Genomic DNA, 288,358 nt, shown 5'->3' with positions numbered 1-288,358 from the left:
CTTCTTCTTCTTCTTCTTCAACCATTATTCACCCAATGCTGGGTATAGGTCTTCTCATGGTGTTTCCATGTTGCTCGATCGCTCGCCATTCTTATCCAATGGCGGCCTGCTATTTTGACCAGGTCGTTGGTCCATCGTGCGGGTTGCCTCCCAACATTTCTTTTGCCTCGTTTTGGTCTCCACTCGAGGACTTTTCGGGTCCATCTGCCATCATCCCTCCGGCAGACATGCCCCGCCCATTGCCATTTGCGGTACGCTATGGTTCGCGCTATGTCAGACACTCCTGTCCTTTTTCTGATTTCTGCATTAGGGATACGGTCTCGCAACGTAATGCCTAACATAGCACGTTCCATTTTTCGCTGCGCAACTTGGAATTTGGCAATGTGCTAGCTAGTGAGGGTCCATGTCTCCGCTCCATATGTCATGACAGGAAGGATGCACTGGTCAAAAGCACGACGTTTGAGAGCCATAGGTAGTTTGCTCTTACATACTTCATACATATTGCTGAAAGCACCCCATCCTAACTGGATACGCCGCTGGATTTACTGTGCCTGACCAGACCTGTCGAGAGTTATGATTTGACCGAGGTAAATATAGCTGGTAACTTTCTCTATTGTATTCCCGTCTACCGAAAAATGATCTATGTCGACGTCTTTGCACATAATTTTCGTCTTGTTGGTGTTCATTTTTAGACTAATATTAAGGGAGGCTGTATATAATTCCTGGACCATTACCTCTAACTCTTGTATGTTATCTGCGAATACTACTATGTCGTCCGCAAAGCGGAGGTGGGAAAGGCGTTTGCCGTCGATGTTTATGCCTTTGTCAGACCAGTCAAGGAGCTATCTCGACGTACCTTGTATCAACCAAGCTTCTTTGTAGAGAGTGCATAACAGCCCAGTGTTCTACGGTGTCAAATGCTTTCTCGTAGTCAATGAATGCGACTACGAGGGGCTGATTGTATTCTACTATCTGTTTCATTGAATGGACGTGATCTAACGTAGAGAATCCACATCTGAATCCAGCTTGTAGAAGGTTGGGCAAGATCAAATCGGGAATTAAGGCGAAGGGTAATTACTTTGGTGAACAGCTTGTAAATATGGCTGAGAAGAGAGATCGGTCGGTAGTTGATCAGTTAGGTTTATCGCCTTTCTTGTGAAGTAGGGCCACAACCGCCACTTTCCAAGATTTTGGTGTTGTTCCTTCGAAAAGGGTTTTATTAAATAATAGTTGCAGATGCTGCAATACAGGCTTCCCACCATATTTTAGGTGCTCCAATAGAACTCTTATAGAAGATACACATAATAGAAATAAAATTATATAAATCTAAAATTTGGTTTTTGTGGCTAAAAGTATCGTAACACCTCCGTGCTACCGAGGTGTACTCACATATCATATCTCTCATGACATATCTCATTATTTGTCGATTGCTTGGATTTATACTTACTAGTAAGGAGAAATAGAGAGATGCTATATAATCTTTAAAGATGCGGCCATTTACTAAATAATTAACATTTATGTATTTACGTTAATCTCGTTTACAAAATATATCTATGTACAAAAAAATTTAAACAAAAAAATACAACCGACTTCTATGTCACTACAAAGTAAAAAATAATTGAAATAAATGTTGGTTTCTTTTTATTTCTGAAGTCGGCGCTCCATATATTTCATTGGATAACGATGTAAACAGCGTGTCTAATATGAGCGCCGACTTCAGAAATATGTACAAAACCAACATTTATTTTAATTATTTTTTACTTTGTAGTGACATAGAAGTCGGTTGTATTTTTTTGTTATTCTGTATATTTCTGTACATTCTGTATATTTTAGAATAGTTTCTAGACAACTATAAACGACCAATAAAATGTTATTTACTTTAGTAGTGTTACTGTACTTACCATTTCTACTTGCTTTTCTCTTCTGTGGTTCACATATATGTAATTGTTCTGATTATGGGTGTGTTTACTTCGTACAAGTTATATATTTACTAACGACTGAGTTTAAACCTAATTATGCGGAAACAGTAGTAGGCCCAAGGTTGTTTGTACGTATACTGCTTGATACTGCTTCAACATAGAGCCGCGCCTGTCACACCTTACATTAACGGCGCTAATATTTTAAAAATGAAGTACCGGAGCACTTGCACTTTGCCACGCAACTGTTCAGCATTGACAACATGCAACTATAACAGACACACACGCACACACACACACACACACACACACGCACGCGCACACACACACACATACGCACAAACACATACCCATACATACGTACAGGCAAGCATGCGCGCACTTTCTCATTTTTCTGTTATTTACTTTTTTTTAGTTATTTACTGTTGATAATACATTTTGTATAGTGTAATTGGTGTGGCATCGTTGATCAGAGTTGTGCTAGGGTACTTTATTTTTTATAAGCGTGTTTATAATGTGAGGACTTAAAACAGTTAACTTTAGTGTTATACCATCTTATTCTTCAGTACCATCTGTGATCGGTAGGAGCTTGGTTGAACCCAGATCAAACCTAGATAAAATCCAGATATCAAACCCAGATAAGATAGGAGTCCTACCTGAGGTCAGCCACTGATGCGTTGCTACTCCTGTGGACTAAGTTGGAACGCTTTGGATAAATATATTTCTCCTTCATAGCTGCGTTGAACACGGCAGTTATTGGGCAGAAAATGATGTGTCGAACCAGAAAGTGCTCTACCATCTTCAAATTCTAATTCTAATACATACTTCTAATAACAATACTTCTATAAAAAAATAAAAGCAATATGTATCGTATTGTTTATTTTGCGTTCAGTTAGAAATTATTTTCATGGTTACATGAAGCAGAACATGCTTGTTTTTAGTCGAAATATAATATAAATGTAGCATCCCTTCACCTTTCGGGACAGGCAACGGGAAATTCTTCGGCGGTAGCTCCAAGTTATACATTTTGTATCGGCCCTGTAATTGACAATTGTGCAATTGAGACAAAATTGATGTAGTAAGAATTTTTACAAGATTGCAGTAGCAAACGAGGCATAGATGTATGTATTTAGATTTCCGTTCTGGGTATGGGTGCTTGTGGATTTTTTTTGAGTGTGTGACAACCATGACACAAAAGAAATTATAGTGCGGTTTTGAATTTTTTTTATAATACGCAGTAGGAGACGAGAATGCAGTCCACCTGATGGTAAGTGACTGCCCATGGACATCTGTAATCGACTCCAGATACGATCAGATATTCGTACCGAAGGTCGGCCACAGATGCGCCGCTACCCCTGAGGACTAAGCTGGAACGCCTCGGAAAAGTATGTCTCCCTTACCACACCCTTCAAACCAGAACACAGCAGCGCTTAACACTGCTGTTATAAGGCCACACTGTGGCCACAAACCACAAAGGGTTCCATCACCATCAAAGTATGTAGAAAGTGCTATTTACTCATTGAGATTTCTTATTTTTTGCAGTGCTCTCCATCGTGTTCGTTTCGGTTCTTCGAGGAGCGGTACAGTTCAGCTGCGCTAGCTATTAACTTCCACATTAAGTTTTGGTGACCATTTATTATATTTAGTGGTTTGTGTATTTTTGGTAAAGAGTAGAGTGCCAAAGAATTATTTTCTATTCCATTTTTGCAAGCTTCTAACCGCATTGCAATAATGTGCCTCAATGCTCCTCATCGGGTATCAAATTAAAGGATTTTCTAGGACAAAGACGAGAATCACAATGACGTTACTAAAAACGTATGTTTTAAACCTTTATAATATTTACCTTTATTATATTACCTTTTAAATATTTAAGTATATTCACGAATATTTTATAAGGATTTTACGTATAGCTAATGTTACATAATTATGTACTTATAAGATTCGATGTAAATATATATTTCTCTGTAAAGTAGGCACTTACCGGTAGAATGGGGCATTCCGTAATATTAGAGTACCTAAGAGTCATAGTACTGTTTAAACCATGGTATCTTGAAGCTTTCGCAAAACTTGTTTTCAAAAAATATTATGCTTCCCACCGTCTTTACGTCAGCTACGAATTTAATCTGGTTTATAAAAAGTACATTTTAGTAGATAAAAGCAAGAAACGAACATGTATTCCACCTAATAGTAAGTTTTTATTTTATAATATAGGAGGAGGTAATAGGTTAGTATGCTGTCCATCTGATGGTACGTAGCTACTGCCGCTCATGGACATCTGTAATCAAGCCCAGATAGGATTAGATATTCCTTGAGGTTGGCCACAGATGCGCCGCTACCCTTGAGGGCTAAGCTGGAACGCCTCGGAAAAGTATGTTTCTCTTACCTTTAAACCAGAATACAGCAACGTTTAACACTACTGTTATTAGGCAGAAATAGGTGTGGTGGTGCCGCCAGAGTCGAACCACAAATAGAAACTTACAGTCACATTGTTGTTTATCTCCACACGTGTGGCTAATGTAATGTTCGTGAGGTACCGGTCGTTACGGCTGCGTCGACCAGTGAAGGCACGCGCTTCGCTGATGTAGTTCTTGTCAAAATATGCTACCTCCGCGTGATTTTGTAGTATCTCTGCCTATAAAGGACGATTCATCATCATCGTCATTATCAACCCATTACTGTCCCACTGCTGGGTACGAGTCTCCTCCCAGAATGAAAAGGATTAGTCCATGGTCCACGGCGCTGGCCAAGCGCGAATTGGTAGACTGCACATACCTTTGAAAACTTTTTGTTTTCAAGATGTCTCAGGTATTCCGGTTTTTTCACGAGGTTTTCCTTCACCAATTAAGCAAGTGAAAATTAATTTATAATACGCACATAACTTTGAGAAATCAGAGACATCTGTAATCAACCCCAGATAGGAATAGATATCCCTGCCTGAGGTCGGCCACAGATACGCTGCTACCCCTGAGGACTAAGCTGGAACGCCTCGGAAATTTATGTCTCCCTTATCACACCCTTCAAACCAGAACACAGTAGCGCCTACCTGCTGCAGAAAGAGGTGCGGCGGTGATGCCGCCGGAGTTGAACCACAAAGTGTTCTACGACCTTCTAATATTACTTAATTGAAAACGTTTCTACAAAATAAAATTCTAAAAATGTATTTTATATTAATATACAATTCAATCAAATTTAATAAATATTACTTACATAATAAATATATAAACAGGATATTAAAAAAAGTAAGCCGATGTAAGTCCGATTGTCCATTTTTCCGAAAAAAGGTACATTCCGCTCCACAATGATTCATATCATTGCTGTACATATTGTTTACATAGTGCTGTACATAGTGTTTGTCCACTTGATGGTAACTGACAACTGTCGCCCATGGTCACGTATAATGCAGTTTTTTTTCAAAAGGATTCAATTATACCATTCTAAAATTTTAACTATGTACGTTGAATAATGTTAAAGTTACACGCATTAGAACATTCAAATCGCTCTACTGTAAAGTTGTGAAAACGCACTTGAACCAGTTTACGTAGGACCCGTCGATAAGATACTTTATATTAATTACAAGCTAGCCTATGGCGTTACAATGGATATTATATTCTGTACCGCGAACGAAGTCGCAGGCACAGCTCGTATACATAGTATTTACTTCGCTTTTAGTCGAATATACTCGTATCACTGATATTGAATAAAATGTTAAGTTACATGATAACAATTATAGATAACAACTTAATCGTCACACCGGGCATGAACAGTGGATTATTTCTAGGTATAAATCGAATTAAATTTCGTCGGAATATATTAAATTGCACGTTTATTTTGTCCGCATTACAAAAAACAGCTAAATATTTTTGTGTAATAAGCCAAATTCATGTCTATCTAATTTAATGTACCTACAATCTCATATAATATGCACCTATATGTTCAGCCTGAATTTTTTTGTTGAGCGCGGTTGATGAAATTAGAAATTACCTATAGCGACAACTGAAAATGCTGAAAGGAATTATTGTCAATTTATAGAAAAACGAAAACTGGATAATTTTTAAATATTTTATTTACCTAAACATCAATCGATATCTTTAAGAATAGGACAGATTCTTTTTGCAGTCTCTTTTATAATCATGTCATTTTAAAATGATATTGCAAAAAAAAAAAAAAATGAAAAAAATACATCTATTTTGAATCATATGTGGTAATTCGTAATTTATTAGTTAATATTGTTTTAAATTGATATTTTTGTCCAAAAATAGATTCTTTGATCAATCGATATTTCTGGTCAAAAATCAATAATATCATACCATTAAACTAATTGTGAAGAAATGAAACTAAATGATAATTAAAACCATTTAATTAAAGATAATGGGTGTTTTTGATGAGATCAGCAGCTTTCTCGGCCATCGCTATGAGGACGGAGTTCGGGTACAGCGACACGGGGGCGGGTAACACACTCGCATCGACCACACGGAGTCGCCTTACGTGTTTCACCCTGAAAGAGTTTTAAAATGGATCAAAATTAAAAATATTTCTGTTTACAAAAAAATGCTGCGAATGTAATCGGCTTTAGGTAGAACTGGTTTTAAATGAGATCGGGTACAGATGTCCATAGGTGGCAGTGACCACTTATCGTTTGGTACTTCTACTACCTTCTATAAACAGAGATTGAGCTATGATACTATCACCCACTTTACCTCAGCTTGTCATATGACGCATCATCGTCCACCGTATATCATTATCTACCATACCTCCATAACCTTTTAGCTCTTCACCCAGCATACATCAACTCATCATTTACCACCCCTCAGTGCAATCCATCATACCTCAGCTCCTCACTCATCATACCCCAACTCAAAACACCGCACCTCAGCTCATCACCAACACCTTACGACGGACCTAGTGAGATGACTCAAAAAGTCTAAACCATTTGAGTTAGTGCCATGACACAGTGTAGTGTTAGTGAAGTAGTGAAGTGAACATTATAGAACACAAGAACAATGTGTCTACTCCTTTATGTGATAAGACAAAGAAGTGCAGTGTCAGAGGACGCCGCCTTCATTATATGATTATTTAGCAGCATAAGTTAGCGTAAAATTACTCATTAGTCTTATATAAGGCTAGATTTTAATTAATATAAAGTACCTACCTTATTATTCAACATTACTCATTCAGTACTTTATACATGCAAAAATAAAAACCAACACCTTAGCGCCTCACCCACCATACCTCAGCTCACCACCGTACCTCAGCTCATCATCGACCACAGCTCCCCCAGCACAGGTGCCTCCAGCGTGGTGGCCGGTCACCGCCACGTCGCGGATCACACACTCCACATACTCATCTGGTGGACTCGCTACTTTCAACTGCTTCGCTTTTGTGGACTTTGGGGCTGATTTCACTGATGATTTGGACTTTGACCTGCAAAGATTAATGGCCGTTATGAGTACATACTTGTAGGCACCTAGTCGTTAATTGTGAAGGTGGTAGAACCCTTTGTGGTTCGACTCCGGCGGCACCACCGCCACACCTATTTCTACCTAATAACAGCAGTGTGAGGCACTGCTGTGTTCCGGTTTGAAGGGTGTGGTAAGGGAGACAGACTTTTCCGAGGCGTTCCAGCTTAGTCCTCAGGTGTAGCGGCGCATCTGTGGCCGACCTCAGGTAGGAATATGTAATCCTATCTGGGGTTCATTACAGATGTCCATGGGCGGCAGTAGCCACTTACCATCAGGTGGACTGCATGCTCGTCTGCTACTCTAATATTATAAAAAAAAAAAAGTTGTATTAATATAGGTAAATTACTATTTCTAAGTTCATTTTACAAAGAAAGGGTTGGATTCTTCAAATTTTTCGGAAAATTTTTAAACTCTTTACGCCACTTAATTCCAAAGAAAATATTTTTTTTTCTCGTCGAATTTAAAGAGACTAGGTGACCTTTTTCGCGTTAGTCTGCTCACCCTTAACAAAGCTGTACTTGCGCCAATGGTACAACCCTTAATAGTTCCGCTCAGGTTTTCAACTCACATCTCTGTTATACCATTTTCTATCATAAAACAACAGTGTTAAGAGCGGCTATGTTCTATAATACGAGTAAGTAAGAGAGAAACACTTCAACGAGGCGTTTGGAATTGTTTACTGATCTCATTAAAAATATTAATCAAAACGTACTTTTTCTTCTTCTTCTGAACAACTTTTCCGGTCTGATCATCTTTGGAGTACTTCCAGAAAGACAGGCATCGTTCTGATCGTGGCCAGTGGATCTTTGCTCCGATATCCTGGAAAGGCTTTGTGGCTATCAATCGTTCTGCTCGCCTTAACGCTATAAGGTAATGAAAATAATTGTTTATCGTTAGTCCAAAAACTATTTTCTACTCAATAAGTGCATAAGATGTAATGTTTCATCTAACGATAAAATGGAATTTACTGAAGATGAAATTTTAAGCCTAATAAGTATACAAAGTGCCCGTGCTCAGCAGTGGGCCAGTAATGGGTTGATGATGATGATGACAAATGAAATCAGCAAACGAGCCTTCTTAGAGGTCGTTGGTGTACTAATATGGCCTAGTATCAAATGTTGATGACTCTACTAACCTTTCAACACGCACTTAACATCCCAATAGTCGTGTAAGTAGTTCGGATCAACTACAGGTGGGATGGTGGAACTCGAGTCCTTCAGAGTGACGGTACCTCTGCTCCGTGGCTGGATACACGTTGCGAGAAACATAAAGCCTTCCTTGGAAAAATCGTTTGGATACGGAAAGATTTCCTTGAACACCTGATAAAAGGCAATACGTTTATAAGCTGATGAAATGAATTTAGTGTTTTACACCTGAATTATCATTTTTTTAGAAGATGTTAGCCGGTCTTAGGAATTGGTTATTTATATTTTAAAAGATAACTTATAATTTTGTCGAGAAAATTAGAAATTGATTAGAAAAATTGTCTTGCAATTAATACGAGACAAAAAATCGTAAAAAAATCAAAAGCTAGTATCGTTTCTTGGGAAAATTGAACCAAAACTGCGCTCTCTGCGCATTTTGAAAATTAAATTAATAGGATTTTTCAGGAGAAACTAGTATATTTTAAATGTAATTATGATGCCTGGAAGTAAGGAAACAAAACCTCGGTCCTGTAGTTTGACAAATCTCGTAGCAGTCTCTCACTGGTCGAGCCCATCGAGAATAGCATAAGAGCTGATGAGTTCTGATATTCTACTGCGGCCATTGGTGGAAATGCCAGTAATCCTGTAGAAAATAAACTTTAGTAAAACACAGGAATTGGTAATGGTACCTCTACATAAGTACAAATATCAAAAACATTAGGCTCCTAAAAAAACATTAAATACTTGTATATCAAGACTTTTCCTAGTAAGTAGAGAATTTCAATTTCTACAAATTTGCGTTAAGATAAAGTAGATTTCCCAAAGTACGAGAAGAACAAGACAGGTTTTGAAAAAAGATATACATAACTGAAAAAAAAAATAACTAACGATAGTGAATGATAACCTTACCACGTCCTTCCCAAAGGTATTCCCAGGCAGTTTTGACGCTGAAAACTTTAGCCAGCGTGATGCTGATCGGTTTCTGTATGCTCACGTATAGCGGCATGTTCATGTGGTCGTGGAAATTGGCACCGACTTCGTCATTTTCTGCGATGGGACCAATTCTGAGCCTGAAAAGAACGATCAGTATGTGTTTTTTTCTAAAAACTCTTAAACAAGTGCCTACCATGTTACTCTGCAGTCTTGTTGTTCTCATTTACCACATTCTTTATATTTCAATGAAAACATGATTGTCATGTTGTTTTTGAATTTTAGTTATGTGTTTAACGATAACAAGTCGTCAACACCTTAATGTTCATTGATGGGTACTGGTTTCCTCTCAGAATGATGGTTTTAGGCATAATACACCGTGCTGATCAAGTATAGATTAGTAGACTTCACACATCCTTGACATTTTATTATACTTTTAGGCGTTCAGATTTCCTCACGATGTTTCCGTGGCCTTCATTTTACGGCGAGTGACAATTTATGACATGACAATTTGAAAAATTAGAGGTGGATGCATATGATTCGAACCCCGGACCATTCGATAGAGGACGTGGTTCAAAATATCAGGCTATCACTGCTTCTTCAGTACTGTTGCAAAAAATATAGAGAAAATTCAAAATCACACAATACCTTCGCAATAGTTCACGTTGGCCAATACCAGACGAGATCAAAAGCTGTGGAGATTTAATAGTTCCAGCCGATATTATGATTTCCTTGTTTACAAATATGTTGTCAAGATCTCGATGATCTTTCAGTATGTAAAGTGATGTAGCCGTGTTGTTATCAAAGCGTACCTAAAACAAAGTATTCTATAAGAATTTTGGTTTTACCTGACATCTTATGGTTTTGCAACACCCTTGTTTATCTTCACTACCAGCTCTGAAGAAACAAACAACAATATATACTTACTGAAATACCCTGAGTTTGCAACATGACATGCAAATTGGGCCTATTTAAGGCTGGTTTCAGATAAGCGTCTAAAACCTGGAACCTCACTCCGTTTTGCACTGTTGCTGTGGCCTTCCTGAATATTGTGTATTTATCCGCATATCGTTTGGAGGCTTCTCTGAAAACTTTCATCAATTCCTTGTCTTCGTCTATTACCTTTAGTTTCATCGGTGCCTGAAAAAGCCCTTTATTGGAGTAACAGCGCGTAGTAGTGTAGATTTTAACTGATGCATAAAGTTAAGAAAAGTGCGACATGGTCGGGTAACAAATCACTGACTTCTAGTGGCTAGAGTCCATGTTTAGTTATCAGCGTCATCTCATTTGATAGCTGGCGATAGACCTAATTGATCTTGGAAAAATGGGACATAAGTTGGCCACTAACTCATTTCTTACTACCAAGCCTAATAGAAACAGCGTAGTGGACTAGTCATCACATTTCAAAAAAAAAGGATTTTCATGTTTTTTTTTATAATATAGCTGTAGCAGACCGAGCATGCAGTCCACCTGATGGTAAGTGGCTACTGCTGCCCATGGACATCCATAATCAACCCCAGATAGAGATATTCCTACCGGAGGTCGGCCACAGATGCGCCACTACCCCTGAGGACTAAGCTGGAATGCCTCGAAAAAGTCTGTCTCCCTTACCACACCCTTCAAAACGGAACACATCAGGGCCTATCAGTAATGTTATTAGGCAGAAATAGGCGGTGGTGCCGCCGGAGTCGAACCACAAAGGGTTCTACCACCTTCAAAATGGTTCTTAATTTAAGTTCATAATTTGAATTGAATGTAATTTTACCTTTTCTCCCGGACAATATGCTTGCCCAGTGCAATCGACGGTGTCAAATTCGCTAACAACCGTCCCAAACGCTCTACTGAAGTACGGCTTTAAATCATTGTAAGACCAGCCCTTAAAGCCCAGACGTGACCATCTCTCGTAGTCCTCTGGGCGACCGAACCCATGAAGAACGAAGTTAATCTGGCTGGAACCCCCTAAACCTTTGCCTCTGGGGATGAACTGAGTCTGAAAATACGTCAATGGTATGTAAATAATGATAGTAGCATAATGGACACCGACTATTAAATTCTAAAATTTAAATTAAATCCGAAAACAATTAAATTCTAAAGCCGTAATGTCTGGCAACTCTAGTCGCATATCGCTGGCACTCCTAGAAGCACATGGACTTCACTCAAAATATAAATATAGCGCGAATAGCAGGTTTGAAGGCGAAAAATATAATTTTTAGGTAGGTACTTCAATATCTAGGAGTAAGTATTTCCAGAAATTACCTGAGAATAAGTACCAAACGAAGAGTATTTCTGCGGCGAGGTTTGCACAGACCAGTCATAGGGGCTCTGCTGCGCGGCGGTAGACGTTAGAGGTATTCGCGTGAAGTACCCCATGTGGCCTCCTGCTTCGATTAGCAGGACCTTTGTGTTGGGGTCCTCCGTGAGTCTGGAGGCCAGGACACAGCCGGCTGTGCCTGCGCCCACTGAAAGCAATGTTGTTTTTTTTATAATATAGGAGTAGCAGACGAGCATGCAGTCCACATGATGGTAAGTGACTACCGCCGCCCATGGACATCTGTAATCAACCCCAGATAGGATTAGATATCCCTACCTGAGGTCGGCCACAGATGCGCCGCTACCACTGAGGACTAAGCTGGAACGCCTCGGAAAAGTCTGTCTCCCTTACCACACCCTTCAAAACGGAACACAGCAGCGCCTTACACCGCTATTATTAGGTAGAAGTAGATGTGGCGGTGGTGCCGCCGGAGTCGAACCACAAAGGGTTCCTGTTGTTCTAGATAATGCAATAAATGTCACGGAAAATGGAATCTAAAGGTGCGTTTATTGGCTGTGTGAGCAACAGCATGCCGGAAAGTTATACACGTACTTATACACCTTCTTATAATATGCGAGATCAAGCCGGCAACTGCCCCCGACAGGCGCTGACTACCGTCGACGACCATCGCCGGCTGTAGTCGCGCGTCGCCAGCGGTTGTTACTGCTATACTAAAGAAAGAGTTTTCTACAACAGAATTTTCTAGAATAGATAACCGATGAATGATGAATAGATGTGGATGTCGTAGGCACTGGCAGGCTCAAAGGAACTATGTCAAGAAATGTAAAAAGTAATTGTACAATAATCGCAGTTATTTCATCATATGCTGGTCGAAGAGTAAGAAAGAAAATTACATAATAAAGCACTTTATTGTTATTCTCTTCTGTATAAAAACACGTATTGAAAATACTTACCTATAATATAATCATATCTCTTTTCTGGTTTATTCACAATGCTAGTATACATATGTACATAATATTTTTGGTACAACACATATGCGATACACGCTAACACTAATACCAAAATATGTATGTACATTCCCATTATTACGGTATCACATTACTTTTTGATAGAATAAGCTTCCGGTAATACTTTTCAAAAATCAAACGCCGACTGCTTGTACACAGTTTATAATTCACACAAGATAGTACTTGCTAATTGAATTAGTCAGGCGTTGATAACATTTTTGAAAGATTATACATTCATGTACCTGACTACCTGCAATTGTCATATTTTTCTATTCGCAAGCTTCCTCATGCAGGTTTTAGTATTAAAATTAAATATGAAATTTAAAAGTACAATATACTTAATGAGAAAACACTTAGGATTATTTAATATTCAAAGCTAAGCGTTAAATAAGCTAGTAAATAGACTAGTTACTGCAATGCAACTATTTAGTCATGGACTTTTATATTTTTTTTCATGGGCTTTAAACCCTTATTATTGATTTATATACCTAGCACGCATTATGTATTAAGACAAGTCGACTATCAAAACTGTTTTATTCCCCTAAGACCTTAATTGGATTAGTCTAGTTCGCGAGGGAAATCGATACTTTTATTATATTGCGGTGCAATGTTCCAATTCTTTCGTTTTGTTGTAGTCCAAACGATGCTAAAAATTTACTACAAAAAGATATTAAAGCAAAGAAATCTACTATTTACCAAAATACACATCAGTTAGGTACTTTTATATATAAGATTGTTGTCTATATTTCAATTTTTAATCATATTATAGACTATGATTGAATATGTCGTAACATTACGAAATTTTACGACGTAGGTAATAAGTACTATTTTTCCTAAAAATATCTGTTGCGCAATTTATTTCATTGCAACAATACTAGGAATAGGCAGTTTCTGAAAATCATAAACTTTCTATAAGGAAAAAGTAGTAGAAAAAATACAATAAACTTAAATAACCAAGTTTTATTTTCCTTTTACAGATGTACATTATACACACAGGTAAAAAAGATGTTCTTATAAACACAAACATGAGTTTGAATTTTCACTTTTAAATAAGAACTTTAGTAGAACCAAAATAATTGATTCTAAAATAGGGCAATATGCAATTAGTTTGAGAATTAATGATGCAGACTAATTAGGTTTGTTCGAGACCATACAATCTACATTGTACATCCAGGCAACTACAGACTGGTTTCACAAAGTATTAACTCCTCAAATTATTGTTTCCAAATATGTTCTCCGTTTTCATCTCACACATGTCCAGGGTAATAAGTATAAACTATAGTTCAATGTCTCCACAATCCTCGATCATTTGGCCAGTAGCCGGCACCATGATTGGAGCCTCTATGACTTTTTTGCGGCCTTTAGCGTCAACCGCTTCAATGGTTTCTGGTTCCACATCCATTTCCTCTTCTGCTTGTCTTTGTTTCAAACCGGCTGCTGGTGATCTGATGAGTGAAACAAAGTATTAAAATTTGTTATCAAAAAATTCTTTGTAATTACAAATCAGAAAATATTCACTTTAACAATGTTTTAAATTTAAAATAACTTTCGAAGTAGTAGGTAAGTATACAGTCCACCTGATGGTAAGTAATTACTTATTTATTTCAATTACTTCACCGAGGTATACGATCAACAGATGTCCATGTGCCATAACCAATTACCATTGTATGTGTGTCATGACCGACTTATATATTAAGTGGCCGCCTTAGTTCTTGGGAGTCTATAATTGATTCCGCATAGAACTTTATTTATATACTGTATGCGGAGTTGATTCCAGATTTCATATTGTAGGTGGCAACTACGAAGTAATATAGATGGACATCAGCATCTTTCCTCATGACTTTTTCTCTGATTTAAAATTGACTTATGTCCAATAATGAGATTTAATAAGGCATTTGTAATCGGTTAAGCGTATTTAAATATTATAAAATAGTAAAAGTTACCTGATAAGTGATATATCTCGTTGTACTTCTCTGACGTCCCTCTGCCACTCCACTTCGCGTCCCTTCCTCAGCCGCTGCATAATATGGTTGTTCGATCTCCTCTGTCGTATCTCCTCGACCTTCTTCATGGCTTCGATGGTCTTACTCCATAGTTCTCGGTTATATTTCACTGGAACATGACGACGCTTCTCGAACTCGAACGACGGGTCAATAGCCAATTCCTTGCCCGCAGTCTTACGGTATGCCTTCGTCCATTTAGTTTTACGCGGGTTCTTCTTCTTTTTGAACGCGGCGTGGCATTTTGAACGACAAAATCTGAAAATCTGAACAAGGTTTACACTGTAAGGGTGCAATGTTGTGAAACATGACAAAGGTGTTGTGAAACCTGGAATTGATACTTACTTTGCAGTCGTTCCTCACAAATTGGATCCCATGACCAGGATATATCCTGGATGAACAGAAATAACAAGTTTCAATACGCATTTTTACACGTGCTGTTTTGATTGTTTGACAGCACGTCAGAAAAGAATAAACATGGCCGCTGTCACGACTGTCATCTATAATCTATTGCCATCTCGGCAAAGATATTCTTTACAGAATTATTTTATTTTATTACAGATTATCTTTCAATATGTATTATTATTATTACGTAATTATCAACTACACTTTGAATCAAAGTAAAAAAATATATGAATTAAATGACTAATGCACACTACTGCCATCTAGTAAGAAGAGGCGAAAAGTAAGCTTATGATTTATCTTATTTCTGCTACTCTACGCTAGATGTCACTATGCGACACAATTGATGAAACAATAAAGTTAACAAACCTACCAAGTTATGTAGAACTTGTTCTAATGTTCTTTATGCCTGTAAGCCGTAAGCCGTAAGCCGGAATACCGCAAAGCGGATAGGCAATTTAACTTTTCAGTTGACTGCCCGATTTATCGCTTTCCTAAAATACCGGCGTGTTTACTCCGTCGGTTGGATGTTAAGCGTCTAATTACTCGGGAGTAAGTGTACACTTATATTTTGTATGGCTCAAACATACCATTACGAGAACATTTCTCGCCTTATAGAGATAATTGTGTAATACAGTCTAATGTCTTGTATGTCGGCCTTATTAAGGAGAGGGTTTGTTGATTGTTCGAGAAAACTATTCGACAGATGCGGTAGGTGAAATAGACTTTTGTATTGTATTTATTTTATAGTGACATGAAGTTATTAATTCACATAATATAATATTAAACAATTCAGTAGGCTTTAAAAAATAAATAACTCTAAATTAAATTGCTATCACAATTTTCATAATTTCATTTCTTCGATCAAAATGATTTTATTCCTTACAGTTCACATTGTAATAGTAACTATATTATTTAAATTGAGACCAGTCTACAAGAAAATACTTTTACCGCTCTAACAAAATAAGTAAGCCGTCCATTCAAACTTAACCCCAACATTTCCCATCGAAGACTCGGCCGAGACGTCAGTGACTCACTTAACATTACCAGCGGTATTACCATTACCATTGTAACGAGTGTCGCCGGTGGTCCGCCTGGGCGGTAATGACGACGTGATTAGATTCATCATTGCCGCATTATCGGAGCGTACGCCATCGTTTAATAGCAAATTATCTGTTTTGTCTGCGTGAACGGAATTTTCATTGGGTGTCAAGTTTGTCTATGGTATTTAGGTCCTTTAGTAACACGTATAATTACTCAATACTTTTTCTGTGTCTATTAAAGCCATAGATTAGTAAAGATACTTCGCCGCCTTGAAATTGAATGAAACCACAAACGGCTTATTAGTAAGTTCTTTTTTTGAATTCTTGACAAATAAAACATTTTTAGAGAAAAATTACGAATAAATAACTAATACTGCGTAGTTTACATACTAAATAAATAATTATTTCAAATATTTTAGGGACATTTTTGCACGGAGACGTGGCAAAACTTTTTTACGCAACTATTTAAAGTCTCAAAACTGGGTAGATTTTCTTGTTAGGAGTGAGTAATCTTTACTTATCTATGATTAGGTATAGCAGGTATTTTTCAAATTTTCTGTTACACTTTAAATTAACTGCATACATAAGTATGTCCCAATAAAATAATTATTTTATTTTTCATAACTGTACCTGGCGATGAATTCAGCTGACTGTCTTCATAATAGTAATTTGTCACTTATCTATTTGTGAAGCCCAAAGCCGAAGGCTTGAAGGAAAACTTATAGTAATTTGATCAAATCCCTGACATTGAACATGTAATTAGTAACAATAAACCGAGCATGGGGGAAATAGATTTTTCCATGAGTTATTACAAATTGCCATTAAGTCGATCTGAAATATAATGTCGGTTGTCAATCACTCCGATGTGATGGTAGAGTGAAGTGGGGGGGTTAGTGCGGTAAGAATCCCACATAACCCCGTGCCGCTCCTACGGCATAGGTTACCTTTTGAATGGTTCCCCCTCGTAAAATAAAAAAAAAACAAAAAAGAGTGAAGTGAGATTTTTGTTTTGAGAGGAAATGTTTAACTTTATAGTATAGCTTAATTCTAAATAATCTCTTTGAATTTTAAGAACTAAACCTGTCATTGGAGTTACATAAAAAATAGAATCCGGACATTTATATGATGTAAGTACCGGGAACATTCACAAGACAGCACCAGAATTGCAACCCACATCAAATTCCTCGAGTTACACTTTTTGAGTTCTCATGCAGTTATAAATTTGCGATTCCCAATGCGATTTATGCAAATTTGGCGATGCGTGCATTTTTTCCAGTGCGACTTGAAGTGCATTGAAAAAACGCACGTCGCTCTCAGCAGTGACATACGAGGTGACATGACGAGAACAGGTTTTGAATATCAATTTAAAGTATTGAAATAAAGACCTACTGACCAACAAGCATTTAAATGCAATTGACACCTTTATTCGTAATATTTTTAGTGTGATATTTGCGTGATATAATAATGGTACTTGATGTTACTTTTCTTGCCCAGTGTACAGTGAAGAATTTGTTTTCGGTGCATTCATGATTTTGTAGCCGATAAATAGGTGTTTATTTTTATGAAGATGCGTGATTGGCGACAATGCAATATACATTTTTCAAGAATGAAGAATTGGTCTATTGTATAAATGTTAGCATTGTTTGATTTTCTATTGTTTTAAAGTGTTTGTAAATAAATAGTAATGGAACATCTACGAGTACATTGTTCAGAAATATGTCAAGGTGTTAGGTATTTATTTGATTAAGCAGTGATAGCATTTTTGTTTAAATTGAGCCTTACGATAAAGCAGACGTGCTACCTGATGGAAAGTAGTTAATGTCGCCTATGACCATTTGCAACACCAGAGGAGTCGCCTATACATCGCCGGCTTTGAAGGAGAGCTCTTTTTGCACCTTTTTTGAAGAGCCCCATGTCATAGCGCTCCGGGAATACCTCAGGAGGAAGTTAATTCCACATCTTGCACGTTCGTGGCTAGAACGTCCGCGCAAACCGAACCGTGAAGGACCGCCATGAGTCCAGTTGGTGTGCAATAGCAACTAATTCAAATATTCAAATTCCAGGAAATTATTCAGATTTTATTTGTAGTTTTTACATTTGTGAAACAAATGAATCTGACTTAACAAAATTATCGATTGATAATGAACTTATGAACCTGAGAAATTTAGAAATTTAGAGAGCTCACGGACATCTTTGATCAGTTTCATATAGATCAGTGGATCTGAAGCTGATCACAGATATGTTGCTATTCCCGAGGTCTAAGATGGTAGCCTTATACCTACTGAAGTCAGTCGATATTCATATCGAAACGCCAAAACCTTGGTATGTGGACCACCTCGATCGAACTATGCTGGTTCTATCACCTCACATGATTAATTTAAAGTTAATTAATAATAGTGTTAGGCGTTTACGCGGATCGTCGGGACCGCGGACGAGTGACCAGAAAATTAGCGTCCAGAGAAAAACTGTGGGGTTTTCAGCCAGTAGGATTCCGGTATATATTTCCTTCTCTCGTCTCGCGACCGAGTCAAACCCATGCAGTATTTACCCCCGTAAAAAAGTCATATACGCGGAGTCGCGTTAGGAACTAGTGTGAAGTATGTAGCTAACTAATTTAGTAGTCAATCGAACCCCAAAGATTAATGAGATTTCAATTATAATTCGACGTTTTAAGGGCACAGCTTACCTTAGGACAGTTTTACGAGCCCGCCACCTGAGATACGGCGTCTAGACGTTTTGTACGTGATTACCATCTTATTAATACTATCTTAATGTTTTAATCCTGTTTTAAATTCCCGTATGTATTAAAGGACTTCGGTTTAAGTCGGCATGAACGCCTAATTCTGTTTTGTAGCTGGAGCGTGTGGCGCCGTTGTTTTGCAAGACTAGTCTAGTACGTAGTGAGTTTCATTTAGTACTAGTGCAAGTCTAGTCTAAACGTTTAGTATTAGTGCATGACCGCCTAATTCTGTTCTGTAGCTGAAGTGTTTAGGGCCGCTGTTTTGCATGACTAGTCTAGTACATAGTCTAAATTTCATTTAGTACTAGTGAAAGTCTAGTCTAGACATTTAGTACTAGTGCATGACCTGCTTTTTAGCTGGAGTGTGTGGCGCCTATGTTTTGCAAGACTAGTCGAGTACGTAGTCTAAGTTTCATTTAGTACTAGTGAAAGTCTAGTCTAGACATTTAGTACTAGTGCGTGACCGCCCAATTCTGCTTTGTAGCTGGAGTGTGTAGCGCCACTGTTTTGCAAGGCTAGTTTAGTACGAACTAAGTGCAAGTCTCATTTAGTACTGCTTTTTAGCTGGAGTGTGTGGCGCCGCTGTTTTGCAACGCTAATCTAGTACGAACTTAAGTCAAGTCTCATTAAGTAATAATGCAAGTCTAGTCTATTTCTACTCATGAAATCCGGAGTATCGTCGGTCCCTACTTTAGCATATTTACATTTATTCGTTGCAACTGATATTCACTAACAAATAGGTAATTATATAACACCAAATAAGAAGTTGGGCGTCCGCTAAAGCCCGAAAAAATGTATTTGACAAATCGTCCGTTAGAAGGTTGTCTCAATTATTTCAACCATTCCAGTCTCTAGAGGAGTTGGTAGTTTGCGATGGAAGGTTGTTGGAAGGTATCCCAGAATCGTAAAAATATTAGACATATGTTAATATTACGTTTTATTTGTTTTACAAATTAGTATTACCGATTTCATTATCATCATCATCATCAACCCATTACTGTACACTGCTGGCCTAGGGTATCCTCCCAGAATGAAAGGATTATGCCATAGTCCACCGCGCTGGGCAATTGCGTGTTGGAAGACTTCACATATCTTTGAAAACATTTTTGCTAAGATTTATGAAGTGTCCAAGTTTCCTCATGATGTTTTCTTTTACCGAGTTTCTTAACCGCTAGGCTATCACTGCTTTAACCGATTTTACCTACTTCGTTGGTGAAATGTGACCATAAACAGTGGCCCTAAACCTGGTTGACACTGGTTTAATTTTACAGTTTGTGGAATGGCGTCAAATTTGAAATTCTGATAGTCCCAATGATTTGCGGACCTCGTTATTGCTGAAAACGTTACGATAACGAGCCACAGTAGGCGTATTTCAGACTAGTGGTTAGTTGTTTTAGTTTTAGTTAAAGGTGGTAGAACCCTTTGTGGTTCGACTCCGGCGGCACAACCGCCACACCTATTTCTGCCTCATAACAGCAGTGTTAAGCGCTGCTGTGTTCTGGTTTGAGGGGTGTGGTAAGGGAGACATTCTTTTCCGAGGCGTTCCGGCTTAGTCCTTAGGTGTAGCAGCGCATCTGTGGCCGACCTCAGGTAGGAATATCTAATCCTATCTGGGGTTCATTACAGATAACCATTATGGCATGCTGTCCACCTGATGGCAAGTGTCTTCTGCCGCTTTGGACATTTGTAATGACCCCAGATAATATTAGATTTCTATCTGAGGTCGGCCACAGATGCGCCGCTACCCCTACAGACTAAGCTGGAATCTCGGAATATCATGTCTCTGTTACCACACCCTTCAAACTAGAACATACAGAGGGTTTGGTACATTGACTATAGCTGTAAGTCGCCAGTGAAACAAGAGCCTAATCCGAGTCACGTTCTATCGCTATTGCTACTTGTTCGCGGATATTCGATGCAAATTCATACAAATTTGTATGGAAACACAAATATCGTTACAATGCAAATTAAACATGGCTACATGGATGTTTGTCACGACGTCTAACGCTTGTTATATATTATTTATTTTACTTATTTAGATGAGTATGAGTGTTAGAATATTTGGCTATAATCCGATTTACCTATATCCCTCTGCTGGGAATAGCCTGCTTCTCATAAGTGAGGAAGGTCTGGATTACGAGTACCTCATGGATCTTATGTTATTTCATGGGGATTTGGTATGAACCAAATCTCTATCATCACATGAAAATTCCTTAAGAGAAGTTTTCCTTCCAAATAAACAAAACATTATTAAAAAAGTCAAATTTGATCAAGACCACGAATAATTTAAAGTTACATAAAATCTAGTTTTCGAAAATTTCACCGTTTTTTAAATTTTCATAAAATGCCACATTCAAATTAATGTCCCAATATATCATCATTTTTTGCATCAATAAATTGATTATGTACAATCTCACATACATAGCGTTCGAATACTGAACCTCTTTTTTTGAAGAATAAATTATGAGAAATAGAGAACCTCTTCCCTTTGGGAATTTTAGAAGATGTATAGACGTTTATGTATGTTTAGTGATTCCAGTGTACCAGTATGGCCGCGGGTTGCTTTCTAACCCACAACCGTTTCAATATCACGAACGTAGCTATAAATTCTACTAATCAGCTGTAATCAGGTAGTGGTGTGATTTTCAACTGCTTTTGATGGAGATATGGGTTTAATAAGGACATCTTTTTCAAATTCACGAAGTTAGTTTCAATTACCAATTCTTGGCCTAAAAATAATTTATTTACATCGAGATTTTTTCCATGCTTTTAACCCTGAGTAGTGAATCCATTATTAATAAAAAAATAAGAAGATCGCCTGTTGAAATTGTTATCATAAGGTGTTAGGTTTGATTCCTGCTTGGTTAAATAACTTTAAATAGGTATGTATTTATATATCTGATAAAAATCTGCGTATTTTTAGATATAACTTATTAAGTCACATCTACAAGACCCTTGAATAATGCTTCAGAAAATCATATTAAAACGTATCATTAGTTCAATAAGCTACAACCAATCCTTCAAAGGATACATTCGCTATTTCAAGCGCGCAAAGCCGCGTAAGTTAGTGCGCGTAAACTCCGCGGCTACGTAATTTACGATTGTTTACGCGTCATTACGCGAGCTTACCGACTGAGCTGGTTAGCGTTATTAGTAGGGATGTTATCTAACTGTGACCGAAACTATCGGATATCTGAAAATATGTCGGAAAACTTAATCGAATCCGATTTAAGTTTCGAATAAATTCGGACAAGGGCGAAGCTTAAATGAGATACTTACGAAAAGCTCTCGCCCCTCAAAGCCTGTGAAGTTACCTCACAAATCATAACCTGTTTGTACTTCCTTTACTTTTACAATTCCTTAAAAATGTAAATTCCTTAATAAATTCCTTAATATCCGTAACCGAAACTATCGGATAATTCGAAATAAGTCCGTATATCTGTCACCGTATCTGAAACCGGTACAATAATTATAATTTAATAAATTCGTACCTTTCGGATTCGGATTTCCAGATCCGAAGTTCTATATCCAAACATCCCTAGTTATTAGTGTATTATCCAACGCATTAAAGAATAGAACGACAAATGACGCCAAAATAATGCTTTCTTGTTTTCTATATATTGTATAATTTGTGAGTCAAATCTCCGAATTATGTAAAAACTCACAATTTAGACGAATCCAACGAAACTTTATGTTAAAATTCGTCAAGCCGTTTGAGCTGAAGGGGCAAGGAAAGCACGCAATCAAGCATACGCTTGCAAAGATTACTCTCCACGGTAGGGTAAAAACTACCTGTACGCTAAATTCATAATATAAAAAAATCATTTATTTGTTGTTACTATTCAATCAAATTTTTTTATTATCTAATATCGGGAAAAAAGTTCATTTTAATTTTTGTTGTGTTCATTGATTGCTAGGAAACCGATCATTTTTGATTCAGTTCCTTACTGTACCGGATTGTACTTACTTGATCAGTACTAACTAGAGTACGGTCCTAGACTAGAACTTAGGATGAATAGTGATTGTAACTTCCTCGTACGCAGTTATTTACGCCACTTAGTTATATTGCGTGTCTGGTCAACTTTTATAAGACTAAAGGTTTTTAATTTAAATTAAAAAAAATGTTTTTTTTATAATATGGGAGTAGCAGACAAGCTTGCAGTCTATTAGATGGTAGCCACCCATTGACATCTGTAATCAACTCCAGATAGGATTAGAATTACCGGTAGGAATTACCGGAGGACGGCCACAGATACGCCGCTACCCAGGGGTATATCCTGAGGAGGATTAAGCTGGAACGCCTCGTAGAATTATGTCACCCCTACCACACCCTTAAAACCGGAACACAGCAGCGCTTAACACTACTGTTATAAGGCAGAAATAGGTGGCGGTGGTGTCTCCGGAATCGAACCACAAAGGGTTCTACCACTTTCAGATTGTGTATTCACGCATCAGTGCATCAGATAGAACTCTACAAATTTTAATAAACAATTAATAATCTATATGAAGCTGTTTACAAAAGCCCATGGGCGGCAGTGCCCGTTTACCATTAGGTGGACTGTATGATCATACTATACAAATCTTATAAAAAGTTACTAGTTCATAAATGTTAGGGAACATGTGTAAGTTTGGTAGTGTATTTTCATCAATTGTAAAACAATCAATTAAAGCTTAGAGTGATTTGTACCACAGTAGAAATATGGATCCATATTTGTACTGTGTTTGTACGGATTAAGAAAGATGTACATATCGGATTACAATAAGGTTATGTTAGTGCGAAGGTATTGATTTGGAGGTAATAATAATAATGTTTTCTCGTAATGGCATAATCATGTAGTGGATATTCTGGAGTATAGGATATAGTGGAGAAACAGGTGTAAGGTGTAAATAGGTGTATCAATAGCGTTGCTTATCCGTCGTCTTTCTAGACAACCCTAAACGAGTGAAAGCAATGGCGTAGAACTCAAAAAAGCAACAAATTGTCTCTTCTTTGAAGCCGGCCATTTATTGACGATTTCTTACCATATGCCTATCCATATACGGCAGTGGCATCATCATCAGGAAGCTCACTTCTTGATGATGATCCCACTGTTCTGTATCACTTTGCGCAATTTTTGCTTCGCTTCTTATCCATAGTGAAACACCTTCTGAAACGGTGGTAGTTTGTACTTACAAATTGTTCTATAATCCATTTTGGGTTGAATCAATTTTGAATAAATGAGATTTTGAAAATTTCGAATTTGAATTTATTAACACATCGTAAGAACTGACTAATATAGGTATCTGGTTAGGTATCGTGTATACAAATTACGTACACCACGCAAGCAATCTCTTTCCGAATTTCACCTTATTACAAACTTCACTATACCGGTCACCCGGGGGCATATCGCGCTGACCGATGTTTTAACCGATTATGAGCCACTAACTTATATAAAACAAGATTTCGGTAAAAGCAACTCTATATAGTTCCATGTAAAGGTAGTTTATATGCAAACTTATAGTTGCTGTTAACACCACCACAGAGATTTATATGCAAAAATTGCGTTGAGTATAGCTTGGGAGTGGTTTATTTTGTTAAGAATAACAATAGCGTTTTGTACAAATAAGGTAACGTAATCAAAGGATTTTAAAGGACCAAGCAACATTTTACCGGTAAAATTGTTTACGAAATTTTATGTAAGATTCGATATTATATTTATTATTCGATACCCGACACTTACCTGTAACTTTTTTTTAAGCTTTTCTGTATTGTAGAGTTTAGGATACGCGGATTCACGAGTACATAGTACGAGTAAATAGGTCCCCAGATACAGAAGGAAAAAGGAAACTAATAATTCAGCGTTTAGTTGAGATCGAATCTAAAAATAGATAAGGTTTAGAATTATATTCATTTGTAGATGTAGTAAATATACAAAATAAATAAAAAAAGGTATTGAGAATCAAATCTCCACGGAAATGGTCACGGGTTTTATGAATTCATGTAACTGCGTCGCTGTTCATAGAGATATAGATCAATACTTATGAAATGAAGTTTAACGTCGACTATACCATACTGTCCCAGATTGGTATGTAAATTATTAAAAAAAAAAATAAGTTGGCCATATCATGAAGATTCTCTGCTTACTAGATTATCATCTATTTGATTGTACAAAAAACATACGAGTAAGTAACGTACTGGAGCAATACATGTTCCAACTAGTACTGCTCAATTAGCAGGGACGAGATCATAAAGTTTATGCAAATTACCCAAGCTTCATTACTTCATTACACCAAGAATCTACTTTTTTAGTTTTTTGAACGAATGTCTGGGTTGTGGTAAGTGTATTTCTAACCGAAAATATAAAAAAATATTTAGCGAAAGTAATAACTATTGGGAAGTGCTGCTGAGTTTCGGATTGATAGGCTTGATAAGGGACTCTTGTCCGAGGCGTTCTAACTTAGACCTCAGGGGTAGCAAAGCATTCGTGGCCGACCTCAGGAAGGTCTTATTTGGAGTGTTTTTTTTATTATATATGAGTAGCAGTCGAGCAGTCCACCTGATGGTAAGTGGCTACTGCCGGCCATGGACATCTGTAATCAAGTCCAGATAGGATTTGATATTCCTACCCGAGGTCGGCCACAGATGCGCCGCTACCCCTGAGGACTAAGCTGGAACGCCTCGGAAAAGTATGTCTCCCTTACCACACACTTCAAAACGGAACACATCAGCGCCTAACACTGCTGTTATTAGGCAGAAATAGGTGTTGAATACAGATGCCCATGGGCGGCAGCAGTCACTTGTCATCAGGAGGACTGCATGCTCATTTGCTATTTCTATATTAAAACGAAAAATATTAATAATATTAAAAAAGGAATAAATATGAATTCATATGTTTATTTATAAGTCATAAGTCGATTATTGACATAGATTTCAGACCTAAACTGTCAGATTCCCGTCTCAGATCTAAATCATACCAGGAATGAACATAACATAGATATTTTTTCTGCCAGTGTAACAGCGCTGTCCAGTTACGATAGAGTAAGAAAAACCAACAGCATTTAACGCAGAAAAAACGCACATAACCAACCGGGTCCTTAAGGCAATTATCAGAATCTTGAATAGAATTCTAGAAATACCAGTTAAGTAAATATGAGTGAGTTCCTGTTACATTGAAATGTTCACTTTTTGCCGCAATCAAAGATACTAATGTGTGTATTAATTATTTTTTCTAATGTGTTACCAGTAACATAATTCACTAGGCAATGTTCAATGAATCTTGTGAAAAAAGTTGCCGTATGTAATTGGAATTCATGAGATAAATTGAACAAACGTAGGATATAACTGTGTCTGCAATATTTCTAAGAAAGAAAGAAACTTTATATGAAAAAGGATTGCTTTTGTTAATGTGAACAGGAATATATTATCTTTGTATGGCAACGGGATCTTATAGAACATGAACGTCAGATCAAAGATAGGATATAAAGCTATGTTCTATTTCGCAGTTTTTTTTTACGAATAAAAATGCTGCTACGATCATTTGGATGTGGACAAAGGTGCAATTATTTCACATGTCGAAGAGCTTCCTGAAAAAATACTTATATTCTTCTAAAATTACTTTGTCTTTTTCAAACGGACTGCACTTTTTAGTAAGAATGAATACCTATGTTTTCCAAAAGCTTATTGTAAGCGTTGCAATATGGACTAGGCACTACATTGGGAATAAACAAAAGTTCAAAAACTTTACATACTACTAGCTGGCCCCGCAAACGTTGTGTTGCCATATAAATAAAAAAATGTTAAGGGTGAACAACCCTTATCACTTAGGTGTATTAAAAATAGATAGTAGCCTCAGACCTACTGAATATGCATATAAAATTTGGTGAAAATCGGTAAAGCCGTGGAGTACGGTAACTAACATTGTGACACGAGAATTTTATATATAATATGTATGTGATTACTATAATACAATACATGTTACATTTAATACAAGATGGTTTTACATTTTACAAACTGTATTTATGTAAAATAAATAATTGTAACCTATAGCAATAATTTACAATTGTAAGCTTGAATGATAGATTAAATATTTTGATATTACCTATGGTAATGACACGTAATTTTAATGTCAAAACGTAGATACATAGCCTGAATAATCAGTTGTAATTGTTTTTATCTTGTCTGGTTGTGTCGATAAATCAATTTTAATAAACAATTAATAATCAATATTAATGAGGTATTTAGTTATTGGCTGGATTCCGCTTACTTACCTCCGGGCGTCTGGCGACTTATATAAGTCACTGGTCTCACTGGGAAAATGCAAGCGAAAAGCGATAAAAACAGTACGTGTATAAAACAGATCAACGCTCTACACCAATTACCTCAAATTAGCGTTTTTAAATGCATTTCACTAAAATAGTAGTGCAGTCAAATTAGTGTAGCGATAACCTTAATAATAATTATTGTTAGTTTAAGATGTAATTTTATTTTCTCTGGTTTTACATCTTGATGTAACCTTGACATCTGAGATTTCATCCTATTGCTCTTACGAGTGTGAAATTTATCTACTATCTACCCGTCTTCGACAACCAGGACTGACTACATGACCACTGCCTGTATTACGTGGAATCTCTTTAAAGAAAAAGATAAAATTGTTTAATTTCATATGTTTTTGCCGCTATTTCGCCACAAACGAAGTAAATATCCTGTAAGACGGCTTAACTTATTAATGTGTAAAAAAAATATATACACAATCTCGTCCGAATTAAAGTTTAATACTTAAGTTGAATTTATTCATGTGCACCAATAATTATATAAACAATCTTCGACTGAAATCACATACTTTGAATTGTGCTTTTAGGTTGGCCATTGTCTCGTTCAATAGTTTCTCGCTAGCAATAAAACAAGCGCCTTAGATGTTTGTCGTCCAGTTTCACGCATACTGAGTGGACAATAATGATTACATAAACATCGTTACACGGTTAATATAGTTCAAACCAGACATTGAGCTGATTAAGTGTACCTATGTATGAGTTAATCAAAGCTTACTGACTTTTTTTATATAATGTAAGAGTAGCAGACGAGCATGCAGTCCACCTGATGGCTACTGCCGCCCATGGACATCTGTAATCAACCCCAGATAAGATAAGATTTCCTATCTGAGGTCGGCCACAGATGCTCGGAAAAGTTTGTCTCCCTTACCACGCCCTTCAAACCGGAACACAGCAGCTCCTAACACTGCTGTTATTAGGTAGAAATAGGTGTGGCGGTGGTGCCGCCGGAGTCGAACCACAAAGGGTTCTACCTTCAATGTTAATCTTATCCCTTCAAAACGAGTGTAAAGAAAGTTTATCCTATTAAGTTAGTACCTACGACTTAATATAAGATTACATTGTACTTAGATATGATAAGATTTTGTTTGCTTTTCATTTTAATACATCACTGTCACTGTTTCATCGTAAATGCGAGTTTCTAGATCATTTAAAATGTATAGTTATATAAACAATTTAATTTATCTGTACTCAAGCTTTTTTAGACCGATATGTTTAAAGTGTGCTAGATGTCGTTTTTATGAAATACCAGTAAGTTGCAAAATTTCATGCCAGAATATCTTAATATGTAACGAATATTTACATTTTACAATTTTCAGAATCATTCAGAAACAAAAAATACTTTGATTACTTATAGAACATATGTTTCAGATTTGTTCACATTGTTAGATATTAAAGTGTAATAAACGTTAAATAATTGGTTAATGATGAAATTAATGTATCGAATACTTTGATATCCATAACATTTAAAACTATTCAATTTGCCGCCAAATCGTAAAACAAATGACAAATGAATGAAATATATATTATCTAATAATGTTGGTGAAGAGTTCTATTTTCAAAATTTAAACTTATTTTTTTAATAATATAATGTTTATTAGTGGGCAGTTCTAAAAACTTTCAGTTTGGCCTAGTACGTCTGCTTTGAGGAAAGTCTATGAAGCTTTATGCTATTATATATATAGCTTATGAACCACTTAAGAATAAAAGTAGAATTTGTGGCCGATCTTAGGAATTTAATACTATTTTGGGGATGATACCAGTCCATGGGTAGCAGTGACTTACCAGCAGGCGGCCTGCATTCTCATTTTCTACTTCAATATCATAAAGTATTACCACGATGCTTCCGTGACTCCTCCAATTTGTTTTGCGAGCTTTGATTGACAGTTTTGTTATTCTAATCACGATTTATTAATGCTACTGAACATATAATGTAGGAAGCCACATTTGCAAACAAAAAGTCATTCGGCATTTCGTCGTGGCATTCAGAGCTATACAAAAAGGAATAAGATTTTAAAGGTTAAGCCGATCCTAACTGAGGTCCAAACTCTAAAATACCCTCGGATTATGGTGTCAGAACTGACGCGTGAATTAAGAGCTCGGTGGTCTTCAAAGAAAACCGGGCGAAACGTCAATCTCACTTTGCGGATTTTTCGTTCAGTTTCAAAATAAATGAAAAAAGGCATCAGTGGCGCGCCAGTAGCTCAGTGCGAGGTACGGAGCCGAGCGCGCGCCCGCTCCCGCGAATACTATTCTCGGCTAGTTCCAATTTCGAAAATTTCAAAACTTTTTCTTTTCGGTCCCACAGTGCCAGTGACAGTGCAGTGCAGTGCAGATTATAAATTAATATTGTAGTTGAAATTGTAAGTTAAGTGCAAGTGTTTTGTAGTTGGCTTATGAAAGCTCCAGTTTTGCTTACGGGTAAGTAGTAAAGTAATTTTTAATATACTATATAATTTAAGATACCGCTTTGGCTTATTCAATCTACTTCTATCTTTACCAGAAGTCATTTCTTCTACATAGATTTTGTTTAACGGGGTTTTAATATAAATTCAATAATTGCCACTTAAGACAAATTCTTAAATGGGAATATTTAATTTGCTTAGTAATATTAAGTTGGATAAAAATGGGTAATTTAACATTCTTTTCTAGCAGTAAAATGTGTGGATATTGACTTTCTTATTAAAGATATATTTGATATAAATATCGTAGGTATAAATAAATGAGTACTTATTAAAAATAGGGTCAATAGTATATATTTTTTTAAACAATCTTTGTAATCATTGTCATTAAAAAAGTTTATATAAATTGTATATTAATCGCGTTTTTACCAAACTGTTGTTTAACACAAGAATTACGAGTATGTAGGCGGTAATAGTTTTATTCTAAGATTGCGAAAATATTTGCAGTAATCAAATCGAAATAGACGGATTTGCTATGCAGGAGACATTCTCACATTGTTGACGTCGTTTTAACATTTTACAAAATGATTATAACTCTAAAACATGTGTAAACTACGAGAAAGTCATCTAAAGATATTGTAAAAATTCAAGTGGAAAAAAATGTAAATTGTAAGAAACAAGCTTGGCGAAGTGAATCTTTAAAGTTCAAACATTAGGAAGATATTTAATATTATATTTGTAGAGTTCAGGGTTTTGTAAAAGATACATATTTCATATGCGTTATAGAATAATTATTACTTTAACTAACAGTTTTAGCAGTAAGGAAAATCATGAGGAAAGCTACATACTTGAGAAATTCTCAGATTCTTCATTCTCACATTCTCTCAGAAAAAGTTCTCAAGAGTGTGTGAACTACGAATCGAACTCGTGGTTACTGCCGACCTACCTATGGACATCTATAATCAACCCCAGATAAGAGCAGTTTCCTGCCTGAGGTTGGACACAGATGCGGCGCTACCCTGAGGGGTTAAGTTTGATTGCCTCGGAAAATATGTTTCCTTTAAACCAGAACACAGCAGCGATTAACATTGCTGCTATTAGGCAGAAATAGGTTTGGCGGTGGTGCCGCCGGAGTCAAACCACAGGTTTTACAGGGTTCTACCACCTTCAGAAAATGTTAATGCTGATAATGATTAAGACCTACATTTTTATTTAAATAACACGACAAGCCTAAATAAACAAAAACATTTGCAAACTTATTAAAATGAAAAGCTCGGTAGAAAGCAAAAGGAATATTTTTCCACAAGTAAGCGTCGAAGAAAGTCTTCAATATTTACAAAGCTCTTTCTACTAGACAGTGGTTATTGTTTACTCGGTGTATGTAGCCTAACTACTAATTAGTACTCATTTGTAATGAAATCTGGTATAACAGTAAAATATTGTTTTAATACGTTACTGACAACCATTTTTAGGGTTCCGCATCTATAGGGTAAAAACGGAACCCTATTACTAAGAATCCACTGTCTGTCCGTCTATCTGTCTATCACGGGGCTCTATCTGAACCGTAATAGATAGACACTTGGAATTTTCACAGAATATATAGAATGGTGACCTCTATAACAACAAATAAAACAATCTTCAAAATAAATGGGGGTAGCCATACCAGATATCGCTTAGCGTTATTCGCTTCATATTTTCGCCTATTACGGTTTAATAGGAACCGTAATTCGAGTCACATCACATCACATAGAATTAGAGCCACATCTCAGATTGTCCACAGACAAAAGTTACTACACTTGAAGACCAAGTTGGGACGCCTCGGATAATTACGTCTTCATTGCCATACCCTTCAAACAAAAACATAGTAGTGCTTATCACTGCAGTTTCAGGCAGATATAAGTGTAGCGTTGATGCCTCCGTAGTCAAACCACAAAAGGTTCTACCTTCAAACAGTTGAGACGCTTGGTGTTCGTATCACACCCTTAAGGTTGTGGCAAGACATACAGTCTGGTGTGCATCAGAACACAACAGTGCAACTGCTACTAACTTATAACACCAGGATATAAATACTTCAAAATGTTTTCCATGGTTCAAATTACGGCATAACAAACGCTGGGCTAGATTTAGACGGTTTTGTACATGTGCTTATAGGATGTCTTTATACCTTGGTTACACTGCAGTTATAATTTAATCAAAAGATTACATTTAACCAGCTAGATAACAAAGTTTTGTAGAATAACAACACATTGCAGCAAAAACTCACTGAGAATATTTCTAAACTATAGTTACAGAGTAAGTGAAGACTAATTTGGAGAAGGTATACCCACTCAATTAAGCTCGTTAGTACCTAATAATTAATCTTAATCAAGTTTTGACTTAAAATGTTCGAGCTCATTTCGACCGGCGTAACTCCATTTTAAAGAATATCATTGGATATCCATATTCATACTAGTAAACGTTACAGAAACGGGTACTTTATATGTACATACATATATTAACCATCTTGCGCTAAACCCGATTCTACCTACCCCACGTGAATCACGCCTAAACGACAGACAGGTTCCGTCAACGATATTATGATCGGTGTAAACGATCATCGCTTAACACCTACTTGTGTATTCAAATCTGTCGCTATCGTAACCAGCTAACGTTCTCGGTATCACTGTATCTTCGTATCGGTGTATCTCTGTATATCTAGTATCTAAACATTTATCAGTAGGTATATAGGAATATTTCTAAACTATAGTTGTGTTACTTACTACAGTTCAGAGGCAAAACTTCGAGGTAATAATAGATAGTGAAATTTGGAACTTTGGTAAAAATTAGTAAGTTTCATTATTATTAACCGACATAACTCCAGTTTTAAGAATTTCATTAGACATCCATATTATTGCAACTAAACATCTTACAGACACGAGTTCTTTATATGTAGGTATGTATATTAAGGTAAGGTAAGGCAGTGATAGCCTAGTGGTTAAGAAACTTGGCCTCTCGATCGAGGGGTCCGAGGTTCAAATCCCAGGCACGCACCTCTGATTTTTCAAAGTTATGTCCGTATTAGAAATTCATTATCACTTGCTAAGCGGTGAAGGAAAACATCGTAAGGAAACCTGCATACCTGAGAGATTTATAAAAAAAAATCTCAAAGGTATGTGAAGTCTACCAATACGCACTTGGCCAGCGCGGTGGACCATGGCTTAATCCTTCTCATTATGAGAGGAGACCTGTGCCCAGCAGTGGGACACTAATGGGTTGCTGATGATGTATATGAACCATCTTGCGCTAAACCCGATCCCAACTACCCCACGTGAATCACGCTTAAACGACAGACAGGTTCCGTCAACGATATTATGATCATCGCTTAACACCTACTTGTATATTCAAATCTGTCGCTATCGTATCCAACTATCGTTATCGGTATCGCTGCATCTTCGTATCTGGTATCTAAACATTCACCTGCATTGCAATTTAAACTGTGGAATGATAGGCGAAGAATGATCTTGTCATGTTTAGCGAATGCAAAACTATAGATATGCTTGAGTTAATGATCGTATCATTACTATAACTTGTAAATTAACAAGATTACTAAAACTGGTACTGCTATACTGAAATTTGTAAATTTATAAAAAAAACCCGTAAGACTGCCGGCATCCTCCCCCTTCCACCAAAAACAAGAAATGCTTTACACTAGAAATAAGGGTGGCGGCGGTACTCCCTAGTCTGTCCATTTTTTAAGCTGAAACAAATTTAATGATACATCATTATTAAGAAGCGTTTATTACAATTTGATGGAATAAGATGCTGAAATAGATAGACGTAGTTTTATGTCATATAGTAGCAATAATGTAGCAATGACACTTATAGACTATACCACTTAAAAGCGCTTGTTATCTACCGTTACCAAAAAGTCTGCAATGTTTACAATCCAAGCAAGCTGGTCGCGTCAGTTTAGCTTGTAGCCAGAGCTGGAGCTGGCTCCTCGCCAGCTGACCCCAGCTTTGATGCTCGGCTGCTTCTATCTCTGTCTGTACCCCCTGACCTGTCACCCGGATAAATCTAGTCGCTAATAAGGAACTTGGGTCTGAAAGATGAGGCTGAATTATTTCGTCGTTAATTGTCGTGTTATGTGGCTGGGTATGTCTTCTGGTTACTGTTTCATTAGCAGGGTACAGGTAATTGAAATCACCTTCCAGATTTAGGCCGTAATTACTTTTTCCACACACCTTTGAGATATATTTTTTAATAAATCTCAGGCGTCAGGTTTCCCAGCGATATTGTTGTTCTTATTATTAGAAATCTGTTCTGGGTCTGAGTGCTTTTATATAGCTATGAATGCAGAAAATATGTCTGGTATAGTGATTAGTTTAAACCAGCCTTTAATAGAGATGAAATTATCATTTAGTTTTGTGCTTGGTGTTTACTATAAATTAACTATTTAATACGACAATGAGAGCAGTGCTACTTTATAATAATTATGCTGTAAATCGTTAGTAGAAAAACAATGTTTCGTTTTGTAGGTAACAAACATATCCGTGATCGACTTTGAATAGAATTCCAGGGTAATTTGTTGACACAAATTCCAGTTTATTTATTTAGTCGTCAACGCGTCTTTGTTCCACTGTTGTTGTTGGTGACTTCACCCATCTTCAAGAACTCATAGGTGCAGGTTTAGTTTCCATACGTAAGATTTCTTCTTCATCATAGTAAATTATAATTAACTTGCTTCATTCGCACATAACTTGACAAACTATATTGAACGTGGATTCGAATCTCGGACTCCTCATTGAGAGACCGAGTTACTAAAGACTCTTTCACTGTTTTCTTGCTTATTTGTTTAGTTTGTGATAATTAAGTTTAGTTGAGAGTCCGGAATACTTACTACAATTAAAAACATAATAAGTTACAAGGAGAAGAATGTCAGAAATAATTTCTGTTGATTTAGAATTATTTAGTGTTCTTTTAACATCTTATTGATTTGTGCTTTGGAAGGACAGTAAAAGGATACAGGCACAACTACTAAAATCCTCCGATAAATCTAGGAAACTTCGCTTGTTATCTTACGTATAGACAGCTACAGGATAATGCCACAGGGCATACAAAAGTTCAAGAAAAAATCTAATATTCCTGCCCGATCTATTCGAAAACAATGAATAAGGAAGGCATGACTGTGTTACATCTCACAGGGGGAAATAATTGGGGTGTTAAGCTTAACACTATACATCACGGATACACTAATTTCAGTCCTCATTAAAAAGAACGTCCTTTTTAATTTAAGGTTAATAATAATGGTTATTTTCATTGGCTTTAACGAGTGCTTCTTGTTTGTTCAGTTGTTCAATTATTTTTAGATTCTTCACCTTTACAATCAATCGTTTAATTTTCACTTTTAATAATTGTTGAACTCTCGTAATTTTGTTTGTAAAAAATATAGCAATATGTTTTGTAATTTATTGTTTCTATCTTTTTATTATTTCACGGCTTTAAGTCTCTTTATCTCAAAATGGGCTTTGGGATCAAAATAGAAGACAACAAATCTATAATGATACCTATCATTAAATTTTCTAATAACAGCGATTTGAGTAATCCAAAATATATTCTAAATAATTGGCGAAGTACGAGTCACGACATGGAGAGTTCCGTACATTAAAATTACACTATTTTTATTTTTAGTATTTGTTTTCATAGCAGCCATAGAAGTGAATGCATTGTGAAAATTTGAACTGTCTTTCTATTATAGTTCAATAGATAAACAAAAAACGCCGAAAAAACGAGATTATTGTATGGCGACCCCGTTTACTTTCAAGCTTTCTTATTTTTAGTATATATTGTTACAGCGACCACTATTATACATTCTCTATAATAATCAAGTGTCTATGTATTATGAGTAAAGACATAGACTCCTGTGACAGATCACGAAAGCTTAGTAATAAGATTCCGTTTTTATCCTTTGCGTACGGAACCCTAAAAACGAATTATTCGTCTAAATCAAATGTACCAAACTCCAACTTTCTTCGTATATTCGTAAAGCATAAGAGAAATCATATTGCTATGATAGAAGCTAGGACTCAATGTCAAACAAATTTTATCTTTATTGCCATTTTATTGGTATTGCATGCTCCCGTATCAATGGAATACGGAGAAAGTAGCAACATCGAATTCATGGGCTACTAGGAACATAATAAATAACTTTCTATATTGGCGTAATTTGAAGGATGTATTGGCTGAGGTACTTTATGAGTCAGGTCAAAATATATCTCCTGCGTTTGAGTACCTACTGTGTCAAGCTGCTGAATTAAGTTAATTTCATGATGTTATTCATGAATTATGTTCTATTTCATTGGCAAGGAATGGAATCTTGAACTGAAGGTACCTATAATAAGATCAGTTTTTAACGAATAGACTCCTTGAAAATTTTATTGAAATGTATCGTGTTAAGGTTAATTGTATTGAAATTCTCGGGTTGGAGCTTATAGATTGATAAAGATCTTATGATAGCACAAAACTCCTATGACTAGAGATCAGAAGTGAATCCTTCATGGGCCAATTTTTAAATATCTTGTGTTTTATCTATTTTGACTGTAATTAAAAAAACAATTAACGTATGTAGACATGATTGACTGACATACTGGATTACAATTCAATCCAATTTGATTGGTGTCATCCTAATTAATATATTTAATTGTAATTCAAATATATTTAGATTATTAATAAATATACAAGTGAAATATTATAGTGTTTTCTAACGGAACATGTTGTGATGAACATTGAAAGTCATTTCCATGTAAGAATCGGATTATAAAAAAACGTAATGTAACGAACATGCTTATTCTCACACATAAGGATGCCATTTAAATAACAGTAAAACCAATTTTAAATCCCTAGGGATATCCTTACAATGTGGGAGTCTAGTCTACAAAGATAACGTTTCGTATAACAACACTCTTATTTTGAGGTTGTATGAGTTACATTCGCTTGCTTGGATCTTCAACAACTTTGTTTAAGAATTGAGTTTTTATGGGCAAAGTCGATGACATTGTAATATCTTCACATTTGTTGAATACTGTAATTTAATGCTTTTTACTTTGGGATGGGAGAAGAGGTACTATTTTGTGGGTGAAAATGATATTAGATACAAAATTGATATGAATTGATGATTTATAAAATTTAGATGAGTATCATGATATTAACGGTTAGGGAAAGTGCTTGCTGGTCAATATTCAATTTCTGTTATAAAGGTCTTCAAATTAATTTGAGTTGTGGTAGGTTCTATATTAAAGATTTTTAGGTTAGCATTACTATCATGTTTTTGACAACTTTTATCATTTAGAAAAATATTTTGTATACTTTAAACGAATAAAATATTCACATGAACTGCATATATACTTGAGAACAATAACGTGTTTTAAATTTAGTTTTAAACGTTAATTAGAAACTACTATCATACTAATCACGCTGAAGATAATTTAATATCTCTTATTTTTTCCAAAATAAACAATTCTCACATATGTACTTAGCAAAAACAAAATTCGTAATACTGAACTAAACATCCTTTCTATATTTTCATACACAAATCTTATGTTTATATTTCTAGTTTTCAGTTCCAACATTTGTAGAACTTTCTCTCCTTTTAAAATTTCACATACTATTCTCGCATCTGTATTTCTACTTATCAGATAGCAAATTCGCAGTACTACTCCTTTCTCTACAAGTCTCGTCTCTGCACGTCATTAACCGATTGGCACTATTCCATCTCGTCTGCTCAGCCAAATAGCTCCGCGATTTATATCGACAACTTAACAAGGGATCTTCTTAGCCTTTTTGTCCATAACACGATCAATGAGTCAATGTTGAATCAACCGGGCTATTTTTTGCATCAGCTCTGCAACGGGATATTCTATCAGCATTCAGAATCGATTGTGTACTTTAATGACATTTCAAGATTTGTGACTTAGGTATCCTTATTGGTCATGTAAAAGGTGTTATGATTGCTACAATTATAGCATTTTGCTGTCTTGCTTGCGTTTTTGTGTTTGTCTAAGGTATTTGTAATGTGCTTGGATATGATAAAAGAAATCGTTGAATATGTTTAAAAATTGCACCTCCAGCTGTTTCAACCAGGTCAATTTTCGTAAAACTATCTAAATTCAAAATATTACTTTGCTCGTAGAAATAATATATTTCACTTCACTAAAACGTAGAAGTCTTAACCGAATCGTTAAATTTAATTCATAAATTCGTATATTCCTCTACTTTGAGCTCAATGAATCTTAATTTGTAACTGTATCGTAGATCCGTGATTTATACATCCGAATACACTTGCATGTTTCCGAATCGGAAACAATATAAATAGTTTACTTTCCATTGATCTTGCTGACGTCCGTTTTCAATGCCGCATCGATGTAAAAACAGGTATATTAAAAGCTAAGATAAAGTTGGATGCAAATAAAATTGTTTAGAGTATCTTAATTTGTAGTGTAGCAGCATCAGATCGGAGGTTTGAATCGGAATTGCTTTATTACGTTTATTAACCTCTAGTTCATGTCTAAAATTACCGTTGTTATGATCAGAAAAATCCAATGTATATGAGCTTTATCTCTTTTGCATTGCTCTTTTAATTTTATGTAATACTTGATGTTAACATTCCACTCAATCTTGTATCTATTACATTTTGGGATATATTATATCTATCTACCCTTGTATTTCTATATACTATTCGAATATATTAATTAGTATTGGTGTGTAGAAATTAATCTTTTTATAAACGTATTTTTGATTAATTGTCATTTACTACTTTTCATTCTTCATTTTCATATTTTGATTGCTTAATAACACGTACTCGTATAGGTACATTTTGAATAATTTAATGAATAGCTTTAAATTTAATATCTAGTTGATCAGTATTTACGAAAAGTTCCACGCTAAAGTGTTGTACAAAACATATTTTCTGTAAATGCATTTCTGCGAATTTTCTTAAGCATTTCCAGACATATTTTCAGTAGACACTGACCGCTGCTCGTAATATCATTTATTTTTATTTTTGTGTACAATAAAATACTGTACTACGGCCACATTTCTGGGATTAAGTGGTCAGTGTCGTGGTCCACTCGCGGATGTTGAAAGCCTGCCAATAATGTGGTTGGATCTAGCGTCGCTTCACACTTTGTCATGATGCTCGTGAAATAATATTACGATTTTATGGATCATTCCGGGAGCACTTACTGTACGGAGTCAATTAGGAACACACGTTTAAGAACACGTGGAATATTGCATGTTAGATTCTCGACATTATAAGATCTACAGCGTGCTCGCGTAAAAAACTTATTTTAAGAAAACGTTACGTTTTGTACATTTGCCATGTTCTTTTTAATTTTCAATATGAGAAGACCTACAGAAATAATACCTACATAATTTGTCTTAATACAATACGTTAATACGTATTGTATTTTTCAAAGAACGTTAATACAATACGTTAATACGTATTGTATTAACGTTCTTTATCTTCAGATCTACCAATAACAAAACATGTACAGTTATGTTTTATAATTATAATAAAATCAATTGTATCTTACCCTATCCGTGATTTATGGTCTTATTGAATATTGAAAACAAATTAAATCGTATAAATGTACGAATTTCCATCTTCCCTAATAGACTTAGCCGAGCCCGTTCGATCCACACCCGTTTAATCTCATTGCATATTAATTTATTGCCAATTTTAATTACAGTTGCGCTTTAAGTAACACCATTTGTAACGAAGTTGTCTCACTGTGAACGAGTAACGCCCAATATTAATAAACAATCTATCCAATTTTTTAGGAATACGTAATCCTATCTGGGGTTGATTACAGATGCCCATGGGCGGCAGTAGCCACTTACCATCAGGTGGATTGCATGCTCGTTTGCTACTCCTATTTTATAAAAAAATACAATAGATCGAAATTTACAGTGGTCAGGAATTATCAAATGTCAAATGTAGGCAAAACATTAGATATATTGTTTATTAATAACTGGCGTAAATGGGAGTAGGAAGTAGCGATAGAACGTTTATTGAAATACAGCCTCACTTTTTGGTAGTGGTTTGAATCCCAGTTATGGCTAATATTTCTAATTTAATTCGTATTAAAATTTAATTAACCCTTGGTCTAAGGGGGGAGGAAAACATTTTTAAACTTATATAAAAAGTTTTTAACATATGTGTAACATCTACCAAACCGCACTTAGCCAGCGCAGTAAATATGGCCTAAATACCTTTCACTACTTGAAACCCAGCAGTGGGACAGTAATGGGTTGATGACAAACGAGTAACAAAGCAATGAGTAATAAATAAATGTATGTGTTGATATTTTGTTTATATCACTCGGTCATATCGTTGGTGATATGAAATCGTATGCGAGTTGTTAGGAAGGGTGAGTGAAAGATGTGTGTTATCCTTCATCACATATTATTAAACACAATGCTTCTGTCTGTCTGTCTGTTTGTGTGATAAATCAACTAGTAACTGCAGAATTACATTATTCAGCTGGTGAGGTTTAAGCATACATTTGATTAGGAGAAGTAACCGCGTGTGTAGGAAGCTAATGAAGGTTCTTCACTCGAGAAGATTGGGAAGAAATAACATTGGAACTAAGTATGTGATACATCTGAGAGTCGTGGGCATAGCTTCTCTTTCATTAAGTTATTTAAAGTCACTATTTTTATGTTTTTACGTGGTCAGAAATAACTCTAGCTTTAATTTGCCGCTTCTACTCCATAAACAAGACCTTGGCCACTTCGCAACTTAGGTGACTGACGTACAAAATGGATTCCGAAAATAACCTATTTGACCAAATTTTTATTTGTCTACCTTTTTCTAATTTGATTCCTCGTGGCAAAAATTCTAGCCTAATGCTCTATGAGTTACTAGTTCTCCATATTATAAATTCTTTCTCTTATGGTGAAACAAGCGTCTAAGACTCGTTAGTTCGGATGTTGTAAATAATGACTTACCTACAAACGTCGATGCAAAGGTGCTAATGCAGGTCAGTTTATAAATCCTGAAAAGTCAACATCTCGTAAATAATTTCGAAATGCGCTAGTTATTAGATTTTATAAAGTCGAGAATACCTGAATAATACTTGTGATTAGGCTTACTTGTGGTGTAGGAGCGGCAGATTATGATAATACGGTGTTGACAAATGTTTAATGATTTGAAGGATATACGAGGTATAATGTTTGTCGAGTATCATAGTAATGGTTCGAAGAATAACCGAAATACTTAAGGTGGTAGATAGGTCAGGTGATTCTATCACGTAGATTCATGTAGATGTAATAGCACAGAAAATGTAGGACATATTTCTATAGTGTTTGTAGTGTAAAAACAAAACACGCGAGAACCCTCAAAATTAAGGTTTGAGTGGCTAGGTCGTAGGATGCGCCTGCCATTTACTATTGGAATCTCCACAGTCGATATTGATAAATTTATATCAGTTTTTAATAAACTAGAAACCGAGAAAATTAAAATGTAACAAGATAAACTATCCGGTTCAGTGCACTTCATTCAAAAAACGTAAAAAAAAAAATTAGAACTAAATCAATAGATCAATTATTCAATTGTAAAGTCACAACTAGGTGTAACTTTAAGTACAAAAACTCCAACAAGTTCATGTTTCAAACAAGTTTGCGACACGGCAAGTGAAAATAGACCCATTGGATATCGCAAATTACGTCCAATTCGTTATTAATTGGCCCCAAACGGGATTGGTCGGCATGCGAGACCCCGCTGTGTGGAACAAATGTTTGCTTCATAACTCAATACTGGTATTTAGGTTTTCAAACTAGATCAATAATGTTACACAAATTTCTATATTGCCGTATAAGGATGTTGGTGTGACCTTAATTTGTTTATAAAATTTATTTTAATCCAACTAGAATTCTAATCTGAATTACGATTTCCTTTCCATATATTTGTGTTTAATGCGAAATATCTTTCGTATTTACTGTAAATGTTTGACCATTTATGGACTTACATAATTGTCTCGTCAATTTCTCAAATCTTATCCAATTAGAAATGAAAGTCTTTTAAATTTCGATTCGATTTTGTCTCGTTTAAAAAATATCTGCCACATTTGCTGTAAATTTATTGACACTTACGTACACCTACACCATTGTCTCGTCAAATTTAACGCTTTTCATTATCATTATTATCTATAACTAGTAAAATTTTTGTTTCATTTAAATAATCAGCATGACATTCCTTCAAAACATTTTTAAACCGTTCCCATGTAAAGACCATATTTTTATCCTTAACCAGATTTGCAGCAATACCGCTACACAAACAATTAACACGTAATTCAAGGTTGCAGCCGCTTACGCAGCAGCCATCGACACTATCATTTGCAAAGTCGATAAACCAACAGAATGAGGAGATTGACGCGTTTTTAACAAGACAGCGGTTCATGCAATATTCATGAAGTGGACCCCGAAGGATGTTCATAATCACGCCGCGAATAACTAGGGCTGACGTTGATAAAATCGCTATTTCAAGCGAAAACAAAAAGTTGTTGATGAACACTTCTAGTGACAATACTTCTAGTGACGCTAAAAGTGATGATTTTTTTTATCTTATTAAAGGCTTGCGTTTGGCTGCAACCTGATCTTAACACGCTTATGATGTGTGTACAATTTACCCGATATTGTACTTAAGGAAATATTGTCGTCAGGGTTGTACTCATTGGGCGTATAAAAAGCAGATCTGTGTTTCGGTAAGGGTGTAGATGCTGGCTGACTTACACATAAGGCGACCTAATCCTATGGAGTGGCAACGTATTTGTGATCGGCTTTAGGTAGAATCCTCGTTTTATATAGATTTTGTAGCATAAATCCATGGGCATTAACCAGGTCGATTGTTTTCTACTACAATCAAAAACTTTCTTTGATATGACCTCGATAGATATCAAATACGGTCCAGGATGTGACACCTAACTGTACTTAAGTTTCATTAAACTATTATTTATAGACATAACCTTATAACAGTATAATGGTGCAGGTAATATAATATTTAGCGTTATTATTATTACTAAAGTTCTATAAATGGATATAGTATTTACACCAGTCTGTAGTAAAATGCTTATCAAAATACATTTAATACAGATTTCATAGGTGCGATACAGCTAGGTTGATATTCCTTCTTATAGCTTTATTATGAAGTTCTTGTTTATTATCTAGATTTTCCTTGATCCCTAATGACATATAAAATTTATGTATACTAAGTATCTAGTAACACATAAAAATATATCTAATAAGTTTGTTAGTATAAGCAGGTAATTATACTGCAGGTGCAATGACATGTTATGATGTCCTTTTTTTCATTTTATAGTACTTCCTTTAAGAAAATTTCGTTTTCTCCTGAAAACGAGTTAATTTTATTATCATTATATTATGTTCAAATGATGACGTGATTTTTTTTACAACTTTATCCAGTTTTATAGCTTATTTTCAACCTTTTATAAGAGTTTCTTAGTGCTCAAAGATGTTATTGACTCGTATTATGACCAAAACATCAAATCCTTGACTAAGTAGATATTTAATATGGCAGCGATAAATCTTTATCTAGTAGAATTTAACGACATAAGTGTATTCTAGGACGTCAAAAGCGATTAACTAAAAGAAATTTGTGGTTAGTAGCAGATGCATTGTCAAATTGTATCACTGTTTAATATATTATGTGATCTACTAAATTTATGTTACTTGTTATGACTTTTTTACGACTATAGACATGGAGATTAATACTACTTATATTAAGTTATTTTTCTTTATATATTGTCATCTAAATATTATTTCTGTGGCTTATCGTTTGCACATGGTGGCCGTAAATTTTCTTTTCAATTTAAATAATTAGAAGTATGCGTGTCAGATTTATGAAAATCCCAAATTACTGATATTTACGTTCATTGCTTGTCAAAATTACTAACAATATTGCAAAATTTCCTAGAAATCATAAAGAGATAATACTAATTCGATTAAATATATCTTGGCATATTTCTTCAGAGGAAAATCCGTGTTGTGAGCGCCCAGACAAATAAGTTTTGTGTTTTGACATTTGGGTATCGGCGGCGTTCCCTTTTTATCCGACTGCGTTATAATATATGTGAGCAATTTATTGGAGTTGACCGTCGGCGTCTTTCAGGGAGCTATTTTAGGTCCTATAGATTTAGTACCTACTATTATTACATTCTTTAATTACATAATATTAGTTAGTGAAAGTTTGTTTAAAATGTAATGTATGTGTAAACCAGATAATTGACTAAAATGTAAGGTAAAAGTGGAAATTCATGTGGGATACTCTTAGTAACTATCTTATCAAGAGTTGAACTATTAATGGTTTATCTAATTTTAAGTACCCGGCAAGAAAACAAAACTAAAGACACGTTACTTTCCCGATAATTAAGTTGTTTAATAAAATATCAAGTAATACGAGAAATCGGTATACCTCAGTTTACGAAATGACTCATGCTTTCGCTCATAAATATAATTAAATTATTCACTTTTAAAAATAAATACCTACTAAACTCCCTAGTTAGTTTAATGACAAATAACTGACATAATCATTTACACAAGTATTTTGATTTTAATACCTCATATATAACAAAGGATATCTACTGTAGACAAGACAATCTGAATATTGGATATGATCTAACTCCATATCTTTCTCCAAACCTCGTTGTCGAAACAAAACAACTTTTAATAAACTAATTAGTTGCATAGCTTTAAAATCTTGGAAAATAGTATCATCGCGCATGCCATAATAGTACAAATATATTTGCAAAATGAACGAAATCTAATTTATAAAGCACTAAGTTATCACCAATTTGAGTGCTGTTTTCCTGCAATACTTCGTGACGTTTTATCTACTTTTTATTGGCCTGAACATAGTTGATTCAAACAGCCGATGGTACGGACGTAGTATAGGATATCTATAACATTTTAGTTTGCATACCAAAGTCGGTTGAGCCGCTGTGTCGTGTGTGTTAGTCCATAATATTAATGTATCATTTATATAATTGATGGCGGACTACACGCAAGTTTATGTTTTTGTCGGCGGTCGCATGAAAAGATATCTTTATGTGAGCTCCAGGAGAATTTAATTTATGCTCAGATGCTGGTGTAGCGATATATTCCACTTATTTGATGTTCCGAAGTCCAACTTCTTTACACGATGCTGGTATGTTGGTTTAATTTGTGGAATCTTCGCTTCTTTAATTTAGTGGATCATGTCGGCTGCTTTAAGTGGTATCTTGAAGATTGTGTTTATTTGATGTGGTTAAAGCTTTTGTTTTAATTCTTGGTTAGGTGTTAAAACTTTCCAAGTTCTGGATACATAGATATTAATATTACTATTGTTTCCTGGTTTGAAAGATGTGGTAAGAGGTAGACGAGACATTCCAGCTCAGTCGTTGGGATAGCAATTAATTGTTTGGCTTCAGGTTTTCAATCCTATTTGAGCTCGATTACATACTTCTAACTGCTTAACTTCAAGAAAACTACATGCTTGTTAAGTATCAATTTAGACGGAATTCGTATAAAAAATAAAGCCAAAAATAAAATCTTCTTAGGTGAAGGACTCATTGAGAAACAGACAATAAGTTACATACATATTATAACAATACCCAATAGACGTACCTACTTATAGAAAAATGAAATTGTTTCTGAATACACTATCAAAGATTCTACACAGCTTTCTCTTAATACAGTGGACAGCCCTACAGACATTAAACGGCTCGTTACCCATTATCGTGTAATTGCGTGGCGGAGCGCCCGCGCCGAATTGGAGACTGCGGCCGGTGCCAGTTTGTTTAGTATTCGGAGACCAGGTATTAAGTATTAACGTTAATGTATCCATACGATTTTATGATATTGAAGTAAGAAACGTGCAATCAACTGAAAGTAAGATTACGTTCCAGTCTGAAGTTGACCACAGATGTTTTGCTAGTCAGGGTTAGAATGTGTTGTGTGAGTGGTCTACAATTAATCTTTCAAAAGTTCTTTTGAAAGACTGTCTGCTGTAAATATTAGATGAATTAACTTCACACCTTTTATTCTATTGCAAGACTAAATTGTATGCGCTCCCAGACTTTAAATATCTAGATTCATGGACATCCATCTTCCTAAGGAGAAGATCGGGACTGCTTTTTTCACATTCCGGCTTCGTAGCAATCAGATAACACAAACAATTTTTGCGGAACTTTCCTCTTCATTTACTTAGCATATCTATAACATATTCCGTCACTACCTTAGAACCTGATAGTCAGTTAATACTTACGAGTAATACCTGGCGAACCGCACGCCACTACATTCAAACACTAAATGGTTCGTGCTACTGCAATTTTGTTACTTTGTAAATTATAATGACACGTTGAATTTGTTGTCGCGGCAATATTGTATGGTATTGTTCCTACAAAGGTTGTTGATTAATGTCTTGTCTGGATCTATTATTATATCTGAAGGTAATAACCCGAGAAGTTTGATGATTTTACTATTTTGTGTGAACTAAAATAGGAAAGGAATTTTAGTTTAGTTTCTTTGCCTTTTTTGTTATTAAGTTTAGAGCCATACATTTTTATATGATTATTAAATTAATATGTGTTTTCTTTAATAATAATTTCTTTCAATTTAATAAGATCATTTTGAGTCAGAATGTTTTTTTTTGTTTTACTTTAATGTGTTTTATGTACAAAAGTAAATGTAAATAAGATTCCCGTAAAATGTAATTAAGATTTTGTGGTCAGATTTACATATTAATGATTTAAGATAATTCAATAAACCATAAACCTGTACCTAACTATAAAAAACTACAGAAAAATGATGAAGTGTTAATATTTCTCTGATATTGTACACTATTCTACAAGAACAAACAAGGTAGCACTAAACGCCCTTTAACAAAAAGAGCATAAAGCTCTATAAGGAATTACTTAAGATTATCCAGTGGATAAGAAGCGGCCTAACGATATCTACAATAGCGCTGGCGTCGATCCAAATGAGCCCAAGACAACCGCAACGCCACAAAAAATATCAGACGACGTACTTACTGCAAATAAACTCGATTACCGACTTGTCTTATCGCAAGCGGATGAACTGGAAGCGAAGGATAGATAAAAATCTTGTGTAAGGGTAAAAGATAGTAAATTTTTTGTTAGTATGTAGACCAACTCATCGGGAGATTAGTTGTCGACTATGTATCATTATTATCTTTAAGGATTAAGTTAGAATGAACACATCTCTATATTAGCAATCTTTAAAAGACAAAATATTGTATTTTAACTATTGAAGCAGATGTAAGGAGTCATTACAATTGGAGAATGAAGGGTTCTACCACCTATAAATATTTGTTATTGAACACTATGTCATTTATATACTATGGGCAATTTTATTCATCTCAGTGGATTTATGAGAACTATTTGTTATGTATAATGGGATCTATGAAATATTTTCATATGGAGTACACAGCAAATATTTTTTTGGTTGCCTGATAGCAGTATAACAAGTGCCTTATCTGTCAATATAAACTACGGAACCCTCGTTTTCATGGATAATTTCTAGGAAACAGTTGACAAAATAGTTATTTCGTGAGTATTTTTAAATATAACATTAGTCGCTGACAAAAATAACGGCGTCTATTCGAAAATGTCTCGTGACGTCATAATTGCTCGCATTGTTATATTTTCTGTTTTCTCTAATGTCAGATCAAGGTCTAATTCCTGTGGTTGGTAATTAAATAACAATAAAGTTGTGGAAGTTTTCAAGGTAACTGGGTTAAATACATTATGTTTTGCGTAGTTTGCGATACTCCATTGTATGTGATATAGGCAAAATATTGTGTGTGTATGTGTGTGTGTGTATGTTTCCTGATGAGATGTTTGAAGTAAAGAAAATTAGGAGTAACAAAGTGTAATTTTATATACAATTAACATTTAGTAACTGCTTAGTTGTATGATTGACAAAACAGATCTCACAACTCTGCCATACAGCACAAATAGAAGCAGAGATTATCGAGATTCATTACAGCATTAACCATAAACATTCTCACATTTACATAATAAAGCCAAACCTCAATTTATTTGAACTCGGAAGCGGCGTGTAGACAGCGCTTATAATCAAAGGGTTATTGATAGTCTTTAACTGTTAATAAATTTTTATCGGGATTCCAGGAATCGGTCTTCATATGGCATTCCATTAACGTATACCGCGAAAACAATTAAGATCGAAATCTTCATAGTTTTGACAACTTTATGCTCTTGTAATGTTATTTACTTATTGTTTTTATTATCTATTCTTTTGTCTTTAAGTATTTCAGTCAAATGAGCGATTTGCCAGTGCTAACTTTTTTTACGTATGATAACTTTATTATCATATAATTTAGACTGATGCTTTGTCTTTATTTAAATCTTGATTGTCTTTATTTTGCATATGACCAAATGGATTTATGAATTTATTCTTCTTTTATTAGTATTGTTTTTTCTCTCCTTCAGTGACTTCTAAGATAAAATACAAGCGTGGTAAAATCACAAGCATTCTCTCCATCGGAGAGGAAAACACTTTTTGCTCTTATTATATTAAGAAACAGCTACAGAAGAATTCGCCTTAAATAGTAATGCTATTTGTAAAATTTAGTTCAATTGCCCTCTAAGATCATTATGAGACGATCTATGTTTAAACTGTCGTAATAATCAATAAATAATAAGCGATACAAAACCATTCGATTATGCGCATAATAATCCTAATGGGGCCTCAAAACTAAATTCCTCGAACCAATTATTTAAAAGCCCCTAAATTTATGTTTATTGAATTATTGATGTAGTTAATCATTTGATCATTTCAAATATTCGTTCCGGCCTAAAGAACAGTACGAGTTGGTTTTATAGCATTCCATGGGCTTGTTCTTGGTTCGAGTTGAAATTAATTAGGAATTATGGTCTGCGGATACCATGGAGCTAAATCTTTTATAACGATGTGATCGTCGCGGGACATAAAGTTGTATGTTAATTAAATTGATAAAAATAGTTTTGTGTTATCAAAAAGTGTAGTATCGGAGCTAAATTTAACAAATTCCTCTCATGTATTATATATGTAAGGGACTTACTTATTGGCTTTACGGTTTTATTTTTCCGTTTGGTTTGATGTTTGCTGTCGTATAATTTTGTTAAACGTTAAATAATATCATATTTGGACAAAATTCTTCTACAATTTGTTCTAATACTAGTTTTCAATGAAAATTAAGTTCAGTACTTTAGCAGATTGGGATATTTTGATTTGGATTGATTTTGGTATGGAGATCTAAGTAATTTTTAGAATTCTCTTTAAACTTTGATATATGTACTTCTTAATATACCTATTCATTTCTTGAAAACTAGCCAAGGAACTTAAACATTATGTTCTAAACGAAACCAATGTATGAGGACAGTAGTCAACATAAATTAAAATAAGCTGTCTTGTTTCTTACTACTTATAGAAGCAATTAATGATAAGGTAGATGTATTAACCAAAATGTAGTAGGTGTTTTACATTCATAAATTGAGTAAATCACGTCTTTTGTTAATAATTTATGTATTCCTCAGTTCCCGTTAATAAAACCATCAAGCTGGATGTGTTTATGTGGGAGTATTCAGATAAAATAAGCAATAACGTTAGAATCATCATATCAATTACGTAAAAACTGATTTATGTACAGCCTCGGTAATAATTCAAGTCAATTTAATGGATTGCCGTATCGAATTTGATGTAAAATACCATTTAATCCCTATTTATTCAATGAGCCGAAATGTTACTAATGTAGCCTAGAAAGAAAACCTTATTTATTGTGAGATTATCTCATAAATTTAGATTGTGGGTGACAAAGTCTGACAGTTTTCTTGCTTTGCAGAAAATTTTAAGATGCTTGTAGGGTAACCTTACGGCCGTTCGTGTGTTCAAAATGGTTTTAACATGCTTTGACAATATTTAAATCAATCGGGACCACCAAAGCAGTCATTACGAGGTCTTAGATATTGGGCCTCAATACCTGATTATGCAAATGCCGTGCCTATTTTCTGTACACCGTATCTTACTCATATTTTAGTCCATATTTATTGTTGGAACAGTTAACAGATTCTGCGTATTTACTTCTTGCAATTTAAAGGAAGATACTTTATGGTTCTATTGGATTGTACTTAAGTGGTTACAGCATTATCATCATCAACCCATTATTGTCCCACTGCTGGGCACGGGTCTCCTTTCAGAATGAGAAGGATTAGGGAATAGGTTACCAAGTGCGTATTGGTACACTTCACATAACTTTGAGATATTTTTTTTTATAAATCTCTCAGGTATGAAGTTTTCCTCAAGATGTTTCCTTTACCGTTTTAGCAAGTGATAATTAATTTTTAATACGCACAAAATTTCAAAAAATCAGAGGTCCCTCGACCGAGAGGCCGAGTATCTTAACTACTAGGCTTTCACTGACTAACAATATCAAGTGGTTACAGCGATCTATGTAAATATGTGATCAACTTACTTGAATGTTACAGTTTAGAACGCTTCTAGTGAATGTGTTTACCTTAACACACACTCCAAATCCAAACACAGCAGCACTCATTAAACGGATAAGGTTCGGTAATGATACCTTCTACTCAGACCGCTAAAGAGTCTAACACCTTCAAATTCATTTAAGTAAATCTTGAAAATATTCTTGTTAACAATAAGTATAATGGATAATACAATAATAACATACATGAAAATAAATTATAGTATTGAGGTCGTGAAACATACAAACGGATATACGGACGTAAGCGATGAGGCTTCTTTCGGTAAAATATCCATTTCATTCACAGGAGAATAGGCGACAGAAGTCGGGCGATAAACAGTGTACTTTATGAACTTCAGTAGGCGTCGTAATTATGTTTCGGTGAAAGTTCGATTGGATCTAATTCAGAGATATACGTTAATGTGTCCGTTGGAGATAAAGTCGATAGAATTTGGGAACAGGAGAGGTGACTGAACTTCCTGTCATTTTAGATCCAGCGTTTATTTGTACAAGATCGGTTTGTGAATTCGATTTCTGTGCAGCGAACAGCGGGCTGTCAATCTTCCGTGACGCAGACAATAACAGACTAGTCGATATTGTAAAATTAACTGCTAATAATGTTTTGATAATAAGGTGGCCATTAGCGTCTGTTCTTACTAACGCCATGTTAAGATGTAGTATGGATATGTAAAATATTTTTATGATATATACATGCAGAAGATCTGATGCTTAACTGCGTATGGTCACTGCTAACGTTATCTGTAATAAAAATTTTAATCGTACTTGAGGTCTGCCACACATTTTTGCAACGTTGAAAACCGCGTATTTTGAATACCCCTTACATATTTGAACATCTGAATTCCGTGATATAATTAATCTAAAATCATCTAGCCGCCCTTAACTTTGTTCATGTGTTTCATAATTTGTCTTTCTCTTATTTCATACTTTACCTCATCTCACCACATTACTGTTAGGGACAAACAGGTGTGACAGTGGTGCCTTCAGAGTCGAATCGTATAATTTGTTCCATTTAAAAACATTATTGAAGTTTTAATATTCAACCTTTGCTGATGTGTCTATCTCGTATGGTATTAATATTGAACCAGTACGAGTGTGTAATTGGCTATCTCATCAACCAGAATAATGACACAGAATGGCCAATATCACCGATGCTTCCGCGCTCTAACATTGCGGGCACATTGGCCATTACTTAAACTTGACGGATGACACAAAACAACGTAGCCAGTAAGAAACTAAGTTTATTGGACACTCAGTTCAGCAGAGACAGAAAGCAGCCAGCCTAAAGTTATTAGGCAGTGTGTTTTGAAACACGACGATGTAGCAGTCCGTTTGTTTCACAATACCAGTGGTGTGTTTCCGGAAAACGATTGAATTCCAGCCATTGTCTCGACTATTGCGAGTTTGATCGAGGTATTTAAGAATTAAAGTTACCGCGTTCCATACGTTTGCTATCCTAACAGACTTGATGGTTGCTATCCTAACTAATGTTGTTAATGCGAATGTGTTTGTTTTTTATACTTTCAGGCCTTAACTACAAAACCGATTGTCATGAAATTTTGTACACGTAATACTCGTAAGTATCGTTTCGAGGGATAAATAAAAATCTTTGAACGCGGGCAAAGCCGTTAATAAAAGCTTGTTGTATATAAGAAGACCTACTCACCCATTCAAACTTACTAGGACTTTGATATACGTATAGGCAACAAGGCTTCTGATGATGGAGACGTTATTTCAATTGCAATTTATAAGCGTCCTCACTAGAACGTTTGTAAATCACGATTGAAATATTAATAATTAATTAATTATAGGGCTATTTCCATAACTAGATCGACCTGGTAGGTCGGTTATTAATCAATCTATTTAATTCTTGTCTACCAAAGGTCAAAATTTGACATTTTGTAGTAGGCAAACAGTCATTTCATATTTTTCTCTTGTCTGATATGTATTCTGAATACATTATCAGGTACACAAACATCTTAATAATAAGTCTCGATTCTAAGTTTAAATGTTTGTATGTTTTGTGTATTGTGCTCGTCTTTATGTGTCCAATACACCCACAGAAGCCTCCTATATTAAAATACAACACAGTCTAAGTGTTCAATATGCAATAACTATTTTGAAGATTGTCGATATTGGACTACAATATCGCCAAATATGTAAGAATGGGAACTATTTCAATACTGCTTCCCAGACTAGTTTCGTCAGAATAACAAAACACTACGTTAGCAGGTAAACAGCAGATCGTATTATATTAAGCAAAATAAATGATTTGATTTGATTTGATTTGCTCCTTGTTAGGCCGTTAAATCACGAATTTGACGCATATTACCGGTCATTATGATAATGATGGAATTAATTTAATATAATATGAATTATTTTGACGTGTTTTGAGGTGATGACAGATGTAATGAAGCTTAGGCTGCCCAATGGCGACTATTGTTTGAGCAAGGTAACTTTAATAATTATATAGGGGTTGTCGTAACTCGACGATAATTTAGTCAATTTAACGAAATCGTAGGCCGAAACTAAGCTTCTGAAAAAAATCAATAGTCTCTTTTCTCCCTCCAAAATGTTCCTCTCTGACAGTGAGTTGAGTATTGTCATAAAAAAAATACGTCAACGTGTATAGAGGTTTTTGCCTCTTTTTAATACGCTTTTTATCTTAAGCCTAGGCAGACATTGTGCCAGAGATTACCTATAATACTGTTGCCTTGTCGTCTGATTGACTTAACCTATTTATCTCTGAAAGGAGAATACCTAGTAGGTATCGTAGGTAACCGGATGTCGAAATTAGAAATAGCACTCCCGGATCAGAAATATTTATGACAATAGCACCAATCGCGTTGAATTCAACAACATCGTATGGGCGTCATGTGATGTAATAAACAAGATCATGTGGTTTCTACTGGCAAGTATTTATGTCTTCTAGTTCTTAGGGAATTCCGATACCACGCTAAAACCGTCAAAGAGAATGTATTGTAAACATTGGATGCGTTACTTTTTATGTTTAATGAAGTATCGAATCGAAATGCAATTCGCAGATGTTGAGCAATGTTAGTGGGATAGGAGCCATTGCAGATTTGTTTTTTTGAATTTTCGAAGGCACTTTAATTTTCGAACTTACTAGTGGAAACATATAAGGGTCCGGTCACACAGACCGGCTCGGAGAGGAGAGCAGATTTTTATCACGTTGGAAACAGATTTTTTAATAATTGTATTAAGATTTATTTTTGTATGTGCACTTTTTTGTCATTAAGAATGCTCGAACGCGCTTCTTGTGAAATAATAAGAGGAGCCGACCTGCTCTGACTGCGTGGTCATTCTTTCTCGCGCAGCCGATCGGCTCCTATTACGAGCGCATCCGCTTTCAGATATTTACCAGCCGGTCTATGTGAAATAAGTGGCGGCTCCGCTCCGGCCAATTCCAAGCGTATACGATCCGGTCTATGTGAAAAGAAAAATGCGAGCCGATGCTCTCCGAGCCGGTCTGTGTGAACGGACCCTTAGTTTTGGGTTGCTGTAACGGTGAAGGAAACGTCCCGACAAAACTCAACCTAAGAGTTCTGATATTCTCATTGGTACGTCAACAACATCATAATTACTACATCAGCCTATATAATTGCACTACTGTTGGGGGAGATCCAAGGCAAAGAGTAAACTCGAAGACTTTTAACTAGAAGTTTTAAAATGCTGCCCACTTCAATTGTATGCGTCTGTCAACTTCATAAATCAGCAAAAACAACTCCATGTTCTTGCTGATCCTTACAACCTGATCTAACGACCATCTTTACTTGAAGAATAATCCTAATCTAATCCACAAAGAGCTTATTCTTCGCTTTTTATAATCTAACATTAAATTAAATGCAACTTCAAATAAAAATATTTCGATTTTGAATGATATATGAATAAGGATAAAAATTAGCAAACACTCTACTGTAAATTGGCAAAGAACATATGATTGTGGGTATCAAGAAACCAATTTAGTGTAGCTAATATATGATTGCGTAATGGATATCCATACATATGTATGTAGATCCTAATCTCATGATATAAGCGTCAACTCTCTAGATTTGAGACTAAGCTTTAGTTATTTGACGGCTGCCGCTGGATATCGTAATGTCTCTATACGGTGCCGCTATGATATAATTACATTAAATTTCATGTTCGTTGTAGATTGAAAAATGTAACTCAGTCAAGAAATAAACGACTTTTCCTCGATAAATGTTAATATGTGAGAACTTCGTCTTAAATTAGTTTAGTCTGTAAAACTGTTGTTAATGTAAGTGTTAAAGTATTAGAAAATTTGGCAAGGATAATACTCGTATTAAAGAAATGCACAAGCATGAGACTTTAAAAAAAGGGTTTTCAAAAGTGTGTGAAATCTACCAATTCGCACTTGGTCAGCGCGTCTAAGACACTTATTCTGAAAAGAGACCTGTACCCTTACCAGGAGTTTTTACGTTTCGACAAATATGACTGTTCTGGTATTTGTTTACGTATTGGACCATACGATTTCCTAGTTCTGACACAATCCGCTAGGGGCGCTGATTGGAATTTGTATGGGCAAATACGTAAACAAATACCTAATAACAGTCATATTTGTCGAAACGTAAAAACCCCTGGTAAGGGTACTGTGGGGCCAGCCGTGGACAGCAATAGTTCGACGACGAAATTAAATACTACACATCTAAGTATGACATATAGTTCCTTTATATCAGTACCTAAAACGATTCAAACAATAGTGAGCAAACTTGCAGACGGAACTAGTATGCAAATACAGCATATGTCTAGTAGACATTGTAATCTTCTTAAATTTCAATCGCATAATTGTAGGTACTAGTTGTTAATAGTACCTTAAATTAATTGGATATTGCATTAGCATGTGTTTCGCATAAATATATTTCTTTACTAGACTGGAGTAACGACTTTAGGAGATTATGCGTTGCCTAAACTGGTAGTGATCATGTTTGCAATTTGCATATGAGTAGGTATGTGACTGTAAATTCTTGTAGTTGTACTGTACGACTTCTCAGAATTGGGCACAGTGTATGAGATCGAATGGGCTATATAAGTATGAGCTACAGTAATTTGCCTACGTTACTTACATTTATTACTAAGCCCTCTGGTTAGTACATAAGTTACATTTAAAAAATGTCCACAAATTTATGCAACGGAAGATAAGGAGATTGGTTGGGTTAACACCTAGACTTAAACCTGTTAATATAAGCGATATTGATATGATTTTTTTTATAATATAGGATTAGCAGACGACCATGCAGTCCACTTGATGGTAAGTGGCTACTGCCGCTCATGGACATCTGTAATCAACCCCAGATAGGATTAGATTCCTACCTGAGGTCGGCCACAGATGCGCCGCTACCCCTGAGGACTAAGCTGGAACGCCTCGGAAAAGTCTGTCTCCCTTACCACACCCTTCAAACCAGAACACATCAGCGCCTAACACTGCTGTTATTAGGTAGAAATAGGTGTGGCGGTGGTACCGCCGAATTCAAACCACAAGGGTTCTACCACCTTCAGATTATTATGTAATCATTTGCCTGGCAACAGATTTGAAGACTGCTTAGTAGCAATAAGTAAGAAGCCTACGCAACTATAGTTAACACAATAGTAGGCTATGTGCGATTAGTCTTTGGTAGACACTATATTTTATGTTATGGAGTAAGTTAGATACATACATTCTAATAAACATCACGAATAATATGTTTATAGGTTAGCATAATCACGACAAAAGTCATGTAACGTAATTTGATTAAAATTTCGATTTGAAACGAATACAAATGTGCTAAATTTAGTCAATAAAGTGCAAATATCCGAAGCGTGCGTTTCGTGTAGCACGTCAGAGTCGGTTGCCGTGTACCGGTCGCGATCGTATTAGATACGTATCGTAATCAAGGGGATTGAGATAAAGTTTGAACTTACGTAATGATTACAAGAAATAATTTCGGACCCAATAGTAAAATAGTGCTACACCCTTTCTTACCTAAATTTCATTGTAGGAGATAGGTAGTAGCATCTATTTAAAAACTTCTTGTAATTGTAAATTGTGATTTCTTGAATGTGATTAAATCAATTACAAAACCTTTTTTATAAATAACCATGTGAGCATAGTAGGCTTTGAGCTTTTGTGGGCTTTCTTCCTTCATATTCCTTATTTTTAGTTTTATAATTATGTATTCCTATGAGGTACAAGTTTGCTAAAACGCGAATGAATCTTTGAACTTTATAATAGAGGACGGAATATACATTTTTATGTAAGTAATGCAAGGTATATGGTCTACGTGCATAGTTAATTGCGTGTAGTCGTCCATAGACCGATTAAAGACGTGTAACTGGAACTAGATTACATACGCGTTGTAACACTTGATGATTGTGTTAATTCTCCAAAACCAACGAACACAGCATAAATAAGCTGTTACATTTGAAAAGAAGAAGCTACAGTTCTACAGTCTAAATACATAGATTGTAAGACTTCCGAAATTGGTGGCCGGTTGCGTTTGTGTGTTTATAGAACACTCGAAGGCCTTTGATCAATAAAAACCAAATAATCTAAGTACTTGTTCCTTTACACTTTTATCTGTTAAAGAACATTGATTTATCAACAAAAAGATTATTCAAGTCGTATATAAAAATAAAGTGTTCAATTTCAATGAAATATTCTAGATTCCATACAATATTGCGCTATGTTACACGTCAGAGCGAATTGCTGCTAAATTTATATCGATATCTGAATTGAAATCAGATTTGTATCGTAATCAGGAGATCGATTTGAGATAAAATTTAGAGCATTGCGTTCACCGGTAGGAGTACGAATAGATAGCCGTAATACTGGATAAATAATACTAACTTTATTTTAGGTGTTCATTTTCTTACTTATAAATAGAATTAGTTATTTTTACTTATAAACACTAATGGGCAATAAAAATATATATCTGATATCACAGATTTTGATGTTCATAATGCCCCAAATATGTATATACAATTGTACAATAATAAGTAAATACTCGTATAATACTTGAATATGGGTTTATATCAATTTATGGTAAAATAAACAAAAATTTTATAAAAAAAGAAAATTTTACCAAGGCTGGTAAATATCAAGTTAAAGACATAAAAAAGTACAAATAATATGTAATAAAAATATCTGAACTTTATACACTAGTGCATGTTATAATGTTCCAGGAAGTAGTATATGTAATTAATATAAACAAATAAAAATACGACACAGAGATATTAAGTATTGGAATTAAAACATTCCGTCGAGAATTGCAAACTAAGAAACTATTGTAGGTATTTCAACAGCAGTCGCCATTGGATCCACGCGGAATTCCAAGACAATTTTATTCCTTCTGGCAATAAAATTAAAAATCTCGACATGGCCCTACGCTTCCTTAAAAGGCATGATCATGTCATTAACGGGCCTAATGGATTCGAGATATGAGGTGGGGACTCCATAATACTGACGCCATTCATTGCACTATCTACTGATTGGTTGATATTGTTGTCAACTTCAGCTCAGGTCCTTATTACGGATTTAGCACTTCACGAAGACAAACTAGTGATCCTTATGTAAAAGATAGCGAGGTCGTAAATTGAACGGTTATGTATCAGAATAAAATAGTCACAGCGATCCCTTACTTCGCAGTTCATCTCAAGAATACGTTTTAAGTAAACTTTATGGTTCTAGGCATAAGATCAAAAGTTAAATGTCGGTCATGTTGTTGCAAGTCTATGATAATAATAAGGTTTTGAGATTGACGGACGAATCACGACACGGTTATGTTCCGTTGAGTAAATTGGTGAATAGTACAGTTTTTACAATTGTTGATTTATAAAATGCAGAGCCAATAAAAATGCAAAGAAACCTATTTAGTTGGTTTGGGAGGCATTATTTGAAGAAAAATATATTTTTAAGTTCAGAAATCACTGACAATAATCTGACAATAAAATCTACTAAAGTTATGAACATACGAAAATTAATTTATTTAAGGCTCGTATGCTTACAACGAATAGATTATACATTTAGAAATTCCACAAAAGTATTAAAGCTAAGCAAGTTGTGCTAATTTGGAACTGGACTTACTGAGACGAACCTTACTGGTTCTATCACCTTCGATGTTATACTCTCTTATTCTACTATGAAATGGAATATCGCTTTGAATTCAGTATTTCCAAATAAGTTCTTGTTACATAACCATGCAGACTGTTGCAATATTATCTAACACTGACTATGGTATTACTTCTCCAAGGAAGATAGCATTCCCTTATTTATTGTTGGCACCCGAAGCCACATTTTAATTTATGTTGCGTTGGATTTGCATAATTGAGAAACATTTATTTGTTATCGGTAGAGGAGAAAGTTAGTTAATATATGGTTCACAGTGAGGTTGCCTTTAGTGGCTGTTGTCACGGAAGTCACAACAAGATTAGAGTCAAAGAAATTTAATAATATAGTAGTGATAGAATGAAATGGAGAGAAATAGTGTCATTACTAATTTATTAACGATTATTAAAGATTGGTTATAACTTTTCTGAAGTGTGTTAAACTTCAATCTATCTAAGAAGGCGTTAGTATGAAGCGGGGTAATTGGGGTAAAGTATTTGTAGGAAATTTATTCAATGTTCGCCTCATAGCCTTATGGAATAAATTTCTTTCATGACCGTGTTTTTGGATGTCTAGATGAAGAATAGTTTAAGCATGTGTTTTGGCTCGTGTTAGTACTGGAACAGTTTTGGTCGGATCATATTATAGTAGGAATAATGTTTCCTTCACTCATTTCTTCACCTTAAGATTATGAGTGACTTTAGAGCGATATATACGGAGATAAGTACATTAACGCTTAGATTCAGATAAAAAAATATATATTTTGTTTTGTTTTATATGTTTTCTGTGTAATATATGTTTTCAGTCGAACAAATAGTAGACCAGTATGGCGACGAACTAGCAACGGTTATAAAATTAAATAGACAGCGATGGATAGAATTTTATTTCATGGTGATCTGAAATATAATTGAGAATTACAATGTAGTATCCTTCTTCCCACTCGTCGGCATCGCGATTGTTTAGCCTTTAAAAACAAAAAAAGTTTAAAGACCACTGACACTGCGTATGACAGTGACACTATATTGACAGCTACCTCACTTCTTTTTCGCGCTTCCAAGGCATCGTGATACTATTTTTTCAAAGTTTTGTTAAACGTGTATAGTGAAGCAAAGCTAGTGAAAAAATGAAGGAAATGGAAACTAGGAATGAAGAATCACGTCTGCGTAGTTGTAGTCGCAATAGCAGGGATTTACGAAGCAATTCTTCGGATTGGATCACCGGTTCAGAGGTTATGTACAAATTACTTACCAGGTATGTAAGAAAATAATGCATTATTCACCTTTTACAGTATATGTGCACGACTATAAAAATGCCTAAATAACTAACATATTCTCAGAAAGAAACTATATTGTTCGAAAAACTTTCTCGTATCTACAACTTCAAAACTATTCATGCACGTCAATCTCGCTGTTGCACATTACAGACACCAAACAGTGCTCATATTCGCCATTAACCGTAAGATGCTTGCATTTTTATGCATATAATTTAGCAATTAATGGTCCAAATATAAAATGCACCCGAGCCATTGAGTACGAGATACTCGTTGCGTCGCTTTGTCGACACTAAATGTTTCCCATGTTCACCATTAAGCACGAGATGCTGGCCCTAACATTTATATGTGGCAAATGTTCAAATATTCAAAGAGTCACAACCGTCGAGTACGAGATACTCCTAGTGTTACTTTGTTGACACTAAACGGTTCACTCATTCGCCATTGAGTACGAGATACTCGCGCTAACATTTCTATGTGGCAAGTGGTCGAATATACAAAGCATCAGAACCGTCGAGTACGAGATACTCCAAGTGTTACTTTGTTGACACTAAACATTTCACTCATTCGCCATTGAGTATGAGATACCTGCGCTAATACTTATATGTGGCAAATGGCTTGAATGCTTCCATCACTAGCTATTGCACTAACAATACACAGTATAAAGCATGAATGATTTATAAGCACCAAGCTAGAGCTGCTACAACACAAGGTTATGCCAACCCTGTTATACCAACTCTGACAAAATAATTTTCAGAACCAGCTATAATTTCAGGAATCATTCATGGAGTTATTGCAAATAGCAAAACATATTTGTAACTTTATGACAAAACAGTGTCCTAACAGAAATGGAAAATATTATGTCAACATACTGGGACAACGAGTGAATACAATAATATCATCAGAGTTCTCTAAAATTGGGAGGTATGTGTGAAGCAACTGGATGAATAACATATTCCAATGAGAACTGAGGAAATCAACCTGGTACATTTTGATGCTCTTCTCAGAATAACACTTTAACTAGTGCTACCTATAAAGGTCATAATAGGTAATTTATGCTCCACCACAATACACACGATAAAAATATGTGCAATACATGGTGGAGAACAGAAAATAGGAATCATCACATTGCTGGTGCGCTAACCCATAACAAATATAACCCCGTGCATATAAGAATCTTATCAGGATTCACCGCACAGCATGATGCTTATGAGCTCATGTAACGGAATCATACTGAAGACATTGAAACTCACTTAGCTGCATTACAAATGATAGAAGACTAACTATCTTATCAGAAAACAATGTCTAAAATAGACATTTGTGACATAAATGTTTTATGCAGCACCCCGTTGCCAATTTGAAATTGGTTGAGATTGGTCGTTCCACACAAATCAATTGTGTTATATGATATTAAAATTTAATATATGGCGTCAAGATAAAAATCTTACAACATTGATGACAAAATTATCTTTGTATACTAGTTAATCCAATGCTCGATCTCAAATGGTAATAGATGTGCTCCTCACATTATCACATACACACTGGTGTATATACATGACAACTGTTTCATGTTAACCTGAAATAGAACAGAAGGCATGCTCTCTCAAAAGAACCACCTCAGGAGGACAATGATTAAGCAAACAAGACTCCGGCTTATTGATACTGACACATATCTGTCCAATATATTTTTAGTCACATGAAGAAAGAATACTATAAGTATCTCATATATTGGAACCAGCGTCTGAAGTCCTAGCTTTGATAGTAGCATTCTGTGTTAATACCTCAACACAATTGAGCAGAGTTCATTGATTTGTTATGGATACTCTATAGTTCCTACTCAATTTCAGCTGTTTTATAAGCAAATAACAGGTACCTATACATGGCTCAAAGTAAACAATATTACATGGGTTATATTGTAGTACCTCTTACTCACATATATACAAATTATGTATAGTAAAATTTAATCAGTTACCAGCTATATAAAGCTGTTTGATTTGATATCTTGTGGGCTAGGTATATGAATATCCTAACATCCAGATTAGGTGTATTTCAAGATATTGCGGATTTCAGGAAATACTCGTATTATTAAGGTATAACTCTAAGGAGATTTGTATCAAGGAGTACAATCAGAACTATAATGCACCACTTAACTACTGGTACAGAGTACCTACTTAAAGTCATTGAGCTTACATAACATATATAACTCTATTATATAAAGATGTAACTTGAATTGAAGTTTTTAAATTATCTATTTAATACATTGGTTTACAGTGATAATCAATCCAGAAGTCTGGAGTTGTCTTTGGACACAAATACCTTTATGATTTATTCTAAGGCCAGGTACTATAACAATACCTGCAATACTATAACAATACAAATGTGCTAAATAATAAATGTCCATACTTGTAAATAGTTCAAAAACCTTGTTAAGTATTACTTATTTATATGGCATATGTGACATAAATGCAAATATGTGAATGTCAAGAGTGAACTTTATGTACAAATGTGAGAATTTATACAAAATTAACATTTTGGATTTCGTTACACTTATGTTTCAGTGACTCAATAGGAATAAATACAGTAATAATTAAAGGTTTGGAAGTTCAGTCCACAAACATATGGGTAATTATTAAATATCTGCACATATTTTTCACTTTTACATGTACAGTAAAACTGCTTAAAATATGAGGCTGATCATCATGAAAAAATTGACTAAAGATTATTGGTGCCTATGTAATGCTCTACAACAGAAGCCTGGTACTCCCAACATTACAAAAAGCAATCAAATATTAACATACTACTTATATTGTTGCTTAAACATTTCCTTTAGCAACACCAGGTTTATATAGAAACATGCATCATACATTTATACACCAGTCATCAGGTCAAAAAATAACACAGCAGTCCATTAATCCTGGAATAAAGACAAGCATAATATGAGAATTGCTATTGCACTTAAGTCTTCATAATGTCTATGTTAGTTACACTAAAACTGAAATTGTTCTCATTTCATAATGAAGCTTAGGCTAAGGGTAAATAATGTCCACCATGGTAATATGTGACACATTAATGATATAAAAGTAATAACAATATTATTATATCATGTGAATGGCCAGCCATTAATATGATATCTTCTTTGGGTCTTTTATGCCTAGTGTGTATACCTAGATGCTCTTATAAAACATAAAACAAAGAAAGTAAGCTGCATGTCCAATCAATTTTCAAATGTAAATCTAGCATCCCTAGAATTAATAGGAATTCCTTAGGGGTATGTGTGATGAACGTTACTATATAGGACACACATGGCAGACATCTGGCCTGGAACAAAGAAAACTATATTATATATACAAATTATTATTATAATTATTATATATAGAAGATTTATCTACTTTCCTTTTCTTAAAGAATTAAGATGGAGAAAAATGTGGGTAATAACTTTATAATTTATCACTGTCAGAGCTGTAACTAGAACCAGTTGTGTTAGTAATCATTACAGGCTAAGTAAGCCAGAACCCCATGGAAGTTATAAAATATTTGACTTATTAAAACTGAATTAATCCTGGGAATGCTCAGCATAAATACTTTTGAGTCAAGATAAGCTTTTCTGGTCTAGTCATGAATGGGGTTTGAAATAATCATATACATAAATACTGCTATGAAAACTGATATCAACTTTTACATACACATAACTGATAGTTACACACATTTTTAGGAAAAGATGTTAGATGGAAAGTCAGATTGGATTTCAAAAGGAAACACATCATAAGCTTTCCAACCAACCATATAGATATGTAACTTTACAGAGGGCATGCATAAGCATGGTACAGCAAAAAGTATAAGTAACTTTTGCAAATCTGATATATACCTACAAAAACAGGAAGTCATATAAAACTAAAATGTTTCATTGATCTAAGAATGATCATGTCCCTCCTGAACATGCACACTAATATAAAGAAACAAAGTAGGTATAACACCCAATATTATACCGGGTATACCTACAACATAAAATATAAATTTATCTCACATGGGGCATATATCATCCCAAGATCAAATCAAATACCCAATCATAATTTGTCAATAAATAATGGTATTAATTCCTTAATATTCAACATGGGATGGCTTCCTATTTTAATAATATTGGAATACATACGATGTACCTACTGGTACATTTAAGTATAGTATTATATAAAAGTACATTATTATATAATGCACATCACATATGAAACATATTTATACGTATATTGCTATATAGCAAAGGAAATAGTATTATTTGTGTCAATAAAATTGACCAAGTAATTCATTCTACACATAATTATGACATACTATGGAGGGTAGAAAACATATTTTCGACCTTGTATGTATTTATTTTTTGCAAGGTGCAAAAGCTTGAATTGAATAATTATTAATACTGACTAAATTACAATATTACTATTATTATTATTATTATTGGCCAATTTTAGTAATAATATATTTAGAGAAAAATATTGCATTATTATTGCACTGAATATTATTTCATCTAATTCAGAGGGAATCTCACTTAGTACTATGTGTTTCAGAACATTTCATCCATATTATACAGTAAGAATAAATATTCAGTTAGCAATCCTAATAATTATGTATATTTTATAATTATACCTAATTAAGAGAAAAAATTCTTATTAATATCATATTTTCATATTGTATTTATATATATATATATATATTATTATTGAGAATAAATCTCATTAAGCACTATGGATTTCACAACATCTCATCCATATGATGCAGAACAAATAAATATTCAGCAATGTAATTAAATCCATATAATAATATATATGTATGGTAATAAATCTTTAATTTAATTACATGTCCCATTGTTGCAGTTGTCTCTAAACATCTACATTGTAATTCTCAATTATATTTCAGATCACCATGAAATAAAATTGAAAATTAGACGAGCTTACCTGTAAGCGAAGTCTGATTATAATTTTATGAATGGTGATCTGAAATATAATTACCCACCCTCCCAAAATCAAAACCCATACTGCAACAATAAGAACAAAAGAGTCTCCTAGATATAGACAGCATGCATATTATCAAGGAGACTAAGTTGGAAATGATAGACTCTAAATTAAGTGAGGTAGCTGTCAATATAGTGTCACTGTCATACGCAGTGTCAGTGGTCTTTAAACTTTTTTTGTTTTTAAAGGCTAAACAATCGCGATGCCGACGAGTGGGAAGAAGGATACTACATTGTAATTCTCAATTATATTTCAGATCACCATTCATAAAATTATAATCAGACTTCGCTTACAGGTAAGCTCGTCTAATTTTCAATTTTAGTGAGTTAAGAAATAGATACAATTCTGTTCTCGTGTGGTAAGAGGAGATAGAGCGATCGTACATAATATATTCGACAATATAATAAATAGCAGTCTATGTAAAACGCAAGTCGTAAACATTAAGATAACATCATAGGAACCGATAAAGATTTCACGATGTTCTTGAACAAACTAACAATTCCTGACAACTTATTACAGAACAGCGTAAACAATATTGTTACGTAACAACGTACTTGTAGGCTTCGAACGTAATTTATGTAACTAAATTAGTTACACGCGTGGGGTTGGAGTGTTAGTAGGCTGTCATATCTTAACAATATTCTATAAATAAATCAAGATACATAGATGCATATTATTCTGTACTAAGTTTACAAAATTGTATTTTGAATATGATAGCAGTAGGTAAGTAAAAGAGCATGCAATCCACTTGGTTGTAAGTGGGAACTGCCGCCCTTATAATCCACGTCACCAAATACGATTACATTCCTACTTGAGATCTGCCAAACAATAGCGTTCCTACTCCTGAAGACTACAGCAGCGCTAAACACTGTAATCAGCCAGAAATAGGTGTGTGTGGTGGTGGTGCTGCAGACTCAAAACAGACTCTTACTTACTCGAATAGATGAGTTTAGATTATTTTGTAAAAATACCTACTGACCAAAATTGTAGTTCTACTGTTCTATCAGACCATATTTCTATCATGTAGGTATGTATATCGGGCAGAAAGCTGCTGTGTTTTGAATAATATTTATTCATAATTGAATTCCTGTGAATTATATTTGTCCGTCATACATAACTTACAGATTTTAAAACAAAAACATGCTTGTGATTTTAAAACGAAAATTGTATTTTGAATATGATAAAAGTAAGTCAGCAAAAGAGCATGCAAACCTGGTTGTAAATGGAAACTGCTGCCCATATAATCAACATCAGATAGGTTTAGATTCCTACCTGAGTTTGGCCACAAAAGCGTTCCTACTTATATTTGTACGTCATAACTACGTACATAATTTGTAGATTTTAAAAGAAAAACATGCTTACATTACACATTACAGTTCTAATAAATAATTAATAAATCTAAAGCAACATCAATAAACAAATAAATAAACTGCCGTTGATTTAGAAGTGAGCACAGTCGATAAACATCAATCAGAGGCAAATGATGTCCAATCGATGTTTACAGTCAATAAATCGATACCAGCTAATCGGTGTTCAGCGAAGTGGGGAAAAATCGATTCGACGATCCGATTGAGTCGTATCGTATCGCGTTACAAGGTTTAGTGTTGAGCCGTTCTGTTTGCATAATGATGGGATGTTATGAGAACATCTTGATTGAGACTTGATTTAAAACATAAGTAATATCATTATGAATTGTCTGTTCTTAGTTATGATAACGTTATGTGCTCACAATACTTAGTATGTTTAAAAATATTTTTGATTTTTTTCTAAATAATTAGATGATATAATTAATTAAGATGAATTGCATGCGAATGAAAGCTAATTTAAAGGCGATAGAATTACCTATGCAGTTTTTCTTACGACGTTTTCCTTCACCGTTTAAGCAAGTGATCATTAATATCTAATACGCACATAACTTTGAAAAATCAAAGGTACCTGGGATTTGAACCTCGAACCCCTCGATCAAGAGGCCGAGTTTCTTAACCACTAGGCTATCACTGCTTACTTACTATTCCTAAGGGAGTAGTAAGTAAGCAGTAAGGGAATAGTAAGTTTATAAAAATAGTCCTTGACCGACGCTAGGCGCAGTGAACCCGATATACCCAAAGAGAACGCAAAGAGAAAAGCACCACCGGCTAGCAAATTGGTACAAAGGGTAATAGGTTTGTGGGGTTTGTAACGGCTACTGCCTTCATTGTTATATTTAACGAATAACCCATTGTTTTAAGCGAACTGTGGCGATATCGGGCTTTCTTACGTGACAAGTTGAAGTCAAGGAACAGGGAATTAAAGAAAGCGAATTGAAAATATGTGGAGGTATTTATTTTACTTCTTGAAAGATAAATAAACTTATTAAAGTTCGAAAGGTGGTACCTATAACCAGCATGATTTCAGCTATTTCTAGTGTGAACATAGATTAGTAAAGATACTTCGCCGCCTTGAAATTGAATGAAGCCACAAACGGCTTATTAGTAAGTTCTTTTTTTGAATTCTTGACAAATAAAAACATTTTTAGAAAAAAAATACGAATAAATAACTAATACTGCGTAATTTACATAATAAATAAATAATTATTTAAAATATTTTAGGGACATTTTAGCACGGACACGTGGCAAAACGTTTTTACGCAACTATTTCAATTCTCAAAACTGGGTAAATCTTCTTGTTATGAGTGAGTAATCTTTACTAATCTACGAGTGTGATATACTTTGTGTTTCGATTAAAGGTTGTGGGTGTGAAAGACATGTGAGGCCGTAGTGTCCTTAGTGACAACGCATCTGTGATCCGCTTTAGGTAGAATTATATGGATATTCTATATGGAGTTAGTTACTGATATTCATGGGCAGCAGTGATAGCCTAGTGGTTAATAAACTCGGCCTCTTGATCGAGGGGTCCGAGGTTCAAATCCCAGGCACGCATCTCTGATTTTTCAAAGTTATGTTCGTATTAGAAATTAATTATCACTTGCGAAACGGTGAAGGAAAACATCGTGAGGAAACCTGCATACCTGAGAGATATATAAAAAAAATCTCAAAGGTATGTAAAGTCTACCAATACGCACTTGGCCAGCGCGGTGGACTATGGCCTATCCTTCTCATTCTGAGAGGAGACCCGTGCCCAGCAGTGGGACAGTAATGGGTTGATGATGATAGAAGTGGCAAACTAGCATGCAGCTTATAACTACCATCCATAGATCTGTAATCAGTCTTAAATAGAAGGAACTTATACCATAGGTTGGCAAGTACGTAAGCGGGAACGTTTGTAGCGTCTTTCAATTAGTTTTTCTATTTAATTACAAACATGGTTCTACGGTGATACCGCAATAATAGAACGTTAAGGTAGTGGAACCCGCTAGTTCGATTTTGGATCGCCACACCTATTTCAACAACAGTGTAAAGCAGACATTCATACTAACAAATATTTCTACCACCCAACATGCATACTCGTGTTAAGCCAAATATATGGTTGAGTATTTCTGTCCAAAATTACTTTAAACCTAAACATACATAACTATTAAAACCTCATAACGTGTTTGTTTCTAAATGTCTAATTAATTTCCATAAAGTATTCTATATTTTTTGAAACTATGTCATCCGTTACCAATACGCAACGCATACATAAATCAACATTCAGAAGTGAATTTCCATTAATTTGACGCCGAACTCAAACAGATGATAACGAAAAATTAATGATGCCCGTAAATTTATGGTCTCCGCATCATATTTTATAGAGCCCTTAATGGAATAACTTTAAATGTAATTAAAATTAAATAAAACGCATTAAAGTGCTTGTGCAATTAAGTATCTACTGTGATCCATCAGACTAATGGACAGACGTAAAAGATTTCAATACATAGGTACATTTCTTTGTTTAGAGATACTTTAAACAATAGTGGTAGAAGTGTCGACTCGCGTGGTGGATCGGTTACTATAGGTGTTTGACACGCTGTGGGTTTCGAGTTCGATGCCAGGCCAGACAGATGTCTGAATGATTACTTTAGACTTTTGTTCTGGTTTTCCGTGTTTGTATGTTACCATGATGGAGACTTCGGATCGTATTTATTTAGATTTGTGCGTTGTGGAAATAAATTTACTATATTGGAACAATTTTGTGCTTTTAGAAATAAATTTATTATTCTCGAAATATACCCTTTTAAATTCATATTTCCATTTACATACAAGGATAACGTAAATCTTTGTCACATATAAGTAAAAATGTACGAACGCAGGTTGGCAACGATCCCGCGGGTGGTAGCGACAGACGCTTTATATAATATAGGAGTAGCAGACGAGCTTCTTTATGACACCATTGCAGTGTCTGGCGTCGTACAACACTCCAAGAACCGTTTTGTTCACTTACCGCAACTTTCAAAATGATTTGTACAGGGATACAATGCTACTCGTATAAAAGTTTTTTGAAGCCGCAATAAAATAATGTGAAGTTGTGAGAACCCTTTGTTGCTCGTCTCTGGAGATACCACCGCCATACCTATTCCTTATAGAACACTGTTAAGGGCTGCTGATCTTGTTTGAAAGGTCTGGTATTGGAGACAAAGTAATCCGAGGCGTTACGACAGGCGTAGCAGCGCATTTGTGACCGACCTTAAGAAGGAATTCTAATCTTATTTGGTGTTGAATCCAAATGTGCATGGGTGGCACTAGCCATTTACAATTTTGTGGACTACAAGCCAATTTTCTACGTGTTTACTATAACGAAGAACCTTGGCAGTTTAATCATAGTATGAGCGCAGTATATCTATTGAGTTGTATGGTACACTTAACGCTAGTCTTAAAGTATGTAAAAAAGGTGTGCATTGTGCATTTTAGAAACAAATTTACTTTTTCGAATTACTCGAAATACACCTTTTAAATTCATATTTCCATTTACATACAAGGATAACGTACATCTTTGTCACATATAAGTAAAAATGTAGAACGCAGGTTGGCAACGGTCCCGCGGGTGGTCGCGACAGACGCTTTATAATATAGGAGTAGCAGACGAGCTTCTTTATGGCACCATTACAGTGTCTGGCGTCGTACAACACTCCAAGAACCGTTTTGTTCACTTACCGCAACTTTCAAAATGATTTGTACAGGGATACAATGCTATAAAAGTTTTTTGAAGCCGCAATAAAATAATGTGAAGTTGCGAGAACCCTTTGTTGCTCGTCTCTGAAGATACCACCGCCATACCTATTCCTTATAGAACACTGTTAAGGGCTGCTGATCCTGTTTGAAAGGTCTGGTATTGGAGACAAAGTTATCCGAGGCGCTACGGCACTAGCCATTTACAATGTTGTGGACTACAAGCCAATTTTATACGTTTTTACTATAACGAAGAACCTTGGCAGTTTAATCATAGTATGCACACGCACAGTATATCGATTGAGTTGTATGGTACAACTCGACGCTAGTCTTAAAGTATTTAAAAAAGGTGTGCATTGTGCATTTTAGAAACAAATTTACTTTTTCGAATTACTCGAAATACACCTTTTAAATTCATATATCCATTTACATACAAGGATAACGTACATCTTTGTCACATATAAGTAAAAATGTAGGAACGCAGGTTGGCAATCGTCCCGCGGGTGGTCGCGACAGACGCTTTATATAATATAGGAGTAGCAGACGAGCTTCTTTATGGCACCATTACAGTGTCTGGCGTCGTACAACTAAGAACCGCTGCCAATGCATGTTGCATGTTTTTCACTCGTCGCAACTATCAAAATGATTTGTACGGAGATTTAAAGTATGAGTGGATGAAAGTTTTTTGCAAGAAATGTGTTTGGTGCTGTTTTTGGGTTGGTAACTCAGATATTATTTTTCATGTTATAAGTTTGTGATTGTATGGTGATAGAAGTCTTTGTTTTTTTTTAATATCGGAGTAGCTGACGTGCATGCCTGATGGTAAGTGGCTACTGCCGCCCATGGACATCTGTAATCAACCCCAGATAGGATTACATATTCCTACCTGAGGACTGCCACTGATGCGCCGCTATCCCTGAGGACTAAGCTGGAACGCCTCGGAAAAGTATGCCTCCCTTACCACACCCGTCAAAACGGAACACAGCAGCTCCTAACACTGCTGTTATTAGGCAGAAATAGGTGTGGCGGTGGTGCCGCCGGAGTCGAAACACAGAGGGTTCTACCAACTTCAAAGTTCTTTGTAGTGTGACTATTATTACATCAAGGGATTTTGTCTTCTAGTACAAAGTAAATGGTAGTAGGTAGGTAGATACTTGTACGAAACGTTCTAACTTAGGCCTCAAGTGAGAAATAGGTATTTCCGGTTAACCTCAAGTAGAATTTCAATCCTACTTTAGGTTGACTACAGATGTGATGCTGATGACACGCTGATGCTTCTACTGCACCAGAAATTAATTAACCTTGAGGATCTACACCTATATTGATCAATTACCACGACTGTAGTGAGCAATTACCATCAGGCGGACTGAATGTTACTTTGCTTCTCAATATTACAACAAAAATGTGAAAAATGGAAAATTTCTGCTCCAGCGCGGCACTGGATTTACACAGACACTAGTTTAAACCAGTAAAATCCAGTTTTAAAATAATGAGAATTTATTTGAAAACTATTAGATGGATCTCAACAATAAATTATGAATTAGATCATTTATCATTTCTATCATATCTACGTTCGTACGGGTGTACAGGGTAATTTGTCAACAGAGATAAATCATAACAGAGCAATTCATCCAACAGAGGCGATATATCATCATTAAAATTTACAGGAAGAACACAATGATGAACAATGTTAAAACGAGACATTTCTTTTTGGCAATTTGACAAAAGTCGTTTTAGTTTGAAAATAATGGTACTGTCTTCTTTGTCAAGTGGTTTATTGTGTTAATGTATATCTATAACCAGTCTTATTGAATAGAAGTCCTATTTTCAGACGGTGACAAATACTTTGCTACTCCTGAGCTTCTAAGTTGTAGCTCTTTCCTACACAGTTGTGAGTTTTGTGAGTACATCCTTTTATCATATAAGACAGTTGCGTCAAGTGCTCTTTTAAAAGTGAACGACTATAGTAATACTAGCTGACCCGGCAAACGTCGTGTTGCCATATAAATAAAAAAAATGTTAAGGGTGAACAACCCTTATCATTTAGGGGTATGAAAAATAGACCTACCGAATATGCATATAAAATTTGGTGAAAATCGGTAAATTCGTTTTGGAGGAGTACGGTTGTGACACGAGAATTTTATATATAAGATTAGAAGAATGAAGGAAAATTGGAAGAAAGAATTGATGATTCATTATTAATGACGGACAATATAATTGAAGATGGTAGAACCCTTTGTGGTTCGACTCCGCCGGCACCACCGCTACAGCTATTTCTACCTCATAACAGCAATGTTAAGTGCTGCTGTGTTCTTGTTGGAAAGGTGTGGTAAGGGAGACATACTTTGCCGAGGCCTTCCAGCTTAGTCCTCTAGAGTAACAACGCACCTGTGACCGACCTCAAGTAGGAATATCTAATTCTATCTGGGGTTAATTATAGCTGTCCATGGGCGGCAGTAGCCACTTACCATTAGGTGGACTGCATGCTCGTCTGCTACTCCTATATTTAAAAAAAATACACAGTTCTTCCTATCTATGAGATTGGTATGATATATATGTGTACGAATCCACATCTAAAACAGCGCATAAAGGCTTAGGCAGTATTTATCTATAAAGATATTTTATCTATAAAGATGACAAGTCCGGCACCCTTTGTTGTCCAGTAGCTGTAGTAGGCGGACTGAAATAGCCGCTATAAATAAGGTCTAATCCTAATGCGGTCAATCGGGATTTTGATACCTAATCACTTCAAAGGCATTATTTGAATCCTTGAGCTTACAATGTTTTAGTTATTTAGTCTATTTTTAGTCTATTATAGATTATTTGAATGTATATTGAGTTTAGTGATTTTAAATGTAAGCGCCATGTTAATATGGAGTTTGGTCCGCAATGTAGATTAGTAGGTTCACCTTTGAGAACTTTTTCGTTTGCTCACGATATACTTCTTCGCCGTCAATGTTAGTAATTGAATAATTATTTTTTTATATGAGTAGTTCTGGAAACACTTCCTGAAAATGTTTTTTTTTAAGTTTGCCAATTTAGCCGGACTCGTAGATTATAGCCTAAACTCTACTCATAGTGCGATGAGACCGATGCCTATTAAGATAAGTTCTGTGGAATGCTGAATAAGATTCCATTTATATCTTCAGACATTCTTGTTGTATCAGACAAAATTTGCACACATTTGACAAAATTTGGACACATTTGACAAAATTTGCACACATTTGAAAAAATTTGCGCACATTTTTTCATGCAATATTTTGACAGAGTCCGCGTGGTCATGTTGCGGACAATATAAGTATTGTCATACACATTGTATAACGAATATTTTGCCGGACCATGTCTGACACGCAGGATATCTGTATCTCCAGTCGTTTGAAGAAGCATTGTAAAAGAGTTGTCTTACGTGTTGGCGGCGCTCCAGTAGATGATATTTTGATAGTCGTTAAGATTAATCGCTTAATAAATTGACCGCGCAATAATAATAAAATTTTCAACAAATCACTCGGAGTGGCTCGACGACTTTTCACTTCACCGCCTCAGTGGGATGTTTCTGTAGAACGTCTAGAGGACTTTCGGATAGGGATGCCGAATTTTCCGAAAAAGATCGATCTTTGAATCGAGAGACAAAGTGCTCACAAAAAATCGGAACATCGGAACGAATTAATCGATTATAAAGGGAAAACACTCACTGAAATACGCATCCGTTGGCAAAAAGTCTATAAGTAACATATTTGTTAATATTTTATCAACTTCGAAAAAATCGAATCTAGAATGAACTATCGATTCACTGAATCGATCCATTACTGGAAATCGATTAAAATAATGGATTTCTGTTTGGCACAGAAAATCGATTCTTCTATTGCTCGACCTCAGGTCACTATCCCTACTTTCGGATGATAAACTAACTTGTTTATTAGTTTTCCTGGCGCTTACTAACAGACATTGTGATATGTACTAGCGTTTTCGACCTGTTTTGCTTGCCGTTCTGCCTACAAGGTTAGCTTTTGAAGCTAAAATGTAATCTTATACTAGGATCTTATTTCACGTGGCTTCTGTAAGTATTTTATTGTCTGTCTTAGTTTCTACTAAGAACGGGTATGTTGTCTAAGACAGGTTTAGGCTCCAATTTTCCAAGCCGTTTACCTATATACAGGGTGGTGGAGTCTAACACGATTTTTCCTCATTTCGTTCCCTTACGATGTATAGTATTAAAATTAAAGATGTTACGTTTTTTAAATGCGTATGACAAATTGAGAAATTAGTGGCATGTCTAGGATTTGAAAGCGAACTATGATTGATGAAGATTGAAGAGTAATTCAAACAACCGAAGCGTTTGCTCAAAAACTAATGATTTTGACATTCATAGCCCATATTCACAATGTTTACATACAATGTATACAAAGTATACAAAGACAAATAAAACATCTGCCAGACCCTGAAAACAAATTTATATTAATATTCACTTAACTACTTGACCGAGGAATTAATCCGGAATCCTTTCCGTGATAGACAAATTTGGTAACAGTACCCTTAGTATGAGTTTTTACGTTTGCTCGAAAACGTGTCGGAACTAAAATTTCGCATTATGAATTTTAAAAAACTGAATAGTCAATTGTAACGACATTTCATTTGCAAAATATAGATAGAATGCATTTATTTTTACATTTTTAATTTAATTTTGATAGAGTTATAGTTCCGTTTTTAAAACTTTTACTGCGGAATTTTAGTTCCGGTACGGTCCACGGGAGCGCTGTAGGAGCAAATTCGTAAACGTTGAACGTTTTCGAGCAAACGTAAAAACTCGTACTAAGGGTACAGCTATGCAATGCACAACGTCAACTCGTCATCCATACGTATTTGGATAAATTAGTAAAGATCTTACCATGCCTTACCATAACACTATATACAAATAAAATTATAATATTACAAAAAATAACAAACAAACAAAAAGAAAATACGCTTAACAATACAAAATTGGCAAATATTTTTCATTAGGCGGGCAGACGGTTGGCGCTTTCCCGACAATACATCGTAATAAATCGTCTGAGTCTCTTTTAACACGCATTTTTACGGGCTAATTGAAATAAACCGCACTTTGGGCGGAATTTGTCGTCGTAATAAGGTAGGCTACATACTCGTATTTTTATCGAATGATCTATGAAAGAATTTCGAGACGTCTTTCTGCAGAAAAATAGATTGTAGACATGTTAGTCATAAATTGTCTGCTTTTGAGGAGTATTTTAGGCACTGGTTTTAATTAAGTGCATTTGAAGAGTGGTTTAGAGTTAGAGTGACCTACATCATCATCATCAACAACCCGTTACTGTCCCACTGCTGGGCACGGGTCTCCTCTCATAATGAAAAGGATTAGGCCATAGTCCACCGCGCTGGCCAAGTGCGTATTGGTAGACTGCACATACCTTTGAGATTTTTTTTTAATAAATCTCTCAGGTATGCAGGTTTCCTCACGATGTTTTCCTTCACCGTTTAACAAGTGATATTTAATTTCTAACACGCGCATAACTTTGAAAATTCAGAGGCGACCTACGCCCGATATTAATAATCAATCTATTCACTTTTTAACCACCAAAGATTGATTCCCCGTGTGAAAAAATCGATCTGAGGTAGGCTAAACATTGGGTAGATTGATAACGAATAAAGGGCGTTAGATCATAGGCGTAGATATAACTTTGTTAAAGGGACTTGCATTCTTGCCCATGCTAAGGGGGTGTCCAAATCATAATAAATAACGTCTATGACCTAGACGCTAGAATTAGTTATTGTTGTTGTTGTAAAAATAAGAAATTTACATTTTTTTTAAAGTCCAAATTATATTTAAAAACGGTACCATTATAAAACATGCCTTATTTTGTCTCTTATAAGTAATTTCCGTATTCCAAAAGAATTCTTTAAGATAATTGAATTATGACGTATTTATGAGCAATGAATCAAAAATGTTATTTGTGGTCATGTAATGAAGCGTTTTATGTTTTATTTTGTTTTTGAACGAAATCTTATGTTTATATTATGTGGTTTATTTTCTGTCTGAGTAAAGAAATGTAGTGACAAATTTTAGTTGTTGCTTGCTAATTTTCAGTGATGAGTTTAGCCGCGTTTTTCTGGGGTACTCTAAAGCTTAACTACTCCTACATACTATTACGAGAGTATGGATTAGCTTTCGCATTAATCCGAAGTCACGGTAGCGTAGAACCTTCCGAACCTATGTCAATAGCTGGAGTTATTTTTGCCGATTTATACGTGAGGAAACCCTGAGGGATGTTCTCAGCTGCTGAGGCAGTGACGAGGATATGCCGGACTCTTGAAACCCAGCGGTTAAGTTGGAGCTCAACGAACCAATACTAAAAGCCGTCAAGTGTAACCTTCCCATAAGGTTCCCTCGTCAACTAACTTTTCCAGAAGATTACACTTGACAAGGCTACGTAAGGAGTATTGAGCATTTACCTTGAAGCTGTCTTCAGTCTGTTCCATAAAAAGATCCTAGTTCATCATCATCATCATCAACCCATTACTGTCCCACTGCTGGGCACGGGTCTCCTATCAGGATGAGAAGGATTAGGACATAGCGCTGGCCAAGTGCGGATTGGTAGACTCCACATACGTTTAAGATTTTTTGTTATAAAATGCAGGTTTCCTCACGATATTTTCCTTCACCGTTGAAGAAAGTGATAATTAATTTCTAATACACACATAAATTTCAAAATCAGAGGTGCGTGCCTGGGATTTGAACCTCGGTCCCCTCGATCGAGACGCCGCGTTTCTTAATCACCTAACGAGGCTATCACTGCTTTTTAAAAGATCCTAGTTACGCTCATATTTATTGCTTTTTCGCTGACGTATTAATGAATGTATCTTGAATGCATAATCGTATTTTATTTGACGTACACGTGCATACTAAAAAGCATAAAGGTTATACAATTTATGTCGCATTTAGCATAATTATTGGAACTGGAATATATTTGCACGTATGAATGATAATTAGACAATCTAAGTTTATTGTATTAGAGTTTAGCGTGTTTTTATAGTTGTGCTAATTACTTTGGTTTGTATGTACAAGTGTGTCTAGTTAAACCACAAAGGAAATATTATTTAGTCTTCTGTATTACTTATTTCATCCAAAATAATGTATATTTTTTGTTTTTTTTTTTTCAAACCGATTAGCGATGGAGAGCTAAGTTTTGTAATTGACATATTTTTTACTTATGTCAGATTTTTTCAAATTTATAATATCTTATATATTATTATAAAGATTTCGTGTCACGATGTTAGTTACCGTACTCCTCCGAAACGGCTTTACCGATTTTCACCAAATTTTATATGCATATTCAGTAGGTCTGAGAATCGGCTACTATCTATTTTTCATACCCCTGAGTGATAAGGATTGTTCACCCTTAACCTTTTTTTTCATATGGCAACACAACGTTTGCCGGGTCAGCTAGTCAAATTATAACATACTGATTTTTATGACAGTATAAGAAAGTTTAATGATCGAATTTCTCTGAACTATCACTCGTAGAAATAGAAATGGTCAGTCATTAGAGGTCAAAACAGATGCGTTACTTAGAACTAAATTGTACTGCCTTGTCAACTGATACTACCTTAGCCCTTCAAATCAAAACAGTAGCATTTAATTTAAACTCTATCCAAGTTTTATGAATAGGTCCCTATTTACCTAAACCTCATGACTACGGTAGCTCGATTGGTAAAAGCTATGCGTTCCCTTGATTTATATTCCACACACCGAAAGACACTTTTACGCCTTTCCCTGATTTATATACTTACATTCGAGTTAAACTTGCCAATGGATACCGTTATATTTTGCATATTTACATAACATATTAACTGAATGCTTAAACAAATTAGATTTGTAACGCGGGTTTAACGGATTGTTTAGAAAATTTACCGAAATTAATATTAATTCGATAGTTTGTCTGTAAGATATAGTCTTACCTTAACAACAATATAAAATTAATAAGCTTTTTTTTATAATATAAGAGTAACAGTCGAGCATGCAATCCACCTGATGGTAAGTGGCTACTGCCGCCCATGGACATCTGTAATCAACCCCAGATAGGATTAGATATTCCTACCTGAGGTCGGGCACAGATGCGCCGCTACCCCTGAGGACTAAGCTGGAACGCCTCGGAAAAGTCTGTCTCCCTTACCACACCATTCAAACCGGAACACAGCAGCGCCTAACTATGCTGTTATTAGGTAGAAATAGGTGTGGCGGTGGTGCCGCCGGAGTCGAACCACAAAGGGTTCTACCACCTAGATAGTTTGTCTGTTTGATATAGTCTTACCTTAACAACAATATAAAATTACTAAGTCCTCTCGTTACAGAAACAAGATTTGTTTCCAAATATTTCCATCAATTTTACCTGTTTAATTTAAATAAAAATATTACGTGCGTTAAAAGTTGATATCACAGTGAAATAAGAAACCATTTTTTAAGGAATGCGTAAAATCAATTTTGAATAACATAAACATCTTATCTACAACGAAAAGCGACATTTTATGTATAAAAAAATATTTATTTTAAATATACAACAATTTCAAAAAACTACACAGAATAAAAAACACGCAAAAAAATGTAGTTGAATATTTATAAGGACATTTAGGCACCTAAATATTAATATTACAAAATAACATATTTTTATTTACCTATACGACATTTCGCTTGTTTTCTGTAGCCGGTTAAAGTACATCGCGTGCCCAGCTCAAGTGAAGCTCATTATAAACGGCTATCCCGTTTTATGAAGGACCAATCGTAAGGAAGTGCCGAGACGGGCGAAAGTTTTAATTCACCGCTCGTAAACCAACGAGATGACGTCTAACCGCTTGTACTTACTGGGAATCAATAAAATCTACACGTGGTACCGTCGTAAATCTTCCTTCGATAATGTTTGCGTGGAAGTTAGGGGGCTAATACACGAGCGACAACTCACACCGTTGTCGATCGTCTTAAAGGTCCGTCTGCTTAAAGCTCTTCCTCTGCTCCCTTAAAAGTGACTCCAGCGGCACTATCGCCACACCTATTTCTGCCTTATAACTGCAGTTTTAAGCGCTGTTGTGTTCTGGTTTGAAGAGTGTGGTAAGGGGGAATACTTTTCCGAGGCATTTCAGCTTAGTATTCAGGGGTAGTGGCTCATCTGGGGTCGATCTCAGGTGGATTGTATTTTTCTAAGCGTAATATTAAGTATGTATAGGTGTTTTTAGTATTTAATATATTTCGTATGATAATATTCGTCATGATTTGTATTGAATGTGTGTGCAATTCATGAATAGTATGTAATGTAGGTAAAGTTGTATGTTTAGTATATAAAAAAAATATGTTGGTTAAGCTATCTTCATTAGTCTGAGTTTGCCACTTACAGCGGAAGTATACGTCTGAAATAAACTGAACTTATTGAGTCATTGCTTCGTCCCGACCATGTTCTCTGCGTCGTCATATATTAAATCTTAAGTAATACCCGTCAAATTTCAAACTAACATTGGTACGGAATTTGAAGTGTTCGCAGTTTGAGGACGCTTTTCCTGTCGCGCGTGTATATGCCCACGCGTACGTCGCTTACATATATGAATGAACTCGCCGCAGTCTTATCGAGATCTTAGTGCGTTTGGGGCGATTGGATGCACCCAATGTGCATGATAGGACGCGCGTGCGGGCGTAAACACGCGCGACAGGAAAGGCTCTAGTGGGCTGTGTAATCGTAAAAGATATGTCAGCTGGCAAACCGATCGACCGATATTTTCGTAATTATTATTGCTTATTACAATTTGCAGTGTTTTTGTTGTCATTAAGTAATTTTTGTCCAACCTTCTCGATCTTAACTGAGACAGCATGGATTGTCAAACCTTATTTTAACCTTCTTAATCTGTCAAGAAAATTGGAGTAGAAATTTGCTGTGGGATATTTTTCTAACCACGACACGACGCCGAGTCACTACACCATTCGTCTTCTGATCAATACTGATTCTTGTCTTAAATAAAATAAAATGCAATATGAGAATGAGGCGCTTCTTATTTACAAGGAATATGTCACTCCAAATATATTTGATGATTGTAATGATCATTTAATCAAACTTCAAAGTTACTACACTTTAATCAAAACAAAGTCTTTATTAAGTGATGCGGATAAACGCTTGTCTAAAAATAAAATGAACCCAGATTTCCTTATAAGTAAGTTACACGATTGTAGGTTACCATAATAGTTAATAAACAGTGTTTACAAACAGAATTATTACAGGAATTGTCGATATAACCGCAGTTACTTATACAGGAGCGGAGCCAACCTCGTGTTTTCTTCGAACTTCATACATTTGCTTTTTCCTCATAGATTATGTTTGAGTAATAAATTCAGAAACGACATTTTAGACAGATTTAAGTCGTCTAAAAAATCCAAATTTAAACGTAACTTAAAAATCAAATGAGTGATTTAAGATTTTTTTTTAAGAAATTCAATGGCTTATTGATTTTCTTTAAAATGTTCTTAAAAATCTTTTTATAAGCTTTTATTTCGCTTGCCTAACTTGCCTGTGTAACATGTGCAGAAATGTGAGGGTCAATTGAATTTTAAACCAGTTAACCCTTAACAAAGTTAACAGATTGAGCTGAAATATTTATATACACGTCAAGTGTGGATAATGCGTAAAATTACATTATTGGAGTCCCGAGTTGCAGCGGATTCATCTATCTACGAAATCACTGCTGGTTGAGTGTTCTGAATCCAACGGTTTTCCGCACTCCGCAACAGATTAAGATATTACTACTATCTTTCACACAAGTAGCGGTAGGTAGTAATGTGTCAACTTCAATGTGCTTATTAACCTACAATTTGCAGACACGAATAATTAAAAGACTCATACCTAATCCCCATAAATTCTACCAACTGTCACATCTGTGGCATATTAATCTATGACAGGATGGCCAGACATGCCGGATTCGTCCATATATCAATCAGAGGCGATCAGCCGACATTTATTTACAACTTAACGTATTTTACCGAGTCTATTTTGGATAGTGTAATCTTTGCTCCTATTTCGGTGTTGGTTTTGGTTAACGTTAGTTGGTACGGTCTGCGTTGTTTTTGTTTTACTTGTAATATCTTGTATTATCTAGGTAGTTATGGTTGGCGGTTTGGGATTTGTGAGCGGAAATCGTGGCGCTATACGAATAAGAACAATACGAATTAAGATTAAACTTCTATGATCATACGACAAGTAGATATAAAAGTTTGAATAATTGTATAATTTAAAGTTACTTGCTTCTTTAAACAATTTTTATGACTGTTAAGTTAATAAATTCGTTGATTGACATTTAATAAAACGGGGAATTTATCGATTCTACGAGTATTTATAGTTTTCACGCAATTGGCAAATTAGTGAAATATCACGTTCATTTCGTTTCAATGATAAAATAAAATGCATGTTCTGTAATCTTATATATAAAATTCTCGTGTCACAATGTTAGTTACCGTACTCCTCCGAAACGGCTTTAGCGATTTTCACCAAATTTTATATGCAATTTCAGTAGGTCTGAGAATCGGCCACTATCTATTTTTCATACCCCTACGTGATAAGGGTTGTTCACCCTTAACATTTTTTATGTCTATGGCAACAAACTGGCAACTGTCTATAGCAACAAGCTGGGTCACCTAGTATTTATTAAACAAAGATGTTTTTTCTTAAGTTTCAGGCATATTACAGACATAAGTTCCTATAGTTACAATTACAAATGTTATATTAAATGTCAGGGATGTTATAGAGCTCTGTATCCGTCACCGAAACTATCGGATATTCGAAATCCTAATCCCATATAATTTTCCCTTACAAGTAGCCAGTAGCCTTTACCTTCTTCTATTTAATTCTATAAACATTTTAAATCCGTAACTGAAACTATTAGAAAGAACTTATTCGATAATCCCAAATAATTCCATATCCGTATCCGTATCTAAAACCGACATATATTTCATATATATCCGTATCCAGATTCGAAATTAATATCCGTAACATCCCTACACCCTAAAAATGTATAGTATGGCTTACAAACAAACGGACATAACTTTACACTTAGTTACAGAGCATTAGCGATACAACGGGAACGCTCACCGTGCATACTAAGTCCTTGAACGTGGTCTAACTGGGTTACTATTATCATTTCCATGGTCTATTATTTTACATAAATTACTAGATGTGGGTAAAATGTGTGCTTACCGGAAAAGATAAGACAAGAAAAGATATGGGGTGATTACTTTCTTTTTAGGATTCCGTACTTAAGGGTAAATACGGGATCCTATTTTTAAGTCTTCGTTGTCTCTTGGCCTACTCATGTTTCACAGGCAGTGTTACCAGATGACTGTAATTTCAGTAAATTTACTGTAATTTTATTTTCTTTTTACTGCATTTACAGTATAATGTATTAGAATTTTACAGTGTATTTGACTTTATGATCCACTGTATTTTCTTGTCGATCTACTGTAAGTTTTTCATCAGTGCACTATAATATTACAAATCTGAACTGGCAACACTAGTCACATTCTCACTTCGCTCTATCTATTGAAACGTTTGAGCTAAATACTTCGATTTTACAGAGTGTATATCATTATGGTCGCTAAGGGTCGCTATAAGAAGAAATATTAAAAGTAAAACAAGTGCGAGTCGCACTCGCAAACGAAGGGTTCTGTACATGAAGTAAATGATAACTTAAGGTAGATCATTTAATTAAAAATTAGCTTCAACATCATTCAACAAATGCTGATGTACCACATATCAGTTGAACACTATACAGAGCTACCTTTTCAGATGCAATCGTAATAAAGAAGCAATAAAATGTTGTATACAAACTTGACGCAACATGACTTATGTATGTGTTAATTTTATTTATTCTAACATTTAATAAAAGCTTTTCCTGCAACCGTCTGCACCTTTTTTTTTTTTTTTTTTTTTATAATATTGGAGTAGCAGACGAGCTTGCAGTCCACCTGATGGTAAGTGGCTACTGCCGCCCATGGACATCTGTAATCAACCCCAGATAAGATTAGATATTCCTACCTAAGGTCAGCCACAGATGCGCTGCTACCCCTGAGGACTAAGCTGGAACGCCTCGGAAGTCTGTCTCCCTTACCACACCCTTCAAACCGGAACACAGCAGCGCCTAACACTGCTGTTATTAGGTAGAAATAGGTGTGGCGGTGGTGCCGCCGGAGTCGAACCACAAAGGGTTCTACCACCTACTACTTATTTTACGATATTTACAAATTATTGTAAAGGTGGGCGCGCACTAAGCGATGTTACCACCGAAAAAGCCACAAGATTTTTATTGATAGACTCATACAACTTTTTTTAGGTCAGTAGATATTATGTATGGTAATCTTTTATGCTATAAATTTACATGCGTTATTAAAAAATCGCCAGCAAGCTGTTATTTAGTGCCCCTAATTTTAATTAGGTATAGCAGCCCATTGTAGGATGTAAAGCTCATACTACTGTCCAAGACGGTATGAAATATAAATCAGTCTGTTTTGTCACATTTTGATAGGATATCGTTACAATGGTGCTATAATGTTAATCAATTTAGTAGTTCATAACTTCATGGATGAATATAGCGATGAAGATTATCATTGTAAATGTCGGTAGAACATACGAAGAGGTTGTCACCCAATTTCAATGTAGAATGCTTTAGATCTTAGACGCTTTCTCGTGAGGCAACATACATCAGGCCCGTAGGAAAGACAGAGATGATGACCACGACCGCTCTGCCAATAGTGCAAAAGTGTACAAAGAAGTGTACAAAGAAGAGATAATGTTAAGCTTATAGCCAGTTTAGCGTAACATCCCACGATCCGAAATTAAATTTCAAAGCCGCAATCTTAATTTATTCACTCTAAAAGATACTTTGAAGCTCCACCTTAACCTAATAGGCAATGAAGCGTCGGCGCAAAACGGCTTATATAGTTATAAGTGGCCGCGAGCGTCATGCGTCAGATCAAAAGAGAAGCGGATGGGTTTATGCGCGCTTTGTTTGCGCGTGCGCTTCCCTGTTTACGCTTACGTTGGCTTTCGCAACAAACGGGGGTCGGTTGTTTTGGTCGGCTTATCAGGGTTAACGTTTAAGGTGGTAGAACTCTCGCTTACGCTGTCGCTTATTTCTGTCTTATAGGAATCATTTAGCGTTTGTAGTTAATCTGCTTATGGAGGCGCTGTCGCTTATTTATGTCTTATGGTAAGTTTAGCCCTGTTATGTAAGATCTTCACTTCGATCGATAACGAAGTTTCGAATTAAGACTGTAATTTTTCGATTCAATTTAAATTGCACAGGGTAGAAATGTCATTTTTTTAAGGTGGTAGAACCCTTTGTGGTTCGGTTCCGGTTGCACCACCGCCACACCTATTTCTGCCTAATAACAATGTTAAGCTCTGCTGTGCGCTGGTTTGAAGGGTGTGGTAAGGGAGACATACTTTTCCGAGGCGGTCCAGCTTAGTTCTCAGTGGTAGCGGCGCATCTGTGGCCGACCTCAGGTAGAAATATCTAGTCCTATCTTGGGTTGATTACAGATGTCCATGGGCGGCAGTAGCCATTTACCTGTACTGGACTGCACGGTCCTCTGCTACTCCTATATTATTAAAAAAAAGTTATAAATAGTTTAAACAAAATTATTTTATACAACGTATTTCATACAGTCGGTCCCACGACTACAAATGTGTTATGTACTTACCGTTTAGGCATATTAACATTGCAAATACTTGTAAAGTAGTCAATACAGACTACAGTTTGACAACACCTCTATTTATAGTATGGAAACGGATATCGCGGGATAAAGGACTTGTTGAATTAAGAACGAGTGGATATAATAAGCGAGGGAACTATAGCTAGGTACGTGACAATTTTTTTGTATCATGTGGTATTCGTCTGTTTATGCAAGGATAAAAGTTATAGAATTATTTAAGGGGCGTTTCCTGTATGTTTAATGTATTTATTAATGTTTTACTTTACTTTACTTTCGTACAATATAATCATAGGGCTAAAGCTACAGTGAATTTTCATAGTCATTAGTTCGTTAACGATTTTTAGATACGAGTAACAGATATGTATCATTTAAGATTTTTAACCGACTTCCCATATTTACAATTCGTGAAATATCGCAAATTTATTGATATTCTTATCATAGTCTATGCTCGTTTGGTATTAGCTTTCGTTAATAGCTCTCTATCAGGCACGCGGATGGAGAGAAAAGCGCTAATATTAGATACAATAGCATTTTTAACATTCATTACGAAACATTTGCTGAGCAAACGTCTTCATGGAAACCACAAACATGGAGACATGAGAGATGCGAGTTCGAATTGATTAAGACTAAACCAATAGGTATAACGTTTAAGTCTGGTGTTAGCGCAATATATTGATACGAGATATGTAAAGATGACTTTCATTAAAGTAAATGATGCATAATTGAAATGTCAAAATAAAATGTAAAATGTAATCGAATTTAATTTGTAATTTTAATGAAAAACAAATATTTTGTTATGATTTTATTATTTGCGATTAAAAATGCGTTGTTAAGATTAGGTTAGGTTAGGTTATTATTTTTAAAATATTGATCCACAATTTAATGTTAATGTCTTGTAGTAAGTACGAGTAAATATCGCAGAAGGTCAATAAGGCATTTAATTGGGAGAAAGGGAAGCAATTTTTTTGCGCTTGTTATTGTCTGTTTTATTTGCGCGGATTCTTCCTAGAATAAATATACTTACAACATATTCCATCACGCAGGCTGAATATTATGATTGGTAAATTTAAGTGATAAAAATGGGGGGCCAAGTTTTCTTCAGCTTCTTCTAGATAAAGGTCTGTGGTTTATTCACTGTTGAAAGAAGTAGTAGTTCATCTACAATTCGTAAAAATTGTCGAAAATCCACTTTGGGAACCCTGGTCTTTCGGAAGCTGATTCATTCCAGTGGCCGAAAATTACACCACAAAATACCCATGACATTATTAAATCGAAGGTTCATATCATGTTCCTAAGCTGAATTGATGTGACGCAGAATTCGAATCCTAGCGAGCATAACTCCGCAAGCATGTAATTTGTCGGGTGTCCAAAATCCTGACTAATTTTCCGTGTATCTGAGTGTCACAAGTCTACCAGGCTTTGTTCACAATCAGGGCTAGAGTAATCGAACAAAGCGCTCTAACCATTGTTAAATGACTCATTCATTGATATCTCAATAATTCAAAGGTTAACCAAACCGGTACATTATGTTTGTCTTGTCCGCCAATTTATTGCCCCGTGTCCAAATATGCTTGTCTGCAGAAAACATAAACACTGTCAGGGTATGATAAGTTTTTGACAGGGTGATATACGGCTTAAGCAGATTAGCTACTTTCAGAAACAGCGATTCGTTTTTTGGCGTTTCACCGATGCTGCTTTTGAAATCCTCTGGAGTTCAACTTCGTAGACACCGCTATATTACAGCCTAATAACAACAGTGTTAAGCGCTGCTGTGTTCTGATTTGAACGATGTAATAATGGAGACATTCATCCGCGACGCTCAATTTAGTCATGCATCTGTCAGCAGTAAGAAATCTTATCTTATCTGGGGTCGATTACAGATGTCCATGAGCGTCAGTAGCCTTACGTTTGGCAGCTTGCTGCATTTGGTTCCCATATTGGAAATGCACGTTGCTTGCTGCATCGCGCTTATCGCGTTGAATAGCTTGCATTTACTGTTTAAAAGTAGCTGCGACCAGCTTTGAAACGTGTGTATAGTGTAGCCTTTCATCGTTGAATCTAACTTCTGAAATACAAATAGTATAAAGTATATTCGTTTATTTGCATAGAATAAGTACTTAATCAGGTGCTACAGGTCCTCTTATTCTGTTAATAATGCGATAGCGAGCAAATTAAATATTGGTCATAGAAAAACAGGTCATAGAAAAGCAACTATCGTCACTGATGCTAAAAATCGCAAGTCTGCTTCGCCCTTTATTAAGAAAATTTCATTGTCGACTGATGTGATAGAGACCGGTACTTTTGACCGACAAAGGGTTACTTTGCATAATTTATGTTACGGGTTAAGTCTGACCTGCAATCGTTTCTCAATGGGATTAGTAGGAGAATTGCATTATCGTTTATCATTTCGGAGTCTATATTTACATTCGTTCGTCTTTGTTTTCATGGCTATGGACTCTATTTCTTTCGACTATAGATGTTAAGCTTATATCAATTGGTATAACCCGTATGATGCAGAGGGTTAGGACACCGACCTGATATGTCGAAGGTACCGAATTCGATCCCCGATTGGGTAAATTAATCTAAGCGTGTAACAAATTTGACTGGCGTATTGGACTATGTCTCCCTTACCACACCCTTCAAACCACACCAAAGCAGCGCTTAATACTACTGTTATTAGACAGAAGTAGGTATGCCGCCCGAGTCCAACCACAAAGGGTGCTTCAAGAGAGAAGAAGTTATAATTACTGTATTGAAAACACCTATTTAAATAAAAAAAAAATAGGACCAATCATTTCAACTGCACACTTACTATGAGTTTTTACGTTTTGATAAATGTGACTGTTTTAGTATTTTATTTACGTATTTGCCCATACAATTTCCAAGCAGCGCCCCTAGAGGATTGTATCAGAACTATAGTGTCAGTAACGTAACATTAAATGTCAAGATTGACAAAATGGTCCTTTATGTTTTGTCTCTCTTTTTTGCGAATATGTGAGGGAGACAAAGTTTATCGTCACTTGAGCACTTATTGTTACGTTTACTTAGTCTACTGAAACGGAACAGAATAATGAATTGAGTAAACGTAACGTAAAATTGTTGATGTTTTGAAAACTCATGGTAAGGGTACTGACACAGTATCTCGATAGGAAATCGAACTCGGAACACGGAGCCAGCCACTTGGAGGTCCGCGCACGTCGCACAACAATTTGCGAAACGCGCATAACTCGCTCCATCCCGTTGTAAAACACAAAACGACACGGAATGACAAATGGAAAAAGGAAAGGCTCCGTTTAAATCGCCATTTAATGTGCAATTTGTATGAGTGCCGCCTTTGAAATGAGCCAATATTGTGACGGCTTAAGGTGGGTGCAGACTGCGTAACATGCATGTAACACGCAGTGAAAGAATTTACCGACCACATTGTCGCAATGTATCATGCAATGTAACAGAATTCCCATAGTGTAGACGCCTTACGCGCACGAATCGTGCGAAAAGATAATTTCAACTCGTTTGGCAATTGTCATTTGTCGGTTTTTTCGGACATCATCAATCATCGTCGCTAATATTTGGTCGTCACGATTCATTCCTTTCGGTGTTCTCGACAGACTGAGTTGTGTTCGCGCGCACGCTGGAAACAGATGCGAATGGGTATAGACCGCGTAAAACTGCTAATCCGCTCTGAATATAGAAATAAATCGCGTCGCGATAGAATATTGTATGACTACCTGCTCGCAACAACTTCAAAGCTGACTAGTAGTTTGGCGCAGACCAGACATGCTCAAATGCTGCGTCCACACTTATGAAATGTTCCTTTCATGTTACATTGCGTGTTATGTTACAGCAGTCTGTACCCACCTTTAAACACAGTGCGTAGCGTTTGCCACTGCATGCAGTTGCAACAAATTGTCATTGGTCACCGATATCATTCGTATTCGGAATGTATAACGGCTTTCGAACATCGGTTTCCATTATTCGAAATGCAAAAACAAGTTTGCCGGACGGTGGTGGCGCCACGGTCGGTAATACGTTGCGTGACACTAGCGGGCATTCTTCGACGGAGCAACGTTCAATAATTGGCGAAGTGTGAGTCGAACTCGCATACGGACGGTTCCGTAGCTTTTTTATTAACTACCAAAATGAAGCAAATTTTCATTTGCTTAATATTAGTAGTTAATATCTTAGATAGATGTAAATGCAATGTGAAAATTTGAAATTTATACCTCTTACGGTTGAATTCAAAATGTAAAAACACCTCGAAAAATTGTGCTATATTTTTATAAGGCGACACTATTTATTTGTAACCTTTTATAATATTAGTATTTGTTTTTATAGCGACCATTGATATACATACTCTGTAAACATTTCATAGGGTCTGTATAAATTTCTATTAGGATATAAAAGATAGACTCGTGTGACAGACAGACAGCGGTGGCTTAGTAACAGGATTCCATTTTTACTTTTGGTTACGGAACCCTAAATTGGACTTAACGCTACGTTTTACGACATGATATAACAAACGACTCTATCCTTATGGTCAATAGGTATACGGTGATAAATATCATATTATTTCCTATATGTTTATTAGACAGGAGAAGCCTAGTACAGTCTAAGGATAGATTCCATCATGTGACTTTAACATTTACAAAAGCCTAACCAACCGTCAAATCTTTGATCAAAAAATGTATGAGTTGTAGCATTTAGAAGGTGGTAGAACCCTTTGTGGTTCGACTCCGGCGGCACCACCGCCACACCTATTTCTACCTAATAACAGCAGTGTTAGGCGCTGCTGTGTTCCGGTTTGAAGGGTGTGGTAAGGGAGACAGACTTTTCCGAGGCGTTCCAGCTTAGTTCTCAGGTGTAGCGGCGCATCTGTGGCCGACCTCAGGTGGGAATATCTAATCCTATCTGGGGTTGATTACAGATGTCCATGGGCGGCAGTAGCCACTTATCATCAGGTGGACTGCATGCTCGTCTGCTACTCTTATATTATAAAAAAAAAAAAAATTAGTTGAGGTTGGCAATTACGTCATACTAACACATAACATTAACCGCTCCATTTCGAGTTAAAGTTATTGTATTTGTCATCTGCTGTATCTGTCAACGTCGACTAAAAGTTTTTGTGAAAGTGACATAAATGACAAATAAATTGGTGCACCAGCAGTAACAACAGCAGCGGCCGAGTTTCTTAACGACTAGGCTTAGTGGTTAAGAAAGTGAGTCGCTTCATTGAGGGGACCGAGGTTCAAATCCCTCTGATTTTTCAAAATTATGTGCGTATTTAATAATTAATTATCACTTGCTTAAACGGTGAAGGAAAACATAGTGAGGAAACCTGCATACCTGAGAGATTTATAGAAAAAAATCTCAAAGGTATGTGAAGTCTACCAATACACACTTGGTTAGCGCGGTAGACTAAGGCCTAATCCTTCTCATTCTGAGAGGGACCGGGAGAGGGTTGATGATGATGATGATGAAATTGGTGCAACACAGAATGGTCACATTCCACCGCTACCGTCACAGTTATTGTCATATTTAATATTATCGCAAGCTTTAAACGGGCTTTCAAGTTTCGATGCAACCCACCCTAAGTAAGGTACGCTCTATTAGGCGGCCCCTAGCCCTACAATAACATTATACAAAACTTTTTATTGTACAATGATGTTTTCGTGTTCAGTCAGAAAATAGTATTGATTGAGAATAGTAAAAATATTGTGGAATACTGACCCTACACGATGCAATAGATAAATATGGTGCAATAAAAATAAACTTGCTCAAGTTTTAGAAATTATCAATATTAACCCTGAATGGAATGAATAATATTGCACAATTAGCAATATTGCACAATATAATTGACCGTTTAGGAGGCCTCTAAGTAAGGTACGGTCTATTACGAGTTTCATTGAGTGTATGCGCACGTGTTGTTTTTGTTTGAGCTTGAATAGCTGGCTAGTCGTATAAATCTTTAAAAGCTTCCTTATTAGTGGCAGCGGTTGTCAGTTATACTTGCTGTGTAACTTGCTGTGAGCTATTAGTTAAGTTCTAGTCTAGTCTTTAGGCTTCGGTTACTAGTATGAGGAGTTTTTAGAACTTATAACTTATATTACAAAGGTTTAAGCTAATTTTACCGAAATTAATAAACTTAAGATAATTCGATAGCTATTATAAGAGGAAATACATAAATAGCATTGTTATTATGTATATAAGTGTTGTATATAAGTTTAAATACGTGAGACAATATCTGACAATTTAGACTATTTCTAAAAAGAAACTATCAGTGTTAAAAACTTTGATGAATTTAAATTAATATACACTCAGACGTAGATGTTTTCTTTCAAAAGCTTAAAATCCTATTCTTAAGCACATTAAATCCATGTTTCATGTTTTTGAAAAAGTAGATAATATTTTTATTAGACTTATTGAAATAAAATTTCGTATAAGTCTTTAAAAGCTTCCTTATTAGTGGCAGCGGTTGTCAGTTATACTTGCAACGTAGGTATTAGTCAGGTTCTAGTCTGGTCTGTAGGCTTCGGTTAGCGACAAAATCTGGTTGAAATGTTAAGTTTAGAGCAACGTATTTATATTAAGAAAGTTAGAGTTGATTTTAAAGTTGTAGAGCTTAAGTAATCGCTAATATAGCTTTGATAGACATGGATATAATATACATAGTTGACATTAATACTACAAGTATGTACCTACATATTGTTTATACGTAAAAAGAAATAAAATTTGGACTTAAAACAATCTGAATAAAACTATTAATGTTAACAACCTAAATTAATTAGATTAATACCCACAAATTACGTGTGTTTTCTTTTAAACGCTTGAAAAATCTTAAGCACATTAAGATCTATATTATTTATTAAATATTACAAATGTCTTTGAAAATATAGATAACATTTTTATTATACGTATTTAATGTAATTGTATTATAATAGGTTTAATTTGATTTTAAAACCCACCTCTAGAATCCGAAAGGTATCGCCAGACGACAGAATGTATTAAACTATTAAACAGAATAGAATTCGCTTCACCAACAATACCATTCATCCATCGATAGCGAACACGTGCTCGAAATAAAGAACTATGCCAATTGTATGCTGGATAATACTAAAAATTCCATGTTTAAATTACTAAAAGAATTCCTTCCACGCAATCGTCATAAAGCAAGCAGGCGTCGGTGCGGCGTCGGCTACCGACCACCGCGTGCGTGTACGATCAGCACATACACTTCTGACAGCTTTATGTGATGTAGTTACACTCCGCTGGCTGAATTTCGAATGATTGTATGAATAGTGATAATTGTCTTGCAATTTTACTAAGATAATCCGTAGCATGTTCATTTAATCCCTTAATGATCATTAGAATCAAAACTACAAATTACAAATTATTTCCCAAAAATATTAATTTCGTCTTCGTCGCCAATATTTCGTAAATATCTTTAAATACTCTTATTAATAAAATGAAACGGTTTAAGTCACGCGTATTTTTAAAGTTTATTTTTAATTCATGTGAAAAATATTGAGTTCTTTCTTTTAATCTTAACAATGGCAGTGGGCTCGTTCATATTGATTATTTTATTTTATATATTTATTTTAGCTTAATTTTCTTTTGTTTCTATTTTAGATCTTTCTAGAATTGTATTCTATTCTAATAGTAAATTGCTTTACCTTGTTGCAGACCCACACAAGCTGAAATGAAGGAGAGGATATTTTGTAAGTTACAATTAATAGAATAATGATACGGGAAGCTTGAATTGAAACATATTTTCGAACATAAGACAGTGGAAAAACATAAGTGCATATGTTTTTCCTGTTGAAAGGGTTAACGCACGTACGCGTGTCAGATCCATGCATGCGTGCAATTCCCTAACTTATTTACACTAAGATAAGTGATATTAAAGTACCCAAGGGCACGACATAAGCAGAAAAGTAGGAACGATAAACTGCTAAAGCTTCCTTCGTTGGCAGTTTTCGTGTGGTACTCAAATCTGACTTGAGTGAGATTAAAATAAAAGATATAAAAAAATGAAGTAGGATATGAACTTTATTTTTTTTTATCAATACAGCTTCTTACTTATATATTTCTATTAAAAATACAGAAATCATGAATGCTTACATCGCGTTCATTCTCTTCGAAATTCATTCACAAATACAGGTCTGTGATTCATTCCTTGATTTTACACTTATGTCATTTTATGAATACATATTTTACAATCGCATAGTAATTTATATAATATATTACAAGAAGGTTCCAGGGATAAGTCAGTTAATGTGAGAAGCGGTGGGTGGGTGTCATATACTCGTACTTTTTACGATAGTGTAAAGTTTTAGCGCAATTTTAATATACGGCCGACTTAGTCAGGGGCCATAGACTATAATGACTTATAAATAAATCGTTTTTACACTGAAACCTTCAATGAGTAGGGATGTGACGTGTTTAACAAATGTATTTATAAAGAATCGAAGTTTCTTTTTTACATAAATCTATTGGTAATAAATATATTAGAAATATTTTAAACTGAATTTAAATTATTTTAGATTGTTTATTTTTTTAGAATAATAACGTTCGTATCGATATGTCTGCCTAATTAATATAATTATTAATTAGGGATCTTATTTCTAAGGATTCCTATAGGCTACGAGGAGGGTTACGGGCCGCGCTGTATTGGTCGCTTATTTAAAAATCGATTATTAAAAATAATTTTTTCCCATCCCTAACAATAAGTAATATTTTTACCCACTAATGAACCACCTGTCTCCTAACACTTGTGACAAACTGCTTTCTTTGATGTCCGCTTCTAAGTTCATTTACACCTTTCTTCGTCGGAAAAGAGTTCATTTTCATATTGTTTTGTACCAAATGTTTTTCATTATGGAGAGTTTTAAAACAATAAATCTAATGCTACTTAATTTGGTTTAAATAATAGTCCGGAAACTATGCCTATTAACCCACTTGTCTAGTTATTTTAATGGTTTTTGTGAAATTGAATATTGTTCAAATGTCTACAAATTCAAATTTATTAACAAAATTTTACACGGTAAGGAGATAAATGAGACTTCTAATTATTTTTTTCAGGTGATAATAAGATTGAATAGATATATGGACGAACACACGCTTTGATCTTTACACTATTTGAAATTTGTAATATTTGATCTTAATGAACAGAAATTTAAAGTTTGCTCACTGTAAATTTAAAGCTTGCTGACTATAAGTTCGCTTACCAGTCATCCTAATCTTATCATAATGTGATGTGTAAATTTTTATTTAAGTGAAAAAGTAACGTATCGTTAAAAAAGGTACTTAATACCTAATCTAGATAAAATTAAAAGTATCAAATATGTCTCAATAAAAAAAATATTTAATTCAATTTAATATATGCTTACTTACATTTGAAAATATAGTCATTATTTAAATCGATTATACATTATGATTAGAAATAAAGTTATTGTTTAAGTCTTAATAGGGCACATGGAATAGTTCTTCAAAATAGTAGTTTGATAATGACATAATAATAAAAATATTTGTTTTGAAGTAACTTTCCTCTTTTATTTAAACGTTTTGCTCACAGATCCAAATTTATTTTAAAATCGCTTACCTAGAGACACACAAGTTAATTAAAATCTATTAAAATATCATCGGACCGTTCTAGAACTATTAATTCCGCATTAAAATCCAAATTAGCAACAGAATGGGAGTGGGAATGATTTCAGCGCCTCATCGACTCTGAGTTATAACGGCTAAGTATTTCAATAGGATGAATATGTTTTAAAGTTTCAATGGATAAAAATCCTGTTTAATAAGAATTGAGTTGACTGTCAGAGACAGAATGAGAGCAAGATGGAATTACGAAAAGTTCCCATTTTCTAGCTAGTAAATATTGTACAATAATCGATTGAATCAAATAAAAGGATAGGAAATAATATGAGAAGATTAAAAATTCATTCAGCTGGTGTTAAAACTTACTTTGCTAGTCATCAATATATGAAACAATCTGTACTAGTATACAATAAAGTGAACAATATATTAAACATTATTGCTATGAGTAAACGGAACATCAAGAAAACTAAGGTTGATTGGCTAACTAAACTTGACTATAGTGGTCTAAGATCCGAAGCTAAATCGAACTGGACCGAGCTGATAATAGAATGAAACTCATTTTATAATGAAATTAGTACATTGGGTAATACATTAAAAATGGGTTTGCTAAAAAAATCCTGGACAGGATAATTTTAATTATTTTTTGAAAAATTAAAATTTAATTGAAAATTAAATTTTGCAACATCAAGATAATAAGAAAATTCTATTCTGAGTGAATGTTAAAAACATACAGAATGTGCAGGCTTTGGGTTGCCTATTATTTACGTGGACGAACTACTCGGTTGTCAGGTATAAACAGGTATTTCGCTGGCAACTACTTTCACTCATGATGATAATAGATAAAATTTTATATCAGTAGAAGCGCTGTTTTATTGTGAACACGTTGATATAGGGTTGTCTGCAAAATGAAAATTGTTTTTTCAAAAAATAATTAAAATTATCCTGTCCAGGATTTTTTTAGCAAACCCATTTTTAATGTATTACCCAATGTACTAATTTCGTTATAAAATGAGTTTCATTCTATTATCAGCTCGGTCCAGTTCGATTTAGCTTCGGATCTTCTACTATAGTGAAATTGAAGCCATGATAATGTGATCTCATGATTAGTCACGTATATGCAAACTAAATTACACACACACGCATACACACACATTCACACACGCACGCACACCAACAAACACACACACACACACACACATTCACACACACACATTTGCACAAACACACACGTACATACACATACGCGTATTATTAGAAATGTTAATGTAAAATTTAGTATAATAACTAAAAGTAATATTCTGTTTATAAAAGCAAATTGTAATAGTATGTAAGATAAGGAAGAGCGGGGCATCCTGGCACAGGTATTATATTTACTTAAAAGGATGCTCCAACACCAACTCATAAGTATGTACACAATTTGTTAACGTAATAAAGTATTATGAATTTTTTAATTTTTGAACATATGGTATTTTTTACGATACTAATTTTGGGAAAAGATGGAACGTCTTTTATGGTTATCGAAAAAACTACAAATTAGGAATAACATTTGTGTGTGAAGTTGCATTTTTCATCTAGAAACAGTCTAAAGTCCTTTAGTTATTAATTATATTATTATATCTAACCTAGTCACTAACAACCCAGGTAAATGGGATTTACTACTATAAAACCTCTTTTAATTGAGAGATAATTGCAGCTTATAAGTGTTTTAGTTAAAATAAATTAACCATCGCTTCCTTAAACGGTGAAGGAAAACATCGTGAGGAAACCTGCATACCAGAGAGATTTATAAAAAAAAAAGCCTCAAAGCTATATGAAGTCTACCAATTCGCTCTTGGCCAGCGCGGTGGACTATGGCCTAATCTTTTCATTCTGAGAGGAGACCCGTGCCCAGAAGTGGGAAAATAATGAGTTGATGATGAAGTGTTTTAGGAGGACGGATGAATAGAAGGAATGGAATGAATGATCAATTCTTAGTCTTAATAATAAGTTTCTTCTTTGTCCTGTTTTTTTGCACCGACCACGTCGTCCCCTTACCAAATTCCAAAAGAATTTCTAACGCACGGTAACGGACTTATAAAGCTGTCTGAAAGCGAATTTCTAAAATATTTTGAACTTGGGTCGAGTGTTGACAAGGTTTTTAAATTAAGGATTTTATACCGGAAGTATTAAAGGTGTAGATTGTTTAAAGTTGTGGCTTATTTTTAACCGACTACAAAAAAGAGGTAGTTATCAATTCGGCCGGTATCTTTTTTTTATGTATGCACATGAATTACTCCGCCGTTAGTGGACCGATTTTAATAATTCTTTTTTTATTGTATATAGACAAGCTGGAAGTTGGTCCCATTTAAATATGGTTAGGATCCATCGATGGGTTCTGAAGAAAATGAGGGGAACTCATCCACCCATGTAAATATAACAGCCATAACTTCGCCGTTTATGAACCTATTTTAATGCCTTTAATTTCGTGTGTGTACAATTGCTACAAGTTGGTCCGTGAGTGTATTCGATATTCGCCACGATGCTCGCTCTTGTTCCGTGGAATGTAGGTTTTTAAGCACGAATGGATGAATTTATTTATGCGTTTTTACTCGCGCGCGGCATTTACGGACTCGTCATTGTTCGTCAAGTTATTCGGAGGATTGTTTGGAAGTATGGTTTATTTAACGCAATAGAATCAAATGAGGATACAGTTATGATAGAGTTGAGTCATATATAACTGCTGCAAAAAAATATTGATTGTCTATAAATTTTTATTTTAAAGTAAAAAATGTTATAAAAATGTGTTAAGTATTATGATAATGAGAAATTAGAATCTGCTTTAATAACCTCTCAATCCCGTAATTAATAAATACTTAAATAATCAATCTACATATTTTTTGTCATAATTGCCGAATATGGATATTTTGTAACCAAAACGGATAGGTTGATTATTAACGGTCACAAGCTGATCTACGTCATTCAAATTCAAAATCACTTAATATTATTACCAAAGAGGTGTCTACTTAATTACATTAAATTATTTATACAAGATAATACTGAAATACTCATGATATTGATTATGTAAAAGGGCCGAATACCTTCATTTACTCTAAAGAGCCGGTTTTTTAACTTTACTATTTTATCTCGTTCGATATCACATTAAAAGTGATAAGAAATTGATGATCAGATTATCATTTAACCTACTGACTGTGTTTGTAATTTGAAATTTAATGATATGTCTATTTTGTATAAGCCGATGGAGACATTTACAAATTGTTAGTTACAATATTTTTAGTTGTTCTGAATTGTAACATAACCAATTTATTTATAGTCTTGTGCTTGTGACGTGGTTGGCTAGTTTTGATAGGGGAATATTTTAGTTTCGTAGTACCGTTTGTTTTTCTCGAGGATTATAACTTTCTTCATATAAATTTTCATCAAAATCGATTTCGCAGTTTAGTCGTGAAAGCGTACCAAAATACATATTTATAGACAACGCCCAGTGTGATCTAGTAAATCGGTAATCGAAAATACCGATGGTAAACCCATTCAATAAATTTGGACACTGGATGAGACATCTAAACTTCACTTTTCACATTTCTTATTTTATAAAATTGAAGCAGTAAATGAGCTTCAATCAACTCCTCAAAATATTTCTACCTGAAGCCGATCATAGATTTGTTGCCATTCCTGGTGGATCGATCGCCTCATGCGTAAGTCAGCTGACTAGACACTCGAAAGCATTAGTACCTCCACAGTCAAACCATATTGGTCCCGCCTTTCAATTATCCCATCGCTTTCATAGCTTATCCACCAGCAATGAGACAGGTCATTCGGAAAGCACTGCCCCCATAAACCTGCGAACATACAGATGTTCTTACACCCGTATCCTTCGCCCACCACAAACTATTATTCTGACTATCCACTTACCTATCAAAATGGTCACAAGTGGAATAAATATCTATTCCTAATGCCTGGAGTAATGTTTCTTGATCGCCATGATTGTAATTCAGAAAAGTTATAATAATTTAGAGATTAGTTGACTATCTATTCAAAAGGATTGTGTTACGTATCATAGTCTAGAGTTGGATGGATAAGTGCTAGTGGCTAAATTTTATGTACCTTTCCGTACTTTGCAAGGCACGTATGGGGGTTAGTCTTTATTGCTATCATTTCATAGTAGAAGTTATCTTGGGTTAACCCTGAACAAAAATTAAAGTTCAATATTTAAATGTTTCGTATCGGTTGACGACAATTGCATGACGATGATATCTGATGTCTGTAAGAGCAATCACGGTACTTGACCAATGTGTTGTACTATGACATCAAAGGACAATCCAGCAGTGAAACATGAAAAACAAAATAAAAATTTATTTTATTTAGGGTAACCGATATAACTGCCCTTAAATTAACCACCCATTACTGAAATTCGATACCAAGCCCAAATTGGTGTAATTTTCAAAGCTTTACCAATAAACTTTCAATATTCCGTAAAAGATGACGACTTTGATCGATAACCCCGAATCAAGGGTATGTTTAAACAATTTGGCAAAACTGCAAAAACAAAAGAGTAACAGTTAACAAACATCGATACGGACGGTAACATCGTAAATTCGAGAGAATAATTCACCGATTGAGATATCAGTATTTTTGGGATTTTTAGGTACCATTTATGCAATTTCAACTTTAGCTCTAACGGGCCTAAAATCGTTATGGTGTGCATTTGTATTCCTGTATTCGTCCTTTTCAACGCCTTTAGCATTCATCTCTGTTTCAATATCCTTGCCTTTACAAACAAAACGAAACTCATTTCCATTTTGCATAAGCTCATTTTGGATCAGCGTTGGTTATTCAAATTTAGTCCTGGATGTTTCAGGGCGGTCTCACACGTCGTGATCGGCATGGAACTCGGTAATCATAAATTGAGGGTCCAATAGTTAGTTTGCATAGCCCCGGGCTAATGAGGAGTGAATGAACTCTTCGAACTGATTCCTTAAACGTTTTTTTCTTTTGCGATTCCACGCATCCTCGCTTTCTTTTGAAGTTTAAAAGCGAATATTTAATTTAGATGATTTACACCCGGCACTCTCGAGTCGGGATGAAGTTGGCACGTGTTTTAATAAGATCTAATTGATAGGTGTCATTTTTAATTTGGTTTATGTGTGGCATTTTAAATATGGTGCTTCAAAACACGTTTAGAAATTATTATTCGTCAAACCCTTTACTGTCCCACGTCTGGGTACGGGTCTTTTCTCAGAATGAGATGGATTAGTCCACCGTGCTAGCCAAGTGCGTATTGGACATGAGAAATTTTTTAAAGATCGCTCGGGTATACAGAGGTTCACGATGTTTTCTTCTATAGTTTAAGTACGTGATAATTAATTTCTGATACACACACAACTTCGAAAAATCAGAGGTGCGTGCCTGAGATTTGAACCTCATACCACCCGATCGCTGGGCCGAGTTGCAACCACTGCTTAGAAATTATACTAAAGAGATAATGAAAATATTAGACATGATGACTCAGTTAGTCGTGACTGTAGACAACATGCCTACATTCTGCAGCCAATCTTTCGTTTTGAGTGGAAATAAACTTGTTCTTGATTCTGCGCTCAACTAAAGAGATTGAGTTATCTCAGTAGATTGGAAAACATTATTCTTAGTGAGATAACTTAGAAAATATAGTTGTTTGGTTAGTTTATAGAAGTAGAAAATAGTCCGGTAGAAAATAATTTGCAGTTATAAATTTATTTTGTACACACATTGATTATTAAATACTGTTGGTTAAATAGAAATAAGTGCTGATAATGTGCCTTAGTAATATCTGTGACCTTGAAATAGATGCCATATTTTGTATTTCATCTGGTTGAAATTTCTGAGCAGATTTTGAACGCAAAGTTACCATTTGAAATGTGATAAAATTAATATATAACCGGGGAGGTACCACAACCACACCTATTTACACTGTGAAGCGGTTCTTCTGTTTCAATTGAAGTATGCGGAATCTGACTGACATACACATCTGTTATAAGACGATCGTCATAGTCCTTAGCAACGAATCTATGACTCGCCGTAGGTAAAGCCTCTGCTCTATTTGGAGTTGGTTACAAATACCTTTGGCCGTAATTGACCACTTACTTTCAGGTGGATTACTTATGTACTTCAATGTTATAAAAAACATGTTTCGGCCACGTTAGTCCTTAGTATTCCTGAGAAATACTCTATCTATATTTAACATGAAAAAATAATTTGAATTGACTTAACACCTTTGTTCGAAAAACTAGATACCTACGTCACACTAATAGTTAGGACACATTAGAACATTAGGTTCGTTGACTCCATATCAAAGTTCCAATTTGTACAAACACATGGTTAGCTGGGTTTATCGCGGCTGTAAAACTGTCGTAAAATCCGACACTCAGGAAGATACGTGCGAGCGTCGCAATTTAATTTTCAGTGATATACGATTAGTGTTGATAAAATATGACATACTCGTACAAGCTACGAATTCCATTTCAAGTTTCTAGGGAAGTGCTTGAACGGATAAAATTAAATCGGTGTTTAGCTATTCGTAGGTACCTATAGGAAAATATAGATGTAAACGGAAGTGATATAATTATAAATATTTTATACGAAGTGTTGAGAATTATGCAAAATATGAGATTATAATAGTAATAAACGATATAATAATGGATATATAGATACCGTAACATAGTAGTAGAAGTAGAAGTCTTTTTGAAATCAGTTTTAGAATGAAGCGACTCTTTAGAAGGCAAAAAAGAATTAGTAAATTGACTTGGCAAATAGGAAAGTAGACTAAAACACGTAAGTGGTATGTTTAATTCTGCCAGAAAGCGCAAACTTTTCATATTCTAAGACACGTCTAACTGTACAAATTAAAATTTAATCTAAATTTAATTATGCCACTGAAATCAAATTAAAATACTTGATTTTTGAGTTATAAATAGTCAATAACTCCTGAAGATAAGATCTCAAGGTAAACATGACATAAAACCGATCGTAAAATTTGATACCCATAAAACACCATTAAACATTTCCCAAATTTAGTCAACATGCTGCGGTGGCACAATTTCAATTATTTCAGGAATGTTTGGTACATCGTAAATGTGCTGTGAACTCAGGGCAATTCAAAAAAGGCAAAGGGTCATGACCAACGCTTTATTGCATTGAAGCACAACTGCTTTTCTATGATTAACATCGAACTTTGAAACTAGATTTTTTTTTATCCTCATCAACTCATTACTGTATCATTGCTAAGGGTACGTTGGATCTCCGTTCGGAGTGACAGGAGCTTAATCCCAAATGGTGGACCATTTTGCCCAAGAGTGGATACTTAATAAACCCTTGTCAGCCCTTTTTTAACGCAAAAACAGTTATATAAGGAAAATTCTTATATTTATTTTAAGGGGAGAAAGATTAAAGGTTTTCTCAATAATCCATCGCTTGACATCAGCTGTGAGGCACCTCAGTATTTTAAGGGCCTCACTAAACTGTCATAAAATAGACTTAAGTGTGGTGTTGTGATGGTCTTCAGCTTAAAAACGGGTGATTTTCTTCTCTACAAACATAAATCATTCGGTGCAGTCGTTAAATGTGGAGTCGTAAAAAAGATTTGCTTTTAAACACCGTTCAGAAAACACTTGATGAACAAGTAACCAATGATCCTTAAATAGTCGTTACTTTCGGCTCTAATTTTGAACTAATTAAGCAAGTTTTGAAGATATTAGTTAAGACGATTATTAATAAAAAGGATATCATATATTTTAAACGATATAAGTACTTACTATTTGAACAAAATGCAAGTAGAAATATAGATGAAGATTGTATTAATTAGGATTATGATTATTATAATAAGAATAAATTGAACAACCTGTGTAATGTAATAAAAATAAATAACTGAATTAGTTAAGTAAGACTAAGCTATTCAAGAGAGAGAGAAAAAATAATAAAAGTAGCTTTGCTAATGCAAATATTTGCAATCAAATTCATATAGAACAGGAGTATTATCTGAAATTTGTCAAAAATGTAAAAATAAATATTCCAAGGACATAGTTAAACCAGAAAGTGTTCTAGTATCTTATATAATCGCAACAAATACATTATATATCCTTGATAAACATCAAATTGAACAACGTATACACAAACGTAAAATACATACTTAAATCGCACAGCTGATTTGTATACAGGAAGTAACGGAAAAATTCATAGACGAGGAAGGATAGGCGCCACATGTCCCGTACCTCGTAAAACCGCGAGCACTTGATAACTTTTGATACGGTTGGGAAATAAAACGTTTTACGACCTACAAATGAGCTGGGGTGTAAACATGTCGACAGATTAAGTAATAAAACATGCGTTTTATTGTCATACTGATTGTAGTGCTGGATTTTTGAGTGGCATTTTGTAGTCTAGTTGTTGATTTTGACTTCCGAAATCTATTTTTTCGAGCTGACATTTATGACCTTGTTTTTTAACGCCATACGTTACGTCTTAATGAACGAGAGTTTGTCTATTTTTACCAAAGTTCCCAAAGGAAAGATGTTATATATTTGTCTCGTGTATATTTTTCGTACTTGTTTTTTCGAATAAAATCTTTAATTTAAGACATTAAGTAATATTAAAATTGTATAAACTATTCAATGACACAATTGTCTACAAAAATATATAGGTGCTAAATCGGTTAAAATATTGTATGTAGCTATTGCAATAAAATTGAGAATCACGGCAGTTTAAACCAAGACAGTTATACTTGTTTCTTGAATAAGCACGTTTAATATCTTTATCTGGAAGAGATTATGCAAATGGTAATCTGTGATCGGAAGTAGTTAGTGGAGGATTTCGATGATTTTGTGATTGGGATAGATATAATGTTTACTCACGGCAATCTCAGCTAAAGGTGTTTTGATTACATAAACTCTTCGTAGTTCGCGGCGATACTGCAATATCTTTCATATCAAACAGAAATAGGGGTGATAGAGCCATCTAAGCCAAACCATGACGGGATCTATCATATTCATTCTTAACTATAGGAGTAGCAAAGGAGTGTGCAGTCCTCCTGGTGGCAATGGGCTATTGTAACCCAATAATATTAATCACAGATAGGTTAAGAGTCCTATCTGAGGTCACAAGCGTTGCTAATCTGAGGACTAAATTGGAACGCCTTGGATAAGTATGCCACCCTTACAAACAGATACTCTTCAAAACACACCAGCAACACTTTACTCTGTCGAGCCATAACATATTTAAATTAAATGTATCTTTAGTGTATCTTACGATAAACAGAAAATAAAACAATATGGCGCCGGCGCTTTATATATAATTAAATTTCAACTTTATTCTCGTAAATGTCGTAGAAGTTGGAAGTATTCGCCTACCAATATAGACCAATAACGGTATAGGCCAATCCTCTTTGGCGTAAAACAATTTAGATAACTATATAGACTTGATCTAACTGGTCAATAAAATTCTGTTTCAAGTTATCTAAGTGAATGTAACAAAACTTTATTTTCTTGTTCCGATATCTCGTTTTTCTCTAAAAGGTCTGATCTAGTCAATAAAATGGCTAATAAAGACGTCTCCTAGACTAAGCTATTGTTAGATAATGCACTTGTCTGACTGTCGATCGTTAGCGAGTATATGTTTGTAATGAGAGTCTTGAGAGAGCGATATTTTCTATGCCCTACTCAATCACTGTATTGGAAAGATTTTGATATAATACATACAATACAATACATCCATCCATCCATATAATACATACAATACATCCATGCAATATGCAAGCATTTGGAGATCTACAACTGGACACTAATGTGTGCTAATTACGCCAGTTTCTTTTAGGTCTTCAGTATGCTTAATTAGAGGATTTTTTATACTTTTACGCCCAGGCATGGTTGCCACTTGAAGAACTTTTTTTCTCCATCGATTATCCGGTACTTGCGGAAAATATGCTCCAAGTTAGTTCATAAACTTGCCACGTTTGCTATTTGTAATCGGTTATTGATATCTATGAGTTGGCTTCTTAAAAGCATTTATCACTTGTTGAGTGAAGTTAGACTACAATATATCCTGACTTGTAACAGCTCTTTAACAAGTGATTCAGGTCTGGGGTTAGTTTGTTTTCGTAACGATTCATCTACGTATAAAATGAATTCGTTTTAGTATTCATCAAAACCAATTACGGTTTGTTTTGTTCAGTTTTAAAGCGTGGTCAATTCTCTCCGGTTAATTCGTTATGGACTGACCCAGATAGCTCTGATTCAGTTGTCGAGCCTAGCACTTCTATCTGACCGAATATATTTGGTTGGGTTATTTCTTCCTTGGAGATACTTATCCGTTTCCTTCACAAGTTTCGAGAACTTGTTATCGATGATAATATCATTTGCGTTTATTTCAAATTCCTTTTTATACCTTTAACCTCGATTGTACATGTAATTGTCGTATGTTATGGTACCTGATATTGATATGAAAAAGGCAAAAAATATCTTTTAATCAAACATTGCATTGTAAACTATATATCAAGAACTCCTGTGTTGCAAATATCCTTCGCGCCCGTAACTACTTTTTTCCATGTGACCTATACGAAGCTTTAGCTACGAAACACTAGCTTATGAGTGTATTGTGCGTGTGGTACGTCTCACACCAAAACCGGTTGCCATTAAGTTTGCTTGGTATATTTAATTTGAATGCTCTCTTCAAAATTTTAATGTATTAACATTTTGTCACGCTTGTTTTAGAAGGGATATATAACGTCATACGCAATTTAGTATTTTAGGTGGTACGACTATGAAGGCATAGTGAAGTAGAAAACCATGTATGGTTTTCTGCTTCACTGCATGATACAATGTATTGTATCATCATCACCATCATCATCAACGCATTATTGTCCCACTGTTGGGCACGGGTCTCTTCTCAGAATGAGAAGGATTAGGCCACACTCCACCTCGCTGGCTGTGCGTATTAGTAGACTTCACATAACTTTGAGATTTTTTTTTCTATAAATCTCTCAGGTATGCAGGTTTTTGAAAATCAGAGGTGCATGCTGAGATTGGACCTCAGACCTCTCGATCGAGAGGCGAGTTTCTTAACCACTAGGCTATCACTGTTGCTATTAGTAAGTATTGTATATTGAGTAATTATTTTAACTCAAGTAGGCAAGCAAAATGTATAGAAAATATGATGAAAACATTAAAAAGATATACGGAGAACAGCAATGAAATCCAACCGCTAATCTATGCTATATATGCTAATTTAGCTTAAAATAGCTTAGCATTAGATTCCAATTCGAGTGTTAGTATAGACCAAATTGTAATTGTTCATACTGCAAATGAAATTTGGTACCTTTTGCTTGCAAAGCTGCAGTAATCGTAATTCAACAATAGACAATAATCATAATCGTGCATAAAGTGCAGCTACACCATTATAAATAATTTCTAATCAATGAAATATTGAAACTGAGTAAGAAACTTGTCACAATTTGTGAAAGTATGACATAAATGTCGTCGACAAGAGAGAAGTTAATAGAAATAATGCTTTCAGCGGGTTTTATGGCATATCAGATTTACGAGAAACGAAAGTATTCGTAAAGAGTAAATATATTATTTATAATTATTTATTTTTCGTATTTACCCACTTTAGATTGTTCGATTCGTACTATCTGTGTAGGTAAATTATTTTCGAAAAGTAGCAAATATTCGTTCAATTTTACATTACTTACTTATGGATATTATGGATCCAAAATTACGCATGGAACAAAAGTCACACATTCTTGTAATAAACAAATTTCGGAAATAAAATCAAGGAAAGTATTTGCAGTATTTTATATAAGCAAAGTAATTAAAATACATTTATGGATTTCATTGTCGTAGACTATTATAAAATTTATCATAGGAGCTCTTATATGATATCTTTTAAAAGCTAGAAGCTTTATCTTATCTTATCTTTATTATCTACCAAAATAATACAAGTAACTATTTACATGAATATAATAATTTTGCGTCTAAATGATAATCTATTCTAACTGAACAAAGAAACTGGCAATTACGTGTTAGAAATTTGCGTTTACTAATTAAACGTGAGTCACAAAGTCGGCTTTGCGAATAAATCTCAGAAACTCATTAAATGTTCTAAAGAACCAATCCTCGTGCTGTACGTGTTAAAATGTAAGACAGCTTAAAGATATAATTTAACAAATTATCCCCTTGCGACTGCAGACCACACACAGACGGCAGCCGTCCTCCCGCGCAATGATCTATTAGAACATTCAAGGCCTATAGGAGGAATATGCGTGGGCCAGAATACTGCCTTGCGGCACGCCTCTGTAGTAGCGGTATTCTCTACACTAATGAAACGTTCAAAACGTACGCTAATCGACTACATAATAATTACGAGTGAGAAGTTTATTCATATGAAACTGCAGTAGGTATGCAAATCTTTGTCGGAGAAATAAAACGAGCTATTTCAAAAGGATATGCGTCTCGACTTTATTATGTTGAGTATTTCTATTTGTTTGTCGGACGCGTAATTCTAAAGCTACTACGACAATTTACAGACAGTATCGTTAAATACAATCTCGTTACCGATTCATTTTAATGAAGTTACACTCTAAAATATACAAGACTGGCGCGCCTGAAGTATTCTTGTGTCATTGAGTGCTGTTAAATACTAATAAAGTGAATATAAAACCCGATGAGATTTATTTTTATTCCCATAAAGTGACATCAGCTATGCACTCAGTAGATAGACCAAACGAAGTCCTAGAAGCCGTTGACTGCAAACAAACGACCATTAGATTTTATGTCTATCATTTGATATTTTATAGTCCTGAATAAACGTTTCATGTTTTATAGATTGGGCGTAATACCGCTGTGCTCATTGTAATTGCTTCGATATTGACCGCCATGTATCCGGGTGGTAATAATCTTAAACGAATGGTTGCGCTAGAACAATATGAAAATCTTCGTGTCACAGGATCTGGTCTTATCAATGACGATGATGTTGGATACGATAATTCAGACACAACTTGTGAATTAAGTAATGATAAGAAACATTGTCTTTCATAACTATATATAACCATTCATAGGGCTAATGAGCCGCCTGATGTAACTGTTAGGTTTGCTTATGAATATTTGTAACACTAAAAGAATCGCCAATACAGTTTCATTTTTTTAAGAATCTATTATTATAAGCATTCCAGATATAACGGATATTGCATCAGCGAAGCTTTAAGAATTTAAAGATTTTTTAATTCAATTCCATCACATTTACCTACTCACAATGAATTACTACTTTCATGAAATCACGTAGTTCTTTGTTAATCACATTTATTTCGCCACACTATAGTTCATCGCCCATCGTCTACAGTTTTGCAGGTCGTGACGTTAACCTTAACCGTTACAATGGGGTCTTCGCTAAAAGGATCAGTAAATCAAACATAGTTAAGAGCTTAGATTTGAAGTGTGCCGTAAAGCTGAAATCTTATTCTCATTTACAAATAGCAGACGCTCTTATTGTGGTCGTGTCTTTGATAGCCGTTTATTTCTGATTTTAGTGCTCTTTTATCCGTTATTTTTATTTTCGTAGCTATGTTTCAAAATATTTTGAACCAATCAAGACGATTCCGTTGGTGGACGTTTTTAACTTCTGTTTGTATTTATAGATTGACTGAATTGTAAAATTGTTGGAACTGTGTTAAGTATTGTATTACATTGAGATAAGTTTAGGATTTTTTTTTGTTTTTAAGTCAAAAAATTGAGATAAGATTAGGATTTTTGTTTTGTTTTTAAGTCAAAAATTGGATTAATCTCAACTAGAGCTTTTAACTTTAAACTAGAAAAAAATAATGCAGCTGTATTCTATACGCACTTATGTACAAAATGTATTTTGTAGATAGATAATTATTTATTATTTATTATTTACTATATTCTGAAAATCCCTCAGCAATTACTTAAGTTAATTTATATATTTGAATTTACAAATTGAAATATACTCATTTAGATGTTCCTAATTTTGCATATGCCTAGTTTGACATCAGATTTAATCCTTTGTATATCCAACAAGTGTTCCTATCATAATCAAGTCTTCATAAATCAATTGCAAATTAATTCGCTGGCACTTGACTGTTTTGACGCTAAATTCCTCGCTTTACAAATTACTATGCGATTAATTTGTTGGTGCGCATTATCTTTTGAATATTTTGTTAAAGGCAAGCCTAGCTTGCATTAAGCTAAAGATAAAACAATAAAATTGCAAATCATAATAATTAATTTAAAAAAATCAGTCATTTGAATTTATCAAACATTATTATATATTAGAAGTTAAAGTTAAGAAATATATGATATAATGATAACGATTAATTGATTAACCTTCATATATCTTAAACCCACCCTTAAAGTTACAGGTGTTTTGGTGCTCTGGTAAAGGATAATAAGCTCATATTCACATGTGTTTCATATATAGGTAATTCTATTTTCAGTATAAAATATTCCGTGCTCTATCTTTACTAATTTTATTCCACGCTGTAACTTACATTGAATATAAGCCCCTAAAGCTTCACTTATACTGTTATGGTTCCTTCCTATGATACCTTCTATAATATTATACACATATAATCGAGTTACATACAGTGACCCAGTTGTAGTATAAGTACAGGAAAGTGGAGTTGCTCGTACCTGCCCACGCACGTCACAATGGGACTGCCTCATTATATCCGGATGATTGTTCTGTTATGCGTTATATTCCGAGTTAGGAATATGTCATACATTTTTACAATAAATATGTTTCAGGAATTAAGTTGAATTTAAGTTATTCCAACAATAATGCAAGAAGGATTGATTTTTAAGTAAATTACGAAGTTTTACATTACATTAGCTAAGTAGGTAAAATATAATATATATAATTCTAATTGACTACATTCTCAAGTTCACAATTACACTTTAGATGTATAGATCTAGCCAATTTGCAGTTATAATTAGTTTGAAAGTTACTTTATAAAAGGATCTACACCATATTTTACAAACAGTGGCCCAGATGCAGAGAAATGGTGCGAGTTACGACCCACGCTCGCATCACAATGAGGCAGCCTCATTATATCCGGCTGATTGTTCCGTTATACGTCATGATAGTCTAGGGTTTATATCACGTCCTGTTCAAGTGTCAAGTAATTTAAATTGACTGTGTTAAAAAATGTCATTCCGTTGTAAAATGTGTTTATTTTAGTCATTAACCCAATTGCTCAAAGTGAAAAGATTATCAATTTGTCATGTGTATTTATATACCGCGTAAATTGCTAAGTTTCTGAACATTAAAGTAGCTATGCAGAGAAATAAACTAGCTAAAAGTTATACTATTTTGCTGTTGTAATTAGTTTGAGAGTAAATTTATAAATGGATATACACCATATCTTACACACAGTGCCCCAGATGCAGAGAAATGGTGCTAGTTACGACCCACGCCCGCATCACAATGAGGCAGCCTCATTATATCCGGCTGATTGTTCCGTTATGCGTTATGATAGTCTAGGATTTATATCGTATCCTGCTTAGGTGTCAAGTGATTAAAATGGAAATAAGTAACAACATTATGCTAATCTGTTATAGTTTCTGTATCCTAAGTTTCTTATCATTAATCCTTATCTGTTATTATGTGTTTTTCTAACCTAACTTACTTATCAGATACTCCTATAAAAAGAAGTTCGTTTTTCATATACATTCTTAATATTTATTTTAAAAACGCGTTAAATGTTTAAAATTGGTCCATAATGTTAAATTAAATGTTTGACACTAATAGTTTTACACAAGGGTTTAATAGTGTGGATCTGGTCTGGATGAATGTATTACTCGTTGTATATTTTTTATACGGTTTTAAGCTTTAACTTAAGAATCAAAACATATACGACTAGAAAAACTGCTAAACAATTTTGTTCAATAATTATCTAACATTACTGAGTACGTATAGCGAATAACTTAACCCATTGTATTTAATTATCCGCTAATGACCGGCCCTAGAACCTTTCGAACCTTTGTCAAAACATTACTTAACATCGTTCAATGCGAGCCTTGTCGAAATGTCAATGGCAATTAAGTACTTGTTAATTAATCAATTTAATCTCATCTTTAGTTTATTTCAATGGGTTTAAGCACTTGATAAATTCTATACACGCCCACATGGTGGTTTTGTTTAGTTTTAATTGATCGAAACAATGCCTGGTTGGCGCCATTTGGCTTATAATAATGTATTCGCGGCACTGTATTGCTTAATGATGTTTAAATTAGCTATTACATAAGAATAACATTAAGGATATACGTTGATTATTGTAAAATTAATCATTCTGGTATGTTAGAATTTCTTGCAGTTAAACAACGGTGGCGCCACTGTCATACCCACAAGTCATACATATTTCTGTTTTGTACAGTATATCTGGTTGGGATTCAAACTCGTAGTCCTCTGCATGGCGGGCGTAGTGATGGACTGCTGGGCACGGGTCTCCTCGCAGAATGAGAAGGATATAGTCCACCGCGCCAGTCAAGTGCGAATTGGTAGATTTCACATACCTTTGAAATTTTTTTTTTAAGATTTCCCAGGTATGCAGGTTTCCTCGTGATGTTTTTCCTTCACCGTTTAAGCAAGTGATAAATAATTTCTAATCCGTACATAATGTTGAAAAATCAGAGATGCGTGCCTGACCCTTCAATCGAGAGGCCGTGTTTCTTAACCACTAGGCTATCACTGCTGTTATTGAAGATTCTATACTATATACTACGACACGATATAGATATTATACGAAATACGATACTACCTAATTATAATTCAATTTACAAAGTAGTGTAATATGCATTTGTGCATATGCAAACTGTAAGTCAGTTGGCTCGTTAAGCTAAGTCCAATTATGCAACGTTACATAACGCAATAAAACTGAAACGCGTTAGCGCCAAAAGAAACAAGACGTCGAATTAAACGGTTCCTTTATTTAATTTATATACCACGATACGACTACGACACGACTTTTGGAAATTAAAGTGACATGTTGGTTATAACACTAATTTACACCAATAAAATTCAATTCAATTGTTTCAATCACTAGAGCTATCGGGTTTCATTTTGTTGTCTAAGAGTCTTCTTATTCTTTTTCAGTCCAATTATCTTTCTTTTGCCGACTAGTTAACCGTTCCAGGGTCTTTCTTCGCCAACTTATAGAACCCTTTGTGGTTCGACTCCGGCGGCACCACCGCCACACCTATTTCTACCTAATAACAGCAGTGTTAGGCGCTGCTGTGTTCTGGTTTGAAGGGTGTGGTAAGGGCGACCGACTTTTCCGAGGCGTTCCAGCTTAGTCCTCAGGGGTAGCGGCGCATCTGTGGCCGACCTCAGGTAGGAATATCTAATCCTATCTGGGGTTGATGCATGGTGCAGGTGGGCTGCATGCTCGTCTGCTACTCTTATATTATATAAATAAAAAAAAAACAAGGAATGTGCAACATAGGATGCATTGAGCGCTCTCATTACAAGCAACGATCGTACCCGACTTTCGTGCTAGATTTTTTACAAGAAGGGAACGAACGTAGGTACGCAGTTCACCTGATGATAAGTGGTCACTGTCGCCACTGAATATCTGTAACCAACTCCTTATATAGGGTGGCACAAAATTAATCACCCTATTTTATTTTGGAATAACTTTTGCACTTAATAAAAAAAGTGATTTAAAGTAAAAAAAATCTTTATTAAAACCTGTATTTTTTTAGCTAACTCGAAAATATGATATCTGTCAAGTCTCTTCCACCAGCGTTGACACAATTTTGCGTCCATTTTAGAATTCCATTTGCGTAAAATAGGGGTTCTATATGAAGGAAATCTCAGAAACGTTACTACTCCTTAGGACTAAGACGATTGTCGTTTTCCATAGAAACCTAGTCGATCAGTGTAAATGTCCTTGCGTAAATAAATTGCTCAAATCAGGCGTGGACGAACACGGGCCGCTGAGTCTGCCCAGAAATAAACTAGACATAAATAGATCAACTCGAATGCCGTATTGTATCGGTGATTTAGCGCCGTTTGTACTGCGAGTAATTATCTATTTTTTCTAATGACTATACTGGAATTCATAAGATAAGAAATAGAGTTAAGGATTTTGAAGGTGGTAGAATCCTTTTTGGTTCGAATCTGGCTGGAACCTAATTCTATCTAATAACAGTGCAACGTTGCTGTGTTCTGATTTGGGAGGTGTAAGGGAGACATATTTTTCTGAGGAGTTCCAGCTTAGTCAGGTAGGAATCTTAACGTATCTGGGGTTGATTACAGATAGCCATGAATTCTGCCAAATTTTGTTTACACGGACGCAATAAAATATTCCATGTGAGGCAATTATCGCCCAAGGCAACGAGCGAGAAGAGCGAATGTTTAGAACAAAATATTTTATTATCCTTCGATAATCGTATCTTCGAGACGACAAACTCTCTCCATCTAAATGGGCCATAAGAATATAATTTATTTTACTCAAGCAGGAAAATAACACACAATGTATCATCCACAATTGAAAGCGTATAAGTAACAATACATCCCACATTTTGTTTCCATAATGGGAGAACATTTAAAACTCATTTATAAAAGAAAACCTATAAAGTGTTGAAAGAAGTACAATTAATTAAACACGATGTTTTACCGATTGAAGGAATACAAACAAATCGATATTTTACGAAAACTCATTCGAGCTAAAATGTCTTAATGGTGGACATTAATAATAATTTGGATTACGGATAATTCGTTGTCATATTTTACACGATGTTTTACCGATTGAACGAATACAAACAAATCGATATTTTACGAAAACTCATTCGAGCTGTAAAAAGCTGACATTGGAAAAGGTGGACATTGATTATATTTGATTCATTGTCATATTTTGATTGAATCGAGATTGGGTTGTTTTATTGAAATGTCGCACGTTTTGATTTTTATAAATGGCTGCTAATTCTGACAATTGATTATTTATTTTCATGAGACATAACGCCGCGTGAGCACATTTGGCGTAAGTCGCAAATACCAAACCTCTACAAACTTTTGACTTGAACAAAAGCATTTACAGGTGCATATAAAAGTTCACAAACCAAGTCAAATGCTCTATCCACACGTTTGAATTTCTGGTTATTTGGAAAGAGAAGACTGTCAGGAACTAACAGATGAGCAAATGATGGGGTCGATTTTTATATGACGGTTTTTATAAAAAATCACTGAAATTAGATTTTCCGAACGGTTCAAAATTATTAAAACTTCAAAAATGCAAATATATACCTAGGGTACATAGGTATATATTTGCATTTTTGAAGTAGTAGAACCCTTAAGCCTGCGGAGGGACATAGGTTCCCTCTGTGTGTTCTACCGGCTTTACAATGGTGTGTGTTCTGAGGAACTGTTCGATCTGGTGCCTACATCAACCTTCCTTCATCGCACCACTCGCCGAAGGATGAGGTTCCATCCACATCAACTTGACCCGTGGCGGTCCTCCACGGTTCGGCTTCCACGGTCATTTTTACCGCGTACGTGCAAAATGTGGAATGAACTTCCTCCTGAGGTATTCCCTGGGGACTATGACATGGGGCTCTTCAAGAGGGGTGTAAAAAGAACTCTCCTTCAAAGCCGGCGATGCATTGGCGACTCCTCTGGTGTTGCAAATGTCCATAGGCGACGGTGACTGCTTTCCATCAGGTAGCCCGTCTGCCTTATCGTTAGGTTAAATATATAAAAGAAAAAATGTATGATTTTGAAATAATTTATATTTCTACATTGTATCTCTTAATTTATACCAAAATGAGGCTTTACCTATTATGTCTGTCCTAAATAATATTATAGTTTTGTGGGAGCCACGTAAAGGATCATTTGTCACTGTGTTTTCGCACGCAATTTGTTTGGCAGATCCAAATGTCCCATGTCATATTAATGTGAGTGGCCACCGCTGTGCAGTGACCCCATTTATAAGTGAAGATATATAGGGACTAGTTAGTGTTCACGTAATAACGCGATGAATTATTTGTGGCATATAGGTGAGGCATATATCCTGGAACAAGTTCAGGGACTAGGTAGTTTACTGTACTAGGTAGCACCTGTTACAACTTTTCCACCTGTTGCACCTGTTACAACCTAGTCTCATCTTTTATCTATTACGGGCAGCGGTACTTGCGCCCAGTTATACCTAGTCACTTTCGGATCAAACTATCTGTTTGTTCCGACAAACCGAAAAACGAACTAGCTTCCTAGTCCAAGAATTAGTACCTAGTCCAAGACCAGAATGTTCGCGTGTCGCGTACACGAACCATAAATAATGAGACTCTATGAGACTTGCTGGAACAGGTATTTGGATCACGTATTTTTAATTGCTAGGAATAGGTATATGTCGGCGATATCCCACTACCGCACTTTATTAATAAACTGAACGAAACTACTTTAATATGAGAATCACTTTTATTCACTTTTATTTACAATTCGGGCAGAGTAATGGCTTACACGACTGACTAAATGCGAATGAACCACGCTCTACCAGCGCGTGGACTTAAATACTACTCGAGTGACAAACAGCGTAAGAACTACCCTCTCACATCACTTGTTTTGTTATAACAAGTGATCACAATAAATTTAACTATTAATAAAATAACATTATATTTAAAATATTGTTTTAAAAATACGAGAATAAATATTTTAATATTATTATAATTCATATAATTTATTTGGTATGACTAACAAAGTGTTTTGAAGTACTACCGGAAGTCGTCCATATTTTAATCTAAATATTAATTCCACATTGACAATCAAAATTAACATGATAATTAATATTATATATTATAAAAGGTCTCGCCGCCCATACGGCCATACTGACTCAGCGCGCTCTCTGCGCAGATCTGGTGTTACAAAAATAAACCCACAATAAATATAACATAGTTATCAAATGCCTCACCGCCCATAAACATAGTTATCAAATGCCTCGCCGCCCATACGGTCATACTGATTCAAGCGCGCTCTCGGCGCTTATTACAAATGAAATAAAAATAATAAATTTCTTTTGTGAACTTAAAAAAAAGAGAATCAATAACAATAAAACATTTTACATGTAAAACAAAAATATAACATTTCCTTGAACATAAAAAAAAATAAAAAACATTTTAAACTAAAAATAACAATAAAACATTTCTTTGAACATAAATATTTGTAAACTTAAATTAGAGATAAGATAAACAGTATTGCAATATGGTACCAGTAAGCCCCAGGATCCAAATCAAACCAACCATAACAACCATCACCCATATTGGGATCAAGCTGACAATAACCGGCATCACCCATCCCAAGATCTAGCCCCCAAGACCGGGAAAAGGAAACGCATGGTGGCCAGCCAGCGTCAGGGAAAGGAAATGCGGACAAGACAACAACAACACAACACAACACAATAACACACATCGGGCATCACCCATCCTGGGATCTAGCCAACACACAAATCAGGCATCACCCATCCTGGGATCTAGCCTCCAAGACCGGGAAAAGGAAACGCATGGTGATCAGCCAGCGTTATGGGAAAGGAAATGTGGAAACATAGGCATCACCCATCCTGGGATCTAGCCCCCAAGACCGGGAAAAGGAAACGCATGGTGATCGGCCAGCGTTATGGGAAAGGAAATGCGGAAAGGAAATAAATAAAGCGTAGTTACAAATTGTTTCAAAGTTCTCATTTACCCAGTGCCCATACGGCTCCACGTGTGCAAATTTGCATCTTTTTCTTTTATCTTTTTTTTTTTTTTAAAGAAAATAATTTGTTACAAAAATTGAAATGAAGGTTCAGCGGTCCAAATTGTGGCGTTGTGGCACCCAAGGACCACGCGCTCCCCGACCACTCACTTGTAGCAGGTATCGACAAACCGCCCCTATGTCTCTCCAGCTAGTGCCATCTCATACTTAGTGCACTCAAACCAACCCTCCACTGGCCATCAGTGGCATGGCCATCGTGATAAGTCAAACGTCCTCGTGTGATGTTCCTGTAAGACAGAAAAACAAACGGCGAATATTAGAATTTCCGCTCGGCCAATCCTGACTAACTCGTGTTAAGGTTATTCGCCACGCTAAAACTAAAAGACTAATGATGAATAGTTTATTTCAAATCACATGAATCTCTCAACGCACAATACAACCGTACTCAATTTCGACCTCTTTTACATTAAGTACTATCACTTTTCTAATTAAACAAAATTTTACACAAAATCGATCGGTCGCATTGTCTGTATAAGATTCCACATTTTCTACAACACCATTTAAACAAAAGAATTAGTCCCTTAACATTAAACTCAAACGCGTAAAATAAATTCCAACGAACTATTATTATTTTTTTTTGTTTTTTTTTTTTTTTTTTTATAAACTAAGAGCTTAGCTGACCAATTCCTTCTAATTACTAAAATTACTTAGACCAAATACATCAAATAATTAGAGACATTTAACCACTACATGTGATTGATGGATAACCCAGTAACCTCTTGTTACTTTTTATTAACGCAAATCCACTTACATGAATACACATAGTTTCTACTGAAACTAGACCTCCGCCATAGCTGCCTGCCCACCGCATAATACGGCTACACGACAACCTCTGGTACAGTCCGATCAAAGTGCTTACTCAAGTTCTCAAGTCATTATTGTAACTACTTTAAATAAATTTAGTCAGCTTAGCACCAATTACCCCGTTATATACCCTATTTGTATATATAAAAACAAAATGACAGAAGTCTGGAAGTTCATCAAGGACATTAAAACTCAAAATTTAAATGTTCTAACCTAAATCACTTTCATCTTGGTCAATACAACACACCGTTAAATTCAAACATGAGCGCCACTGAACGCTATGGTATCGTATCTTCGCTGAACCCATATCATAAACACATCTTTTGAGCCTTTACACACCAGAGAGACACCATTGAACAACGTGTAGACTATTAAAATTGCATTAATACGACAAACTTCAAAAAAAAAATTTCACAAGAAATAATGAGTACTCGCAAAAATCTTAAAAATTCGTAATTCGTAAGTAAATTCTTTCCCAACAGTGGTCATATTCTTGTAGCCAAATTCTTAACAAACCGTCAAGTATCTCAATTTTTAAAGCATAAAGTCACTTACCGAAAAGGCTCTTACTAACTCACCGCCTTGGTTTTACCAAAGTCAAAAGTATCCTGCCTTATAGCGACCCGTAATATTGACCACCTTCCGGTACGTTTGCGGTCAACACAAGTCCAGTATCGTTGCAATACCACCAATAAGCAGCTATAGTAGATTCTTATCCTGTGAACACTCAAACATTAGGTGAACATTATAAAATTACAAGATAGAAATAAATTGAAACAATAGACCACCCAAGTGATTATAAGTATCAAAATGGCAACGTGTCGCCCGTATGAAATAAACTTGTCATACTACACTAGGGTCCACCCCAAAATTGCACTGTCCCACCGCTGCTGTCGGCGATATCCCACTACCGCACTTTATTAATAAACTGAACGAAACTACTTTAATATGAGAATCACTTTTATTCACTTTTATTTACAATTCGGGCAGAGTAATGGCTTACACGACTGACTAAATGCGAATGAACCACGCTCTACCAGCGCGTGGACTTAAATACTACTCGAGTGACAAACAGCGTAAGAACTACCCTCTCACATCACTTGTTTTGTTATAACAAGTGATCACAATAAATTTAACTATTAATAAAATAACATTATATTTAAAATATTGTTTTAAAAATACGAGAATAAATATTTTAATATTATTATAATTCATATAATTTATTTGGTATGACTAACAAAGTGTTTTGAAGTACTACCGGAAGTCGTCCATATTTTAATCTAAATATTAATTCCACATTGACAATCAAAATTAACATGATAATTAATATTATATATTATAAAAGGTCTCGCCGCCCATATATACCTAGTCCCAAATTTCCCTAGTACAACCCATCTCTAGCATTCAGGTTAAGCAACCCGTCTAAGTCAGAACCTAGGTAAATTTGTTAATTTGTTGTTTAAGTTCATTATCTAAATAGGCACAGTGACCTTCTGTCCCTGTAGTCCTGGGACTAGAATAGTGCTACGGTATCTTCTGCCTGTCGTAAGAGGCGACTAAAAGGGGGCTTCCAGGGTTGCGGACGGCAAGAGTGGGAGGTCGAGCCGTCCAGCAACCAACTCCGGGAAGGACGGCGGTATGTGTGGTCACATACCGTCGTAAACACCAGACAGTGAACTGTAGTACTGAAGCTCACCTAGGAGGAGCCCGAAGGGGCGACGCGTTCAGAGGACTCCGGTTGCGTTCCGTAGGAGATCCCGGAGTCCTCTTGGCAACGCTAAGGACGGCCACCGGGGGGGTTTTCGTGCGGTAAGAATCCCACATAACCCCACGGCACTGGGTACCTTTTGAAGGTTTCCCCCTCGTAAACAAAATAAAGGCACGGTGACCTTTTACAATGAGGCGAACATCACTCTCCCTATTAAAAATAAGTCGAGTAAGATCTAAACTCGGTCACAACAACCCCCGGAAGACTTTGTAACATACGCGACACTCGCGCTGATGACTGTCACCGACGGTCGCGGACTGTCGCTAGCACTAACAACAAGCACTGGCTGACGGGTGACAGTCTGTGACAGTCGGCGACGCTCGACGCGGACTCGTACTTTAGAACCTTCATATCAAGTTCAAATCAGGAAACAACACAGATTATTAATGGTATAAACACTACATTTATTTTTAAATATTCTTTATTTATAGAATTAGCCTGTAAAAATCTTTAATATATTTAATAAGGAATAATTAACTTTCTTTGATCCTATTGACTTACGAGATTCGATAATTTCTTTTAACAAAACGTTTGTACCTATTTAGGAATGGTTTCAGGATGTATATTATATATTTGTCAGGAATAGTTCTTTATATAATCTACTTTGAAAACACGTTCCAGTCAGCATTAGACTAACAAGATAAAATGTCCACAGCATTTATTCCTAATCGAATTCTAGTCCATTCAATTTGAAGTTAATATCAAATTTATTCAAATGGTATTAATGTATAACAATCGTGCAATATATTAGTCGGTTACCAAGTAGCTCGTGACTACAGGTGGTGGTAAAATGTTAGAATGGCGTTACTAATCATGTTATTGAGATGCCTAATGTGTGTTGTAATTATGTATCTATTTACTCATGTCTGAGATACGGCTACAAGTTTTATTTTAAATATCTTAAAATAACTAAAGAGAGGAATACTCTTGTGTTTCGTTGTCTATATAAATATGATATTTAAAAATACGTGGTCAAATACATATTATCGTGCAATGTATTAGTCGGTTACCAAGTAGCTCGTGACTACACGTGCTGCTAAAATGTTAGAATGGCGTTACTAATCATGTTATTGGGATGCCTAATGTGTGTTGTAATTTTGTGTCTATTTACTCATATCTTAAATACGGCTACACGTTTTATTTTAAATATCTTAAAAGAACTAAAGAAAGGAATACTCTTGTGTTTCGTTGTCTATATAAATATGACGGTAAATATTTAAAAATACGTGGTCAAATACACATTATCGTGCAATATATTAGTCGGTTACCAAGTAGCTCGTGACTACAGGTGCTGCTAAAATGTTAGAATGCCGTTACTAATCATGTTATTGAGATGCCTAATGTGTGTTGTAATTATGTATCTATTTACTCATATCTGAGGTACGGCTACACGTTTTATTTTTAATATTTTTCAAAGAATTAAGGAGAGGAATACTTTCTTGTTTCCTTGTCTTAATAAAAATGAGGATAATTACACATTATCGTGCAATATATTAGTCGAATACCAAGTAGCAGAACCCTTTGTGGGTCGACTCCGGCGGCACCACCGCCACACCTATTTCTACCTAATAACAGCAGTGTTAGGCGCCGCTGAGTTCCGGTTTGAAGGGTGTGGTAAGGGAGACAGACTTTTCCGAGGCTTTCCAGCTTAATGCTCAGGGGTAGCGGCGCATCTGTGGCCGAGCTCAGGTAGTAATATCTGGAGTTGATACAGATGTCCATGGGCGGTAGTAGCCACTTACTATCAGGTGTACTGCATGCTCGTCTGCTACTTCGATATTATAAAAAAAAGTAGCTACGTGACTACAGGTTAGGATGGCCTTATTAATCATGTAACTGAAATGCCTAATGTGTGTATAATATTTTGTGTGTATTTATTCGTAGACTAAGATAGACCTATGATTACTAGTCATTTTATTGAGATGCCTAATATGTATTGTAATTTTGTGTGTATTAACGTGTGTATTTACGTATTTATAGTCTGAGATACGGCCATGATTTATTTTAATTTAATAGTCCACCTCGCTGGTTAAATGCGAAATGGTAGACTTTAGATGGTATAATTTTCCCGATGTGTTATTTGAACCGTTCAAGCAAGTGATAATTAATATAGATAATGCATTATATTTAAAAAAATAGAGATAGGTACCTGGGTTTCGAACAACAATCGAGAGTCCGAGTTTATTGAAATATAGAATAGATAGAATATTGGCACAATATTCTTAAACAAGCAGGTAAATCTGATAAGCCGTTAGAACTAGACTTCCTACATTCCCGTACCGTGTCCAGCTGTCCGCACCACGGCATCTGGGCTGCGCTCTCTGGGACACGTGTCCTGTTCGTGTCCGACACTGAATAATGATGCAAAATTTGTGTACGCGACATGCGTTATTTGGGTGACACTAGCCTACGTTTTCTCGTAGTTCCGCTTGTCTAGTTTATTTTTGTCTAGTTGAAGGTGGTAGAACCTTTTGTGGTTCAACTCCGGTGGCACCACCGCCACACCTATTTCTACCTAATAACAGCAGTGATAGGCGCTACTGTGTTCCGTTTTGAAGGGTGTGGTAAGGGAGACAGACTTTTCCGAGGCGTTCCAGCTTAGTCCTCAGGGGTAGTGGCGCATCTGTGGCCGACCTCAGGTAGGAATATCTAATCCTATCTGGGGTTCATTACGGATGTCCATGGGCGGCAGTAGCCACTTACCATCAGGTGGACTGCATGATCGTCTGCTACTCCTATATTATAAAAAAACAATTATGACGTGTGTGCTTAATTTTATAAAAAAGTATAAAGAATGCAATTGAATTTGAATTTGATATTGAATTTGAATTAAAATTATTGTAAAATGTGTGGTGGCGCTACAGTCGAATAACAACGTTCTAATTAACACGCTTTTATTAGCTTCAGACGTATGTATGTTGGTATGTTGGTATGTTAGTATGTAACGGAATCTTTGAACATGATTTTAACCCCCTTCAAAACGTCGGATTAACTCGAAATTTGGCATACTTATTAAGGACCGATGACAATTCAATATTTTAAACATTAATAGTTTTGTACCATTGTCCTTATCAACATCCTCAGGATTAACGATTTTCGAGGCGAGATTTTTCAAGCACCTTCAGCAAAGTTCATCGCAACTTTAGATTGCAAATAATAATTATTGCTATTTAGTTTCAATAGGCGTAATTTATATATCGTGATTTTTAGTTTAGAAAATAATAATGTTATTTCCCTATAACTCAAATGTTCTGAAACATATCTATAATGCCCTCTTGTAGAATGATTTTTAGGATTCCGTACTCAAAGGTTAAAACGAAACCCTCTGCGGTCTGTTCGTCTGTCGTTGGGCTTTATCTCTTAAATCGTAATAGATAGACACTTGATTTTTTTACAAACGATTAATAATGGTGGTCGCTATAACGAGAAATACTAAAAATTAATAAATAATTATAGTTCAAAAAACTAAAAAACACGCTTTTATGATAAAATCAACTAAAAAGTAGAAAATAATTTTCAATCTAAGAATCAATTAAGGAACAGTAAATAGTATAATTGTGGAAAAAGTGTGGGGTGCTCCATTTATCAGGTTCGAAAAGCACCCCACACTTTTTCCACAATTATACTATTTACTGTTCCTTAATTGATTCTTAGATTGAAAATTATTTTCTACTTTTTAGTTGATTTTATCATAAAAGCGTGTTTTTTAGTTTTTTGAACTATAATTATTTTAAATATAGTCTATATCGCTTGCCGTAGTGACAATCATTATGTTTTTTCTTGTGTCGTAGCTGCAATGGCACAAAGACGAAAATACAAACAACCAGACTTATAATGAAAATCAATAATGAATTTATCGTTATTTACATAATTCTTTGACACCGTCAGGCCGGCTTGGTGACCGCTCCGCCTTGACGGTCGGTGAAGGTGGTAGAGCACTTTGTGGTTAAACTCCGGTGGCACCACCGCCGCACCTATTTCTACCTAATAACAGCAGTGATAGGCGCTGCTGTGTGGTAAGGGAGACATACTTTTCCGAGGCGTTCCAGCTAAGTCCTCAGGGGTAGCAGCGCATCTGTGACCGACCTTAGGTAGTATATCTAATCCTATCTCAGGTTGATTAGAGATGTCCATGGGCGGCAGTAGCCACTTACCACCGGTCGACTGCATGCTCGTCTGCTACTCCTATATAATAATAAAAAAAAACTCGTCACGGATAGACAGAAATAAATACCTAACGCACGAAGCGCTTCAATTTAAATTCAAAATATAATTATTTATTTGCCAGAACGCTTAAACTTTAATTCCCTATTTCCAACGATATCCCATTTCTAAACAAACTAAGACATCGGGAAGACTTATCCAGCTTATGCATAGTGTCATGAACCATGATTTCACAAGTATATGTATGTAGGAAGCATGCACTTCCTAAATATCCCGCCGGCGCTCGCCAATAATAGGAGCGCGTATACGTAAATGTGACCTTATAGTTGTTGGATGCAAATATGCGGGGACACACGGACAGAAAGACCGACGGAATTATAAATAAGTCCTTCATAATTTGAAAAAGATTATATTTAAATGTAAATAATTTAAAACATGTGATTATACGTGTTTTATATTATTTTATTTGTGTTGAATAGACGACCTCGTGATCCAGCAATCCCATCATGGTATAATAATATGTATCGTAAATACTATAGACGAACAATGTCACCAACAATCTAACCAGAGCGAAAATATAAATCCTTCCAAAAATCTATATCTTTTGTACTTATTGTGAACGGATTTAGGACTTAGGAAGGGGATCTCGATTTTGCTAAATTTTACGGTTTTTAGCAATGTTCTTAAATGTACCCAAAATACTATCACAAAAGTTCAATGGATTTGTATAATAACAAAAATATAATTTTAAACTATGCGTTGATTTTTTCCATAGTGATGCCGTTTTTTGGGGAGGCATCTTCCACTGATACTCTCCTGGGTCTGTTTGGAAGAGAAATAATATCTAATCGAAAACATAAGCAACTATTTAAATTACTATTTCTTAGTAGTAAAGAAGCCGCTTATATTTTGGCGAATTATTCCCACATCCGTGGCATCCGTGTGTCAGACGGCTCCCATAATAGGGTGCCATTTGTCGCAGCATTAGACCAACTCGATAAAGCCACTTAGCTAATTTAAGAGCGTCGTTTTCACACCTATCGGCCGACTAACGGTGTCTAAGCTGCTTACCGATATCGATACAAGCTTATGCAAAATTATTGAATTCCCACTTAATACGGGATTGAACGAGGTCAGGTGCATTTTGAAAGGTCAGCTTGCGATTCGGTTTAGGAGGATTTATGTGGTGACTAAGGTTTATGCTTCTGTAGATAATGTTGGCATAGGAAGGTAACTTATGTCTCTTATGTAACTTATGTGAGTACATAGACATAGGTACATAACAAACACTAAACCTTTAGAAAAATCAAAAAACTTCTAAAGCAATATATAATAAATAAAGAATGCACGATGTAGAAGAAAATAGAAAAGATACAATAAAAACATACACACATAACAGTAAATTACATGCACATACAAATTAATAGACACACACATACAATACAATTAAATTATATAATATTCACGACACAGTTTTATTTTGTAAAATATTTTAAGTATCTCATTTTAAGTGACCATGTATATCTTATGAGGAAACAAAGACCTATACATTTATCTGTGTTATATATCATGGGAACTTAGCTGTAAATTACGTGAAATAATTTGGAATCATGCAACATAACATATCATGCTAACAGCCAACTATCAAATTGCGTAACCTATAATTAGTGACAGACACGCGAGCAGACAGACAGACGACAGAAACCGCTCCAACGGGCACTTTATATCCCGAGACAATAAACTATCAAAGTTCGCATTAATTACTCAAAGCTTACGTACTGTTTAAAACGTTTCGTGTACGGGTCCGGTTATAAAGACGCTGATTTTATAATTTAAAGAGCAATTAGTTTTAAAGTAAATTATTTAAGACAGTTTTTGATTTTTATGGAAAAATTGATTTTTTTTGGTAGATAGACATATTTTTCTGATGTAGTCAAGTGATTGCTTCAGGAATTTTTTGGTATTAATTTGTCGTAATAAAATGAAAAGGACTATAATATTAATATTATTAAGTCACGGAATAATAACAGACAGGCGTATTTGTGCCACAAATCATACTTAGTTGTGAATTATGTGAAATAATTTGAATCATGCAACATAATCATGTCATGCTAACAGCCAACTATCAAATTGCGTAACCTATCATTAGTAACAGACACGCGAGCAGACAGACAGACGACAGGAACCGCTCCAACGGGCACTTTATATCCCGAGACAATAAACTATCAAAGTTCGCATTAATTACTCAAAGCTTGCGTACTGTTTAAAACGTTTGGTGTTTGGGTGCGGTCATAGAGACGATGGTTTTACAGAGTGTTAAATTTGTAATTGAATTATTTAAGACAGTTTATGTTTTTTGTGAAGGAGTTGAGTATTTTGGATAGGTAGGTCTATGAAATGGTTTATTTAAAATGCTTATAAGAAATTTTGATTTTAACTTGCCATTGAGTGTAGTAAAATAAAAGCGACTTTAACTTTAATAATACTGTGATGATTTTTGTATTAGAAATCCTTTTATTTAATTAATTAATTTTATTTATTCACACATATGACATAATTTTAGTCTTCGTTAATATACTGCAATAATGACTATTGCAATAGGCGGAATATTATTATTTACACAATAACAATATAATATAGGTATGAAATAGGCATTTTTAATAATTTTTAATGTAGAAAAGGCCTTGAATGAAACCTTTTATCCCACATTTTATACTTTTATACTACCCTTTAGATATTTGATACTCAGTAACTCTATAAACGCACCCAATACACAAAAGTGTCGCAACGAAAGCGCTAACTAAGCAGTAATTAGGGCACTTCGCACCTCGGTGTCGCGACAGCGCTATCGCTCGCTGTAAATCTGGCGCTGAGCCTTTGTTTTCATAAATCGAACCAGACTTACAAGTCTATGTCGGTGTCGAATAAGTCTATATCTACTTAATAAAACTCTAGACTAAGAACTTGGTTTAAATCTAGACCGATTTGGAAGCTTACGATTTTGCACAATCCGTTGCATAACGTAGATGAACATCAACAGTAAATATTTGAAAATTCTGTAATAAGGTTTAAAAGGCGAATAACGTTAAAATTGAGGTATGGCTCCGAAACCTTAAAAAAATAATCAGTTTTTTTTTTTTTTTTTTAATTAAAATACGAAAATTCTTGAAAAAGCTCTTAGTTTAGTATAGTAAAGCTAACAGCTATTTGAGCTATTTGATTAGAAGCTAGTTAAAGTAGATTCGATATAGTATAATATAAAATAAATTAAAATTGTTAAATATAGAAAAATATGGGAAAACTTCAAAATATTGAAAAATCCTTTAATTAGAAATTCTATCCCTAACTCTTCAATTTATAGACGAAGTCGAAGTAAAGTATCTTACAAATTAGGTAAATCACACAGATACTAAAATATTCAAAGTCAGTATGTAAGCCATTAGATATTGTCTAAGCCAATACCATCATGCTTACAATATCAAATTATCTGAAAGACCACACAACTCAGTAAATTGCAACACTGTACGCAAATTTATCAGAATGGAGAACAATAATCGCATCAGGAATGGAGCCCAACGGAGCACAATTGAGCTCATGAAGCCCAGTTGAGCTCGTTGAAGCTCGTTGAAGCCCATTCAGCCGAGTAGCCGCGTCACACGAGCGCGCTACACCGAAACCAAATACCTTATGATTTTCCTATTAGATACTACATTTTTAGTGATTCTACCTATTAGTATAGATACCAATATTTTAAAGTGGAAGAATTCTTTATACATTTCCTATAGCAGCACCGATAACCTTTTTTTTTAAATTACTGTCTACGTCCTTATTTAGTTCTCTTTGAAGTTATTAGAGGTACAAGCTCCGTTTCTGCTTCTATATGTTTAGTTTAGTTTATTTTCTTAAAGCGGCATCATTGTCACACTGATTTCTGTAATCCGAAGCTGCTTTACTATTACGCTACTAATATGTATCGGTGGATTGGGAGTCCCAAGGGTGAAGGGTTATTATGCCCCCAACTTAGCTCTCAGGGGCCAAAAATCATAAACTCCATGTAGGGCCGATAATTCAGTCCAAATTGCGGTCGATAACTCCATGGTAACACTTAAAATTAAATCCGCCTATACAAAGTTGTTTATTTAAATTACACACTGCATACAAGCGATAATTCGGCCTAATATTCGAACAAAAGCGTCTTCATAATAATATTATGTAAAGTAATATAATCTTTTGACGTAAGCAGTAATTCTGGAAGCACATCGACCTTTATACAATCACAATAACATCTTTACCCTCAATATTGTAGCTTATAATGTGATATACTAGTCAGATAACAGTTTCAGATAATCTCCTAAAACCTAAGTCCGTGGCATAGATCCAATAACCCGAAATCTCGAAATACTAGCATCAAATTGCTATGATAAGTATCTCTAAATTGTTGTATGGGTATAACCGTTGGCGCCTGGTTTTGCTGCTAGGAATGGTTTTTCAATTTTTACACAGAAACCCTAAGTGTTTTCGGGATAAAAGTATATTTTACTCTTAATGAAGACTATCATGAAGCGAAACTTTCATCAAATTGGTTTAGGTTCAAGTTAAGTTAAGAATGAAAAACTAAAAATTACTGATTCGTGAAAATAAACTTTTGAAGTTACGGTGATATGGCGTCTAAGTACTTTAAGACCCCGGTATATTTTTAAGAGAATTTGTTGATCATTTCACTTTTTGTGAAAACCGCTATCATTGAATACAAGTCTAATTCAAACTGGATCAGAGGTTTCTAAGATAAACAAGTACCAATTGACACGCAAAAAGTAGTATCTTGGTGCTAATATCCTTATGAGCTTAGAAAATAGTAGTCATTTTGAAAATACAGACAGACATTTCAGTTTTATTTATCTGTACAGATATTGCTATAGTAATCCCAGTTTCATATCACGAGGTTAGTAGCACACAAAGTTGTGTTTGTCTAGCTTAACTATTTTTATTTATTGAGGAGTCCTAGAAACTGGTTCAGTGTGGGTAGTAGAACTTAACCAATAATTTGAGTGCGTAAGTACTGTTGTCATTTCTATGCTTTGTGTGTATGGCCACACGCAAATTTACAAGTTAACCCACATCATATTATGTTTCTCTCTAATATCAGCAGATTTAAGGGCTACAGTGGTCTTGTTTGAAGGGTGTGGTACGGGAGATTTACTTTTCCGAGGCATTCCAGTAGTAGCGACGCATCTATGGCCGACCTCAGGTGGGGATCTGGGGTTGATTACGTTGTCCATGGGTCGAAGTAGCTACTTAACGTTAGGTGGACTACATGCTCTTCTGATACTCTTATATAAAATAAAAATAAAACTTTCAAAACCGGAATCCACTGCGTTTTGAAAGGGTATAATAGCGTTCCTCCCAATATTTAAATTTTACATTTTTAATTATTTTTTTTACTTTTCTTCAAATATAAGTCAGACATTTATAACACTTACGCTCATACCATAGATGTGCTATCTGAGAAGTCTACATCGCTCTACATTCGAAAGGCTCTATTGTGTCGGTGTGGTCCGGCGGCGGATCGCGTGCAACACTTTATAATTTGCGGCCCCTAATGGCTCCAATTGTGCCTGTTTAACTTGGCGGCTTTCACTTTTTGTTTAAATCGTTTGGGTTCCGTACGACTCTACATTGTTAAACGACATTATATTAATATGATTTAACATAAATGTTTGTTTGTATTTTTTTCTTTTCTGTAATTATATAGAAGTAGCAAATTAGCATGTTACTTGATGGTAATTGGCTACTGCCGCCCATGGACATCTTTAATCAACCCTCAAAGGATTAGATATTCCTACCTGAGGTCGGCCACGGATGCGCCGCTACCCCTGAGGACTAAGCTGGAACGCCTCGGAAAAGTATGTGTCCCTTACCACACCCTTCAAACCAGAACACAACAGCGTTTAACGCAGCTGTTATGAGGCAGAAAAAGGTGTGACGGTGGTGGCGCCCGAGTCGAATGACAAAGGGTTCCAGCATAGTAATATTAATATGATTTAATATTAATGTTTTCTTTTGTTTTTAATAATTTTGGAAAAGCAAACAAGCATGCAGTCCACCTGATAGTAAGTACCCATGGACATCTTTATAGCAACAATATAACGCTGCTGTGTTCTAGAAGGGTGTCGTAAAGGAGACACTTAGGAAACATATTATACATACATACATATATACACACATACATACATACATACATACATACATAGGAGACTTAATTCCCACCACAGTGAGGCATCAATTCCCAATCCTATTTAAGGTTGATTACGATACCCTTAGTATGAGTTTTTACGTTTGCTCGAAAACGTTCATCGTTGACGAATTCGCTTACACAACGCCGCCGTGGACCTTATTGGAATAAAATTCCGATAAATAAGTTCCAAAAAGGGAACTGTAACGCTACCAAATTTAAATTAAACATATAAAAATAAATGCATTTTATTTATATTTGTAAAATTAAATTTAGTTACAATTTTAAAGCTCATAATGCGAAATTTTAGTCCCGATACGGTCCACGGCGGCGCTGTATGAACGAATTCGTAAACTTTAAACGTTTTTGAGCAAACGTAAAAACTCATACTAAGGGAAGGTACAGATGTCCTTGAAGCAATAACCACTAACATAATTCTAAATTCATGCGCTTTTGCTACTTTTAATAAATAAAAACCATATTTATACGAAAACACTTATTTGCATACCAAACCATTAAACCCCATTTTAGTTCGTAAATTTCTGAAACAGTGACCGAAGAGAATTTCACTTAAGCAGTACTAATTTAAGAACCACTTAATTTGGGCCCTTTGCGTATTTGTAACACTAATTTTACTCTATTTCGAGCACACATAAACTGCACAGTAAGATAAACATCTTATCAACAAAACATCTCGAACATTTCGAGCAAGAATAGCGACTAATCCTCTAGGCAAAGGGCTCTACCACAAAACATTCCGAAGTAATCTCCACCGAAGACATTCTCCTAATTGTGCTTAAATCAATCCAATACAAATCCGACGATAAATAAAAAAGGAAAGTTACACACGCTACAACAGTAAGCTTTGGTCTGTAGTCACGTACGGAAGGCGGGTTACACACGAGAACTTTTACGTATGCAAAAATATCAAGTGGTCGTAGGTACATTTATGGTTTTCATTATAGCTAGGTAAGGTAATAAAAATTTATATTTGTTAATAATTAATTAATTATTAACTTATAATTAATTAATTAATTATTAACTGAATTCAATTAATAATAACTGTAATTTTACAAGGTTACAATCATTGGCGAACTTAATAAAATAAACAATATTCAATCATCTTTACTAACAAAATTGTTAATTTTATGTAAATTTTAATGTATGGTCGGTTACCAGAATTTCGTATTTTGTGTAATGATTTATCTATATACATAGGAGTCATTACCCGTCCTGCATAAATAGCAAATATTTTATCACATTTGACATTTTATCACTATTTCAATAATATTAATGTCATAATAAAAACGTCACATAAATTTATGGAAAGTGTGGAAACGGCCGTAAATCGACGGTTTAACTTTTTTCATTTTAGTTCAAAAGTTCAAAAATACTATAATTTTGGTAAGTAATTGGAACAAATGTATCGTGAAAAAAATAATAAATTGTAACTATTTGAAGGTGGTAGAAGCCTCTGTGGTTCGCTGACAGCACCACCGCCACACATATTTCTGCCTAATACACAATATTTATTCTGGTTTGATGGGTCTGGTAAGGGGGAAATACTTTTTCGAAGCTTTCCAGCTTAGACCTCAGGGGTAGCGGCGCGTGTAATCGACTACAGGCCAGAATCTAATCTTATCTGGGGTTTACCACAGACGTCCATGTGCGGCAGTGGCTACTTACCATTAGATAAACTACGAGCTCGTATGCTACTCCTATATTGTAAATAGAAAAAAAGCACATTTCAGATATCTAATGACGACCCGCGTGGCGGAGCGATCACCAAACCAGTCTGACGCGCAAAGGGTCCCGGGTTCGATCCCCGGCCAGACAAATATCTAAATGATGAATTTAGATTTCTGTTCCTGGGTCTGGGTGTTTGTGTATTTGTCTATGTGTGTGTCCATGGCACCCACGACACAGGGAATCCTAGTGTGGGGCTGTGAGTGTAGAAAGCGTTTATTTCTGTAGAAAGCGTTTATTATTATTTATCTAATTTACAAACAAAAAATTGCGCAACATTCAATCTAAATTGTACCACGTGTGCAAGTAGCCTTACATTATTTTTACCTATTCCCGTATTCAGGGCCCAAATCTTTTGATACCGTTCCCCGAAGGCGGCCACTTTGATCTCACTCGGTGGTCACACATAAATTATTTTGTGACAAATCGTCGAATTTACCGATCGATTCACTTAACAATAGTGTGTTCCGACAAATGAAACTGTGCGTTAAATGTAGTTACTTGTTTTTTGTTTCTTTTAAACTGAAGTAGGTCAGTAAATAGCTCTTAGAGCACGTAGAAAAGGGAAGTACAAATAAAACTGTGCCTTAAATGTAGTTACTTGTTTTTTTTTTGTTTCTTTTAAACTGAAGTAGGTCAGTAAATAGCACGTAGAGCACGTAGAAAAGGGTAGTAAGGATAGTAGTTAAAGGAGTTCTAAATATACCGTTAACCACCATGTTGAAATAATAATAATTGGATTCAGGCAATATCAACAAAGATACAAAAGTATAATTAAATACAGACGTCCATATTATATATACTTTGCAGATTAATATATATTTATTAATGTATACCTATAACTAAACGTATTTACTGTGACGTGAGACGCGGGATTTACAGTGGTCCTCTGGTTTTAGCTTAAGCTTAAAGATCCATGAAGACTGGAATACTATAACTTAGCTGACGTGATTACTACACACTATATACTAACTAGCAAATAAATTCTGTAAATACGTCATTGTTATGGCATGCTGTCCACTGGCCAACAACCTGCTGAACCATTCTATTAATTCGTTGAACTTCAAGAACCTTTTGTTCTGGACAAAAGCTATACAAATCACTTAAAAGTAAGTAAAACCAAGTGAATAATGAACTCACCATAATTAGTTCAACTTCCTCCGATTAACATGCAAATCACGGTTCGTATTTGTGTAAAGAAATGGAACTCACAAAGTCTCACACTCATATGGATACTCCGTTTAAAGGATTTCTTGGAACCACATCTCCTGACTTCATTTGCCTAACACTGTTTCTCAAACTTATAGCTTCATGTACAATTCGACTAATTGTCTATATGTCTAAATGTCTATAATTCAAATAATTGTAGACAATGGCGAAAGTATTTGACAAAACTGTAGACAAAAATAACATTACATACTGTTTTAATTTTCTAAAAAATATAGTGAAGTAAATATAGCTCGCCTATCACATTAATTAGTAATAAATTTGATAGGCGAGCTTGTCCAGAACTTACCCCAAGATTGGACACAAGAGACCCTTAGAATGGATACTTAAATTACGGCACTTATCGAATATTGCCTCGATTCAAATGGCGTGTTGGATTATATCATTTTGTATAAAAACAAATCATTTTAAAAAACTCGTAGCCACCATTGTGTAAACTTTTGTGTTGCTTACTCCGTAAACCTAGCTGGCGTACTCCAAGGGGTACATGTATGTCACTTTGAGAAACACTGACCTAACACACTACACTCATTTTCAGTCCTTAAAAGAGCTCACCTTTTTACTCGTCGCCAATATGGTAATGATTGGTCGAGGCCACGTCCATACGTTTATTTCATTGCCACAGATGAAGAGCGTGACGGAATGCACAGAGCCAAAAATGCATTTGCATACCTAAAGTGAGCATCGAAATCATAAACAGGGACATCTACTGTCACTTGTGTCCGGGATAATTGTGATCATATATGATGTATAAATAAAATATTTGTTATAAAAGAGACACATACCTATAATGTTTAATAATATCCTGATATTTGAGAAAGAACTAATACGAAACTTAGTTAGCTTAATAAAACCGCTTGCTAAAATCCGCTTCGACGCTCGTAACGCCTGCCTATTCTTTATCTTTGCTTGTGTCTTTTAAGATAGCTTTGTTGTATTCTATCATATCTATAACAAACGGGCTACCTGATAGTAAGTAGAAACCATCGCCGATGAACATTTGCAACACCTAAAGTGTCGTCAAATAAAATAAACCATAGCCGACTTTGGAAGAGAGTTCTTGTGGCAACTTTTTTGAGGAGCGCCATTTCATAGCGCTCTGGTAATATCTTGTGAGGAACTTCATTCCATATCTTGCATGTTCGCGGCAAAAATGTCCGTATAAAAACACAGTTCAATGAAGAGGTTCAGAATGAGGTATTACAGGGCAAATTGCATAATTTAACGTACTTAAACATAACGTACTTCGTAAGGTACCTACTGACTTCTTACCTCATCTTAGCACTAAGTTAGTGCTATATACTATATATATAGGTATCTAGCTCTAAAAATAGGCATTACTCTAACGAGTTCCTAGAGCCGGTTATTTATTATAAGTGCCGATTTCCGGCTTCACTCAAGTTCAATATGAAAACATTGGTTAAATTCGCTAGCTGATCTTGCTAGCTAAACACTCAATGTTATTGTAAGAAGGATCGCTTACACAAACAATAGCACATATTACTGGAATAACGACTTCTAAATCAGCCGCGGCGGCACTTCCAGGCGTCGGAAACAATTGGTACGTTTTTATGCGAAGTTTTACTGCCGAGAAATGTTCGCTAATTAACAGTCGCTACTAGGCTAGTGGAGTTTACGCGTGATGTAGATTATGCAAGCTGTAAGTGGGTATGTATATTAAAAAAGCAGTGATAGCTTAGTGGTTGGACCGGCCTGTCGATCGGGGGATCCGAGGTTCAAATCTCAGACTCCTATTTTTTGAAGTTATTACTACTAATCAATTAGACAAGTCAATAGAATGACGAATTTTTGACTTGTATGATTCATTTTAAAAGTGAACAGTAATTGTATGTTGTGCCACATTTATCATGGAAATGTAACGTAATGTAAATTAATGCTGCTACCTCTAGTATTTTGCGACGCCCTCTCAGGGCATCACATATTGCTTATATGTTGTGTGTATATTTTGCAATAAATAAATAAATAAGAAATTAATCACTCGCTTAAATGGAGAAGGAAATATCGTGAGAAAATCTGCATAACTGAGAGATCTTAAAAAAATCTCAAAGAGGTCTACCAATACGCACTTGGCCAGCTTGGTAGACTATGGCCTAATCCTTCTCATTCTGAGAGGAGACCCGTGCTCAGCAGTGGGACAGTAATGGGTTGACGCCGATGACAAGGCTAGTGGAATGTACGCGTGCTATATATTATGTAAGTTTTAAGTAGGTATATAAATGTAACTAGTAAACTTGGAGACTTCCGCACGTATTGCTTACATTGTAGATGTATTTGGAGCAAATATTATTAAGTCATTTCTAATTTTGCATTCCTATATCATAATGGAGCAAATTCTTGTTACTCGTAACACCAAGTTTGGCTTGACAAACAGGTTCAAAATAGGGTATTAATACGTGTACTAATAAGTTAGTGTATAAGTTATATTTGCTAGAAATTTCGCGGTTAAAATTATGACTTAACTACTTCGTCTTCCTTTAGTTCTACGCTCTAAAGCTATAAGTATTTACTTTAGTAATTGCCGAATTAATATTACTATTAAATAAAAATAAAAAAAAAACACAAATAACATTCACTTTTATGTAATTAAAAAAGAGTGTGCATCAATGTGTACATGCGTAAAAAGTGAAACTATAACAAAACAACAAATATTACAAAATTATTGGTATACGAGCACTTATATTATATCGTATCGTATCATATCTATAAATCTATAATAATTATTATTGTAACGTAACCGTGTCCGTAACACACAGTCCCTCTGTTATCGGTCTTAGGTTTAACTACAAAAATGTGTCCATTGCACATAATGTTTCACACCCCTGCATACTTTATTACATATTATATTATTGCGCGCGACGGCACAGTCATTGAACTCAAAATTTCAAAGTTATGAAAACACAACAGCTGTTTATTTTAATCTCGGGATTGGTGTATAAATACGCGAAAACGATGATGAAATTGCAACTGCAACTATGCAACGCAAAGGACAAGTTCACACTACTCGTGTTACGGAATTAATTTATTTCGCTATTATTTGTTTTATACGCGTTGCTTCTATTTTTTATAATATTTTGTACATAATACCACAGATGTGTTGCTACCCTAACGAACTCGAGGACCCCTTGGATCACCTCGGATAAGTATGTCTTACTACAAGAACACGAATGGAACACAGCAGCGTTTAACACTGCTGTTATTAGGCAGAAATAGTTCTAGCGTGGTACTATCGGAGTCGGACCGCGAAGGGTTCGACCACTTTCAGAACTTCTTGGAAACTACTTGATACCATTGATACTTAGGTACGTAGGTTTACTATTGAACTTACTTAACGTCTTATTACCTTGAGGTCTAAGTTGCAGCGCCTTGTTAAGTACATAACCATTACCACACCTGCCAAAACAAAGGCCTACGTCACCCTCCCTCCTTCGCACTCCATCGCTCCAGGATGAGATTAAATATACACCAACTGGCTCGTGGCGGTCCTTTTGCCACGAACATGCGACATGTGGAATGAACTTCTTATTAAAGTATTGCCGGAACGCTCTTATATGGTGCTTTCAAAAAAGCTGCAAAAAATCTCTCTTTCAAAGTCGGCGATGCATTGGCAGTCCCTTACATGATTTTAGACTAAAATTATCGCGGAATTGAGATATTTTATTATGTAACGGGTACTCACGATATGCGTTTTTATTGCCGATATTTCGACCCAGTTGCATGGATCGTGGTCACGGCGAAACTGAGGTGGAGGGGAGAAACCGTTGACAAGTACTAGTGGTAGATTAATCTATCTACCCTACGTCTAGTTCGTTTTTTTCTTCTAGGTTTCATATCACGACACACAACACTGACAATATCCTTACGCACCGTACTTTGCACTATTTGTGACTTGCATAAACTAACCACTGGATTCCACGTTTGGGCTAACTTAAAACCATCTTCTCTATTGAAGTTCCTAGGATGTTTCTTGATCTCTATTGCTTCTCTTACTAAACGAGGAAAGTAATGACGCTCAGTGGAGATCACCTGAGGTTTGTGTAATTCAATCCAGTGGTTACAACCTGAACTGAGGATGTGTTCGGCTACCGCAGATTTCTTAGGGTCATTATTTTTGACTGCGCTGATATGTTCCTTAATGCGTTGTGATATGGCTCGTTTTGTCTGCCCAATACACGAGCTACCACAACTACCCAGTCAGGCAGTCCCTTACGTTTCAACTGTCCATGGGCAACATATACTGTTTTCCATAGAGCCGTCTGACTGTCTTATCGTTAAGTCTAAGTATGCACAACACAGCGCTCAAACTTTATGTACCTATGAGGTAGTAATAAGTGTGGCGGTGGTAACTCTAGAGTCGAAGCAACACGAATAGCTGTAAGAAGACAGGAATAGCGATGGTGACGCAGTAACAACACAATTTCTACCGCTTAAAGTCGTGTAAGATTGAATAAAAAATAACAGTCACGTCAACATGTGTAACTGTCAGCCGGGTCGGAACTACGATGTAGCTATTAATTTTAAAGCTTCGGAAACTGAAGTCTGTTTATTCTTTGTTTGTCATGTCTTTAAACAAAGGATGCTAATACACGAGCGACATGGTAATACATTGTTTGTGGCCGCCTATCATCAACGACTGTCGCCGATGGTCGCTGATTGTCGTTCAGGTTCTTCGTCACATGAACCATCATCCTTTTATTATGTTTAATGTATTCTTGCTTATGTGTTACCTTCCTAAAATATAAGCATAACATATATTACTGCAAATAGACTACGTATTATTTTACGTTACCTATTTTTTGTACAAACGTTTTGTTGCGTCTTCTCCATAGCGAAATACCTTCCGAAGCGGTGGTAGTTTGTTGACTTTCAAAAAGTATTCTATATGAATCAATTTTGAATGAATGAGATTTGAATTTGTCATACAAATTGTTAGATGGAAAATTATTTACTCATAGCGACAATAACCTTCAAAGATGCAGTTCATATTCAGAAATGTTTTATGTACTAGCTAAACCCACGCTTTCCAGTTTAATATAAGAATGAGATTTTCCATATAATCGGAATAAATAAAATAGTACCTACGTAAAAACTTCGTTACATAGAAACACAAAGTTCTGTAAAAAAAAGTCAAATCCCTCCACAAACTACATTTCAAGTTGTGCGGATACAAACATACGGAAGTCTATTTTTTATATACAGATATACAATATTGTACCCAGAAGTGTACGAGTAGTGTACAAGTAGCGAACATTTCTCGCGATTGGGCGGCATTGTGCGTACCGCTGTTCCTGTACCAATGCATTACGGGCTATCGCGACAGATCTCTATGGAAATGTTCAGGGCTGTCACAAACTAAAAATATAAATAATATTAAATATAATAACAGGAACGAAAGATAATCCAAAAATGTAAAAAGTTTCCTTACTACATATTATAGAATATATTATAAGTATTAGTAATATAGACATTTTAACACAAATACAAGAATATAAAAATCCAAACCGAGAGGGACGTAGGTTTTCTAGTTAGATTTATTTCTGGTCAAAAATCAAGTCGCTGAAAAGAGACCAAACTTTTAGAGGCCAAACTTATTCAAAACATAATATAATCTTAGATTCCCTATATGATAGTGACGCCGGTATCATACTAAGACATGTACAAAAACACGTATCTACAATAGATGTCTTAATTCACCTTTTAGGTATCCGCTTGGCCTAAGATCAAAATCTCCTCATCTAAATTCATGCCTTTTATTTAATACCATCACTTGCCCGCTATTAGTTCTTCACCCGCTATTATACCGTGTGAACGTGTGAAAAAACAATCCTCAGACGTGAGCTATTCAAAGCAAGACCACAATGAATCGGATATGAAAGAACATCGTATCGAAACACCGACAATCGTATTTATAAACTTAAACAGGCTATCGGAAACCGTTTCGTAAATACCCCTGTATCCATGAGCATTGACGTGGTGAGATTTCTGAGAACAGCAATAGCAGAAGAAGTCGAGATGTCCAGAGAGATTCAAAATGTTGATAATTTTGTTGATTTAAGGTAATATCGTGCCACTGAATGGATTTTCAGATGATTAAACAAATTCATTCAATTTAAGTTATGTAGACTTGGTGGTTAAGTATGAAAGATCTTTATTCGTGCCAACGGGGAAAAAGTATTGCAAAGAAAATAAAAACACTTACACAAAGAAGAGAATATCAAGAGAGATAATGATAAACGTACATAAAGTAACTTTGAAGAAAATACCATAATAATACAAGTTAAACCTTAGAGTCAAATACTTAGATCCCGTAAAAAGCTATGCCTACGAATTCTATTGGATTAGTCCAACCATTAAATTTTTGTCTTCATTACAGATTTAATCTAAATTTATTTGTATTTTCATTACTATAAATGTATTTTAGTATTAATGTCATAATTATCTGTATACTGCACTATCTGCGTACTGTAATACATAAGTCTGTATGTACCTACGATTTTATTGGACAATAAACTATTATTTATTTATTATTATTATTTATTTACTTATTTCGATTTTACTTCTTATCTGCAATTATACTGGACCACTTTATTCACTTAGATGCGTCTTTAGTTTCGATCTGTAAAAGATAATATATTGGAATTACAGGGAGTTGAATTTTGAAATCAACATTCAATATAATTCAATCATAATATTCACACCAAGATACAGTTCAATCAGGAATATGTTTATCAACTTTCGATTACTGTCGACGAGTTGCCAACCTGGGATTAAATTGTGAAAATGATATCTATTTATAGAAGAGCCGGATGTATCAGATTGCGCACTGAGCCTCGCTTTTCTGTTTATACTATAAGGAAGTCTTGGAAAGGTTTTATGTGTGCTTAAATATTGGCCTATATATTATACATTTCTTCCGAATTATTCATAAGTTCATTTTTATTACGGTTTTTATAATATAGGAGTAGCAGACGAGCATGTAGTCAACCTGATGGTAAGGAGCTACCGCCGCCCATGAACATCTCTAATCAACCTAAGATTAAATTCCTACCTGAGGTTGGCCACAGATGCGCCGGTTTATTTCTTCCGAATTATCTATATTACATCATTTTATTAGTTATATTATCATTTTATTAGTTGTTTTATCTCAACTATTGTAAGAGGCCTTTGGATTTTACTTGAAAAGTTCTTAAATGAGGTTAATGGTACAATATATTTAGAGGTAGGATTTAGGATTCAGAAGCGATTGGTAATGTAGAACTCCTTATTATTTTGATCTTGTGCATAGGTCTTTAATTAATGTGGTAAATCCTAAAGAATCGTACGGAATGTAAATCAAATCAAAAATATTTTGTTCAATATACGTAGATACTTTATAGAACTCTTTTTGAATGTCAAAATATCTACCACTACTTCGGAAGGTGTTTTGTTATGGAGAAAAGGCGGAAAGAAACTCCATAACACACATCTTTTAAAAAAAAAAAGTTATTTACAATGATAAACTTAACCTAATGGAACATGTGAAGCTGGAGCTACTTCAGACCGCACCATAATCAATGAAAGATGATTCTCTCCATTGTGAGCCTATAGTCTTTTCAGATGAGGAAAATGAAAATAGTCATTCTTAAAATAAATTTATTCTTTTTAAAATTTATAACTCGCAAGTGACAACCCTACTAAAACCCCTAATAGTTGCTTTGCTATGACCTACATGTATACAGCCTGATCAGTTTTGGGTCATGACACACGTACGAACATGTCGTAATATGAATTATTCATGCCAGTAGAATCCATACGCGATTGTGTCAAATTCATCAACTAGGTATTAAAATTGAGTCGATATGATACGGTACGGACCAAGTTTAGAGATGAAGCGAGAGATTGTAAAGTCACAAATATTTTTTGACGAGACATGGTAATTACAGCCGTAACAATAATGTTATGATTTTAAAAGTTCTTAGAGTAAGGAAGGTTAATAGAGCAAAAAATGGTTGGTTTAAAAAATATGCAAGAAAAAATGCAGAAATTTGAAGTGCTATCAGAAAATAAAAGGCCCCTTGTTGGGTAACTAATTAAAATAACACTTTAAAAATAAGAAGATAAAATACTTACTTATCTTAGAGATGAAGTACAACGGAAAGGTTCACTCTCCAATTGAGAATATATAAACATAAGTAGAATTTAAGCCTTACAATTGTTCAAGTCTTACTTAAGACTTAAATCTTGACTTAGATCAATTGAGATAGATCCCGATCTAAATATTTACTTTGATTGGTTAATGATGTACTAAACGCTTCTCCTGTAAACTTGAACCAAAAATCGAAACCGTTAAGTAGGCACGATGTTAAAAATACTTGCCTTTTGCTAAGTCTCGTATGGGTTCGCTAGGGAAATCAACTGAAGAGGCGGATGATATTTGATCATCAGTAGAGTATCATCAGCTCAATAAGTATTTTATTGTATCCATTTATGTAGTTTATTCATACATGTATCAAAATTACTTTTTGTTGTAGATTTCAAATAAACAGTTGGAATATTATGGGACTGTTCTGAAATATTTAATACTTCAAACGCAATTTTGTGAACTCTTAATAGATATTTAATTTGGTGTAATCTTAGAAAGAGACTAAAAGGAAATGATGTATAAAATAATATTGCGTGAACTATGGCAATTTATTTATAAGTCTATACCAGTTTGAATTTTGGAATCAAGGATAGGTACACCTTTAACTAAAGAACATGTTACTTAGAAATTATCGCTTGCATTATATGTTATAAAATATTGTGAGACGCCTAACATTTGTCGTTTGATTTAACGGTAAAAGAAAATATTGTGTCGAAAGCTGCATTATCTGTCTTTCATAACTTTAATAGTCAAAACCCAACTTGACTTCCAAAAGAAGAAGTAGCTGACTGCTTAAACAGCTTCTTTTGATGAAGGAAGATGATGGTGAAGAAGACGTCTAAGCAGACAGCTCAACCGTTCTTCTTATATCGTGCTCATAAGTGGGAAAATAGTTTGATTATGAAATCTACGATATGAAATTAGATGAATTAATAATGTTAATTAAAATTACATATTCTATTCTGATATTCTTCCAATGTATACATCTAAATGTGCACCTAAAGAAATTTAAACGAAACAAAGTCATTTTTTGTAAGTTCTTACGAAAGGTAATTGCAAAACTTTACCGATTAGCATATGAATAACTTTTGAATTGAATGTCAGTCAAGCGACACACTCCGGACAGAAGAAGACGCCAAAACAATAATCGAACTTCAGTAAACAAAGTTTTTGAGGATCATATTCGAAGATATATGATTAACGACCGTTCGCTCTTCGAATAAGGTTAGTTTTAATAGATTTTGAGTAGCAAAGACAATGAAATGAAGGACAATAAGCCAGGTACTAAAGCGGTTAAACAATGCTTAGGTAGTTAAAAAGTGTATTGCCATTTACGATGCAAATTATGCGCTTCAAAGATTTTAAGATGCACTCAGCCGTGTAATTTTCTCGTTATGCCTTTTGGAGTTAATGAATCATTGTGGAAAGGATGGTAATGGGGTATGTTTAGGTATGTTACAGACATTATCACCAACAAAGTAAAAATTGGTCAATCAATGTATACTTGTATGTACGAAGATGGTAGAACCCTTTGTGGCCTTTGTGGAACGACTCCAGTGGCACCACCGCCACTCTTATTTCAGCATAATAACAGCAGTATTTAGCGCTGCTGTGTTGCGGTTTGAAGGGTGTAGAAAGAGAGACATGCTTTGCGTTCCAGCTTAGTCCTCAGGGATAGCGGCGCATCTGTGGCCGACCTCAGCTAGGAATTTAATCCTGTCTAGGGTTGATTACAGATGTCAAAAGCAGCAGAAGCCACTTAACATCTGGTGGACCGCATAGTCCTCTGCTACACATAAAGATTTTTATAATATAGGAGATTATAAAAAAAATGTTAGTGTCATCAAAAAATCTGCATGTGTTTGCGCTGCATGATGCATGTAGCTTGAAGTCATGAAAAGAATAAAGATGTATATTCAATTTCAATTTTACAACGGTTTGAGTAGACTTTCTTCGCAATGTTTTATTTGTTGTCAATTAGCGATAATTTCTCATACGTCATCATTATTTAAAGAAGCGGAGGTGCCGTGGATGGGTAACTATTTTCATAAACTACGAAGCCGTTATTATTACATTAGGTTTTAAGCATAACACAAATTAATGAGGTAAAAATTAACATAACATTTGGAAACACGAGTTATATCTCGATAACTATTACGTTCTTCAACAATATTACTTATTTTAAATGCATGTAATTAACACATTCGTTTATTAAATTTTTAGAATTAGGCATTTGTGTCTCTTTAATAAATACACTATCATTTATTGGTGAACCAATATTTATATGAGGTTAGTATAGGTTATTTTCGGTTATACTTAGACACATAAACTCCCTTAATCCCACCAAATGACTTCTCACTCCCCATAACGATCTCATACCGTGTATTAATAATGCTTGCGGTACTTTTATCGTCAGCATTATCGGGTGGCGGGCTCGTAAAACAATTGATTGCGAAAGCTCTAGCCCAAGTTCAATAGCAACGCGAAGCGACCAGTGCAACCCGCACGCGCGCACTGTCAACACGCTGTTGCGCACGCGCACGCACCAAACGATCGATATAGAAACGATCGATTTTTAAATTTCGGATCGATTTTTAAATTAGAAACGAAGTAACTTGACTAATAACTATTAATTTTGTTGGTTTAATATTAGTAGAAACGTTAGTGATTTTTTGTGCTTGTGATTTTTAGTGGGTGTGAGTGAAAGTGTTTTGTTTATGTGCTCAAGTTGACGATATGGACATATTTCGCGAATTATTGATTTCGGGTGAGTTTTTACTTAATTATATTTTTTTAATTAACGTTTTAATGAAAATTTCTAGTCTTAATGAAGAGTGAAAATTTTGTGTAAATTTCACTTCACGGAAATACGATTACGAAATTATACAAAGCGTAAACTCTACAGTTCAAGTGTTTGAGCTGACAAGTGTTTGTACAAGACTTGCGAGTGCAACAGTAGACGCAAAGTGAAACAAATAATTTGAGTGGATGCAAAACAGTTTATAACACTTACATATATTTTGAAATTAATTATTTTAAAAATATACTAAACACGAGTAAAAAATGAACTAAGTTAAAAAGGTTAGTGTTAAACTTAGATGAGTAAAATACATAGATTGACCACCCCTAACCAAAAAAGTAAATAGTTTTAAAAATTGAAATTATTGCTTAAATAAAGTTTGACCACGTATGGTAAAATGTCCCCAAAATGTTTGAAATACTTATTTATTTATTACTTAAATTACGTAGTATTAGTTATTTATACATAAATTTTCTCTAAAAATGTTTTTTTATGTTAAGAATTCGAACAATAAATTATAAAATCCTTTTGTGGCTTCATTCAATTTCAAGGTGAAGTATCTTTCTATTTTACTTATCAAGGGTGTTAAACGGAAACAAACCTGTAATTTCGTCAATGCTCTCGAACATTTAAAATAAGCTACGACTAGACAATTTCAAGATCAAAATACCGATAAATCAAGTTGAGGTGCGTACGCAGCCGCCCTCCGCTGAAATGTTGATGACTGCGGGAGTTTACGATTCAAGCGATAAGAGTTAGCGATTATACTGTACCCTGTATTTGTTTGCGTATTTCCCATACATTCTGATACAGACCGCCAGGGGCGCTAATTGAAAATGTATGGGCAAATATGTAACCAAATACAAAAACAGTAATATTTTAATAAAACGTAAAATTTCTATACTAAGTGTAATAATATGGCTTAGTTTGACAACGGCTGTGATTGTAGTGCAGATTTCATATATTTTCATATATACAGTTCTATGGAGTACAGAAATTCAACGTGCAATGTTTTTGTTAAAAAATCTATATTATAAGCTCACATATTAATGTTTGTATGAGATTTTTGTTATAAACATAGTGTGCGTAAAGCTTATTTTTATAGTAGTAGATTTTGCGATTTTAAAGAAAATGTAATCTGATTACATGATTCTAAAGCTTATTATAAAATAAGTATTGTAGTAGAAACCGAGTAGAGATAATATTGTAAAGATGTATCACAGAGATCTTACACATTCAATTAATATTTGTTGTCAACTCTTAGCCTGTTTGTAGCTTGGGTAAAGAATAATAAAAAATTGCACCGAGGCGCCGCAGATATATAAACGCTTCCGGCCTTACAAATAAAAATATACTTATACCATGGTTATGCTATGAATAGTTATATTTAGCATAAATTATGCATAAGAAAATTTAATTTTCTAACAAATAAACTCGGCATAACATCGTCATAACTATACCCAATTTACGTATAAGTGCACGAAACGGCAACGTCGCATTTCACAAAAAAAGTAGACAATTGTTTATGGATATTATGTCAATTGTATCACCAAAGATTACAGTTGACGTTTTTAATGTCATTTGAACATATTTATTATTTTCTCAAGTTCAAATATTCAAATTATTCACATCGTATATTTTCATAAATATTGAAAAGTTTATTGTAAAACATAATAATAGTTTTAAAAGTTGATTGTAAATAATGGCTAACAAGAGAGAGAGGTCAATCAATCAAATGGAGCGATGTTATATTATAGAATGTCAAAGATTTTATGTTATACGGAACTTAAACAAGGGTGAGGGATTGTATAACTCTTGTATGGACGGTTATATAGACGATATACTATGTATAAGCTATTACAAGTTTATTTGTAGGAATTTCGCTTATTCTCCATTTATGCTTAACATAACATTTTATGACACGTTTATTTGTAAGGCAGTTCATGTTTTGCTCTAAAGTTAAATATTGCTTATCAGATCAATAATATTATTTACAAGTAAATTATCTTATTATTAGTCGAGTTATTTTATCTCATTGCAAATAAAATTGTGATTTATATTTGAAGTAGAAAAAGTTTATTATTAAGTGGTCAATGATATTTCTGTTATATTCAAATATTTAGTTGCGATAAGGTCTTTAATTCAAATAATATACAATTCAATGCGATGCATATTGTAATTGTGAATACTTGAATTGGAAATAAAATACCTAAATCAATGTTAATAGTTGTATTATTATCATAAAACATCGTGTAATTAGCATTGAATACGGTACACCGTTTGTAGGTATTTGTAATTGTAAAATAAGTCGAATTCAATTTATATAATAAATAAATCAATATTATGAAATGTGATCATAGGTAATTCTCTTTCAGAATCTTTATTTTCTATTTTCTACTGGGCCTTTAGTATTTACTGTGAAAACAATGCAATAGTTAGTATTTGCCTATTTATATAGATCACATACATAAATATCTCATTGGGTATCATGAAGCTATCAGTATTTTACGAAATAGTATATCGTACTATTTTGTACGAATACAAAATAGGAATTTAAGTGAATACTGATAGCTTAATGATACCCGAGCATATCACGTTTGTAATTTGTTTGTAAATCTCATGCAACTCTAATTTTCCAAAGATATGTGAATATAAAGAATTAAATATCACTGACTTATTTAAAAATTCTACAGTCTAAGCCCCAACAATTTAATAATATACACTTCACCAACATTCCCTTCTGCGATGTACATTTTATAAGCTCTCTTTACTATGTAATAATACTCAAAATAATTTATGATTCTGCATCTGATTGGTTGGTTGTGTTTATTAAATCTTCAGAAAATAGTACAACGTACTGCGATGATCACTAGTGTTGTATCCATTTCCGTTTGTAACTAGTACAAAAGGTACTTAGTGTAGGTAGCGTAGCGTACCCGCCTCCGCTTATAACTTGCTCCAGACCCTGTAAGTAAGACTTAGGTTTGTCCGATGACAAAGTAATGTGTAGTTTGACAAATCGTAAGCACTTCTCGGCCACTCAGTATCAGTTTAATACTTTCATCCTGAACATTAGCTTTGTCAAACGTACACAAATGGGGGAATAATGGATCACTGCTTTTGGGTCCATGTGGCGCAATGCATTAATTGCTTGATTATGAGAATGCTGGGAAAGTTATTAAGAAAGTTTAAGGTAAGGGAATTAAAGTGGTAACATAAGAGAAAGACAATTTAATGATACGTCAGCTCAAGATATAGACAAACAATAGTAAATTATAATGTATCATTGACGAAAATAGTAAGTATCTATATTAAGTTTTCGTGATTCGAGAGTAGATACAGAAGGTAGTTGACAGAAGACGTTTGGGGCCCATGGTCATGGTATAAAAGGTTTGCACTTTTTGGAGAGGGCTTAGCAAATAAAATTGGAAAACCATTTCACATGACTCTACATTATCATTTGAAGGTGGTAGAACTCTTTGTGGTTCGACCCCGCACCACCGCCACACCTATTTCTACCTAATAATAGCAGTGTTAGGCGCTGCTGAGTTCCGTTTTGAAGGGAGACATACTTTTCCAAGGCGTTCCAGCTTAGTCCTCAGGGGTAGCGGCGCATCTGTGGCTGACCTCAGGTAGGAATATCTAATCCTATCTGGGGTTGATTGCAGATGTCCATGGGCGGCAGTAGCCACTTACCATCAGGTGGACTGCATGCTAGTCTGCTACTCCTATAGTATAAAAAAGGTATTTTCTGTCCCACTGCTAATCTTATTACGACTGCAAACTTTTCACAACCTTAGAAGCACAAAACTTACAATTACGGAACCCGATAATCAAGATGTCTGGAATTTGAATACCCAAACTAGATCGGCTATCTCTACTAGATTCTATTACTAGTACATCAATTGACAATTTATATTTAAATAATAACATAAGTACTGATCTAAATTAATTTTATCAAAACTCTTTATATATATCCATTTTACTGTCACTCACATAACATTTAAATATAAAACTAGAATTGATAGATTAAATACTTTTTTTATCAAAAATATTTTAATTGGCTTCCGTGATTACCAAAAGGAATGAGTGTTACTACTATTTTATTCAATTATTACTTGAATTGGTCAATTTCTAGTCAAATGAATGTCACAGCGCTTATGCGCCTACGATTTCTGAATAACAAACTTAAATATGACTACTACGATCACGGAATGTTTTTAAAATTAAATCATATGTGAGAAATTTGTCAGGGATTTTATAAAAATGTAGACTTTCCCACGGATGAGCGTTTAATACAAATAAAGTAGATTTATACAGACGTAATATGTGATCGAGACATACTTATCCGAGGTATTCCAATTTAGTCCTGGCCTAGTATGGCAAATTTCAGGTAGAAAAAAACCATAAATATTAATCACATTTGTAAAACAATAGATAAAATAATGACGGGTTGTCTAAATTAATAATTTTGATCATCCACCATTATTACTACGGGTACTACTGATCTTGAAAAGGGAAAAGATCCTTTTAGTGCATTATGTTACTTAATACTTACTGTTATTTTAATCGCTCACAAAACACAAAAACAAAAAATCTCCTAAATAGCTAATAGACTTATCCTAAAATAACGAGTAAAGTTAAAACAATGCGGTTTACAACAACCGTCAATTGCGTTCCGGTGCAAAGCTATAGATAAAGTCCCCCATATGATGTTCCGATAATATCAGATTAACCCATTTGACGGTTTGCGTGGTCGGTTTCAATGAAGACAGAATAGAAAATAGATAAAACATTTACGATAACATTAGGTTTTCCGATTGTTTACCGTGGTGGTCTCATATCGAAGTGATAAGCGATAAACAGATGTTGTCAGATGTATAAATTTTATTATGTAACGGGTACTCACGATATGCGTTTTTTATTGCCGATATTTCGACCCAGTTGCATGGATCGTGGTCACGGCGAAACTGAGGTGGAGGGGAGAAACCGTTGACAAGTACTAGTGGTAGATTAATCTATCTACCCTACGTCTAGTTCGTTTTTCTTTTCTAGGTTTCATATCACGACACACAACACTGACAATATCCTTACGCACCGTACTTTGCTATTTGTGACTTGCATAAACTAACCACTGGGTTCCACGTTTGGGCCAACTTAAAACCATCTTCTCTATTGAAGTTCCTAGGATGTTTCTTGTTCTCTATTGCTTCTCTCACTAAACAAGGAAAGTAATGACGCTCAGTGGAGATCACCTGAGGTTTGTGTAATTCAATCCAGTGGTTACAACCTGAACTGAGGATGTGTTCGGCTACCGCAGATTTCTTAGGGTCATTATTTTACAAAACGCATATTGTGAGTACCCGTTACATAATAAAATGTCTCAATTCCGCGATAATTTTAGTCTAAAATCATAGATGTATAAATGTTTTATTTTCTCTCTCGTAACTAGGATTTTTGTGGTTTAGAGCCTTTTTTCAAATTGTTTTGATAAGTTTATCGCTTATAGCAAAGAACACATGTTGCCAAATATACGAATGTATTTGTTTTGTCATATATTTTAGCTCCATACAAGGATTTTAGTGTGTCGTGGGTGCTATGGATAAGACGAATACACAAACTCCCTGGCACAGTAAAGAAATTTAAAAAATAAAAAAAAATATATCTAAGCCAATCCTAATAATGCACTGTCCATAATTTTTTATTATGCCATACATATTCGTAATAATTACAAATTTGAGATTTATAATAATTTTGAGAAAATAAATGGTATGTTTAAATCGACAAATGTAGAAATGATAATTTTTAGTTTCAAGTAAGGCATTTGATATTAATATGTGCTCATAGGAATTTAAATCAAAATAAGAAATATTTTTATTTATTTAGTTCGCTTCTCGTTAGTGGATTATGGTAGGACATGTTCCTTACGCGTAAATACCAAGTATGTGAACATTATGGGGCAGTTCATTCAGATTACGACCGAACAGAATAGGGAAATTAGGTGATTATGGCAACATTGAAGCCCACACAAAAGAATATGAGTTAATTATGACGTTGCTAGTCTCGTTAACGGTATTTCATTAGGTTAGTTAAAAGCAGAGATAGCCTAGTAGTTGAAACTCTTAATCGCTTTCCGAGGTTCGAGTCCCAGGCACGCACCCGTGAATTTTCGACGTTATGTGCGTATTGAACATTAATTATCACTTGCAATAACGGCGATGAAAAAAATCGTAAAGAAACCTTTTTAAACATAGATTAGTAAAGATTACTCGCTCCGAACAAGAAAACGGGACAGAATTGTCAATCCTTCCTTTAATTACAAGGCGGTGAGATATTTACTCTAATCTATGTTTTTAAAAGAGAACTTCTCAAAGGTGTGTGAAATCTACCAATTCGCACTACGGAGCTGTGAAGAGAGCGGTGCCCAGCAGTGGGACAGCAATGGGTTGTGGAGAGAGAGCTAAGTCTTTGATGTGAAACATCTATAGCCGCACGTAAAACCGATTTCTGGCGTGGCGACGCATGCCGTGGCGACGCGCCGCCACGCTATACGATGGTATATATATAGTCATCGTTATCTGGAAAAAATTGTAATATTTTATTTTATCATTATGACATATTCAGTTCCTATCACAATATGTTCTTTTCTGCATATTACTTTTACAAAATAATGTCGATGTTTCACATCTGCCAGGCGTCCCGTGACGGCTCACATTTTTTTTTTATAATATAGGAGTAGCAGACGAGCATGTAGTCCACCATGGTAAGTGGCAACTGCCGCCCATGGACATCTGTAATCAACCCAATAGGATCATATATTCCTACGTGAGGTTGGTCATAGATGCGCCGCTACCCCTGAGCACTAAGCTGGAACGCCTCGGAAAAGTATGTATCCCTTACCATACCCTTCAAAACGGAACACAGCGGCGCCTAACACTACTGTTATGAGGCAGAAATAGGCGTAGCGGTGGTGCCGCCGGAGTCAAACAAAAAAGGGTTCTACCACCTTCATTAGTAAGTGTTTTTAATCTGGTACTACACCCTGTACATTGACAACCTGTATGCTGAAGTAATTATCATACGACTCAGACATGCAGTGTACCGGGTCGACCCTGACCTGACAGAAATTGAAATGATGAATTAAAATTTCTGTTCAGTACCCTTACCATGAGTTTTCAAAACATCGCACAATATTAAGCTACGTTTATTCAATCCAATATTCTGTTCCGTTTGCTTAGTAGACTGAGTAAACGTAACAATAAGTAAGTCTTCCTGTCTGCCTCACATGTTAGCAAAAAAGAGACAAAATATAAAGCGCCATTTTGTCAATTTAGACATTTAATATTACGTTACTAACACTATAGTTCTGATACAATCCGCTAGGGGCACTGATTGGAAATTGTATGGGCAAATACGTAAACAAATACCAAAACAGTCATATTTGTCAAAACGTAAAAACTCATGGTAAGGGTACAAAGTCTGTTTGTATACTCGTATTTGTGTGTTCATGCCATCATAGTAGAAATCACATATTCTTACGGAAACACTAAGGTGTGAGAGACGGATGAAGGAAACGCCAGTTTTCATCCATAATAATCGTAATGCTTTTAAAGTTTAAGTGGAAAGAGTAAAATTTACGAACTAATCAACATATACCCGTACTAAGTACTGTCCATTGGTTCTGCAGCCTTTAAATAAGTAATGAATATACTCGTAAGATTCATTACACACAAGTAATACACTCTAAAAGTTATCTGTTAGATGTAAATTCTGTAATAAATCAGTGGTAAGAAATGCGAGCGTACAAGAATTTTATTGAAAACGTTAACTTAATTATCAAATACTAGGGCAAGCGCGAGTGGAACACACACGGCGGGTTCCGTAACACCATTTTTTTTATTTAAGTATTTTTGTCATAGCGGCCATAGAAGTGTCTAGCTATTATAGTTCAATAGATAAGGCGAAAACGCAGAACTCGTAATGGGATCCCCATTTATTTTTTTGCTTTTAAAAAAAAATAGTATTTGGTGTCATAGCGGCAATTCAAGTGTCTATCCTCTACGGTTCCAGAGATAGACCCCTGTGATAGAAGGACGGACAGTGAAGGTTGTGATATGGATGCGTTTTTACCATTTGGTACGGAACTCTAAAAGCAATAGTAGAAGTAAATGGCGTAAAAGAATTTATGATCAAAGATAATAAGTTAAATGCGGTTATGAGACGCGAGGCTTTGGAAACGCGTGGAGTTACCAAAATGCAATAAATTTTCTCACAAATTAGTATCAGCCCATATTACACAACCTGAATGCAGAGAGCACTAGAGAAATTCACCGCATGTGGCCAATGAGTCTACAGATGTCCAACGAAATTAATTAAAGAAACCAGATTTCACACTGTGGTTCAACGCAGTCATTATATCTTGTATAGAATCAATACGTATAGACGCAACTGTTTCATTTCATATGCTTTGTAGTTTCATGTTGGTTTTCGTTTGTATGATGATAATTTTATCGATGTTTAATTTGATGTTCCCTATAAAAGACATTGAGAATTTTGATAATAATATCAAGAAAATAATAGATATAAATTTATTTCCATCATAAATGAAACAAATGATTACGAACAGTGCAGTCATTCTTCTTAGAGACTTTTAGCAGAATCAACCCATTACTGTCCCACTGCTAGGACAGGACTGGGAATGCTCCTCTCAGAATGAGAAGGATTACGCGCTAGTCCACCGCGCTGACCAAGTGCGAATTGATAGACTTCACATACCCTTTTCTCAGGTATACAGGTTTCCTCAAGATGTTTTTCTTCGCTGTTTAAGCTAGTGATAATGAATTTCTAAAACGCACATAACTGTAAAAAATCCGAGGTGCGTGCCTGGGATTTGAACCTCGGACCCCTCGATCAAGAGGCCGAGTTTCTTAACCACTAGGCTATCACTACTGTAATTCAGTATAGAACATGTAGTTATTTTTCTTCTACGGTAACCCATGCGCAATATGAAGTAATATTGCAAATGATGTACTGGTAATCACTGCAAATGGAAGGCTTCCTGTAGGGTACTTATGATGTTTGATGTATTATGTTTATAAATATTAACATGTATACGATTTAATTATATTTCTCGTTTTACTAAGTTAACGACAGACGGTTATAACTTAATTGCTAAAATAATAGTAGTAATTAATTTAAAACGAAAAGTCATGTGAACTCAGCTTGATAACTGTTTTTAAATTGGGTAATCGCTTGCCCTCATTTAGCGCAATTTTATAAAATATATAATTGTAGCACTGACATGATACAATATATTGACGCTTTCCATTGTAAATTAGGGTCTTCAATATCTCCCACCGCTTATTTTTACTTATTTATCTGTATGAAATTTAACTTACTTTTTTTATATTTCAAAAATTTATTACCAAATACCACATCATATTTATCATTTGTTAATTTAAATGTTACTCGTAATGCTCTTTGTGTTATTAAATTTGGAATCACTTACATATGTTAGGTTACTTGTCTAGAAATTAATTTTGCTTTTACAAAATTTCCATCTGCGACAGCTGTTTTATTTATCTGTGGTTCTTCTCAGTTACTTTCAGTAACAATGCAGCCGTTAAAGTCAAGACAACATTTGAGTAAATTATATGACAAGCATAAATAATTTCATCATCGTAGCGCAGTTCTGGTTAGCTATACCTAACAACAAGTAAAGAGGTGCATGCACTAACATAAGTGTAGTTTTTGCAATAAAAAGATAGGAACTACGCTGGTAGTAATTATGAACAGTGAGTGATGTGTAAGGTGCTTAATTACCTTTACAATGGGACGTTTAATCTACTTTAACAATTACCTATTTAAAAGACAAGTTTTAGTTACATCGCTTTTCACAAGTCCACTTTCTTAATGTGTCGGTAACATTCAGATTGTAATAACGATTCAAATTGCAATGTTCTTTGTTGAATTTCTTTTGGTGCTTATTCTAGCAGCAATCTTCTAGATCATTGATTTTGAAAGCGATTACAATAAATGGACCCTAAACATGAAACTGGCCGAAAAACACAAAGGGGCAGTCGATGTCCGTGATGCAGCATATGACCAACAAATCCGCATTCTTCGAAGCGACTATTCACAATTGTAAATCACAATTCCCAGAATCTTAAGCCCATAACCACATTTCTCCATAATCCCTGCTTCTGTTATGCAAACATTGAGCGCCACAATTCTCTCGGCACTCTAAAAACCTTACCTTCAACCTCTGGCCGGAACAATAAATAACTTTTTTGTTTTCACTCCATTCCCCGTATTGTTTACTTAGTAACAGAGTCTTGTGTGGGGTCCGGTGCTATATTTGCATGGTTTTTGACATGCCTTTGTATTGATAGCATCGACAAATTGTTGGACATGCTCCTTTTTTGGTAGACGACGGACATGTTGGGTAGCTAAAGGGCAGCTTTAATCCTTTTTTTTTTGGAATCATTTTGATCCTTTTTTGCGTTAGAGTTATTTTTAAAATGTGTATTTGCTATAGATTATGATATGGCTACTTCATCGGATGTAAATGTGGTAGTTATTTTGAGACTAAAACAAAAAAATCCTGTTATTTAACTGTCTCCATAAAATCTATAACTGTATCTTAAGATGTTACTGGTGTAATGCTATTGGTTGTGATTATTGGTATCATTTAGAGGACTACGGTGGGACCCATGTAATGTGAAATTAAGCGTAAAAGGTTTCCGATTTAAACAAAAAAAATAGGTTAAAAGATTAAGATTTCTGAAATCACAATTGATGTCTCAATTACGAAAGAAAGCTCAAACCATTATTTCACGGAAGAGTGCTCTAAGTGGATGCCATTTACCGTTTTCATTATCTCAATGAGCCTAATTTTGTACTTCTGTTCTTGAGAGAGAACTCACTAATGTTGGGAATATAACATGACATATTTGTTACTGATTCGATCATAATAATAATAATAATAATCAATTGCATAATAACCACAACGTACTTTCTAAACATTATTATAATAACAAGGACTTAAATGAAAAAAAAATCATAATCGTGTACAGATAAGAATATTTCCAATATAATTCCATTGCATAATTTTAACAGGGTACATTTACAAATATGTTGTGTAGCGACTTCGGAAATTTTCATCGATATAATAATTGTATTTAATACAAATTAAAATAACTTATTTTGAAAAGTTTAAAGATGTAGTTTAAAATATTTTGACTAATGAAACCAAGATGACGAGATTTTTTATAGTTTTGGTCAAAATTCAAGTAATCTGTTTGAAGTTTTAAAGGAATATGTTTTAAAATAAACCGTACATAAGCAAAGTTGAAATATATATCTGTATGAAAATAAATATCTAGTTCATGTTAATTGGAGCGTAAAATGAACAATTCCTCACAGAACTTTATAGGCAAATCTTAAATTACAGGATTAAAATGTCACATAACACAGATATTACATAGATCATTCGTGGAATTTGCGTGGGCGTTATCCATGGCCTGTTTTCTTTAACTTTTCGTCTCATTAAGTGTTTGTATACACGCATTCGATACGTACTATAAACTGTTACTCAATTTAAAAGCTGGACGCCTTATGGGAAAATTATCAGCGTGTTTACTTACTTTCTACTGGTAAAGACGAAGGGCAACATAAGTTTTGACATTTCATTTGTCACTTTCAATCCATATTCAACTTTAACACCTTTCATCAAGACGCGTTTTCTAAGATTAAATTCAAAAGGTAGTGAACATTAAGTGCTGACGATCTTCCTCGATAAATACAGGAAGCGACACAGCTCTAAAATTTCCTTTTCCAAATACAAGCCATTGTCACTTTTATATACTTTTCTTTGAGTTGAAATTTCTATGTTTATTTCGGGGATTCGGTATCATTCTGTCCATCTATTGTATGTTTGTTATTTTTCGTGTTGTAAACGGCTTTCTTTGGAATTGTTCTGCTAAACGGTGTTTTATAAATTCTGGCGCCGGGATTGAGTTAAAAATTGAACCATGCTTTGAATTTAAATTCTTGAGCAGTTCTATTTCTTTACGTTACTTTTGTGGGTTATTCATTAAACTACTTGTACAAAACTTTCACTTATGCACTTCACTAAACTATTCTTATTTGTCTAACGGACATTCTACACCCCTAATTTGTAATGATTTTTTTATCTATTCTTAAAATAGAAAGGTATCCTTAAACAAACAAATCATTGCTATGTTTTTATTGTCAATATCGTTATCATTTTCCACATTTCTTAACATGTCATCCACCTTTTTCACGCTATGGTCAAGTGGCCTCAAGTATTGCCACCGCTAAGAACTCTTGGAGGCGCCAGGGCTTGCAACAGCATACCACTTATAATCAATCAAAATAATTTCAACGAGAACTTATTGCTTTGTTTCAAGGTCCATAATACTATGATCTTGAGTTATTTCAATGGCGAATAAGTTGGTAATTACTTCTCTCATATTATTGTAGTCTTTTACTAAGATGTGTTTGAGTTCATAATCGTTTGAAAATGTCTACTTCATCGATTTAAAATTGCATTGTTATTGCGTTGCTTTGGTATGTTTGTTTGTATGTTCTGACGTATCTGAGGTAAAGTGTTTGTGAATACAAGTACTTACACATTGTTAATGCACTTATTCACTGTAGGCATAGTTTGTTTGCGACGAAACAAAAACGAAATAAAATTAGTCAAAGTTTTAAAGTTTTGATTTGGTATTTTTTTTTTAATCTCGAACTATTTACTAAATTTTTAGAATTTATCGAATGTTGAAGTTTCTTGTCATTGGCGTCGTCATTTACCCGTGACCATTTCGACATTTACTAGACCTATAACACCGGCTGTCAGACCTTCTAGATCCCACCCATTGCCACCTCAGCTAACATTGACAACTATTGTAACTTACCGATATAGCTAATTCAATTTACATATACCAAACAACAAATCTAGTGAATTACCTTTTCAGGTACCAAGGCTGCATATTTATTCAGCTATCCGTCATTTGTCTGTCTGTCAGTGCATACTGCTTATCTTTAGACCAAATGCAATGTTTGTGTCGGCTATGCAAATATGCACCATACAGGGAGCTTAGATCTCATGATAAGTTCGCTTTTAGGCCTGTCTCGAGTATGGTTTTCTAATGAGAACGAATAATCCTTATTAATAAGAAATTGAATTTATACCTATATTTGATAGCTTATTTTTATAAAGAAGTAGTAAATGGCTATACTTTATTTTTACCTACGTATTTAGTTTACCTTTTTACCTACTTCATGTATTAAATTTTGTATTTCCGCGCGGCCGCGTGGCTTTACATTTGCCATCTCGCAAAGTTTAATGAATTATTTCTCAAGCACTATAGAAGTGAAAATCTCTACCTTCAACCCTATCTTTACATTCAAGATTAGTTCTATGCAAAATTTGAAGATACTTTTTAGACATACCTAAATTTAAGAGATTCTGTATTTGTTTCTTATTAGCCCTTTTTTCTTGAGACGAGAGAAAATAAAACGCCGCTGTCCACTCAATAGATGACCCTGTTACGAAGATGACGTCTGCTGAACCCTTCGAAGACTTATGAGATATTCCTAATGTCACAGCACTTGGCCCTTTTTACAGCGGTCGCTTTGATAGTGCTTTAAGTAGAACAGTCGTCGATTACCCAATCGTCAAACATGACGATAAGGACTTAATTTTTCCACTCACTCACTGTCATAACAATCTATTTTGAACTGTCTGCACTAAGTTCAAATTGCCTTGAGAAAGGACAGCTGAAAATCGAAGTACCACCGGCGACATAGATACGCGAATAAACGACGCTCGAATGTGGGGCATTTTAATTTTTACTGCCCAGTCGTAATGCTTAGATTGGCTTGCTTGATTTTTATTACCAAATCAATGAATTTGTTGTGCAGTGATAGTTTGAAGTATTGAGGGCGTCAGGCCGTTGTTCAAGTGGCAAATATTGTGATTCTTTATACCGAAGAAAACCACTTAAAGTGTCTCGCAAGATAAATGCGTACAAATAAACAATTAGCGACAAACGAAGGAATGTCTAAGTGCTGTCTGTCTGTGGAGTACATAGGGAATATAAATAATACTCTTTTGAACTTCCAAGACCAAATTGTATTGACGATTCTTTGAATACCATGTTGTTCGACGATACTATAGCTTCGCTCTTGTAATGTCGGGTTTGTACTTAATTTTTTAACCTAGTTACTGTAGCTATAGTGTAACTGACTTCAGAAAATCAGAAGTCTGGTGTATTTTTACTATTTTTTATGGTTCTTTACATAAACATCCTGTAAAACACTTTATTATTTATTAAAAATAATTTTGCCGCCATTTTTTTTATTAAGTATGTCTGCCTCATTGGATTATGGTCAGCTACAGATAACCAATTACCGCATTTTTATGTCAGAACATTAGTTTTCAATAATTTTTATGAGACTAAATTTAGAAATCTTAAAAGGCGTGTCCAATAAAAATCAAGTGAAAATAGGCATATTAAGTATGCATTTTGTCATGTACTAACAAAGAAACAAACATTTTGCATTCCAATACGTCACCACAAAGACCCTCAAAATATCCGCAGAGGAGAATATTTTCAGAGAACTCGAAAACAATTACCGTTGCGTCCATTTAAAAACCACTTATTTTCAAATTCCAAATACAAAACTGTGCAAGCATTGTTTTGACAGAAGAAAAATAAAAGAACAATAAGCCGCGCTGACGCGGGCTGTCAACATAAATTAAAAAGTGTACCGATTTTAAATTTCGAACGAGCGAGACAAAATGGCGGGTGCGTGCGCTATTTCTTTGACACGGGGAGTCGACGTTGAGTGACGGAATTGCATCAGGTCGCACTTGACGTTTTTTTTGTTTTGGCTCCTGTTGTTTACGAGAGCGATCTTATCAAAGGAGTGTCGTGTTACTGTCAGTTTGAAACACTGTCCAGACATTACAGCGGTTTTTACGAATATTTCAGTTACTAAAAAGTATAACTATTTCAATGAAAACTCCAAATAGACTTTTGTTGCAATAGTGTAACGAGCAGAAGAAACTATTGCAATTGATGTATGAAAAACATAAGCATATTCTGTCACAACATCATACATAAGTAAAGATTACTCACTCCTAACAAGAAAATGTACCCAGTTTTGAGAATTGAAATAGTTGCGTAAAAAGTTGTGCCACGTCTCCGTGCTAAAATGTCCCTAAATTATTTGAAATAATTATTTATTTATTATGTAAAATACGCAGTATTCGTTATTTATTCTTAATTTTGCTCTAAAAATGTTTTTATTTGTCAAGAATTCAAAAAAATACCTTACTAATAAGTTTGTGGCTTCATTCAATTTCAAGGCGGCGAAGTATCATTACTAATCTATGGTCACAACATAAACAAATCTAAACAAAGCAGTATCTACAACATGTCCCACACATAATTCCCGTTACAATAAATCCGAGACCCCCACATGAACAAGATAACGCGAAGCTTAAAGCACACTTAATGAGGGTCATTATCGGCACCTTTAGTCCGCTGTGGTAATTAGTAAGTTTAACCACATTACGTAGATATAGTGCTGGGTCAACCCGTATAATAAAGTAATTTGTCACTTCAAGAAATAAAAATGAATAATTATATACTTTCGTTACTTAAATATTTTTATTAAGTTAAGATTAAAACTACTTCGCAACAATCCGCTACAAATATGTATGGTCGCTAAGTGACTTAGCGATTAACCGTCGTAGAGTCAACTTACCCTGATGATGCTCCGTTTTGGAGCGAAACACGTGTTGGTGGTGGTATGAATGGTGGTGTATATTTTTAATTTTTGCATCTGCATGCATCCTTTGAGGGAGGGAGGGTGGTACATACTGCATGGTTTAAAATATATACCATCATACATATTTGTAGCGGATTGTTGCGAAGTAGTTTTAATCTTAACTTAATAGCATGGATTTCCGCAAAGTAAAGCCTGATACAATTAACTATCTAAATATTTTTAGTTAATATTTCAGTATTAATTTTGAAATACTTGTACAGAAGTTAATAGTGACGCAGTTATCTGTTATCTCTTCGAATTTCAGACATTAATCTCTGATTTTTAAAGTAACCTAAAGCTTAATTAACCTAAGCCCCTCTCACCCAGAAGAAACCCGTGCCCAACAATGAGATTGAATTGATTGACGAAGAATTAAATTAACTTATACCCATCCATACTTAAACTCATGAGTGGCTGATCGACTATGTTCGAAATTATATCTTATATATAAAATTCTCGTGTCACAATGTTAGTTACCATACTCCTCCGAAACGACTTTACCGATTTTCACCAAATTTTATATGCATATTTAGTAGGTCTGAGAATCAGCTACTATTTATTTTGCATACCCCTAAGTGATAAGGGTTGTTCACCCTTAACATTTTTTTATTTATATGGCAACACAACATTTGCCGGGTCAGCTAGTGATACATAATATTCGTAACTAGATGAGATAATGAACATTGTATCACCTCTAACAACTACTTACATATATGAAATTAAATGTAATAAAAATGTCAGTCTAAAGGTCTGAGGCATGAAATTATAAAATCCACTTGCGCTATTTCTTATGTTTTGACCTGCCGAATAGTGCTTTAGTCACATATTTAAAAGCCAAGTGACGTAGTTTGAAATTTTCTGATTTATTTACTCCTTTGAGAGCTATCATTAAAGTATCATAAACACTGACTCAGTATGGAATAACTTAGGATACTGTACTAGAAACAGCTATAATAAATCTAAAGCTTATTATACGATGACATCGACACTTCTACTCATTTTAAAATCGTGTAATGGTTTTCAAATTACACACCTACTGGTGCAATTTTCTCTGATATATTATATCAATCTACATAACTTTCATTAACTAGGAGATGAAAGGACATGAGTCTTGTCTGACCATGAACGAAGAAATACTGCGCGATTATATTCAACTCATAGTATCATGGATACAAAAGGCAGAATAAGACAGATAGTAGTAGAAATAATCGTACCTAATAGAAATAGAAATAAATATCGAGAAGAATAAAAGTAGCACTAAAAAGTAATGCATTTTTTTTCTTTTTTTAGTAATATAGGAGTAGCGGACGAGCATACAGTCCACCTGATGGTAAGTGGCTACTGCCGCCTATGGACATCTGTAATCCACCCCAGATAGGATTAGATATTCCCACCTGAGGTCGGCCACAGATGCGCCGCTACCCCTGAGGACTAAGCTGGAACGCCTCGGAAAAGTCTGTCTTCCACACACTTCAAACCGGAACACAGCAGCACCTAACACTCCTGTTATTAGGTAGAAATAGGTGTGGCGGTGGTGCTGCCGGAGTCGAACCACAAAGGGTTCTACCACCTTCAATTACCTACAATTACGAGAATCCATTATTATCTGAATAATCCTGATTAATTAAGACGTTGAAGTGTTATGTAGATAAATAGAAGTAATAGTTTAACTAAAAAAATTAGTGCCAGTTAATCTGGTACCTGAATCAGGGGCGGAGATTAATAAATCAAATAAATTATCAATTACAACGCTGCTGGCGATATCTATCGACGATTTACGAGTTAAATCTTATGGAGCTGGCATAATTTTCTATTAGCCGCAGACATTGTGTAAATTGGTCGGCTATTACTCCTAATTCATCATCTTTTCCGGTTCTCTGTTTAGCTTCAACTGAAGGTTGACTGAATACCTTCTGAGATAATTGCATTCCAATCGCTTAACAAAATTACTCCTTGTTTATGGTGACAGTTGGTGCTTTGTGGTTGCAATTTGAGGAATTTGATACCATTTTGGAACAACCAATAGGTTATCAACAGTTAATTCGATTATGTTGCATAATAACTAACAAGGATACTCCTTTTTTTTTTTTTTTTTTTTTTTTTTTTTTCTTTTCGAGGGGGAAACCTTCAAAAGGTACTCGGTGCCGTGGGAGCGACACGGGGTTATGTGGGACTTTTACCGCACTAAAACCCCCCCGGTGGCCGTCCTCGGCGCTGCGTAGAGGACTCCGGGATCTCCAAAGGAACGCGACCGGAGTCCTCTCAGCGCGCTGCCCCGTCGGGCTCCGCCCAGGTGACTTTGTCACCACACCGTCTGGTGTATACGACGGAATGCGACCACACATACCGTCGTCCTTCCCGGGGTCGCTAGCCGGGCGGTTCGAGCTCCCACTCTTGCCGCCCGTAACCCCGGAAGCCCCTTTTAGTCGCCTCTTACGACAGGCAGGGGATACCGTAGCCCTATTCTGGTCCCGGAACTACAGGGACAAACAAGGATACTCCTTGTCAGTTATTATTTAAGCTATAGCATAATAGTAGTGTATTTGATGCAAAACGTACACTGCGAGTCCACTTTGAAGAGCATTACTGTCTTTCGGTAGATAACTTAAGACACAGCTAAGAAAACCATTTTCACTCCAAAGCCGTGTAAGATGTGGAATGAGCTTCCTCCTGAGATATTCCCGGAGCGCTATGATATGGGGCTCTACAAAAAAGGGGCAAAAAGAGCTCTCATACAAAGCCGGTGATGCATTGGTGACTCCTTTGGTGTTGCAAATGTCCATAGGCGGCGTTGACTACTTTCCATCGGGTAGCACGTCTGCCTAATCGTTAGATTAAACTGTAAAAAAAACAACTCACAGAGACTAAGTGTATAAAATAAACTATATTTAATTATGGAGTTCGAATAAATAGATACTTAGCAATAGTAATCCACATTCTATGAAAAGTAGAACTTATCCATAAAGGTTTCTTTTGATGAACGCTTTCATTTATTTAACAGTCAAAGTAGCCATTCAACTGGCAGTACTCGATCGTTATTCAGATTTGACCACTTTATTATTAGCAAAAGTATCTGTTTCTCGTTAATTGTTCGGTGGTGACTAATCTCCGAGAATATGTTCTCTATGTTATTTTACTACCGGCCCATTTCTCCCCATTCTAAGAAAGTTACAACCAAAATGTTCTTAGAAGAATGCATGAGTTTCTTATGATGTAAAGTTCATAATTGCATCCAAGATAGTACTTATTTGTACGATAAAGTTAAGTGGTTCACCTGACAATGTTCGTACGATAATTCTATTGTTTTCGATATACATACCTACTAAAATCGTCAGCGTATCTGTTGTATCAATGTCATTGTTAATTTTTTGGTATCGTCAACCTATTACTGTCTCATTCCTGTGCACGAGTATTCTCTCAGAGGGAGAGGCTTAGGTTAGTCCACTATACTAGCCAAATGCGAATTTGTTGACATCACACAATTTTGAGTATTATTTTTTACGATTCTAGGCGTAAGTTTTCTATTTATGTTTTCCTTCGCTGTTAAAAGAAGTGATCATTCGTGGTCGAAGGTTCCAGCACCTTTATATATTATGGTTATTAGAACATTTTCCACTTAACATAAGCACCTATGCTTCTAAAACCGAAGACATAAACTTAACACTATTGAGGAAACCTGAACCTTCCCCATAAATATCTTAATTACCCATTCAATTAATATTACTGCACGTTTAAAATCGAATTAAAATTATTTTATTTTAGTATTGCTGCATTAAATTTTATTACCGCCGTAACGTATGGTTATAATGTACGTAACCTTATTAATATTATGCATCATACTATTAATATTAATTTATTTTCCGGTTTTGAAGACTTTTGTTTATTATAGATAAAGATTATTTATTTAATCTGTGTATTCTTAATTTGACTGATAATAATCTGTACTAGATTTACGTTTTAAGTTAGACGTTATACAGAAACGTTTTTTAAGCAACTTAATTTATTTTTGACTAGCTGACCCGCCAAACTTTGTACCGCCTCAAAATCGATTTATCAAATATATTTCATATAAAATATAGCCTATGTTACTTAGCCTAGTAGATAACGTAGCTTTCGAATGGTAAAAGAATTTTTAAAATCGGTCCAGTAGTTTTTGAGCGTATTCATTACAACCAAACCAACAAACATAGTTTTCCTCTTTATAATATTAGTCTAGATGTATGTTTGGCAATAAAGAATTTGTCGGTGGTAACTAAAGACCCTAGCAGATATGCTATTTATCGGATGCATTTTAGATTGCATCAATGCGGTATCGAGATTTCATAATTCATAATTCATAATCTTTATTGCATCATGCAGTTATCACATACATATAAAGGTGTTACAAATTTTGATACAGTGGCATGAAACCCTGTAAGGGTGTAGCAATTTAAATTAATTATAATGAAACATACTAAGGTAATGTAACAATAATTTAAAATTTTCAATTAGGATCCGTTAATTTTACATTTTCGTATGGTGATACCTAGCTCTATAGTTACAATTTTAAATGCATTAAAATGATAGGGAATACAATGTCAAAATCAATAAAATAATAAAGAATACAATGTCAAAATTGCTAGATTATTACTTAAATATTAATATGGAATAAATAGTAATATTATATAGATTTGATAGAATATTGATAGAATAGTTAAAAGAATTATTATTTTATTTTATATAAATTAATTGAAATTAAATTAGATAGGAATAGATTGTATTAGGTCCCATATTCAATGTTTAGATTCTTAGTTATTAATGTTAATTAAGATATTCTTTAAGAGAGTAATAGCATTTTGATAGCAAGAATGATTTTAATTTATTAGTAAATGTCGGAAAATAATCTTCAGATTGAATATCCTCTGGAAGCTTGTTAAAAATTTTTATACACATTGAATAGGGTCCTGATCCATACATTGCCATGTTAGATTTTGGTAAAACTATTTTGTGTGGATATCGTGGAGTATATTTAGATACATCTCTTAATTTTACAAATAAATTGTTGTGCTTTTTAACAAATTTGCAACAGTCCAATATATACATGCTTGTTAAAGTTAAAATATTAAATTGTTTAAATTATTTTCTGCAGGATTCCCTTGAGTCAATGTGAGCCAGAATCCGGATACATTTTTTTGTAGCATAAAGAGCTTGTGAACATCAACACTATTTCCCCATAGTAATATTCCATACTGGAGGCAAGAATGAGCATAAGCGTAGTATGTACTTTTAGCTGTATTAAGATCGGTCGACTTTTTTAGTTCGTTAAGTGCATATGTGAATCTGGCGAGTTTATTTGAAATATTTTGGATATGAGATTTCCAGTTTAAATGTGTGTCTATTGTCAGTCCTAATAGTTTTACTTTATCTACACAGTCTATTTGAGTATTTTCTATACTATAATTAATTGTCAGTGGAGCTTTTTGGTGGGGCCTAAATTGGATTAGTTTTGTCTTGCTAAAGTTAATTTCTAAGTTGTCATTGTTAATTTAGCGACTTACTGCGTTTGATGGACCACAACGTGGGTTTTAGCGACTGTTTTTTGCGTTCAGGTGCAGTATCGAAAAGTAGGTGCATCCAGCCCTCGAACGTGTGTCTGGGGCTGGTTGTTTTCGAAAAGCAGCTGAATCGTCAAACGCCGTCGCTAAACTTACCATGCTTGCTGACGCCCTTAGTCATAACTAAATTGAAGATTGTAATTTAAAAGTGTCAGTTTTGTAGATATATTGTCTGAAGGTGGTAGAACCCTTTGTGGTTCGACTCCGGTGGCACCACCGCCACACATATTTCTACCTAATAACGGCAGTGTTAGGCGCTGCTGTGTTCCGGTTCGAAGGGTGTGGTAAGGGAGACAAACTTTTCCGAGGCGTTCCAGCTTAGTCCTCAGGGGTAGCGGCACATCTATGGCCAACCTCAGGTAGGAATATCCTATCTGGGGTTGATTACAGATGTCCATGGGCGGCAGTAGCCGTCTGCTACACCTATATAATAAAAAAAAGATGTTTACGGCTCTCATTAGATAAAGAAAACTATCAAGAGGCAAATACAATTAATTTAACTTTGGATTACCCTTAACTCGAATTATAGTACCATACATAGATTCCAAGAACGTCAAGTTTATGTGCAAAATAGATTGCACCTCTCAAGTTACGAGAAATATGTCGGTATCTACAAGATACAAATAGGCACTCAACGGAACTGAGCCAAATGCTGAACAACTTAACATTCGTCATTGTCAGCTCTAAAACACGGTAATTTACACGCTTGTATCTTTTAAACATAAGCAGGGATAGAATTGTGCTTACAAATTTAACTAGACAGTGCGGTGATCCGAGGTTTGCATACGAGGCACGAATTTCTGATTTTTCGAAGATATCGAAAGGATATCGAAGATACTTATTAAATTCATTACACTTGTTTTAAGGTTAAAGCTAAAACATCGCGAACAAATAAACGCCCGAGAGTAAAAAAAAACAGAAGTTGTTAAAGATGTGCGAAATACATTAAATTTAATAACATAAACCGTAAAAGTTAACTGGTCTAAAATGCAATGTAAAATTCGACCCCCACATACTTAAATAAAAGCTTGTAAAACCTATAGTTCTTTACGTTAGCTGTTGTATTATTGACTGACAGTGACAAACAAGTTAAACGGTGGCTCCGTGACAGAACTTGTAGTCCTAACGTCCAAGTAAACACACATTGTGCGCATTAGCGTGGGAACCCGAACATAGGTGATTCCCTTCGAACAACTGTTTCTCAATAATTAAAACTGCACTCTATAAGGTAAGAGTGAATGTTGTCGTCTTTCTGGTAAATATCGTGTCGAGACAAATTGTGATTTGTTGTTAGAATATTTATGAATTTTGGAATTGTCATCGGTTATTTTAAAATAACTGACAGTTTCAATGTTTGGTACAATTATTTGAAAATATCAAAACTAAACCAATTAGTTTAAGATTTCGTCAGTCATCTATTTATATGTGTAACTGTCTAACTTTTAATATGACGTGCGTAACTTAAGATTTACGAATTTTGGAACTGTCATCGGTTATTTGAAAATAACTGACAGTTTCAAAATTTGGTACTTTTATTTGAAAATATCAAAACTAAACCTATCAGTTTAAGATTTCGTCATTCATCTATTTATATGTGTAACTGTCTAACTTTTAATATGACGTGCGTAACTTAAGATTTACGAATTTTGGAACTGTCATCGGTTATTTGAAAATAACTGACAGTTTCAATGTTTGGTACTTTTATTTGAAAATATCAAAACTAAACCTATCAGTTTAAGATTTCGTCATTCATCTATTTATATGTGTAACTGTCTAAATTTTAATATGGCGTGCGTAACTTAAGATTTGCAACAAAAATATGTATAGAAAATAACTTAAATATTTTTACTCTTTAATATTAAGGCTATTAAATTAAAACTACAAAACAGAACACACAGATCAAGTTACAAATTAAAACTCGTTAAAGAGGATTAAAGATTAAGGTTGAGATTCTTAACGTCTTTACTTAGTTAGACAAACTATGATCTAATCTGTGCGCTAGCTTTCATCTATATTTGCGCCTCGTGCAGTAATAACTGTTTGTAGTCGTATATTACACAGCAGATAATTGTTGTAACATGAAACAGATTTACACAAAACATATATTTTAGAACAATAATTACGTGTGTTGTAAAAAAAATCTTTTGTGCAGTGTTCTTAAGGTATATATTTTGTAATGGTGGTAATATCATCTGTATAAAATTACACTGCGCCAGTACAATTATTTGTGGAATCTAATAGAGCTGCCGACACCACCTACTAGCAATATCACACTGCATTTTTTCTGCATTTATCTATGAAAAACTTGAACTTTTATAACTCCCTGACTCATGTATACTCATTTGCGAATAAGATAACATTGATACGGAAGAACAAACATGTTCATTGAACTAATATTTGGCTCCAGATAATGTTGTTGTTTGCTATTTCGCACACAGTTAGACATTTCCTCACATTGTCTGTCGTGCTACTTAACTGTCACGGTTACAAGTACAAAGTTCATGAGATTCTTTTTATTTTATCTTTTTATTCTATAGCACCTATATAGATCATATAGGTATATGAAAGATTTACAGATTACTTCAAAAACTCAATCATGATTTATTCCCTGAATATAATAAAATATTTGTGCATATATTTTTACAATTAATTCGGGCCATGACCAAAGATTGAAAACGTTTTGAGATATTACTTTACTATCATGATTTAATAATAAAGTGCATTCGTACCACGCATTTACGTACTGTATTGTGAAATGAAATTTTATTTTTATAATTTGTTAAGAAATATAGAAAAAGTCCATCATCTATTATCTTTAAAGCAGTATGATAATAAATAATATTATTATTAATCAAAATAATATATTAACAAAGATTTGTATCCTCTAATTGAATCTACAACAAACAATAGTTTATGAACTGTTACGAATATACCGAATGACGTCACTAAATCCTTATTTACGAAAGGGTCACAAGGCACTTTCCTGAAACCTCGTAACACTCAGGTAACGCTTCCTATTTCACAATAGCTTTGTAGTACTTGGAACCTTTCCAACTAGAATGAAGTCAACTGACATGTGGCGCTTATCTCAAATTGTTACGAGCAAATTAGCATTAAACACATCTGCAAATCTCCATTGTCAGCGACTCTTGACAGAACAAAGATCGTGAAATGCCAGCGAACTTCGTAATTTTGAACAAATCCTTAACACTGCGCTTGAGAAATTTTTCATCGGCGACGATAAGCGAGTTAAGTAAGCGCAACGATATCCAATGCAATCGAATAGACGCGAATATGAGTATGTAAAAATCTTATTCGGCTTTATTCGGCACTTGCCACGAAACGCAATTCTAAGGCGGCTATATTAGTACGCAGTATTTACATTTTTATTATTGTTCGGCAGATTATTCGCGAAAACATAATTGATACAAGAGACAACATAAATAAATTAATAAAAAAGTAGATCCGTATTTACTCTTCGACCGTCTAACATTCAATGTCATTATTATTTTAATTTAATCTGTTTGTCTCCATTTTATACCAAAATTACCATATGTTCTACATATTGTCATAGATTAGTAAAGATTACTCACTCCTAACAAGAAAATGTACCCAGTTTTGAGAATTGAAATAGTTGCGTAAAAAAGTTTTGCCACGTCTAAGTGCTAAAATGTCCCTAAAATATTTGAAATAATAATGTATTTATTACGTAAATTACGCAGTATTAGTTATTTATTCGTATTTTTTTTCTAGAAATGTTTTTATTTGTCAAGAATTCAAAAAAAGAACTTACTAAAATAAGCCGTTTGTGGCTTCATTCAATTTCAAGGCGGCGAAGTATCTTTACTAATCTATGTATATTGTATAAAGAAAATTATTGACTTGTCTACGTTTGATGGAAGTAATTGCTATTTTTTTTTTGGAAATAACTTGTATTATTAACGTTTTCGCCATCGCTTTACGTTTATCTGCCGAAAGTAAGACAAGTCGGTAGTCACCTCAAATCAGAGTTCAAGTTAGCAAACAAGGAATTTTGGGATTTGCTGAATAGTTCAGATAATTTATCAAGCTATGAATTATCTGGAATCTTTGTGGTGAAAGATGGTGTTTCTTAACACATTCATTAAATTGTTTACACCTTACAAAATGATTTCTACTTAAGCAGTTATGCTTAAATTTTGTAATATTTTTTCAATAGATTTCGGAACCTAAAATGTAAAGTATACTTTTCTCATGTATATTCTGATCATCGTTAAGTTTAAAACAAAAATATCTTAGTAAGAATGAAATCTATAGAAATAAATAAAGTTTGAATAATGTAATGTCAAAAAACTTTTCATTAAATGTATGTTAGCATACATCTATTAAAGAGTAACTTAAGCTAATTTTATTTTTGAAAAATATTTAGGGCAATTTTATTTTCGAGCAAAAATATTATACGAGTATAAGAACACTTTTTAACCAATTTGAAATCGCGGGTCACAGCCCATGTTATATAAAACACAACGGCTTACTTTGTACGTTTTGTGAGTTTAAAAAAGCGTTCCACAAGGTACTCCTTTAGTCCTCGACTTTGATAAGGCCTTTAATAAAAATGTAAATATAATATGAGCCGAACTGCAAAGTCGTTGAATTTGATTGCAAAAACGTTCCTGGAAGCGAGAGGTTTTGACTGACCGACGTCTGTGCTGTAATGTAATATTACACTTGCACCTATTACCCATAAGGTCAATGTGTCAAAAGCTTTTAATTGTTCTAAATATTTTAGGTATTATTTGGCCGTTGTGGCCGCTAAGACTAAAAATTAATTTTAGATATGTATAAGAAATTATTGAGAAAAGTTTGAAATATATAACTGCTGTACAGATAATGATTTATTATCAGCAAAAAATTTAATTCATGTTTCCAATAATCTGTTTTTATTTCGCATCACAATTTTGCTGATTACTCTAAATATATAGAAAAAGATGCTTAACTTTCCAATTACTTTTGTAAATATCTATTTTTTTATTAAACGTAGGAATGGAATACACACAGTAATTTAGTCACATAACCTCTAGTAGCTAACTAGTAATTTAGTAGTTTTCTATACAATTTATGAAAAGCGTTGGAGCAACCAATGACATTTTTGCGCGAATACGGAAATATTTCAAATTTGTGAAGTTCGTCACATTGGTGATTAATTTTGATAAGTATCGAATTCTTAATAACTTTACCATAGTATGTTTAATAAATTTATGGCACAGGTACTTTATAAATCATTCTAAATAAGTCAACACTTCGAAAGTTGATTTTTTTAAGTTCCTCGAATTTTACAAAAGTTGCAATTCACGCACCCTCCATAAAGACTCCCTATTCTTATTTTTCTACGCTAAGCCCCGTTGCTTTAGGAAAAGCATGCGCGTGTAATTTTTAACCTCACTCTGACACGTTTGTAGGTAACTGGGTTCATGTGAGTCATTTGTGGTGTAGCCACAAATGTGATAGAGCCATAAGAGAATGTAGCTTAGTTAAGGTTAGGTGTTTAGAAGTATTGGGTTAAGTAAGATAATATACTAGAAGAAAGTCTTGTTGAAGTAACGAACTAATTTTGCTTTAAGGAAAGAAATTTTGTTTTGTTTCATCATCATCAACCCATTAACGTCCCACTGCTGGGCACGGGTCTTTTCTCATAACGAGAAGGATTAGGCCACAGATCACCGCGCTGGCCAAGTGCGTACATACATTTGAGTACTACACACATACATTTGAGTTCTTTTTTTTTATAAAATCTCTCAGGTATGCAGGTTTCCTCACGCTGTTTTCCTTCACCGTGTAGGAAGTGATAATTAATTTCTCATACGCACATAACTTTGAAAAAACAAGAGGTGAGTGCCTGGGACTTGAACCTCGGACCCTTCGATCGAGAGGACGAGTTTCTTAACCACTAGGCTATCACTCACTTGTTTTGTTTAATCTTAAAAAAAAGAAATTACTTTCATTATTTTTGTTTGGTATTTTTTATTTCATTAGCATTTCAATATTCATTCCCAGTACCATTTCAATAAAAACGAATCATAACCATTTCAATAAAAACATTTAAAATTGACACGTGTTCCATTGTAGCAAATTTAATGGCCCATTTCCATTTAATGGTTCACAAACATCTTCATCAATATAAACTAGGCTACATTGCTAGTGCTCCAACAGTACATTTGAACCTAACACATCTGATAAAATTTTCATAATAATATTCATATTCGAGGCATTGCCTAACACCGCTTTCTTCCCGGAAGGTCAAACATACTTGATCCAGATAAGGGTTACGTGTTCATTTCGCAACTGGTTGCTATCAGCGCCTCTATCGGTAATTTAGCCGTGTATTGTGGCAATACGGCTGTTCCCCGCAGCAGGAAACCGGAAGCCATGGGGTTAATTGCTGTTATCTATAGGACATGGGATTCTTGGGAGCGTACTCGTTAAGCATTGCATATGCAGATGCTGTTTATAACACTTGATCATATAACATTGTAACCTCTCTTTGGTAAGTCGTCTGGTTTGGTCAAATGTGAGGATTACCTAATCTACCAAAACTAATTTTAAATGAAGATAAGCTTTTCATACCAAGAAGAAAAACAAGAATACGTGTAGAAGATATTCCAGGAAAAGTAAATATATTTAACTACAACACTAAAAAAATAATCTTGGTCAAGAGGGTTTCGTACTACCAATATTTTCATGTTTTTTTTTTTTTTTTTTAATTGTAATGGTTGTTATAGCTCCCAATACAATAATTGTAAAAAAATAGCTGTCTATTACGGTTCAAGGGGTAGGTTCCCGTAACAGACAGAGAAACGGCGGAGACTTTGCAATTGTTATGAAACCCAGAAAATGTATGTAGGTAAACCATAGTTTACCTATGACTCACACTGATAACATTTGAAAGAAGAAAAAAATAAATTAGGTATAAAACGTGATTGTTTTAAATAATGACGTATATATTGAGATTTCACTTCACATACGCATAGTATTTGAGACATAGGGGCATACCTAAATCCAAATACGATACAACATTAAGATAAGATTTGATCCCTGTTAGTCTCTGATAGAAAACAATTATTGTATATGGGTCACAAGAATCGTCAATAGATCTCAAGAGCTACAGAATGTAGAACTCTCAAGAGGTGAACTGACTTAATCTTAAGGACCTAAGAACCGTGGGAAGACCACAAGTCATTTGGATGTTGTAAAATTGATTTTCTTGATAGCTAAATAATGGTAACTTTGGTTATCGTCGTCAACAGTAATGTCCTATTGTTGGGCACGGGTCTCCTCAGAATGAGAGGCGTTAAGGCCATAGTTCACCGATGGCGAAGTACGAGTTGGACTTCATAAACCTTTGAGAACTTTTTATGAGCTCTCGGGCGAGAAAGTTCCCATAGTTTTCTTTTGCCGTTCGATAATTAAAATGAAATATGCATATGACTTTAAGAAATTAAAGGTCTGGGATTTAAACCTGGGGCTTCTCGACTAAGACGCCGACTTTCAACTAGGCTATCACAGCATAATAATGCAGTAAATTGAAATAATCTCCAAAAGCAAAGGCTAATTGAATAAATCAAGTATGATGATTATCAATTAATCGACGTATTTTAACATATTGCTTTAAATAATATAGTGTTACTTGGTGTGTAGCTTCTGAATGGTTATTTACAGTTATATAAAGGTCTTTGCTAGCTTCGTGGGAACCCGATGTAAGTAAGCCAAACACATAATTATTATGTTATTTTATTATTGACGGACTATCGATTGCGTTTTCCTTGGGGTGAAATTAGGCATTCTTTTAATTACCAGAGGGAATATAATTATTATCGCTACTAGAATGAACATGGACAATCATGAAACTTCCAAAATCGTAACGACTTGTGTACCGATAGTCCAAAATTTGTGAAAGTGAAACTGAATATATGCATTGTGTTTATAAAACAGTTCATAAAACAAATAGAAGTTGATGAAATACATGCAAATTGCTAATTTTGGAAAAACGCTAATTTTGGATAATTGCAATTTTTCGAATCCTTGTTATATTTGACAGTGTTAGAAAAAAAAATATCAGTAAATTTTAAGGACACTTCCTCTGAAAGTCTTTAATAGTCTTTCTAAAGTGTAGAAAAAGTTCAAAATAGGTCTAAGCACATAATAAAAATAGATATTATTGTATATACCTATGTATACTCAATAGTTTATTTCAAGAAACAAAATTTTTGGTAAACCATAATTTTCAACTTATTCAAATAATTATACTAAAAATCTACGCAAACTATACTTTAATTTTACAAGATTTGCAAATTAACATAATTATATTACACAAACATTCAAATATCCTACCAGAGATCTTGATAAAGGGTACAGATGTTTCTGCCATGTATATCTGAAGGCCGTAGCAAACATTATGTCAGGTACTAACGAATTTGATATCTAGTACATCGTTAGTGTAAGCTTGTTTAACTGTACAGCTAAATATATATTGTAACTAGCTGACCCGGCAAACGTTGTGTTGCCATATAAATAAAAAATGTTAAGGGTGAACAACCCTTATCACTTAGGGGTATGAAAAATAGATAGTAGCCGATTCTCAGACCTACTGAATATGCATATAAAATTTGGTGAAAATCGGTAAAGTCGTTTTGGAGGAGTACGGTCACTAACAATGTGACAAGAGAATTTTATATATAAGATGAAGCAGTTGTGACATGCCTTTATGTCTTACGAAGCAGTGGAGAGATGCTCTAATGTTGTGAAGTGCGGTGGCAGATTGACGAGGAGAGGTGAGGTGAGGTGAAGGGAGAGATATGATTGACTTTTGGCGGGTAGTCATAACTGTCTTAAGTGTCATAATTGTCATTATAACCATAAAATTATAAAAAAATGAAATGTGTATATATTACGATTCCGAAGATAGAGCCCTGTGACAGACGAACAGACGGACAGACAGCGAAGTCTGTCCGTCTGTTCGGGACGAAGCGGGTTCCGTTTTTACCCTTTAAGGTACGGAATCCTAAAAATATCTCTTCTTCTGTTTCTTTTATTAACACCGCAGTATTTTATTTGAAGGAGAAGGTGGAAGAGAGTTTTAAGGCATCATTGCCCAGGGTTCGAAGATAGCAAGAAGACCTTACTGTCTCCTTGAGATCATACAGATGTCGAATGATTACAAATGTCAATAGACTCCACTAGACACAAACCAACAAGTGAATTGTCGTTTGCTATTTCTGTTATAATAATATATAAAACTTAATATTTTTATAGCATGTGTGTCTTCGTTTTGAAGCATCATCAATTGCTGTCGCCACAAACAATTTAATGTTAGCTTTATTGCTGTTTCTAATATAACGTTCAGATTTATATTTCATTGCTTGCAATGTAATATGGTTATAATATATCACATCTTCTCAAACTATTTATGATCTTGCAAGGATCATTCATGTGAAGATCTATTGAGTTTCATAGCTTTTGAAATAAATACTTATTTTTATGACCTAGCCTTATTCCCTACATTGTCTTGTCAACAGTTTCTTCTATAGTGACGACCCGCGTGACACAATGAACATCATACTGGTATGCCGCGCAGAGGGTTCGACCCCGGCCAGACTGAATCTAAATCTACTAAATCCCCGGCCACATTTACATGATTAGTTTAGATAATATCTGTTCTGGGTTTTTCGCATTCGTCTATGTGTGTGTCAATGGCACCCACGACGCAGAATCCTAGTGGGGCTATGAGTGTAGGTAGCGACTAGTGGTTCTATTTTGATGTTATTAGCTAAATTGTAGATATCAATGAACTTGCAACTGACTGAATTATATTAAGACTAGTACTCAAAGACACAACGATAACAATCTTAGCGCCAAAAGATAACAGACGTGAAGTTGACATTTCTGTAAATTGTAATGCAAAGTGACCACTACTCGCAAACATCTGTATAAGTAAAGAATAGAGATAACAAGGTTTAGACAAGCCATCCCACGCGAAGCCTACAGACCGTTTAAATGCAAATCCGAGATCACAACAAAGTGACAAATAGACGGACGGACGGTTTCAAGTGCAAAATTAACATTACATAACATGCTAAGGTAACGGGGAATGGACCTGTTAGTCATTCATTAGTGTTTAGGAAGACCTAAATGGAACAAGGAACTGAAACGTAAAGGGATTGCAAGAGCTCTGTTGGTATAATCCCCGTGGCATTAAGTTAAGAAGTTATTTCAAATATTTAACAGTCACATGAATATTACAATAAATTCGTGGCTTTTTAAAGTAATCAGCTAAAATCTTAGTAATATTGAGTGGCTTATTCAAATTCGATTATTTAAAAAAAAACGAATGTGGATAATATTTATAAATTGTGTTTGATATATTTTATCTTATATACAAAATTCTCGTGTCACAGTGTTAGTTACCGTACTCCTCCGAAACGGCTTTATTCAGTTGGTCTGTGAATCGGCTACTATATATTTTTCATACCCCTAAGTGATAAGCATAAGCATAAGCAGCAGTTTATTTATCTAAATAAATATTTTATTTAGATAAATACGAGTAAATACATCATGTATTTATACAAGGTACTATGTCAGAGACAAAACATTAAAATACCTCTCAACAAACAAAGCTAAAAATAGAACGTAGATCCAACCTAGAATTGCAGGAGAAAACCAGCGAACAATTCAATAATAACTAACATCTTGATAGTGACCAATCGTGACCGCTATTTCGTTCGTAAGGCTCCATACCCGTTCGGATCAGATCAATTAAGCTAATCGATCAAGCGAACACCGTATTCGATCGATCGAAGTGTCGAATCGATCATATTGCTTAAACATGCTTAATCGGTCCCGATTAGGAAAGTGATTTTCGGTCAGTATTAATTAGATTGTTTAATTGGATTTAAATAGGTATTGCATTTAATTGCCCCAAATAACTATAAAGAAATAATTAAATAATGCTTTCTGGTCTATAAGTCTAAACACTAAAATTCCCTGTGTTAGATATAGCCGTCTACAACCGACTCGAAAAGAAGTTTTTACTCGTAGAAAAGCACGACAGACATTCAAAACAGACATCTAAATTCCTTGTATAAGCTGACTGGGAATTGAACCCGGACTGCTCCGCGTATGACAATCTGCCCGACGGAGATTATCATCTGACACGCATTAGATTCAATTTTATTTTCTGTCCTGGTTCTGTTTGTTAGCGTATTTGCCAAAGCACCCACGACACCGGATATAGGCGGCACCTATACTAGTGCGAAGCTATGAGTTCAAATGGCGTATTTTTTTATTCTAATACTTCCGCATTGATAAAAATGTCCAAGTACACCACCACCATTTACTTCAACTGCATTTTCGTTCGCTACTTCAATATCACAATTCGCAACCAAAAAAAATGATAGCAAATAATTTTGCTAAATTCTAATAAAGTTTAAAGTTTACCAACTACCTCATTCATTATAACCCTAATTCACCTTGCCCTATGCCCTAACTAAAGTTACATAAACCGAATCACTTAACCCAAGCCATTAAACCAACATGACAGTAATTTACTGAGATGATATCTTTATTGGAATCTACCTGCAACCGCTATAGAATTACGAAGTACTTGTTACTCGCTCAAAGGATTCAATTTAAGATTTAAGGATCTAAAGGGCCACCTTTTGAAACGCTAACTTAAGTATTTTAATAATCTTGGAGACTAAATATAAGATCACAATGGAAATATTACAATGGAAATATTATAATGGAATGTATTGCATATTTCATTTTCGTACTTTTGTACGTACAATTGTGTTCATAAAACTGTCAGAAAAAAGAGTCCTTAATTTTTTTTAAGAGATTAATGTTAGAAAGTGATAAAAATTACTATTTTTTCAAGCACGAAATGTTTGGAAACGAGCATGCAGACCGCCAGACGGTAAGTGGCTACCGTCGCCCATCTGCATGTGTAATCAACCCCAAATAAAAGTCCTACCTGAATTCGACCAAAGATGCATTGCATACACCGACACATATTAGAACGCTTGAAATAAATATCTTCCAGAACACAGCAGCTCTTAACACTACTGTTAACACGTAGAAATAGGCGAAATTGATGTAAGAATAGACAGTTTTGTCATGAAATGAAATATTTATTATATAAATTTGTACAGATAGGGTCACTTTCAAATCAACAATCACTTTATTTTTCCTAACACTACTACTGTACAGGAACGCGACCACATCTTAATTATTGCTTTAATTCCTAAATTTATCTGTGCCACGAACTAAATATTTGATAACAATAAACCTAAAAGTATCCTTTTATCCCAAGCATCGTCCGATGTTGATCATTGAGTGTAAGTGTTGGTCGTAAACTTGTATAATTTGTACAGTAATTACAGGCGCCGCCGACATGAAAAAAGACAATAAAACGTAATTACCAACGCGGCATCGGATAGTTTGTGTTTTGACGATTTGTGATCGTAAATAGTTATAAATAGATTAGGGAACAATAAAACGAGGTTGGAGAGTAAGGCGCCAATTGTGAGCGGGTTCCGTATTTTACTTGACAGAGGAGTTTCATGTTTTTAGAGTTTATTTATGTACATATGCCTAATTTTTTGCAGCTCTGCAGCTGAAATAGCTTGACGGATTGTGACGATGGAATGTCGTTGAATTCTTCTAAATTGTGGCAGTGACCATTTTATGTCATCGTCTTTGGTCAGGGTTATTGTTTTTATTGAAATATTTATACTATAATTATATTAATTCCTTATTGAGATTAAAGTAAAAAAAAAGTTTGCATCAGGTGGACATTGCTGAACAACTCCATATAGAACAAGTTATTTCTAAATGGTGATCACAGATCGCAGTTGCCAATCCTGAGGGGTAAGATGGTCGCTTCATGTGTACCAGCCACTAGCTGACTTGGAAACCAACCCTTACACCAAAACTCAGAAGTGCATCACGTTAAAAATATTACATTTAACTGATGTCTTTTTCCACTTCAGTGGCGTCAGCGATATCTTGTGATTTAATAAAAAAATAGACTAATATGTTTTTATTACATGCTTTTGTTCCAATTACCACCATAATATATCACATCAGTCAGACAATTTTACTATTTCCAACGCAAATATAACTAACACTACATTAATTTTCTCATAAACGGATCCCCAATATGCCCGATGGCTTTACAATTTCAAGCAGATTTATTTGTTATGTTAAATACTTTAAGGATTAAAATCCTCTATCAGTTCTTTCAAAACAAAACCCATAGTGTGTAAACATGTATTGCGGTAATTTGTGTACCGTTATTTTAATCGTTGTTTAATTTGTTCTTCTGTGAGTTGATTGTTTGTCTGTTTGTTGCTTTCGTTCTTAAGACAATACTCGAATGTGTTGTCGAATATGTATCTCAAATCTCTTGTTTGGAGCTTTTCGATTCGAGAAAGATAGAATAGTAGAATCTTTCATGGTTAGAGTGCAGCAGCACACTTACCTTGCGTACCAGCGCTTTGCCTGATAACAGCAGTGTTAAGCTCTATGTTCTGATTGGAATGGTGTGAAGATACACATGACGAGTTCCATGGCAGTTCTTAGGGGTAGCAACATTAGCGATATATTTTTGATAGTATTGACATAAATGATAACGTACTATCAAAAAATTATAATTAGTAGTAGTAGCTTATAAAAAAATATAATTAGTTAACAATTGTAAAACAAAAATCATGTGTAAAACCTTAATCCATACCAGGATTATAGAGACTCTATCACATCTATTTGTAGTTCTTAGAAGCACGTTACAATTAGGAACCTCACCCATGACTTTAGAGTCTTTAAAAAAGGTATCGATTTGTTCAGTAATAGTTGCAGCAGTTTTCTGCAGTCCTAGAACTTAACCATTCTATAAATTGACTGCTTGTTAACATGCAAAATACTGCTTAATTCCACCTAATCATATCAGATTAAGCATCGCAAACAAACCAATCGGATGAACAAACAATAGGGCCAAATTATGCTAATTCTATTACAGAGAATTCATTATGGACCTTATTACATAGGTCCGAAGTCAGCAAGATCTGATCGCAGTATTAGTTTTCAAGCCTAATGCCTGACCATTATATTATCTGGGCAGGTGTCTCCTACTCGGATCTTATCGGAATATCTAAATGAGAAACAATAATTCAGGGCTTGATTAACTTCAAAATTAACTCGGTAAATTGTTAGTGCATTTATCCTGGCTTCTCATAGTTGAAAAGGTTACATATCAAAACATTATTATTATAGAGTTATAATACATTAAACACGTGTTTTGACAGTCTTGTTTCAAATTTGGCCTGTAAATCTTGGGGACCGAGAGTCGATTGCAGAAACGCGCTGAATTTTCGAAGTTATTTGTTAGAAAATATCACATACTATACCTAACGGTGACGGAAAATATCGCTAGAAAAGCTATTACCTAGTCTAACACTGAAAGGAGACCCGTGCCCAGCTGTGGGACAGTAATGGGATGCCGATGAAGACGATAAGTGTTCTGGTATGCCCCTGATTTTTGTGAACTCAACATTGCCATTTTGAGTCAATGAGTACTTATAAACTAAAACCTTAGTTTGCCATTGATAAGAGTGAAAAAAAAAACAAATATAATAATTTTGAAAAATCAGATGTGACTAGGATTTGAACCACGGACACGCAGTTTTGAGAAGCGTCACTTTTAACTAAGCTTTCAGTGCTCATGTATAGTGTATTATAACTTTTTTATCATTTTAGAGTTACGGTTCAGAAATATATGTTAAGCGAGTTAATTAATGAAATTTTCAATCTCATCATCGCACTGCACAACCGCCTCGACAATTACTAGAAAGTGCAAGACCACCAGCAACGTCAAATAAGTTCGATATGTATCGTGCATTCATCTCTCAGTATTATAAAACAATCTTAAATGCGCTAAGTAACATCATATCCGAAGTGTATTTGAACAGCGATGCTTATGAAACAGCTCATGACTGACGGTAGTTCGCAACGGCCCTAAAAAGTTGTCTAATTTTAGCATTCAATATTTATGTTTAGGTGCTTAAGATGTAACTTGCACAGTAGGTCAGCACCGAGGCATCTCGTTAGTCGACTCCGACGGGAAAATTAATTAGATTAATAAGCTAGTTCAGTTTATTTATGGACCGAAATGTGAAGGACTCAAGTAAAGGGCTAAGAGTTCGGTAGTCGATTTTGCATTGGCTAGATTCTGAGCTTGTTATGATTATAAATTACTCGTTAAATTCGCGGTAATGTGTCTACGCATTAGAGGAGGAAATTACTCGTTACACACAGACACACATAAGCATGTGTAGATAATTGAATGGCTTGTAAATGTTTGTTGTATGCAATTTATTTTCTGTCTTTCCGATATCTTACTAAATTAGTGTTTTAAAGTCTGTTTTGGGGTTGGATACTTCTGTAGTTAAACATGTGTGCACGATATATACAGTAGAACATAATGTATGTAAATAATGAAATGAGTTAAATCTTAGTATTTGGAATGTGACGATACTACTAAAACATGTTGTTAATGTTGTTACAAATTTCCGTACAAGATATAAAGGTAAGTTTCCTTTCATTGGTGTCACTCTATGCGATAAGCTTGAATCCAACTGTTTCCCGCCTAACTATAAAAGCTAACTATTAATCAGCCTTTTGATTCTATTAGACATAAGCTTCCCCTAATTGGCGCGAATCCAATTAATGCGCTTGAATCTAACTGTTTCCCGTCTGATTGAAGAAACCAAACATCAATCAGCATTTGATTCTACTAGTCATAAGCCTCCCATAATTGGCGCCAATCCAAACGGTGGGCTTAAATCCAACTGTTTCCTGAGTGATTATAGAGACCCACGATCAATCAGCGTTTGATGCTACTAGACATAAGCCTCCCCTAATTGACGCCAATTCGACCGGTACGCTTGAATCCAACTGTTTCCCGTCTGATTATCGAAACTAACAATCAATCAGCCTTTTGATTCTGCTAGGCAATTCTTCCCTAATTAGCGCCAAATGAATTAATAATCTTGAATCCAACTGTTTCCCGCCTGATTGTAGAAACCAACAATCAATCAGCCTTTAATTCTACTAGACACAAACCTCCCCTAATTGGCGCCAATCTAACCGGTACGCTTGAATCCAACTATTTCCCGCCTAATAGGAAATTACGCATCGCTCCGCTTGTGCAACCGGTAACCGGTAACCGATGTGCTCGACCATTACTCATCCCGTCCTCGATGGAGCATGTTTGTTTATCATTACGACGTTAGTTGATTCATTTTTCACCACTCGATCGGTTGCAGCGGCTGAGGCAATCTTTTTTCTATATTATATGCGGAAGTTACTCTGTTTGTTATTTCACAGTTGAACTGATGAACTTATTTTGATGATGTGTAAGACATGAAGTTGTAAAAATAAAGTCATAGAGGATTTCAATGGGATTTATGTAACTCTATATTTGTTTATTTGTGTGTTTTTACAATGATACTTCCGTTGTAGTTCGACCCCGAAGGCTCCTCTGTGATATCTATTTCTAGCTTTCGGTTTGAAAAATAAGGTAACGCAAAACATACATACGCAAGGCGTTACAACCTACCTCAGAGGTAGCAACCAATATGTAGCCCACCTTATTTTCGACTCTTATATCCATGGGTGGCACTGGCCATTTACCATTAGATATTTGTTACATCTGTATGGTAAAAAAACTTTTGTATGTATAAAAATGTGCACCTTGCAAACGGCACAGACGTGAGACATAATATTTGTTTCTTACGTCGTTACACCCTTTCAACTCTATCCTTGTTATTCCCAAAATTCAATACAATCGGAATCCACGGATTGGTCATAATCAAATTAAAACCCCCATAATGCTTTGTGTAGGGTCAATAAAGTTCCACCTTATTACCACATTTCACACTCCGACCTTTGGGCATAATTACTTTAGTTCTCATAGAGACATTTCTAGGAAAAACGAGATGCCAATACTGGGCGCAAAAGAGAGTGAAAGAGACAGATAAATTTTATTTGGGTGGATTTTTTATATAACAAAGTTTCGGTGCTTTTTAGCTCTCAAATAAAATAGTGCAAAGTTCTATTTCTATATTGCAACTTAATTTTACCTCGTTAATCCTACTTCTATAATAGAACTTAGTCATCAGGGCTAGCAACGCATCTGTGGCCGACCGCAGGTAAGACACTCATGTGTAGCATTACCATGAGTTGGCATAGAAACGCCACTATAGAAATGGTAAATAGAAAACTATTGTCATTTTGCTAGTGAATAACATAACTACTATCGTTACGGTATTTCTTGACAACGTTTGTCAAATTAATGACTCATGGGACCGAATTTGTATGGCAATAGATCATAATGACATTCGCTAGCGATTTGATTTCGATAGGTTTTTTACGTATCGAGTTACGTCACTACGGATTTTAGTTCTACGAGTAACCACCAGAGGCGCTGTACAATTTTTCATACATTTATTTTACGCAGTCGCTAGCGAGTAATACTTTTGTAAACTCATGGTAGTCCTACTGTACCCTTAGTACGAGTTTTTACCGTTGCCTGAAAACGTCAACGTTTACAAATTCGCTCATACAGCGCTCCCGTGGACAGCATCGGAACTAAAATTTCGCATTATGAGTTTTAAAAAAATGATTAGTCAATTGTAACGACATTTAATTTAACAAATATAAGTAGAATGCATTTATTTTTACATTTTTAATTTAATTTTGTTTGCGTTGTACATAGTTCCGTTTTTGAAACTTATGCTGTGGAATTTTAGTTCCGATACGGTCCACGGGGGCGCTGTATGTGCGAATTCGTAAACGTTGAGCGTTTTCTAGCAAACGTAAAAACTCACTAAGGATACTGGGGTTAACTACAAATATCCATGGGTCAGCAGTATCCAATTACCATCAGGTGGCGTACATGCTCATTTGTTACTCCAGTATTATAAAAAGTTAATTCTATTACAGTTAATTAAACCGATATTAACTTTAGTAGTCTTGTTGTACTTCCAGACTAATACAACAACGCACTTCCAACTGCTTACGGATTTAAATTACATTGTTAGCAAACACTCCTATTTAGCAAAACCCAATTAGCATCTTACGATAGCTGTAATTATAACAATTAATAACGTCCCAGCACCATATTTATTGTTCGTAACTTAAGATTATAGTGATTCAGTGTTTTATTGATCGAGACACACTTTACTTACAACTGAGCATAATTATATAGGCAAGTTATTAATGCTTAGAACATTCGATACTAATTTATTTATCTACTTGTATCAGTTACACAATATATTAAGATTATCCCACTTCTGAAATAAAAGAATAAAATGATTTCTTAATCCAATTTTCCACTTTATTACCGCGCAAAATATCACTCCCGCGTTAAGAGCGTTCTTTTTCTTTTTTTGCTTACTCATAGATGTAAAGGCCGGTACCGATGTCGTACCTGCCAGTGTTTATATAAACAAGAACTTAATATTATATAACGCATCATGAAAATAACACAAAATAATAAATTGTCTTGAATAGATTTCTAACAATATACAGAATGAAATATATATAAGTACAAAAATAAATGGTAGAACGTATATGATTGAACCGGGGAGGTACCACCGTCCCACCTATTTCTAGTGTAAAGCAGTTTTTTAAGTTTCGGTGGAACAGTGTGCGTACCGAACAACTGTGATCGGCTTCCAGTAGAACTGTTCTATATGAACTGTTATAGATAGGTGGCAGTAACTAGTCTCCCCTAGAAAGGAGTTTTGCCCTAGTATGCCGTAGTTACCGTGGGTGTGCATATGCCATTTAATCCCTTAATCGCCTCCTACGACATCCACGGGAAGAGAAAGTGGTGTTTTTCACCACACGGCCACACACGATGTGGATATTTGCATCTTTAAAAAATTTATATCAAATAAAAATAACTTAAAAAAGAAAAAAATATAATATACCTTGAAATCATTATGAATAAAAAATATTTTTGTGAATACGCCTGATACGCTTTCTACACTCACAGCCCCACACTAGAATTCCCGGTATCGTGGGTGCCATGGACACATACAGAGACAAATACACAAACACCTAGACCCAGAAACAGAAACCTAAATTTATCATTTAGATTTCTGTCTTGCCGGGTTCGAACCCGGGACCCTCTGCGCGTCAGACCGGTATGGTGACCGCCCCGCTACGCGAATCGTCCATTGTTGGTTTGGTACATTTAATTCATAGAGCCTCGTGTGACTTCAATATAACTAGCCACATACAAATATCATCTAAACGGATTGAGGAATTCTGGAAGAATTATGGATACAAAAATGTGTGCAACCTTATTTAAGTCCATTGATAATTAAATAGTAAAATATTAATGAAATGGGACCACCTATGGAACTAGCGGCACATGGTGTTTGAATCATGTCGATTGGTCGAGGCATCGCGAAAAAATCGCCGAACAAACATAAAAAGCATACATACGGTCGAATTAGAAACCTCCTCCTTTTTTGAAGTCAGTTAAAAAAGTTTTACATTTACATAGTCATAGGTAGATGGATTTCCCCCTCGTTAACAAAAAAAAGATAGAAATTCATAAGTGAACTTAGTACAGTTAAAGAAATCTAGTTAAAAGGATATGTAAATCTTCCATTACTCCACAATCGAAATACCAGGAAGGCCCGTCACCCACAACGATCTATGTTCAGCTTCTAAACATTTAAATGTGTCTTGTATAAAACGTCAAATAATTTATGTTTACATATTTCACCCGCTTACCGTCCTCAAACAGTTTAAGGGAACAATGAGACCGTGAAGTCCAGTACAACGCCATCCAGCCCATAAAACGCAACCACCCATGAAGAAACCGGAGCCACCGGCAATAAAAGTGACCCACAAAAATGCATTATTTACCATTATATCGGCAATGCGACAGACGGACTAATTACAAACATAAACAGACTGTACGTAGGTGTAAAAGCCGGGCGGGACGAGAATTGTTTGATGGCTCAAAAAACTTCTAAATTCGACGGCAATGAAGGTTCGGGCCAATATTGACTGTTGCACAACGCCGTTCCCACGGTATCCTGCGAGATGTTCTCATGTTCGAGAATAAAAGTTACATACTGGACATAACTGGGCGCCTGGTACATAATAAGTAGCGTAAACAAATTGGAGAACCAATATTGGGACTGATTATTCGGGTACTCACGCTGTACGGGTACAAAGGCGGCTTTTAACTCATAAAAGATGTGGTAATTGGATCGCTTCTTTGTGTAATCGCTTTTTTTGATACTAGTTTAACGTCTTCACAGGTTATGGGAGTTGTGGATAGGAGTTAGCAGGGAGAGGGCTAGTGTACTCGTAGGAAAGTAATTATGACCAATCGTTACTGTTTTTTTGTATCTATACTTCGGGGGTAAAAAGCTTTCGACGTTCTAAACCCTACCCCCGCATACACAATCGTGGGTATCATGGACACATACATAGATGGATACACAAACACCCAGACCCAGAACAGAAATCTAAATTCATCATTCAGATATCTGTGATATCAGATATCTGACCGGGGATCGAGCCCAAAACCCTCTGCGTCAGACTGGTATGGTCACATTATTATTCGTCAATTACAATTTTTATTGTGCCGTAGTACCATATTTATCTACTTTATTTTTCCGACGGTCATTTTATTTTTCTATAAAGTTTCCATAAATAAAGCTACTCTTAAACGTAAAATTTACTCAGTTGCCTGAATTCTACATTTGAATTCAAAATTAAAATTAATTCTCATTGGGGCAAGTTATTTACCTAATTGTTATTCCACCGCTTACTAAAGCAAATCACTGTATAGTTGTTTATTTGCAAAGAGATATTATTGACACTATCGAAATCAAACTTGACTTAAAGCTACATAATGTTAAGGCTATTCCAGATAATAAGTATTGAAAGCACTGACGGTCAGACCAAGGTTCCAATGCAAGACGTGCAAGATTTTTTAAAATTATGGGCATGTTAGAAATTAATTATCTTACTATAATAGTTATATTCATCAACAACTATGACAGCTGCTGGGACGGGTCTCCAGGGTGAGAAGGATCGGACCATAGTCCAACATGCTGGCCAAGTGCGAATTGGTAATAGTCATATTATTCAAACTAAAAATCATGAGAAAATGTATACCTATCTCATACATACCTGAGACATCAGATGTAGAAAGTTTTGAAAGTTTTGTAAATCCTACCAAACCACCCTTGGCCAACATTAGGGCATAGTCTTTCTCGTTTTCAAAAAGCACCCTATTTCAGCCGTGGGCCAAAATTTTAATGATAAAGTATTTAAAGAAATAAGAAGCAAAAGAGAATATAATATTTTTTCTGGTCCATTCATAGATAATATTATTGTTGATGATGTATCATTGACAAATACATCAAAGCAACATTAAACAAGTACTAAAAAGATCTTAGCGTCCAGATAAGCCGAATTAAACAATATTTCGTATATTCCAACATAATACATCCTACTTAACTGAACCAATCGTAATAAATTTACTAATAATCGAAAATCGTTTATCTGTGAGAACGCCACATAAATTTCCTAATCCTCTAAACTTTATTGAACTTTGGATGTATTGTGGAATACGAATTGCTAATTCTGTATCTAACCGACACTTTAGGGGATTGCAAATGAAATAATAGGTAATTAGTAGGAAATTACCACTTTGTGAATTTATTGTCACTATTTATCTCTCCGTGAATGATCCTTGAGTTAAAATGTATTTTGGTATTGTCTTACCCACGTTATAGATACAGCAGGGATTTCAGCTAGAGTCTATCGTTAAAAAAATCGCATATCTTATATATAAAATTCTCGTGTCACAATATTAGTTACCGTACTCCTCTGAAACGACTTTACCGATTTTCAACAAATTTTATATGCATATTGAGTAGGTCTGAGAATCGGCTACTATCTATTTTTCATACCCCTAAGTGATAAGGGTTGTTCACGCTTAACATTTTTTTATTTATATAGCAACACAACGTTTGCCGGGTCAGCTAGTTTATAATATAAAAGAAACAAAAGCTGATGCAGTCCGTCTGATAGTAAGTGGCTACTGTCGCTCATTGATATCTGTAATCAACCGCTTATAGAGTTGTAGTCCTATCTAAAGTCGATCATAGATAAATTGCTACCTTAGAGGACTACGTTTGTACGCCTTGTGTCTCTTCTTCACCACATCCTTTAAACCAGAACATATCAGCGTTAGTCGTTGATATAAGGCAAAAATAGATGTGGCGCTAGTGCCTCTGAAATCGCGATTCTTCCACCTAGTAAGTCAAAAACAAAAATATTATAGAAGACATAGGTCACTAGATATATGTGAAACAACTATGAATGCGTGTCAAATTCATCAATGGAATCTTTATTTTTAATACTTAGGCTAGCTTAGAACTAGTAGAAGTGGGTGAAACAACGAGCTTCGATTTCTCATACCACCTAGCAACCTCGTGCATTTTTAAAGGAAATGTTGTCTTAGAAATAATACAGTCTCTGTGCGCAAATACGGAGTAGCTAGCTATTTAATTTTAAAACTCACGATACCGCAGTTTTATGCGGTTACGAACCCGCTGCGGTTACGGAATCATCCATAAACTCTACAGAACATGATCGTTAATTGTAACAGATTGATATATGTTGCCTGCCATTATGCGGAAATTAGACAACCGGACACGCCGCAGCTAATCGCGCTACGAAAACTAAACACATTTTCCCTAAAATTTCATATCCTACAGCAGTTCGGTGTTCGCATAGGCGTTTGAAAACCACTCCGTGAGTTCTAAGCCTTAATATTGCGGAACCAAAGTCAGCTTAGCTACCCGAGATACAAACGGGAAAATAGATATTGTACGAGTACTTTGTTTCGTTTAATGGATAATCCTTTGATTTATGGCTGAATTACACTTGACGTTCACATTGAAGTATAATTATCACAAATCATAATGTTTACGTTGCATTTACAATTCGCATTCACGCTCAAGACGTGATTTTGTTAAATGGACTTCAATAGTCGAGACTTGAGCCAACTCATCTGTACTCGATTGTCGATCTAATATCTCTATCATAAGCTATTAAATTAAATAGTACTGATTTAAACATTAAAATTTCTTTTTAACCAATGATTATTCTTTGTTTAAAGTTTGTATAGTCCCGCGACTTGTATAGATCAAAAGTGTTATACAGAATTCAGCAGCTTCAGTTGCGGTCAGGAAATGGATGGGTGACCGAAAGTGTCCAAATTTTCATGCACACTCTCGTGTTTTCTTAGTCAATCCATGAGTATGAAGATATCCAACACGGCTTGGCCACGGTAGACAGAAGTACAAGTTATCTCTTTCTTTTAATCCACTTTGATTAACGTTGTGGCATTTTCTTCTCTCTTCTCCTTTCTTCCTCTGTAGGAAGACATCCGTATCCAGAATGGGACATAAAGGCTGCAACCAATCTTTATGTTAATCTCGCAAAGTTGATTTTAATATATATTGTTGTGTGGGCGCCTTGAGTAATGTTATGAACGCTCCTGCTGTGTTGTTTGTTACACTTGTCAGCTGGATAATTCCAATTTATCTATTACTGTTACCTTAAGATTCAGCTAATTCCTAAATGTATCTAAAGTATCAATATTGTCGCCCAAATTTGGTGTGAGGTTTTGTTATACTGTTTCTCTTTAAGGGCTCCTAATACCTTAACACAATTTCTTGCAAAATTGGTATGAAACGGCTGACACTTAATAATACAAATATTCTTACTCTTAATTAAACACCGATATTGTTTATATTATTATTATTTTCCAATTTAATTTGCGGTTATAGTGTCAGCATCTTAAATAGGTACATGTTTTATCAAAGGCCATTTAAATGTCAAATTTTGGTAAATGAAACAATCATTACCACCTACATTTCTAATACACGTAGACTTTTACTGTCACAGCTTTCCGTAATATACAAGTCAACTACATCTCTTAGGTAATACAAATTTATCACTTCCACGTAAAGGATTTAGGATTCAACAAAACATCAAATACCAGGATACTGTACCAAACATGGTACTAAGCCTGTAGTTCTGATTGTATCAAACATTTTGGTCACGTCCCTGCAGATTACATTCGTGACACTAATGCGCAATAAATCTCGTTTGCTTGAAGTTTGTCACATTGTAAAGCTCGGAGCCAATTTAATTTAGACGACCCGAAATCCTATCACGATGGTACGAATGCTTGGCTTGCTTACCAATTAAATGGACTCGCTGCACTTAGCGCTAGTAACGGTAAGCGAAGAATTAAGAAAGTAAGAAGATGAGATAAACTACTAATAATATCAAAAATGTAATCAGTTTTTAGTCTCTAATTGAGGTTATCCGATCCGGCAGTAGTGTAAGAGAAAATATTGTAACTTACAATCAATTTGTTAATGCCTCTTAATCTGTATATAAAATAAACATTCTTTATTTCTTCAATTCATCCATTTATACTTCTTTTTCTTTTAGTCACATAGTTTCTTTAAAATATGGATTTATTTTAAGGAGCTCTTTATATCTTCGTTCGCTCTCAGTGAAACAAGCTAAGTAAATTTATCTATGAGCAAAATTATACTCCCAATTAATGAAATGTCAAATTTTATCACGTTCCTTCATACGATATCAGGCGTTAGTTCCAATTTTGGTCAGAAATACTCGGTCTTGCTAAAGTTAAGCTTAGTCACTGCTCTGTTTTACAATTTGTAGCACCATAACATTTTAGATTAAATTCAGCTTTTCATTTGTTTCAGACACGTCAAGAAGTCTACTTGAACTATTAAGGAGTACGATATTACCAAGGTACTGCTATACTCGTGGTGGCTAAATAACATGAAAATCACAGTTTCGATCAACAGTAAGTTTGTCAGTTATTGAGAATCACTTTATAAATGAAATAACAGTATTTCTTGATTTAAAAACTATAAGAGCGATTATATCAATTGCTTTAACCAATCTTTCTTCGTGTTCAATCTACTTTACATACATACATTTATTGAGTACATCAATATGATGTTTCAATTATTTATAAGCATACATTTCAAGTTTTATGTCTTTACTATTAACTACTGTAATAAAAATATTATTAGCTTCATGTCTTTCCGTATTTTAAACAAAAAAATCTATTAACTACTGTAATAAAAACTTTATTTTATTAGTAACTGTACTTTACTACAACTACTGTAATAAAAATAATATTAACTTCAAGTCTTTCCGTATTTCGAACAAAAAATCTATGCAATTGTGATTGTTCCATGTCAACTATTACTGGTTCATTTATTACTGGTTCTTTAACAAAAATCATAAACAATTCAACAGGCGGTTCATTCTTAAATTGATTGATTGATACACTAGCGCCGAGCCACGCCAGCGGTCATTACTCGAACAATTTGCACCCAGTCACCGTGACTAAAAGAGTCTTTAGCTCACCACTTTGTCATGACAAATGATATGACATCTCTTACACGCGTTAATACGTCCCCTTTGTTAGTGTCGCCGCTTTCATTATGAAAGACGGCGCTTTCTGTATCTCAATTTAGTTTTTAAATGATTTCATGACATTATGCGGCGTCAGAATAATTTTGTACGGTTGAATGTTGACATGATTTATTGTTTTTTGACGTCACTGGCTAGGTAGCTAGCACTGTTTTGTGTTGTACCGCTATGGACTGATTAGTAGTTTTGATTTAATATTGTTACATAATTTAGATGTAAGTTTTTATTGATTACTCATTGCATCATCACATAACATACACTCCTGATTTTAAACTACAAATTGCAAATTTTTAAAACCGACCGATTTATTAATTAAATAAACAACAAAAATACTGCATATTCTATCGATATAATAATTTACTTATCAAGTTATGTTAAATGAGGTAAATTTTAGTTAAATAGTGGTGTAAAAGAAAAAAACTGCTAAACTATTTTTGCCAAGCGGTTTCATGGATTTTTGATGATATAAGTTGTCATTGCATTGGTCTAAATTGTGAGTATTGACTTAGTGTATATTTTAGGCAGTCGGATTTCTTGTTTTTATATTTCATCCTCATTTCGTGGTTTTACATGGAACTTGAAATGTAAAACCCAAAGACAAAACTAATGTTGCATGATAATATATTTTTTATTGATTACATTCATATGATTTACGCTTGTTCAATTTTCATTGTCATTTTTCAATTGGGACAAATATCTTTTAGCATTTCAATAGAGAATAGTTTGTTTCCTCAATAGCCATAAAATCGCTTTATGTATTTCAATCTATGTCAATTGATAACCTACGCGTCCATGTCAATATTCAATCTACTCACTACGTACTAGCTCACTCAGAGGGTGGACTCTGAATTTTTGTCACTTGACCCCATCTAGCAACATGTTTCAAAATGTAATTAATGAAGTATAACTTGGATTATAACTTTACTGCAACCTGTCGTTTCCGTGTGACGGTGATACCTTCATAAGTTCACTCTAATTTTTCCTCAGTTCTTGTAACGGAATATAGTAAGTAAAAGATAACCAATAGTTCTCATCCGTTCAAATCTTGTTAAGGGCTAGATTTATCTCGTTCATTTATTACTGCCGTCTCTCCATCTAAACGTACTTCAGTCTTCGAACGAGTTTCTCAAGAACATATTTTAGTACCATTTGATGGTAATACCATGTAATAGCCCATTGTAAGTGGCTACTGAAGATGGTAAGTGGCTACTGAAGCCCATGGACATCTGTAATCAACCCCAGTTAGGATTAGATATTCCTACCTGAGGTCGGCCACAATTTGCGCCTCTACCCCTGAGGACTAAGCTGGAACGCATCAGAAAAGTCTATCTTGAAGTAGCGCTTAACGCTGCTGTTATTAGATAGAAATAGGTGTGGTGGTGGTGCCGCCGGAGTCGAACCACAAAGGGGTCTACCACCTTCAAAACTATTAGGGATATAGAATTAGGTTAGTAAAAAATAGGTAAACTTTTTAAAATTCATCTGATAAAACTATTTATAACCCCAGATTTCAAAAATCTCTTGTACCTTTCCTATTTAAAATGACTTTGAATTGACAATAAATAACAACATTATAACGTAACTATTGTATATATTTGACGATTCACTTTCACAGATGATGAACGAACATTACCTTTTCGAGGTACTTATATTAGTATACTCCGCGTCAAACAGCTAGTCCGCTCTGAAGTTGTTGCAAGCAGGTTTAGTATAATTTGCTATGGCGACGTGATTCATTTCTTTATTTAGAGCAGACTAGCAGTTTTACGCGGACTATCCAAATGTAATTGTTAGCCACTCTTAAAAAGAGCTGCTTAAATGCTTTCATTTTACTTCCTTACATTTTATTATAAGTTAGGCCAGATGAAGTATTTACCAACTGAAAACCGGTAGCAGTTTAGCCAGTACGAGAATGCGACCCCGGTGCCCTGTGCAGTGGTTATTACCAATTCCTAGTATTCCTAATTACCTTTATATCGAACAGTTTTCTATATTATACCTGTATATTTCAATACAATTCCATTTCAAAATTCATTTATTTATTCCAATTTATTTCAAATATGTATAATAATACTAGTGTGTGCCCGCGGCTTCGCCCGCGTTTAAAAGAAAATAATATAACATACTAACATTCATAGAACTGAAAATTCGTACCTTCAACTTTGCTAAAGATCATCACTTGATCAAATGCATTTTTTTATTTTTTTCTTTGTCGTTAAAACAAGAAGATATATTTAATTTCTAATACGCACATAACTTCAATAAATCCGCGCGTGCAACGGATTCAAATTTCGGATCAACTACTACGCTATCGTTACTTTTGACCAAAAAATATTCAGAATAACATACCTCAGGAACATTGACAATGATAGAAGCGAACGAACGAATGAATAACTACGCATAATGATTCTATTAACGTGTTTTGAAAGCAAGAAATGCGATGACGCACGACCATCTTATGCAGTCGCTTACAAAACAAATACTTTATCCAATACAATAAGGGCAGTTATAACCGACTACACTTTACGTAAGTGAAGTACACGGGTCATACCCCATAGTTGAAAGTACGCTCAAACGAAACGAAGCGTTATGATCGTTACCATGATTTTTCGACCGAGCGGGACAGTTCAGAAATATTGAAGAAAGGTTAAAAAAGTATGCGGCCTGGTGATCCAAAGTCAAAGCGAGGTACTTTTTAGTTTCATTGCAATAATAAAACAATATAATTCACGTATAATTTAAAACATTAATAAAATAATAAGTTTTAACGTTTCCACACGTGCAATGATAATTCCACAATGTGTACATGACACATTCGTTTAAAATACACTCAGAGAACAAAAGCACAGAAATATAAAAATCATGAGAGGGCATTACGCTTATTCCTTACATTAATTCAATTCCTACCGCAGTGTTGAAGGTGGCATTCCAACTTAGTCCTTAGAGATAGAGACGCCAATATTGATGACTCTAATCCTATATAAGATTAATTACTTACCATCGGACTGCATGCTCGTTTACTAACTGCATATAAAAACTTCTTATTATGAAACAATCTCAAAGCGAGAATGTCCCGCCCAAAATAAAACGCATGGTCACCTTAGTTATGGTCAATTTGAGCTAATCAAAAGGCGTTAGGCGATCTTGACCTTAACATTGCGTGGGGAATGTGGCACCAATTTAAACAAATAACTTTCAACGGCTGAAAGGTTTATAACTAGAGTGATGTTTATTGGCAATGTTTGCTTCCCGGGCGGGCCTCGGCCTCATTATACCCATTCTTGTAAGTGGTCGAAACAATTCGAACTAAAACTAGCCCGCTTTCGGTTGTTGTCTTGTGAACTGCGTATCTATTTCTTGTTTAACATTATTGAAATAGAATTTTGAAGTTTTTAAATATTTTACAATTTTCCGGGACTTTTTTGCTTTGTGACAGTTATTCATCTATTGCATCACTTCCTCGCCCTGTCGCCGAGGGTCGCTGACTGTCGCCGCCTGTCGTCAGCTACCATCGTTGTCATGCGTGTCAGTTAACTATCGCTCGTATGTTAAATTCCTTAAATTCTTAAAATATCTGTATGAGAACATTAAATAGAATTGAGATGTATATTAAATACTTAAGCAATAATATTTTACAAACTAAAAATCCTGCTAAAAGCTAATCACTCTCACTCTCTTAGGGCATGCTCCTGTCGTGCGTGTATACGCCCGCACGCGTATCCCAACCGCATACAAGAATTACTTCGCTAAAATCCTCGCTGAAATCATATTATGCTTGTGACATGATAGGATACGAATGAGGCGTGCGGGCGTAATCACGCACATGAGGAATAGTGCTCTTAGGACCATTTTGCTCATCCTATTAGAGCTTATCACTCAGGAATGTGTGTGTCTAGTACGCAAGTGTATCACCTGTGTCCTATCGTTTCATAGAAACTTTTCCTGTCATGCGTACCGTACACACGCGGGTCGGTAAGGCAGTCCCTTACCGACCCGACCCGACCCCAGCGGAATAAGACACGTGTGCAGGTCTACAACCACGTGACAGGAAAGAGGCCCTTACTAACTCCGTAACACTTAAACAATGTTCTACATTAATTTATTGCGTATCTATTTATTATTCCCGTTACCTTAAAACCACAAATGATAGTACGCGAAGAATGCAATTCACAATAAATATGCGATTCGATTCAATTAAATCAAACCTCAAACATATTCGTCACTCTATTGTAGCCACATCTATGAACACAATTGAAGAGCACATAGTACCAATCTAATTCAATCACATTACAACACAGTTCATCATGAATGATATTGCCTAAACAGCGTTAGTTGCTTGAATTACTGCCTATTAACGACAATTTGCTAGCTTTTCACTCTGCCTGTCACTTTGCAGCCGTTTAGTTTAGTCTCGTAAGTGACTAAATAAGCGTGATACTTAATTTATAGCAACTGTTAGTGGTGTTCGTCGGTGGTTCTTTGTGCCACCACTTAAAGAGATATGTACCAAAATATAGGATTTCCGTTTTAGGGTTCCATACCTAAAGGGTATAAACCCTATTACTAAGTCTCCGCTGTATATCCATCTGTCACAAGGTTCTATGTCTTGAACGGTAATAAACAGATATTTAATTTTTTTTTACAAAATATGTATAACGGTGACCGCTGTAATAACAAATACAAAAAATAAAGTAAGTTCAAGCTTTTTTTTTATTTTTCATATTTCCTACAATAAACGGGGGTCGCCATACAAATTGGCCAATGATTATTTTGTTTCAATAATAATTAGGCATAGGTAGATAACAGTGCAGTATACAAGTACAAAGCAGTGATAGCCTAGTGGTTAAGAAACTCGGCCTCTCGATCGAGGGGTCCGAGGTTCAAACCCCAGGCTTCTAATTTTTGTTATGTGCGTATTAGAAATTAATTATCACTTGCTAAACTGTGAAGGAAAACATCGTCAGGAAACCTGCATACCTGAGAGATTTATAAAAAAAAAAAACGCACTTGGCCAGCGCGGTGGACCATGGCCTAATCCTTCTCATTCTGAGACTTCCCGACACATTCCCGTGCCCAGCAGTGGGACAGTAATGGGTTGATGATGATACAAGTACAAAAACATAAAGGCGTAGGTACGTTACATTTTGCGGTTTTGAATTGTTGAATAATTACGAATAACGGTATGACAAAACAACGAAGTGTCTATCACATGTCACTCTGACCCTTATTTAAAAAAAAAAAAACATATTTTTAAAACCTTTGAATACATGCCGGATATAAATATTACCTGTAGTTGTTTATTCATACACACATTACGAGTATATAAAACATTTTCATATAAATTACCTACTAACTAATAAAATGTAATGGGTATGCCGCTTACTGGATTGCATTAGATAAACAACGTTTAGTACATAGTTAATACATGTTATTGCAAATTTTTTTTAGAAAACTTGTTACTACCGCCTGTGGATTTCTATAATCAATTCCAAATACAGCCAGCGTTTCATCCACTTATACGCAGCTTACCTGAGATAGGTCACAGATTCGATGGTGTTCTTTTGTACCTTCCTACAAAGTTTACATAAGAAAACAGCTGATGAAAATTGCTGCCCTTATCACCCTTCCTCCATCACACCACGCGTCAAAGGTTAACGTTCCAACCCTACCCGTATTCTTCCAAAGTTCCATTTCCACGTACCTTTTATTACTATAAAAGATATGATAACATCCTTTAATAAAATAATTCTTCCGGTATTCACGGGGGACATTGTGACATGGGGCTCTTCAAAACTTCAAAAGAACTCTCCTATCTTATCAAGCTTATTTATATAATAAGCTTTCAAAGCCAAATTGGATCAGTAGTTTTTGAGACTCACGGACATACAAAATTACATACATACATAGCGGTCGAATACAGAACCTCCTTTTTTAAAGGTTAAAAAAGAAAACATTGATTTTCGGTCTAAAAGGCATCATATCTATCTACATCATATATATCTACCTTTAGCCCACAATAGTCCACTGTTGAACATAGGCCTCTCCCAAGGGACACCACTGGGCCCGATCTTCGGCTTCCCTCATCCAAAAGGCATCATATAAATCAATATGATTGCAGACGATAAAACAATATTTTCAAACAACTTATTGTAAGTGAGATGAGTTACAATCTATGCCGGTGGTCGTGGTAATGGTCTTGTCGATACCCAATACAATAAATCGGTAACACACACAATGAAGATATTTACGAAAACCTATTCCCGATTGAACTTGAACACACTATAAATATCAAGTGGAATTTCAGATACACAGACAGTATCTTTTATTTTTATTAGTAAGCTTCCAGACAGAAGGACGCCGTGTTTTAGCGAGTAAGATCATTTGATTGTTTTTGTGTTTGGAGTGAGTTTGTAATTGTTGTAGTATTCGATTTTGGTTGAATACGAAATATGTGTTAATTTCGTCATTATTACTCTCCCTCTGCTGAATGGGTTTCCTGTTAGAATAAGAAGGGTTTAAATTTTCTGTTCCGAGGTTTAAACCATAGTTCACCATGCTAGCCAAATGCAGATTAGTAGACTTTACTTTTGAGAATAGGAGAACTCAAAGGCCTTAATGATGTTTCCCTTAATCGTTGAAGCAAGTTAATAATATATATACTTCATTAACTTACATAGTTTAGAAAAGTGTATGGTGCCTGAGATTCAAAAGTTGGATTTGAAGTGAATCCTATTTTATATCATTAAGTATTTTTCTGTCACATTTAACGTTAGAGATATAATTAATTAATACTTTTAAGTTAAGGACGATGTTAGGAAAATACAATCGAGGACAACGCATTCTTCTTTACGTCATTTCCATAATAGCATAATAGATGGCGCTTTATACATTAAATATTTTATTACAATTTTATTTGTACCTATGTAATATATAGACTATAAATACCACAAGCGTCAACGGATCACCATCAATAAATTATAACTAAATAATGAATATTGAAATAGTAATTGAGGTGCGTTGAATATGGTCATACTGTCATACATGGCAGTGGCCTGATGGCGCCGATAAGCCGCGAGGACTGACGCCAGAGTTATGACGTTGTTGCTCAATTATAATGCTAATAAATATGATTAAATCTTCATAATAATGAGCTTAATATAGTAAATGTTACACCTCTGTGTACTCTAGGAGGAATCAAAAGAAATTAAATACTGAATAATTGGACACAATGTTTTTTGGTGATTCTTATGATCAAAGGTGATCAAAGGTCAATAACAGCAGTGTTAGGCGCTGCTGTGTTCCGGTTTGAAGGGTGTGGTAAGGGAGACAGACTTTTCGAGGCGTTCCAGCTTAGTCCTCAGGGGTAGCGGCGCATCTGTGGCCGACCTCAGGTGGGAATATCTAATCCTATCTGGGGTTGACTACAGATGTCCATGGGTGGCAGTAGCTCTTACCATCAGCTCGATGTCGTGTCAAATTCCTTACCATTTCCACACAATCTTACCCCAATTTATTAGCGGTCTGTCACCAAAACATCCAAAATTACTCTTATTGTTTGGAAACATCAAAGTAAAGTAAAACATGAACAACAACAGCCGAGTAAGTACATACTTAAATTTAAATGATAGAGTGAAATGTAAATGTAAATCCCTTACACTGCACTGCACTTAAAATATTTTGCGAGCAGTTTTTATAACTTTCAAATAGCATGTAGTCCTGATGGTAAGAGAGAACCATGGATATCTGTAATCAACGTTAGATAACATAAGATTCCTGTCTGAGGTTGGCAACAGATGCTACCCTGAGAACTATGTTATTGTCGGTGAAAATGGTGACAGTGTAGAAAAGTTTATATAAGGCTAGTCAGCGCGTTTATTTTCTCTACGAACTAAATTTAAACGTGTTTCAAACCAAACACATTCAAACATTAAATTAAAATAGTTCTATTAATAAATTCAATGCTTAATAAGGTATGATCTTAACGAAATGAAATACATTAGAATGAATATCAGAAGTGCGTACAGTCATGTAGAGAACACAAATTGCCACACGTGCACATAAATAAATCTTGTAAACAGCTTGCAAGCCGGTTCACCTGTAACGATACGGTAACAGTGTTGCCATTATTCGTATTTTAAATAGATTTTCCCAAAAAAGTAAAATATAAAAATTTTATTATAAGAAATAATTTTGAAGTGAAAAATACTTTTGCGGCTTTGTGCATTTTTGTGATGTATAAAAATGTTAAACTCGCGTCAGGACACGTGGCCTGATCGAAAATTCGTAAGACGGAGTGGGAGTAGACCGCCGACGCGGCGTAGGAGAGAAATAACACAAGACGAAAAATGCACTCAAGAAGTGCAACCCGTTGATTTTTTTCTATTTTTAACACGCTTTTATTAGCTTGGGTTGTACGTTTGTATGTACGTAACAGTAACGGAATCTTTGAGCCCGATTTCTATCCACTTTGAACGTTCAGTTTAATTCAAAATTATCAAAAACCGATGACAATACACGATTTTAATAATTTTGCATTGTCTTTATCAATATCCTCAGGATTAACGATTTTCGAGGCGAGAGAAAGCGCCTTATGGAGCGTTCAGACAAAGTTACTAGATTGATTTTTAGCTTTGGAAAATAATAATGTTATTTCCCTATAACTCAAATGTACTGAAACATATCTATAATGCCATCTTGTAGAATGATTTTTAGGATTCCGTACTCAAAGGATAAAACGAAACCCTCCGCTGTCTATTCGTGAGTCACAGAGCTTTATCTCTTAAACCGTAATAGATAGACACTTGATTTTTTTACAGACGATGCATAATGATGGTCGCTATAACAACAAATACTAAAAAGTAATAAAATAAATATAGTTCAGAAAACTAAAAAACACGCTTTTATGATAAAATCAACTAAAAGTAGAAAATAATTTTCTATCTAGGAATCAATTAAGGAACAGTAAATTGTAAATTAACTAGCAATAAAAAGTTTTCATCTCTAAAAATATTGCACCAGAATATCCAGGGTTTTTCAAGTAAGGAACTGGAACTGGAGTTATTTTTAGAGAGTAACAATTATGATATAATTTGTTTAACAGAGCACTGGTTAAAACAAGGTGAAACACAAATAAACTATATAAATCACTTTATTGCTAGTTCGTTCAGCCGTGAGTCAGCTATCCATGGTGGCTCATTAATAATAACTCGTAAAGGTTTAAAATCAAGAGAACGCTTGGATATAGTGGGGCTCTCGGTTGAACGTGTTATTGAATTATCATGTGTCGAGCTGGATAGCCTTATTGTGGTTAGCGTGTATAGGCCCCCTAACATAGAAACATTTTCTAGATTTGAAGGTGTAATGGAAAATGTTTTGGATATTATTTGCAAATGTAAGAAATATGTTGTTGTTTGTGGTGATTTTAATGTGAATATTTTAGAAAACACCACATTGAAAGTAAAATTACTTTCCTTATTTAGATCATATAACTTAGAATATAGTTTTTTTGAGCCAACCAGGGTGACTTCATCCTCTGCTACTTGCATCGATAACATTTTCTGTAACTGCTCTGTAGTTGAAAAATCTATAATAAATCAGATTAAATCTGATCACAAGGGGCAGTCTGTCCATATCCAATATAACATATCCAAGGAAGGGAACATAAAGTTTCTTCATAGACCAATTACAAGTCACCGTTTATTAAAATATAATAAAGTGCTACTAAATAAGTTGTCAGTTCTGAACCATAGCACTTGTGTTAATAATTTATATTCTGCATTTTTCTCCACAGTGCACACAGAGTTTAAAAAAATATTTTCTGAAGTTAGGTATGAAAAGAGTACTAGACTTAGTTTTTGTGAATGGGCTACTAAAGGTATTCGTCTAAGTAGAAGTAAACTTTTCGAGCTTTATAGTGAAAGAGAGAATAACTGTAGCCCTCACTTCAATGAATATGTTCGTAAATATTCTAAAATATTTAAATCAGTTTGTATGACAGCTAAATCTAAGTTCATACATAATAAAATAAAAAATTCTGATAATAAAATTAAAACAATCTGGAAAATAATTAATGCCGAAACACGAACTTGCAGATTAAGTATCAGTAAAGTATCTCTTACTACTGAACGTGGTCAGATTACCTCAGATAAAGAAATTGCACAAGAATTTGAAACTTTTTTCTCGAATATACCATTTAATACTACTAAATTTTTAAAATCATCCCCAATTAAAGCAGTGACCATCCTTAAAGAGAATTTAAGTCAGTGTCACATTAAATTTAAATTTAGACATATTTTAATTAATGACATATTAAAAGCTTTTAAAGAATTAACTGTTAAAAATACAGAGGACATTTGGGGAATGTCAGTAAAAGTTTGTATATCAATCATTAAAACTTTAGCTCCCTACTTAGTCACTATTTTTAATATGTGTGTTGATCAGGGCTGTTTCCCTGATTTAATGAAACATAGCAAAATAATTCCATTGTTTAAGGCAGGTGATACTAAAGATCCCAACAATTATAGACCCATCTCAGTACTGCCTGTTCTAAGTAAAATTTTTGAAAAGATCCTCTTACAGCAAATGTTGCTTCATTTTAAACTAAATAATCTTTTACATCAAAAGCAATTTGGCTTTACTAAAGGCCGTTCTACCACAGATGCTGGTGTTCAATTGCTGCGACATATTTTTGATTGTTGGGAACAAGCACATGATGCTATAGGTATTTTTTGTGACTTGTCTAAAGCTTTTGATTGTGTTGATCATAAAACCTTATTGTTAAAATTACAATATTATGGTATTCAGGGAAATTCTCTAAAGTTGATAAATTCTTATTTAAACAATAGAGTCCAACGAGTGCAAGTAAATGGAGCATTATCAGCAGGTTCTAATATTAAAATAGGTGTACCTCAGGGCTCCATCCTAGGTCCGTTTCTATTTTTAGTTTATATAAATGATTTGCCAAATGTAGTAAAGGATTTATCTGAGGTTGTTTTGTTTGCTGATGACACTTCCTTGGTGTTTAGAGTAAAACGACAAACACAGGATACGAACGATATTAATGAAACTCTTTGCTTGATTCAGAACTGGTTTGATGCAAACAACCTACTCTTAAATTCTAATAAAACTAAATGTATTAAATTTATGCTACCAAATGTAAGGAGTATGGGGATGAATGTCGCTCTAAATGGTGAGACTTTGCAATTCGTCAATGAAACTGTTTTCTTGGGGATTACCATTGATTCTAAACTCCAGTGGGGTCCCCACATCTCTGCTTTGTCCAGCAGACTTAGTACTGCAGCTTTTGCAGTCAGAAGAATTAGACAGTTAACAGACATACCCACTGCCAGACTTGTCTATTTCAGTTGCTTTCACAGCATTATGTCTTATGGCATTCTACTGTGGGGCAGTGCTGCTGACATAGACTCTATATTTACTATTCAAAAAAGAGCAATAAGGTCAATATATAGTCTGCGGCGTGGTGAGTCCCTAAGAGAACTGTTTCCCACTATTAATATATTGACGGTGCATAGTCAATACATTTATGAAAATATTATGTATGTAAGAAAACACACTGATATGTTTGAAAGAAATAGTAACCACCATAACTTTAATACCAGAAATAGAAATAAATTAGTAATTCCTAAACGTAGATTATGTAAGGTGGCTAGATCTTTCGTGGGCAACTGTATTCGCTACTACAATAAAATACCCGACCACATTTTGAATCTCACAGAAAAAAAGTTTAAACATGTCGTTAAACTAACGCTATGTAAAAAAGCGTACTATAAAGTAAGTGATTATTTGACTGACAAAACGGTGTGGTCTGAATTAGCTCCAGCTCCACATGTACCATTACGTTAAGTTAACATTGTCAAAAACATTTTTTTTAAAAGATGTGTGTTATGGAGTTTCTTTCGCCGCTTCTTCTCCATAACGAAACACCTTGTGAAGTGGTGGTAGTTGCTTTGACATTCAAAAAGTGATCTGTAAAGAACCTATTTTGAATAAAAAATTTTGATTTGATTTGATTTGATTTGTATAATTGTGGAAAAAGTGTGGGTTGCTTTTTTTGAACTATATTTATTTCGATTATATTATTGGTTGACATGTTTTGACTATGATTAAATTTTAACATAAAGCAATGTATTTTTTATCGTAATATATTTTGGGATAAATAAATAATATTTTTGAATTTAAAACTTTATATTGATATTAAAGCTTAGTTTAAGAAAGTACCGCTTATTAACTTCGGTTTTTTAATTAGTAATTAAATTTAGTAATAAGGAATGTCTAATCAAAAAGATAGCTTAAGGTTACCCTAACAGAGCATGGATTATGACATGACACCGTTTTAAGCAGAGAATATATTTACGATATTCGAGACATAAATTAAGTTGTTCTGTGTGGTGTATTGCTAGGTATTTAATATTAATAATGGCATATTTTTCTAAAATTAACCCTATACTTGGCAGAGAATTTTATCCTAAAAAAATTATACTTTTGCTACTTCCCTGCGTTAATTGGGTTATAAGGATATTAGGAAAAATAAAATAAAAAATCTCTGAATTTCAGTTTTCAGAATATAGTATGTGTCTTTAAGTGCACACTGCCAGGTTCACGAGAAAAAAAATATGTGTCTTTAAATGCACACCGCCAAGTACTCACTAAACTAAGAAATAATTAAAAAATATCATACATTTTGAAAATACTAAAGATAAAAGTCTCGGAAGTTATGACATGTCAACAAATTTTGAGATATTTTAGTTGAGTTGAGAGATTAGAAGACCTCCTCCCAAAAAAACACAGTTCTCACATAAAGCGACTCGAAACTTTTTGAGTGGCAATAATTTTTGTTTACCGCTGTTCCCATGACGAAACAGCAACCAGGAATTACAAACGAAGATGTCCAGGATCTGTGAGGACAATACTAACAATGGCCTATCACATTTGTACGCTATAAAGCGACTTGTCTGTTTAGACCTGCATCCATGTTTCCGTTAGAATGTTGTATTAAATTTGAGCATATGATTGGACTTTATTCCACTTGTTTGAAGGATGGTAAGAAGATATACTTTTCTGAGGCATTCCAGCTTAGTCTTCAGGGCTAGTGGCGCATCTATAGCCGACCTCAAGTGGGAATTTGGTCTTATCTGGGATTGATATTGCAGATGTTCTGAAATCATCATTATTGGAGATGTTTACATTTTTGACAGAAGACGCTATTGATTGGACAGGACTTGAGTTCAGGGACGTCTTTATGAGACCTAGACATCTGGAATTCATCTTTCTAGGGATTTGCTGGATTCTACATCCGATTTAATTACGCAATTTAGACACCAAAGCTAGAATTTTTCGGCCTCCAGTCATCTGAAAAAAATATTGCAAGCTAAGGACTGGGAATTTAGTGGAAACGGGGAAATATTAATTTCAGTCATGAATTATATAAAAAAAAACTCTGTCTGTACTTTGTTCACCCAACCCCCTACCTTGTATGCAGAACCTTAGTATATAGTAGCAAAGTTGGCAGTGTGCATTTAAAGACACAATATTGACAAACAGTAATATTGTATGTCGTTGGCAGTGTGCATTTCAATGCACACATAACAAAAGTCATGAATTACTATATATTCAAAACATTATATCTCAAAAAAATATCACCAAAACATTGCATAAAGCTTGCAGAAAGTAAGATTATATAAATTTCGTACATATAACTTAATTTCATTCAGATAAAATAAGATTCTTAGAGAGCGTTGCGCAGGCGCTGAATGACGGCTCGCTATTTTGTTTACCATTTGTAATGTGTGAACGAGACAGATATTGATTTCATTTTCTGACATAAAGAAACGTTTGCTAATTCGCTTTCAGTTATTATTAGTAAGATTCGATGTCGCATTATCCGAAAAAAAAAAATCTGATTCTAATGTGCATTTAAGTGCACAATGTCAAGTATAGGGTTAAACATTTCTCCCCTATATCTGAAATTACAACTAGACAGTCCTGCCAAAATATGACCCATGATCACTCTATTCGAAAAGCAACAACTCTTTTTATATACAAGAACAGCGGCATGACCATAAATTTGAAACTAGACTGTCCGACCATAATTTTCCAAATCATGGTAACCCTATTCCAATAGCAACACCCATTGTTAAATATAAAGAATATAGTATTTTTATAAAATTATAACCGGACAGTCCGACCAAAAAAGATAACTTACGGTCACCCTACCGTAACCCGAGCGATACGCATCGAGGTGCGGCCCGCGATATCTTTTCGTAAGGTCGCTTGCAAAAGTGCAATTGTTTATTGCACATGTATCTAGTACCACTAATTAACGTATCTATCATGACGTAATCACCTAAAGCTTAGTGACTTGTTCTTGCTTAAAATAGAGTATATTACGTAGATGACGTATGAAAATAGACTCCGTAATTGTCGTTCGCAAGAGTGTTTTGGAAAAGTGCTTGAAAAAGCGTTGAAATAAAATAAATAGAGATCTGAGTATTCGTTCAAACACCAACGCTTACTCCGCGGCGTTTTTATTGCGTTGCATTGCATAACGCTGGGCGATTGTACTGAATATCGTACACCTGTAGAAAAGCGCCATGGTTCGCACTTAACGCAACGCTTTTAAAACGCGCGTGTGAGAAAATGATTGTGAATATTTTCCGTTAAACGCGTAAATAAGGAAGTAAATGCATTAAGCTAAGCTTAAGGTGCTGAAAAACGCACTTTATTTTTACATTGATCATACATTAAAAATTAACATAATTTTAACAGATATTTCAAATTTATTTTCAAAATCAATATTTCTAGCGAACCATTGATAAAAACTATGCAAAACTTAAATAGTTGCTTTTATTTAAAAGCACTTCATGTTTTCCGTACTAAAAATATTAAAATACCCTATAACTTGATCGCACGACTGTATTTCATATCTGATATAGATTTGAATCTTACTCATCCGGCTCGTGTCTCAATTAACCCTTTATTGGCCAATTTGCTGCGAACTGCAACTACAAAGAAGAGAAAAAACTAATATTTTATTGCTACACTTCACTTTGCAACGTTTAAAAGTCGATTTGGTACTCGTTTCTTAAGTAGGTAACTCGTATAAGTAATGAATATTTTTAGGCTTTCGGCTTTACGAACGATCAAAGAAAAGATAAAATTAAGACACTTTGTATTCATATAAGTGAGCGATAACGTGATTATTAACGTTTGCTAAGGTAATGTATTCAGTCCATTAAGGTTTTGTCTTTGATATTTTTATTTTAAGAATTCTAAGATTAAAAATTATAATAATTATTACAAAAATAAAAAAATTAAAACGAGTGTTGGATTCCCGACCAGGCGGATATCTAAGCAATGCATTTTTTTATTCTGGGCTTGCGAATATATTTGCTTGTTTTTATGCATAGCGTTTGGTATGGTATTAACAACAGTGATAGCCTAGTGGTTAAGAAACTCGGCCTCTTGATCGAGAGGCCCGAGGTTCAAATCCCAGACACGTTCAAATCCCAACTCTAATTTTTCAAAGTTATGTGCGTATTAGATTAGTAAAGGAAAACATCGTGAGGAAAAAGGCATACCTGAGAAATCTTAAAAAACAAGTTTTCAAAGTAGGTGAAGTCTACCAATACGTACTTGGCCAGCGCGGTGGCCAGCAATAGGACAGTAATGGGTTGATGATGATGATGATATGGACGGTATCCAATAAAAAAATATAAGAATCTATTTTCTCCAATAAGCATTAAGCTAAACCGTACAGTATAGAAAAATACTTATAAGTACTATGATCAAGTGTCAAAAAACTATAATTATACAGTTGAATTACATAGCTATTTTCAAGCTAAATAGTTGACTAGCTAGCTAGATATATAGGTAACATCATTTACCAGTGTAAGGTGGGCCAGTTCGCCAAGTTGAAGACAAGTGAGTGCAGACTCGAGACGCGTAACATAATGGAATCGAACAGGATTGCAAAAGGTTTTGTAACGATAGGTCCAAGCTGCGTACCCTGGGTAGATTTTATGATATAACCGATATTAACAATTAAATAAAATCATGCCAGTATTATCTATACTTAAAAATTCGATTGGAAAATAAAATAAAGGTACAGGTACATACAACTGAAAAAGTCCAGCTGCCGAGCCAGTTTTCATTCAATTTTGTTATTTTTACCTAAAATTTAGTGAAACCTTATTTTACCTACTTAATTATAACGTCATATTGAAGAAGTCGTATTAAAGTGTTTGCAAAACAAGATTTAGCGTGTACATAAAATTCTAATTGATCGCTTATTCTAACCCACAGACTATGCTAATTTATGTCAGCACTTCAGAATATAGTCTGTTGCAGAAAATCTCTGTGGCAGCCTGTCGTCGTTCGTACTACTTCGTTCAACTGAAGGTTTTGACGGCAACCTCTCCGCGGCTCTACATCACGTATCCTTAGTTGATCTAGCATACGCGTAATTAATGCAAGCAAGCTTTATAGATCCGACAAAAGGATTTTCTGTGGACGAAAATGTTTTTTTTAAGATTTTGCTACAAGTTACGAGAAGTTTTTATAAAACTTATAGTGTTTGTTCTTATGTACGCGAGGGGCAAAACTTGCTAATTGTTTAAACTAGTTAACCCCAAACCGATTTTGTTGAAATTTAGCATACACGTCTGGTCTATAAATAGATTAGTAAAGATACTTCGCCGCCTTGAAATTGAATGAAGCCACAAACGGCTTATTAGTAAATTCTTTTTTTGAATTCTTGACAAAAACATTTTTAGAGAAAATTTACGAATAAATAACTAATACTGCGTAATTTACATAATAAATAAATAATTATTTCAAATATTTTAGGGACATTTTAGCACGGAGACGTGGCAAAACTTTTTTACGCAACTATGTCAATTCTCAAAACTGGGTACATTTTCTTGTTGGGAGTGAGTAATCTTTACTATGGGTCTATATGACAATATATAGTGACAATTTTTAGCTTAGTGACGTCTTTCCCTAGATATATTATCCTACTGACCTGAATACAATATGGCGGACGCAAAAGAAACTTCAAAGAGAAATGCGCATCTTCTGAATTTAATTTTAGTCGTCTTTTGATTGACGTAGGGTTAAAACGGTGGTCTTCGAACACATGCAGGTAATGGTACGAATCCATAAAAGCATACCACGACAATGTTGTTTTCTTTTTAAAAATAAATAATCTGGAAGAATTTTTTTTGCGAAGTCGATTTCAATCAATTATAATCAGCTAGAATTTATTAGAATAAAAGTCTCGATTGTTTAAAAATAAGCTGAAGAAAAGTAGCAGTCTATGTCACTCCCACAATTTAGATAAATCAACGACATCTTATATGTAAAATCCGTTAGTCGCTGAGCTGTACCAAAGAATTAGCCATACCTACAGAAATACACTCAAAAACATTACCCTCCGTAATTGGGTAAAAATATACGTATTTCCTTGTGACTAAATTACATAATTTAAGGAATTACAATCGTTAACTTTAAACACATATTTTAGAACTCTCCGAATACTAGTCCTTACTCGTAATAGCTATTTTACTGAATACTAAAACCAAAGCCTTTTGTAGCAAAGCCTACGGCATAGTAAGAATAGGACACTAAAACATAATTGCTATAATTCTCTAAGATATCTTCTAAATATTATTTTTGTCTTGTATAACGCATTTCCTTGTTGTTTTACTATTGTCTGGGTATGAAATAATATTTTTAAACTCTGTAGAATTGACTTTTGTATACTGTAAGAATAGATAGATAGATAGATATTCTTTATTGCACACTTCAACCGAACATAACAATGATATACAATTATATAGTTAATCGTATGCAATAGGCGGCCTTATCGCTAAGCGGCGATCTCTTCCAGACAACCTATGCATGGAAAAGTAAGGAAGATAGTGAGGAAAGTGGGAAGTGTGTATGAATAGTTGAGGACTTTGGCTACGATTCAGAGAAAAACATACTTTTGCGCACTGATTAAGGACCGCTAATATATGTTTTATTCATATAAAATCTTAAAATATGAAGGGATCGTGAGTGAAAATATAAATCGTACAAGCGAAAGGAGTGGATTTAAAAGGCGGTAGATTTTTTAGCATATCATAGCATAGCATAGCATAGCATAGTAGATTTTATAGCACCTCTTACCATCAGGTTATGGTAAGAGGTGCTATAAAATCTTGTTGCCACCTATATAAAAATTCAGACCACTCGGCCTGAATGCTCGTTTGCCCTTCTATATTATATAAATAAGCGATAAGCCTATTAACATTGGAACAGCGTAGTTGGAGGCTTTCCTCAATAGGCATATAGGGCATAGAGCAATACAGGGACATAAAAAGGACTTTAGCCACAAAATGTGTAGGTACATTGCAAAGGTCTTACGTATGAACATCGGCTACAATTGAAAAATATATAAACCGAAAAGAACTAGGTCATCATAATACACTGACATGTGGCAATGTCGATATTCGACACACGATAAACGTAGGTGTTATTTGCTCGCCATAAACTATATCTGGCTGTAACACATACTTATGTGTATCAATAACGTCCTAAAAAATTTTACGCTAACTTTTATCTAAACAAAAACAAACAGTCATGACCTGGCAAAGCCATAGTATTATTAATTTATACTTAAGGATTAGCAGACGAGCATGCAGCCCACCTCATGGTAACTACTGCAACCCATGGACAACTGTAATCAACTCCAGATAAGATTAGATTCCTACCTGAGGTCAGCCACCATGCGCCGCCACCCCTGACGACGCAGCTGGAATGCCTCGGAAAAGTATATCTCCCGTACCAAAATCTTTAAACGAAAACACATAAATATTTATTCTATCTTAATTTGAAACGTTGCTGCCGCCGCGGACTGATTGAAACGCCTTTAAGTCTCTACCATGTCACATCAGAACACAACAATATTATTATTAATAATACATCATATTTTAATATTAACTAAAGAACGTAGAACCCTTTGTGGTTCGACTCCGGCGGCACCACAGCCACACCTATTTCTACCTAATAACAGCAGTGTTAGGCGCTGCTGTGTTCCGGTTTGAAGGATGTGGTATAGGAGACAGACTTTTCCGAGGCGTTCCAGCTTAGTCCTCTGGGGTAGCGGCGCATCTGTGGCCGACCTTAGATGGGAATATCTAATCCTATCTGGGGTTGATTACAGATGTCCATGGGCGGCAATAGCCACTTACCATCAGGTGGACTGGACTGTATGCTCGTGTGCTACTTCTACGAATATATTATAAAAAAAAAGAATTATTTCTTATGAAAACAAAAAAACTGCTTCAAAATAATGACTATAATTTCCACAAGTTAGACGACTCTAAATACATATTGTTAAAATCCACCAAGCCGTTTGGCCTGCTAGGCGCGTCACAAATTTACACAAACACACATATTATAAGCCCGAAAAACATTAGTCTCACAATCTTGTAAAAACTAACCTTTTTAATGTTGTCCTTTACCTTCCAAATTAATACTCCCAGAATAGTGCATTTCAAGCTAAATGTACTACAACACTAATATTTCAGCCTCCCAACATTAAACGACGTTAATTAGACAATGCAATTTAGAGCGCAATTGTTCTTTGTAAATTGCTGTAACTATATCTATAAAACTTGTTCTTTAATGAAGGCGTTGTTTACGGCGCGGCGAAGTTATTACCACGACCTGAGTTTCTGTGGTTTATGACATTGTTCTACGCAAAAGTACTTCATAAATTGAATTTGTGACTTTTATACGTGTAATGCATGCGCCTTACAATTAATGCGCGCACAGAAAATATTGTTGAAGTAATTATGCAGCTATGTTATAAATTGCGCAATAGTTATGTGCATTGCGTGTACGGCTTAGGAATGTTTTAATTAATTTAATTAATTAAAGAACTGCAGATAGAAAAGCTGTGTAGAAAAGCTTGATGACATGTCTGTAATATTTTAAAAGTTGCAAAGAAATAAATGAATATTATACACTTCATATTCAAACGTTAAGCGCTTTCTACACTCACAGCCCCACACTAGGATTCCCTGTGTCGTGGGTGCCATGGACACACACACACAGACAAATACACAAACAGCCAGACCCAAAAACAGAAATCTAAATTCATCATTTATATATCTGTCTGGCCGGGGATCGAACCCTGGACCCTTTGCGCGTCAGACCGGTATGGTGACCGCTCCGCCACGCGGGTCGTCATATTCAGAATATTTTGTTAGAATCTGTCGAGGTTTGAATACCGAGGTTTACACCTAGTCTGTATAACAGCAGTGTTGAACGCCACATCATTCTGGTTTGCAGGATGTAATAGGTGAGAGACATTGAAATTGAACGTTGAAATTTAGTCCACAAAAGTACATAATTAGCAGACCTTAAGTAAGTCAATTAATAGCTACCGGATGACTTATATACGAGACGACTATTTTTCCTCAGGAGTAGCAACATATCTGTCCTCGGCTTCAGGCAGACTTTACTATACGGTATACTATATCACTATACCCTACCCCTATAGGTAGGTACTATATCAGGCAAATTATAGATTTCAGGCTAGTTTGCTACTTAAATGATGATAATGATAAAGTAGTCTATGCACGGCAGTCATCATCAGCATCACTCCATCATCATCTACCCTCTCCTGTCCCACTAATGGACACGGGTCTCCTTTCAAAATGAGGTCAAATTAAAAATGACTTACCTGCCATTAGGTAGACCACATACTCATTTGGTTATTATAATTCCACAAAAGGTATAAACAGCACACAAGTGTTATTGTTATCCCAATAGTTTGAAATCATCATAAACCTAAATTATTCTCCAAAAGTATAGTGAAAATCCCTTACCATACTAGCATCTACATAAATCGAGATACGAGGCCACGTCAATACTTAACACACCGCGGTGGCGGTTTAAGGAAAAAAGTGTCAAAATGAATCATGTGCCGTTTAAAAAAGTAATTATAATGCACCGTGGAGGTGTAAAACGCTTAAATCAAGTAACAAGTGCTGTCAAAACAGCGGCTTTATGAAAGTAAAACCCAGGGTTGGCGACTGTGAAAGCTACAAACTTGCTAAATATGGTTTGATGGCGCTGTTCATGAAATAGTTGTGGCGAATTATTTTTGATGGTGATGGTTTTTGATGTGGCCACTGTCTACATGGTAAGAGACCATTGCATGAGCTTCTGTCCTTAATCTTAGGTAGGATTGGACTGTACCAGAAGTCAGGTGATTAAAATCTTGCTAAAAATAGTCCTAAATTGAAGGTCGTGTCCAATTTCTTGCATGATTTGTTGAATAAACTATGGTTTAAGATGCTTAGTCGAAGATTACTCGTATGTTTATCATGGATAGCAATCGTTGACCTTTTTTGTGAAAACATGTAATCCGAGCGACCTATTCATTGATACTTTCGTCTACTAACCCACATTGGACCAGCGTGATAGCAGTTTTAGTTCTCAGGAGTTGTGACGCATCTGATCGGCGTTAGGTAGAAACCCTACTCTATATGAAGCTGGTTACTAATGACAATAAAAACAGTGATCACAAGGCGGACTGCATAGTCATATCTGACTTTGCTCCGATAAAAATAAATCAAATGGAGCATATTCAAAATATTTAAAATTAGTTGCATGTTTAATTCTCTCATTACAAAACCGATTTAACACTGTCAGTTAGCATTAAAAATTACATTTCAGACAAATTTCACACAAATCTGACATAACTGTCAGCCCTGTGCTAAATTGTATGCAAACAGCCTTCCGGGAACGTAAGGGGCGTTGATAAAGCTCCTAAAGCCTCGTTCAAACGGGTTAGTTACTTGAGCGATTTGTAGTAATTTGTAAGTTTATTACGGAGGCGGCACGACTTCTAACTATGGTCTATTTATCTCACGCTAAATAGTTTTTGTTTTACTCCGATTTGATCCTTAGCTCCAACGCGGTACATCACTGCCAGGCGTTCCATCGAATGGTCCACATCCATCTTCTGTAGACATAGGTCTGTTCCTAAATAAATGTAAAAGAGGCGTTCCATATTTAGGGCTAGAAAGCCGGCATAGCCCTGCGCAACCGATTTATAAAGCTAGGAATGTGAGACACAGTCAGAACTTTGGAGGGAGACCGCTAGTAGCTTAATTTCATGAGGGCTTAGTGCTTAGGAGGAAATATTACTGTCGGTTATAGAATTTTTCACTTTATAGCATTTGTCAAATGTGTCGTCATCGTCGATAAATGTAGTCGTATCGCATGTCTTGAGAGCATTTTTCAGTCTTTCCGTTAACAAACACAAATGACGCTTACCTCTTAATATCAAATGGACTGAATTCCTAAAGAATGAATCCAAAATGAAAATTATTAAATGCAAAATAATTATTATTCAAGAAAATTTCTGGCCTTTGACAGATTAAAATCTCAAAGTTTCGTTTGCCTCAAACCACATTCCTTAAAAAAAAAGTTTTCCATCCAAGACAGCTAAAATAATGCGATTAATTTAATATTTCAAGTTACTGGCTGGTTGTGAACGGGGCTTCGGCAGTTTTAAAGAAATCCGTTACAAAACCATCACTTCCATCAGCGTGAAAATTGATATTATGTCGAAATTATTATTTTTATGAAAGTGAAGTAGCGAGTACTTGCTGGTACTTGTTCACTTGATGGTAGAGCTATCTGTAATCGAACCCAAACGGGATTTAAGTCCTACCTGTACCCTTAGCATGAGTTTTTATGTTTTTACAAAAATACTGTTTTGGTATTTGTTTACGTATTCCCACGTAAAAAAACAGTCATTTTTGTCAAAACGTAAAAACTAATATTAAGGGTACTGAGATCGGAAATATGTTTTTACTCTACCCTTTGGACTATGTTGGAACGCCTCTTGTTTCTAACTTATAATAATTGATAGGTGGTAGGACCAATGGAGAATGCAAAAAGTATCTGCATTTTATAATACAAAAGTTTTAAACGAGCCACATCCACCTAATGGTAAGTGACCACTGCCGCCCATGAACGTCTGTAATCAACCCCAAATAAGATTTGAGTCTTAGATAAGTTCCACCACTGATGTGCCGCTATCCCTGAGGAATAAGCTGCAATGCCTCGAAAATATATGTCTCTCTTACGGTTGGTAAGGGACACATGCTTTTTCTTCAAACCGAAACACAAGCGCTTAATACAGCTGTTAAGCAGAAATAAAACGGAAGTAAACAATCTCTATTGAATCAATTGGTACATCTAATATAATAACGTATACACATGATAATGAACTTGGATAAGGGGATCCCGTGCAGTGTAGTCCTGAACCGAAACCCGATAAAACCAGCGCCAACCAGAGTTATCAGTTACGTACAATGTTAAGGTGACGACGGAAACTTAGAAAGTTATAGAAGTGACCGTAGACATAAAATGAAGGATTAAAGGTGGTAGAACCCTCTGTGGTTCCGGCGGTACCACCGCCACATCTATTTCTGCCTCATAACAGCAGCGTTATGTGCCGCTGTGTTCTGGTTTGAAGGGTGTGGTAAGGGAGACATACTTTTTCGAGGCGTTCTTAGCGAGCTTAGTCCTTAGTTAGGGGTAGTGGCGCATTTGTGGCCGACCTCAGTTAGGAATATCTTATCCTACCTGGGGTTCATTACAGATGTCCATGGGCGGCAGTAGCCACTTACCAACAGGTGGACTGCATGCTTGTCTACTACTCCTATATTACAAAAAATCCTAGTAGCTATAAATAGAAAGTGTGAACTTAAAAAAGACTGAGTAATTAATCACACAAGCTTTAAACAGTAAGTAATGTTTTCTACCATACCCTTGTTTGATGTCCCACTAACCCACAACTAAATAGTAGCTCATTACAATATGCAAATATGTTAATAACTCTCAATATTTGCACAGCAATTCATTTAGCATGTTGGCTACTTTCTGTTATATTGTGTGTATAATGTTTAGATTTCTTTGAGATATGTTCTTCGACGACGCTATATTTGCGGCGATACGTTATAACAATTTTTAAAAGTAGGTTAAAATTATTTTTTCCTAAGTAACTAAACAATTAACCAAAATGTAATTATGTCAGTCTACACATGGTCTAAATGGTTAGATTCCCACTGCTGGGCACATAGTTTTGGGTCTCTAGTCTACCAGTTGAAAAACTCCACACTTTTAAGAAATTTTCGAAAAATCTGAACTTTTAGTTTTTTTGCCATTAAACGAGTACGCATATTTCATGAGCTTATAAAGCTTTCTCCGTGTTTTCCACTTTATCTATTGAACCGTAATAGGTAAACAGTTCAAATTTTGAAGGTGGTAGAACCCTTTGTGGTTCGACTCCGGCGGCACCACCGCCACACCCATTTCTACCTAACAGTAGTGTTAGCCGCTGCTGTGTTCCGTTTTGAAGGGTGTGGTAAGAGAGACAGACTTTTCCGAGGCGTTCCAGCTTAGTTCTCAGGGGTAGTGGCGCATCTGTGACTGACCTCAGGTAGGAATATCTAATCCTATCTGGGTTTGATTACAGATGTCCATGGGCGGCAGTAGCCACTTACCATCAGATGGACTGCATGCTCGTCTGCTACTCCTATATTATAAAAAAAAATCGCAATGAATTTAGTTCAGGTATGACTTCAGACTTATTTCAGTCAGATAACAGATGTTCACGACATGGACCACTTGGCATCAGATGAACTGCAACTCCTTCACTAACGTCTCTAATAGAAAATGCCGTATCTAATCCTTATACGGTGCGCTAAGATTGAACCCGGAAGCGTTCATTTGACAACACTGGTCGCGCTCGTGACTGGGTCACAGGGTATGCGATGTTCTCTGCCACGCTAACCTTGACCGCGGGTCATTGACCTGCTAGACCATGTTTGATTGGTTAGGTCACAGTATGTATTTGTATACTAGTCTAAGAGTAATTATAAATAATTGAAACAAAGTGACTGGGGTACGAACAGAAGGCACAGGTGAGAATATAACTATGGGAGTATGGGACGAATACACAATAATTTGTTTATAATAGTAAATACCGGGTTTCTGGTGAAATGTGCTGATAGTATATAATGTTTCATAAGTTAGTTTTAAGTGGCCATAGAACATCAAAAAGCAGTGATAGCCTAGTGGTTAAGAAACGCGGCCTCTTGATCGAGAGGTCCGAGGTTTAAATCCCAGGCACGCACCTCTGATTTTTCAAAGTTATGTGCGTATTAGAAGTTAATTATCACTTGCTTAAAAAACGGTGAAGGAGAACATCGTGACGAAACCTGCATACCTGAGAATTCTTAAAAAAAAGTTTTCAAAGGTATGTGAAGTCTACCAATTCGCACTTGGCCAGCGCGGTGGACTATGACCTAATCCTTCTCATTCTGAGAGGAGACCCGTGCCCAGCGGTGGGACAGAAATGGGTTGATGATGATGATGATGATAGAACATCTGCTTTTTTTTATTATATAGGAAGTACTCGTAGCAGTCGAGGATGCAATCTATGTGGTTATGCCATCCATGGACATCTGTAATCAACCCTAATGAGATAGGATTCCTACCTGAGGTCGGCCACAGGATGCTTTGCTCTAACAAAGTGCATAAATCAAAATATATAATAAAAAATCTATATATTTTACAGAACTCTTTTTGAATATCAATTAGAACCGCATAGCAAGGAGTTTAAACAACGAAATTAGGCTATGTTCAGACTTCATAAGGTATATAAGAAGGCATATAAGAAGGGTTGTAGATAATTTGAATATTAAAATAATTTTGTCTTAACGCATGTTAAGAAATCACTTTTAATAAATGTTATGTTAAAGTTTTCGGTTTATCTAAATGAAGACATAGTACCAATAAGTTTCGACAAATGTACTTGTTTATTCACAATTGCTTTAATTTGCATGTCACACTGGCATGTTCATGCAAATCTTACTTGGTACATTCTCTTAAACCCAGAATGGTTATGGCACTCATTTCCAATTTGTATGTTATGTTACTTTAACATAGGTTCATTTACCACCGTTAAAATGTGCATTATTCGGCATAGGCTTTATTTAGACTCAGACCTAGAAAAACTAGAGAATTATTTCAAAAACAATAACAATTATAGCTTAAAAACTAAAAACCACGCTAAAATTGCACAAGGAAAATCGTTAATTCTGATTCCGGACGATCCTGATGAAGAGAATGCGATAAAATTATTAAAATCGTTTATTGTCATCGGTTCTTGATAATTGTTAAAAATTTGAAATTAATCGGACCGTTTAAAGTGGGTAAAAATCAAGTTCAAAGATTCCGTTACATACATACATACATACATACATACAACCCAAGCTAATAAAAGCGTGAAAAAAACTGGTAGAATATTTACCACATATGCCTTGTATTCAATAGTATGTTAAATGGAACTAAGAATGTTCTTCAAAAATTAATAATCGTATTCCACAGAAGCGCAGAAATAAAATTTTAATTGCAATGTTATTTAAAAATTAAAAAATCTAATTCGAAATATTTCTCCTAATAATGCTTTTTTTTAGGTTTTAAAGACGAAAGCAGTTTTATAATTTAATATAAGTACTTTACAATATTACAAAAATAATTTAACCCGTCAAAAAGTCTATTCAAAGTACAACGAAATCTATTTAAAGTAAATACAAGTAAACCGTACCGCAACCAAAAGGTATTACTCGCATAAAATTTCAAATAACAGTCCATTAGTACAATGATAACTATCACAACTCTTGTATCAGTTGCGCTGCAGCCAATAAAACACGGCCTAACACTGAATCGCTTTTAGTAAGTCCCACTGACAGAATTTATATGACAATGCTACGGAACCAGTGGACTGCATTTTTTAGTAATGATTTCATTGCTTTTGCTCATGAATAATTTTCTAAAACGGATCTTTACAAATTATTTTAACGCTAAAACATTTATGAAAAGTATTCTAGACAAATTTTGCTAATTGGTTCGGGAGATAGATTCTCACAAAACATTTTTTGGTGTTGGTGTAAGTAAGGAGCTTCCGTACTAAATGTTCTACTTCTAGGCAAAACAGTTTTAAGTGAATAATTAAATCAATGTTTTACATGTGTAACTGTATACATCTGGATATATTATTATTTTTTTCGTAATCATAAATAAATATCTCAGAAACTTTGTGTAATATAATAAGCTTAATTTCATGGAAACGTCAAATTCTGTGAATAATAAATACCTGAGGTCGATCACGCATATTAGCTACTCCTGAGAACTAAGATAGAAGAGCTCTGCTGCGGTCCAGCGGCTCGTAGTATCGTTAAGACCAAAGCTTGGTAGAAGAGCTCTTTTTATAATCTTTTGGCGTTTCACAAAACAAAACAGCGCAACTTTCTTGGTAGTGAAAAGTGACACATCTATATCATTTTTCTTCAATAAAAAATAGTATCAAAGAAAAAATAAAAAAAAATCGATATCGGCCAGACTGCAACGTCAACGATTGCATATAAACTTCATTATTTTACCACACTCTTCACACCACAACACAGCAGCACTTACACTGCTGTAAGACAGAAACAGGTGCGACAATCCCGCCAGTCTCACAACGAAGGGTATTGGGTGCTACCTTATTAATACCATTAATAACCACCTACAGTGAAACTGCCTAACCAGAAGTTATAATCATTTACTTGACATATTCATTTAAACAATTGATTAATTGTTCGAATCGATTATATCTGCACATGGGGACATTTAGCGCGTGTTTTGCATTTATACATAATCTTAGTCAAGTATATTATGTTATGACTATATTCCTATATGAAATTTTTAACATAGAGAACTAAAATTAGTCCTTTTCGCTTAAATCAATAGATCGAGGTAAAAGTATTATATCCTTGCAGGTGTCATCTAAAGAGTTAGTTCACAAATTAGTACCTACCAAAGGTACTAATTTGTGAACAAGATTACAGCATCTTTAAAGTCGAGTTTTATAACATTTTTTATCAGTTTTATGATCTAATAATCGGTCAAGTGCGAGTCGAATCTATAGATATAATAGATCGAGGCGCTGTAATAGGGTTCCGCTTTTAACCGTTTAATACGGAATCCTAAAAAAATTTAGTATTCATGATACTTTAAGGCAAACAAAGTTTCGACATCTTTTCTGGGTCTGGGTGTTTGTGTATTCGTCTCTGTGTCTGTCCATTACACCCAAAAGACAGGGAACCTTAGTAAAGGGTTGTAAGAAGGAACTAGAAATAATATCTTAATGCATCATCTTCGTTTTCAACTTTAGATAAGTAAGATACTCTTATCAAAGTTTTCATCATTCATTTTTATTTGAATACCTTCCCTACTTTTCTAACCAATTTCTAAAAACCATCAAAATTAATATTCGCAGATGCACACAAGCCTCCAAGCCACTCTCTCCATTGAGGCGTAAAAGGTTTATCTAAGTTGTATCTCGTGTATTTACGTGTCCTGCTTATCCCAGAAGGCCGCTACCAGTCTCACTCTTTTGATTTATAGATACTAGAATGTAAATGTGGTCGCCACGAGAGCAATTCTGAGTTTATTAACCATCGGGTTATTCAGAGGTAAAGTGTTAGCATTTATCACATTGTAAATACTGCTATTTTGAGCTGCGCTTTAGTTAAGCTTGTAGTTATGTGTACCACTAAATGAGATGATTTTTGAGCACGATATTAAGATGTAAATTTAAATGTCCTATTCCTTTTGCTAAATGTCCTCCTAATTCCTTTGAAAAATTACCTATTAAAGCGATAAGGACTTTTAAGTTAAAGAAAACGGGTTTATAACTTACGCCGGTTAGTAATAAATAATAAACTATCTTAAACAAGAAGTTTCATAATTTGATGATTTGTATTTTGTCAATAATTGCCAAATTTTTTGGGAAGTAAAATGCCCTTTTGCTTACAACTACAGGTGTTCTTAAAAGCCTTCTCTTACTCTTTACAAAGACACAATTCGCAGCGTTCTTTATTAGCTTCTCGTCTTTAATAAAACATGTACTCAAGTAGAGTAATTGTTAGGTGTCTTGATAAAGCCAGTGGGTGTCGCACGGTGTCACCGTTTATGGTGATAATGTGTCTAGGGTGAGAACGTTTTGTTGTAAAAAATGTAGTTCTTGCATAAAATATTCTAATTTTAACCAGACTATCAGAATTTTGATACACTTTTATACTTATTGTAGTGTTGACAGTAGATACATGTAATTTTTTTTTATATTTACGCACGCACGTATGCCGGTCCAAGCCTATTTATTGTACTGACTTGTAGTTTAAAAAAATATAGATTGAGGCACAAAATCGTACAAAAGCTAAGAAAATGTTATGATGATCTCATAATGAGAAGCATTACGCTATAGTCCACCACGCTGGCCAAGTTGCGTTGGTAGACTTCACATACCTTTAAGGTTTTTTTACAAATTCTCTCAGGTTTCCTCACGATGTTTTCCTTCACCGTTTAAGCAAGTGATAATTTATTTATTTATTCATGATCACCAACATTATGTACACCAAATAAAAGTAACAAACATAAATACAGAGAAAAGAGGTATATGTCATTACAATTATAAGTGAAGACAGCATGCAAATACAGAAAGCAAGTAACATAGCTAGTAGGAGTAGTATTATCATAATTAAAGGCAATTAAAAATCTAATATCACTTAATTAATTTCTAATACTTTGAAAAATCAGAGGTACCTGGTACCTGGGATATTAACCGCGGACCCCACGATCGAGAGGCCGAGTTTCTTAACCACGTATATCATTGCTATGATGATAATTACGTGCAATTAGACGATGGTAATGATTGTCCTTTGAATGCACAATATTTAATAATGAACACTAAAATGCGAGCATTTGCAACATAATCGATTATTTCGATCGATCGATTATATATCGAGCATTTGCGACATAACATTATCGATATACGATCGGCTGCGTATGATCTTTACCGTAAACATACGAGTATTATTGCGAGTAAAGTTTCCTCGAGAATAGCATTCTATTTTTTTGCAAAATGTAAATAAAGAGGGGAGATAGAATCGCTGACATGTATTGAATATATTACTTATTTTATAATAAGTTCTATGGAATTTTCGCAAAAGTGAATGTCAGTTACACAATATATCATCATTTCCTTTGCAATACACGCCACGGCAGGATCTCGGGAAGCAATAAGTTCTGGGTTGAATAAACTTTGTACACTTTTATCAGAAATCATGCTCAGCGAAGACGTAGCTTCTGTGAATCTCATTTGCGTTAGGATGGCCAGGATGGTGAGATATTTGAGGATAGTCCTGAAATGAGTCGATGCGGATATTGAATGAACTCTTTGAGATTACTTGAAAAAAAGGCTATTTTAATTTTATACATAATTGATACGTCTAGAGAAGATACATTTTCAAAAATACTATCTAGGCGCTATTTATATGAATAAAGAACTTTCTTGCATACATACTTCTTATTACATCAGTTTAATTTTCATAGAAACAAAATGAAAAAAATCAAAGCTTTTAACTTACTAATGTATATACATAGTAACTTGTAAGGGTTTTGTTTTTCGTTTTGACGTACATGACCCTAAAAATAATAAAATTAACTTAATTACACTTTAGTATTCCAACAAAGACAAATCGTTTCTCAAAAAAAAATTGGAAAAAATAAAAAAAATAAAAAAAAATGCTAGAAAATTTTTAAACTAGAAAAATATGTGGTAATTCCAAAAAAGTTTCAAATTGTATGGCCACCCTTGTATCGCTCACCCCAACCGCGGGTCGAAGAATATCAATATCGTTAAGTGTCAATAGAGCCTTCTCATGTATAGTTCATGCAACACTGCTTATAATCTTATCGTAAGTGCATTTAATCGCGCATACAAAGCGATTGCACTGTGTGACTACGAAAGATATGAACCTGGACTCACTTTCTATAATATTGTATTTCTATATTTGAAGGTGGTAGAACCCTTTGTGGTTCGACTCCGGCGGCACCACCGCCACACCTATTTCTACCTAATAACACCAGTGTTAGGCGCTGCTGTGTTTCGGTTTGAAGGGTGTGGTAAGGGAGACAAACTTTTCCGAGGCGTTCCAGCTTAGTCCTCAGGGGTAGCGGCGCGTCTGTGGCCGACCTCAGGTAGGAATATGTAACCCTATCTGGGGTTGATTACAGATGTCCATGGGCGGCAGTAGCCACTTACCATCAGGTGGACTGTATGCTCGTTTGCTATTCTTATATCATAAAAAAAAAATTAGCAGACGACCATGCCACCTCATGGAAAGTGGCTACTGCCGCGCTTAGGTATCTGTAATTAACCAGATAGCGTTAGAGTCCCACCAAGTTAGCTATAGATGCGATGCTACGCCTGACGGCTCAGTTGGAACTTACTTAATTTTCCTAACCATTTTTTTTAAACCGGATTAGTGCATCCCTTACCACCGCAAAATAAAATAGGCAAACAAAGCTTGGCATTAGTAACCCCAAAGTCGATCCACAAAGGCCTCGATCACCATGAATAAAAATTTATTATTTTTATTCATGGTGATCGAGGCCTTTGTGGATTTGTGGATTTTTTGATTAATTTAGTTTTTTCAAGAAAAAGAATTTAGATATAAATTAACTGCTTTAGACTGAGAAATAAAAAAGTATTTTAAAAACCACACAGCACGAAAATTAAACATAAAAAATGTTTCAATACAAAAATGACGAACAATACTAATCATAATTATAGACACCTAAATTCAGCTCTTAAAACAAAGAAAGGTACATCATCTAGCTCATGTGGCCTCTAATGCATGCAGCTCGCGTCGCGGCGCCGGCGTCGCACATGACTAATGGCAGCCCAGCGTTCATATTAATGCTCGAGAATCAATTCCATATCGATCGATCGAATTTGTACTATTTGATTGTTATTCTGCATATTTGTGCATACGGAATACTCATCGGAGTATAATACTTAGTGCTAAGCCATTTTAATTCTTATACAGGATGTTGATAATATTAAAAAAATATTTTTTATGAAGTAATTCCGTGATAGGTAAATAGTCGAATCTAGTCTTTAATTAATTAACATTCCTACCTGATGTAGCCCATAGATGCGTCGCTACCCCCGAGGACTAAGCTGGAACGCCTCGCATAAGAATGTCTCCCTTAACACACCCTTCAAACCAGAAAACAACAGTGCTAACATTACTGTTGTTAGAAATAGGTGTGGCTGTGGTACCGCCGGAGTAGAAGCACAAAAGGTTCTACCACCTTCAAATGCAGTGATCAAATTTTACACCCCGCATACCTTCTAAGCGGCTACAGCTACTTTTGGTCGCAAAAACGTGCGTTAACACGAACGTTTTATACCGCGCCCCAACGCAACTGGTGCTTGAGTTCTCTCTGATGACGGCCACAGAATCCTTGTTATTCCCAGGACTAACACGGAATGCCTCGTATAAGTCTCCGCTTTATCACCTTCCAAACAATATCACAGCTACATACGTTTGTGTCTGCTGTTATTCAGCAGAAATAAATGCAGCGCTGGCGCCTGCCATATCTAACCAAAAACAGTTCTATCATCATCATACCTCATATCATATCATCAGCAACCCATTACTGTCCCACTGCTGAGCACGGGTCTCCTCTCATAATGAGAAAGATTAGGCCATAGTCTACTGCGCTGGCCAAGTGCGTATCGGTAGACTTCACATAATTTGAGATTTTTTTTTATAAATCTCTTAAGTATGCAAGTTTCCTTACGATGTCTTCCTTCACTGTTTAACAAGTGATAATTAATTTCTAATGCACACATAATTTTGGAAAATCAGAGGTGCGTGCCTGGGATTTGAACCTAAGACCCTCGATCGAGAGGCCGAGTTTCTTAACCACTAGGCTATCACTGCCTTATAGCTCTATCGTATGAATGAAATGTTCTATATCTATAGGCAAACGAAGCCTATATTAAGACATTAGTTAATCTAATCGTTTAAATTTTATTGTTTTCAATTCCAATATGATAATGATGATAGCGCACTTAATAACGTTTACTAAATGTCAACCATTGCGGGCTCGCCCGTTTCTATTTTGCCATAAATTTAGCACTTGTACTACAAATTACTAATCGTTAATTAGCTTATCCGTTCTCGAACTGGTTTTCGAAATATATTGTTGCTATTTTTGGCCAAGATTGTGAGTTAATGAGATTTGTTCCCTTTGGTATTTGGTGTTGGTTTAGTACGTAAGAATACCATATTTTAATCAATATCAAACTTCATCTGTTAAGGTCATAATGAGGGACTTAACACGAGGCGTTGTATCTTAGTTTTTTGGAATTATAATTTGCGACCCAGCCATGCAAACCCCATAAGTTAATATGGACATTGGACAGAATGCAAATGCTTTTCATGCCGACCTTCATGCCAACTTAAGTAGGAAACTAATCTTATCTGGAGTAGATCACAGATGCCCATGGGTGGCAGTTGTCACTTATCATCAGGTGAACTGCATGCTCGTCTGTATATTATAATATTTCGAGGTAACCCGGCAAACGTTGTGTTGCCATATAAATAAAAAAATGATAAGGGTGAACAACCCTTATCACTTAGGGGTATGAAAATAAAAGATAGTAGCCAAATCTCAGACTGAATATGCATATAAAATTTGGTGAAAATCGGTAAAGGTGACACGAGAATTTTATATATAAAATTAATTGCAATTATCACATGATTATATTGAGGTATTAATTGTATATATCTACTATACTCAACATCCGTACATAATAACTATTTCGTCTAATCCCATATTCATGACTTTGGCTCATTTGATTATGTTCTTGTTGTCTTGTTATCAATACTATGTCCTCAAATAGTGCATTACGATAATGGCAAATCTATGCAAATGACGTACTTCGGTGTATACTGTTTTCTTTAATTTATTCTATTGTATTGTACTATTAATTTATTCAGCGGTGATACAATATTTCAGTACCGTTTAACGATCACGCGGAATTAAGACGTTTAATTATGTTTTGCGATAAATAGTGACGTTTATAAACGGTAGTACTGTTAAAGGTTTGATACTGAGACAATCAGGTTTCTCTTTTTTTGAGGTTTGGGTTAAAATTTCGATATAACTTTATTTAAAAATAGAGGAGAATATCGTCAAAACTATATGCCTGAGAGTTCTGTAAAAAAGTTGTCAAAGTCAAGTTGAGTGAAGTCTACTGTTGTGTATTGCTCATCGAAGTGGACTGGCTTAAATCCTTCCCAGGAGTGGAGAGTCGTGTCCAGTCAAAAGTGGATGAATAATAATGCTGATTATACATGACAGTCGGCTGCTCTGACACAACAAAAGACAAGTGAATTACAGGAAAATAAGTAGACTTGTAATATGGAACGTTAGTACACGCACTTAATATAAGAATTCTTCACACTCACACACACATCTCCACACGGGATGATATCGGCATTTTGAATTTGACATTATACCTAAAGCGAATTTTGATTTCGAAATTGAGGTTTGAGATATATTTATTCTCATAAAAATTATAAAATGATTTAACACAACGTGGTACGTGGACCACACTGATTTAACAAGGATAAGGTACAGGATTCAAGCACTGGCAGCAAGACTCATTTTCAATATAAAATTCTGTCACAAATATCACGATTAGAACCTAAAGTTTCAAACTTTAATCCAGCCATAACAGAAATATCCAAACAGACTTTTCGCAATATACCGTAAACTAAACACAGAACGCAACATACGAGTATCACATTCAACCAACGTCAGCTCTGATACATAAGTTGAATATAATGTCCTATCGACCAATTGGATCAGTCGTGGACCATTACATGGCGCCATTATTACTTGACGAGTTTTATTAATGACCATAATGCAATTATTTATACGACTGCTGTCCACTGGCTTTAAATTAATTAACTTATTATTATAATCCGCGAAGCAATTACTTGCTGTGGAATGTGACGAATGCTAAGGATTCATGCCTTCGTAGCCTCCAATATGGAAATGGATTTGCCAATATTGAACGTGAATTATTGCTTAATATTTGTAGTTATTTTAGAGTTAAAAACATAGACTTAGCTTACAGTATATAATTTAATAGTTTGGTGGTAGAATGCCTTTATGGTTTGACTCCGGCGGCACTACCGCCACACCTATTTCTGCCTAACAACAGCAGTGTAAAGCGCTGTCGTGTTCTGGTTTGAAGGGTGTGGTAAGGGAGCCATACTTTTCAGAGGCCCTCCAGCTTAGTCTTCACGGGTAGCAACGCATCTGTGGTCATCCTTCATTAGGTATCTAATCTTATCTAGGTTTGATTACAGATGTCCATGGGCGGCAATACCCACTTGCCATTAATTGGACTACATGTCCATGTTGGCTATCTCAACATACCACTTTTCAATTATTACCCGGCTGCCAAGGAAGAGTTATTTTTAAGTCGAGTTTTTGTTGGATAAACTCCCGTTCGGTAGTAAATAGTTCTTTTCTTTATCAATTACAAGTCCAGTCAGATAGTACACATCTAACGTGAAGTGAGCAGCGAGCTGATAGCGCTATCAGTCTTAAGACAACTAGATTAGAGGTACGTCCGCTAATTGAATAAAGTCATTAACACACATCTCATATGCGTCTTGGTTACAAGTTTTACCAACGACGAATGACTATTTTCACAATATTTTTTTGTTTTTTTTTTTATTATATTAAAGTAGAAGACGGTAAGCTGATGGTAAGTGGCTACTGCAACCCATGATTTTTTTTAAATATCGGAATAGCATAGAAGTATGCAGTTACCTGGTAAGCTTCTACTGCTTCCTATAGACTTTTTAATCAACCTCATATAAGACCAGATTCATAAAAGAGGTTGACCATTTACACCTTGCTTTCCCTGAGGATAAAGTTGGGATACCTCGGATGTTCGGACCTAAGTATGTGCCCTCAAATCGGAACACAGCAGTGTTTAACATAGCTACAATTCGGCAAAAATAGGTGTGGCGGTGATTACACCAGAACTGAACCACAAAGGACCAAACCACGGATTAATATAAATACGAGTAATAAGTAGATTTGAGCACGAAATATTTTATTGTTCTCTCCATACTATTTAGGTTTTCTACCCGTTAACTCCTACAAAGAGATGCAGAAAATCCGGGATATTAAAAAAACTCTGAAACTACTACGTAAACGTTGTGAATGCTACTAATAAACTTAAAATATATATTCTAGACAGACATACGAGCGAATTATGCGTTATGTAGGGCAATTTATATCAACCAAGCAATGAAGAATAACGAGACATGCACGCCAGGCGCCGTTAGTTAATTAAATCAAATGATCTTTATAATTATGATAATAATATTAAAATTAGAATGTCCTGATACATTAGACAAGCATACTTGTCTTGTGCGTGCTGTATTGTATGTATTATTTACTTAAGCCGACCGCGGAGGGTTATGTTTTTCGAGTGTATGTATGTATGTATGTAAGTATGTATGTATGTATGTATGTATGTCTCATACTTTGACACGTCCTACAGCCCAAACGAATTGACGGATTTTAACGTATGAAGTGTCGTTAGATTCATCTAAATTGTTGGTGTTACGTAGAGTACTTTTAAGCAGTCGGATTTTTATTTTTATAATTCTCTAGTTATTTAATGGGAGTAGCAAACGACCCTGCAGTTAGCCCTTTACCCAAATATGTATTCCGAGAACAGCAAATAAAATAGATCCATTTTTGCGACATCGATCTTTAAGTCTTCCATATTCTTTTGTTCATTATTATATACTACATGGAAAGTATTCGAAAATCTTTCTTTTTCGGAAAAAATACGCTCGTCACCTTTGTAATCAATCCCAAATGGGAAATAGGTTTGAAATCCTATCCACCCTCTGTGACATATTACAACTAATTCTAATGTATTGTAGGACTCCTTATCGCCTCTTTAATTAGGCTTATTTGAAGCATACTTCATAATTTTCATGTTAACACCTTTCCAGAAGAAGATGACACTTATACGCCAATTTATACCGTTACACCATTTATTAAAATAATAAAGTCATAAATATTCATAACACATCTTTAATTAACTTCTTTTGATAGTATATCATCTATAATCCTAACGTTAGGTTTTGTCGGCTCGTTCACAACTAACAATAGTACATTATCCTCCTTATCAGATGCCTTGCTTCAAACGTCTATTTATTTAAATCTCTGTTTATATCTCCTTAGTCCAACTTAATGTCACACGGTACTGCAAATACACCAGGAACACAGGATAGAAATGGCTTATGGCTTATGCAAATACCTCGCTTGTTCTTTCGAGACATATTTACGAGTGCGGATACAAGACAAGACCCGTTTCTATATTGTATGATCTAATATTGTGCGTCGTGGGAACGGGCTCCTTTATCCTGTTCCAGGATATCTTTATGGGATCTTAGATATGATCCTTATGATGCATTTGTTGAGCGTGGAGAACATAGATAGTAAACGTGATAGCGTTTACTATCTATGTTCTCCACGCTTGAATAAATTGATATATGGCGATAGCCATATATCAATTTATTCAACTTTTCCCTCCAAAAATTGTCATTTTACAATTTCTAACATTTAGTAATTGTTAAATATCAATCTTTGATAGACAAAACAGTGGATAGATCGATTATTAATAACGAGCACTTACACACGGTTCTGCAAATACACCAGGAACACAGGATAGAAATGGCTTATGGCTTATTCAAATACTTCGCTTGTTCTTTCGAGACATATTTACGAGTGCGGATACAAGACAAGACCCGTTTCTATATTGTATGATCTAATATTGTGCGTCGTGGGAACGGGCTCCTTTATCCTGTTTCAGGATATCTTTATGGGATCTTACATATGATCCTTATGATGCATTTGTTGAGCGTGGAGAACATAGATAGTAAACGCTATCGCTATTGCTATCAATTTATCCAATGTTTCCCTCCAAAACGACTAGTTCGTCAATTTCTAGGATTAATTGTTAAATGTCAATCTTTGGTAGATAAAACATTAGATCGATCGATTATCAATAGCGACCATTTAATTAAAGAGTAGCTAAAAATTCTAAGTATATGGTCAAGAATAAAATTCGAATGTGACGGAAATTGCGCGCGCAACGGAAGTACGTTATGTCAAATATGTCAAGGAACGCGCGAAACGCCACAGATAAATATTAATCAGTGTTATAGTTTGCAATATATTTTGACAACCAACAGATAATAAATAATAATCAGTCATAAACCGAAGTGCAGTCTACCCAAACTGGTAAATTATAGTTCGATTAGGAACCGAATAAAATATGGAAAATTAGTAAATATTATTATTAATTTCGACAGTCAACAGATAATAAAGGGTAGGTGTATAAAATACATTTCTATACGAGTAAAATGTTGCACGGGACAAATAAACGTTACAATTTTAATTTTGACATTAAACAGATAATAAATAGTAAATAATTAAAAAATAATAAATAGTAAATAATAAAATATAATAGTATATATAATATAATAGTATATAATAAATAGTAAATAATTAATTAATATTGAATTAAAAACTTAATCAAAAAACTTTTTCCACCAAAAATAAAAACAATCGCCTGTAGTTTATTCCTCCGACGTGAGACATACACGTAAACAATTTTTCTCTTTCATACTTTTAATTACAGACCTTAGGTAATATTAAGACGATTAAGTCTTTCCAATCCAATTATTCACGCTCGTAAAATTTGAGCTAATCGTTAGGTACAAAATAATGTAATTCAGAGCGTGTTAACATTCCCTAAGTGGTTATTTGGAAAACTGGCCATTAACGAATGTATTAATATGTATGAGCCGGGCAATCAAAGACACGCTTACTTGACGATCTGACAAGCGCACAGGATAAGTTCAATAAGATATACCTAATAATAGTGCAAACGAAAACATATTATTTTGCATTACGTCGTCAAGCCATTATTCTTCGACCATTAGGCACGGGTCTCCCCTTTGTCCCTCTGGTTCCGGGTCTAAAATAGAACTACGGTATCCCCTGCCTGTAAGAGGCGACTAAAAGGGGGCTTCTGGGGTCGCAGATGGCAAGAGTGGGAGCTTAAACCGCCCGGTAAGCCGCTGCCGGTGCCGCATACCGTCGTACACACTAGATGGTTTGACGCGTTTTATACTCACCAGGGTAGAGCCCGACGGAGTGAGATGTAGGATTAGAGGGCTCCAGTTACGTTCCTTTGAAGATCTCGGAGTCCTCAACGCAGCGTCGAGACCGTCACTTAATCCCACATAGCCCCGTGTCGCACCCACGGCACCTGGTACCTCTTGTAGGTTTCCCCCTCGTTAACAAAAAAGGTACGGGTCTCCTCTTAAAGTTATATGTGAGGTCGTAGTCCTCCGCGTTGGCCAAGTATGTGCGTCTTGATAATGCTGAGTACTTTGCATTGGCGTAAACATAGGTTTACGATTAGGATTAGTAGGTTTAGGTAGGGTATGGACTTGGCAAATAAAAAAGTGATAATAAACTCTAATACACACACAAAATTATGGAATGTTACAAATTAATACCTAGAATTATGATCTTTCAATTTAAGGGGACAAAACTCACCCCACTAAGGCAGCCCTTCAATGACTTAAAATAAAGATATGAGTAAATTAAATTATAATTATTTCGTAATACTGTGAAAGAATAAGAATATTCTTTTTAAAATGTACCTAAATTACGAGCATAAATTATGAGTATATTATCGATATAAAGATATTCTTACATATATTTATGCCAATACGTAATTGGGAATACCTATGAGTGAATTATGGACGTCTGGAAATTTTGTCGCGCCAAAATTAAATAATGCGATAAACTATCTAATAACAGATATTTTGGTTATAAATAGTGAAACGATAGCGTTAAGCGCAGGTGTTTCTGTTTCAAACCAAAACAAGAATTTTGTTTTGTGAAATCGTAATGTCAAACAAGAATGGCCATTGCCGCCCATGGACATTTGAACATCTGTTAGTGAAGTCTTACCTGAGTTCAACAGATGTGTTGCTACCACTAAAAGCAAAATTTCCAACGCTTCTATACCTAGAGTAAGTAAGTATACAGATACTTACATATAAATTGTTTAGTTACATGTTTCAAAAAATCAGAAACCTAGCAAACGTACTGCCGAAAATTTAAATGTACCCAGTGCCTCTCGCGCTCCCCCAAGAAACTAAATACATCTCATACGTTAAACTATATAAAGCCCTTTTAGGTCAAAGCTAGTGCAAAAACACAATTTCTTTGTCCTTTGTCCAATACAATATGTACAAACACTCGGAAATGATAAAAAAATAAACTTAAGCCTTTTTCCTGTCACGCATTTCCACGCTTGCATGCGTATCCCAACCGCACACGTATTAACACGCTGCAATGACGCATGAATGACAATTCGCGTGACGCATGCGTCTTGCACGCGCACACGCATAACAGGATATTTTCTATGAAACGATAAGATTTACACGCACGCGGACCAGATCCGCATGAGGACACGCTCGCGTGACAGGAAAAGAATGGAACAAATACGCACACGGGCACATACCCGCGTGACAAGAAAAGTCTTGAGGGTTATTCCCTCTACAATATAGCTAGTCTGTACAATGCCAATCAGTACGATAGCTTCGGATAGGACTTGATCTGCGTTATCAGTCCAGCTGACTGATACATGCTAAACACAGCTTGCGCTGATAACAGCTACTTAGGACCAGTTGTTCCCTAAATAACATTGATTTAATTAAGATAAGGTTCATTTATTAAGCACTAAAATGTAAAAGCAATTTTATTCATATATCGGGTAGAATTTGAATGAAAGCGATTTGTAGTAACCCACACTTTATGCGTAGACTGGGATAGCTAGTTACTAATCAACCTAAGTACTAATTGAGTTAAATCAATAATATATTATTCAAAAGAAGATCATTTACGTACTTCTTCTTGAATGTTGTATATTCTATCAATAAGCAACGTGTTTCATTATGGAGAAGAAGTGGCGAAAGAAATTTTGCATCACATAACTTTTTATACATAATGACAAACTGAAGCTAATGTATGTACGTGTGGAAATATGAGTTTGGACCTATCCTACTTACATACTTGATAAATTATGAATAAAGGTCGAAAATCGCATAATAAAAACAAACCTTAGAATTAATGATTCTATGAATCACGCGACTAAAGCCGTTTAATTAAAAACCAATGCTAAATTAAGACTTATTTATTTTAAATCATCATTATCTTGCATAATTTATCAAAATTAACCGCCGCATAATAAATAAATGACCTCAACAAAGTCGGAACCATTAAATAATTCATTAATATCGCTGACCAATTGTAAATCAGCAAACGCATGCCACATTACGAAACGAACCAATCAGATTGCGGCATTTGAAATTGCAAATTGGATTCCGCGGAACGTTTTAATTATTTCTATCATTTATAAATTTCGTATGATGGAAGGATGGAAAGATGAATGATTTATTATAATTGTTATTGCATTTACATAGATGTGGGTTTCGTAATTTTGGGGGAACTAGCGTTTACACGCGGATATCTCTATGTATTCACATACATGAATCACAGATAAATTATTTGTTTTTTGATGGCTTTTTTTTACATTAAAAATAGCATCTTTTCGCTTTAAATTACATGGTTAAATAGAAATGCATACTATAATTTGAAGATATTTTATTCTACTTCGTATATTTACCCCAATTTAGAAAGAAACGACCCCAAAAATAAATCGCCTTATATCAGTTTCTCTATTTGAATGACAGTCAATATCCTACGCTACTACACTAGTTTTGGATGATCGATGCACTGATATCTATTATTTAATAAAAAAAACCTTTCGGTTAATATGTACGGATGTGAGGTCGTTTTTATGTAATTCCCGTGTCACATGTAAATATAACAAATTTACATTTGCGTGCACACAAAACCGATAACGGATATACAGAATAGACTCCAAAACACAGCACAGCCGAAATAGTGTCAGAAGTAGTGTCGAAATTGTACCATGAAAGATATCTTTTTACAACCAACTCGACACACAGATTTCGGACAAGTTTGGTATATATATTACATAGTAGGTATATAAAGTACAAGGTACATTGATCGTAATGGGTACCGGTGAAATATTAACAGAGTGGCGTACCTCTTAGTTGGAATTTAATGGAAATAATGATTAAAGTAAACACGGAGCAAAATTGTTATTTTAGGCCGACGTTCAAAATTTATGTTTATTACTACTGTTCCATGTAACTGTTGTGAACTGTAGTCAATATATTTAAACCTAACAAATAGAATTACTCCTTCGGTGTACAATTGATCTGTGTAGGACAATTACTAAACTATTTTTAAATCAATGGTTGGAATTTATTCGGTTTGTATAACTTTACCGTATTAATAAAAATGTATTTTCCTTAAAATTAAGGGTTTTAAAGATTCATCGGATAAAAAAAATACGAAATAGTTGACAAACAAGCATGCAGTTCGTCTGATGGTAAGTGGTTGCCAATTATGGATACAGGCAATTATGGACATCTATAGAATCCACCCTATCACTGTACCCTTAGTACGAGTTTTTACGTTTTCACAAAAATGACTGTTTTGGTATTTGTTTACGTATTTGCCCATACATTCCCCCCCCCCCCCCCTCAGTCAGCGCCCCTGGCGAATTGTATCAGAACTGATTGGAAATTTATGGGAAATACGTAAACAAATACAGAAACAGTAATTTTTGACAAAACGTAAAAACTCATACTAAGGGCACTGAAGCCGGCCACAGATGCATTGCTAGTTGTTATACCTAAGGACTAAGTTAGAACCCCTAACATAAGTATGTTTACTACTTTCATGATGAACAAGCATTAATTATAAACTGATGACGTAATCATGTAAGTCAGAGCAATCAATAACAATAATCAGATCGAGGAAATGAAAGGACCTCACACTGATTGTCAGAGAAGTGTGATTGAATTAATTCATCACACAATCATACCGCCATTTGAGTCAATTGGAATGAGCTAAAATGGTAATTGTGTCTGATTTAGAATGTTCCTAGTTGTGATAATAAACTATTTTTATATACTTCGGAGTTTAGGTTCATAGGTGGTAGAATCCTTCGTGTGCAAGACTCTGAATTAACCAACGCTACCATACTTTCTTCTGATAACGGCAGTGTCTAGCACTACATTTTATTTTGGTTTGAAGAGTATGCGAGAAATTCCAATTTAGTCCTTAGAGGTAGGAACTTATCTGTGACTAGTCTCAGGTTGAATTCTAATCTTATCTAGGGTTGAATTAAGATGTCTATTTAGGATTCCCTACGTGGTCCTGGACTTGTAGCATGAGTACTAACATCGGTCGGTTTGTGACCTTATTTTAATATATAATATGTATATAACATTCATAATAATATATTAAATAAATATAAATGATAATATCTCAACAACACATATAAGAAGAACTTACTCCAATTTTTCCAGAAAAAAAAAATTTCAGACGAAGCAAATTGCACTCGCATACTACGAATCGATAACGCCACCAGATTATTTTATCTGATATTAGAAACAGTCATTTCTAATTTAGAAGCTTACCTCATGAATGATTGTTTCTTAACAATTCGATATGCCTAGGCGGATGTGCCGCTATTGTAAATTGCTATTTGCTTGTTATATTTAACAAGATTCCACATGGTTCCACCCGCATCTCTGCACGGATTCTTAATTATTCTAAGGGAATCCCCGACACGTTTGGCATAACGCGGACGGTGTCACTAATTTAGAAACTTTATTACAGAAAGAAAAGGGTACATTATCAAACAGGGCAATGAAAATTCTGTGCTGAAAAATATCTTGCTTTATTTGTAACTAAATTAAGAGCAAACCTTTTTAATAGAGGGGCACGTCTTTCCGTTTGTTGATTAAGTAGCTACTTACCTACTTACTTACGTTACGATGCCTGTAAAACAATATACCTATATTGTTTTACAGGCATCGTAACTTTAAATTAAATATTCTATTACTCTTCAATCTTCAATTACTTTTCATTGCTCCTATTTGATTATTCTAATTCACGATACTACAGAAGTATCAAAAAATAAGCATAGAAAGATTACAAATATCCACTTATTCCAAAATCACAAACAAATATTCTCAATTACAATAATTCGTAGTTTCTGCAAATGGCTTCGTATCACTACTATTATTTAATACTTCATTAATCGTGATCATAACATAACAATTAACATAAACACGGCAATACTACGCAAAGCAACAGTTCAATGAATCTGTGAATCCTACGCATCTCACACTTACTACAGGATGCATCACGTCATCTTCGATAATTAACCTTCGATCATCATCTCATGTTCCACTTAATGTTGCTATTGGCTTATGGGGTATTGGATTTACATTATTTACGCTTAGTCCTTCATTATCATCAATGGCATTGTCACCTGAGTCACGTAGATCATAAATGATCAATAAATTGTATCTATTTTTTTCCTCTCAAATTTTCTCTGATGCAATAGATTGATACATTTTAAAAATCGGAAAAAAAACAAATGTTTCATAACAAGTAAAAAGAGAAAATCTTAATAAAATTACCAAAATATTAAAGCTAACAATCTAAGGGAGATTTCAAAAATTTCGGTGTAAATAAAAATGTCTACATGCTTTTTATCAAGAACGTTTTTAATATGTCACAATACCGGATATGCTTAATAAAGATTAATTACGAATATAATGAAAAGAAAAATGTTAATTGACTTCCAACTAATTCGTCATAAAATATCCGGTACCATTATCAAAACGTCATATATAAGAAAATGGAAGAATGCTTCTTCGAATTTCTAATCTCACTTTTCTTCAGCAAGTGAATCACGTTAAAAAAATGTTTTATAGGATATCTACGGCGCCGGTTTAATCGGTGAGATAAGGAAAATCGCAATATACACTTAGCAATCCGCACCGCATATAGATTTAATCACCGAGCAATTGTAAGAAATGATAGTTTTAATTTAAAAGCGATAGTCGCTTGCAATTTTGCTGAAGACGAACCTGTACGCCTTATCGTAATAGTACCCTTTGTATTAGATTTTACGTTTTTACAAAAATACTGTTTTTGTATTTGTTTACGTATTTGCCCATACATTTCCGATCAGCGCCCCTAGCGGACTCTATCAGAAATGACTGGAAATGTATGGAAAATACCTAGACAAATATAAAAATATTATTTTTTGTAAAAACTCATACTAAGGGTACAGCTTATCATAACAGGCGCCTTTGATGCAAATGATATTATTAGTGTAGAAGCAGATGGGCTCGATACGATTTAAGATATCAAATCTTAATAATCAGTCAGATTAATTAATTAATTCCAAAGTATGTTATTGCGTCTTGGTTTGCGCATTTTTCAAGAACAAAAAACGAAAACAACGTATAAAATTATTGTTACGTTGTAGGTACAAAAATACCAAAAGAGCAATTTAGAGCAATACTATATTTATGACTTAGATTTTCGTCCTGGGTATTTACATACTTGTGTGTATATGTTTATGGCAGCTACAAAATAGGCAATCCTAGTTTAAGATTATGCATGTAGGAGACCATATTCGTTGCCCTTTGCATAGCATTGCGTAGCACTACTCTTTGATGACGGAACCCAAAATAACTTATAAAATTCCACCTGCAAGTATCCACCTAAAACATTTATTATCAGCTTCAGATTGAATAATGTGATTCACGTTGAATTCGAACCTCGGACCCATCGATTGACACGCTAAATTTGAACCACAAAGCCCCACCACGAACTGCTGTACACTGAGAACTTCTTTTTAGCCTCATAACAGCAGCGGTAAGCGCTACTGTGTTCTGGTTTGAAAGGTGTGCTAAGGGAGATATACTTTTCGGAGGTATATAGGAAATACCAGGTATACCTAGTCATATCTGGGGTTGATTACAGATCTCCATGGGGGGCAGTAGCGACTTAACATCAAGTGGAGTGCGTGCTGGTCTGCTACTCTTATTTTAAAAAAATATTCTAACTGATTGCGGTACTTAACTTCCCAGTCAAAATCTTTCCCGCACAATTTAGAACCATTGAGCCATCAGATACTATCACTAATGGGTCACAATCGTGGATCTAGTGTAATTGATTCTCTTATCTGACCAATTTAGTTAGGCGCCTCGGCTTATCGCGCACAAGTAGATATTTTCATAATGATTCAATCGGATGTGAATTTAATGGAATTGTAGCTATTTGACTGGTATTTTTGTTTTTTTTTCTAGTTCTTGAGTATAAGAGATTTGGTAGGTATTATTTTTTGAAAATTCGAAAAAGTGAAGTATGAAAATCAATTTAAAAAAACTAACCATCTCGGTTGTGATCATTGAACAGATATTCTTAAGCTTTAAAGCTTAGAAAACCTTAGTGACAGCTTGAAAACATCTGAAGCCGGTTCGCCACTGATCCCTTCCTTTTTTTTTTTTTTTTTTTTTTTTTTTTTTTTTTTTTTTTTTTTTTTTTTTTTTTTTTTTTGTTTACGAGGGGGAAACCTTCAAAAGGTACCCAGTGTCGTAGGAGCGACACGGGGTTATGTGGGATTCTTACCGCACTAAAACCCCCCCGGTGGCCGTCCTCAGCGTTGCCAAGAGGACTCCGGGATCTCCTACGGAACGCAACCGGAGTCCTCTGAACGCGTTGCCCCTTCGGGCTCCTCCTAGGTGAGCTTCAGGACTCACCACACCGTCTGGTGTTTACGACGGTATGCGACCACACATACCGCCGTCCTTCCCGGAGTTGCTTGCTGGACGGCTCGACCTCCCAATCTTGCCGCCCGCAACCCCGGAAGCCCCCTTTTAGTCGCCTCTTACGACAGGCAGGGGATACCGTAGCCCTATTCTAGTCCCGGGACTACAGGGACAACTGATCCCTTCCTACAGCCGACTCCATCAGAATAGCATACAAAAAAGTAATAATTCATTGTCCTAATTACGCTATAATATTAGTCCAAAATCAAAAAAGTAATTATTATTTTACAAGTAATTACCCGACTGCCAAGGAAGGGTTATGTTTTTCGCGCGTATCCTGTATGTTTGTCTTTCTTTATTTGATCCGATCTTACAAACGGCTGGATGAATTTCAACAGTTAAGGTGTCATTATATTTGTCTCAATGACCCGAGTGTCCTTAGATAGGTGTTAGTAAAAAAAAATCAAAATGGCGGATTTTTGGCGCGAAATAGTAACACATTTTAAAAAAAAAGTTAACCGAACCTATCGAGTAGGGTATCAAATGAAAGGAAATTAAACGGAGATTATAAAAACATATTTGTATATATATAATACAGCAAGGTGACTGACTGACTGACTAACTAAATGACTTTTTCATTTTTCAGAAATCAACGTACAGCCTAAACTAAGGACCATACAGTTCTGAAATTTTGCACATAGGTTCTCTATATAGCGTGAATACGTACTAAGAAAGGCCTTTTGGAAATTCTACCCTTAAGAGGGTAAAATAGGGAAAAACAGTTTTTTTGAAATCCTTTAATTTTGAAGCAACTGCTATAAATATTTGTATTTGGCTTTCTGGATAGGAACAAGGACGCACTTATTTATCCCCCTCCGAAAAATCAACCCCGTAGAGGGTTAAATAAGGGTTAAAAGTTCATTTGAACAACCGTCAATTTTGAAGCAAACACTATGAAATTTTGTATCAGGATTGTTGGATAAAAATAATGAAATTCTACCTCTAACGAGGTAAAATAATGACCGAAACTTTGAATTACTAAAAGTTATATATTTTATAGACCGTAAATGGTGAATTTTTCTCGCGAAATAGTAACACGTTAAAAAAAAATTAACCAAACCTATCGAGTAGGGTGTCGAAATAAAGAAAATTAAGAGTAGATTACTCATACATTATATAATATATCTTATATATAAAATTCTCGTGTTAGTTACCGTACTCCTCCAAAACGGCTTCACCGATTTTCACCAAATTTTATATACATAATCAATAGGTCTGAGAATCGGCCACTATCTATTTTTTTACCCCTAAGTGATAAGGGTTGTTCGCCCTTAACATTTTTTTATTTATATGGCAACACAACGTTTGGCGGGTCAGCTAGTACATGTATACACATCGAGATGACTGTCTGACTAAATGAGTGAGTTGCTGTGCTAGAGATCAACGCAAATGGAAACCGCTGAACTTAAGCGTGCTGGAATTTTATACATAGGTTCTTTATATAGCGTAAATGAGCACTAGGATAAATAAAATAGGATAATATCGTTTGAACATCTTTTGTTTTTTGAAGCAGACACCTACTATGAAACTTTGTATTGGCTTTCTGGATAAAAATAATGAAATACGTATTTCACTGCTTTTGGAAATTCTACTTCAGCCTTTTTGGTGCAGTCGGGTATTTGATTTTTTAAATTAATTACTTGTTATATTTATTATTTTATTTTATTTATTATATGATGTTGACCTGGAGCAACGCTGGAGTATATCGACACTATTTCTAACAACACTCCTCCCGCAGGTGCGCGATGTCGGTGCGACGGTGGTAGAGGGCCGGAGGGCGGCCGGGCTGGGCCAGCGCGCGCCCGTCCGCCGGCCGCCTGCCTCGCGTGAACCGCGCTACTATGCTCATGCCGGGCGCCCTGTCCACCTTGCTCGCGGTAAGTCCATAACAAATGTTACACTATGGCCAGCGTTACATTACACTGATACTCGGTCGCGGAAAAGCAACAGTTTCCAGTACATTGTTTGGTACAGTTTGCCGTTGTTGGACACTACGCGGGTGATCGATTGACCATGTTGTTACGTCGGAGAGAAAATCTGCATAATGTAGCGCTGGCTTAAGCAGTTAAGTAACTTCGAAGTGCATTTTTACATACATAGCTATAATCTACGTATATACTGGAATAATGTCATTGTCGACCCATTACCGTCCAGTAGCAGGAGCTAAGCTCGGGTCTCTTTTCAGAGTAAAAGGAATTTATGCCATAGTACACTGTGCTGGTCCATTGAAGTTTATCAACTTACTTGGAAAATCGGAAGTGCATTCCTGGAATTAAAACCTCGTACACCCCGAATAAGAAGTCAAGTTTCAAAATATCACAGGTGCAACGGGAATGTAATTAATGCTTATTACTGAAGATCAGGTTCAGTAGCGCTTTTGAAGAGACCTAACGCCTACAACCCTATCCATAATATTAATGGCAGTTGTAAGCTCCGCTAATTGTCCTATAAAGCCTTGAATCACAAATGTTCCTATTAGTGATCGAAGTATAAAGCTAACAAATGTAAAGTGTAACTGAATTATGAGAAATAATAAAAATACATGAAAAAATCAAAGCGTGCGTTTATTTGTCACGTTTCATAAATAAAATTAATAGTAAAATGCCACTTATATTCTTATAAATCAATGGAAGCAATTTGTCAAGTGTTTTCCTGTAGTTTGCCGTGATTAGTATCGTTTGATAGTCGTGACGTTAGCTAACGGGACCTTAAGGAAAAGGAAAAAGGGTGTAATACTGGTATCATAAACCTGTAGTAATGACCTGTATGTAACTTTATAGTAAATTATTAAATACATGAGTAAAAGAAAGAAATAAACTATCCGAAAAATATATAAATAAAGATTTCTACTGAATGGTACTCCGTTGAATTTTACGGGTTGTATTTTATTTAAAAGTTTACAGAAATGTACTCTTGCACCGAGATATGTCCAAGGAGAGATCTACTACCTTTATACACCACTTTACTCTATTCTATTCTATTCCATTTAACTCTTATTAATAATAATAATCCATGTATAAATTCCTTGCCTACCAATGACAGAAATGTAACAATATCTAGTAAACAGAAATTATCAAAAGTCGATCTTTGGATTTGGAAAGATAGATTATCAATAATGGGCGTAAAACGATACTCTACTCAACTCTATCACTCTAGTACCTACGTCATTCATTATTTTTCTTTTTAAACTGATAAACGTCATAAATGAGGGCTGTAACATTGTTGGAATGCTAGATGTTATCTGTAACAATTAGCCGAGTACAATAATACTGATTTTACTACCGATTAAAATATAATTAATCTTACGAATATCGACTATTGTTTCAAATCTGCTAAGTGCGCAGATTACAATAAAAATTATCTCCATAAAATTATTTGCGCGGTAATAGATGCAATATATTTGGAATCCACGTGTAGAACAAAGTATATAAGTGAATTAAATCTCAATATATAAGTGTGAAAAGCTTATGTCGCTATATAATGATGCTAAACAGATAATGTCCTCCCTAATTGTCATTATATTTATACACAGCGTTATATAAATGATGAGTGAAATCATATTTAGGTATCTCCGTATGCAAAAAGTAACGCTGCAAAATATTTCATAATTCGGTATTCAATTCTATGGGTACATGATTCCAAATTTAAAAAATATTTCGTGAATTTATTTTTTAAAATAAAGTCCGTGAAATAATTTTCAAACTTTTCTATCTCTGTATTTTTCCTTCTATTTCAAAAATCATAAGTATATAAAATACAAATGACTCTAATTCAATTATAATGAGTTATTGATGACTATTAGTGATAAATATGATTCATTGACTCTATATTTAAGATTTTTCTCAGAATAATAACAAAGTTCATATAGCTGTGACAGTATTTTTTTATTTCACAGAATTTACTCTGTGGTGCATTTCTATTCTCTATGCCTGTCACACACATAATGTTACCTGTATATCTATTCTTTTTTAATTAGGCTTGTACGGTTTTTTATTCTGCCGACAACTATGAAATAACATAGAGAAACATCCGTTATTTAGCTTCTTTATTTGCTGAAAAATCCATTAGAGTTAACAATTATTCCTACAATGTTAATAATGTAAGTCGCTTGCCAATACTATCAATACAATTTCTAAAATTAACACTATCGTGGCATTTACGAGTTTACTACCGTGAAAATATTTTACTACTAAATAAAAATACTGTTTATTACATTCGGTAAATATAATTATGTAGGTTGGTAGGTTTATGGTAAGACTTTGTAAATATCATAAATAACACACTTCGTGTCAAAAAGGATTAAAAGAATATAGGTAATTTAAATTATGAAAGATAATAATGAACATTTATTTTTTACCTGTGAAAATATTTATCTACATTTCCGCTTTCACCTTTGCCCTTGCACAGCCAGATAACCAGATAAACGTAGTTTTATTAAAATTTTCATCATGACCAGCGAAAACTCGCGTATGCATTCCACACACTGGCTAGTAAAATCAAATCAATCGCCACATTACGACTGAGGTATGCTGTGCTTCCGCGGCAGTATGCCACGAAGCGCGAACCATTCTAGTCGTCTACAAAAAAAAGTTGTGGCTTAAAAAGCGCGGGAACGACGAACTAGAAAAAGTTAATGAAGATCGAAATGTATTTCGATTTTTAAACATTTTTCGTGAATTACAAAATTAGGTTTTGTCAATTTTTTGTGGTGATTAAAAAGATTAGTGCATAAAAATACTTCGTGAACAAAATGTTGATGTGTTTTTTGAAAAGGATGTTGCAGTTTTAGTATTTATGGTGGACTCAAATGGACGCTAGGGCAAACTTAAATTTTATGTATGATTTATTCAAGACCGTGGCTGAATTTATTCTTGCTCATGGCAATTAAAATGGTGAGTGAGTTTATAGGCTATATTATTTATCTGTATATCAATTTAGCGCTATTACTGTATATGGAGTTGCTTTTCAGTTTAATATTCAACCATTTCTTACTATGATAAAATTATTTTAATTACTTCGTTAATATTCTACGACCTCCGTAACATAATTCGAAACGGTTCTTGAACTATTTTATTATTATTTATTTGGAGCGGATATTAAAATAGGTTTAGTTAACAAATAAAACTGTAAAAATGTGGAAATCTAATATACAAGGTGAATGGGTGTATGAGTATCGGAATATATAGAACGAAATGTCATTTATTTAAACTATGGTCTCTTTTATATGATACTATAAAATTTTATAGGAACTAAAAATGCTTTAATTTGAATAAATTTGACAAAATACTGAACTGCAGGCATAGCTCTACATAAATAGAGTTATTGCTACGATTTTCGATTAGGTATTGGTATTAAAATTTTCTTGGATAAATAATTGCTGAATTTAAGCTTCTAATAAATAAAACCTAATTTAAAATTTCTAGAAAAAAAAATAGTAATGCAATCTACTTGACATGAACATTTTAGTCTACGGACATTTACAACTAACTAAATGCTGGATGCACTTCCTACTTCTACTAGTAGCATTTGATAAATGACTGCTAGATACCAAACGTAATTGACACAAAATAAGTGGATTTGACGACAACGAATCCTACGACCCGCGTACAGCTGTTACTAAGCCGATCTTACGCGATCCAGGTTCAAATCTTAACCAATGTGATTTCCGTGGGTTTGTTAATGTACTTTTATTTATGTGTTCATGATATAATACACATACATAAGCTAAAATAAGATAAAACATAACACAACTATTATATAAGTAAAATTTGTGTTACTATAGACATTTACACCTTTGATGTATTCAATATCTTTGCATACAGTCTCTGTGATATCAACGCTGGGTCTGGGTGTTTATGTACTTGTATTTAAGTGTGCACTACATAATACATAGGTAATATTTAATACATAAAGGCTAAAATAAGACAAAACCTAATAGAACTATTTCAAGTAAAACTTGTCTTACTATAAAGTAAATTTACACCTTTGATACTCGTATATTCACAATCTTTGCATACAGCCTCAGGGTAGCTATTTGATCGATCACGTTTGCTTATTACTGGGCTTTGAACTATGATGGAGCGTCAACGATGCTTAACTATATGGATACAATTTTATTACTACAATTTCTCAGCTTCACACTTATTATTTACGAGACATCTTCGTGCACGTGATTTACTATAAGGATGGTTTAGATTTTAGAATTAAGTCTGTCCGTATGTTATACAGGGTGAATTTTTCAAACGGGCCTTCAGGGCCAAATCCGAAACTATAAGGATTAGCGAAAAATGCTGAAAGGAGTTACGAGGCCGATTTTGATAAAAACTAAAACTGCATCATTCGTTTTTTACAATATGTTTTTCCTTAGCCGGGAATCGAACGAGTTCATTTTGAAAAAAAATACATCCTCTATATTATTCCATTATCTGATAGTGTCGCTTATAAGGATCAAATTCTGGGAAGTAATGTTATGTGACAAATTAAAGGAAAAGGAAAATTATGAAGAAAATACAAATTTTTTCATACATTGGCATACTAATTCATAAGGATAATACATAATAAATGATTTATGTATAATTCTTTAGAAACATACATAAGTCATACCATTGAAGAACTTGTTGGTTAATCAACTAATTATTCGATGTTATGACCATGACATACGGCTTAGTATGAGAAAGTAAATAGTTTGGCAAATAAGTTACCGCCGTTTTTAGGATTTATTTTTAATAAAAATAGATCACTGATTAACTAGTAAATTCTTATTGTTTGTTGTTTACAACTTCGTTTCAACGTTCAGTATGATTTTCTATATCTTTTTGTTTAGTAATCACTCGGATTTGATTCGAAAAAGTCATTCTCGCAAATTGTCAACTTTACATCTGTATTAAACGAAACTCCGCTCATAGCAAGTGAAATCTATTATAATGGTCCTAAAAATATCCTTAACTAAGTCGGACATAAAAATTTAAATTCTTGGAGAACAAAACATCCGCTTTCAAATGATTTGAATGTATGAATGATTTTTAATGTGCCAAAAATATTGTTAATACGGGAGATGTTTAAATTGATGAATGGCGGGAACTTAACTGCCAAATTAATATTAAGAAATATGTATTTTCTTAAAATTGAGGCTTTTCCTTAAGTTTGTCATTTATCATTACTTCCCAGAATTTGATCCTTATAAGCAACACTATCAGATAGTGGAATAATATAGAGGGTGTATTTTTTTCCAAATGAACTCGTTCGATTCCCGGCTAGGGAAAAAGTTATTTTAAAAAGTAATGATGCAGTTTTAGTTTTTATCAAAATCGGCCTCGTAACTCCTTTCAGCATTTTTCGCTAATCCTTATAGTTTCGGATTTGACCCTGAAGGCCCGTTTGAAAAATTCACCCTGTATATTTTAGATCCTCTACGTAACATCCACAATTTATTTATGGAAAGAAACCTATGCCCAGCAGTAGCCCTAAAATTGTTGGTATAAGTTTTGTTTGCAAAGATTTTATGGAAGTGTCTACCTACAGCACTACCTTAAGATTTTTTTTTATAATGTAGGAGTAGCAGACGAGTATGCAGTCCACCTGATCGTTAGCGGCTACTGCCGCCCATGGACATCTGTAATCAACCCCAGATAGTTTTCCTAAAATAATGATTAAAGTTGTTACTAAGGCTGATAATAGTTAACAAGATTAACATTATGGTAATTAGGTAGCATAGTCCGCGTACAACTTCTAGTCCGCTCTGAATATAGAAATGAATCGCGTCGCCATAGTAAATTGTATTACACCTGCTCGCAACAACTTCAGAGTCGACTAGCAGTTTGGCGCGGACTATACTACCTAACGACATAATCATGCATTAGCTACCTACCAAAATAAATAATATTTTTCCCCACCCAGTTTATAACTACTTTAAACTAAGTTTATTTATAAACTCAATCAATTAAAATAACAATAAAAACAAAATACAATAAAATACTATACAAATACATCGTTTATGTTACTACAATAAAAATTGTTACGATGTAACAATACCTCGAGTGAATAATTGTTTTCTTTTGTGATAAATAAAACAGGTCAGTCTGGTTAATTTTTTACGAAATTTATTTAATCAATTAGACTTGTAGGTTATTGTACTTTTTCGTCTGCAGTTGTTTAAATTTTGTAATTGTTACCTTCAGTCTATTGTATTCAATGTCTAGATGTATTGTTCGAACGCGAGCAGGTGACCGATAAACGATTTTCTCACTTGAGTAAACAGCAATATTTTGACATGTTATGTAATAGTTGGGAAGCCCATGAGGGGATTTCGGAAGTGTCTCAAACGCGTCAGACTAAGATATGGGAGATACCTTACACTCTGTAAAGTATCCTTAACCATAAATGAGCTTTCTATGTCGGGGAGTTCGCAGAACCAAAAAAATCGATCACTGGACATTCATTATATGTATAGGACTATTTGATAGTGTCACTAATTAGCATGAATCCCTGAGAAGTAATGATGCATCACAAACCAAAGGAAAAGCCTCATTTTTAGGAAAATACATTATTCTTCATACATTCTCATACAATTTTATTTGCAAATCGTCAGAATAAGAAAATCCCCCGCTGAATCGAAAAAATGTAACGTACATCAAGGTGTTAGTATTGTATAAATGTTTCTGTCTATATTTCTTACGTTGGTTTCACTGTCAGAATCTGTAAGTAAGTACCTACATATCTAAATAAATAAAATACCTGTTAAAATTCTCTACTACTGTTTTACTAATTTATTATAATTATGACAACGTAATAGATAAGAACAACAAACCTAAACTAAATTTAGTTTACTTCATATAAATGAAGTTTTAATCGTCTTTATATATCCAAACGTATGGGCAAATACTAAATTACGGAACACAGTTGAACTGACTTGGACCTAACTTTTATAGGAGAATAGCTTTAGATAAAATCAACACTGATTTTATGCGGAAAATCTAAGTGTTTCGCGAAAATTAGCAAATACCTCTTACTCTTATAACATCACATAAGTATTATTATTTTGCGCAATTTACTCGTTACTAACCAGTAGTTAAACCCGATCCTTATTTTACAGCTACTCACTGTGCAATAAATTTAAATAGATTACTCTACTTTCTTGATACACATGCATACCTACTAGTCTACCTATTTCGATAAAAGGAATGTCGTGTAACATTTATTTTAAATGTATCTCAATAATAACAAAATAAGATATACATAATGTATGTGTCTGCGTTATACTTCGACACCGGAGTCATCATCGTTCACTATTTTTGTTACAAAACCATCGTTCATACAAAATCATGTTATGCATCGGAAGAAGAGTGTGATAATACAACGCATCTGCGATAAACGCTCAGTTTAACGTTTAACTATTTTATTAACCGACTTCAAAAAAGGAGGAGGTTTTTCAATTCGACCGTATATATGTTTTTATATCCCTTAAGGCTTTAACGGAACTCATGAGAGTACATATTTAATGTACATATAAAAATAGGATCTTGTGCACTCGATTAAAGCTACTTTTATCGGATTTTAATGTTAAGCAACACAAAATATCAAACCTGATTTATTATTATATCCATTTTTTTAACGAGAGGGAAACCTTCAAAAAGTACCCGGTGCCGTGGGAACGACACAGGGTTACATGGGATTTTTACCGCACTGAAACCCTCCCGGTGGCCGTCCTCAGCGCTGCGTCGAGGACTCCGGGATCTCCAACGGAACGCAACCGGAGTCCTCTTGGCGCGTTGCCACGTCGGGCTCCGCCCAGGCGAGCTTAACGCTCACCACACCATCTGGTGTTCACGACGGTATGCGACCACATATACCGCCGTCCATCCCGGGGTTGCTGGCCAGGCGGTTCGAGCTCCTACTCTTGCCGCCCGCAACCTCGGAAGCCCCCTTTTAGTCGCCTCTTACGACAGGCAAGGGATACCGTAGCCCTATTCTGGTCTCGGAAACCAAGAAATAGACCTGAGCATTACTTATGTTAAGAATGTTAATAACCTAAATAAAGTAGTGTTATGCGTGTTACAGTTATACATCAGTAAAGTGCGTGCCGAGTCTCGCTTCGATTTGCCTAAGGTCAATGTATTAGCGGCTATTGTTGACGCTTGTAGGGCAGTCGATAAATCGATTAGTAATCGATGACTATATGCGATTTTGCGATTGCAGTATTGTATATGAACTAACCTTATATATTGTAGATTTTATTATCAACAAGAAGTGGCAAATGACCAATATGAGTATTGATTATGCAGTCGATATATTAAAAAGTGTTCACATGATGATTGCTACTTTTAAGGACTTAATTATAACGCTTAAGTTTCTCTCTTAGATCTTCAGTCTTTCGAGATCTATTGATGGATGGACATTAGACCTCCTCTAATAGGCGCCACTACTACCATGCCGTAAACATAACATAACGTAGTATACCTATTCCTGAACGGGTCCTTCCAATCTTATTTTACACTGCTGTTCTTAGACGAAACTAGATTTGCTATTCACATCATCAAAGTTAAACGTCAAACAGTTTTACCACTTTTATAATGCTTCAACATAAGTTTACTTATCCTTAGTACGAAAAGTAGGACATCAATGGGCCCCAGGCAATATATTAACACTGTTATGCAAACAATAAGGAAGATTAAAGGAAAACAAACTTACACATAGTACTCAAATATCACGTACCTACTTTTAATGGTTACACATACACTTAGCTCGTAAAGTGCTCGCTTCCTTATTAGTTTTATGAAAACTTCATTGCATTTGTATTAACGAGTATAACCATTCACTGACGGTTACACAAAGCTTGACGAAGATGAATGACAACTAGAAGCCCACACGTATGATCATAGGTTTGTTGGTTGTTGTGGGAACACTGGAAATGACTTGGTCGTAAGCTGTAAGCTCTTTGTTTAATAATTTTTAGTGTCTAATATTCTGTATGGCGCCAGCGCCGCAGATCAGCGCCATTGACCTTATTCTAAGAGGAGATTGAAATTACGCTGACTTGGGACTTCACCTACCATTTAACTTTTAGGCATCTAAATTATATTCATTTTTATACTTCAAAAGTTGACTATTCATAATATCAGACTATGTTAAAAACACTATATGAGTGAGTACTATGAATCAATTTTAGTAGTAGGTACGAGTATGTTTTAAACAAAGCCCTCGTAATGGCACTAAAGTTAGCATCATGATGAGGCAATCAAACATTATGTATATCAATCTACCAACTCTTATTTTAAATATTACACTTTTATTAATAATACGAGTCGTAAAGTTTTAACACACATGACAATTACGAAAAACTACAAGAGATTGAAATGAAATTACAAACGTAACGGTAAATTTTATCTATATTTTATTCACACGTTATCGTGGCTAGTAAACTCATAGCATTTCATTTGCTTATACGGAAAACGTTCGTCTGTAAATTGGATATCGAAGCCTTATGAATACTTCTTTTTATAATATTGAGTAGCAGTAGCAAACGAGCATGCAGTCCGCCTGATCGAACATAGATGGAAAACTGCCGCCCGTCGACATCTGTGAGATCAAACCTTGATAAGATTAGATTTCAACCTGAAGTTGACCACAATTGTGTTGCCATCTTTGAGGCCTAAGCTGAAAGACCTCGGAAAAGTATGTCTCCCTTACCACATCCTTCAAAGTAGAACACAGCATCGCTTAACACTGCTGTTAAGCGATGCTGTGTTCTACTTTGAAGGATGTAAGGAGGTTGTGTGTTTGTAAGGATTGTGTGTTGTTTTGTGTTGTTTTTGTGCTGTGAGTGTAGAAAGCGTTTGTGTAGAAAGCGTTTGTTATGAGGCAATAATAAAATATGTACCTACTTGCGGAAGTATATATGTTGTGTATATTATATGTAGTAGCAGGAAGCATTCCTACAGTTCCTGATGTTATGTGATCTATCCCAAGGTCCCCAAGTAAACATGAGATCAAGCACAGGGCCTTCGCTACGCCTGACTAAGTTGAAACTCCTCATTTATAAATAAATACGTCTCAACACACATTCAATCCAGAAATACTATCTATAGTTTAAGCTATGAAAAGTGTTGAGGTATCAGTGATATCCATGAACATATGTAATTAACACCAAAAAAGATTACTATCCTCTCTGAGGTCGACCACAGATGTATTTTCTGAGAACCAAGTCTGAATGCCTTGAGTTACATATAAACTAATAGTCCTTGTCCATGTCCATGTAACCTAATTTGTTCCTTCTCCGTGTTAACGCCATGTATTTTTCATGTTAATGTTTTCGTCCCTTTTACCCGTCAGACCAAAACTCCGCTGCACTGAACAGAAATCGCCGCTTGAATACATTCCTAAATATTTACATCTGGTACCCAAAGGCTATTAATTTTTTTTTTTCAAACACAGATCAGCAAACATTTCGATGACACAGAGAGTGTACTCGTTTCAATGGGTGCCTATTTGATCTCCACAATGTACGTAGACGTACGAGTAGGTAGACGCTTAATACCAACTTCTAGCTGATACTGGTATGAACTACTAATGATTACGGAAATCGCTCCACTTGTCATCTGACACTACATCAATGTCACGACCGAGACCTTCTGAGGTGTATTCACTTTGATTTAACATAACTCAATCAGAATTTAAATAGAGCAGATTGTAAAGATGATTTTTATTGAACAATATTTTCTTATCCGGACGTGCAGGATACGTAGTTTCATACTTCTTTATAAAGGTTCGGGATGGTTTACGGTAAGAAAGGAATATAAGGTAAATTCAGGAAGTAGATCTATTTGTGACTCCGGTTGCGTTTCTTTGGAGATCCCGGAGCCCTCTACGCAGCGCCGAGGACGGCCACCGGGGGGGTTTTAGTGCGGTAAGAATTCCACATAACCCTGCGTCGCTCCCACAGCACCGGGTACCTTTTGACGGTTTCCCCCTCGTAAACGAAAAAAGCCTTTTTATGAAAAATATAAGAACATAATGGATATCATTTCGTACCGATTCTCTCTCTCACTCTTTGTAGTAGTATGCTCTTGACAGAGTATCGTGGCCATTTTACTGATCACCATTTAGGATAAGACACTTAGGTTATATCTTATATTGTGTATGTGTGTGTCCGACTTGTATATAAACTTTAATTGATCACGATAAACACTTGATGAAATTGAATGTGGTAACCTCTACCTTGAATAAAATTGAAAGTAATATATGCTTACCATCTGCTCTCCATCCAGGTACACTAGGTGTATATTGTGTGATATCACATACGAATCACCTGAATTAATATTAAAAAGTCATGACCATATTTTATTTTATTAAACACTTACGTCATGTTTGAAAATTTTCATCGTTACTCATTACTTATGAGTAAACTTTGATAATAATTAATAGGTAATAAATGAATCGGATAATCTACCAGTTCGTATTAGACCAGTATGATAGAATACGTACTCCAGACCAGTCACAGCATTAAGGAAATTAATGGAACCTATGTCATAATATTCCATGATATGGTTATAACATAATTATAACCGTATCATGGAAATAAAAAAACATACGCTGAACTCAATACGGTAATATAAGACCAAGATTTTAAAAGAAATTATTTTCGAAAAAGAAGATGGAGAAATGTATCCTTGAACGATAAGCATCCTTCTATATTGGCCCAAAGACAGCTGAATTGAAAAGTCCATGGAATGTTTGGAGTGGCGCCAATTATTAGGAAACGTCCAAGCAAGACCCTCCAACAGGTTCCTGGATTGATTGATGAATGAATAATTGAATAGAAGAAGATAGACGACCATAGCAGAACGTTACTGACATCGAGATATTCCCAGGAATTTTCCACGAATAATACGCATTACAGTAATCAAATGAAGCCTAATCGCTTCGATTGCCCATATTATTACAATAGCGTCTTATCACGATTTCTCACATTCCTCAGATAATAACAAAAATATCATTTATTACGCCGGCGCCACACCCGCTGCTAACTGATATCTGAGAAATTCAGTGAATTTTGTAAGGAATGTTCATAATTGTGTGCATATAGCAACATAATTATTTTTGGAATGGCGCCAGCTGAGAAAAGCCTGTTTTACCAAATGCGGTTACTGTTAGACATATAGGTGACGTAGGAGATAGTGAACTTGAGGAGTTCATCCACAGCAAGATATACAGAGAAAACATAATAAAATTCAGAGACTTGGCAATATGGGACTTGGAGACATTCATTACTTACACAGAGGATTGCGACGGCTGCTTACTGATCGTTATAGACGTCTAGAAGAGCATTCTCCACAATGCTGTGATCGTCCACAAAAAATACTGCATACATAATTGGTCAACATTGCATTGAAATTCGCTAGCTGATACGATTTTCCTTTAGCCTGTGCTGATAAGTATGTAACCTAGTTAGTCAATAATCTAAGAACTTATTACTAATGGCTTAAGATATTAATATCAAAATATCTAGCTCAGATCACAAGTGGATTCATAAGTGGTAAATCAAGTAGTTGTCTAGTCGGCAACTTTTATATAGCAAAACCTCTTATTAACACTGAATAGAGTTTCTAGATACGTTCAATCGTTGTTACGCTGAAGTATCGTATTGTCATTGGATATACAATAACCTAACCTGGTGACTAAGACCTTTAGGCGCTTTGTGAAATTCACGGTTGAAATACGAATCAGAGCTGAAAAAGTAGGATATAAGCAAACAGATATGAGCAAAAACGGCAAAATATATAAAAATGTTTGAATTTAAGTAGCAGTCCTTTTTTATGATATAAAAAACTGGAAGTAATGGCAATAAAGGCGTTGTCCAACTGATAGTAAAATTAGATTTCTACTGGAGGGGGCGCAGATGCGTTATTATCCCTGTGGAATAAGTTAGAACTTTCGTAAAAGTATGCCTCTCTTACTGCTTTCTGAGTATACTAAAATAATAAAGTGAGAAACTATAAATTTTTCGGACGTCAAAAGCCGTAGGGATGTCCCGATTCTCAGTAACTACCATAGATAAGTAAAGATACGCGTATAATAAGAAAAATGAAGATACGTAATCTTATAATAGTAATAATAAATACATTCACAGATTAGAATTTATAATTTTATGAATTCGTATCAAAAATATTATGACAGGATAATTTCGGGCAATTTTAATTGTAAATTTCATTGCCGTATATGATGTGATGATGATCACATGAGTGATAGAAAATATTTGTAAGATAAGATACTAAATCGTAGTGTCGGTTTAGAAAAGCTTCAATAAATATCTTAGAATAAGGAATTAAGTCTAAAAGATAGTCAGCCGTACAGCTGTTTTTGAATACATAAGGCACTTACCATCATAATTATGTATACGGAAAACTCCTTAATAAAAGGCCGTGAAATGAGTTATGTGATACAGAAAACTTACGAAATTTTTCGATTACAAATAAACGTTCCATACAGCTATAGGTATATCAGCTAGACATATTTTTTTAGTATTATATAAAGTTATTATTGTTCCTATGATAAAATACCTTTTTAGTATTATACAAAGTTGTTATTATTGGTATGATAGAAGTGATAATGGTATTACACCAATTTCCATGATAATAGTATCAGGGTAAAAATTTAAATTAAATGTTAAATATTTATTTTGACACGTACCTACTGGTATTATTATTTTGATATGTCGTAGGCTTATGGCAAGGTTACCAGTTGATAGAAAGCCGACAATGCTTTACTTGATTTTATCATATTATTACGCTTTCAATAATTTAGTCAAACATATCCCTTGCAAAAGAAAGTCAACATATCATCACATGTACAAATATGGTCGCTCGGGTGGCTAAAAGTCAACTAAGAGTTACATCATCAGTGCAAACTCGTGGGCCAGAGAAAGCAATATATCAAATACTCATCCGAGTTGTAAAGGAATTAATCAGTTGCATCTCTTCTCGTGTCGTAAGAAACCATAGACGTAGGAACCAGATAGAGTCGTAATGCAAAATATTTTCTACTTACATCAATCAAGTACATACGAAACCATATCTACGGGTATTATTGGTTTAAGTATATATAGAGCTTGTAGAGTTAATGAACATTCATTTAAGTAAATTTGCGTGTAATCTGATTATCTGAACCAACCAGCATGTAGTCCTATACTCCTGTCCGAATACTGTACCAATTTATAGATTTACGAGTAAAAAATATTATTCGAATCGAATCGAAGTCGAATACTTCGTTTATGTTAAGTACCAAAGAAAACGACATTTTATAAATTCTAACGCTATGAATGAAATGATTAATCGTAACTTTCACGTTATATACACCATGTTTTTATCATTACAAAAAAGACTATGATTAAAATATTTGAGTTATCATAAAAAGGGTCACTAAATTTGTAAGAGCATAAAAATCACTACGTCAGAAGAACTTACGCGGGTGTCCTGTCCCAATGTTAACATTCCACAACAATGTTTGATGAAGCCCTTATCGATGGCAAACAGGAAATGGATCCAATAGCATTCGACCGCAAGGTGTCTGGGCAAATGTTTTACATAAACCATTGCCTGCTCAATTGTTTGAACAAAGGTTTTACCAAATATTGGGACGACACGGTGCTCTTTGAATCCGAGACCTGTCTTTATAAACAGAATTTTGTTTTCGGCAAACAACACTCATTCAAGCTCACGATGCGAAGAATAAGTTACGTAATATAACGTCTGAAAGCAATAGGTAATAATAAGTATTGTGTAAATAAGGAAGAAATGGCTATAAATTTCTTGTAGATCTTGGAAAGCCAGCCATATTTATACCCCTTTGTTCTTTGCTCGATGACGCAAGCGCACTGTCGACATGGCCCACAAATATCGAAATAGGACAAGATTATGAATAAGCCAGCACAACCGTTACCGATGACCAGAAGCCAATAAAGTAGCTGAGGGCTAATCGAAATCCCGTACCCACAAACGAAGGAATGCTCATTCGAGCCCAGTTTATTCCTAAAATCTCACCACGACCAGATAAATTTCTACTGACCAACGATAAATTTAGCTAAGCACTCAGTAAAGTTTATGGGAAAAGCAGTGCTATAGAATCTTATAATAATAAAGTTTGACAACGAATATGCTTACAGAAATTGACAGGACATTGAGTTGTCAGGAATAAATTTAACTGTCAGAGTAGTTAACGAAAGTAGTTATAAATGCAGTCAGACTGTAATATAAACCTTGTCAGCTTAGCAATAAGATACGTGACAGCAAAATTTATTAAGTGCACTGGTCCGAACGTAACCAAATATTGTCAATTTTAAGTTAATAAATGCATTTTTGAATATAATTTAAGTAAAGGATATTATAATGTTGCAAGAAACTAGTTTTCAAATAGGTCAAGTGTCGAAAATGTTTAAATACAGTAAAAGATTTATTGAAATTGAATCTTTTCTTCCGTTCCTAGCTTTGAAATTTACAAATGTATAGTCATTTCCTTAATAGCACTTAAAATATATTACGAAAAAACATTTAGGTAATGTTTTACATAATGTCAAATGTTAATACTTAAACGATTTATCAAAATAAACTGTGCTAATTTTTTCATATACACAAATATGGTAATTTTCAAGATCCTATTAAATTATTTACACCATTAACATTTACATCAGACAATGTTCGTCCGATTTGACACACTCCATCCTACTGCCAACTAAAATGGGCATGGATGGCACGCCTGCTCGTCTTCAAATACCAGCCGTATATTTGAAAAGGTCGCAGATCACTCAAGCAATAAGGGAACACATGTCAACAATGTATGACACACTGTTCAAGGCGTTGACAATCTAGAAATTGGAATTGATTTATGTGACATGTTAACTAGGTGTGAGGAAGCAGGAGATGCCCTGGAAGATTAAGTCACAGGAGATGATAAGAGCAAAATGTTTGCTTACTGCGCAATGAAAATATCAAATTAATGAAAGTAATGATTTTCATACCAATATATTTATTGCGTATAAAGTGTAAATTTCTGATAGGGAATCGTTGATATAAATATTTACAAGTCATAACCAGAATCTAATTCGTACCTATAATTAATTATAATTCGATAAATATTTTCAGGCAAATAATTAATTTTCTATCAATATCACAGATGCTAAAGGACTAGTCAAGTAAATAACGATGTATATAATTTAAAAGCATTAATAACAAATAGCAACATTCAAAGATAATATCAATAGTAATGGTGGTAGCCTTAAACAATATTTATGAGATATGGGAATTTAAACTTGTAATAAGGTAAATCACAGAAACCAGTTAACGTGGAAAGGTATTTTACTTGACATTATAAATGAGCTTAAACTATTCCAACATCTCACATTAGTATCGAAGAAAGAAATGTAGATTTATGTAACAAACAAAGGAAACCGAAAGATAGAAAGTTAATGGAAATAAATAATAATAAAGATAATACTAACATAGGGTAACGCGTCGCCATGATGCATTTCAAGTCCATTATTCAATGTGTAGTGTACCAAACCCGTGATATATGGGCACTGATTTATATTTTGTATTAGAACGCTGAGGTAATGGACGTATGGAGTATTCATATGCTAAAGGTATCGTAACACTACAGACGAGAAGAGAATAGTATGAACGGAAGCTAATAATCATATTTAGATTTAATAGAACCAAGTGGAATATGATATAATAACATTTTATAGTTACGAGCTCGTGAAGTTTGTTCTTTGAAAATCAGCGCTACTATTAAACTTTATTTATGGGATAAACAATACATAAAGCGTCAGTCATAAATAGACATCTTGTTTTTTACAGAGTAATTAAGACCGTTATTGTTGTTTTAGCCTAATATTTTGGATTTGAATTAGAAATAAAGCATACTGCACCCATCTTAAAATATTTCAGGCATTGGTTGTTATGATAGCGATAAAATGTTTAATAGTTTATCGTCTATTCATTGTTGGTCTAACAGTAATAAAACTTTGCACCCATATTTCAATGTCTCTGAGCTCATGGCAAAAGTTATCGAGTCCCACTTGAAGATGGGCGGTCCATTGCTTTTGTGAGTCAGAGTTAACATACTTATGATCGTGACGTAAATCAATTTATTAACTCACATAGAATTTCATTTAAGAACTACATGTACTTCAACGTCAACAAACTATTTGTGTTATATTGTGCCATCAGTAATAATGCAAATAACTGTAGTGAAGATCCTGTTGTATCATTTATCACTTCTAAAGTGTATATATAATGTTTACCATAAAACATAGCTTAACAAGTAGGTTCCCCAAATTTTATTTCAGCAAGAATAAGATAAGAAAAGAAAAAATGATTCTATACATGTCTATAGCACAAAAAAAAGAAATACTAGAAACTATATTTTAACTTTCGTCATCTATTTAATTTTTAATAAAGAACTTAATCATAGCATCGATATAATTTTCAAAACATTACAAAACCCTAAGCTACGTCTTTATTACAGTAATGCCATACACACCTCATTCCATACAATCAAAATTCTTATTTATTTTCCTCAGTTCTGATGGTAAGCTCGCAGCGTCAAAGGGATTAATTCCCAGGAGAGCTGCGTGAAGCTCGCATGCGCCCGCGCACGGTCGCACGTAATCTGCCTGATTTCATGTTTGACATTCAATTATTTACGCTATACGGATCCGTCCATCAGGATCTTGGGATCGTCTTACTGTTGAATTATTAACTTCGCGAACCGGCACAACATGATACTCTTAAATATGCTAGAATATAAATAAATTTTCGTTGATTTGCAAATTTATAGCGGGCTGTTACCTATAAGGTCGCGATCTTGACGAATATTGTTGGTAGAGATAAGCAGAAGGTTACTAGATTAGCATGGATGCCCATTTGTCTACAATTCTACAATCCGTTTGCAGTTCCAAGGACAAAGTATCAGTTTCACAGAACATTTCAGGTGTCCCCCAAGAAATATTTAGAAAATTTAATTTTAACAAAAAATTGAACAGCAGATATCGTTTATTTATTTATATTCACATACCTCAATGGCATCAGTTACATCAACAGTTGCAACGAGCGATTGATAATGAATTCACAATGTATTCGTATATAACACTAAATATACTTGTAACAGACCCGTACAACCATACTAAAGTGCTGTCGATTCATTTGCATTAAAAATCTCGATTCTATATAATAAATTGTGTTGGCACCAGAGATTGATATTGGAATCTAAACGAGACGGTATTACACCCACTCGATGTAAACTCCAATCGTGTAATACACAAATCACTAAATAATCAATTGCATTATGCGAATATAATCGATTCAAAGCATCAGTATCGATACGATCCAGTCGACGCGTGGGCTTGACGCCGTGTTATCTGTCTGAAGCTTGCGACGCGAATGTAGTCTTTATATAGCTTACTCTTTAATCTGCATGTTACTAGCATTCATATAACATGTTCATTTGTGATCATCGATGTTCAATTTTTTATGTCATCATTTGTTGATCTGTGGTTGCTATCTTTTTTATCAACTTCATCTAAAAGTAATCGTCCTTATTCAAATACGGTTCTTTAATTATTATGAAGTCCAAATACTAAACTAAAAAATCTAAAACCATTATCTATGCAATTCATTAAAACCCATCATTTTATTCTATATTCTATTAAAATTGCTAAGATATGAAACGTTTATTGAATATCAATAGAAGCACTTAAACTTAAAATGGACACCGAACTGACGAATTCGACAAAATCGACTGCCCCAGAGGTCAAGTTAATAGACCATAAACACGCTGTTAAAATATAATGTCCATCAATGGAATATAGGAAAAGATAAAATAAATATATTCAACAATTTAAGACCCTATTTCAACAGATTTGGAGTTTACGATACTACACCAAATGAATTTGAAGTTGTTAACAAATTATAAGCTAAAAGATTTGACACTTAACCGTAAGGACGTAAATCAATGCCCCTTTCACGTTTATCTTTATTGTTTCAATAAAATTTAAATATATTCGATAATGGTTATCGTTTTTTGAATGCAAAGATTTGCTAAACTGTAAATGTTTTAGAAAAATCTTATGAAGCTATTGTAATTCGTAATAGATAATACATACATAATATTTGTTCTAATTTGATTAAAATGATAATATTCTGGTTTTCATATATTATCATCGAACGAAATTAAAGCAGCAATAAAGAATGCAAACACTGTTGTAATTAACATTTGTAATTAACCCAAAATGATATTACAGTGTGTAAAGTCAATCATAAAACGTTTTACCACAAATGCTTACGACTTCATTGAAACCAGAAATAGTAATGCTAGGTATTGCTCCGGTTGTCCCTAGTCCCGGGGTATTCTAGTCCCGGAACTACTACCGTAGACACCGTAGCCCTATTCTAGTCCCGGAAGTAGTTCCGGGACTAGAAAAGGGCTACGGTATCCCCTGCCTGTCGTAAGAGGCGACTAAAAGGGGGCTTCCGGGGTTGCGGGCGGCAAGAGTCCGAACTCTTGCCGCCCGCAACCCCGAACGAAGAGAACTTGAACGAAGAGAGTGGCTCGAACTGTCCAGTAAGCGACCCCGGGAAGGACGGCGGTATGTGTGGTCGCATACCGTCGTGAACACCAGATGGTGTGGGAGAAGCGAAAACTGCTCTCCCAGAGCCCGATCAGGACATCGCGCTTGTAGGACTCCGGTTGCGTTCCGTCGGAGATCCCGGAGTTCTCGTTGAGGACGGCCACCAGGGGGATTTTAGTGCGGTAAAAATCCCACATAACCCGGCGTCGCTCCCACGTCGTTAGGTACCTTTTGAAGGTTTCTCCTCATTAAGAAAAAAAAAAGGTATTGCTACTATTGCTCCTGTGGAGGATACCGGTGGCACTTCCGGAGTCAAAATAAAGGTTCTACCACCGTTAATTGTAATAGGTACAAAATTAACAAAAGTTTATGTCGTAAATACACATAAAGATGTAGATATTTAAGCATAAATAGTTATTGCACGTAATAATCAAATATACAAGCACTTTAACTTCAAGCAAGGATATAACCAACATACAATATTTACGACAGTAGCTCGTAACAAATATTATTTCTTCCTAATACCCCATAAAATCTTTACGATGGCACAACTACAATAAATATAGATAAACCAGCACTCCCATTACCAACTATATCCTTTTCAATCAAATGACTAGTAATATAATGAACTTGTCAAACAGTTTGATTAATGACTTTGCCGACAATAGAATTAAATTATAAATAAATATGGAAATCATAATCTTTCACAGTAAATAGTAGTAGTAATGCGATAAGGAATAAATAATTAATGTATGCTCCTGTATTTAATCTGTTTATTAATTTTAGGGCTTAGATTTTAATCTAGTTGTGTTCTGATTTCAAGGATATGGTAATATTTGATTTATAAGAGCCGTTCCGACTAGCGCCATTAATAATCAATATATCAATGTTTTGTGTACCAGAGATCCAAATTTCTAATGGACAGAAATTGACAATTTTCATAGATTTCAAAAATAACATTGGATAGATTGATTATTAGTAGCGGGTGTTAATAGTCCTCAGTTATGTATATCAATATGTCTGATACCTCCCTCAAATAGAGCTTCATGTAATAGGATATCTGATGACATTGGTCGTCCTTAAAATCTGAGCAAAAGCCCGCACCTCTATTTTTGTAGTTATAGGAGTATGTATTAGAAATGATCATGTGTATTAGAAATCATTATGTCTATTCGAATAGAATTTATAAAAGCAAGTAATCATAAATTTTATCATTAAAAATTGAAGAATGAGTCTAAACATCTTAGCCTACTTTTAAGTAGGTACAATTTGTAACACACATTGGCGCACTCAGGTGGCGATTAACATACCTTTCAGATACGCCAAAGGGTTCCGGGTTTGACTCCGACCAAACAAGCATTTAAACGATGAATTTAGATTCACTTCTGGGTCTGGGTCTCTTTCGTCTTTGAATTTGTCCATGGTACCCCAGAGAGCTGCAGTGCAAAAAACGTTTCTTAGCGCCACACACTCGTAATAAAGAAAATTATAATTATGTGTTACATTACAAATATTGTAAAGATATATTATAGAAGTGTAGATACGCATTATAAATTAACTTCAGTTGTAAAATCCATAAATTACACGCATTAACTGTTTATGGGAACAAGTAAATTGATATTACACGCTCGTGACAACTGATTGACTGGGCATTGTGTGAAATCAGTTGCAAGTATTCCATACAAATAAGTAATTTCAACAATTAAGCTTTATACTCTCTGACAATTGCGTTTGTATATTCATAATCCATACTAATGTTATGTTCTCTGATTCGGTTGATGTTCGGAATCGTAGGTACATGAATCAAAGATAAATATAGAAAAATGATGCAAAAATATCTACATATTTTTATGGCAAGGCAAGGAATGCTCCCCAGGGAAACCCAAAACTAAAAAAATGGTATCTTTTTCTTACCTGTATATAAAGCATTGCAAATATGTTTATATAAGTACTCATCCACCTTATTTGCCCCCGAAAATAAATATTAACCCCTAGAGAGTACCACCTAATTACGAAGTAAAAATCGCTTCATACTAATATTCTAAACAAAAACTAGGAAAAAATGTTATTATGCTTATTACTTCGATCACTAATAAGAACGCTTATTAGCTAAAAAGGTAATTATTTCGAAATCTACACTCAAGTCTACTCATACATGTACATATGAACTACAGATTCAACTTTATCGAATCGTGTAAATTAAATACAGAAGTACATGCCAAAACAAGTAACCATACAAGGCCTCCGATCTATCATTTGATATGAGCTTTGCAAAATGTTGGAAACGTGGGAATATTTTGAATAGCTAATGAAGGATACAATTAAAATTCGTGGTTGTTAATCGCTGAGCTAAATGGTGTATTTATATATTAAACTTCAACCTTATGTTTTGTAACTATTCTTGTAGTTGCCAGGTTATCTTGCTCTTAAATATGCATATTTTGAGGAAATTAATGTAACCTGCAAGACCATCACATATTTCCATTTATTGCACTATACTGTTATTTATTTTATCGCTAATTATACTTATAACTCTAAATACTTACCAACCAAAATTAGTAACGCATACTATAAATATACCTTTATTACCAACCAGTACCATATTTTATGGCAAATATAATATCATCATCGTCAAATATACGCGTAATATGGCACTTGATAATATCTTGGCTACAAAATCAAATGTATCACTTGACTGGCAAGCTAAGTACACCTAAATGAGTAAAATTATTTTCCAAATATTTTTCAAGCAGTTCGCCTTTGGTCTTCCTTCAGTTACTTGAAATACTTCAAAATGAAACACCAATGTTATCAATACTTAAATAATATTAACTGCAACATTACAACGTTTAATTCGAAGTTCATCCGGCGTAGTTATTATTACGCCACATGCTTCATCGTATTGCGGCCATCGCTTTGAACTTTATCTCAAGTGTTATAGAAACGACTATATGAAAAGCGAGCACATTTTGCACTCCATTAAAATAAATGCGTTTGCTGTTTCGGAAATCCTTTGAATTGTTTGTCATCTCTTATCGGTCAGTGTTATTACCCATAAGTAAGATAGAGATGCCAAAATTCTTAATAAATCTGTCCACTCTTTTTACGATTCATAAATTATTTTTAACACATTTCGGGCTCATTCTCGTATGATTTTTAAAGCTCATAAATGTCATTTAATACATTTTACACACTGTCTTAAATTCGCCAGGCAAGTGTTTTAATAATTTCAAATGCAATTTATATGGTTTCCTTATTGTATTTGATATTTCATAAATATACGGGCGACAATTAAAAACCAATTACCCCATCGAAAGCTAAATAATTAGCATGTGTTCAAAATCTGCCATCAACAAAATTCCTCACGAGTTTTGATTAACCACAAAGATGCGTATCAGCTTGAATAGCAACCAAATTCTCACCTGCCTTGATTATTACCTTACTGTGTTAAATTTCACGTCGTCCAATCCCATTCATGATTGTATATCTATTCACACCGCATCGGGCTCTCATAATCCACCATTCGAATGCGCCCCGCTAGAAATCTCCATTTTTATTATGTCTATCCGAATACCATCAGGTTTGATTGCCATATCAATAAATTAACAAAATCCCACTTTCCGCTAATTATGAATTAAAAAGACCCCATCCCACGACAACGACTTCATAGATAGATTTTGAAAAAATATTTTATGTACAAATTGTAACGTTACTTTATGGAAATCTAAAATTGATATAGATTTGGTAAATCAAACACGGCAATTATTCTATGAATAGGTACGTTCTAGAGTATAACAATAGACTTTTAAGTAGTTTATTTTTCTTAATTTGTACTATACACACTCAAGGAGGTATACAAGAATTATACATTTTAATAACTCACTTATTTATCATAAATATCCTAGTTCGTAGGATTTTTCCGATTCCCTACAACCCTACAAGTACGTTTCGCATTCAATGTGATTCAATTCGCATCTGTTGTGTTTATAGCATTTATTATATTCCAGCGTTGAAACAATTTCGAGTATCTAAAAGTTTTATGTACACAGATGTACCATTAATGACTTCTGGCAAAGGCTATTCATCATTACTATTCGTTTCATATAGCTTATCTACGTCTAGACCATTCGTAGCTATACATAATAGTTTTATCGTTTTTATTACCTTGTGATACGTTAAGCCGTTCTTTTAATAAGGCATCAATCGTTTATGTCTTTTATTGTTACATCATTGACTGGTGCCGCGCGATTATATTCGTAATAAATGATATTGCGATTCAATTCTGACAGCCTCCGTCTGGTCGTTCGAATTAACTCCAAATCTGAATAATTTATTTAATATAACTGGTTGCTAACTTAGTTCTGCCAAATAACAAGATATGGCATGTTGTGGAATTATACGTAATTTTGATCTCTCGGAATATTTTTGGAGTATTCGAACGATTTGCTTCAACAGTCTATATTTAGGAACTGGAACAAGGAGATCCATATCTCTCTACGTTTTATGAGCAAAACGATTAGTCTCCATTACATTATAGGAATTGCCGTCGATTTACTATTTATCTATAGACCGTGGTTCCATCCGCTCTTGCTTAATATAAGTCACATATTGAATTTTACAGTCAATTTAGTTTTAAATAATCTTTAAACGGTTCCGTTCGCGTCGCCAGCACATTAAATTTATAGATATAGATTATACTAAATTAATTTATTAAATTTAAAATCTTTAATGATTTCTATAAATTTGCTTTTTCTGAAATATATTATACTGTTTATATCTATACCTAATACCAATTAATGATAATAGCAGTTAATAAAAATTACTTTAATGCTCACTTTTATAGTTCAGTAACTACTATAACTACACCTACACCTGTGTATGTTTAAAGTTATTTTCGTGGTTGTCGCCAATTTGTTATACATGCGCATATTCATTACAATCTTCATAGTTATCTTCGGAAACATTGCTTAAGATGCTGTAACATTTAATTAATCCTACATTACTAGTGTTAGCGTTGCATCTGGATACAATATTATTTAACGTATTTGGTCGTAAACTAGCTGTAAAATTACTACATCAGAAATATGATTATGATAACATGTTCCACGATGTTGTTCCAACAGCGTCGTTAGATGAAAATGGGTGTTTAACGACCTATTGCTACGATTTTATTTTTAAAACTACTTTGATGTGACAGAAATATAAATGTTTTCCTATGAAATTAGAGCGTTTAAGATAACCCGAACTCGATTAGTTAATTAGGTAGTTAATAATTATATTTATGGGAGTTTACAGTTTCAGATATTTTGAAACACGATTATATATGTAATTGATGGGATGAGCGTTCTAGATATATTTTAAAAGACTGTAACCAAAAAAATGTACAAGTATCTAAAATATGAAACAGACCCTACCATATTATGGAGAATTTTACGTAATCTACTTCTCTTGAGAATGTTAAGATTAAGGTTTTTGAATTTGGTTTTCAAACTATGAGTCTCATAGAGCCAAATAGACCAGTCGATCAAATACAAATATCTTATAAAATATTATTGAAACAATCAAGTATTTTCGAAAAAGAAAAAAAATATATAACAATAATATAGTACTACATTGTCTGAGAACAAAGCCGTATGATAAATCAAATCATGTCACGTTTAAGAACTTTGTCAAAAGTCCATCGCAAGCTACATTTACTTTCACTATTATAAACAGCAATGTCCCCTAAATCTGTGGTTGGAATTAGAGGCGGCACCAATAAATCCCGAGATTGAAAGATATGGGTCGACTGCCTACTACACGGTTGACGTGAGTTACACTGTTATGCCCCTACTATTTGTTCTCGTTCTATTTATAACTCAACATCATCTTTACTTTTATTTAATCTTCCAATGTTTCACTTTCTTTACAAAGATCTCCTAGAATTTATTATAAGTTAGGTAGGTACCTAAATAGTTCCGCTAGCCAAGATTAGGATTTTAAATTTCAGGCTCTTTTAATAGCGTAGACTTGTTCACGCTTGTCTTTACTCCAAATATAAATGGTAATTAATTTCAAGTTATTTTATACCCTAATCAGTAGATTAGCATATGAAACCTCATTTCAGATTCCAGTATTATATTCACAACCTCATTAAATTGGACATAGATATATCCCTGTATTACATATATAAATGTTCCATAAAAATATAGTAGTCAATATAGTATAGAGTACGGAGACCGTAGAAGTCAGTAGGACTTTAGAAAATAAATATATGTTTCTGATATAAACATTACATGAAAGTCATGACGATAAAATTATTTTACATCATATACAAACGATTTAATAGCTTTCATGAAAACAACATTAAAATCAGTCTATACATATTAATAACATTAAAGTATTTATACAGTATAAAGGAATAAATCTATTTTAATAAAATCGTTTAACCTCATCAAACTGAAGAATGTATTACTATAGCAAATACATTTCTACAAACCTTAATAACTTTAGAGGAACAACAACAACAACGTAACCTTATTTATCTCAATTTCGTTATCTAATAGATAAATAATCCCTAGTTTAAAGACCGATCAATGTTAAAGACATTAATCAGCAATGGGCAATAAATTTCTAACGACATATCAATTAGCTGTTTCCTTCTAAAGCTCTTTATTTATTATTTTATAAATACTTCAAATGTTTTATATTTAATATAACTATGTATGAGAATAGCTTTGTTTTTCTCGTGTTGTCATTTCCTGTATTGTGATTGAAAGTAACGATAAATTACATGCTTACTAATTTTTTATAAAAACTTAAATACATAGCGTATGTCAGTCCCACGATAAAGATGAAACTAAAAACACATCAAATGTTGAAATCAGTCAAGTTGTTTGAGCGGTAGAGCGTGCTAAGGAATAAGACATACAGACATGCATACACATATATACGTTCGAAAAGCTAAACGTTACACGTTTCATCTTAATCCCCAGGGTAACAATACCGTGACCGAAACCGAACAAATTGGAATACAATTTTACTTCCTATTAATTACAGGCATAAAAGGCGAGTACATGACGTTTATTTGCTATCGTAAAGAAACCGAAAACCTATTGGCTTATAGCGTGCGCCAGTAGCGCAAAAAAACCACGAAGAACGTTAGATTTATACAACCTTTAGTCTACTAACTTTATTACACGAACGACAAACTATTTCATAATAAAACCATGTACCCATTGTTATTCGCCTACAGTGTCGAGAACTCATAAAGTTTTATTGTTTACAAATCGGTTAAACATTTCGATTTCACTTTCGAGTTCTCATAGTAGTGACAAATTTGGACGAGAGTTACTCAAACCGATTGTTTTGTTTATAGAAGCTATCTAACTGTTACGGTTACTTCTGAAATAGAAATTGAATATGCAACTTGCAACTACACCATAAGGTTTAGAACTGGTATGAACGTTTGACGTTTGTTATTTCATAACAATAATACGGTAGTTTGAAAGGAAAATTGGATTACATTATAGACTTCATAGGCTTTACCAATATTCGAACAAATTGTGCAATCATTGTGTTATTTGTTGATATCCTCGCATTCCAATGGATTACGGTTTAGAATTTACCCTTGTTACTATTGACAAACGTTGATTGTGGATCAGAAACCTAGACAGTTTGCATATTTCATTTATTGACCTGAAGGGTGGAAACATAGTCTAACAATTTCCAAATAAGTCAGTGTTCACCCATTACAAATAATTGAATTATTTGGTAATATTTTTACAAAATGTTAAAAGAACTTCGTGTGATAATTAAAATGATATTCAGAGTTGTCAGTTAATTCAAGAGTTGCTTGAAGTTATTTTGCTTAAAAATAACTGTATCTAATATTTTAATTATGCCTACATTCATACTGTAGGCTTTGGAGAGCATTATATACGTACACTAGCTGACCCGGCAAACGTTGTGTTGCCATATAAATAAAAAAATGTTAAGGGTGAACAACCCTTATCACTTAGGGGTATGAAAAATAGATAGTAGCCGATTCTCAGACCTACTGAATATGGATATAAAATTTGGTGAAAATCGGAAAAGCCGTTGCGGAGGTGTACGGTAACTAACATTGTGACACGGGAATTTTATATATAAGATGTAACATTTGTCTGAAATAGTCAAAGCTAAAAATAAAATCGTCCTCAATTTAGTATTACTATAACTATGGATGTAAATCTCTGTTAGACACTCGATGAGGGGAAAGAAAGGCGAAGCATATGCAAATTAATAGTAATCGGTCGTAAAAGTATGTACCTATACTGAAACTCAGCTACCAATAAAAATAAAAATATCTAATACCTCGTTGCCAAGAGGATTTCACGGCCTAATGTAATATTACGAATGTTTTATCAGAAGCCGGTAACCCATTGATTAGTTCACTTAATCACATGTAATTACGATGTCAAATGCAATTACGCACAGAGATATCGGAAAAATGTTGATTAGTTTTCAACGATAATAATTAAATAAAGTGACATATTTTGGCAATTAGGAAAGAATCTAATTACGATTAAAATGGAACGTGTCGGCGATATTGTGATATAAAATCAGTACGCATAGTTAAGTATCGGGTACTTAGGGATATCAATGTTACTCGTATAACGTTAGGATAAGACTAGTTCACTAAAGTAAGAGTATGATCATATGTAATACTAAACCGTGCAGTACGAGAATTGGGAGTATGGGAATACACAACTGCAAATGTTGGTCATAACACAGACAGGCACAGTGACTAGTACATGACTCGATGTACTACTAGACACACTCAGAAAATTCTCGCGATTTATCTCAACATAATTATTTTCCCTTATCATTAAACATCAATAATTTGGAAAAATTAGGGCTGTATACTTGAGAGCCAAACTTTCAGAATTTAACGCCGAAATGTTAACTTCTATCACTGATAAGTAAGATATCACTTGAGATCTTAACATAATGTCAAGATCTTCTTCTTAGTAAAAAAAAAACAAAATCAAACAGCTGGGGTATCACCGTTCCAACATGATTACTTGCATAAAATGTTATGCAATGAGTATCTAAAACTTTAAATACTTTGAAGGCCCACTACTAATAACCTACAATATAATTAATGAACTTATTTCCATAACATTAAAAGTATACTGTTACATTTCCAGGTGCTGTGTGGGGCAGTGGCGGGCGCTGGCGACGTGCTGGGCAACGCGAGCCGCGTGCGCCGCGCGCCGCAACCACACCACGCGCACCGCGTGTTGTGAGTACATCGCTTTTTAAACCTTTTATTAGATTCACCTGTATGTTTGTGGGTTTGTGTGTAACTGTTCGTTAGCTGAACGGGCTAAAGCGCGAGTCTTCGCTAACGTCAACCCCGCGATTCATCGGTTGATCTTGCGAAATACTGAACCGATCATGAATTCTCTCACAATCAGAAAGCTACACTGTTCAGGAGTGCTATAGGCTATATTTTGATTGATTGAACAAAAAGCAGGCAAAGTTAGTTATATAACAAATAAGTACGACCGCGCAGTCCACCTGCTGGTAGGCTACTGCCGCCCATTGATATCTTTATTTAATCCTGGATATTATTAGGTATTCGTAATCGGTCACAGGTACGCCGCTAACCCTGAGGATTAAGCTGGAACGCCTCGAAAATGTATGTGTCCGTCACCACGCCCTTCAAACCAGAATACAGCAGCGCTTAACACTGCTGTTATTAGGCAGAAATAGGTGTGGCGGTGGTGCCGCCGGAGCCGAACCACTAGGCGTTCCAACTTGTTTATAGCCCTTTACACCCGAAGATTTTTTTTCGCAATTTCCGATTCAAAACGTTTATTACGGCTTTTTATATAGCTTAAGGGATCCAAAAAAAATAGGAAAAAAAATCCAGAGTTTATACTTAATCCAGAAATCGACCCGCACGATCGTGAGTCTCCGGTGGGAACTGTCACACTCACGATCGTGAAAATTGCAAAAAAAAATAGTTTTTTATCAAAAAATATTACAAAATTAAAACAATTTGTAGATATTTAACATCACTGTCTTTATTTTCATTAGTCTTTATAAAAAATCTGTCTTGGCAATGAAACCTAAACTACGTAATTCTATGAAAATCAACATTCTTCTTTCTTCCGTTATTGCCTCCGTCTTCAATCCAGGTCTCCAAGGCGAAGGTATTCTTGGCTAGGGAATACATGCAATGATAATGCAGATAGAGAAAACTTTAGCCATATCTATTGCAATTAAATTAAGTTTTCGACCGGTTCTTCTTAGATAATATAAATTTGTGCATCTGGTTACATATCAAGAGCCTCACAATTAAAATATTAATAAAAATATTTCGTTGTAAACTTTACTGGAGATGTTGGTAGGGATGTATAGACCTTTTCAAGACAGAAAACGTATTCTTTTCCAAGTTATTTTTCGATGTGTTGGACGTGAAGATGCTCGGCGGCGAGAAATTTCTAGGGATGATTTCGAAGTAGATGGTTGAGGTTCAGGCTCAAGTTCCAGATTCAATTCTAGGTTAATTTCTATTTGAGGGTCTGCATGTGCTTCTGGATCTGTTTCAGGGCACAATTCTTCAAATTGAAACTCTTCTAATCTATTTGGCTGAAGCTCTTCACTTTCATGAAGGTCTTCAATGTCCGATATATTTCTCCTCACCCCGCACTGGCAAAATCTGATCGTCATTTAAATGTACCCCTAAAATTGAAACAAACAAAATTGTTATTGACGAAACTTACACATAACTGGTAATAGCAATAAAAGCATTTTCATCAAACGTTATTCTGCACCAACACCCGTAGGCACACGATCGTAACAGTTGACATTTGCAACCTAATTGTATCTTAATTGCAAGTTAATTGAATAAACTACTAAAGTCCACGTATTTAGTGTTCTTTTAGCTTTTAAATTAGCAATAATTAATAATAGATACTTAACATTTAATACCAAAAATAATTATATACCTGTGACAGTGCGCGGGTCGAAAAAATCTGCCATCTTTGGACGAGTCCCTAGCACAACTGACCGTCTGCACCCCGCTCACTTAGCCGGTATCACGTGCGATACTCTCCTCACGATCGATCGGCATCGGTTGCGTTTCGAAAAATAAGAAGCTATCACGTGGGAATTTTTTTAAAGTGAAACTCACGCTCATATCATCTCGGGTGTAAAGGGATAGATCGAATATAATTGTACCATACCCGAATACACGAGATTCACTTCAATTAAACGCAACGATTTTGAAACATTTTATCAATTAATTTAATTTTAAACTAATAAACACTTAAGATATAACACAGCAAAACAATTACCAACTTGCTTACCGTACGCTTAGTCCGTTACTAACGCCACAAGATTGAGAGCTGGCATTACAACAAACAAAACCGCACACAATCTAATGGTCCGCAGTCTTACGTTCATTAGCGCTTCCTATTTGCTCCCCTTTTAAATAAATCATCGCTAACTATCGCCCGAAGGCAGGCATATACCAGTTTTGATTAAGCATTATCCATTCCTGACGTTACGGAGTTACCGCTTCAATTACCGGGAGGAACATTAGCATTCCTGTATTTCTCATATTAAATGAACCTGGACCTAACTGGCGTCCCGACCTATTTGAATAGCTTATCGCGTAAGAGGAATATAAATTCAATTGAAATGTTTTTGAATTTCTCGACTCAGAAGCAGTCGTTAAGCTTCTGATGTAATAGAGAATGTTATTTACAAAGTAAATGATAATTGCGTGTAAAGGATAATCAGGATAAACATGAAAATTACATGAAATGTAACAATGTTTCTTACTTATTATACTTTTTCTAACCATATTGCGTTCTGTTTAATTTGTTGAAACAGTTATGGTTCTTTTTACGTGCTGATATTTGATTCTTATTTTATTTTATTATTTAAGCTCTGTGTGCCATAAGACACCTATCTTATATATCTCCATAGCATCCTGACATCATTACCTTTCTTACTTTTTACATTTCTTTTTCTTGCGCTCCTTACCTTGCTGTTTAAGCGACAAGACCATCTATTGCATACAACTACTACCATCTGCGACTATTTAACATTAGAATTTGCTCAGATAACAGGAAATATATCTTATGCTATGTTTCAGGACGGACGAGGAGCTGGACGCGACGGCAGCGTGGAAGCGCTCGCACTGGCGCGAGATGCAGTCGATACTGCGGCGGGAGGGCTCCCATCGAGACGTGGTCGAGTGTTGCCCCTCGGTACTCGAGATGGTCGCCAAGAAAGGCGGCCGGACGCCCACCGGCCTCTACGTAGAGTTGTACGAGGACGGTGAGAATAAACAGCGGCTCTATGAGCTCTCCTGCGCTCCGGACGTCGTCGACAAGCCGTGTCGATTCGTCGACGCGCGACTCTACAACCAGTCGAGGTGCGTGCAGAAGTATTCGTACTCGTACGCGTTAGTGCGATACTCGTCTGGCACGGAGATGCCACAGCGGCACCGTCCAGAGGGACACTTCTCGGTGCCCGGCTCCGGCGGGTGGTCGATGGACTATGTTATTGTGCGTGCAGGTTGTGAGTGCCAAATAACACCGCCTAAGCGGAAGACCGCGCATCGGAAGCGGCTGGAGAGACACAGGCAGAGGAAGAAAAACAAACGGATAGAAGAAGACGATGACACTTGATTCGCTCTGTGCTAGTGCTAACCAGTGGGACTTTGAACAAATTAACGCGGAATCTTCCCGACTTAGTATTAGTTGGTTGATGTGCCATAGCATTTGTAACATTACTAGCGCTAAAACGAGTCTAATTAGCATCGACAAGTTCGTTCGAACTTAACACTGTATTAAAATGTAATTCTAAAACACAATTTACATTCTTTATAATTAAGTTTAACCTAAAACCAATATTTTTATCAGATGCTATGGCATTTTAACGTTTGTAACATGTTACCGATGCCATCAAGTCAGGTGTACACTTGTTTAAGCAACTCGGTAGATGTATTTCAATGTATTTATTTTGAATTTTTTTCGTCTATTACGCTTCTTGTTGTAGTATTGTGGAGTTATTCTCGATCTTGTACAACTAAAGTGCCTTGCCGATGTGCCTTATCAATTTTTACATTGTTGACTCATTTGTAAAATTCTTATACATTTTTGTAAAATCGACTTTATTCCCTCGCGTATTCAATACGTGTCTCCATTATAATAAATGTTCACTAACGTCATATAATCAACAAGAAACTATTAATTAAGTTAGATACAGATTGTGTAATAAATTAAAGCATTTTTGTTAATTCTCTTGATGTTATATTTTGTTATTTATATCGACTCGTTTTATTAACTCTTCAGTGACATCGTTAAATAAAATTTTATATTCGCTATCGTCATTAGCATGATCATTTATTTATTTTATGACAATCATATTAATTTGATTGCTCTATTTCAAAATTATATTCCGCGAAATATTTTTGCAATTTGTCGTGATTAACATAATTATCATATCATCTTAGATTGTTAATCTATTTCTGAATATGTTATTATGTATGAATTGAATATATGTCGTTCGTGATCAAAAAGTATCGTCAAATGGAAAGAAGTTTTGCTGTAAATTTTATACACCTATTAAAATTCGTCATATCTTTGATTATATTGGGCCTAATCACAATTTTAACTTTTAAGTTCTTTATCATGCAATGTTACTTTCTCAGGTGCAGTTGGTTAAATACTTATCAGTTAAGTACAGATAAAAGTTTCTTTCCATCGTCGATAATGTTAATAGTTACCGTTTTATCTTTCAAACGAGGCGCAGTGTTTTCTTTATTTACCTCACTACGGATTTTACCTGTGACAAAATAAAATTTTATCCTAAAAAAATAAATTAATGGGAACAATTAAATTTCGATCAATGAAATTATTAAATGAAGCAATAGAATATTGAATATTTATAAAACTATTTGTAGTTGAGATCTTCTTTTTCAAAATAAATAAGTGCCTTATCCAATCGATCAATAATATGATCGCTTATAAATAAAAAAAATAGAATTTCGCATAGTGAGGTTATAAAATTAATTCAACTGAATATAATGCTCTCTTATCAACATTAAAATTAAGAATATTTATTCAAAGATAACAATTTTATAAATAATTTTTGTTATTGTATCGTAACAATACTTCCTTGGTAGGCTTAAGTGCGTCGAGTCAAAGATCTGTATTATTTTCTATTTTGTAATACTTTTATTGTATTTAAAATTAGTATGTTAAGGATTAATTCATTTATTTATACTGTGTAATACGAGGTATTCCGATATTCAGTATAGTATTGTATGTAAAATCGCTTCCATAAATATTGATGTATATAATAACACAATAGTATTGTGGACTGAGATTATTTTGTGCATTTAAATGTGTCATTCAAACAAAAAATGTCTACATAACATTCGAGTAAAATTCATTACGTACAACGCCATCTGTCGTCGAGTAGTAACCAACTTTAGTTTGTAAAAATCATCACAGATGGCGTTAATAACAATAGAACTCGAGCTAACAAATAGCTAACTACTTACATCACGTAACAGTGCCATGTGTTTTATTTTATAGTAAATTGTGTATAGTTTATTCAGATTATTAAACTTTGTACGAGATAGTCAGATTATAGTCCGTTAAGTCACTGTACTTAACATCAAATTATAGTTATAATACACCCAGGAACTGTTCCTGACCATAAATAAGTAGATAATTATTCCCATAAAGTAAATTAAAATAGTGTCTTCATTATACTTATTGAATTCTGTTAAATTTTTCGTTTTCATCACAAATTGTACTTTGTCAGACCTGTCATCACAATCATTAAGAAAATTGTTGATGATAAAACACAATTTTAAATAAAATAAAAACCTGAAATAGAAAATTGTTTTATTTTCAATTAGTCAATTTAAAACAAATTCACATTATGTCAACCGTTCAGAGATTATTGTCACACTTCAAAATGTACCCTGACAATGGGTACTCCTTTAGAAGTTTTAGCACACACTTTATATCAAGTATCATTTAAGATCATAATTTCTCAAACAACGTCGTGATCTGAAAAAAATACATAAAATAATTAGATGTATCGACAAATGTTTAACAAAAACACAATAAATTATCTATATTCATTTGTAAAGATTTTTATATCTTAATATAGCATAACCTAAAAGCATCGTTGCCGATTAAAAAAATACAACTTATATAAGCTTACTGTTTTTTTACGTTGAAATGAAACTACTGCTATCTATTGAAAGCAATTGTAAACAACAAAAGTTTTCAGAGATTTTTGTAATAAAATATGTGTGAAAAGTATCAGTGCAATTTTAAGCTAATTTCTATAATACACATATACACATTATAATTCGAAAAAAAAATATTGTTTGCCTATGAATACTTTCTTTTACGAATCGATATAATTACAATTAGCAAACCTAACTAATGATAAACAATTTAGGAACGTTTAGGAAACATTACAGAGGATTTGCAAAAAAAAGTTGTATTTTTTTATACAACATCAAAGTGTCCTTACCTAATAACTTAGTAGTGAGATACATGAGTCCAAACCCAAGCACGACGGCTATGAACTGTGCTATCCCAGCGCTACGTTGTCGCTCGTGCCACCGCGCGCGTTCCCGCGGGAGGATCTCACTGACCGTCACGTAGAGGAGAGTACCCGCTGCTAGTGCCTGGAAACCAAACGAGAACATGTTCATCATCAGCCCATTCTCGTCCCACTGCTGGGCACGGGTCTCCTCTCATAATGAGAAGGATTAGGCCTTTACACACTGTTTATTTTTATTTTCACTTCAGATTCTTCTACGTTATCTGAATGTTCCATTGAAAATCCAATTAACGACAGGTGTACTATTATTATAAATAACCTGCAATCTGCAAAACAAATATTAACTCCATACAAATTTCATACCTGCATGATAGGCACAGCCAAGGTTTCCTTCACAACAGTGACAGACTCCAACCCGGCTCCGATAGCAATACCCCCGACGGAGCCCCCACTGAAGATAAGCACACACACAATGTGCATGCACAGACTACGAGAGGAACTCGCACAGATCTCCGCGCCCAGGCAGAAACCCACCACAAATTTGTGACTGACCACCGCGGCAAGGAGAAGTAGCACCTGAAAAGTTCAAATTCACAATTAACTCTTTTTAAACCAGTCATCATCAAATAGCAATTGGATTTTAAAAATATTTGATGATGGATTATAGAAGATTTTTAGCCATCCGATTGCAATGAATCTAAATCATATAATTCAAGTAATTAAAAAGCAATGATAATAAGTAATATTTAAAAATAATTACATAAAAAAGGTACAATTGTTGTATAGTATCTTAATGCGAGTCGCATACACATTAAAATAAGTAAAATATTTGATCAAAGCATTAAAAAATATTAATGGAAAAACGAAAGGAATCAACTCAAGCTCATCGATAACATCGTAATTGACAAGGCTGAGAATTTTGATATCACACACACCATAATCTCGCCTGATTATCTAAATTATCGCTTGCTTAATGACACTAACCAATGTAGGTCAAGTGGGGCAATAATACAAAATTATTGACAATAATTTTCTTGTGAGCATGGAAAAATTTAAACATTTCCTATAATGGTTTCTATCGTATAATGGAAGCCATAAAAGTAGTTCACTTGAGGTTAAATAAAAACTCCTACCCATGAGAATATCTAATTTGAAAAAGGAAATTAGTCATGTAAAATCAATTATCGATATTTTCAAGGATCGCTTGGATGCGAAGACTCAGTAGATATTGATTTTTTGCGATAATGTGTTTTTATTTGAAGTAAGTATAAGTAAGACAGAGATAATATCAATACAGGAGTTTAAAAAACTCAATATTTTGAAAATATGACTATTTCCTTCTACAACTATCCTTCTGTTACTTAGTAAGCACTAAAATATTATGAAGTATCTTTTAGTAGTTTGTATTCTAACTTAAAAGTGTGATTGTTATATTAAAAAGTTATCAAACTTAATGAATGAAATACACATATTGTTACAGGACTGGTTATCTCTATAAATGTAAATTATTAAAGACAGGAAATGTACATGAATAATCATTAATTAAATAGAACATTTAATGAATAACGATAAGTAGGTACTTAAATTGCATTTTTCCATTGCCCTTAATTGCATACTTAATTTTAATTACATTTTAATTACCGTGTAATGTACAAGTGTAGCTAAATTATTGTTCATCCCAAACCAAACTTTTATTCTAATTGAAAATGTTTTGAAAAAACATTATCTGAATCTATAAAAGTTGTAAAATAATCCGATTTAAGAATTAATCACAATACCCACCTGAGAAGGACTTTCTTGTAGACCTATAGCCAGCCCTTCTAACACACTATGCACGAATAAAGCACAGAGCAGTCCGATCACTCCAGACGAGCTCTGATTACACGGTGGCGTGTGACTAACATGACACATCCTAGGATTACCAGCGTCCCCACAACATCGCTCCCTCATTTCCCCATCTACGATCCTCGGATCATTCAGAAGACTGGTCGCCTCTACAGTACCGTATCCTCTATGAATATGCTGTGACAATCTGTTACCAACAATCTGGTTATGATCGTGAGCACCGTAGAAAATGTGTACGATCTCGTCTACCAAAAACACTAAAAAGAATCCCACACACAGCATCAATTCTGAATATTCTGGTAACTTCTCTCTTGCTTCTGGAAGCATGTGGACAACAGATGTCGAGAGAAGAACGCCTCCGCCGAAGCAGAGTAAGCAAGAAATGAAGAGAGGATGTCTTTGTCGTGCACTCTCTGACACAAAGGCTGGTATCATCCCGGTTATGAAGCTACCAAGTCCAAGAGCAAGCATTGCTAGTGCTTGTGCTGTTGTCAACTCCATTTTTGTGGGTATTTTCTCGGTTCTGCGTCCAAACTCACTTTTATTCCAACTACTTTATAAATCGTTCCTTAAACACAATGTTTGTGACTTCATACCTATTTTAACTCAACACTATGTTTGTAAACACTTATTACAAAAATGTTTCTTTGGGACACCAATCGTATAAATTCAAAAAAGGTTCAGTTTATGTCCTATGTGTGTGATTCACTCGCGTCCTACAGGGAAGAACCGTCACCTACTAAACATATTCGATGCACATTTCCGAACTTACGAAACCACGTTTGTATTTTATCTCTTATTTACACTTTATTATCAGGAACGCCAATAATATCACGTGTACACAAACCAAACACTTCTGATATACGATCAGTCGTGTGAGCTCAACCGAGTTTACGCGGGTAGTGATAAAAAAATAGGAAATACATGCGTTACCAATAAATGGCATTTACAATAATACATATTATGAAGCCATTAGAGTCGTGAATCAATTGATAAACAATGCGACGCCAATTCGCTCGATCAACCATTATAATTAGAGCTGTGATGTGGTCAGATTTACAAATAACTTTGTATTATTTTAAGATACAATAAAGGAATATGTTTAGTAATTAGAATAGTGCTAATTGTTAACGTGTATATATAAAAATGATCACATGCGTGCATTGTATGAAGATAGATGGACTATGAAATAGGAAAAATGGATGACCCAAACCTTGAAATTAAAGCAAAAATCGGGGGTCAAATTATATTGGCCATATGTACAAGGTCGATTACTGTGGCGTTTTAAACAAAGAACCGAGAAAACTAATCTTTCGTCACAAAATGATTCACGGCCAAAGAGATTAAATATATAGAACAATATAGTGGTCATTGTCAAGACTCAAGATTTGCGAAAATTTTGCCTTTTTACCTACCGTGCACATAGTTTCACCGTGACAATTTTAAATTCTATAATATAAAAGAAACCTAACCAAATGTGTACATCATGTGTGCATACACAACATTGATAGCTCTCAGGCTAAATTAGTCATTGATAAGATAAAAAATATACACTGTCTGTGTGTTCATCTGTTAATCTAAATTAACTATTATTACTCTATACTATAATATGTTTTTTGTCTCAATTAAAGTTCTGTCTGAAAAAAATATTTTAAAAATAAAAAGTAAATCTCTGCCAGCATACGATATTTGACAAAAATGACATTAACACTTCTGAAATTTATTTAACAAATAAAATGAACGAACTTTTACAAAAACATGGATGTGCTAATATTTTCACCATTCCCGAAGGGCTTAAGGAACTCATGTCAGATATTTCTAGAGAGGTAAGTAGGGAATGAAATCAGATAAGTAATATAATATATACAGACTTATATACAATACCTACCGGTCTGTGATAATATAGAAGTCTGATGTTTTATTTATTCATCGGTAAACGCTTATTGTGAGTCACTCGACAAACGTATAAATGTATTAATATGATGTTCAATATAATAAAAATAATTCATAATTGAAACTTAATTATCACGTAACATAAAAATGATAACTTAATTTAAATGTGAGTACGTAAATTCATCCGTACTGGACAAACGTATTGTATCGCACGTATTGGAAATATTACTTGGTTAAGTCAAGCAGTTTTATTATACCAAATGTGCTATCCAAGTGAACTAAAGTGTTATTTACAGTAGGACGTTTACGTAAAGTCACATAAAAATGGTAGAGTAAAATGTTTCTTACTAAGGGTGGTTTTACGTAAAAGTCGTATAAAGAGGCACGGTAGAAAAGAATGTCATATTCTTCTTACAGGTTCTTAGAGAGCAACCTCCAAAGATCTACGACTTCATAGCAAACTATTTATCCGTGCTCCTCATCACACGAGAGCACGGTATACTGGCTGTCAGGGTGCTGGACGATCTGTGCGATTGTCGGCCGTCAGTCGCGGAGCATTTGTTTGAAATTGGTGTAACAGGCGAACAAGCTCTCATTATTGCTGATATTATTAAAGAAGAGATAGAAGAATTTGAACCTACAGAAGGAAAAGGTGATTAAAATTAATAGGGGAATAAGCTGTAAGGTATCTAACCTTACAGCTTAAAGAAAGAAGACAAATTTTAATAATGAAAAAATAGAATTACAAGATATAATCAAAATATATATTTACGTTACAACGATATAACAACACAATATGTTAGTAATGATAAACAAGTAATTATTAACGACATATGTTATTATGTTAATTTATCTTTTGTAGAAACCGTAAAAGAAGCACAAATAATAAAGAGAATCCTAACACAAGTGGTTTTAGATGAAGTAAAAACGGCAAAAGTCTGTCAAGTAGCAAGAAATGCTTACCGTGACTATTGGTACAGGAAGAAGCTTTTGGAGCAGGTAACTCCAGAAATTGATATTAATATGCTGAAATGAATAGAAAATTATGATATTTATGATTTCTAGATGACGATTTATGATTTCTCGATGGGTAACTGTATTCGCTACATACATTTTAAATTACACAAGATGTGGTCGGGTATTTTGTAGACTACTAAATACCCCACCACATGTATGTAAATGTAATGTAAAAAAGCGTATTATAGGCTGAGTGACTATTTGACTGATAAAACGGTGTGGTCTGAAGTTGCCCCAGCTCCACATGTAAAGATGTGTGTTATGGATTTTCTTTCGCCACTTCTTCTCCATAACGAAACACCTTGTGAAATGGTGGTAATTGTATTGGCATTCAAAAACTTATCTGTAAAGAACCTATTTTGAATTAAAAAATATAGGTTGATATCGATTTTTAGAACATGAAAGTGACTCCAGAAGAGCCTTGGGAGATTGCCGCTGAGAGAACTTTACAAATCTACAAGAGGACAAAGCCATCGTTTACTGAACTTACCAGAGCAACAGAAAAAATACAGGTATTTACAACAACATCAAGCGCTACTAAGAATCTTATACTTAAACCTAAATATAGAAACAGTAAATGCATAACAGTAAATTTGAACCCTTAGAACCCTTTATGGTTCGACTCCGGCGGCACCTCCGCCACACCTATTTCTACCTACTAACAGCAGTGTTAGGCGCTGCTGTGTTCCGGTTTGACGGGTGTGGTAAGGGAGACAGACTTTTCCGAGGCGTTCCAGCTTAGTCCTCAGGGGTAGCGGCGCATCTGTGGCCGACGTCTGGTAGGAATATCTATTTCTATCTGGGGGTTGATTACAGATGTCCATGGGTGGCACTAGCCACTTACCATCAGGTGGACTGCATGCTCGTCTGCTACTCCAATATTATAAAAAAAGATTGCACAAGTTGACTAAAGTAATTAAATTCACGTGTTAAAACTGCCGCAACCCATGACAGCAGTTTTGCACTACTTAGATAGATAGAAAAATAATTGTAAGGGGGTTAACATAATATTTACCTGTCAACACCATATGGTGGGAACGCCCAAGAACTTCTTTATCTTTCAAAGTATGACTTAGTGGGTGAAGAATGAATTTTGACGAAGACGATCACCAACTAGCACGTCTATTGAGGGATAGCTTACTTCTATATCAAATCAAATCAAATAAACTGTTTTGATTTGATTTGATTTCAAGCAATTGACTTTTAACAGCTAATGATGATGGACTTATTTTTTTAATAAGTAATGTACTTAATGGAACTAGTTATTTCTTTTTTCACTTTTTACTACATTTTTATTTTAAATACAGGCAGCATACAGAGGGTATCATGTACGGCGTAATCTTCTCCAGCATCTTAAGCCTAAGAAGAAGAAGAAGAAACCCAAAGTGGATCTTCCTGGCCCGCCGCTCGACATAGCTGCGTCCAGAGAAATTGACCTGGGACCACTTATTGTGAGCTGAAATGCCACCACCATTTTCATTTAATTACTACAGCATTACAGCTGTAGAAATTTATATAAGAACTTGTAATAAATACGAGTATATAGTGTCAATAATCTTCGAGTAAGATATTAATAACGGACAGACACATTTAAGATGAAATTCAAAAATATAAAAGTTTAATTTCACATTAGATTAAAAAAAGTCCAGAATTGTTTAAACTATGTTGGTCTCCCATTCTTATTGCAATGTATCAAAATCCAAGTACGTACTTGTCAATTTCCAAAAAACATAAACATAAACATAAACACATTTTTTGGCCATGAAGGTAATTATCATAGGGAAACCTACCAATCAACAAACCGTCAATCAACAGACATTGAAGTATAGTGTAATATCTATCCTCTTATTAGGAGAAGAGATCCTTGAAATTTGTTTCATCTACATCTATTTTGTTTTATCACATAAAAAAAACGAATACGTTTCAGAATTTAACAGTCCGTGAAGACGACGTAAGCGGAATGTTCGATGCGCATGCCACTGAGAAGCTTGGCCTGCCTTACGATCCTCAAACAGCAATCACTCACGTGGAAGACATGGATTTCGTAGAGGATGAGGATGGAAACCGCTCCAGGGCACCGAGTCGGGTGGCTGACATGAAGTCCACTAAGAGTCTGCTTGCTCCTTCACAAATGCCTGCGTCAGAAGGCCTTCTAGAACGTCGTCGAAGCAGAGCTGCTAGTTATGCTCCGACTTATATGACAGAAGGTTTAACATTTAATTATTATAATAAGCTTGGTGATAACCGGCTCCTGCCGCTTTTAGACATTTATAATCAATCTTCGATACGTTTAAATTCCTACCTAAGGCCAAGGCCAAGGCCTTAGGTAGAAATAGAACTACACTCCTATATAATAGAGCTACACTGAAATCCTCGAAAAATATGTCTCCCTTGCCCTTCAAAACAGAACACAGCAGCGCTTCACACTGCTGTTATTAGACAGAAATAGATGAAGCGATGGTGGCTACGGTGTCTAAGCACAAAGAGTCTTTATGCCTGTTGCCTGTATGCTACTTCTATTATTTAAATAATTAAATATTTAATCATCGCCATTTTGGCAGGTGGAGCTCGTCAAAGTCGATTGCCAAGCACAGTTCCAGACCCAACACCAAGGCAAAGCCGTCATCCGAGTCTAGCGCCGCCTCCACAATTGATATCATTTGCTGAGGTGATCTGTAATCTATACGAAAATAGAAGCACTTATAATATCTGAACATACATTAGTTACATAATTTGCAAATTCAATTGCAATATAATACATATTTGAAACTTACACTATATAGAATTCTTTGCTGGAAATGGCAAACTCATTTTCATGAGACTTTCGTAAGGATATAAGAGTAGGTTACTTTTTTTATTATTTAGGGTTTTTGATATTCTGAGTTTACCATTTAGACGAAAACAATAGATTTATATAATTATACCAACTCATCACTTATACTACTTAAATATACTTTTTAATTTAGGCTCCACCTGAAGTTATAACTGATGAAGCACAAAAAACACACGTAGTGGACGATGTGACCACTGAGGCGCAAGAAGTCCCCGAGGAGATTCCAGGTACCGTACACACGATATTTATTTTTAACAAAGGACATTATCAATTAAAGAGCAGATAGTCATCATCAACCCATTACTGTTACATACTGATCCAGTAAAAGCAGTTATAGCTTTGTGGTTAATCCGCGCCCTATCAATCGAAAGATTAGAGGTTTATGTCCCAGGAACCTCTGGTTTATCAAAGTTTTCTGTGCTTGTTGCTGTTGCTTGTTTGAACGGCGGAGGAAAACATATGGAGGAAACCAGTATATCTGAAAAATCTTAAAAACAAAATGTTTTTAAAGTATGTAAAGCCTTGGCCACCGCGGTGGACTAAGGCCTAATACCTCTCATTCTTTAAATATTTTTTTTTGCAAGAACATAGTATTTTACAAGGATCATAAATTTATAATAAGTATCTTATGTTCTACAACATTGGGCGTGCAAAATTTATGTCTTGTTCATTATTACATGGCAAAGTCAAATATATGTCATACAGGAATCGTCAAAATTAAAATTATATAATTAAAGAGATGTCTTCAAATTAATCATTATTAATAATTCTAATTCTATATAGCGGATACTAATAATTTAAACGACAAATTTGATTATTTGATTATTTCATGTCATAATATAAATGTATTATCATTCAGGAATTCATTGATATTGTAATAACAATTCTACGATTGTACCCGTGTCCAGCAGTGGATTAGTGATGGGTTGATGATGACGATAATGATTTATTTCTAGATGATCGTACCGAGGGTGACGGGGAGAGTGCTCCAACAGCATCAGTGCCCACATCTGCTCTAGACACGGATGCAACTGACGTGGAGGACATCGCCGAGGACATTACCACCAGTGGCGAAGAAGGGGTTGAATGAACAAAGTTGTGCAGAAGAATTTTTCCGTTTTGGTTTTATTATTTTTTTTTTCTTTTTCAATAAATATTTTATTGATTATTTAGGGTTTCCAATTAAGATGTCACCTAAATTTTTTGACCCATTCACGTAAAATATTTAACTGATACTGGAGCTATATTTTTTTTCTTTTTATGCTAAGTATCATGATATTATATTTTTTCAAAATGTGTTTTAAGTTATATTATTTAAGATTTGGTATTACTGCTTACTTACTATTTAAATTTAAAATGAATAAATTCGGAGTACTTTCAAACATCTTGCTTTTGATTCGTTATCGTTTCGTTAAGACAGTGGTGGATTTACTAATAAGCGTACCGATATTTTGACCTTATTAAAGGAATAGGTCACGGCGAAACTTTCTAAATATCAGTTTTATTGCTGATATCGTTGCTCGCTGGATCAATTATCGTGAGCACATGGTACATAAAATGTTTTCTCATTCAAATTCAAATTGACAAGCAGTCCTGTATCACGATCTGCTTCAAGATCGATTTAAATGCAAACAACGCCATCTATTGGTGAAGAACTGACATCGTAGTGTTAAAAAGAAAGAAAAAAAGGAAACCATTTATTTTACATGCTATACAAGTTACATACAAAAGAAAATAATAACAATGGAAGGGATACAATAAAAAATAAAAAAAAACACGTGACGTAAACGATACAGTATAGCAGCAAAAATGGTCGTACTCCGTCTCTGCCGGTACTTGTGAGAAATAACAGACTCCGGCGACTGGTTTTCAGTGCGGCCCTGTTACTTATGATATTTTCAAATTTCTGGTGCAAAAATATCCACAGCCAACTCGATTTAATTTTTCTATAGCATAATATACGAAATATTATATTTTATACGTTCATTTATCCTTTTTTAATAATAATGGCAGATCTATTACAGTCTCAAATATTTGAAAGTTGCAGATTAGCGTTACCGGAAGGATTAAAGGAGTTAATGAGTGATATATCCAGAGAAGTATTTAAAAGTGTAATATACTATTTACTCATAGGGATCTGAGAGTAAAAGTGATCTATTTACGGATTCATAACGGTCGGAAGACTTTTATTACTATCATCACAAATACCTACTAATCTTATCTCATTCCAATAGCCCTTCTGATAGGAGACCTGTGCCCAGAAGTGGGACAGTAATGGGTTGATGGAAACGATATCATAAATACATTTATATCACGGCGTGCGTAAATGGACGTTTTACGCACGCTTCGCGTGCGCAAAACCCCCATTTCCGACCCCGTAATATAAAATTTTATACAACACGCGGACGAAAAATGTTTTTCTGACTCGTGTGATTGCAGTCCTCGCCTGCGGCTCGGCCTGCAAACTCACACTTGTCAGAAAAAAATTTTTCGTCCTCGTATTGTAATGTACTATTCTGTAATACTGCTGGGTGATATTGAGTGAGTTTCGAAGTGATAAATATTTAGGGCATCGTCCAGGGCCGGATTTAAGGGAGGGCAACCGGGGCGGCAGCCCCGGGGCCTTCACAAAAGAGGGGCTCCCACAATAGACGTTGGATTTTTTTTTAATTCCGACTAGTAAACACTAGTAAAAAAAAAATATATCTTTTCCTTTGATATTTTTTCGCTGTTTTACCTTTATCTACAGTACTTTGTACAAACATGAATACTAAAAGAATCTACCTGCGTTTCACAATAAAATATTTATTGAATAACTCAACTGAATTTTTTTTTTCATTTTATTCGGAAAATATGGGGCCAGGGTGCCTCCACTCCTTTGTTGCCCCAAGGCCTCTATACTCTAAATCCGGCCCTGGCATCGTCCACCACGCTGTTAAATGCGGATTGACAGATTTCATATACATACTTTTGAGAAATGTTTACAAAACTCTCAGGCATGTACATTTCTTAACGATGTCTAATTTCACCCATTAAAGAATATTTAATTCATTACAGCTGTTGGTTGTAATGCTGATTTATTAATGAGGTGATCATTTCATTATGAGTGGCAAAGCATCTGTGATCAGCTTCAAGTTGGTTACAGTTTTTTATGGGTGTGTCTTACCCACATACTAGTGCCAGTCTTATAAAAATCCACTTACATTAAGCTTAAACTACTATGTACTACATACAGTGTTATTTGCTTAGGTGTTACGCTCGCAACCCGAAAACTTGTACCAATTCATCACCGACTACTTGGCAGCTTTGCTCGACGCTCGTGAGGCGTTATCCATTGCTTGTCGGATATGCGGAGATGTCTGCAACTGTGCTTGTGAGCCAGACTTGGACTACAAACTACGTTATATCGGCTTAAGTCATGACGATGTTGTAAAAGCTAAGGACATAATACAGGAACATTTTGATAAAGGCCAAGGTTTGTTTGGTGTTATAATCTGAAATGGTATCTATTACCGGATGTGTCGCCGTCTAAACATATCAAATATGGGGCAGAGCTTCTGAGAATCTTTAAATACAATATTACTTACATTCAGTAGTAAATTATTACTATTTGGCGCCCACTTTTACTAAAAACTCAACTTATGTCAATCCGTATGAAGTAAGTGGCCACTGCCACCCATAGACATCTGTAATCAACCCCAGATAATATTAGAGTTCTACCTGAGATCAGACACAAATGCGCGAGGACTAAGTTGGATCGCCTCGGGTAAGGATTACCACATCGTCAAAACCAGCACACAGCAGCGCTTAACTCCTTTGACGTTGCAGTGAAGGAAAGCAAGTTACTAATGAAACTGGCAAGGAAGACTAATGTGACAGAGACGCAGTTAGTGGAACTGCAGAAGGTAGTGCACCGAGCGTTCCAGCTCCATACTGTGAAGCAGAGGGTAAAGTTGAACATAAAATGGTTCTATTAAATAAACCAATTTGATGTAATACCAAATCCAATATAATTTTTTGGACCCCAATAAAAAATATGAAACCGTTGCGGATCGGCTATATTTTGATATAAATCATGCAATACTGAAGAAAACAATTTTTTATAATATAGCAGTAGGAGATGAGCATGCAGTACTACTGATGGTAAGTGGCTGCCATGGACATCTGTAATCAACCCCAGATAGGATTACATGTATCCACCTGAGGCCGACACATGCGCCGCTACCCCTGAGGTCGAAGCTGGAACGCCTCGCAAAAGTATGTCTCCCTTACCACACCCTTCAAATCAGAACACAGCAGCACTTAACACTAATGTTAATAGGCAGAAATAGGTGTGGCGGTGGTGCCGCCGGAGTCGAACCACAAAGGGTTCTACCACCTTCAAACGTGCATGCAGTCTGCCTTATCGTACGCGGTCATGCCTCACGCAAATATGTAATGAACTCCATATAGAAAAGGAAGTTCTGCTTAAAGCCAATGCATTGCTGCTTCTGAAGTTTAAGTTGATCGTCTCATAAGTCAGCTGGCATCCATACCCTTTCACCGAAACTCAAGTCAGGCAAGAAAGAGGTGTGGCATTGGCACCTACGCAGTGAAACAACACCGATCCTACTATCAAACAATGATAGCCCAGTGGTTAAGAAACTCGGCCTCTTAATCGAGGGGTCCGCGATTCAAATCCCAGGCACGCACCTCTGATTTTTCGAAATTATGTGCGTATTAGAAATTAATTATCATTTGCTTAAAACGGTGAAGGATATCATCGAGAAGAAAAATCTGCATATCCGAGATAAAAAAGTTTTCAATGGTATGTGAAGTCTACCAATATGCACTTTGCCAACACGGTGGACAGAAAGATTAGGCCATAGGCCTAATCTTTCTCATTCTGAGAGGAGACTCGTCCCCAGCAGTGGGACAGTGATAGGTGAAGATGATAATGATGATACCCTACTATCATTAATATTTTATTCCAGGAGCATCAAGTATCATTTGCGAATGTAGATGACACTGAGGACACAGAGTCGACTCACGAGACCAGTGTCTCCACACCCAGCGCTGTCTCGGATTTCTACCATCCTACGATGTTATCGAAAAGCAATTCCACTTTAGGCGATGCTCAGGTTTAAGATTGTTTTTAATTGAACACTTTTGACCTTCGATCAACAATACCAAATTCTTGATCGAAGCTTTTAACCTCTAATTAAAACCTAGAGCGACTACATTGATGTTGGCCCATCCACGTTAAGTTGGAAAAGTTAATATATTAAAATATATGTGCAGATTGCAGGCTAATTAATGTAAACCTCACCATAGTTCTATTATTCTACAGAAAATGTTGCCCCTTAATTTTAATTACGTAAAAGTTAATTTTAGTTAATAAAATAAGAAAGGCAATACTTCCATAAGATTTTTATTCAGTCTTTCAGTTGTTTTAAGTTACTTTTAGTTTTTAGTGTAATCCTTACTTTAGTTCCTTTTACACGAAATACTCTTAACTATGTTATTATATATTTTAATTAACAATAAAAGTAGTTTTTGCGTAATACAGCCTTTTATTTAAATGTAGCTCTACATTTATAGGTACCTTTTAAGGGTGTTAGAAACCCTATGAATTGCAATATCACCACCAGTTACATGATTATTGATGTTAATCTTATCGTCTTTATAATGATATATTTTTATTGCAGACAGAGAAAACGACCATGATCTATCATTACCAACCATGTAAGTGTGTAAGTGTTTTTCCGAGGCGTTCCAGATTAGTCCTCAGGGGTAGCGGCGCATCTGTGGCGACCTCAGGTAGGAATATCTAATCCTATCTGGGGTTGATTACAGATGTCCATGGGCGGCAGTAGCCACTCACCATCAGGTGGACTGCATGCTCGTCTGCTACTCCTATATCATAAAAAAGTGTTCCTTGTATCCAACATGCGTAGTGTATGTATACGTATGCAAAGTATATGCTTATTCCTTATCAAGATGATTACAATGATTCACGTATATAGTAGGATCCAAAAAAGGCTCGGTAATCAAATTATAAATGTCTATTAAATTTTATCGACCTCACATATGATATGATATCAAACTTATATTTATAACGAGTGTTTGCCCGCGGCTTCGTTCGCGTTTCGAAGTAATATTTTCATCCCCTATTTTATCTCCTTGGGGGTAGAATTGATCAAAATCCTTTCTTAGCGGATGCCTTTGTCATAACATCTACCTGCATGCCAAATTTCAGCCCGATCCGTCCAGTGGTTTGGGCTGTGCGTTGATAGATCACTATGTCAGTCAGTCACCTTTGAGTTATATATATTTAGATTTAGATATTTCATATTAAGATGCGGTGAAAATATTTTGTTTTAATCCGCATTTGTCGATATTTTACAGGTAAGTTAACCGAGTCTGCCACAACCCTCGCCGGCTCCTACATATATTTGCCAGACAGAGTGCCTTATTCTGTCCACGACACCCCTAAACCTGTTATTCAACCGATATATAAAATGAGGTCTTCTGTGTTAAATGTTCTGCACACTTTACTTTACCCTCAAACTAAAGAAAATGAAATTGAAATAGCTGAAAAGAAAGAAAATGAAAATACCCTCGCAAGAACTTGTTAGTCAAATAATTCGTAATGAGGAAATTGATGATACTATAAAAAGGGTAGTTAGTGATGATGTTTCTGCTTCGGAAATGTCTGTTGAAACACAAGAAGATGTTATTTCATTTAAAGTGGGACATGACACCTCAGATGAAAGTAGCAGTGGGAGCAATGCTATATCATAACAACATTTTACATTAGAATCATCAAAATATCCCGGCATAACTGTTATAAAATCCGTTATAAATGCTGCTATATTATTGCGATTTATATTAATGTTGTTATTATATATTTTATAACTAATATTTCTTCTGATATTTTGATATACAGCGTTT

General features: G+C 34.9%; 6 protein-coding genes and 1 long non-coding RNA gene across 12 annotated transcripts; 3 read left to right on the top strand and 4 right to left on the bottom strand.

The window, feature by feature from the left end:
• Window positions 1–6,257: 6,257 nt before the first annotated feature.
• On the bottom strand, window positions 6,258–12,895 carry ninaG (neither inactivation nor afterpotential protein G). Its single transcript, XM_073082232.1, has 11 exons — window positions 12,676–12,895; window positions 11,707–11,909; window positions 11,216–11,440; window positions 10,378–10,590; window positions 10,099–10,262; window positions 9,430–9,590; window positions 9,042–9,163; window positions 8,511–8,694; window positions 8,088–8,238; window positions 7,164–7,337; window positions 6,258–6,411 (listed from the first exon to the last, which is right to left on the bottom strand). Exons 1-11 carry the CDS (start codon window positions 12,803–12,805, stop codon window positions 6,276–6,278), a joined length of 1,863 nt encoding a protein of 620 aa, XP_072938333.1. The 5' UTR covers window positions 12,806–12,895; the 3' UTR covers window positions 6,258–6,275.
• A 776-nt stretch (window positions 12,896–13,671) lies between these two features.
• Window positions 13,672–15,217, bottom strand: RpL24-like (ribosomal protein L24-like). The gene is made up of 3 exons (XM_073082030.1): window positions 15,075–15,217; window positions 14,673–14,995; window positions 13,672–14,174 (listed from the first exon to the last, which is right to left on the bottom strand). The coding sequence occupies exons 1-3, from the start codon at window positions 15,153–15,155 to the stop codon at window positions 14,006–14,008; spliced, it is 573 nt and encodes a 190-aa protein (XP_072938131.1). The 5' UTR covers window positions 15,156–15,217; the 3' UTR covers window positions 13,672–14,005.
• A 76,859-nt stretch (window positions 15,218–92,076) lies between these two features.
• LOC140749043 (uncharacterized) lies at window positions 92,077–273,156 on the top strand. Of its 6 annotated transcripts, none has more exons than XM_073082054.1 (5): window positions 92,077–92,117; window positions 188,994–189,097; window positions 238,384–238,522; window positions 267,432–267,526; window positions 270,395–273,156. In XM_073082054.1, exons 3-5 carry the CDS (start codon window positions 238,487–238,489, stop codon window positions 270,930–270,932), a joined length of 669 nt encoding a protein of 222 aa, XP_072938155.1. In that variant the 5' UTR covers window positions 92,077–92,117; window positions 188,994–189,097; window positions 238,384–238,486; the 3' UTR covers window positions 270,933–273,156. The 6 variants fall into 6 exon arrangements, with proteins under 6 accessions (XP_072938155.1, XP_072938156.1, XP_072938154.1 ...); XM_073082055.1 differs by having other exon boundaries at window positions 92,082–92,117; window positions 188,994–189,042; XM_073082053.1 differs by lacking the exon at window positions 92,077–92,117 and adding an exon at window positions 142,367–142,627 and having other exon boundaries at window positions 188,994–189,042.
• LOC140749073 (uncharacterized) lies at window positions 268,296–269,454 on the bottom strand. The gene is made up of 2 exons (XR_012103020.1): window positions 269,241–269,454; window positions 268,296–268,974 (listed from the first exon to the last, which is right to left on the bottom strand). It is a non-coding gene; the product is annotated as an uncharacterized LOC140749073 (long non-coding RNA).
• Window positions 273,145–276,599, bottom strand: Zip88E (Zinc/iron regulated transporter-related protein 88E). Its single transcript, XM_073082050.1, has 4 exons — window positions 275,620–276,599; window positions 274,201–274,413; window positions 273,805–273,961; window positions 273,145–273,329 (listed from the first exon to the last, which is right to left on the bottom strand). Exons 1-4 carry the CDS (start codon window positions 276,181–276,183, stop codon window positions 273,313–273,315), a joined length of 951 nt encoding a protein of 316 aa, XP_072938151.1. The 5' UTR covers window positions 276,184–276,599; the 3' UTR covers window positions 273,145–273,312.
• A 757-nt stretch (window positions 276,600–277,356) lies between these two features.
• On the top strand, window positions 277,357–282,574 carry LOC140749263 (uncharacterized). Its single transcript, XM_073082305.1, has 9 exons — window positions 277,357–277,508; window positions 277,993–278,227; window positions 278,438–278,574; window positions 278,988–279,104; window positions 279,900–280,043; window positions 280,520–280,799; window positions 281,154–281,267; window positions 281,605–281,652; window positions 282,382–282,574. Exons 1-9 carry the CDS (start codon window positions 277,419–277,421, stop codon window positions 282,513–282,515), a joined length of 1,299 nt encoding a protein of 432 aa, XP_072938406.1. The 5' UTR covers window positions 277,357–277,418; the 3' UTR covers window positions 282,516–282,574.
• Window positions 282,575–283,337: 763 nt separating this feature from the next.
• On the top strand, window positions 283,338–286,674 carry LOC140749297 (uncharacterized). Its single transcript, XM_073082364.1, has 4 exons — window positions 283,338–283,524; window positions 284,675–284,900; window positions 285,254–285,372; window positions 286,399–286,674. The coding sequence occupies exons 1-4, from the start codon at window positions 283,432–283,434 to the stop codon at window positions 286,549–286,551; spliced, it is 591 nt and encodes a 196-aa protein (XP_072938465.1). The 5' UTR covers window positions 283,338–283,431; the 3' UTR covers window positions 286,552–286,674.
• The last annotated feature ends 1,684 nt before the right edge of the window (window positions 286,675–288,358 follow it).

This window comes from Epargyreus clarus, unplaced genomic scaffold (genome assembly GCF_041222505.1).
Source record: "Epargyreus clarus isolate Ecla_fem2 unplaced genomic scaffold, WU_Ecla_fem_2.2 ptg000017l, whole genome shotgun sequence".
NCBI classification, from domain to species: domain Eukaryota; kingdom Metazoa; phylum Arthropoda; class Insecta; order Lepidoptera; family Hesperiidae; genus Epargyreus; species Epargyreus clarus.
This window is presented reverse-complemented; position numbering and strand designations above follow the sequence as displayed.

Bases quoted from the DNA above. Each gene is read 5' to 3' on its own strand.
- ninaG (XM_073082232.1), bottom strand. From the start codon at position 12,805: ATGGGAATGTACATACATATTTTGGTATTAGTGTTAGCGTGTATCGCA. The intron at 10,591-11,215 runs GTAAAATTACAT...GGGCTTTTTCAG, and splicing joins CATATTGTCCGGGAGAAAAG to GCACCGATGAAACTAAAGGT. The intron at 8,239-8,510 runs GTTAGTAGAGTC...ATTACCTTATAG, and splicing joins TGTTAAGTGCGTGTTGAAAG to CGTTAAGGCGAGCAGAACGA.
- RpL24-like (XM_073082030.1), bottom strand. From the start codon at position 15,155: ATGCGTATTGAAACTTGTTATTTCTGTTCATCCAGGATATATCCTGGT. The intron at 14,996-15,074 runs GTAAGTATCAAT...AACCTTGTTCAG, and splicing joins TTGTGAGGAACGACTGCAAA to ATTTTCAGATTTTGTCGTTC. The intron at 14,175-14,672 runs GTAACTTTTACT...TTCACTCATCAG, and splicing joins CGAGATATATCACTTATCAG to ATCACCAGCAGCCGGTTTGA.
- LOC140749043 (XM_073082051.1), top strand. From the start codon at position 241,484: ATGATTTATTCAAGACCGTGGCTGAATTTATTCTTGCTCATGGCAATT. The intron at 241,538-267,431 runs GTGAGTGAGTTT...TTACATTTCCAG, and splicing joins TGCTCATGGCAATTAAAATG to GTGCTGTGTGGGGCAGTGGC. The intron at 267,527-270,394 runs GTGAGTACATCG...GCTATGTTTCAG, and splicing joins CACCACGCGCACCGCGTGTT to GACGGACGAGGAGCTGGACG.
- Zip88E (XM_073082050.1), bottom strand. From the start codon at position 276,183: ATGGAGTTGACAACAGCACAAGCACTAGCAATGCTTGCTCTTGGACTT. The intron at 274,414-275,619 runs GTGGGTATTGTG...TGAACTTTTCAG, and splicing joins TACAAGAAAGTCCTTCTCAG to GTGCTACTTCTCCTTGCCGC. The intron at 273,962-274,200 runs GTATGAAATTTG...TTTGGTTTCCAG, and splicing joins TGGCTGTGCCTATCATGCAG to GCACTAGCAGCGGGTACTCT.
- LOC140749263 (XM_073082305.1), top strand. From the start codon at position 277,419: ATGAACGAACTTTTACAAAAACATGGATGTGCTAATATTTTCACCATT. The intron at 278,575-278,987 runs GTAACTCCAGAA...ATCGATTTTTAG, and splicing joins GGAAGAAGCTTTTGGAGCAG to AACATGAAAGTGACTCCAGA. The intron at 281,653-282,381 runs GTACCGTACACA...ATTTATTTCTAG, and splicing joins AGTCCCCGAGGAGATTCCAG to ATGATCGTACCGAGGGTGAC.
- LOC140749297 (XM_073082364.1), top strand. From the start codon at position 283,432: ATGGCAGATCTATTACAGTCTCAAATATTTGAAAGTTGCAGATTAGCG. The intron at 284,901-285,253 runs GTTTGTTTGGTG...TTGACGTTGCAG, and splicing joins ACATTTTGATAAAGGCCAAG to TGAAGGAAAGCAAGTTACTA. The intron at 285,373-286,398 runs GTAAAGTTGAAC...ATTTTATTCCAG, and splicing joins TCCATACTGTGAAGCAGAGG to GAGCATCAAGTATCATTTGC.